We start from the raw sequence: 223493 nt of genomic DNA on the forward strand, positions 1-223493 counted from the left end.
CTAACCTCAGCTGCCCTACGACACTTAGGGTGGGTGCTGTTATTACTGGAATACAGGGATTTTCATCTGGCACAGCTAAACCACTTCCCAAATTAAAATAGGCTATCTCAGCATATGCACAATAACCTGTATCTATAGACCTTTTCCTGGCTTTAACACTGTTGTTGTAATTGGAGTGGCCTGGTAGAGACCAGGCCTCAGCACAAAGCTTGAGACTGTAACACTGAAGATAACAGAGTTCTGATTTTGTTCATATTCTCTAGCATCAATGACAGGTACCTGTAAAGCAACAGGATTCTTTCCTTAATCATTTCTCATCCTAGAACAGTAATGTCTCCACTGTGTTCTTCTGTAAATGGCCAAAGGGAAGAAAGAAAAGCCCAACATCAACAGGAACAGAGAGTACCAACAATTCCTAACAGAGTTCATCCTAAAGTTTAGATTTAATTTTAGCTTTTATAAAAAAAATACTTTAAATAACATTCTACAAGCCTGAAATCCTATGCTTGTTAAAGACAAAGCAAATGCTGTAAATAATGCCAGATGCCCTGAATTGAGTCCATGACTGAGTTCATTCTTGAACATATGCTCCTATGCATAAATTCTACATATCCTATGTTCACTGAAATAAATTCTAAAACCATGAGTTCATTTTACCACTACTGCATACAGTCGTGTCCAGTGTAAGTATTACTGTCATTTGATCCACCAGTTCTCAGTCCCCCACACAGGGAACACACCAGCAGCATTTAACTTTAACTTCTCCTCTGACCATCATCCCTGTAGCCACTGCTCTTCCAAGATGATATAAAACCACACCCTCTTTTGGCAACAGATATTTCCTTTTAACAATAAAAGACAAATTAAAGAGGATACAAGTCCATGGTTGATCAAGAACACTCGTCTGCACAGCCTGCAGCAGGAAGGATGCTGAAGTGTAAGATGTGTTTGAAAGAATCAGAGGAAATTGTATCACCATTCTCACCAGGAGGTTTTGATCTCAGGTGGGAAAAGGAAATTCAAGACTAATCTGGACTCATCTCATATACAACTCAAGGATACTGCTGAAGCCTCAGAGATGTTCTAAATTCTAAATATTTACCAATTTACATAAACACTCAGTTAACTAAAGGATATTATGATACAGAATGCAAATGTCATGGTGAGTGAATTTAAATACATATTTAAATATTCTTCACTGTCTACCAGTTGTAATTAACTACATGGCTACTGATCATTAGGAGGCATGTATTTATACCTACCCAGTTGCTCCCAGTACTGGAAAGAAAAAAACAAAAAGGTCATTATCTGTGGAAAACCTTTCTGAACTTCCCTGTACTCCAAGACTTTGCTGCCCAAATAATGGAATTACTTTAAACCAGCATGAAAACAGAATATTTGGGGTTTTTAAATAAACTATTGATTCTTGCCTGAGATTTTCAAGATGAGGTGGCAGCATGAGGCAGGAAATGCACAGAGATTGTATCCAGTCATGTTATCCAGAAGAGGTTTGATTGAAACAAATCTGCCCTTTCACAGAAGTGAGGGCTGTTGATTCCCACTGACATTGGTGGGAGTGAAGTACTTAGAGTATGTTGCTTTTGGCTCATTTAGATTTCTCAACTGATCAAACCAGAACACTGCTGTCACCAGTTTATTTATTTGCAGGCTTGAGAAATCCAACACACATGATTTGCAGTCTGATTAATGCACACTTGGACACACAATTAGGATGTAATGCAAAACATTTATCAAGAATAATTTATTGGAAAATCTGTAATATAAACAAAGGTAATTATTAAGTAATTTTTTTGAATGTAAAATAGATAAGAATCAGAATAAACACTGAGAAGGCTTCCTTAATTTTTTTTTTTCATAGGGAAATAATTAAGCCAGGAGTTATTTTTTCCAAGGAAGCAAGACTCATGTTGTGAATCACAGTATAAGCTCTTACCGACATAAAGAATTTCCGCCTCTTGTTTTCAGCTAGACCTTCTTATTTTAATTTGCAGTGAACTGACTGCATTTTTAATAAATTACTTTAAATAAACCAACCTCTATTATTCCTAAAATGAGATTATAATGTCTGCATAGATCTTGACCCTGTTGTAGAGAGACTCACATAACTTTCTTGCTTAGTTCAAACTCCAGGAACTTCAGCATGAGACTGACTGGTTAAAATGATGAACAAGGAATTCAAGCTTCAGAATCATGTGATTTTCTATCAAGAGGATTGTAATTGTTTAAAAATCTGCTGACAACTTTGTCCCAAACATTGCAAAGCCATGTGCCACTCCCTTGCTCTCCATTCCAGCTCATCTTTAAAGTATCATGAAAGCTGAAATCAGTCATTTTCAATCAGAGAGCAGCATGTTGAGAATAGCAGTGCATGCTGTGAAACTCTGAAAGCTGCCCTGTACCACAGGTGGAAAGGACTGCACAGTAATTAATGCCCTCAGTTTTATTCTTTATTCTGAAATATTGCACTGCCATCAAAAATAATGAAATATCAAAATAAGTATGACAACTCTTTATTTGATAAGAAGCAAGATTCAAATGAACTCTTTATAGCAAGGGTAAACAGTGCATAGTTTAAGACTCAGCCTTTTAAATACATTTCAGCAATTTGCCTGCAGGTTTTAGAAGGGCCTGTGCACAGGTAGCAACTGTAGTTTTGTACAACCAGCTTTGTCCTACTGTATGTGCAGGTTAGAGAAGCAGTAGCTATGGAAAGAACAAAGGAACATTGTGCATCTTTCCCCTTTTGAAGTCACCTGGCAATTTCACCAAATCAAAGATAAGCTGACACAAAAGAATTCTCCTTTACTTCCTCTACCCTCCCACCAACATCCCATCTGTCAAGAAATGCCAATCTCCTCTGATTTTATTCCAGTATTCATTAACGTCTTTGTCCCCTACACATGTCAGCCAGCCTTGGGCTCTTCACTGAAAGGTTTGTGGAGCAATAAAATGTTTTCTTCTGACTGTCATCCCAGATTGGATGTCCAGACTTGCTGTACTCAGAAAACCATGGTAACCATATCAGTGGATGATACGCCAATCAGTCCTCTCACATTATATCTTAGGTAATATAAGAGAGCACTTACCTTTTGTATGGGAGGAGTGTAGACCTCAATCCCACTCTTTCTTTAGGTGTCACAACCTAAAAATATAAAGTATCAATTAGTCAGTATAAAGTAGACAGGCTGTTCCACAGGTGTGGAATACTTGTGGTTTACCATGCTCCAGCACTCAGGTCATCCTTCCAGGTGAATAATGTTGTTTGATTTCTCTGTTCTACCCTGAAGCCTTAAACAGATGCAGTGGTGTGCTGAGAGCTGCTCCCAGGGAATAGTCTTTGTTTCTTTTGTTCTCCAGCCAAAACTATACCTGTAACAATAAAGAGCATCAGTTTCAAGACAAACACTTGATGCGTGCCACAACTAGGCAATGTTTCTGGGCTCTTTGTAATACACCAATTTGTTTTTCTGTTTTAATAAATGAAATTAGCACAACTATTTTTCCCCAGAAAGGAAATAACAGCAGAGAATAAAGGCTGGAGTTGCCAGGTTGCCCACCCATGCACTGAAACATCCCCAACACCACACTGCCAGTGCCTAGATAGACAAATATGGCACTTAACTAAGGAGATGTGGCCAAGCACTTGTTGGAAGCACGTGGGCTGTTTCTCTGGATACTCCAGAGCTCCTAGAATGGTCTCTGCTACAGACGTTTTGTTGTGGAATGAGCAAAATCCTTGTTGTTGTGTAACTGTTATGGCTCTCCAAAGTGGCTCTCCAGTTAAGAGAAAACAAAAATATTCCTCTCTCCCTTCTCTCATTTATTGATTTATCACTGACTAGTGCTGCTTGGATTTTAAACTAAGTTAAAGTGTTTATAAATAGTAATTTTATTAACATCTCTTATTTACTTTTCATTCAGTCATTAATTTTCATTAAACATTCATGGCTAAATATGTGTCTGGCAGACTTTAGTGAGGTGATTACACATAAAAATTTAAAAATTGAAACCCATCACTTCCTGTGATGGGGAATGCTTTTTAAAAGAAATTAAAACAAAGCTCACGCTCTGATCCGAGAGTGGAAAAGTCGCAAAACACCCATCCTAGATTCAAATTAGAATTTTTATATTCATGTTAAGATTATTGTGTCATGACATATAGGCCAAATGAATGGGACAGGGCTGTGTCATGTCTCTGCAAAACAGTATTCAAAACCCTCTTTCCCCAATAGAGTACTTTTCCTAGTATATCCAAGCCAGCATGCGTCATACACCTCCATCCAAGCTTTCCTCTTTTAGCCTGCAGCTTCCTACAACTTCCTTTCAAACTTGTCTTTGTTCCCTAATGCCAGTTTCATCTTTTCAGAGGGACACTATGACCTGTTTTGACTCATGGACTGAGTTAACACAGCACCAAATGTAAGCCCAGACTACTCACAGCCGTAGGCCAGCTCCTCACATCTGATGGCCAGTGAGAAGTATCTAAAGACCTTTTGTGCCACAGACAATATTTCCTTTATTTTTATTAAAGAGAAGCATCACGGCAGTACAAACACCTCTATGAAAACCATTCACCTCACGTTACTTTGGCAATGTTTTGAGACAGTGAAACTGAAGAAAAGGAACGCAGAATTCACAAATCAATTTGTTGCTGAAATCTACAGAAAAGAAAATCTGGTGGATAAGGGACGTAAATTGCAGGGAAAACACCATTTCTTACCCCATGCACCACACCACTACAGACACCTTTCTCTCTTGGAGTTCTGCAGTAAATATCTGGTAATGTTTTTGCAAATTATTCTGCCCACCTCTGTGCAGTTTTCTCTCTCTGGCAGCCCTTGCACATGGCCCTTGTTGTTTCCCCATCATTATCCTCTTATGAAGTATGAAAGTACAGTTGATCTTGGTGCTAGAAACACAGCCAGACTGCTTAATAAAGAAACAAGAACTTTAAAATATTTCAAAGGATTTATGGACTCATGTTGCTGAACTCTGTCTCCTAAGGATGTGTGTACTGAGCTCGCCAGCCACTGAAGCTCTCCTCAGTGCACTCACAGGCTACATGCTCCATTTGTAGGGAGGGGTGGAGGGATGCTTTCCATATACTGTAAGAATCATCTGTCTTGGGATTACTGTGAATTTTAGAGATGAGATGACATAGCACAGAAATACAAAATGTGATCATTTCTGTCTCCTTGAGAACGCGATTAACCCTCATACTTACACTGTGAAATAAAACTAGTCACACCCGCTGAAAGAATGCAGCCATACACAGAGCTTGGACCACATCTTCAGCATGCACCTGAGCTGAAGATTCTCCAGGCAAAGCCCCATTTCTGTACTGGTTACTATTCAATCAGCTGATATCACACTGGTAGGCCCAGTGTGAATATCAGAGGAGCTGAGATCAGCTTTATGCACCCATCCAAGTTCATCCATTTCTATTCAGCTCGAGACTTCTAGCAAAAGTCATCTTCTACTGATATTCTTTACTGAGCCATCATGCAGCCACCCTAAAACTTTACTCTCTGCACCAGCACTTGTATTCAAGTTCCAACAGAGCTCTAGTTTCAGAGAGAAGATGGGACTGGTCCTGCAGGATTTTGTTTTTCATTGTTATGGTTTATTTTAAATGAAACAAACTCCAAAATGCACTGTGCTTTGACAGTGGAAGAAGTCTTACACAGCCTTTTAAAGAAATGGCAGCAAATGCTATCAAAGCCTTGTTTCAAAATATTTACAAAGTAGTTGATCCAGACAGTGAAGGGACAACTGTATATCAGGAATTGGGAGAGATTTTCTTGCATACTTCTTGAATGAACAAACATTGACAGAGTCCTGAAGTTGCAGAAAGCTCCTGATATATTATCTGTCATATCCATGGGGTAAGCAGGGGATCTAACAACTCTCCTTCTAATGGTGCCTCCATGTTACATTTGGTCAGGCAATTGACTCGGGTTCACAGGTAATTTGGGTGCCCTCATGGCAAATCAGGTAACATCTGCTTTGTCTTCCTTCACCAAAATGTAAACTCAGTGTTTAGCATATGGAAATATACTGCTGCTTCATGCTAATTTTGTTTAAATCAGTCTATTAATTTTTGTACTGTGCAGTCATTCTCAAGACAGGCATGACCTCAGTCTTTCATATTTTATGACTTTCCCTTTGTGGGACAATATGCAGCTCTTCCATGTTGCTCATCACTTTTGGAAAAGGTCAAATTTCATGAGTTCCTTGGCTGAGTGAGGAAGGGGGAAAGGAAGAAAAAGCCTTCTTCATTGCTTTTTAGGAACTGAACTGTAGTCTTGCTCTCTACAGGCTTGGGAAACTCCAGATAATTTCTGCCTGCACAAATAATGAAAACCGAATTACATGCTTCCATGAATGCAAACAGTGGCACAGGAAATTGTTTAACCCTTGAGAAGCTTAAAGCATAATTTCTTAATAGAGTGAGATGTTATCCTCTTCAAAGCATCTACAGACCATTAGAAGGGTTTCAAATGAAATGGGACAGATTGAAGCAGCATCTCATCTTTTCCCATTGCTATTTACTGCCAATGAAGTGCTCCTATGCATCTGTAATGGCACACATTCTCCAGGGGACAGGAAGCTTTAGTGTACATTTCCAATGAAACAGTTTCTAAAAATCAGTCTGAACGCATCGTTTTGACCTCAGCATTTAAAGTTTATTTCCCTGCAGACTTGCAGAGTGAAGTTGTTGGGTGAGACTCCCAGTAAGACTGGCAGATGAAATTTGCCTGTTTCAGCAGGTGGGGGCAAATGATGAGGTCAGCAGGCTGCTGCCTACAGCAGAAGGAAGAGCCCTGCCCTGCTGCTGGCTCTGCCTGCGTGTGAGAGCAAGGAAAGCCTGAGCAGCTGCTGTTGGCCATGGGAGGCCTTGGCGTGAGCAGGGTTGGGACTGGCCAGGCTCAGCAGGAGCAGCAGCCCGCACTGTTCCCAAATATCCCACCCAAACTATTCTCCACCCAAAGATCACTCTCTCCCTTGCCCTCCTTCCTACTGGTGAGAGCAGCCTGCCCTGGCCCAACCTCGATGCTTTTGTTGAGTGTCACTTCAGCCCAAAAATCCAACTCACAAAAGAGTAGGAGCTTAGGAGGATAGAGGGACATCCCTGTGGTCCTGCTCTCGGTGGGATGGCCTCACATGGGCAGGCCACTCAGTCAAGGTCCTTGAGTTGGATTTTAACAGCCAAGTGAAGTTGAACGCCCCTTTCTCACTCTGCTCAGTGAACACCTCTCCTTACAAATAAAGGCTTATTGTACATCCCTCGCTGAGGTAGCCGCCAGTGCCCTTCCCATGACAGTGGGCGGAATGAGCCGTCATCGGGCCGCGAAGGGAACACCAACCACCTCATGGCACTGACGTCAGGCAGGACCACAGGGCTGCCACAGCCTCAGCGTCCCCCGCAGGCATCGGGAGCTCAGCACGTCCGCATCGGCCCCACCTCAAGAGCCCGGTCCCCCTTCCCCGCGGTTCGCGGGCTGCCCTCTGCCCGGGTCCCGGCAGCGGGGAGCTCTTCCCCAGCGGCCCGGCCCTCTGCTCCCGTCAGCTTTCCCGGGGGGAAAACTGGTTCGGGGGCTGTGGCCGGCCAGCTCGGGCCGGGGCCGGGGGCCGCCCCGAGGGGAGCACATGGGGCCGGGGCTGCCGCAGCGCTCCTGCCCGGCCGGGGCGGCAGCGGGGCGGGGGCCGGGGCCGGGCGGGCTGAGGGGAGCGGCGCCTTGGCCGGAGGGGGGTGCGGAGCCGCCGTGGAGGGCGGAAACGGGGTGGGGGGATTTGCGTCAGTGAGGGAGCTGAGAGCGGGCGGGACGGACGGAGGGACAGACGGACGGAGGGAGCCGGCGGAGAGGCACCGGCCCGCTGCGCTCGCCCGCCGCCCCATGGAGCTGCGCCCGGGGCCCGCGCCGCCCTCGGGATGGGCGCTGCCGCTCCTCCTCGCCCTGGGCGCCGCCGGGCTCAGCCACGGCACCCCGCACCTGCCGTACTCCCGGCCGGGCTCCCGCAGCAAGTGAGTACCGCCCGCCCCGGGGCGGCTCCGCGACCCGCCGGGCCGGGCGGGCTGCGGAGCCCGGCGTGCCTGACCGACGCTGTCCTTCTCCCCCAGGAACTGGTGCGCCTACATAGTGAACAAGAACGTGAGCTGCTCGGTGCTGGACGGGACGGAGAGCTACGTCCAGGCCCAGTACAAGTGCGCCTGGAACCAGTTCCCCTGCGAGCCCACCCTTGTGTAAGTAGCGCAGGGGGCGACCTCGGCGGGGAGAGCGCTTGGCCACCCATTGCCCAGCCCCGGCGGGGATGCACCGGGCGGATCCGGCGCCCCGACAGGCGCAGGGTCGCGGCGGGGCTGCGGGGCGCCCCCGGCCCCAGCGCGCCCGAACAAAGCGCTCGCTCTTTGCGGACAGCAGGTCCGAGCTAATTAGAGCCAGATTGAGGGGCCGCTCCGTGCTGCCGAGGGGAGCCGCGCTGGCACCTCGTCGGCTCGGAGAGGCGTGCAGGCGGGCGGAGAGCACGCGGGCTGCTCTCCGTGGGCGGCGGCAGCGCCGGCACCAGGACCGCACCTATGCGCTGCTGGGAGCGCACCTGGGCCAGAGCTGCCAGCGCACAGCCGCGCTCAAAACCGGTTTTGTTGCTGCTCCGTTGTGCTGGATCGGCGCGGAAAGGGAGAGAGCCAGGAACGTGAGCCAGCACCTTTAGAGTCTGTGCGTCCTTGTCTGTTATCCTGCGAGGGGAGCGGCCAGTGCACATTTTATGGGGGGTAGTGTAAAGTTGCTTGTTTTATTTTAATCTTCGTGCGTGTGACCACGTGGTAATCTGTGGAGTGGCCACTTCAGCAAGGTGTGCTACAGCAGGCGTTAGGGAACTGATGGATCTCACCTGCTGGCTATTCGCAGGCAAATCTCCTTTCTTCATTTTTCCACTTGAAAAGCAGTAATATTTACACACTTCTGTTTGAATGCTCTAGGCAGTATGCACTCTGTGAAACCATTTCAGCATCCCCAGGAAGTCACTGGAAAGACACCCATAGATTTTCATAGGCTTAGACTCGGTCTGAGGTGATGAGGAAGAGTGTTTAACAATAAAGCTACAGCAACTAGTTTTTATTTTGATGTGAAACAGTGATGATGAGACAGATATTGCAAGATCCTGGGTAATACTGAAATAGAACTTCAGACACCAATGACACTGCCACCCTGGGGTCCGTGACAATAGGTGTTGGGTGCTTGGCATTCAAATATGCTGCTTTCTGTTTGTTTAAGCTGTTATTTTCGTTAAAAACCCAGCTTTTCTCTATATAAACACTAGAATTGGAGGGGGAAAAAACAAGGACAGCTGAGTAACACCGTCTTGTGTAACTTCCCTTGTTTCTCTTTGGAGTCTTGAACTGGCCATTTTGGACTTCTGACTGAGTTTGTGGATGTGTAACGGGGTGTGTCCTCTAGCCGGAGAAGTCTCTGTAGTGGAGCTACAGAGGCATGAGGAGGGGTTGAAACTGAGCTCTTTAAACACATAAATCACCACGCATTAAGATAAGGAATTTCAGAGGCGGCAAATTAGGACTTTCATGGACTATCTGCTAGTAGATAGTGAAGAAAGTGCAAAGGCATTGCTTCTAGCTCAGGAAATTCCTGCACTGAGAGTGTGAGATTATTGGCAGGAGTAACAAGGGAAAGCCCAGCTTGTGCAGAGGGCTGGACTGCATGACCTCCAGAAGTCCCATCCCTTCCAGATTTCTCTGTGGTTCTCTGAAATGGCATTGTCTGTCCTTGTGCTTCTAAACATCTGGAGTTGGCTGCTGTCAGAGATAGAATGTGGGGCTGAACAGACATTTGGTCTCACCAGATGTGTCCAGTCTCATGGGGTTTTTTTGTTCTTTTGAGAATGGAATTAGATACTTATCATAAGACTTTGTTTCCTCTGTATGACTTTCTTGATGAACATCACCAAAGAGACTAACATAACTGCAGAACAATTCCTTGTTCTTAAATATAAAATATTCCTTATTCTTAACATAAAAATTTTTCTCCTGTCATGGTACTAGATGATTAACACCAAGAGAAGGTGGAATATCAAAATCTTGAAATTTTGTGTTCAAAACTGTTTATAGGTTGTCATTTTATTTTTGTGTCTGTTGCATATGCACTCTCTTAGTGGCAGAGTAAGAGAGTGCTAATCCAAAAGTTTGAAATACATGCCTCAAATCTTGCAAACCCCTAACTTGATTCCTGTGAAAAATATTGTTTAATTCAGAAGGAGTAGCTGTCTGAATAACAAAATGTGTTTATATATGTTTGCTAGCTAATGCCCACAAAAATAGGAAAGAGCTATAAAAGATCAAAGAAATTACTGTGAGGACTTTGTGGAAATTATCTTTTTTTTCTCCTTTATACACTTGAACAGAGAACTCAAACTGAGCTAGATAGCAGATATTCATGGGAATGAAGTACAGTCCCTGTGTAGTCTCCTCTCGGTACCCATGGTTTATCTAAGAGCTCATTCAGCAGCAGACAGTGGGGACAGTGTGATCCAAACCAAACAAAGAGTTCCTTAACTGTGTCATGGATGTGTGTGTTTTATTAGTACTTAAGTACTATTAGGTCTATTGTTAAATCTACTGTTGGTTTATATTAGTTTAAGACTAGATTTAAAGAGCCCATCTAGTGTAGTCTAGGTTATGTATAATAATTATTTATATTACAGTGTATAGGGGAGCATTTCACTGCCTTAAACTTGCAGTGTACTCCTGAAGTCCATGTGTTCTTTACAGACAAGAGACTGTGTGTTGTAGATATGGATTATAGTCAGCCCTGATTTGTCTTTGAATTATTGTTTGTTTTTTTGAAATAGAAAGCTCTGGTGATTAAGCCTAAAATCATATGCATGCATGAACCCATTTTATCTACCCTTTAGGCCCATTAAAATATAATTTATCTGAAGACAAAAACCCTAAAGCCCCCTGTTGGAATGACTACACTTCCATGATTGTTAACTGTAAATTCACTTTGGCTGCAGGGTGTATTTCTTGAAAGGTTAAGTTGAAATTCAGGAAATTATTACACTTCATTGTTTAACTGTTTTATGGGTACTTGGGCTCAATAGTGCATTTCCTTGCTGAAAAGTTGGTGAATACTTTGGCTGATTAAGGTGTCAGGGATGAATGTGAGTTGAAGTGTGGCTGCTTAAGAGATAGGAAGAGAGAGAGTAGAAAGAAAGAGCAGAAATGCCCTTTGAAGTATGTTCCCTTTGAAGTGTGAGAGGCTCCTGATTTATTTTTCTTAAAACTGACTAGCAAAGGAAGGAGAAACTTTGTTATTTGTGGGTCATTGGGCTGAAATTTACAAAAATATTAGTGTTTATACTCACTAGAAAGTGCTTGGATGTTTTGACATTTAATATTGCTTCATAAATAATTGTCCCCTCACCGCTTCTTTTGTAACGAATTTCCCTTCCTAGCTTTCTATGAATGGTTTGATAACTTAATTAGCAAAAACAGCAACTTGTGACTAGTAGCATTATCTATTTCTTAAAGAAAAAACATGTTGCCTTTCTGATTAGATCCTACACACTCTTTAGGGTTGTGGTTTGTTTGGGACATCCTCTGGTCACTATAGCCCATTCAGGGTAGGATGCTGAATAGCAGTTGTTTATTTTGCCTCTTGTTCTGTAGTATGTGTGGGCACACTGGCTGTACCAGAGGTGCACCAGTTTATGGCCCAGTGCTTTTGGGAAAAACTGCTTCCACTAGTAAGGTTTTGATTTTAAAGTCTGAAGTGAACTGAAGTGGCTGAATGTTTTCTGGGTTTATGTCTTTGCTACAGAACTGCAAAGAGGACTTCCCCCTACGAGGTCATAAATAAATAAAATTAGCTTAGTAAGAACCTCTGGAGGTCATGCAATCCCCTTGTAGCCCCCAGCTAACACTAGAACCAGCTTCAAATTTAGATAAGGTTGCTCAGGGACTTGAAGAAAGGAGGTTTTATCAGATCTCCTAATTCATGTACCAGTCCCCATTAATTATACTCGAGTGAGCAAAGATATTTGTGTGCTCATGTCAGGTCATCTGTCTTCAGCTTGTGAGGAGTGAATTTCATGATTTAGTGTAAGCTTCTCATCTTAACACTAATGCTAAATGTATACTAAGCAAGCCTATTATTTCATTTAGAAAATGACCCAGAAAATGATGAATGAAACAATAGCTAATCAGCAAGCCTCTCCAAATCTCTCACTGAGAAATATTTTCCAACTTCTTGTCATTTTATACTTTCAAATGATCATAAATAAAGCCAGTGCCAAACTAAACACAATTTTATTCATGGCCCAGAAACAAAGCCCAAGATTAAAATTACTTTAGAGAAGGTTACTAAAAGTTTCCTGCATTCATAAACATCTGAATAAATTACTACTTATGAGTAAAACTCTGCTCTTAATCAGCAGTATTACACATTTATTATCTATATTACTGGGTAAAAGTGGAAGTTTTATAACTGAAAACCCTCACATGAGACATCCAGTTCAAGTTGGATGGCTTCATCCATCTGGCAACCCCAGAATGACCTGGGTGGAGCACATCAGCCCTGGTCTAGGAACATATAGGAAATCCCCATGTAGTTTTCAACCTTCTAACATTCCCAGTGTAGCTTCCTCTGAGAGTGTTCTGTTGCTAGAAATCAAGCATGCAGCTCAGTGTCAGAGTGCTCAGCACCAGACAGGATCAAACCTCTGATATACAAGTCAGCACAGATTGAGCCTGTTTTTGCCACCGGCTTCCAGCAATACATATCTCATTAAAAAAAACTTTCAGGATGCACAAAAAACTTGAAGGGAAAGCAAGAGCTGTTTAATGTTTCCCCTCCAAGTATCTATAAAGATCTTCAGGACTTTCTTTCCAACTTTGTGTACTTTTGTATGAAGCAGAATTTCTTTGTACAGGCTCCAGCAAGCTGACTACACAGGGAGGTTAGCCTAGGGCTTGTGCATTGAAAACAGTAAGGAAACTTAAAAAAACTTTAGTCTCCTGGAGTGCTTGTTTGAAAGTCTTTGAGATCCTGCTGGGTGTGGTAAGTTTTCCTGGCTGTCTCTCCAAGCCTGAAATTGTGCATCTCTGTCTCCACACACTGAACACAGCAGAATCTTTCTTCTCTGTGAACTGGACAGGGAATTTTCATTTCACTTATCAATTGAGTTTATTGCAGTAATGTTAAAAAAACCCCAAAAAATCCCATGCTGCTCCCCACTTCACATTAATGTGACAACTTAAAATTTCATGCTTTTCTGGTTTGAGAAATGTGTGACCTGGAGGTCTGGGACCTGTTCTGTTAAGCAACAAACTGTTGCCAAAGCAGTAAATTTTTATTTGCGGGGAGCTCTTGAGCTATTTAAGTGTATTTCATCATAAATCACCCAAATAATAAAGGAACATTTTGTATCATTAGACAGTGGGCAGTGCCGGTTTTACACATTGGGGATATTATGACTCCCATCTGACTTCATTTTTGCATTCACATCTCATCTTTCCCTTCTGGTTCACTCTTAACTTGGTGTCTTGAAAAGTAACAGCTCTCAAAACAATGCTCCATTTTAGTCACAAAGTTGGAGTTCCACTTAATCCCACAGGTTACCTCTTGTCTTCCTGAAAGTATTGGTTATTTGTTTCATCGGGTATTTTTTCAAATACTCTTTCAGCAACAGCTCTTTCTAGAGCATTCTAGAAAGCAGCTTATTTCATGGACAGGGAAGCAGAAGAGATATTATTGGAGCTGAGTTTTGCAGGCAGCTTTATCAGCAGCAGTGCTCTGCATCCTCACTTCATCTCTCCACTTGTGTAAGGTGAGAAATTTGGTTGCTGCTGCTGGAAGAGGCAAGTGATGATGCTGTAAACATATAACCTATTGCAGAGTTGTTCCTGTTCCATCACTGAGCACCGCACGTTGCTGCTCTACAAAACTTCCGTGAATTCCTTTTGAAAGGGCTGTCTTTTCAGGGTTCTCCTATCCCATTTTATTTAAGTGGGATTTTAATAGCTTACTGTTGATCTGTTATCATGTGTTTGACTGGCCTTTCAACATTGTAAATCGCAAAACTGAAGCTGTGCTTTGAGCTTTTCCACAGGCTGTCTCTGGCTCTGAGTTACTGAAATGCATCCTATATCCTTGTTTTGCTGCTCATAAGAAGAGGATGCCTATCTAGTGGTAATTTATGAACATTAAGAGTATTACCATTTTAAACTTCTGTGAATTTCCTACTGGATTTTAGTGGTCAACTTTTTGAAAATAAAATCCTTGGCAGCCAAGAGAGAGTTAGAGAGATAGGTAGGTATTTGTGTATGAAGATATATACACAACAAGAAAAAATCACTAGTATGAGACATGAGGTCATATTTCAGAGTGTGCAGTCCCTTGGTTCATTCTTCCCATGAAAAAAAGCATTTCTCTCCCAAGAGATAAAATTAGAGTTTGAATCTCATCTTTTTTTGATAGAAGAATTCCAGCTGAGTAGCAGAAAATCCACTGTATAAGCAGTGAACAATGGCACTTTTGGAGACTTTGAAATGAAACCATGTGGTGTTGCCTGAGAATAGTTGAATGTTTTTATATTCTACCAGTTCCTGTAATATTCTGTACTTCTTACTGAAGAAAACATGAACTCTGCAGTAAAATTCAGCCAGATTCTCTCAGATGCATTGAACAAGTGTTCAGTGTTGAAGACAGCAAAGTACCAGAGACCAGGCTGTAGTGAGCTGATTGGGGCAGCATGGTTGTCTGCTTCTTCGCTAGAACCACTACCACTAGATGAGATGACAGTTTTATTTAGGGATACACAAATACAACTTTTTCCTTCCTTGTATGAAGGAGTAATACGATCACCTGTGCCAGATATCTGCCCACTTAGCAATTTCTTCCAGATAGAAGGCCATCTTCTCCCATCATACTTTCCAGATAGCGTGAAGCCACCAAGCAAAAATAACCAATGGAAAAAAGTACAAGTCTCTAAATGTTCATTCCTATTTTATGAAACATTCAGTAAAATTACAGTGCCTTCATAGTCAGATACTGAAGCACTCTTTGCAGTGACCTGGATGGGTGATTTCTTGGGTGTGTACACAGCAGGTAATTGTGTTCCTGTGGATGCAGAGTACTTTGACTCATTCCCTTGCTTTCCTTCAGTTTCTTCCCTGTTAATCCTCTCAGACAGTAGCAATTTTTTTTCAGGATTTAGCTCAGAACAGATCTGGTACAAATGTTGGCCGTGCTATACATTGCTGCAAACTTTATGAAGAACTCCCTTGTGTGTCTGTGCAAGCCAGGAGAAGCTGAATCTCCGTGGTCGTATGCACTAGTGATGCTTGTCATAACTTCATATTTTCCACAGAAGTGTCTCAAAACTTTGTTTCTCCCAGCACAAAAAAAATTTGAAACATTCACTTCTTGCTTTTCATTATATATGTTTTGTTTTGTCTATTATGTTAACCAAAGGCCTTTGAGGAACTTCAGTCTAGATGGCTGTGAGTGGGCCAGGCACTGGACTAGTGTCTAAGGTCAGTGGCATTTTTCTCAAGAAAATGTAATTGCCCAGACCCCAATGCCTGTAAAGACATTTACTGACCTACTTTATATAAATTTTGGAAAGAAAAAAAAAAAAGCCAGGTAAAGGGAAAATAGCAATGTAAGATAAGACTTGCTTAAATCCATATGTAAGAAGCAGATTAGTGTCTCTAATGCCAGATGGAAATGGAAAATTATTTTGAAGTTCAATAGGATTCTTTTTAAATAGATTTTTGCTGTATTGCATAATTGGGATTTATTACAGCCTTGATGGCTTGCTTTCACTCAACACCTAGACTTCTGTAGGTTTATCTGTTTGCATCAAAACACATTTTTGCTGCTTGCTATAAATGTCTTAGGATAAATTCTTGGGAGAGACACATTTCTCTCAAATTAGGCTCATCTGTGGGCTAGAACATAAGCTAGCTGCCAGTGCTGCTGCATAGTGGCAAGGTACTCAAAGAAAAAGAATCAAAGGGATTTGATTCACCCTGACCCAAACTGTCTGCCCTGAATGCAGAGGGATGAATCTTGAGTGTGGGAGCTGATGTGCAGTGCAGTGATAGTGACACAGATGCAAGTCAGCAGTGTCCAGCACACTCTGTAGGTAATAGGATGTAAATAATGACTTTAGGGTGAGATGCAGCCCTGTTTTGACTCTGCTGCCTGTGTGGAGTGCTGCTCTAGTCCTAGAAATATAGAGAACTTCATGGAAATACAGAGAACTCAAACCTGTCCTTACCTACACACGAGGCACCTGAAATCCAGCTGTGCTGACAACTGTGACAGACTGCTAAAATCTACAAAGATTTTGGTGAAACTAGGATTGCTGCCACCATTTGGCTGCCACCAATACAAATAGGCCTGCACATTTGGGAAGCAGGAAACATGGCATCAACTGGTTTTAGTTCACTGTTTGTGTAGTATGAACAGCCAATAAGGCTTATTTTCAGCAGAAGTATTTTCGGCCTACAAAATAAAAAATGTTTGGTCAAAATATGATTGCACTTAATTACATGTTCTAGGTAGTGTTTTGGGGTGGTGTCTATATGCCACTTCTGTGCTTCCATTGCAATATATTGGAGATTTGGATGACTGGGACTATGTAGCTATAGTAAACTGTATAAATATAACTACCAGACGATGCAACTTACAAAGAATGTGTCTACATGCAATGAAAATGTTAAGCAGTGTAGATTTGATATCTTCTATTTTATAAAGACAGAAATTTGCGGCTGCTGAAGTCATGGGACTTGTTCCAATCACTACAGAATTTTGGACCAACCTTGAAGCATTGTGCTCAGAGTAAACATTTTGTATGCTGCTTATGTAGAAACATGCTGATTCTGTGGTCCCTTCCTTGCAGTGAGGATGTGGTGGCACTTATCTCATTGCATTTCCCAAAAGGTTGAATGTTAATATCCAGTTACAGAGCTGATCCATATGTTTTCCCACCAATTTCATCCAAATGTTTCTGATTTGTTTTATCGCTATTAGGTGACATTCCAAATATGAGTGTTAACTGTTTCCTTCTGTGGTTTAGCACCGTGAGAATACTATAGTTCATGCCCCAGTGAAAATGTCCAGCATTTGCAGCAAACATGGGTTTTTAATTAAGCATTTTCCTATGGAAGTATTTCTCTCTCAAAGAAGAGGAATATTTGAGTGCTGTTGTCACTCTGTACAACTTCATTTCGGCTGTGAAACACTTAAGATATTAAAAGTGGAGGTTTGTATTAACATTGTGGAAATGTTTTCTCATTTGATCAGCATGTTGAGTTCATGGTGAAGGCAGTAGGTATGGGTAGTTACAAGCCTGTTGCAGAAAAACTAAAAAACAGCTGTTCTTATGTTCTCTGTTGCAATGAAAGATTAGAGACAGTTGATATTCACCTTTATTCATGCCTTGTAAAATTATTATTTCCGTATTTAGCTCAGTTCATCAAGAGATTATGACCCTCATCTTGGATTTGAAGTCCACAGGATAATGGAGTGACTAGGCACAGTGAATGCTGGTGTGTTATATGTAGCTTCTAACCACATAAGAAATTACTATTTTATAGAATAGTTTTGAAGAATACTTGTAAAAGTAATTGTGTTTATTAACACTTATTTGAATAGCAGAAATCCAAGTCAACCAGAGGAAGAGTTGATGCTTTACTGGTTCTGAATTGCATTGCAGCATATACAGGTATAAAATAGCAGAGCCTCAATTTTTAAGATACTCAGGAAACTTTTGTGGAACCTTTTGACAAAATTGCCTCACTAGGTAACTCTGTAAAGATTCACACCTGCCAGATAAGCCATATGAAACTTCGTGTTACATTCCAACTATGTATCTTTATCCAGCTTTATAGAGAAGGAACATTTTGTCTCTCTGGCTGCCTTGAGTGCATTTTGTGTTTTGTAAATTTGTGATTGTGTATTTTAAGTTTGCTGTGGCTATGGGTAATTGGATTCAGAATACTGCAGATTTAAATAAAGCCATGTCTAATTTGTATATTTTGATAGTTCCCAGTCTTGTGTCTTTCACATGCATAGAATCACAAATTAGGGATGCTTAGGTGAAACTTATTGTTTGTTTTGTTAGAACTGTAACCAAGAACATAATTGTGTTCTGTGCTGTTAGACTGCTATATCCTAGCAAAATCCTGGAAGTCTTCAGCTCCTCCACTGAAAGTCACTGAGTGAGCAAAGTTCTGACTTTAAAAAGTATCTTGTGTGATTGAGAACCTCCCTGGGGCTGGATGCATGCTGGCGCTGTCATTTGTTAGTGCAGCTGGATGGTGCTGTTGCAGTGACACCGTTCCTTGCAACTTGCACAGCAGTTGTGCTTGAAGAATGTCATTGGTAGAGAAGCTGTAGCAGTGAAACTGTGATTTTAAAGAAATTTTTATGTGACTGCATTCAAATTAGAGAAGTGGTAGTGTAAGTTCCTGTTTCCTAGCCTTACATGTCTAGCCTTTCTGGAGGAAATGGGAGTAGCTGTGTGATTCATTCAGCTGGACTAGCAGTATAGAGAAGTAGCTCATGGTAAGTAAATTCCAGTTGAATTTTTGAGCCATCCTTGAGTATAGCTGTCTTCTTACCACAGTTCAAAGTGTGAATATGAAAGCTGTTCTAGACACAGATTTTGAAATGTTCTGATTCTAGCTTATTTTGGCTCTAGGGGAACTGTGATTTAGGATTCAGGTTAATTTGTATTTGATGTACCATATCTGAAAACAAAGCAGTTCTAATTTGTGTTGTTTCAAACTTTTAAGAAAGAATTTTTTTAGAAGTGGACTGTTTTTCAATTATATTTAAAAATTAATTCATATTTAAGTATTTTATGCCTATTAGGACCAGGAAACTATAAAACAAAGAAGAGTGAGAATGTCAAACATGCCTGTTTTTTCTTTTTAAGATGGAGTTTGGAAAAGTTTTAAATTTTTGATACTGGAAAAATATTAAGCTTTATTTCTTTTTATTTGTTTATATTATTATTTTGTATTTGGTTGTTTCTTATTATTTTTCTGGCTATTGAAGCCATCTGAAAGTGTCTATATTGATGAAGACTACACAGAAGGTGCTCAAAGAGAAAATTGTCAGAAATGTGATGGAAAATCCTCATTCTGTAATTTGAAGAGCAGCACAATTTGCATATATGTAATTCTTACTCATTTTATAAAATAAGTTTCAGCTATATTCTTAAAATTTTGTTGGGAAAAAAGAGAGATTTGGCATTTGATAATAACTAAAATACTGTATTTTTCAGAAAGGGGTTTGGCCCTGAAAATAAAACGAGGAACACACACAAAGTTAGGAGCAGTTAAGTGTTTTATGGAAATCATACAGAAGTATGTACAACCATTTCCAGCATGGGAAAACTGATCTGGAGGTTCAGAGTTTGCACTTCAGTAATGTGGTGGTTGTGAGAGAGGTTGTAATTACTCTCAAAACCACTTCAAAACACTGAAGTATCTGGTTAATCCTGTTTCTCCTGACTCTGGCAGCTAGCTGGAAGGAAAGGATTCAAACCCAAATTATCTACAGAAGATGTGGTTTAATACTTTAGATAAGGGAGAAAGAAAAGGAAGTTCCTGGGTGGCCGGGATGTTGTTCTCCCTAGTGGTGCCCTCTACATTGCACTCCTCTATTTAATTTATAAAGCACTTTACCATTGGGATTTCTGTACTTTGTAAACAGGGTTCAGCAGATGTTTAAGTGAAAACTGTAGAAGAAATGATGAGCTGGAGTGAAGTCTACAGCTGTTTCATATATGGTAATCAGAAGGTACACAAGGATTGGAAACCTCTGAGTTTACATGCTCCAAGTCAGAGTCTGAAAAGCTGACAGGCACAGCAAACCACTGCAGTTATGAGCAGCTCATAGATGGAGATACAGCACAGGATGACCCTGCCTTAAAGAAAGTTGCACAACCAGAATTTGTCATTTATTAACTTTTGAGTGGTTAATCAGGGAAGCTCAAGGTTGTATGTACATAATGTGTGTATAGGTTTGTCTGCCAGACCCTCTTCAACTTAACTGATGAAGTAGGAATGAGTTGATTTCTTCGTTGGTTGTAGTGTTCAATCTGATTCCTTCTTTCATGTCCTTGTCTGACTCACACTTTTAGCATTTTGTCCTTCTCTGGAATATCCCTCCCAGCTTTGACTGTGCTGTACATATGGGTTCTGAGGAATGGTTTAAGTGGAGACTGTGGAAATACAAATGGGGCAAAGCAGGCAGAAGCATTTTTTGATGCTCAGAAGAGCCCTGGGGGGAGGGTTCCAATGTAAAGTTAGTGGAAAAGCATTTTGAATTTGTAGTCTAAGACACTGGTGGTCACGGGTACTGTCAGCGGTGTCTAATGAGTTGTACCTTCACTTGCCACAACATTTTATCCCTCTGCTCATACATGAAAGACCGTATTCCATGGCTCCCTATCATGACTGTGTTGAATGGAGGCAGCTAGACAGACGCATGTGTTCATTTGATGTTTAAAGCAGAAAATGAATGATGGCTGTAAGTATTTGATTTTCATTATAAAAAGTCCCAAAACCTGTTTTTAATTTTAATCTAAATAGCAGCTTAGGTTATGGATTGGTTAAAATGCTTTCTGTTTCGGCAGATACCGAACGAGTTTCAGACCTCGGTACACAGTTGCATATAAGACAGTGACAGAGCTGGAATGGAGATGTTGTCCTGGCTACAAAGGGGAGGACTGCAGGGAAGGGCCAGCAGAAAAGCCAAACTCTGCTCGTCGTCCCACAACACCAGCGAAAGCTGTTGTGAAGAAAGGCACAGGTAACATTTTGTTTGAATTTTGGTATGCACAGTCATGTCTGGTTTCTTGTTTTATCTTCTAGGGATAACAATCATTATGGTTGCTAGTGAATTCTACTGCTGGCAGATACAAAAGCCATGTGAAAGACTCTGTGTGATGAGGAAATAATAGCCAGGCAATATCAATCCTGATACAGAGAATTTCCCAAAGAATAACAGAGGAATGGGCTGTAGAACACTGGCTGGAAATGGTAGCTGGCTACTCATGGTGCCACAAAATCTTTGGGTTAAGACTGTGGGTTTTGTACGAATTTACAGGGTTTTTTTGGTGTTTTCTCCAATGTTCAGGAAAAAAAAAATACTATTACTAAATAAAATAAAAAAAAAGACCAGGAAAAAACCAAACAAAAAAACCCAGATATGAATTTTAAGGGTTCCTAGCAGATTCACAATGGTTTTTTTTTTAGATTATAAAGTTTTTACAAATTCACATTAGATTATGTGCTTTAATAATGAGGAGTAAGGGAGTAAGTATGGATAAGCCTCAACTTCTGAAAAAATATTTTAAAGAATGAATGGTGTTTGTCTGTGTAAGATACTGTCTTCTGAAAGGGCAAGAAAGAATGCTGTTACTGCCATATTATGCTTTTTCTCCATTAAGAAAAAATGATAAACAAATGTTTCCTTTTGAAGGACCTTTTCCAACATAATTGGAGATTAGTGTCATATATAACACTTAGTCAGATTTCCACATGTGTTTTCTGTGTAGTGGAATGTATTGAATGACTGAATACATGGTTTCAAACTAGTCCCATAGATTATATACCTGCTTTAGGAACAAGGTTTTTAAGTATTTTTTTAGCCAACCTAAAATATTAATTCCAAAAGATGATAATAAAACATGGTGATTATCTGTATTCTTCTTCTCTCTTCTAGACAAAATTAAAAATTACTTTTGACTATTCCTGCAATTTATCCTTTCTTGACCCTGTTTTCTGGGTTTTTGTTCTGGATTTTCTGCAGTTGTTATACATTTTATGTGAAACTGAACATCCAGATTTGTACATGGCTTTGTAAATGAAGTCCTACTAATGACAAGATTCAGATCCATTAATTGATTAATGATAGGTAAAAAGTAGATTGCGGCTAAAAGTCTTCTCTTTCTGATTTTCATACAGTGAGGATAAGTTATTTTAATCTAACAGTTTTGAATGTATAAATTTTACACTTTTATGCATTTTTTATTGCCTACTTAAATATATGCCAAATAATTAGGTATTTGTGAAGCAAGTGGGATAACTGGAGTGTCTTGCAGAACCCCATGTCATATATGGGATGCATATTTGGATCCCAGGCCAGTAAAACATGGAAGCACAAACGCACTTCAGGCACATAAATGACTGTGACTGAAGTTTTCGGTGGGAATTCAGGGGCAAATTATTGTTATGGGAGATGCAGTGGTTCTAAGGTGATGTGTATGGACCTGTATTGGTCTGGTATATATACCATAGCTTAGATCCATTGCTGAGCAGGAGGAGTGGTTGCCAGTTTCTTTATGGCCACTGTATCTTGGCAGGAATTGGTCACTGTGCTGAAACTTTTAGTTCTGAGGTTTTTGATAACATATTAATTATAAATTACTGAAAATAAGAACAGAAAAGACAACAAGCATTAGGCAGTTTAAACCATTATTTCATTTTAAAGAAAAGTGAAATCAGAACAGATACCACTGGGAATATTTACATCCACATTTTGTTATTTCTGGGGAACAGATGCAGAACCAACAGAAGCGCCGGAGCCTCCACCATATGAGAAAAGAATGCAGTTTCTTGAGGACGAATTGTTTAGACTTACACGGTCTGTTATTGAACTCCAGTCCTCCGTGGCAGGTGTGAATGAAAACCTGAAGCTGACTGTACAAGAAGATGCTAGCAAGATGTTGGTCACTTGGCTGAACAACCTTTACGACCGCCCAGAGCCGGACAGTGCAGTTGGTGGTGAAACAGACACTATTCAGCTGCCAGGACTCCTCAGCAATAAAGATCAAAAGGACCCTTTTATTGATTTTGAAATGGAAGATATAAAAGCTGAGCTAGCTGAGGTGAAAGAAGCCTTGAAGATGAGGAATGATGAGCTGGAGGAACTGAGTGGAAAAGTAAAGGGCTATGAAGGACAACTAAAACAACTGCAGGAGGCAGCACAAGGACCTACAATAACAATGCCCCGTGACAATATATATCAGGACTATATAGACTCAAAATTTGAGTCCCTCAGGCAAGAAATAATGGAAGGATTTGAGAAGAAAATGGCAGATCTGAAGAACTCCTGTGACTATAAACTGGAAGATATTCAGCAGCAGTATGATGAAAGTGAAAACAACTGTGTAGGGATAATTGATGTTATAAGAGGAAAAGAGAATGACTTGAGGAAAGAAATAGATTCTCTCCGCACTCAGATTCCATCAAATGATTCCAGCTGTTGCAAGAAGGGTGAAGGAAATGGCTTTGACCAACAGATGAAAGATTTAGATAAGAAGATTGACAGAATTGTGGAAGCACAGAGGATCTTGAATGCTAGAATAGATAATGAAATAATTAGATTGTCAACTCCAGATCTAGAAGATGTGTTTGGTGAGAGGCTGGAGGAGCTAGATGCAAGGATGAATATTACAGAACGAAATGCTGAGGAACATTGTTTCTACGTTGAGGAGACTCTCCGCGGTGCTATCGCTGCTGAGGTGGATGAACTGAGAGACTTGTTTGACCAAAAGCTGCGGGCACTGGAGGTTAGGCTAGGCGGGACTATTTTGGAGATTGCCAACACCACGGACCCAGATGGAATGTTTGTTAATCCTGAGCCTATCTTGCCCAGCGATGCAGGGTTTGCAAATGAGCAGTTTACAGCAGAGATGAATGTTGTGAAGGACAAACTGCTGTCACTAGAACAGCTCTGTGGGCACAAATGTCAGTCTGCACCGCGAGGTACGGAGGACCTTCAAAAACAGCTAGAAAATTGTAATGACAAGTACAATCACTTGCTTTTGAAAACAGAGAATAATTCTGTTATCCTGCAGTCTCTAAATAGCTCTCTTAATGAGAAACTCAACTTAATTAAGGGTAACCAACGTGACATCCAGAAAATGCAGAGAGATGTGCGTGTATTCCGATACAATCTAAATGCCATTGATAAAGATATGAAAAATCTTCAAGATGGCCTGAGCAGCTGCAGGGAGCAGCTTCTGGGTGTCAATTCAACATGCAGAAAAACACAAAGAGGTGTCTTCCGAAAAATTGATCAAATGCAGAGGACGTTTGCAAATCAAACTGCTCATTCCAGTGAGAATTGTTGTGGTGAAGTGAAAGACAGACTAGAACAACTGAATGACCATATCCTGAATGATCTCAGCAAGTGCAAAGAAAAGACCCAAGGTGTCCAGGAGGGTGTTTCAGATGTTGAGAGCAGAGTCGCACATGTTGAAAAAGTCTGTGGCAAGCTGGACTCTGTTTCAGGCAGTTTGCAGAATATTAAAGAAGGTCTGAATAAGCACGTGAGCAGCTTATGGAACTGCATCCGTGAAATGAATGGAACTATAGCATCTCATTCCACTGATATTTCTGGCCTCAAAAACTCTGTCCAACAGTTTCATAGTCAGGTTTCCAAAATCACCACTGCCATTGAAGGCGTGCTGAAATCTCAGCCTGACACAAGTAAGTTTCTTGCTTAATTTTTTTTTTTTTTAATTTTTGTTTGTTTTTCAACTGGCTTTCCTTTCTAAAACTCTTAGAAAAGAACTAAAGAGAGGAAAAGCTTAATATTACACAATTCCTACTTTGTTTTTGCAGTGACTCTAATTTTGGCTCTTTACTCCAGAACACCACAGAGTACTTTGAGTGCTTTTAAAAGTACCCTCCAAAAAAAAAAAAAAAAAAAAAAAAAAAAGCCTTACATGTTTTCGTGTTTAATTGGAGCTAGAATAAAGACAGTGGGAAAAGTAGTGGTTTTGAATAGTGATTTTAAAGTGAGTTTTTTGTAATAATTGTCTGTATTATGCCAATTTATTTGATTTGATTTTTTTGTTTCGTTTTCTTTTGTTGTTGAAGATTATTCTGTATTCCTCAGGGAAAATTGAAAAGCAAGGAGAGAAAAATGAAGTCAAATGAATTCAAATTTATGATAAGAAAGATTTCTTCTAATTGGTGTGCTTAGCATGAGTTTATGAATATAATTCAGCACCAACTCTTTGATCTAGAAGTTTAGCAAATTAGTTCTGGCATATCTTGGCATGGCAATATAAGACTTCTGCTTCATAGCTCTCCCAGAAGCTTGCATTCCCACAAGGTCGTTGGCAGTACTTGGCACATTCCAGCTGGCAATGTTTTAGCACCTCAGCCACTTCAGTTAATAGTCCAACGTGTTGGTGCAGATCTACCTGCACTTTGTTTAAAGTTTGCATTAGAGCAGCTGAGAAGCTGGGGCACATTCCCTTTGGCTCAGAACGCTGGGAAATGGTAATCTCAGCATGCTGGTGAGCCTTGCCATGAAGGTTTGGAGATCTTGCCAAATGCCACTCAGTTCTCTCTGCAGTTCTTGCTCCAAATTTCAGCAGTGGGCTGTTATCCTGAGAGTTGAAGTTTACAGAAGGAAGCTGAGCTCCTGTTTTCCTGTTTCTGTTAGCATGACACAAAATCATAGGAATTAGGGACTGTTTTGAAACTGCACTCGTCGGTTGGTTGATGCTACTGGTTTTAATTCTGTGCACATATGAAATAAATAAGAGGCCAATTTCTGTGACTGGCTAATATTAGAAGAGGTGCTGAGGAAAGAGCCTGTGTGCTGTTGCAGCTGGTGGTGGTTGGGAGAGATCTGACATGAGACTCTTGAGTGTTCTTTCTAAAATGGACAAGTTGTGCCCCATGAAGGGAAGAATATCCTTCTCACCCCAAGGTAGAGACTTGAAAACCTGCGATAGATGTGTTTCTTTTGTTTAATTGTTTAAAACCAACTGTATAGCAGTACTTGACACAAAAATCCTTCTGAGGTGAGAAGCTTTTGTGTGAAATTAAAAAAAAAAGTTTCACTTAACTTTAAAAGAGGAAGTGGAGTGAAGAGGGACTGTAAATATCAGATAATTCTTTTGCTGTAATTTTGACTTAAATTCAACAGGGTTGGGACCTTTATCCCTCAGTCTTGCAGAAGCACCCCAGTCACCATTAAAATGGAAGATCATGTATCTGTGTACTCCTGTTTCTCATCCATCTTGCCCAAAATTAACTAGCACTGGGGACCAGCATTGAAGAAAGGTCCAACATACATACAAGTACTAATCTTTCTTCTGCTATTTGAAGCAGGTGTTCGAGTGACCTCATGGGTTGCATTTATCAACCCCTGCTACAATGTATTAAAGCATTAAAAAGCCTCTGCTCACCTGGGTTTCCATAAAATAATACCTTTTCAGAGCAGATCCCTCCATCCACCACTGAATGTTAAAAGCCTGTGGAAGGACAGTGCTGCTGGGTCTGGGGTGCAGGCACTCTTAGCAGCCCTTGCTGCTCTGGGGCGCCTCTGGCCTCTAAAGGATTTGTGAAGCACACAATGCAGTTCCCAAATGTTTCCAATTACAATAACGCTGTCTGGCACAGCAGCCTAAGTAAGTTTTGAGTTGCAGAAGAATTTTGGCAAAAGAGCCTTTTTTGGAAGTGATTTTGGGAACCCTGTTACATGAGTTGGGGTATGGCTTTAACTATTTTTACATTTATGATCTGTAGCCTTGTCTGCTATACCAACATTATTTGACAGGAAGACCTGAACTTGGATCAGTGGAGCATTTCTTATGCACAGTTTGCCAGCATATCGTAGCATTCAAATGATGTCATTTGACTTCTGAGGGGCCAAAACAGAAACAAGTTGTTACTAATAAAGTTGTTGAGGGCAGTAAGGCAAGGAAGTGTTGCAAGAAAGGAAACACAAAATCTTACCAAGCAGTGTAAGCCTTGCAAGGTCAAATGGCCCTCCTCTTAAAAATATCTCTGTAATCTTCCATATTTTTTATTCAGGGGTTTCAAGTGCCTCAATCCAAACTAAGAAGCCAATTTAGCAAGTGACTGTGCATCACATATGAACTCAGAGACCAGAAATATATTTGATTTATTGTAATTCCTGGCAAAGGTAGTGAAATAGCCTGCAGCACACAGGGCAGTGGTGACAGCAGCCAGTGGTCTGCTCTAAGCATTTAGGGAACCATGCATGATGTTCTCTCCAAGGTAAAATTATCCAGCAGCTTTCCATCCGTATTAAATGGTGTCTTCCCCCAGCTCCAAGTCTGGTAGTCTAAGTTGTTCTCATTGCACTCTGTTTGTCTCTGCAGGTATGTTTGCCCTTCACATGGCATGAAACTGAAAGCCATGCTAAAGTTGGTGGTCTCTTTTAATGTACTGCCTTTTTGCATATATATATCCATGAAGTTTTCCAGGAATCAAAAGTGGGGTATTGCAGCCAGATACTGTTCTGGGAGTGCAGTTGGCTTTGGTTACGGGTATTTGACCTGACCTGCAATTTCTGTGGTAGTTGTCTGTGTAGCAGGGTTTTGAAACCAACAGCAAAATGTTGTCTGATGAAGTTGTGGCCTAAGAAACCAAATGTGTGCTCTGCATTACGGCATGGATAAAATGCAACATAAAAATTTTAATGCTGGAGTGTGAATAGCCATACAGTCAATTCCTCTGGGCTCCCTGTAAGCTTGTGCACAATGCTGCTTTCTAACAGAATTGTAAAATTCCCTTGGTGTCTATAACAAAACTCAAGTGAGACCTTTTTGGCTTCTTGTGAGAGCAGTTACAGATTCCCTTACTCTCTAGTTAGCTTTATCCACTTTATTTCTGTGTTTCGGGGGCTGAGGAGAGCATCAGAAGATGCTGGTATGTGGTGTGGTAACCACACTGTCACTCACAACAGCGATGACAAGCAGAGCAGCAAGGATGCTGCTGCTGAGAACAGTGTTGCTGTTCCTAGCTGTGCAATGATCTCAGCTCTGTTCTTGCCTTCCCAGATAGAAGAGAAGATTGTGTTCATGGCCTGCTCAGCAAAGTTCAGGCAGATCTCTACTCACACATATCTGATTGCTTCCACTTGAATTTGAGCTTTAGGCCAGTGATTCTGGGTTTAGTGTTATGGAGATGGGACAGTTCTGAATATTGCAGTGTTCATGTTGCATGCAAGGAAGCAGTGTGCTCAGGATACGGGATTTCAGTTGTTATTTAAAGGTCTAGAAATGCAAAGAAAAGAAGAGAAATGTAGTCATTTTCTCAGTGTCATCCCAAATAATTGTCTTAATGAAACTTAGCATAATTAACTAAAGAAATGACAAGTGCATGCATCCCAAGTTAAGGTACTTTGTCAATTTGTTTTTTCAATGAGGTTAATATGAAGATTTTAGTTGAAGGTCTAAATCAATGCCTCTGTGGACAGAAATTGTCTTACAAAGCAAACAATTCTGTTTAAAAATTAACTTTAATACTTTCAGAGTTTTTTGAAAATGTTTTAAAGATTTTTTTAATTTTAAGGTTTTTATGAAAATAATTTTAATCTGTATAAAGCAAACATTTCACTATTTAGGCTTCTGCCTTGTGGACAGTTACTGAGTGAGCTTCAGCCCAGCTTTGTGGTGCATTGCCTGTATGAGTTTCAATTCTCCTGACGCTTAAAAGTCAGCCAGCAAAGCTCAGGCAGGTTTTTTCCTAGCAGCCATATCTAGAAAATTAATGCAGATGGTGTGAGACTATGACTTCAGACAGCCTCCCAGTCCTCCTGCAGGCTTATGTAGGCTTTTATGAGACTGAAAACAAGAAATGAAATTCACAAGGGTAAAGTGCAGGTGTTGAGTAGTCACAGAACAGCAGGTGGGTTGCCAGTGACGCTGTCTGGACCCCAGACACGTGTTGGGGACAATACCTACACAAATTTTTTGTAAGCTCTTCCCCAAAGGTGTAGAGTAAGGCTCTCCTGGGCTCCCCAGACACACAGCAGAGCCAGGGGAAGCCTCACACCACATCTGCTCCTCGGCACAGCCAGATGGCTTGGCCCTAGCCACTGGTGAATTTGCCTAGGCTGATTTTGGACTGTACTGAATAGAAGTGCTTCATTGTGAGCATCACTCAGAGAGGTGATTCTACTGCTCTACCAAGCATCTCTGGTATGCAACAAGTTGTATCAGATAAATTTGCAAGGGGATGTTTGCTCATTTCTACAGAAACTCACAGTCATCCCTGCACATAAAGACATGTTTTAGTCTCAAAATGCAAGCAAACTAACCTATGCTGAGGTTTAATTTAGCATGAAATTCTGTTTATTCTGTGTAAAGCTGTCATTGCATCTGCTAAAATCTACATTTGTTAATTTCTGTTCTTAGTGTAAATGTAATTCAGCTTTACACTTGGGAGAGCATTGCCTCTAGGGCTTAATTTTTATGAATAAACCAAAATTCCTATAAAGGGTTAGAACTTGACCAGATACACAAAGGGAACCATGTCAGTGCTGTTCAACCCTGATGTCATATGGGTTGGCTGCCCCACTGGAGAAGATTTTAATGGTGTCTCTTCTATTTAAACAATAAATAATTTTCTGGTAGATTATATCTTTGAGTCCTGCCTTTATTGTCAGAAAATAATAGTAATGAAAGTACTAGGACGTTTAAGTTTGTTGTTTTGCAAAGTAAGGGAAAAAACCCTCTTAAGTCATGTTCATTTACTGATGTTTTTTGCTGTGGATAATTTTCTTTATGGTCGTGCTAAAGAGGCAGCCTTGTGCTAAGAGCTGTGGGAGTAGAGAGTTGAAAGCAAGAACAGTGGGTGTGAGGGGTTGAGGAGAACTGAAGTGAAAGGGGGGAGAGAGAGAGAGAAGCACACTGTGGAATGAAGGTACTGGTGGGAATAAGTGTGATACTCCACCTGTTTGTGCAGAAAAGCCAAGCTGGTGTAACAATTGAATGAATGTTCATAGGTTATTTGATTTCTGCTTGTCCTGTCTCCAGGCTGTCTTCATTCCTTTCCCTGTGTCCCAGGGCTGTAAAGAGTGGAGTCTGTTGTACTTCAGGAGTTGGATGGCGATTAGCCAGTGCAGTCTCAGATCTGAGGGAACAGGTGGCCTCCAACTGAGTCCTGTTTTATTTTGAAGTATTTATCATAAAAAAAGATGCAAGCTTATGTTCTATTTTAGGCAAATAATTTTGTATTTTTCCTCCTCTTTCATCATGCCAAAGGGCGACCAGAAGTACCACAGCAGCCGTTGCCACCGAGGCCACCCATGCAGCCCCAGCCTGGCATATCCCTGCTGCCATCACGGCCCAGGATACAGCCCCCACGACAGAGGATCCCCCTCCTCCCACCACAGCTGAGACCTCCTCCACGCCCAGCTCTGCCAGGGTCAGCAGTTGTGCCACTTCTGCCTGGAACAACCGGCATCATCTTGGAGACTGGGGAGGCAGGACCTCCTGGCACGGTTTTAATGTCTGGGAGAGGGCGTCTTAGAAGTGTGGATGGCCAGGCTGGCCAGAGTACCATGCCCATTGCTGAGGGGTATGCTGGAGCACCAGGTGAGACAACCAGGCTGGTAGTGCATCACTCCTGAGTGCAATGGACGTGTCAGGTCTTGCTGGAGAGCTGACACTGAGACCTGCTGTGCTTTACCAGCCCCCTTTTGGCCTTTTGTGGACACCCACTGAGGCTGTTGCTGTTGGGAATGGGTTTACAGCAGAGATGATTTGTGAATGGGCCTCTGCAGCCTCCAGCTGGCTGCAGAAGTAGGGAAAGCACATCCAGTGCCAGTTTTACTGCCTTTCCAAGGATGCACAAAGCATGAGGTCAACAGAGATGATGTAAAATCACTGGTAACTACAGCAGTCTTTGTCACTATGGAAACTGAATTATTTTCTTTCTTTCCATAATGCTTGCAGTAGATTTAGTATATTGGAGTAATAAGTTGGTTCTCTTTGCCGTGACCACTCCAGTTTAACAATAATTGAGCATTTCATAGGAGACACTATTCAACAGCTGTTTTGGTAGCTTGCTTTTCAGTAACCAGGGATGCTTTTTAGTGATATCGCAGTGATATTTGGTCATAATTTACTCTGCTGTGTACTGAGTCACACATACCACTTTTCCTTTGTAGGATATCCAAAGTCATCTCATCCTACCACGGAATCACAAGGTAAGGCAGTTGTTTCCTAGAAATTTTTCACATGGGTTCTTAACATTTATTTCAATCCCTGGATGGTCAGGGCTGAGAGAAAAAAACATGTGTTAATTTTTAGTATTTAAGTTTAGCATTGAGGAAAATTGGATTGATTTTTGCTAGACCTAAGCAAAATAAAACCTGTATCTTTTGAAAATATAGAGGTGGGGAGAGGAGTTAGGTTTTGAAAAATCATTTCAGGTTCTTGCTACTGATTTCACTGTGTGTTTTTTAAATAAGAGAGTTTGTATTTTCTAACTAATTTCACTATGCACCTTTCTGTTTGCTTTCTAAATGAGAAAATAAATAGATATTTATGATGGTTTTACTATTTTTTTAATAAAACATGAATAAGGCCAAGACTAAGATCTTGAGTAACTGCTGGCATCTTACTCTAGTGCATGGGGTTGTTCTTCTACTGGGAGAGTTTCTGGCTTCATTCTAGTCACCAAGGCTGGAGTTCCTGACTTCAGTAAAAGCAGAAGTGCTGCCAATGACAGCCACTGATTACAATGATTCAAAATGCAGTTTTCTGGGTTTGCTGGGGTGCATTTTTTTATAATTGTTAATATCACTATTTATGAATTTGTATGATGAACAGGCATAAAATTTATGTGGGACATGCTGGTTGGCCTAGATAAATATGTTGATTGGGTGCTGCCAGCCCTGCAGCCTCATACTCAAGATATTATCAAACCCTGGAGAATGGTATCCTTGATCAAAGTATTTCCACATCCTCTTCAAAAAAAGTTATTTAATTTAAATTTGTTTGTGGAAATATGGGTGATAGATGGAAGTAAAACATTAAGGCTTTATGGAATTCAAAAACCTACTGCCCCAGGATTTAGTTTGATGGTCATAACAAAATCACAAATACACTTCATGAAGAATGGTCTGGGGACTGACAAAAAAAGAATTGTAAAGAGTTCATGCTCTCATAGTGATATTCGTACCTGCTACTTAAAATTCCATCATAGCCTTAAAGCAATCTTTTTGCATTTGAGGATTGTAGTGGTAAGAACAGGCAGCAATAGATGAGGTTTCTGGAAGAGGATAAGAAGTAAAGAAACAGTCGTTTATCTTGATGCCAGCAAAACCAATATAGATGTCTAGATTTCTGTGATAAATGGATTTCCTGGGGGTTTTCTTCCCATAGCAATTTATAGATAGCAGTATTTTAATAAGTTTATGCTAAAACTGTGTGAAACAGTAGGTGGATGTTAGAAGTGTTGAAAAGGTGGGGCAAGGCGGGAGTGCACCCATCTGCTGTTTGGTGGAACATGTTGGTGGAACAGTTACCACCCTGGGGTCCAGAGGGAGGTAGGCTTGACCAGAGAGTTCATTTTCCTGATCCATGCCACTGAACAGCTATCTAAATACAAGATAATCCTGCTGACGTCCTTAAAATTCCCACAGTGTGCCTTGCAGACCTCAGCGGGAGAGAGTCAGAAAAGAGAGAGATAAAAAAGCTGTTCAGACTGTTGTGGAGTTGGAGCATTTACATCCAATGTCTCTAATCAGGACTGCTGGATTGATGGGCTGAGGACAATTGGATGAGGTTCAACATGACCAAGTAGCAGGTCCTGCACTTCGGCCACAACAACCTGCTGCAGTCTCGGGGCAGAGTGGCTGGGAAGCTGCCCAGAGGAAAAGGACCTGAGGGTGCTGGTCAACAGTGGCTGAACATGAGGCAGCATGTGCCCAGGGGGCCAAGAAGGCCATTGGCATCCTGGCCTCTATCACAAATAGTGTGGCCAGCAGGACCAAGGAAGTGATTCTTCCCCTGTATTTGGCACTGGGAGGCCACACCTCAAGTGATGTGTCCAGTTCTGGGCCCCTCAACCCAGGAAGGACATTGAGGTGCTGGAGTGTGTCCAGAGAAGGGCAGTGAAGATGGTGAAGAGTCTTGAGCGCAGGTCCTGTGTAGAGCAGCTGAGGGGGCTGGGGGTGTTTAACCTGGAGAAAAAGAGGCTCAGGGGTGACCTTATCACTCTCTACAGCCACCTGAAAGGAGGGTGTAGCCAGCTGGGGTCGGCCTCTTCTCCCAGACAACAAGTGATAGGGCAAGAGGACATGGTCTTAAGCTGTACCAGGGAAGGTTTAGGCTAGACATGAAGAGAAAGGGTGTAATGGACTTGGAATGGACTACCCAAGGAGATGTTTAAGGAATGACAGGATGTGGCACTCAGTGCCACGGTTGACATGGTGGTGTTCAGTCATACGTAGGACTCGATGATCTGAGGTCTTTTCCAGTCTAATTGAGTCTGTGATTCTAATTGTCAGTGTTTGATGAAGAGAGAGCATTCTAGGACAGAATTCAGCAGTTAATAGTGCTGTGGAAATTAACAGCTGGAGAAGGGAAGATTTTTGGCTTATTGGAGGAGGAACTTACTGTGTAAACAAGGCATCAAGGAATCCTTACTGTCTCATTAGCTCTGGACAGCCATTTGTGATGTCTTTGGCAGTCTTCACCCAGTACATTTTGTATACTTAAATTCAAATCTGAAAGATGACCAGACCTTCTTGTACTATAATTCCTAATGTAAGAAGCTTGTACTATTAAAATGGCCTTCTGAGTACTCACTTTCATTTCTGAATGTGTTTCTGAATAGCTTCTGTTACATAAAAGCACTGCTCAAGAAGAAGTTGAGGGCTACAATGCTCCAATTCTGTCTCCTGGGACTAAAGTAGCCCACTTTCATGCTTTTCTTGAATGCTGAGGCATGATTTGCATATTTTCAGTACCAGAGAATTTATTTTTTTTTCAGATTCTTTAGCTATGTATAAGAAACATTAGGTAAGTGCTGGAGCAATATTCTCTTGCTGCAGTGTGAAAGGATGGAATTGTAAGAACAGACAGATGTTACTAACAGACTCAGCAGGAAAGTATGTGTGTCTTCATAACACACTGAGATATCATCCACATCAGAATCACTGTGACTTAGCAGAGCAGCTTCATTGAGCACTGGCTCGTGGAAATTAGTGTTGTGCTGCATGGCCAAGCCATAGGCAGAGGAATGTTTCTGAAAATGAGATGTTAAGGTCAAATTGGAGAATTTAAAAAAAAAACATAGGCAGGGAAGTGACAAATTGCTTGAATTTTTGTCCCCTTTGCTCTAACTGAAATTACACACTTTGCCCCCATTTAGCTTTAGAAGTATTGACCATTTGTGAGAGGAAATCTGACAAATCCTCCTTAGTCCTGCGGTATCCAAGAGAATCATAAGTGCGTACTGACAAATGAATTATGTACTTAGTCTCTCTTCTGTGTCAGTTCTTAAAGAATCCTCATTCCCGTTGCTGAGCAGTTGTCCACAGCACCTTCACATTGTTAGTTTTTTCTTCTTTCATCTTGATAGCAAATGCCTATGCTGTGTGCTGTTTTGTTTTGCTTAATGATCTTTTTTTCTTTTCTTTCCTTCTGGCCCTTGGGCTCTGTGGGAGGCATGAACTGTTCTTGGAACCAGGAACACAACTAGCAGATGGGTGGAAGTAGATGTAACCTAACAAGGGCCACCCATGCATCTTCTGTGGTTTTTTGACTCCCCAGAACACACGTAGGATAGTGTAGTTTGCCAAGAACAGACTTACCTGCTCCTGTTTACCTGTGTATATATTATCAAGTGAAACCTTCTTGAATGCACCTGAAGTCAAAAGAGCTTTTTCCTTCCCCAAAAGGGGGAGTAAAACTGTGGTTGAAACTTCTGTAAAGCATTTTGTCTGATTAGCAGTTTCTTCATCAGAGCTGTGCCTATGGTTCACAGCTTTAAAATGCTTTAATTTTTTTTTTTTCTGATGTTTATACTTCCACAATATTGACTGCTTAAGTGAAAGTAAGTGTCCAAGCCTGGACCTTCCTTCAAGAAGCTGAACTTTGATCTTTGCATGAAGAAAAGTGTTTGTAAGAGGGGACATGTAAGAGAAGGTAGCAGCCCTCTGTGAAGTTTTGAAAAAGCACTGCTGAGGTGTTGGTAGGAATTGTGAAGTCTTTAAACCAGCACAACTCCATCTAGAAGGTGGGAAGAGGGGAGGAGAGAACAGACACACTGCATCATTACTGTGTCTCCTTATATCACCCCCTGAACTGATCTACAGGATATTTAGACAGGTTTAAGATTTCTCCTTTGAATAGATACATATGGTGTGTTAAACTCAGCTGCAGATCTGAAGCAATTTCATGAGCTTAGCAACAAATAGTTAGTTCTAATAACTATTCTAGCAGTTACTGAAGGAAAATCTTGAAGGAAGCTGTGGAGAGCCAGGGCAGGAGTCATTCCTTTATTCAGATGACACCAACCCAAATGTAACTGTTGCTGTTCCAAAGCTGGCAGTGTTTCTAGACAGGCAGCACATGGTTTGTTCCATTTTGCAGGGAAAAAAAACTTTTGAGTGAGCCAACAATTTGAGTTGTGTTTTCAGTTCATTTCAGTCTCAAGGTAAGCTGAGAGTAGTTTCTGTGTAAGTAGCATTGTGTTAAGGTGGTGGAGCTTTACAGAAGCTGTTTAAGTAACTAGGCTTCCTGCAATTAATTTTGGTCCTTTCTAATAACCTCATCTTAGCTTGCAGGAGCACCTGCAGGCACACTGGCAGGTAGGACTAATGAAAAAGGGCTTCTGTCTATCTTCTGAGCTTGAGACAAAATGTTGAATAAGAAGATTTCCAAAGGTACATGAGGCAGCTGGTTACCAGCCCCTGAGGGAAATCAATGTAGTTATCTGCCAATTCTGAAGTTGCAGGCATGTCTTCCCCTTTGCCTTCTCCTCCCCACTTCCCCAGGCTGAGTTATTCAGAAAAGCAGTGGATAGCAGAACATTTGTATATCCACATTTTAGATGGAGTTATGTGACTTTTTAAGCTTCCGTTTTTAAGAAATATCCTCTGAATTAGGTTGGATTTTAGGAAAAGTGTTTTTACGCAGAGGATGGTCAGGTACTGCAAGTGCCAGGGAAGTGGTCACAGCACCTGCCTGATAGAGTTCAAGAAGAGTTTGGACAATGCTCTCAGGCACAAGGTGTGATTGTTGGAGTGTCCTTTGCAGGGCCAGGAGTTGGACTTAAATGGTCCTTGTGGGTCTCTTTCAATTCAGGATTTTATGAATTTAGCATTTGTTGCTGATCGACATCTCTGATTCAGAGAGAGAGGGCAAACATTAATTTTAAGGAAGGTACGGAAGGAGCAGGGTGAAACAGCAGCTCTGGACAACTTTAGGGCATTTGTTGTTTAGCTGCTTGCCCAGACAAAGCAGCAAGAATTGACTACTTATAGCAATGTGTACTGCTTTAAGGAAAATGTTTAAAGGGAAGGTATTTGGAATGGGATTAATAAGTGGCTGAGCACTGAACACTTGATATTAAGTCAGTTTGTTAAAAGTTAAAATTGTCATAATTGTCCAAATTATAATTCATCCAACTCAGTCTAACAGCAGTGCTCATCTAGCAGCTGGATAGCCACTCTAACATACTTGCCTGTTTGATCTGCTGAGAAAAGAAGAAAAAAGTGTACAGTGAAAAGTCCCCCAAAAGAGAAGTGCTGGAGAGAGACAAAAGGTTCTCTTTGCATTAATATGGAAATGTTATATGTTCTTATAGTCATTTTCACTAGACTTTGGCAGAGAAAGTGGGAGACCTAAGTTGTGCACAGCTTCTCAATATGACAAGGAAAGCATTTCTATGGCCATTGTGATAGTGATGAAGAATGGACGTGTTGAAAGGCTGCCTCTGTCCTAAGAAGGTCTTGGGCAGAAGCATTGTTGAATTGAAGGATAGTAGGATTTCCACTGCCAGCATTTACTAATTATTTCCTTAAAAGGGAAAACAAAACCCAAAAGGAACCTGTGGCCAAGGTAGGAACTTCGGTGCTCAGTAATTTTTATGGTGAGATGCCTGGGCCAGCAGTACATATTCTGCTACTTCTGTCATCCTGTAATTGGCAGAATTAGTCCAAGTGGAGTATGTGAAGGAACAGACAGAGGATTATAAGGCATCATAGGGAAAAGGCTGTGTTATCATCCTGATGTGACTCTGATTCATGTTGTTACCCATTTCAGGACCTGCCACTGCTGCTGTGCCCTCTCTGGTGTCATTTTCTGCTGGGCTCACACAGAAGCCTTTCTCCAGCGATGTTGGTGTGGTTCACTTCAACAAAGTGCTTGTGAATGATGGGGACTATTATAACCCCAATACAGGTAACAGCCAAGGAATGCACCCACAGACATGCTGGACAGGCAGGAGCATGGGTGACCAGCATTCCATGTTACCTCAGGCCTTGCTGGTACATTGAACAAACCAAGTCCATCTAAACTAGGCACACGGGGGTAAAAGCTTCCTGTGGGTGTGCACAGGCATGCACTTTCATGGCTGGTTTTCCATGACTGCCCAGTACTGCTGAGACCCAGCTCACCTCTACATCTGCCCTGCCAGCACAGCTGGTTGTGCTCCTCAGCCCACCTGAGGCTAGCTGAGCCCAGGTAGCAGAGGTGAGGTTCTTACTCATCCACAGAGAGGGAGGGGAGGAGAGTTCTCATATTGCCTCCCCAGGGTCCCAACTGGGCATGCCTCCTTCTCAAGCACAGTGCTAGGTGTGCCTTCGTCTCCATGACTCCAATCAGTCGGTCACCTGCCCAGGCTGACCTTGTTGCCTTACAAAGGAGGGGGTGACCCACATGGCTTTATGTTTGTCATTGTGCTTAGGGCAGTCAGGTGTCCCCATTTTGGGTGGCTGAGGTCAGTCCAGGCTGTCTCTCTTCTGCAGGCATTTTCACATCGCCGTATGAAGGGCGCTACCTGATCACCGCCGTGCTGGCCCCGGAGAGGGACGAGTACGTGGAAGCGGTGCTGTCCGTCTCCAACGCGAGCGTGGCTCAGCTCCACACTGCTGGCTACAGAAGGGAACTGCTGGAGTATCACAAACCCTACTCGGGGAAACAGACCTGTGGTGGTCCTGGGACGTTCCACCTTGTTCTTCACCTCAAAGCAGGAGACGAAGTAAACGTTGTTGTAACAGGAGGCAAATTGGCCTACACAGACTCTGACGAAATGTACTCCACGTTTAGTGGAGTTCTCCTTTATCCTTCCATTTCTCATGTTTAGGTTTGAACCTTGAACAGGGGAGAAGGGTAAGATATTCAGAAGAAATTAAGTGTAATAAAATTCAAAGCTTTAATATATTCAGTTTATATATTTGATTTCAGTGATGGGTTTATAGTCTATATGGAAACATTTTCCTTGTCCCTTGTTTCCAGAGGTAGCTACAAAAGACACATTTCTGTAGCTAAATGAACTCCTTCCCAAGCTGTTTACCTGTAAAAGCAGAACAACAGTTTAAACAACATGTTCTCAATAGATATATCTCCATTGTGCTCCTGCCATTCCCTAAGCAATTGCCTTTGCAATTTTCTCCCTAGGTTTTCAAATTGTCCCTAGTGTATCAAAGTTTACATCTTTGCTCAAGTTTACAGTTGTGGTCAGCTATTTTCATGTTTTCAGTAAAGCAGAGCCAAGAAAGTGAAATTGTAGTGAATATGGTTGATGAATTTTTACTCCTTGTACTATTTTAGTAATGTGGGTCGGCATAATCAATTCATTCAGTGCAATTGCAAACCGTGGTTGTACAAAGCAAAATGATATTAATCTGCATCAGTTTTCACTTTTGCCTTTAAGGGCCAAAAGTGCTGGGAGACAAGGTGAGTGACTCAGGTGGAAGCAGCAGTGCAGGAAGAAACTTGCCTCAGCTTTCCACGGGGAAGATGTGAATGCAAGGTGAAGTTGCTACTACTGAAGGATTTAGAACAGTTATTGTCTATTTATGGAGTAAAAAGATGATTGGCTATTCATGACACTCTTGAGATTAAAGCTTGCTGCTGGAAGTTAATAAAACAGGTCAGAAAAATCAGAATCAACTTTGCTTAGCTACAAAAATGGTGATTTTGAAAAGTTTAAAAAATTTTACAGGGTTTGTTTCTGGCAGTGCAGCAGTATTTGCCATTAGAAGGGAAATTTTTGCATTGTAGAAGACAAATCAGAGAAAAAAGAAATAAAAATGTTATTAGTCAATACTGTCAAATGCACAAACCAACCCTCTGCCAGAGTCATTGTGACAGACTCCTGCATTGGTGCTTTTGGGGGAGCTTTAACACCCAGCATCTGTTTATATGGATAAAGCAGCCTTCTTAGCTTAAACAGACAACACATTTGAGGCAGCAGTATTTTATTTTGCACACTAGCCACTTCTCAGTGGAGGTAATAAAAATGATGCTTTGGTTCTTAGGAGTTAGCATTTTGATCCAGCCATGTTTAACTGATAGCAGGACTGTATGTTCATTTTTCACATGTACATACATTTGTCACCTGTACATTCTTTAGATCAACTGACCTTTTTAGTAGTCTGTTTGTGCCACATAGAGTAGTATTTATCATCGTGGTTTGTGTAGTGTCTTTTTCCTTATTACAAATGCAGAACAGCTGTTTGTAGCCTCAGAACAAACAATTTTTTTAGGTGAGGGAAGAACTCCCTGCCCTGTAAAGCAGTACATTGTATTTAGCTGAAGCCTTTCCCATCTGAGGAGATCAGATGAAGACTTGTGCTTTTGTAACTTAGTTTTGGAACAGATACTCCCTAATAACTATGTTTCCAGGCAATGAGATGGGGCCTTCCCACAACAAATTACCACATCCTGGAAGCTGAGCTGCTTTAAGAAAAGCAGGAATAAAAACCTTTTCTGTCCACAGAGGACCTCTGAGTCAGTCCTAGTGCAGCTAGGGTTGCACTGGAGCAGTTGTGAGCACAGGAAGGAAACTGTGAGTGGAGTTTTAAAGCACCTGATTTGGGAAGATCTCTTGACACCTGATTTCCAGAAATGACGGTGTTAGAGATAAGCAGAAGCTGGGCCGGCTGTGTTTGTAGGAGGAAGGCTTTTCTGTCTGTTTCTGACAGAGCAGCTGGTAGTCAGTAGCCCAAGATGTGCAGTGAACTTGCACTTCACAGCCTGATCAAAGCCTATGTCTCCTTTCCCTGCCTGTGCTTCTGGACCTGTGCGTTATCATGCAGTCAGCAACTGCACACTTGTTCAAGGAGGGCTTAGCATTCTTTTGTCCTTTCTGTCCCATGCCTTTCTAGGTCTCAGAATGGTAGGGACAGACAGGAAAGGTTGTTTTCTGTGTTTTCAAAAGCCAAGCATATTATATGCTTTTTTTTTTTTTTTCGGTTTAAAAACACGTTTTCTTCTTACTTACAAAAGCCAGAGAAGCACTTTCCTTTCAGGATATTTTTCACTGTCCTCAAGAAAGATGTGTTCTCTAAGAAGCTGGCTCCAGACTATGTATGACTCAAGATTATCGTTGCCTGTTGTAAAAATGACTCATGGAAACAAACAAAATGAGCTGAGTGCTTAGGGAGACCTAGCTGGCAAACACAACCTTATTGTTCCATCTCCCACCAAGTGAGGAATTTTTAGGAATCAGCAGTGCAAGTTTAGTGCTAACAGTTGCAAATCAATTATTTAAATATTAGCAATAATTTAATTATTACCTAACTGCTCTGGGAGATTTCTAAATCCAACCCACAAATCTTCACAAGCCCAGTTCTGCTAATGGGACAGGGCCATCTTCCACCAGAAAGTTTCCCTTTAAACCCAGGATCTGCTGCTGCCTGTGCTGGGACAGTTTAAGCCCTCATAATGCAGCAAAACTGATGCTTGTACACTGCTGTAGGGCATTCCCTAAACTGTGTCACAGCAGGGTGCAATTCCAGCACCTTAGCTTGAGGACACCTTCAGACTTTTCAGGGGCAGCTTCCCATTAATCTCTAGCTGTGTGGTAGGTAAAGCTATGACCTTTTACAAGGAACCTCTAAGATTCCCACCTTTGTTGAGGGAGATTTGACATTTAATTTGCACTTCCTTGGTAGTTGCTGTAATCAGGGTAGGTGGCTTGGTTCTTCCTAATGAGGTTATTTTCCTGGAGCTTACAAGGTGGGATATTCACCCACCTGGGAAGACCACTGGGATGTAGCCATCCATAGGGAAAGGGAAAATGGAACCCGAGTTTCTCTCTGCTCTAGTCAGTGTTTGGATTAAATAATAATGCAAGAGCTGGAAGAGAATTGGGCACAAATGAATTCATTTCTCACTGTAGGTTTCTGATTTCACTGCCACATCCAGGAGAATCCACAAGCTCAAAAAGGAAGCATCTGTTAACTGAGAAAGCCTTTAAAAAAATCCAGTAAGTGGGAACTCTAAGACGGGACTGGTGCCTGTTTCACAGATCACAGTGCTACCTTTTAAACCTGCTTGGTAGGTAGCTTAGTAATGCAGTATATGAGAATTGCAAGACTCTTGGACAATACAGTATCTGTTGGGCCAAGTGCTTTAATCTGACATCAAAAGAGAACGAAACTCAGAAAGAAGAAACTCACCTTCTACCAGGTGAAGCTGTACAGGCAGGTGTGTGTCAGTCCCTCAGACTGGCACCAGGCCCTGTGGCTCCTCAGGGACTGCAAATACCCGAACCAGATGAGTCTCCAGGGCAGCATCACTTGTGAGACAGGTGAGTTCCCAGAGGCAGGGCTTTAGCAGCCAGAACATCTGAAGCCAAGCCAGCATGCTGACAGCCAGAGAGACTCGCCTCTGGCCAAACATGGCAAGTGTATCTTAAAACCTCAATGTGACATATAAATCAGTCATATCCCCAGGAAAGACTGCAGCAAAGCAGGAATGCCAATTTTTACTGCAAAAAGAGTAAAAAAAATTCTACCTCATTATTTTAATTTAAGACCTCTGGAGACAGCAAAGACATTTTTCTACTGTCCACTTTGAGAACACTCAAAGCTATGAGGATTTTCTGTGGTATTCTATCACATTTCCTTTCAGTGTACACCAGGCTAGTTGCAGCAAATTTGTGCAGTGTCACTGAGACTCTAGTTGGTTTGGTGAAACCAGCTGGCCCAACAAGAAAAATTAAAAATAGTCAAGCAAGCTGGAGGTGGAAAGCATAAGAAAGCAACTTGAAAAACATGCCTATCACTACCCCATGAGGCTTTAAAATGTGCTGGGAATGCAAGGTAAAGAGCTCCCCAAATGCAATCAGGAGATTCAAATCAGGATTGAGTTCTTTCCTGAAGAATACAGCATGCATTTGTTTGCTGATTAGCTCAGTCCTTGTATTAAGAGTTCAGTAGTGGTTATGGGTCTCTTTCACTAAAACTAGAAAAGCATTTACAGGTATGTATCGGCTGCTGGCTGCTTCTGGATAATGGCACAGAGTTCAAATCATCCAGCTACCAGGAATACCTGGGGGCAGTCTCCTGTCATCACAAGACAGACTTGTGCTCCAGCCAACATAACCTTTTTGCAACATGCCCTGCAGACTTGGGATGCAGAACAGCAGCTCTGGCAATCTTTTTGTATATGGGAGACTTCAAACAACACCTTGTAATATGTAACTGCATAAGCAGGTTTTGGCATTTATTTCACTGTCTTGTGAAAAAAAGGAACATTATTAACATTTTTCAGCAAAAAGAACAGTGCATTTTCAAGTATGCTCTAGGTGTGCATGTCTATATATATATATGTATATGTATATATATATATATATATATATATATATATATATATATATATATATATATATATTCATGCGTATACGAAAATAATCTCAAAGGGGGAGGGAAATATCCAGAAACATGAAGAAACTGTGTGACAGAAAACAACTGCAGATATGTCCAAATAAAGCCTACCTCTTGTGTAATGCCTTGATGCTCTTTTGCTTTCCAGGGAATACAGCAGCACTAAGCCAAAATTTTTGCTCTCTTCTCCACTGCCTTTACAACTGCAGTTTCTGGCTTAGTCAAGCTTTCACATATATTTGAAATGATTATTCAGTGTCAAGCACTGTTACATAGGCCTTGTAGTACAGAGTAGTTCTGCCAACACCGCTCTTGTCCATTTTAGTTGCTCAGTCACAGCCCTGATTCCTGGCAAAGATGGTATTTCAGTTGCAAGGGACCTACAACAATCACCTACTCCAAGCGCCTGACCAGTTCAGGGCGGGACAAAAGCTAAAGCATATTTGTCAAAGGCATTGTCCTTTGCCTTTAATGCCTCTTAAATACTGACAGGCCTGGGGATCCTGAGATGGCCCCTCCACTCCCCCAGCATGGCAGGGATGAAGCCCACAGGGGCAGGATCTGGCATCTGCAGGGCTGAGCTTGCCACTACTGCAGTGAGTCTGTGCCTGCCTCACAAGCAGATGGAGCAAGGGTTGTCCATGCCTGGGAGTGCTGAGCAGCTGCACAGACCACTCCTGGGCTGCATTCCCCTCCATCCATCCTGCTGGCATGGGGGATGTTTCCCAGTAACAGAGAGCGTGGGCAGACAGTCATTCCCTGGCAGTACACCCTTCTGTGTGGTGTATCAAAGCAGCTTGAAGTTCAACAGCAAGGGGAATCCAGGGTGGCTTCCAGGGAAAAGGAAGTGTTCAATGCCAAGTGGGGAGTGCACTTGGCTGCCTTACACACAAAAGATTCCATAAATGCTGTAGTTTTGGGGTCTTTGGGGGCTGTTACTTGTTTGGACTTTGTTTGTTTGTTCATTTTTACCAATCACTGACCTTTGCATTTGTCCTGGTTCTAGCTTGGACAGAGCAGTGTTTTGTAGCAGTGGTGAGCAACTGGATATGAATTGTACACTCTGCTGTTCCTATTGCTGTTGTTACTGTTCCTTATTTCACTGCTGTTTCTAGTAAATTGTTTTTATCTCAACCTGTGATCTTTAGCTCTGTGTGCCTCCAGCTGTCATTTCCACAGGGGAAGAGAGGGAGCTGGAGGAAGGGTGAGAAAGCTCAGTCCTCTGGGGCATTTCAGCAGGAATACCATTCCTAAACCATGACAACATTGTAGAGCTGAGCTGCCCAGTGCTCCTACCCATCTAGATCTCCCTGCAAGGCCTTATCCCTCAAGAGTGAACAGCATCTCTCACTTTGGCATTATCAGCAAACTTGCAAAGGGTGCATTCGGCTCCTGCATCCAGACCACTGATATATACATTGAACATAACTGGGCCTGTAATTGAGCCTTGAGGAACACCACCCATCACCAGCCAGAATTTCACTGGTGGTGAAATTCTTCCCTTTCACCACAACCCTTTGAGCCCTGCCCTTCAGCCAGTTCTAGGCTGAGCACCTCATGCTGTTGCTTGTGATCACCAGAGTATGTACACAGGAAGTATCATCAGAGGTGGGGCATGCAAGATTAGAGACCAGCAAGGCAGGAAAATGAATTATAAAGAGGGCAGGGAAAGGTTGGCTAAAAGATGTGACCAGGAAGAACATGAGATGCACCAATGCTCAAGTGGGACAGAAACACCAGCAAGGGTTTAATTTAAGAAAAGGGAAAGGAAGAAACACAGCAAGGGACTGCTGAGGAAACACATTTCACAGGAGTGGCCACCTCTGCCAGGCAGAAGACCCTGACAAACCCTTGCAGTGGTCAACAGTGAAACCTCCGAGCACACACAGCACAAGGAACATCTGCCCACAAAACCCTGCTGAGCTGACTCTGTGCTCAGCTCACCACTGGCACGAGAGCTCAGCTGGCAACAAGGGGAAGCAAACTCATACTTCCCACAACAGTGCAGGGCTGCAGGCCCTCAGTGCACCAACTGCATGACTTAACTCCAGGCACACTGTTCTGCACAGAGAAAGTGCCTGTTCCTGGAAACAGTGATTCTGTTCTTTACACATTGAAGCCAGCTGCTCCAAGACAGAAAAATCCATTCACCAAGAACAAGACCACCCTAGTAGGAGTGCATTACAGTAAGATGGACACACAAGAAGCAATGCCAGCTCAGAAAAGTTTTTGCAACAGATCCAGAAATAGGACACACCACCCTTCTGTTGATTGCATTGGCAGAGTCACTCACTGCAGCACCAAGGATGCAGTGGGACCCAGGTGTGAACGATGGGCAGCGAGCAGACTGGGGTGGGAGTAACAAGTGCAGTGTGTCAGCAGAGTCATGGGTGAAAAACTTGGTAGGAACACAGGAGGTGATAAACAGCAGCAACACCAATGACACCACAGAAGGACCTAAAGGCACAGCATCACTGACCTTTCCATGCAGATCCATCATAATGTGACTGAACAGTCAGGTTTTCTGTGTAGGCTGCTAGTTGGTTGCATTTACCAAAAGCAGCAAATGTGACCAGGAAAATCAGTTTCTACTGAAAGGTTGATGCCCCTTTTCCAAGACGGCCTCACAATATTTGCTTCAAACCCTTTAACAACTGCTGTGGAAAAGTTAACATTGATAGAAACAGGATAAAACTCCAAATTAGGGCAGATTTACAAGAGCTCAAACTGCAGGTACAACGTTTTCTTCAAGGCAGCTTGTACATTCCCAAGTCATGCCTCTGTTACCTGATATTTTATATTACCAAGTGCATGTTTGCTTTTCATTACAGTTGTAACCCAGTATTGGTACTGGAACAGAAGTTAAGCTTGATGACAGCAATTCTGTATCAGCTGTATAAATACTCTGAAAAAAAGTAAATCAAGCCCAAAAGAAAGCAAATGTACTGTATCCTGAGAAGACTAACTTGAATTCTATGTTAAACATAAATACAATTTTAATAGCCCCGTGTTTAGTCATTCAGCAGTACAATAAAGAATTACCAAATACAAAGAGAAATTTCACTTTAAGTCTGTTTTTATTGTGATAACATTGTTCCAAACACCAATAAACATTGCACTGAAGTGAGGGTTGCTGTACCCAAGACAGTCCAGTCTTAACAAAAACCACTGCATTGGTATGATCACAGATTTGACATTTTAAACACACTACCTTATTAGTGATTGGGTTGCTTAACAATCAAGTATTCCACATCTTCAAGATAAAATTGAAACAAACGACTGAAGAGAGTTTTCCCACCCTCAAAATAAACCAACATTTTAACTTTCATCTGGAAGTAATTAACACTGTAAAAAAGCCCCAGAAATTCCTTTCTATTTAGCAGATTTTAACTCTGAAAATTAAAATTTCTTCAGGCAAAAGTGACACTTTAAAGGCATCTCAAGTTCTCCATCTTACCTGTGATGTTTCACAAGGAATTTGCCTTACAGTCATTTAAACAACTCGTTCATATGACAGCTTTTTCTAAAACACTTGCATGAAATATTAACATGAAATTTCATCTCTTTCGTGTTTACCATAAACGGATTCAGAGTTTGCTTCAGACATCCCATAATGGAGTTGACAAAAGTGTTAGAACTTTTCCAGTTGGAAAGAAAAAAAAGGTTTTTGGAAGGCATATACTGATGACAAAGTTAAGAAGACATGAGCCAGGATTGCACATGCACTTGTATACTGTTGGGAATGAAAGCCCAATCTTTTGAAGTACAAACATGCTTGGTACAGAAAATAAATTAAAAAAATTAAATCCAGAAACACATACCCTTTAAACTGCTGATCTTTAAATCATTACAGAAATAAGTAATGTCCAAGTCACTAACAAGTTTTGAATTGCAATGTTCCTTATTTACTCCCAGACAGGTGTCATTGACTCAGCCTTTGAGGGGTTCCAACGCTAAGAGGATCTGCATCTTCAACAACACAGTCTTTAACAGGGGTGTGCGTGTGCCCACAGCCAGGCACACTTAGAAGTTCCTCTTTCACAGAAAGAATGATGTAGCTTGCGCTAATTTTACATCAGTATAGCACAACTTGTTCTCAAACATTAGTTCCAGGCCACTTCTCTCCACTAAGGTAACAAAGGACAGGCTAATGCATAATTCTTATTTACCCCCCTCCACATTAATATTGTGGCACAAGCCCACAGCTTGATAGCAACGAGATGTCTGCACTAGAGTCAGTAAAGTGCCCAGCAGCCCCAAGAACACAGATACACAATGACAGGCCCCATATTCTGTCCCTAAATGGGGTTAACAAACAATCTGAAAAGCTTCAAATACAAGCCAGAGTTAGAAAAACCAAACCCCCTGCCCTACTCATATCAGAAAGACTCAACAACATTTACATTTTATCAAAAAACAAGTATCAAACTGTAGCTGTTACAGAGAAAAACAAATCTATCTTTTTAATTAAGCAACCTTTTGTACACTCCTACAATGCAAAGTGACATGCTTAGCAGAATGAGGAGCTCTCAACAAAACTCACACAACCCCCATTTTCATACCAGCTGAAAGCATATGTATTTGCAGATATACCTGATACTATTTTCCACGCTTTTCATTTACTCAAGTCTCCACCTTGAAATCCACAGCTTATATTTATGATAGTCTGAAAAGTTGAAGAGAATTAAAGAAAAAAAAAAAAAAAGTGAAAGAAGAATATTAACCAAAAAAGACACAGCGAAACCATGGAAACAATATGTCCCATTTGGGAACTCATCATGGTTTCATATAGTGCTTTTATTTTTAGAAAAGCTGTGTAATACCAGGGCTACCAAGAGTAACCTTAAGCATGGTAAAGGAATTTTGACATCCACAAAAAGACTGTTTTAGGAAAGGCTGCTTCACTCCCTTTATGCAAAATAGAATCTTTAGATAGAATATTTAATCTTGTAATTAAAATACTTTATTACGTTGGATTTTTATTTATTAATTTTAAAGTATTTAAGTGACTTAAAAGCTCAAATCACATTGATATTCAAAGCACTTGGTGATCATGAAAATTTTAATTTCTAATAAAATCTATGGGATAAAAGGTAAGAAAAGAGAAAAAAAAAATACATGGAATGATGTTTGCAAGCTTCTGACATTGAAAAAAAATACAAGAAAAAAAAACAGAAAAATACCCTTTGAGTTGGATGCTGTGAAAGGATTCAACTCTCTACTTAAAAAGACTGAGTAGACTGGTAACCAAGAATCACAGACAGAAGTTATTGTTCCCACAATGGCTTTCAAGTCACTGACATGCATGATACACCATGACAGGTAAGTTTTTTTATCTCACTCTCCTTCTCCTGCTCTGAAAGAAATTCCAGGTTGATTTTGCTTGCCTCCACTCTTTATCCAGTGTTTTATAAATATAGGAATACACTAGAATTTTATAATGCGGGAGGAAAAGTAATTTCATGTATATAGTGATTTAAAAATGCTCCCCCCAAAGCAGCTCACCAATTGTCCATAGCTAGCTGATGTTACATCAGAACTGAGGGTTAAGACAGTCTGACGATGGAGAAAAAATACTCCTGGAGGGGTGTAAAATTCTCTAAATGTATGCTTTTGCAGGTAGTAAAACTGAGTGATCTGGTGTTTAAATGACTGTAGTTCTTAAGCCCTTTGGCCTGGTGGAATAACATATAGTCTTATCCAAAAGAAGTTAAATGCACTAATTCAACTTAAAAAGCAGCCACCTTTGCCTTTAAGTACTTTTGGAGAAAGAACAATTAGCTGCTTTTATATGACGATAAACACAAGAAGTGGAATGCAATTTGTTCACAGGCTCTGAGTAGAACCCGAGGAATGAACAGCATGATGTTTTCAAATAACCCAAAACTTCTTAAAAAAAAAAAAATACAAAAAAGGAAAAAAAAAGATTCTGCTCTGCAGCATTTAACCATTCTCACAGCTGGAACCTCACTACTGAATTTCATTTTCTTTCAGCTACTGAAAACCTGCAATACAGAACTCTGGAAAGACCTGCAGTAGACAAAAAATTAAATACATAATTTTTTTAGTATTGCAATTCCCTGAATATAATCTATACATACATTTTACTGGCCTACACAGCATACACACATATATGCATTATCTCTTTGCTGAAAAAGGAAATAAAAATGCCAGTTCCCCAACTCTTACAGAAATGTTCCAAGATTCTTCTTGATGAAAATTTAACATGACACAGCACAGCCTGAAAACAACAAAAGCCATACAAGTGTCTGAAGACAACTTTCATTTTAACAAGCTCATGAAATAGTTTTAACATTGTGTGTAAAAAAAAGTAATAAGCAGAGTTAGTTTGAGCGTGATTTGTACAAGCCCAGTCTTGTACATGTAACAAAAGGCATATTTACATTTAAAGAGGGATTTTTATGTCTTCAGAATCTGCCAGGCTAATAAGGTCTGTACATTTTCTGTATTCTAGCTGAGAAAGAACACAGTGGTCTTAGGCTGGCTCCTTTCAAAAATGGCCTAAATGCTCATCTGAACATTAAACCACATTTTTCATTAATAGGTCTGACATTCCATTTGGCAGTTTCCATACACTTTTTGGCTTCATTTTAGAAAATATACTTAAGACAACTTAAAAAGGATAATCTATGTTTACAATAAGGTCCTTATTTGTACTGATGAAAATGCCAAGTCATATTTTACCTCAGCATTTAGTTGCCCTGAAGCACTTGGGTACCATGACCATCAATGACAGGCCAATCTCAAGTGCCTTAGAACAGGTATATAATAACAAGCAATAAACAAACGAACACAAAAATCCACACACCCTCCCACAAAAAATAGACAGTAGCTTTGCATTTTCTTTGTTTTAAACCAATGAAATTAAAGTGATTTCTTTAGTAAGACTTACGGTACCAATATATAAATTAGCATCCTCATTAAGAAAGTTCTTCACATTTAAACTGAAGTTGAGTAGCTCAATATGAAATTCCTTTTCCTGATGAGAAGCACTCTTCAGGCCAGGTCATCCATATTAAGGTCAGGGAGAGGCTCTCTCCAGTAGCAAAAAGAGCTGAATTCTGGGCACGGAAATGCAGAACTCTGTTCTTTATTAATCAATGGGAACACGTATTCCACAAGCTCACTTAGTCTGTAATACCTGTATTAAAGGAGAAGAAAGACCATTATTTAACAGTCTAGGTACTGTTCAGCTGTAGCCAAAAGCATCTTTAGAAGTCCAGACCAGAAAGTTCTAGTCAATTAAGGCCCTACTACCACAAAAGCGATTTTCAACTCTATTTTTCCAATTTTTATTTTTAAAAGTTTCATTCAAGTATCAAAAGCTGCAAGTCCCTGGCAAATAAGGTTCTGCACATGTCATATGTAAAAGGAGATCAGTCATTGTCGTGGTTTGACACGGAAAGAGAATTTTTCTGGAAGAAAGAGGTCAATTTGGATGTTGACTAATTGAATGTGGACACGCCTCTGAGAACACAGAGGGGTTAAAGCAGAATTCCCAGGGAAACTCGCTCTCTTTGGTTCCGCTCAGCCGCAGTGCAGCCTCTCCCCTCCCCGGCCGTGGCTGGGTGGGGAGGGGAAGCCCCATGGCCTGAATGAGGTAGGGCCAAGGGTGGAGGGATTGGAACCAGGCTGGCCCCTGCAGATGGAAGAAATCTGGGATGTCTCCGTTCCCCCCTCTGCCAGAGTTTCTCTCCCGAGAGGGAGAGAGAAAGAGACAGCGGCAGTCCTGTCAGCAATTTCACCGCGAGGAAGGAGGAGCGGGGGGAGCTGCAAGGTGCCCAGTGCGTGGGAGTTGCTGGATGTCCGGGCATCGAGCCATCCCTGGGAGTTTGGACTTTTAACCCTTCCTTGAGAAATGAAAGCTTTGTGAATTTTCCTTTCCCCTCCTCGGTTTGAAAGAGAGGAAGAGGGACACCTTGGACCCTGGGATGTTAGAAGGAGAAATTCTAGATGGGAGGGGGACAAAGAGTGGCTTTTGGCTGGACTTTTCCATGTTAGCCACAACCTGAACCAATCTTCTCCTCAAGAGGGACTGTGTTTTAGGAGGATGCCAGTGAGTCAAGAGACCTGCTTCAGCTGGGAAGAGACAGAAGTGGAGTGGACAGAGAAAAAGTTAGGGGGTTTGTGGTGGCGCCCCCTTGTCCTGGAAAGGAAAGAGAAGAGAAGAAGATCTCTGTTCTTGGACCCTCGGCCCCAGGGGAAAATGGGGGGACTGTGGTCCCAAACAATGAAAAACTGAACTGTTGTTTTCTCCCCTCTTGGCAGGACATCCTTGAAAAGAAAAATCCTAAAAGCAGTCTGTCCATCCATGCATTGGTGGTGAGAGCACTGTGCATGGAAAGGAGAAGGGTCACCATGGCAAACTTTTCTCCGGGCGGTGCCATGTGTGACATGGAAGCACAGTATGTGGAGCTGTGTTTCTTGGGGGGTCTGTGGCACAGGAGAGACTCTGTTCCCTCTGAGCTGAGTATCAATTGTCTGGAGGGTGGAAACCTGATTGGGGTCCAGATTGTGTCTCATTGTGGTTTGTTGGAGTTGGGTGGTGGGGGGAGGAATGCTTTGCAAGGTTTTAATTTGATCTTTGTGTGTTTTTTTTTTCTTTTCTTCCTTTCTCTTTTCTTTTGTAGTAGTAGCTTAATAAAGTTTTTTTTTTTCCCCTGTTATTAAGCTTGGGCCTGCTTTGCTCTGTTCTAGATTCCACTTCACAGCATTCAAGGGAGGGATCACATTTTCATGGGGGCACTGGCATTGTGCTAGTGTCAAACCATGACAGTCATAACTGCAATTATTTTATAATCCCATTTCTAAATACTTTCTTTAGCTGAAATAACAAAAATGGTCTTACGAAGATTTGTTTCCCTTAGTCTGCTCTTGGATCAGTTCACCCTTTGGATTCACAGTAAATATTCTGCAGTCTGGAACTCCCACTTGCATGTAGGCATATACATCCTGCAAAAGCACCAATACAAGTACATGGTTCAACATTTCCTTATTGAATGTGGTAACAAGCAATTTATTAAAGAAATGAGAAAAACCAATCCAAAAAGGCTACAGTAAAACTGCCCCTTAAAAAAAGTCTCCAAACAACAGTGAAAAAACTCCACCTCCAAAACATACACACATACACTATAAAAAAATATTCTTCCTGCCCTGAAACCCTTAATTCCTGTGCCCAAGCCTAGGACCACAAACATGCACAAAGTCTGGACCACACAACACCACTCCCTGTGACAATACTCTTCTTACAATACCCCTCTTTCTCTCACTTAATTACAGAAGCACGGAGCTGCAGAGAAAATACAGGAACCATACAACCGAAAAAGGGATTCAAGACTGTAAAGCACTGAATTAATGCCCTTAGGTCACAAAGCAGTCAAAAATACTTTAAAAGAATTCAGATGGTGGCACATATTCAATAAACTGAGAATACTAATGTATCTTTGCAACCTTTGTCATATAAGCAGTTGTAGCAACTTTTATTTAAGGTATCTGCATGTAGCTTTTCCCAATCAAATCCATAAAAGCAGCAGCGTCCCATTTTAATAAACACAAAAAGAAAAGCCTGTTTGTTTTGCTTCTGAAGTACATGCATTTTAACCATTCAGTTAGAAAGGGGCACTTACATTTGGCCTGTTTCCAAAAGCAGCATAGAAAGGCTGTTTACTGGGAGCAAACAAATTCTTGATATCATTCAAACATTCGATTTTGAACTTCTCAGGCTTCTTTTCTATCACTTCCCTAAAATAAAATTTCAACAGTCAAATTCTAAATCATGATTTGATAGAAGGTATTCTCCTTTCCCCATTTATCTGGTATTTATATTCTCATTGCTTCTTGTTGCTATATAGACAGTGTTAAGTAGCTCTCCAAGAACAATACAAGAAACAACCAAACATTCCCTCTTTTCCAAATCCTACAGTAAAGAAAACCAGGTGAATACTGTGCACAGGCTAAGTATAAACAGCAATGGAACTCCCAGCTGTGAATGCAGCTGTGAGCTGCTTTTTTGTAGCTGACTATCTGAATCAGAAGATCTAATCAAGTACACTTAAATGTACTTGTTAAAACTCCTGCCTCTGACAAAAGTGTGTAAAGCCCATGACATAAATGCTGTCATTGCTATCCGTGACAAAATAAAACCCAAATAACCAGAAAAGCCCAACAAAATGTAAACAAACAAAACCCCCTCCACAAACAACCAACCCCAAACACCTGTCCATTATTAGCTCCTCCCATCAAGAACAGGTAGACTATGGCTGGTCCAAAAGATCAGCTGAATTAAACCATACCTAAACTCCATACAGTTTTTTTAAGCAGCTGTATATGGAGTAATCCCAACATCACAAGATCATTTCACATGACAGTCTATATTCCCCAGATTTTTTTTCTTTTCTCTCTACCTTCTGTAGTGGCAGGGCACTGCAAACCTTGAAGATATGCTTGAAAAAGACGAATATGTACTGATATAAACAGAATCTAAAAGTCATCAGTCATAGACTAGATGATTAAAGAGAAGTTCCTCTTGGACTGATATGCTGTGTTTTGTAGTCACTTCTAATGTGGCCACAGGAACTGAAGTATACAAATGAAATTAAGACAAAACTAAGTTTTTAAATGACCACTAGAGGGACATCAAGTCTCAGGAGCAAATATAGTCCAGTGGAACATTTCGTTACAGCGGCAGTGCCAAATACTTTTAATCTTCTCTTTCTCTGAAATGGGGATGGAACTGATACAAGAAATCCCACAAGCTTACCTATGAAAGGCAGAAAACAAACTGCTGGGGGACAACATGAGAGGGCCCCTAGGGAGAATTGTTCCTTTGTCGTTCACCCAGTGCAGGTATCCTCTGGTGATATCTGCCATCCCAATGGCACGGGCAGAACAGTACAGGAACTTGTAGCCATTTCTAGAAAATAAATTACCAACTTAGTTAATATTTCTGCTGAACTTTCTTTGCAAAGGTAAGTACACAATTATAGCAATGTCCAGAGGTACTAGTTTAGGTACTGAATTGCTGCAGAGCCCTTCACACACACAAGGAAAAAGCTTTTCTATTGTTAAAAGAATCTGCAAGGCATGTAGTAGTCTAATACACGACTTAATCAAAACTGGGAAACAGGAAGTGCAAACAGAATAGGCATGATAAAACTCAGAGGACACAATTAGATGGACTAGACAGTGTTTAAATAAGTGCCACATTGGTTTTATTCAGCTCTTTTCAGCCCAGCTGTAGGACGACAGCAATTATTTAAATTATCTGCATCATGAAATAATGGGTGCCAGATCTCCTGTCTTTTTCAGGCTGTTGGCAGAATTTGCAGTGCAGAATGAACGATGGGTAACAACAAGCATTCATTAAATCCCTAAATTCTTCCTGCAGATTTTGTATGTTAATCTGTTACACAGATTTGTATACAGTTACTGCATGCACAAAAAGGCTTTAGTGTTTATGTGCATTTTCAAAGACTTGATTCAATTTGGCAAATAATTCCAAAACTGCTCTTCTGTTATGCACTGAATAAACAAAAAAATCCACCCCAAGCCACCCAAACAAAACCCAACAGTAACACATATTATCTCCCATGACACACAAGGGGCCAACAATAGATTAAGACCCCAAATATTTTTGTAGAAAGGAAGACTACTAAAAAACAAAGACAGAAAGTTGATTATTTTAATATAATTCTGAAATTTCTAGCTATCGATAGTCCTCAGTTAGCAAGTATTATTTCCGGCATCACTGTATTTTTGAAAACAGTTGTTCCACAACATAAAATCTAAGCTATGGAGCATTCACTTGGCTTTGGAAGCAAACCCATTAAACCAGAAGACACTAATGCATTGGAAGGACACTACCTAGTTTTAAATTTATGCCATATGATATTTCTGATAGGCTTAGTGACCAACCTGAGTTGGTGGAAAACACACATACATGTTTGAGAAATTATTTCTATTATGGTTCTCTTTTGTATTCATGAAAATATTACACAGCATTTTTAGAAGCTAAAATGCAGAATCCCTCCTGAGAAGGAAGCTAGTAAAAGTGGTGACTTGCATTCCTGTAAAAGTATACATCTGTGGAAAGAACTTAGTTTCATTTGTGTATGACACAAGTTGTTCACTTCCCAGCATTTTGACCAGTACATTTTAATAAACTGAGTAATTTTAAACAACTGACCAATTACCTATACATTAATTCCCATATTCCAGAAAATCCTAATTGTTTCATAGATTTCATACTCACTCATTTATGGAATGATAGAGTTTTGCAATGCCCTGATGAGTCCAGTCCTTGCCAAACTGAGGGAGGATATGTCCCAAAGCATCAGACCTAAAAGGAGAATCAAAGGTACCTGATGCGTGGTATGAGTTTTGTTAAAGACAACCGTTAATGAACACACAATTTAGAAAGAATATTTACAGAAATATTTCTGCAGAAGGTCCTAACTATTTATTAAGAGAATTAATAAATAGTCCAGATAGAGAAATTAGTGGGGTCATACAATACAAGTCCGTTTCCAAGTTAACCCCTGGCTGCTAAATCTGAAGAAGTCTAATAGAGGGAACAATCCCATGGTAAATGTTATCTTGGCATTATTCTTTTAAAATGCATTTTCTAGTTTTCTTTAAAGGCAGTACAAATTAAAACCAAAGAAACATTATAAATTAACATCCTTTAATAGTTATCTTACATAAAGTTTCTTTACCTTGTTTTGAAAAGCAGGATAGGATCAATAAAGCAAGATTAAAAAAAAAAAAAAAAAAAGACACAAAGAAAGAAAACCCCCTAAGATACTTACTTGGTTATTGTTCCATCAATGTCTGATATTATTATTTTATCATTCCAGTTCCAGAGGTATATTGTTCCTGCACAACGGCAAGTCCCTTGATACTGTGTTGTAATGCTAAATACAACATCATTAGGGCCATCTCTGAGCTTCAACTTTGCCTGTAGAGTAAAAATAACTGAAAATGTAAGTTGCCCTCCCTCTAAAATTTTTATGACTTTAGAATCATAAATGAGCTGCACAAAATGGCTCATATAGTCTTCCTTGTCTGTTTTGATTAACTCATCAAAAAGTGAACCATGGTTTAAGACAAGCAGTTTTGCTGTCCAAGTCTGTTTATGTCCACAGTTCTTGTACTGCCTACAGCAGCAGGTTTTTCACCCTCTGCCATTTTAACTCTGGCTACTACAGACTTGCAGCACTATCAAACTGAACTCCTGGTTTTACCATAGGATACAAACAGTATCTTCTACTTAGTGGATGCTTTCCTCAAAATTCTCTCTGATGAAAATCATACATTTAGACAGTAGCAGAACTAACTTTTAAGTTAAGTTAGACCACAGTGAATAAACTGCACACCAATTTAAATGTATGCTATTACACAGATGTGAAGATCCCAGGATATCCAAACTGCAGAGGCAAACAATGCCACTTTTCTGGCAACATCTTTATATAAAGTTTGCCTGTAGAACTTCGTAAGAAATTACGAGTTTTTAATCCAAACAGATTCTTAAAAAAACACAACAGAAAAAAAATTAACAGAAATTCCCTGCAGCTGCCTACCCTTGCACAGGAATACATGTTAAATTTCTTTTTAAAGAAATGTTTTGAAAGATTCTTAATCATCCTACGCACAAGACAGGCATGTCACTTACTATCTGGTCTGAAGACAATCTAAGTGACTTCTTATAAGATGTAACGTTCCCATGGGGTGGATGCTCTGCTGGGGCAGAATCCATTTTCAGGGATTCCTTCAGCTCCTGGGATGCTTCATCACTAGAAGAATCATCCTCTGGAGGCCTAATGCGACATCAACCAGAATAAATGTAAGCTATATAAAATTCTTTTTTAACGGAGTAGATGCTTATGCCAGAGTAATTTATGCTTATGCTGAGGATTTGCTGCTACCTGATAGCACAAATTAAGGAAGTCCATGGTCTAGTGAATGCCCAGATACATCCAGTACATGCCAGTAAGCAAGTAAGACTTAGAATGCCAGTACTGGTGGAACTCTAAACATGACTATTCCCAGCTGGCTCCACACACAATGGGTTTTGTAAAGACATTGTTAGGTGGTCACTAATACTGTGCTGATGAATTAGGTAAACTGCAAATGAAAAGGGACACTGAATGGGTAGCAGTGCTTTGTTTTTAAAAAAAGCTGCCTATGGCATTTAAACTGTGGGTGTTAGTGGAGTAGCTCACCTTTTAAGGTTATTCACAGACTTATTTTCCTGCTCATTAGAGATTTCAAAATTAAAAGCAGCATTTAGTTTCTCTGAAGTATTAAATCACAATATATTTAGTTCTTTAAATCTTTAAGATACAAACATTTAAAAGTACCTTTGTAAAATCATGCAAGAATATGCATATACATAATAAATACTCTAGAATGGGAGAGTTCTGTGCTAAGCACTGATAGCTGTCTACCACAACTTGGGCAACATGTCCGCTGTGATTAATACTATTTTATTGTTTCAATTATTTAATGTTACAAAAATTCCACATGGTTTAAATTATTAATACAATATTAGGCCTTCACAAAAGAAAAAAGTGTTACAAAGTGTATCAGAAACAATATCACTGTATTTACAGAGTAGTGGCCTGTAATGATAATAAAATAAGTAAAGGTTACTATGTATGTATTTGTTCTGTCAGTTCTGTTCCGATATAAGAAATAAACAGAATAGCATGTAGGAAATAATTGTAGTCTATTTGTAGCTCCTACAATGTTTGCTGCCACGTTATTTGGTTCCTCTTCAGTAGCTTACAGGAAAATGTTTCTCCCCACAGTACATTACTACTGAATTCTTCATTCAAAAAAAGAGGGGAAAAAAAAGGGAAAAAAAGGCACCATTCAGTCCACAGATAAGTCTTCAGACAGGAACACACCTACTATTAACTTGCTCTTTTATAGTTGCTGGCAGTTCATTTGGTCTTTGCGTCTCAGTTTTCCCCTCTTTTGCCTCTGGTATCTAAAGCAACAAGATAATGAAAAACATATTGACATTTTAAGCATTTTAAACAAATCCAAGTTAAAAACAGCTACCAAAATAGTACATAAACTATATTAAGTCTCAGAATCACTCTTCTATATAATAATTTCTAAAATTTATTTTTAAAAAGGATACTTATGAAGAAATTCTCTATTAAAGATTTTTCTTATTTCAGGAAACAAAACTCTGTGTGCCAGAAATTGGGAACTGCTAGTTTAACATGATGGATTTAGCATTAAAAGGAGCTGTCACCCTTTGAGCTTATAAATCACTGTTTTGTGGGCAAGTCAGTTTAGGGCTCATATTCAAGGTTTAGAAAGCTTTCGTCTAAAATGGGGTGTCTCAGTTTAACTATTATGCAGTGCAGCACCTACTTATGTGTGTGTACATTCCTAAAACATACTGCAGTGACTGAACAGCAGCTCTAATAACTGCTTATGGCTTAGAGGAAAAAATTTTAAGAATTATGTGCAGCAGGCGTATACATTAAATTTTGTTGACACAACTCATAGCACCAGGCAATGATGCAGTATTTGAGGCTAAATAAACAGATACAGTTACAGCTACTGCAACATCAGCTGGCCATCAGTGACACTGAGCTATATGAGCAGTGTTTTGAGGTACTTCTGACAAATAACTATTTTTTTTAATTTAAACACCTAACAGAAAAAAATTCGTAATAGATCTCAGCCACCTGCTTAGTCATGCCTTCTTTCTTGCGCCAGAACCACCACCTTCCAGACTTCTTTGGCATCTTTTCTTTGACCCAAGACTCCACAGTAGCCTGAAAAATTAGGTATGTTTTTAATTAGTATATATAAACAGAGATAATCAGGTGTTACTACATACAAAATTTTCAAAGAAAGTATTCATGTATCTCTTTACCTTTGGTAAACTCTTCTGAAACACCTGCAAACTCAGAATCATTGGAGCAGCCAATGCCCAGTTATAATACCTGTTTTAAAACATGTTATTGGTAAGATATTTTGTAACAGATCAATAAATATCAGCATGAAAATCTTGCCTATGTGTTGATAAAAACATGTATTTGCTGCCAACCAATAACACTAACATTTTCTGCAAGCAGAGTGATTTTAATATATGCAATTCAACATCAGTGGCAGAGAAAAAAAATCTCACTTAAGCTAAAGCCGAATTTAATGCAAATCTTTGGTTCAAACAGATTCACACAAAAACTGCAATGGAAGCTGAGAAATCTGCTCACTTCAGAGACCAGACCTGAAATGGGATTTTCTATGACCTAATTACAAGACAGAGAATTTACCTGTTATAAATCCGTATTACCAAATTAGGATTGTCTATGAGTCCAGGGTTTTCAGCAAATTCATGATAAGTAATAATATGTTCCATGAATTTTTCTGCAATAGAAAGAGATTTTAATTAGAAAGTAATAACATAAAATACCAAGATGCATGATTAGTTTACATCTAGGAAAACCCTGTCTCTGCTGATCTTGCAGCATCACTAAAATGTGCTAATTGAGGCCTACCTGTCAAGGGTCCTGTGACTGCTTCCTCCCTACAGAAAAAGCCTTGGACCACTTTAAAAGTCACATTAAAATGACATTAAGAAATCAAAAGGGGAAGTATAAGGAGGAACTAATTAAGTTCAAAGGCTGGAAAAAGAAAGTCATGCTTGTCCAGACAGGTTTTCTTCAAAAATATGATGGCTGGTAAGGTGCCTACATACTACACTAGAAGAGGGGGAAGGGTGATGCCAGCTTTTCAGGTTTGAAAAACTACTACTATCACTAAGTAGCATTTTCACAACTAGTTTTTATATATGTTTGCAGAAATGTATGATTCAGTGTAAGACCCCTGCAATCAAGACATCCTTTTTTCCAATCAAATCCAGTATTACTACCATGTTACCACAAGAACACTCCTGAGTCCTTATTAATAAGCACCTAAATGTCATTTAATGTATTAGAGACTGGATGATCATTTAAAAAAGTAATGTTGAAACACTGCAGGATATGTCCATGAAGATTTTATGCTCCTAAGAGCTCCCTTAAAAATACATAAAACTTCCATAATAAATAGACTAAAGCATTAAGCAAGAAAAATCACCTAGTAAAAATCTACAGGTTAACAATCATTTAGGACAGAAGTAGAGCAGAAAACACAGTTCAACACAAAGGGTTTTTTATCACTTCAAAAAAACAGAAAAACAAGAAAAATTGTCAAGCAATTATAAACAAGATGAATTGTTAAGATTTACATAGGGCTAAGCAACCAGGCACCAATGTAGTTGGTCAGATAAATAATATAGAGTACAAAAAATGAGACAGAAAGCTTCTCAAGACATCAAGTATCCTTGATTAATATGAGGTTCAATTCTGCTAGCTCTGCTTGGCAAATCCTTGAGAATTTTAGAAAAATGAAAGACTTTCTATTCTCTTTTCTCAATGTGACCATAAGCCAAAATTTATTAAGCAGGAAATCAGAGCATTCAAGCCACTTCATTTGTTTAGCTGCTTGAGCTCTATTCCTCTTTATGTTTTAGTCTTTCACATACCTTTAGAAATCTCTCCATTTTCATTGAGACCTCCACAAAGTGAAAGTGTAACATCAGGCAAGTCCATAGCAGAATCAGACATGCACTCTGTACCACTATCAGCAGCAGCACTGCCCACTGACTGGGGTGACTGGGAACCAGAAAGGGTATCTGACTCTGTCCACTGCCTGAAGCCAGGATCAGAATCACTAAAAGAAATTGAAAAGTATTTTACTTGCAAAAAAACGTACAGATCTTAGGTTACAAAACACACACTATAATTACTCCCCCCAAAAAATCTTGCTTTTGAATTTTTACATCATTTCACAATATTAATTTAAAACCAACCTAACAAAAAACCCAGTCACACACACCCCACACCAACCCTTCAGAATATTGTCAGACTGTTTCCAGTTCTCCAAACATCCCCCTCAATTGCATTTCTTGCCAAAATTGGATTCAAATGAAAAAAAATCCTCTACATTCTACTTCTGCAGAATAATCCTGTGCTCCTCAATCTTTACCAGAAATTTGTAAAGTAAGAAGAAGGAAAAAAGGGCACTGCTTTCAATGTTTTTAGAACACTATCTGTTGCAGAATGTACAACAGAAAAGAAAAATGCAGTTTAAAAAACTTAAATTAAATGTCATTTAAATCACATTGTCATTCAAGGCTCAAGTCACTAGTTCAATCCACTGAAAAGTTTACAATATGGCTGAACAAGAGTACTGGTTCAAAGGCAGTTTGAATGTACTCCTGTGTCTGCAGAACATACAGGTTCCACAAAGAGGAATATTCTCAGTAGTCACCTCCCATGTGATCTTTCAATGTGTTTCTTGTCAAATTAGAATTTTCACAATGAGGTAAGTACTGAATACTTCACAAAAGCCTAAAAACCTGAAGTCAAATTGTTTTTATCAGAACTGGCACATAAATAAAACATGTAATGACTCAGGTCATGCAACTGCAGAATTACCCAGATTTAGAGCATTTTAAGTCAAAATTACCTTTTGGGAAAGTACAGTGCTGCAACTTCAGGTTCCAAAGCCTTTAGGTCATCCAAGTAAATATCATCAGGGCCTTGATGATGACTTCGCTTGTGCACCCCTGTTAATTTTAACAATTAAGATTACTTAGATGAAGTTACTCAGACATGTTAAATATAAACATAACCATGGAAGATTCACGCTTATTTTTATGATTTTTAAGTTCCAGAGTTTTCATTATAATTTCAGTCAGATAAAACTTTAAATAGGAAAAACTGAAAAGGCAAATTTACACTTTTCCACTATGACCTCAAGTTTGGTAGATCACACTGAGGGCAAGAATCAAGACCTTTATTCCACACCTTTCTTTTTTGAAGGAGAGTCAGTTTTTGCTGTTGGTTTTGTTTCTGGTAAAGGATCCATCAATATTCTGGACTGATGATCAACATCCAATGGCAACGGAACTTGCGGTTCTATGACTGCAGACGCAAGAGAGTCTTTAACATCCATCTGCTTAAGGAGAGGATGAGTTCTTGGCTCAGGTTTCAGTACTGTACAGACAGAATCTTTCACATCATCATCGTCTTCAACTTCATCAGAGCTGAGGATAACCCTAAAATGAGTCTTCTCTGATGGAGTAATGGTAGCTGTTCTGCAGTGTTCCAGCTTTTCTTTCTTACTTATCTGAAAAACAGAAGTCTAGTCAATTCTTTCACTTCACTTGTTTGTTTTACTCCATTCTAAACATTAAATTTGTACTCATGGTACAAGTTCTCATCACACAAGGAAACCAGAAAATAACTTAAACAAGTATTGTAGTGACATAAAACATGTCTCACCATATTAGCAAAGTTCCCTGCAAAAGAATTTTCATAGGAGCTTATTTACAAGTTCAGTAATGAAACTGGCATAGAGAAAGTACTGACTTGACCAAACCACAGCAAGGAAAAAGTGTAAGTGTGGATTTATTACCAGGGCCTCTATTCAGATACCAAATTTACTCTTATCAAGGCTACAGTTCCTCTAGAATGAAACAGAACTTGCTCTACAATAAAGAAAATTAACTTCTTAATTGTTTCCTTCAGGTTCTAACTAAAATTCATAAAATTTCTGACTTTCACTGCTAGATTTTCTGGGATTACTTTGTTGAGCAACTTCTGAACTCAACAAAGCAGACTCTCTCTGCCGGCCACAAGGGGCTGCTACTTCTCCATTTCAGCTGTATCTGAACAATGGCAGCAAATTTCCAATCCTCTCCTAGGACAGTCTTGAATACGCCAAAAGTCAGTTACAAAGTTAGAGACAATAAAGACATTTACCTTGGTTGATTCTGGAAATCCTCCCCATGTCCATTCCATGTGAGATTCAGATCTGAGCAAGCTCTCAGCAGGCTTAACTTCTAGTTCTGAATCACTTTTAGGGCAGACTTGCTCAGAGAAAGGGCTACCAAATCAATAAAAAAAAAAAAAAAAAAGGAAAAAGAAAGCCAGTGTTTAAAATGCATTAATGCATTTGTTGTCCAGCTACTGTTGGTAGAGTTTTCAACAGCTTAACAGAGCTTCAATTATTTGGCAACATGGCAAGAAGCCCAGGAGGGTTTTCAAACGGTGAGAAATTAGGTTAAAACCAAAATCACATTAAAGACATTAAAGGACTTACATAGTGATCACACTAAACAGATTCCTCTGCTGCATCTAAAGTGCAGGAATATCTCTCCCCTCAGTCCATGTTCCAGTTTTCAAACAAAACAAGAACAAATTTGAAGGGTTTATCGAAAAGTAAGACAGAAAATAGTTTTGAGTTCCTTACCTCTGTAAAAATACAGCATTTCAGCTTGCTATGCAGAGACTTGACTAATAAAATCTTGCAAACATAACTCACAAGTGCACAAAACAACATCAATTCCCAATGCAGGGAAAAAACCGTTCAGAAGATAAGTTAGGAGGGAGAAAAGAGATTACTTAGGAACTTGAGATGTGTTTGGACTACATGATGTTTAAAAACCCATCCTAGTTTTCCTACACTGGTTATTATCCATAAATCAGAAACAGACTTCTAAAATTTACTTCAATTGAGATTACTTTCAAGCCAGAAGACACCCCAAAAAATGCTAAAAAGGAGTGATTTCAAAATCCTTTTGCACATAGGATCTTAGAGATTAAAGGAAAACTCAAGGTTTTGTCTACCCTTCCTTGAACAGGGCAATTATATTGCATATTATAGAAATGCTGCTCTTTTTGCACTTTGACATTCGTAACATATTATGGTTTGGTTTATACAAACAAACCTCAGTATTTGAACTTAAACTGCAGGGACCAGAACTGGACACAGACCTCCATGTGTGGCCTGAACAGCACTAAGAGGAGAGGGATAATCACATCTCTTTCTCTGCCACTAATGCCCCATGGATGCAGCCCAAGATCCAGTTTGCCTTTGCTGCTGCAGCTGTGCTTTGCTGCCTCAGGCTCAGCTTGCTGCCCCCGAGGTCAGCCAGGCTGCTCCCAACCACACAGATCTCAGCTTGTACTGGGCTTTTTGGTTGTGTAATCCCAGTACACAACTGCACACTTTGTCTAGCACCCAGTCACAAATTACAAGTGCAAACACATCTCTTTGGGGCTCCCTCTCCCATGAAAGGCTGGGCCAGATGAACTTTTGAGGTCACTTCCAATTTGGGTTCCAATGATTTAATACTGAAAACTTTAAAGTAACTCCCTACAGGTATTTAATTTATGAAGGTTTTTTTTGCATACAAAATTCCTGCAAGGATTAGTTATGTAATTCAGCACCATATATCACACTTTCTGAAGGTTTGAGGAACTCAGGTTTTGTAGTATCATACAGAACTAAATCGTGATCACAATTCAGATTACAAAAATAGACATTACACAGATCACAATCCAGACAGTAAGAATCCCTACACCTCAAAAATCCAAGATATCAGGACATTTAAACATCTCTACAATAGTGTGTTGTCATCTCAGTTGACTTCCAGCCTTCATCACTCATGGACACAAAAACAAAACTGGCATTTTCTCCTCAAGTTTTCCATTAGCAATGTCATACACGAATGACACTTTCTGTACTGTTCAAAGGGCTTGTTTAAAGTGACACACTGATGAAAATACATGTATACCTTTGTCTTCAGGAAGAATATAAACTAACTTTCCCTACATGTCAAATAATTTATTCCACCTACACCACAAGTCAACTGGAAGCTATGCACAATATGAACTTGTTTCTAAGTCTATTTCTTAATATTCAGCAGCTCCTGCAAAAGATTGAATATTTCAGGGCTTTGGGACCCTAAAACTATTCTACTTCCCTCAAAGCAGGTTTCTCACTGTCCTTCTCAGGCAGAAGTGTTTAGCAAAAAGGCCCATGCTTGCAATAGTGATGTAGTTGTGCCACCATTGCCTGTTAAAACAGGAAGAATACTGATGGTACCAGGTATCAAATAGTTAATGGTTATGCTTTCCATCTTATTATATCGAGTAGAGCAAACAAATGTCCTCATGGGAAGGACTTGTGCTATTTTCTCCCTTGAGCTCCCTGCAAGGGTTCTGAAGAGCAAGACAACCAATTGAACTAAGTTAGTTAGCATTTTCAGATCTCCAAAAAGGAGGTTATTAAAAACTCCCATTTCTCTTCCTCTGTATGACAGCTACATGATAAAATATTTCTTTGATAGCTTAGGAGAAATAATTTTAAGAAAAATTCCTCTTCTCCTAGATGGCTTGTGTCAGAGAATCCCTGACCCAATATCTTCCCCAAAGACAAAAAGGAAAATTTCCAATTTTTCTGTTGAACTGCAATCTGGACAGGGTAGCTTTTTGTTAAAAACAACCCCAGAACTGTGAAAAACCTAGATACCTCACATGAGGCACAAAGAAGTTACTAGATCAGACTGGCCCCATAATACATAAATGAGAAGAGATGTATGAATTATCTCTCCCAGATGTGACCTGCTAGTCTATGTTAACTCAAAGTTTTATAAACTGAAAATGAGTATCAGCCTCCATTCTACAGTCATCTGGGTCACATAACCCACACAGCAACGTGTCAGTCCTAAGGGTCAAACACTGTGACTGCTTTTCAGTCACAAACCACAAACCTTTGGGGAACATTTGAAGACTGCATCTCATTAAGTGTAATTGAGGATGTGGTTGTCAGCCCAAAACATAAAAAGGAATGATAATGGGATTTCCTGCCCAACTGCTTCTGTTCATTAACAAGCTAGGCACTGGGGGAATTAGCAGGCACCAAGCATGGCGTGATACATTCTGACTCCACTCCACTGAGGCCAAACACCTGAAGAAGAGAGATCATACACACTTCAAAAAAATATTGGTTGAAGAGTTCAGTATGAGTTGAACTCTTCCATTCTTTACCACGTATTGATGCAGAAGGACAGGTGCCTGTGCACTGAGCAAGTAACAAGCAAAAATGGCCATCGTGGAAGGCTGACCAGTAATCCTCACTGACCTTGTGAATATACCTGCTATGAGGCAGATTCTCGCATCGAAGTGAAAATCAGTACAACTAGACACTTGCCAAAGAGTTCAGATGAATCAAGATACTACTTAGCATGCTATCTTTGTGAGACATTTATGCCCTCTCCTGTATGTCCAAGGTTCAGGAAAAGTACAAAATTTACGTCAAATACTACCACATATGCACTAAATGCTTTCTTATGCATATAGAAACTGAGGTTAGAGTGATGAAATCCAAAGTCTGAGCCTTGAAAAATTACCAGCTGAATGCAAGAGGAAGAGCATGAACATCAGAAACTGAAGAATGTACATACAGAAGTACCCTGGTCACTGAAAACTGACTGGCAAACTCTATTATGCCATTTTTAAGAATCCACAGTCAACTGATGATGATTTAAGACAAAGAAAGATAGTAGAACTCCAGCATATCCCCTGTTCTGAAGTGGAGTATGATTCAATGTTAGGATCTGGCTTTACCTTGAGCAATTTGCATTACTTCACACAGTAAAATGTACCTTAACATACTCATCACTTTTGTGCTCTGGCAGGTCAAGTATTGCGTATGCTAGGGTGAATCATAGGGAGCATACCAGCTTTCCATACCCTTCTCAGCTTGAGGGAATTTTATTAACTGTATTTCCTCTCTTTAACAGTGAAATTTTGTAAATTTCCCAAAGTTTCAGATTAGTATTAAGTGTTGCATTTGATATCACAGAAGTTGGGCAAGTCTGATAGTTTTATGGATCGGGGGAAAATGAATAAAAAGGCATAATAATCTTTATTTATAATTACTCATCTTTACACAAATGATGACATTACAAAGTGACTTACTTCTCCAGAGGGGACCAGTCTCCATCAGATAAGGGGTAATGGTCTTTCGAATGATAAATCAAAGGTTCTTTTTGTTCTTCACCCTTTGGTGATGAATTTGAGGATCCTCTGTGTAGACACATAAGACATTAAGTCAGCTATGAGAAATCTCTGTTACTAATTCAGTAAAAGAAGCTACACAGACGTTATTAAAAAAAAAAAAAACTAAGAGCAGAAGTAAGGAGTATAGCTTAAAGGATTTGTTGTTTGCAAGACACCTTTATGTAACTTAAAAAGTATTTAAAAACTATTACTAATTCTTGAATATATTGCAAATTTTAAAATCTACTACTCCTGGAAGTTAATACTGAAGAAATCACAATAGCATAAATGATACTACACTACATGAGCAATGGTTAGTGATTTTACTCTACACAGGCAGATAATATTAACAAAACACAAAGATGAACATAAATGTTTGCACTGTAAATTTTACTGTGTGAATTTTACAATCACTGGAAAAGTTGAAATAGAAAGGTTAGTTTTGACAATGTACACTTGACAAATTAAAGCAGTAAAAAACCAGGGGTAGGTACTAGCATCACAACTTTCCCAAGAGCTTACAGATTAACATCAACTATAACAAGGAAATAAAATAACGCACTTTTCTGAACAGTGAAGTTTGTTTTGCACTGGGAAGTCTACTCAGTATCTACATCAAAGACCCAAACCCAACCAACAGTAAGTTCAGTGTGCCATTGAACAGGCATACACACTATTTTACACAGAAGTTCCCTTGAAATATTACCATCATAAAGTACTTCAGATCTTTTTACAGCTTTCTGAATTTAACTGAACAAATATCTGTTCTCAGGATACAACTAACTTGTCTGAGGTTAGATCAAGGGCATCATGGCTATATATAGTAGACAAGAATACAAGGAAGACATGACTAGAATTTGAGTGCAAAAATTATTTAAGCCATTAATAGAAAGAAAAAAATATTTTTATCCCAGTGCACAGTCGCACTGGATTTGTTTTGGAATGCTAATGCTCATTTCTCTTATGGATGGAGGAAAGAAAACATTTGCTATTACCAAATGTGTAAATATTTAGAATTTGTATGCCTACTCAATTAGACACTAAGCAGTTACAATAATCTACCCCATTTGCACAAGTCTTTCATTTGGAAGACAGTCTAAGTAAATGCTGAACTCTAAAAATGTCTTTTTAGTGCCACTTCTTATTCTACAGTAGTATTCTTAGGAAACTTGATTGATGACGCTGCCTGACTTAAGATGAGAACTGCAGAGACTGTTCCTTTGCATTTATAAACTAAGCCAAGTGTGAGAGAAATATGTTTCATACTAGCATTGTCAGCAGTACTAAGTATCTCCAAAGAACAAAAAAAAAAAGTATGATTGAACAACCATGTAAAAACAAAAAAAAAAAAATTAAAGAGGTCCTCAATATCTTTACTTCAGTAGGGAGGAAGGCAGGATGACACATGGGTGGTACTGAACAAATTTTATTCACTGGAAATTAGCAACAAGAAGGGTTCATACAGAGGATGGAAAAATTCAGTTTTAACTGATAAGTGGATAAACACTAAAGTTAAAAATCCAAACGCAATCAAAGATTATTGAAAATACAAGGGGAAAATCAGTATGCATCAACTTGTAACTTCAAGCTGTACTATCAACTCTAAGCTATTCTGCAACATTTATAAATAGTATTACCACATCTTTGCATTGTTGTCCACTTTACATATAGCCTAAATAAATATATACTATTTCAGAGACAGATAACCACTTTAACCCTTTAACACCCTTTAGCACTGGAGAAATAATGCCCTCTGTTTCTGAGTTGTATATACTGTAATCTCAGTTTTCCTAATATTATTTTATATAAGTCTAGCACTACTAACATATCTAAATAATAGCTGGAAAAGACAAAGAACATACATTGAAAAAAGCTGATAAACAAACACTTGGTAATAGATTTTCCCAAGAAACAGGAAATATCTTGTTTTTTGCTTTATAAAAAAACCAAAGAGATAAGACACCTGTGACTGAATTTTTGACCTTCCTCTTAAAACATCACCCTCCCTTTTCCTTTTCTAGTTTCACTTTGAAACCTGAAGCCATGCCTAAGAACAGTTAAGTTTCTAATTGCTTATCTTTCTTTTTCCTTTTCAGAGCCACATATTTATAACTAAAAAAGAAAAAGAAAAAAAGAAAAAAACACCACCCAAGAAACAACCAACCAAAACAACACAATCTCAAACAAAACTACTGATTCCGCTTTATGTCCCCACAGGGTTTGAAAAGAAAAGTTACAAACATTTTTTCACAACCTTTAACTGGGAAGAAAACAAATGCATGTTTATTGCAAGGCATTTTATTTCCTGCCCTGGTAGCTCACTGAAATGAGTGTACATAAACTTGACTAACCTACACAGAGCCACAAACGTAATGTATTTGGCCTTACACCATTACAATGGTTTTTTTCTGTTTCAGTTCTGCATTTACTTGCTGTTCACAAAATAACACCATTCTTTTACAAAAATCATCTTTTTTCTTTATAGCACCCTGTCTGATAATGTATTTCTACTTCTGTTCCTGCTTAAACACATTAAAAAAAAAGTTTAGAAACTAAAAGCCTTGCCAAATTTTCATTCTATAGAGTACAAAAAAATAAAACCAGAGCAAACTTGATAAAAACACCATGGTCTATTCAGCTATGAATAAACATTCCACATTCTGAACAAATACACTATTTTTTATTTACCTCTAGACAAAGTAAGATAATTGCTAGAGTAGCAATCTGAATCCTAAACACTAGATGAAAGTAACCATTATTACAGCCACTACATGACATGCCTAAATACTTCATACATTTGTAATGACACATTAAATAAAGAATAAACAATTATTGGGTTATATCTGCTCTCTTCTTGTACTTGACAGTTATTTTTATTTTTGATTTTACTATGACAAATTTATTGTTGTCTTAATAAATGCATGCTAAACACTAAGGAAAGGTCCTCCTTTTCTTAAACTGAAAAAAAAAATAAACATTTCAAACCAAACAAAATGCCAAGACTTAAAACAAAGAGGTGAATATCTAAATGACAATTTGGTGACATAAATATGACACTAACTAATAAAATAAGGCAAATTAACTAAGACACTTTATAAAACACTTTAAAAACCAGATTTTGTTTGTTGTGTTTTATTGGTCATAAGTATGATAACAGATTCATGTTTTTCTGTTGCACTAACCCTTCTGTCTGGTATTTACTAAATTTAAGACTCCTTTGAAGATCCATGCTGAAGGAGTTTTTTCAGTTATATGTTATTCTCTTACACCAAAACATTCTTGCAATTCCCAGATCTGATCTTGAATTTTATTCAGCCAGTATTACATTTAATAACAATGCTGTCCAATGAAACACCTAGCTTTCTTTGAAAACCAAGTCCTGATGAGCAAGCTTTTCCTGGATTTGAAACATTTATATGCTTGATAGCTTTCATCTATAACCTTCATCTTTCCTGTTACCCTATAGAGCTCTTCAGTTTATTAATATGTGCTACCACCTTAGCACAAGCTCCCCTTTACTAAGAGCTTATCCACCTCAAAATACAGGTTTGATTGATTTTTTCCTCTTTTCCCCACCCCTCCTCTTCACACATGTAAGAATTTTCTTTACTAACATGAAGGGATATTAATTTATATACTTTTCAGCTGCCACAGTAAACTTCAGGTTACAGAGAAGCAAAATTCAGATGTGGTGTGCTACACGCATTTCACACTGCGGTCTATCTAGAGGCTGACAGACATACCAGAAGACCACTCTGCCTCATCAGAGAAATCACACTGAAACTTTCTCAGTCACAACAGATTATTACAACACTTCTTCACCAGAATGGGCTTAACTGCATTTCATGCTCATTGAAAAATGGCCCTATTTTAAGGCGACTATGTGAAGATTTGGAAGATACCTGTTTGGAGTTTTGTTTGTTTGAGGAAAGAGCAGAACTTATCAAAACTTGTGCAATACTTCCATGAAGGAAATGAACAAGTTGCCTTTTAAATGTTCAGTGATAACAGTGAAAACAGCAACTATCTAAGAGATTACCTTAGGGGTTGTACAGTTTTCTCATCATCTGAGCTTATTTCCATTTCGAAAATGTCTTCAGTCCCAGCAGAAGAGATCTGATCTTCTTTCCTGCTATCTTGTTTGTATTTCTTTCTTCTTCTTTTTTTCTTTTTCACAGAACCTGGGGTGAATACAGTCTCTGTTTCTCCAGAATGTGGAATTTCTGAGTTTGCACATGTCCTCTCATTTTCTCCTGATTTCAAATGATTGTCAGTGTCTTTAAAAAACTGATCTTCAGTGGGTATTGGAGATGTTGCCAAATAAGCAGGAACTTTTTCCTAGGAAAAAAAAAGCAAAAAACAAAAAAGCTATTTTTTTCCACTTTGTTTTGTGCACACAGTGTAGTTGTCAGCTACAGATTAATCCTTGTACCTATATTTAGACACAAAACCATACAGATGCCTAATGGTATGAAGCTGATATCTAGAAAGGAAGCAAGTTCACCAAGAGTGATTACAAAAAGTTCTGAAAAATGCATGTAAGTATTCTTAAAGTTTTTGGACACAAACAACTGATTTTTCCAGCAAACACCCAGTCAGTGGAATGTTTTTGAAGTTATATGCCCTGAGCACACCACTTCCAGGCTTATTAAATGTGTTAATAAAAAAAACCGCTAATTAAATCCACTGCTGTTTATTTTGAAACAGTCATGGGAAGGTATAGGTTGAAAGGGACATCTGGACACCATCTGGTCTAATCTTCTGTTGAAAGCAGGGCCTCAGGTTAGGTTATCCAGGGCCTTGTCAAACCAAAGGTTGAGTATTTCTAGTGAGGGAGTCTATTACTTTTCTAGGCAACCTATTCCTGCTTTTGTACAGAAGCATTTTCCTTATATCTAGCTGATATTTTCCCCATGTCCTTTGCTCCATCTTATGACTAGACAGCTTTGTGTAGAGAGTGACTCTGTTCTGTAACTACCTTGTAGGTACTGCAAGACTGTGGTTAGAGTCCCCTGAATCCTCTCTAGGCTCAATGGAACAAGTTCCAGCAACTTTTTTATTCTATTTAAATTTCTCCAGCCCTCCACTGGGCTCTCTCCAACTTTCCATGTCTCTCCTGAACTGGGAGGGTCAGAATTGTGTTCCAGATTTGCTCTAACACCCACCAGGCTGAGCAGGACAACCCCACATCCCTTCACCTGCTGGCTGTGCTACTGCTGATACTACCTGGGATGCATTTGCCTTCAGTGCAGCCAGGGCACGCTGCTGGCCAGGTGATGCAGAGTTGCATTTCATCCAGTCAGATCCCAGCCTGTGCTGCTGTGGGTGCCAGCCCACACTTCCAAGCCTTACATGAGACTGCAGGTGCATCCTGGTTAAACCTTGGTGTAAATCCTGTAGGTCCAGTCTCCCAGCCTGCCAAGCTGGCTCTCTGTGGTGGCTCCTTTTCTGACCTACCTCTCCTCTCAGTTCAGTGTTACCCACAAAATTATAAAGGTGCCTTCAGTCATGTCATACGTGTCAGACATTATTTATGTAAAGTATCTTTCAAAAAGAAAAAGTCAACTATAATTTACTCACCTTAAAACCATCATACAATCAACCCTCAACTAATTACAATCCACTGCCCCTTGAAGGAAAAGCTTTAGCTATGGACTGCCTGACGTTTATTTACTTTGTAACAAGAAACTGGAAAGACACTAACACCTAGTCTGAAAGAAACACACTGTGAAAGGACAAAGACAAGATGGAACAAAAGTAGAAGAGAATGAAATTTGCATAGTGAAGAGAAACAGTTATGGAACTCAGTTTCATGGTAGAGAATAGAAGTAATTACAAGATGTCTCTTATTTTACTGGACTCTTGTGTAGAAGGTTAGTCAGGAACACTGATGAGACCCAGCCAGAGTACTGATACTACTTTAGATAGTAGTATTTAGTGTATTTAGTATTTAGTAATGCTATTTAAAACTTGATTTAAATTAAAAAACTTTACTTAAATTCAAATTTTCATTGAATTAAGTTACAGAACAAATTTTGTTCACGGCCTGTAGAGTGAAGTAGAGAAAGGAGAACAAAATACTTCCTTATACAACATCGATGACACACAGATTTTGCATTGTGAAAAGCCCTGAAATCAAATGCTAGCATTTAAACTGAAGTCAATAGTCTGCACGATTAGTGATAAATAACCAAGAATAACATAAATACATAAACACACACTCAGGAAAAGTTAAAAGAAAACTTGCTGATTATTATCCTGATTTACATGGACAGTGGTATTTACTTGGTGAGTGGTGGTATTACTTCTGATTGTCAAGATGCGAAACATGCAAAGACTTATCCCTTTAAAGGACCTTTCTGAATCCCCTCAAAGGGGAAAAAAAAAAAAAAATCAATGAGAGGTTTATGATTTATCCCTTAAGCATAGTTTCAAGAGGCAAGCAAAGATGCTGGTCAGTTGCAGGGGAAAAAAAGCCTAAAAGCAGTAAAAATAACAGTTTTGCTTTGTAGCAAATTTGATCTATATTTTCAGTGTGAATTACCAGCTTTCAAGAACACATTATACACAGATAAGGCACTCATAAATCAAAATGTACTATGCATGTGCAACAGCTCCTTTAAAACACTCTACTGGGAACACAGGTAGTGGTTATCACCCTTGCTTTCTGAAAGTCATGAGACTGATCAGTTCCCATCAATGTCTGACACAGCCTAGATCTGCAAGAGCTGCTTTCAGTTTTTATTTTAATCATTGTGTACACTCCATGAACTCCAAGTTCATTTGGAGTATTAACACTTACTTTTTCTTCCTCTTTAAATTGTATTTAACTGCTTTCAATATGAGAACTTCCTCTGATCCCCCAAAGTAAACAAGTAGCACCCTAAACTAAAAGTTGGATCATTCTCATTTCCTTGAAAGACTGATTCCTAATAAACAAAAAATTAACACTTCTACTTCTCAGAAACAAATTTTTTCCTCTCTGCTCTATTTTTCATTAAACCTTTTGTAACCTTTTATTTAGAACTACTTTCCTTCAGACTTGCTGAAAAATACCAACAGACTCAAAAGCAATGCTCAGGACTGACCAATACTGTGATTACATATCTCCCATATCCTTAGGAAATCAGAGTAAAAACGAATAATTACTCCTATTTTTCAGAGGCTCATTAGCTTCCAGTTGCAAAAGATTCTTGGAAAATAAATTCACAAGTCAAAGACATTATTGTTACCTGGTGAAAGTTTCATAAATTGTGAAAAAATTGTGAAAAACTAGGTTAAAATTTGTAAGGCAAATTAAAAATATGCCCAAAAACCAGACTACCTTTATTAGTAGAGGAACAGGCTGTAATAACTTAAACCAAAAATTATTGTAAGATATAGCAGTTTAACTGCAGTCAATAAGAATGTATTAACTAAAACAAAAAATACTTCAGCACATCTTCCAAATAATGCTCTAATTAATGAAAATTATTAATTACTTTATTCTTACTGGCAGCAAAATTGTACAAAGCATCAAGCATCTTGGCAGCATATGAAAGACGTTAAGATTCAGTTACAGAAAATTTAGCTTTCACAGAAGTCAGGATATTGACAAGACTATGAAGCACTTTTAACCCATTACCATGTTATTATTACATTGTAGCCATCAAGAAGCACAAAGTCCTTACATTTTCCTCCTCGGTTTCTTGCACAAAGAAAGCTTCTCCATTGTCACCCAATTTCATATGCAGATCAACAGCATCACCATTAATTTCTATATCAATCTGTGGAAAGAGACAATTTATTGTAAATAATTCATCCTGGGAAAAATGCTGACCTCATGGCCCACTTAGGTCTGAGAGTAAACTTTGTTTCACTGTATAATGGCGTCCCTTTCTCCTCTCTTTCTGACATGTTTCTTAGTGTTAAATTTGTGTGTTTGAAGACCATAATGGTCTTTAATTTGTTCACCTGCAAAATATATGATACTCCTGGCAGAGAGCCTAACACCCACAAGAAAAATAAGAAAAAAACTTGATATCAAGACTGAATCTTGTTCACACGGTTACTGATATAGTCTTTATTTTTTGGAAGAATGACTGTTCAGATGTTTAAATCTCAGTCTGAATTGGAGCCTGGTATGAACCTGAATCCTGAACACCAGAAATTCCACCTGGAGGCCTCCTGGAGGCAGGCTTTGTTTGAAAGTGATAAGAGGCTTGCCACAATTATTTCTGCAACTCAAATTAGCGTTTCAGATTTTCCTGCTCATGAGTTAATGGGGGTATGACACAGGACCACAACCCTTCTGCAACCAGAGTGTTTTCATCAGAGAATAATGGCTTTATTGTGTTAAAAAGGTATTTTTTGGCCAAGAAAACCCAGTATTAGTATTGGTAAATAACCAAACATGCATGGAGACTATACCCAAATCATTAAGATAACCACTTTTCTTCTCCACAATAACACGCTGATTTTGATCTGAAAATCATATATATTTCACTACTGTTTATTTTAAAAATATTTTATTGTATTTCCAATTCAGCAACATGAGTTTAAAAGCCTCACCTTTTCTTTATGCTGGTTTAGACATATAAACATCTCTGAGTTTAGTCCCTATACCTCACACTGCTTTCTGGAGACCTCCATATATACCTGAAGTTGAAGCACAGACACGCATACTTTGTGTTCCCACAGATCTTGAGACTACTAATTGATCTTGGCCTCATAATATGCCAGAGAAAAATGCATCCACAATACAGTAACAAACACTCAACTGACTATTGAGTGAACTGTGTGAACAGTAACTCCCAGGATGGAGGAAACAAGGAGCAGCAGTCATCTACACAAGCAAAAGCTGAGAATTACACTGACAGTCTAGTACAACAGGTACCAAGAGTAAATGTTTATACTATTCAAGAGCTTTTTAGAGATACTCAGAAGCTGAAAACCTCTCAAATTTGGTCCAGCTACTCAGAAGTTATAAAGACATTTAACAAAATCAAATTTCAGACACTCCTGTTGTAAACATATCTCACTTGCCTAGACGTCAGAAAAAGTACAGCTATACCACCTCTTTTGCACCCTGTTGAAAACTGTAATGTAATCTGTTACAAAATTATTAGGGCAAATTCTTTGTCATCAGAAAACTCATTAAAATAAACACTAACAAATGGGAAATTAAAAATAAACACAAAACCTGCTAAATATTTCAGACATACAACTTTAATGCATTTAACTCCATCTACTGACCTTTAACAAAAAAAAATGTCCTGACCTAACTACTCTTTCATCTTATTCTCTTTTTACAATCAAAATATAAAGATAGGGGTAGCTTCCTGCAATAACCATTTACTCCTTAAAAAAGCAGAATATAATCCTGAGGGTTTATGTCCTGTTTAAATAAATTTACCTTGGTAGCACACCCAGATGGCATACACCAGTGTTCCTTACTGACAGTAAAGTCCCCCTACAACAGCTCCATTTTCCAGCCAACCCAGTCCAGCTCACTCTCTTAGCATGATTAACATAGCCTGTGGGAAGGGGACGAAAGGACAATCTGCTCAGGTAGCACCACCATCTCATTATGGCTGGATGGGAAATTTTACCAGGTTCTCACTCAAACACACTCACACAGGAACAAAGTTTTAGTCTCAGTTTTCACTTGCCTGTGGATGTTAATAACTGCATTTTTTATTGTAAATCAGCCTTGAGCACAGCTAACAAGAAACAATATTTATAATAGCTCACTAACACTTAACATATGCTCTGTTTGTCCTTCAGACATTCCAAAAAAGAGTTGCTTATATCAGGGATCAGTTAAATAGCATTAAGCATTTCTTTCCCAGCATACTTGGATAAATAAACAAATAGCTCAATGCAAACATTTTAAAACTGTGAAGTCTATATACTCTATATACTGGTATTTGTCTTTCACAGCATTTTTGCAGAATCCTTAAATTACCACAGGAAGTTCTATTTTGCATTCCAAAACCACCACCCTGTACAGCATTTATGAGCAACTGTTCTGGACTAAACCAGCCTGCTAACTGGGAATGTGGGGAGCTAGGGAAGGAAGGAAGGGGAGGGGGGGCGGGGAAAGGAATGAAATGGTCCTCAAAACTTTGTTTTGACCCACTTTCTGAACTTACCACTTTTTCTTTAGAGCGCAGTACACCAAGCTTCCCAAACCGGACATGGAAAGGAGAACACTGGTATGTCCCATCCTGCTGCCGCACCACAATGACATCGATGCATCCCGAAAGGGTTGCCTGATTAATACCTTTGTACAGCTCCTTCACAGTAACCAGGACTTGTCCTGCAAGTTGCCCCACGTAGTTCATAGTCTGAGACTAAGGGAGAGAAAGACAAAAAAAAAGTAAGTAAATTTAAAACACAGCAGGTTTTATGAAAGGATAAAAAATCATACAGGTGAGCAATGTCATTTATCAATTACTCTATTGTAACAAGCTTAGCACAAATGTTTTCAACAATCAACACAACTTTGAGACAATCCTTATATTACTAAAAGTATCCAGAGTTATAAAACCTATTCCTAATGCTTTATCAACTTGAATCTATGACTAATTAAATACTTCAAAGAAAATTCTGAAGCACGTAATTTTTAGACCTCAAAGCCTAGATTTAAGCAATGCTTAATAACTCGGATAAGCTAAAAAGAAAAAATCATTCTCCAGAGGACTGCCTGTTTAATACAACAGAAATATATAGAAAATGGAGATAATTGTACATAAGAATGGGAAAAAAAAAATCTTACAAGGCAGGAAAGGGTATGTAGAACATACTGCATGTAACTCTTAATTTACAGCTGTGTATTTCAAAAACAGCTGAGTCATCTTAGAGAAATTATCAAAGTATGTAATGGGAGAAAAGAGATACATACATTAATAAGATTATGCTATAGTCAAATAGGATAAAGAGCATAGAATCACTTACTGAAAATTCTGTCTGATCTATTAAAAATACTTAAGTAAATGAATGAATTGTGAATGACCACAAGTCTTTCAGACTAAGAACATAATTTGAACTATAATTGCCAATAAGAAATGAAAGCCCAAAGATTTCTCAGAACATTTGAGCTTGAACAGGAAGAGGACGGAAAACTGTGAAAATGTTCTAATAGAAACCTAAGTGGAACTCTTCCACATTAGACCTACCATCTTCTACCTCCCACCCAAAAGACTGCTACAAGCTCATTTCAAAAACATCCAAGCAACTGCAGCCTCTGAAGTTAAGGATATTTAGGAGAACAAAGAACCACTGTCAACAAGCAAAACCCACAACACTGAACACATAAAAGAGCCTAAATTATATACATTAAAAAACCCTATTTTGGGATAGTATTTCTAGGAAAAAATCTAAAATTACTTTTTTTCTTATTTGCATTTCTTTTTATATTAGTCATTGAACAAGGTTTAAGGATTCTTCTTAATACCTCTAAACAAAACTGTACTGCATTAGAACAGTTCTTCCTACTGATACTGCTTTATTGTCTATATAATTAATCAGTTATTTATCTTTTGAGCCTCTAAAGTATTCCTTACAGTAACACAGGGTATCTTATACTCACCCACAAGATTTTTATGGCATCTCTATACTGATACAATTGTAAACAGGCAAAAAATCTAAAACTACTTTCACACAGCAGCTATGGAAATGTTTTTCTCCATCTCAGGCTTTTCATGCATTACTGAATCATATTAATGCTTTTAAAAATAATTCCTTTCTCTTCACAAGAGTTACAAAGGAAGGTGGAGGGTTTCCAATACAGATTTAACACTGTCTTGAAATTATCGACAGAATTACTATACTAGGTAACACACTAGAGAATTTTCTTCCTGTAGCCTGTTGATGAAGACAAAAAGAACAAACTGACATTTAATGAGTAATGAGATTAGGAGAATGGACTCTCTATCAACATTAGTAATTAACTTCACCTGTAAGTAGCTTCATGTACAACTATAAAACTGATTGCTTCATTGTGAAGTAATGGCTCACTCCTGCTAAAGACAGAAGGTCTCACTTCAACTTTTCCTCATCTAAACCTCTTAATGAGCTGATTTTAGCTCCCTGACACAGCTGGCAAAAGTCTACCATTTTTTTGTTGTTGTTTGTTCCAGCAGGTTGTAAGTAAGTTAGATTAGCTCAATAAGCAGAACATGACAAACACCTGAATCATGAGGTCCTGAGCAGCACCAGAGAGCTAGGGAAGAAAGAAGAAAAAAAAAAAAAAAAAAAAAAAAAAAGAAAAAAAAAAAAAAAAAAAAAAGGAAAGAAGGAACTGAACATCTTTTTGACAAGTGAGATATTTGCTGCATCTCATGGAACTGAACTGTAAGTCAACACAGAGACATTACAGTATCCCTGCTTTCCTGTTGAAGCTATTAGTCTTCATCTAAAATGACAGCCCATGTTTAAACTCAATCTCATGAAAAAAAAATCTTTAATGCAAATCATTATCATTCCTGGCTCTAACTTGGCCACTACCAAGAGCTGTCTATGGTATCAGCTTAGAAAGAAAAGTTGATTTTGTGCCATCAAGGAGACTGCATTTGTTAAAAGAAATGTCTGACACAATCAGGAATAAGTCTTTAATAGGGTCCCCATTCCATGTATTTCATTTCAGTGAACAGGACTTGAGAAGTGGGCATTAGCAAGAATTTCTCTACGATTTAAGCAGTGACTTAAAAGATCAAAATTTCACACCTTCTGCTAAGAACTGAGTTCAGATGATAAATAACCCTGTTTTTCTCACATACTTGCTAACTTGACCATAGAAATTCACCACACAACCCACACAAGACCAAAGCGTTCACCCGTTTTACACATATTCTTGCTTTTCTGTAGCAAGAATATCCTGTAGCAATGTTCTCTCTTCTACAGGTATCGGTTTCATTTCTGCAGCTCATAGCACAGCCACTTTTATGAACATACACACACTGAAAAACCTCTTACATTTGAAAGTTCATAGCTGGTTCACTCTTACCTGTGGAAGTTATGAACTTTTGTACCTACTGAGTATTAAAAACATTGCTTATGAGGAAAGTAGCTTTTTATTATTCAAGTCTTGATGTAAACGTTGTTTTGTACATTGCAAGTAAACCAAACTAGATAAAGGTAATAAACAAATGCACATTATTGCTTACCAGGATGCACTTCAGCTTTTAACATAATGGTTCACTTTGCAAGATAAACATGTTATATAAGAAGGTCCAAACTGTAGCAAGAAAATTATCAAATAGAAATGAAATGTCACTGCATACCTGAGAAACATGCCATTTTATCTCAAGTGTCAGTAGAAACCCAGCTGGGAGATTTTAACATTTGGGGGTTAGGTATGGGTTTGAGTTTTGCTTGGGCTTGTCGTTTTCCTTAAATATTATTGTATATTGTTGGAAAACTTGTGCTGAACAAGTACAGAACCAGACTACAGTGAGAAAGGAACAGTGTAAAACGTTATCGCGTTAATTTTTGCAAATGCAATAGAAATATCCTGATCATGGCATAACCAAGTAAGACAAACTACTTCCTCGATAATACTCTTGTATTTAATGCTTAATAAACATTTCTTAAATGTCATTGCCTTGAAAGCAGAGAGCAGTATGCCTTCCTAACCTCCTGTAAGAGCCTAACAAGCATACTGATTGCCAGTTCTGAAATTCAGGACAAAAGCCTGATGGAAAAGACAAACTAAGAAAGGCAAAGCACCAATATTTCACAATACTGTTTAGCTTTTATTTCTTTTGATATCCAGAATCTATACAGTGCCTGATGCAGTGAATTCCAGAATTCTGCATAAAAACTGAGGTTAATGCAGCCACTACAACTGACTCTTCTCACACAGCAAATTAAATTAAAAGGCTATGAATACCTGAACTACATCAAAGCAGAAACATTTGTTGTGACTTCTGAGGCTCCAGAGAGACTGATTTTTGAATATTTATGCAATACTACCTAGTTTACAAAAATTCTTACAGCGGAATATATTAATACCACAAAGGTAAGTGCAACTGTAATTGGAATGGGAGAAAGAATCTCTAGGTCATATCATGAAAATAATGGTTTTTTTTCTGGCAAGAAGCCATTGCACTGCCAAAAGCAGAAACTGAAACTGCTTTGGTTTTTTAACTTTTTCTGAGAGTGCATAAGAGTAAATACAAAATAAGAAAAAATAACTGCTTCAGAAGTTCAATAACTAAAATGCTGTGCCCTCCACTTATAAAATACTCAAATCAGTGCAACTAAAATTAGCCCTGAATATGCTGTTTGATTTCCTCATGTTACAGCAATGACTCTCAGAAATAATAATTAACAGTATTCCACCTCAGAGTATCTGATATGCTTTATATGACAGAAAGACAAATTTTCAAGACTCATTACCAGGAAATGCTTACATTAGCATAACCTGAGCAGGAGGTTTTGTGGGTTGGAATTATATCTCTGCACCATTAACAAAGATGTTATTTTAACTGCCACTAGACCAACATGTTTTCTTTAACATTGCTTTTTTGTTGTTGTTGTTATTTGGTAATATCCATATAGAGGTCCAAGATATAATCAAAACTCTGTCAACAATATGTATTTCCTGTGCATATGGAGAACCGCTTTTCTAATGGTAAACTGCATTTTTTGGGTTCTTATATCCATTCACTTTTATACAATTGCACCATTATGAACATGACTACTACAAGGGCCTAGTTCAACAATAGAAAGAGTGCAAGTTACTCAAAGGCAAGATATCAGATTGCTCTAGAAGGCTACAACTTTGGAGGCCATGAATTTTCACTATCACTGCAAAACAAAAAGTTACTTAGAAGCAGATCTTAGCTTCCAGTAGCGTAGATATTAATGCACATCATTTATTTTGAGATACATTTAGAAAGTTAAAATAAGTCTAATGCCACATGATGTAAACAACAAAGACATTGTATTTGTGTCAAGAGATTAGGTAGAATAAAATAAAAAAACATGCAGAGCAGTGGTTTACATCAATTTAGCTCATTTTGCCTATATTTGTATACATATAAATTTATGAGGCAGAAGCTTTCCTTAAGCAGAGAAAATCTTTAGCAAGTGTTTTACTAGTTTCTGTTTTGTACTCTGAAAAAACTTGGGGGGAAAAATGACCCTGTCAAACAGGACCACTGAGCATCAGATCTATTCAACAAAAACATCTTTGTTCCCAATTAAAGATTTTAACTGTGGGGTTAGGATTGCTCCTAGTATTGCACAAAGCAGTTATGGAACAAAAATGGAAACAAAGTAAGTCTTTTGAATGCCTAATTAAAGTCTTCCACATACTATTAAATAAAGGCAGTCAATTTTTATATATTTTAACAGTGTTACAGGAAATTATATACCCATATTTAGCAATAAATCTGTCAAACTCACCAAGATTCCAGAAGGAACCTTTTCATGGGCAGCAACATCACTTCTATTTGAGTCATCTTCAAGAACATCCTTTTCTGAGTTATGCATCTCAGAAAACAGAAAACTAACTTTCCACAGTACAGGTAAATGAAAAAATTACAGCCATAAGAAAAGGTTGGAGCAGCATTTCTTCTCTTCTCATAGAAGCAAAAGAACTATGTAAACCTTCTGGTCTCTTAGAGAAAACTGCTTGGTATACATTCCCACGCAGAATTACAAATAAAAAGGAAGTGCTTCTTTAAGAAAGTTCATACAGAAACTCCCTCACCAATAGGCTTTGCTTGAAATGTCCCAGCCCCCTTGCACTCTCCGAGATAAGTGACAACATGGGCTGACTTTGCCATATGTTTGCACTGATAGGTGATGATCTTGGTTTGCATCACAGCACGTGACTACAGCTGAAGCTCCCACGAAAACAGGGATTTAGTTAATGATTCTTAAGCAAAGTCTACATTAGCTCACTTGGAGACTTTTCACCCACTGTTGCAACTCCAGCACTGGCAGCAGCATTCCAGGTCCTGGTTCAGCCTAAGTCAAGATTGCCTGCTGACACTCCATGTGCTGCTCCCTCTGCTGATGGTGTCACTGCGGCAGCCAGTCATGTTTTACACAGCAAATTTCACAACATTTCAGGGTCTGCTATTCGTGAACTTTTCTCCCTCCTTCTTGAAATTGAAATTACATAATAATAGCAAAGAGACAACTGACCTGATGTCAAGTTTATACTAAACCATACAAAACCAATGCACACCAAGATAAGCATTTGTTTTCCTGTGGAAATTTTCTTGCTTTCTTCAAACAGAATTATAAAGCAATTCAATGTATGTGGCCAAAACATATAAGCTTTTTTAATAACTAGCTTCATGACTCAGAATAAGAATTGATTTTTCATCTGAGGAATTCTGAAATACCATTACTGATCTAAATAAAATAATGGATAGGTGAAATAACTTGAGGAAGATCAGTAGTATAAGGAACCAATTCTGTCCCAGAATGCGAGAGACATTCTCTGAGGACCATCAATATTCCCTCAACATAGACAAGTTCTCACTACCCTAAACCTAAACCTGCACTTCCTTTCCACCCTCATGGAGTTACTGTGTGTCTGCTCAGAAGACTCTGGAGGATTGCTTCTTGAATTACAAGCTTTAAAAACCAAATTTATTCAGGATCTTACTACTATTCCTCCTCAAAGCTTTGTAAATTCATGTAAAAGACTGATGCAAGGACAGTGAACACTGCATCAGTGTCAAGGACAAAATCCTAAATTGAGTGTTGAGATTGCTATATCTGCAGTAAGGCTGTAATACACTGCTACCACCTCTGAGCCCTTTTCTATATATTGAATAAATTCATATTTCATCTGGCTCTTACAGGGAAAACTACTAAGTTTTCTAGCAAACATGACAAGTATTTTCATAGAATATTAAGAATTACTAGAAACACTCAATTTCTTCTTCCTCTTCATCATTCCTTTATCCTGTATGTTCCACTAAAATACAGAATAAAACATAGAAGCAAAATTCATACACCAGTGCTTCTTTTCCAACACTACTGACTTTATTTTATGTTGGGATTTTTTTCTGTGGTATCTCCACTATTTCAATATTGTTCAGTATTTCAAATGGGCATTATTTTCTTCAAAGCTTATAAAAGTGTTTGAGACAACAGCTTTTCTGGAATACAGATAAAATTGTGTCACTGCAGTAAGGTAAGATTTAGGCAGGTAATAAGATTTGCAGATTTTGTTAGCCCTCTTGTCATTTATTTCTCAATATTAATAAGATTTGTAAAATATAATTCCTGCTGAGTAAGTTTCAGCACTAGGCTATGTACTTACAAGTTGCACAGGATAATTAGCTTTTATTTTGAAAAGTAAATACCTCAAATTTGGAAGTGTTAGAAGCAATGTTTTCCATGCAACCTTAATGAAGCTCTTTGGTGTAGGTAGGTTTTCCTCTGGGGTAGTCTCAGAAAGCACTTATGAGTTTTCTTACTAGACTCACACAAGTTAATAATGCTGTCAAAGATCATTCACCATCCTGTGTTCTGCCTTTGCCCTGCTCTTTGTGAGTCTAGACATTTTATCCTTTGCTCATTAGTCAAAATCCCTGATGGGAAGTATGATTCCATTTTTAAAACATAAGTTTTCTGCAGCAATCATCATAATGTATTCATTTGCATTTCATTTAGTTTTATAGCATCTAAGAGATGCTATGCAGTGAAAAATTCAGGACCAATTAGGAATTAAACATGGGGGGGGGGACAGTTAGCACACTTAGAACTTGATTTTCAGGTTTTCCCTCTTTCTTTTACCTCTTTGCCTCAATAAGATATATTTTCAGTTGCAAATCAGATTTCTTTTTAATGACCATCTGGGATATGTTTAAGTCTGACTGCCTGTGAAAATGACATTTAAATTAATATTGGATTGTACTGTATAGGAACTGCAGAACAAATGCCACCAGAAAACAGCTACAGGACATTTCCCCCAGCTTTCAGCAGTGCATACCACTCTGAGTTCTGGAAGGAAGGAAGGAAGCACAAATCCTACAGACATAGCTTTTATCAGCACACTATCTCAATTCACTCAGAGATCAGAATAAGTATGCCAAGACAAATGAATGGGCCAAATCCTTCTCTAATTAACATACCCTAATGGATGCGGCAAATTTAGGACAACCTTTGTTCATGTTCCAATCGTCTCCTTCACCCCACCTTGCCACACATAATTTTACCTACTATTAACCAAGAATGAAACACCACAGTTCTCAATGTCAGGATGGGATGTGACAATTCTTACTCTCACACCCCATCCTGACACTGGAAAAGGTCCTTTCTTCACAAGGCTCGACTCCAGTTCCAAAATTCCAACACTTCTCCATTTTCATACACTTTTACACTTTGCTTATTAGGTGCAAAGAAAAACTGAAGGAGTTGCCACTTCTCCTACAAAATTACAAAAATCAGACTGGGGCTGAAAACACTTTTCTGTGCCCAAGTTCTTGGTCCCAGCCCTGGTTTGAAGCATCTGCTTACTGAGACTGGAATACTAAAAAAGCTCTATCAAGTAATAACAGCAGGTACAAAAATTCAAGCAGATGACATATGTTAGAGAAACACTGATGATACAAAAGTAATGTATTGTTCACTAAACTGGTGGTTAAAAAATAAAATCAAATTAATTTTGCACCTATGATGCAATATGGTAAATTCAGTGCCTTCAAAATCTCCTGTCATGTGGAATCCAGAGCCATTTAAAACAAAATATTTTGCAGTGGAACTTTACTTTTTATCACTGGGGGAAAAATAGCAAGAAAGGAAATCCACAGTTTATTTGGAGTTAGTGCTTTTGTAATTGTGTCAACAGTTTTATCTGTACAATCTGCTATGAATCATCTGATTTCAGTGTTACAGTATCTGTCCTTGTACTAATTTGAGCATTTTCTTTTTTTTAAAAAGTTATCCTTTTTTTCTGTTTACAAAGGAACATCAGTAAGGGCAAATAATACTTTAGAAGTTCATAAATTGAGTTTTGCTGGCAAAATGATCAGTTTAATCAAATACTTAAGTTACACATACACAAAATGTTCTTATACATGTGGAGATCTTAGCTTCATTCAAAGTACTGAAAAAAGTAACTGGCTAATCCAAGAGTGCAGCCCTTTGCAATCTGCATGGGCATATCTCCTGCCACATTAGACATATTTCCAGCAACACAGACTCCTGTAAGGCCACATCATCCTTGGCTGAACTTATTTCCAAACACATAACACAGAAACCAATGTTTCGGAACAGAAATTCTCTCAATCTCATTTTTGGATGAAATGAGAGAAAGCAGATGAAGCTTTTCCTGTATGTTTCTACAAAGCACTAATCATTTCCTAAATAAGCAATCCAGCAAGGCCTTATCTTTGTTTCCCCTTTTTAACAACATTACTTTCCAGGTGCTTATCTGCCCCATGTGTATTTAAATTTTCTTGCAACCTCCCAGGATACTGAAGTCAAAGCAAAAAAACAAAAAACAAAAACAAAAAAAACCAGTCATGCGTGCACGCATGAAATCTAACTAATCTATCTGTGGTAAATAATTTGGTTACATTTAGAATGAATACACAAATATAAGACTTGAGACTATTACAAACCTTCAGGTTGACAAGAACAGAATTAATACTTATTCTGAGAAATACATATATAGAATACTTAAAGAGCTCTAAATATTGCATCTATAAACAAGACACCTTTTTTCCCCCACTTGATAAGATTCTCCATATTGCTGAACTCATGAACATATACCAAAATAAAGCAATAACCCTAAATTTAATTTGCATATAAGACTTGGCTATATTACTAAGAGGTTGGGTAAAAATTCTAGTCTTATAGAATTCCCACACAGATATATTTACATGAGATGTTGGGAAGAGAAAAATTAGATATAGCTGAGCAAAGTGGCATATGCTTACTCTTTCATCAAAGCCAATCCACTGCATTATTGAGTTGTAATAACCATAGAGGTCACATCTGTCTGAGGGACGTGCTCGCCCCTAGCACAGGGTGTCTGCACTGTCTATGCAAGACACAACACACCTGTGTAGTGGCCTCACAGATTTCTTGTTTGTGTTAACAAGCATACTTTTTCCTTCAGGGAATGAATGCCTTTAAGTCACCACTAAGTACTTTTCTTCTTTAATTCACTGTATTTCAGTTCACATCACAAACTAAATTCTACTTAGCCAAGGGAGAGCCAATTACTTCCATTTCTAATGGAATCACAGCTAAAATTCATTATTCAAAGCACATATTTGAAAGAATTTTGAAAAGAATCCTTCACACATTTCCTTTAAAAGGCTTTTCACAACCATCAGTTCAAAAGAAGTGTATTTCCTGAGGAGACAGTTATGCAGTCTAAAAAAAGACAAGTAAACCTAGGGACACAGCCTAAGACCAGCTTAGCCTGCTTCAGCCACATACACCAAGAGAAATATGTCACCTAGTATACTGCAGACTTTTCTATTATTACTTTGTGTGTTTACACTTCAGGTATTGAACTTCAGCACTCTGGATAAAGAAATGGGCCGATTCATCAGTTAAAAATCTCACTCATTCACTCACTGCATACACAAGTAATGAGGAAGTGACCTTAGTCTTGGGAAAATAAGTGACTCAGGACAACTTTTGACAACTAATGTCAAATTACATTAGTGCAAAGGTGAAAGAAATGGATTAAAAATATTTAGCTAGGAAGGGGAAGCATCCTTTCTTTGACAATATCCCTTGAAATATATTTAACAAGGAAAAAAACTCCAAAAAGTGTGCTTAAGCTTTGTCCTCAAGCATAAAGACAATCTGACTGAGCATGACAGTTTCATATTAAATCAGTCTGCCTGCCCAAACTGAAATGCAAGCACTAATGTAACAATCAAGATGAGAGAGCAGCTAGGGAGATTAAATACATTTTTAAGTGCCACATTCTTTGCAAAAGCAGCAACATTTTTACTATGCTTAAAGTGAATAATTCTATTTATAATTAAAAAAAAAAAAAACAAACCCTATGCTTACCCATGTAACAGTGACAGAGATGACGTCTTTGTATTACTGTAGAACCTTAAACTGTAATTTCAACAAGATCATAAAGAACGTTCTCCAGATACAAAAATCACTGGGATACAGTATGCCACTATGCTATGTTCTCGGAATGTGCTCAGTATGGGATGACATCTGATATATACACTTTAGACTTGTATTTGATCACAAAGGTTATCACACACTGTTGTGCATATGCCTGAAAGCTTCTTCACTGTGGATATCCGTAACAAACAGCACTGAATCTCACACCAGAAACGGTCCTTTCATCCCTTTTCAGACAGTTACATAAGAACGTATTGCTAAATCATAACCAATAATTAAAAGTTATTTCATAAATAATCCAAAGCTATTTAAAAAAAATCCAATTTGTTAGAAATTCTAACTTAAGCACAGATTCTATGTTCACACAGAGACCCTAAGAAACTCTTTTCCTGTATGCTGTGATCTTGTACTTAAAAGATGCAAACTGAAAACAAAAAATTGTGATCTAGACTAGACTATTAACCGTGTGACCATTTTCCAGGAAGAGAAGCAACAACTGCAGCTAAATTAACCTCTGGCTTTGACAAAGGTTCCCAAAGTGGCTTTAAACAAAATCATTTCGCCTCTATCTGATCTAGGTTGCAAATTCTCGGAGGCGGAGACCAAGTCATACAGCATGCAATGCAAAAAAGGGCTGCTTGGGGCCTCAAGGTAGGTACATAAGGAGGTGTCAAGTGCTCTACCTGCAGTATGGATTTCCCCTTAACTGATCAAGACTTTACACCAGTGGAAGGAAATGCTAGATGCAGAGAGAAAGGACATAAAATTCACTGCACTACAACCTGAAACATTTTATGTGGAGGCCTTTCAAGTAAACAACAACAACAAAAAAATTACACTTACTTTTGCAACAACCCAAAATATTAAGTATCAAGAAAGAGATGAAGTATTAAGTACCCAGAATAAATTCAAACACCATCTCTGTTACAGACCAGAGGTATATCAGGCAAACTTTCTGATATGCTTAACTGAAAAGTTATGATACAAGCTTAAAAATCAATACTGCATTGCTGACGAGAGCCACTCAGCACTATTCTAGTTACTGTATGTTCTGGGATGCAAAAGAACTATAGCAGGGGCTAGGAGAGAAGGAACAACTTTGGGCCCTGGCTGGAGCTAGCTGCCTAGTATGTATACAAAAAACGTTGGTTATGTATCCACAAAGTGATAGACATTCCCACACTTTAAAAAAAAAAAAAAAAAAGAGAAGGCATTTAATGACTTATGACTTTTGATTACAACTAATGAATACCTGTATATTCTTAAAATGCATGCAACGCTACCAATTTTTTTTCTATTTTGCAAACATTAAATGCTTAGCAGGCAAAATTGTCCCAAAAATGCTTGTGAAGTAAAAAAAAAACACTCAACCAACCAAAGAAAACCAGAATAAACCCCAAGGAGTTGTACTTCAGTGATGCCTGTGTGTTCCTTACAATCTGGGATATTCTGTAACTCTAAGGACTAAATTTTATAAGGCTGTCATGTTCTCTGACAGTATCCTGCATAATATCACATACAAATATGGCATTCTGCTAACAAATAGTTTATTGTAACAACAGCAGAATTTTGTTTGGGGGGGGGGGAGCAAAGAAAGATAACCAGATGATGGGCATATACAAAGTGCAGCCACAACACAGGTATATTTATTACATCATTCTTCTGGATGGAAATGCACAGGTTTACACAGCATACTGCCCTACTCTATCAAAAATCACTCATGCCTCCTACATGTACTCAGGAACCACTTCAGGAGAAGCAAAGCGTAGTTCACACAAATTAAACCAGACGCACGCTTGGCAAGACCCCAAAGAGAAGCGCGCAAAGAACTGCGGGCAGTGTAGCTCCACTTCAGCCTCCCCACAGCAGAAGGACGAAGAGCAGAGCGAGAGTTCAGCGCCCGAGCTGGAGGGAAGGCGCCGGGCGGCGCGGCGCGCATCCCGGAGCGCCGGAGCAGCGGCGCTCCCGCCACCCCCGTGCCGCGGCGGGGCGGCAGCGCCGGGCGCCGCCCCCGCCCCGCTCTCCGAGTCGCGCACCGGGCAGCCGGGCACGGCAGGGCACGATTCCCTCGGCTCCGCCGGCCCGGCTGCCGGGAACTGCGGGCAGCGGCCGGAGCGCCGGCAGTGCCGGCCGGGCGGCCCCGCTTCGCAGCCGCGGTTCCGGGGAGGTTCTCACGGCTCACTGCAGGAGCGAGCCCGGGCTGGCAGCCGGGGCAGGGCCTGCGCCGCCCTCCCTTCCTCCCGCTCTCCCCCCTTCCCTCCCTGCCCGGTGGCCGCCGGGGCTCGCCCGGCGCCGCCGCTCGTCCCCCGCACGCAGGCAGGGACACCTCGCGCCGAGCCGACCCGGCGACACGGGCGCCTTCCCGCTTACCTCGAGCGAGGCCCGGCGGGAGCCGGCGCCGGCCGAGGAGGGACGGACGGTGGCTGGATGGAGGGATGGATGGAGGAAGGACGGGAGCGGGAGCCGCGCCCGGGCGGCTGCGAACTGCGCCAAGCGGCGGCCGTTGGTGCAGCGCGTGCACGCCCGCGCGCGCTCCCGCTGGCGGCGAGGGCGCGCCTGGCCCGGGCCGCCACGTGACCATGGAGCGGCGCCGGGTGGGGGGGAAGGCGGCGCGCGTGCGCGCGGCGGGGGCGGCGGCGCGGCCCCGGCGGCGCGCACCGAGCCCGGCGGCGCGCACCGAGCCCGGCGCTCGGGAGCCGCTGCTTGTAGCCACAGCGCGGCGGGAAAGACGCGCTGCCCTCACTGTGTCTGCCACTTCACACGCCCCTCATTGTATCCTTCTTCTGAAAGTTACCGGCCCGCCCACAGGAGGAGGGAAAATATTGTTTTTCGTATACATATACATATCTTTATACATACGCATATAAGTCATATATGCATTCTGCCGTAGTATATCATCTATATCTATATCTATATATCTATATCCATATCTATCTATATCATCTATATCTATATATCTATATCTATATATCGATATAGCTATATATCTATATATATCATCTATATATATCTATATCTACATATATCTATCTATATATTATAATCATATATATCTATATCATCTATATAACTATGTCATCTATATCTATCTACATCCCATAGTCTCAAACTGCGGCAGATGAGGTTTCAGATGGACATTAGAGGGATTTTTTTTCACAGGAAAAGTGGTTAGACATTGGAATGGGACGCCCAGGGAGGTGGTAGAGTCACCATCCCTGGAGATCTTTAAGGGAAGACTGGACGGTGGCACTCAGTGCCATCCATGGTCTGGTTGACACTGTGATGTTTGGTTGTAGGCTGTAGGCGATGATCGCAGAGGTCTTTTCCAACTTAATTAATTCCGTGTTTCTGGTTTTGTTGGGTTTTTTTTGGTTTTTTTTTTGTTTTTTTTTTTTTTTTTTTTAAATAAAAGTGTAGAATTGCAAAATCAGAACATGTCCAGCAGGCCGTGAATGCATTTCAGGAGAGCAGCTTCATTTGCCCATTGCTTTTATGATTCGCACCACTGCTTGCTGAAGTTGGTTTGGTGATGTGTTACTATTTATCTACGTGATGCTGTTGCCCAGAGGCTCCAGAGGATGCTGTAGTAAAACCATGGTAAAATTCTCACTTCAAACAACTTGCACCATAAAAAAGAGAAAAGAAATGGAGAAGAAGCATAATTGGAAGTACAATTTGGGTTTTGCAAATGTGAATTGTTTTATCACTACCCATGTTGCTTCTTTATTTTATTGTACTTCCATTTGTCTACCAACTACTACTTCATCCACCAGTTTGTTGACAAAAGTTTTGTTAAAAATGGGTCTTTGCCCCACTTGGTGTTAGAGCCATTTTAGGTTTTCACATAGGTTTCATGTAGTTGTCACATAATGTAAAATCAGGCTGGTCAGCAGGGTATTCAGGGCAACTGACAAAAATGCATGCTAGTATGTAAAGTAATAGATATACAAAATTTATTCTGATAGTCCATGTATTTCTTAAAAGATACCTCACAATCTTTTTTTACCAGTCCTACAAAGAGATAAGATCTGTTTATTCATCTGTACCTCCTGGGACAAGCTGCCTAAAAGATTATAGCATATCAGTTTGCTTATTTGTAGATAATATATTTAAATCCACTTGAGCATGGAACTAAAACAAATCTATCCCTGCATAACATGCATGCTGGGTTTTTGAGGAAAGTGGTTCATGGAAGAAGGCACAAACACAGAATTACATGGATAGGGTGACTATATTATGGATATGTAAAAAGGAAGGTCAGATTTCACGCCTGCCCATTTTGATGATGTTATTGTCATGTTAGGAATTCTGAGTCAATCTTGGAACACTTTCCAGGACCCAGGATACATGGAAGCAACAAAGAGTAATGGAGCAATTTGCCACCCTTCAGTGCTACCATTTTTCAGCTGCAGCAGTTTTCTGAGAGGCCTCCTGTTTGAGTATGGCATTGCAATAATAATTACCTAGCCACATTAGCATAACATCTGTTGCAAGAACACAGTCTGCAGAACCTTTCCTTGCTTTGCTGAGTTCCTTATTTGGCATCTTAGTCTCATAGTTTGTGAGGGTAATGTCTTCAGCAATTGCTCTAACAGAGTATTTTCATTTGTGTTTCTGTGACCTTATCTTTGCTGGTCATAACAAGAAGTTATTTTTTTAGTGGATGGTATTCTCCTTTTCAACACCAGGCAGCCCTGTTCACAGGAAGATAAGAGCTAGGGGCTAAATCTGTCATATGTTCTCAAATAGTGACATTAAGCTAAATCCTATTATAAAAATAAGCTAGAAAAATCTTTACTTGAAAAGGGGTAATAAATGGGTAGATCATACTTTTCTGTTTCAAACCTGGAATAGGTGCTTCTGAGTAAAGAGCATTTATTAGAAAAGACAGTGTCTTCCCTTTAGGTAACATTTACCATTCCAAAATTATCACCTCTACACAATCAGGACTACTGAAGTAGACATCCCTCAATATTCTCCTTTTGTATTCTTTACTCTTTTGCAGTTACACATGGAAGATTACAATCAAGCTGTAAAATGGCTTGCATTTTCCACAGCTGTATCAAGTAGGATTGGTTTCTGTTGTGTGTGGAGTGGTGTAGACAGGAGCTCTCTACATTGAGGCACCATTTGTGGTCCTTGTTGATCCACAGCTCACTGTTGGTTAATCCAAGGCCTCCAGGGCACAGGTAGCCTGCTACCTCATTTGTGTTTATTTTGCCTTTTCACCACAAATGCCACTATTATTTCCCCCATCCGGGAGAGGGGAGGGCATGATGAGAGCAGCTGCTAACTGGTGTGGTTATTTTGGTGGAGAGGAAGCCATTTGAAAGTATGATACCCAGTGCCATATGTAAATCAGTGGCTCTCTGGCTCTTCAGCTGAGGATCAGATCCGGCAGCAGCAGTGTGTGAGAGAGGTAGCCTGCTTAGGGCTACCTGCACATAAGGCAGAAAAAGAGCTGGCATTACTGATGAGTTATAGTTTTGTCATTTTGACTGTTTGTATGCATACAACATTCAGAAATAAAATGCTTTCTGGAGTAGTCATTTATTCTATACCCACCATCACCCCTGCTCATACAGCAGATAGGATGATATCTTACCCTTTAAACCTATGAGAATCCTTATCTCTGCCTCTTAGTCATGACCAACACATGTCCCTCAGAAGTACTTTCCATAACATCTCTCAGATCAGAATGACATTATGACATGATGTGATTTAGTTAAGTTTATTTTTATTTTTTATTTTCATTCAAGAGGCAGAAAAAAAAAAAAAAAAAAAAAAGGAGGGAAGTTAATAGCAAGGATTCAGGGCTGTAAGGAACTGTATCCTGATGCACCAAAAATTTTAAGCACATCATTAGTCCCAAAAGTTGACTGACTTTTGTGTAGAGTTAACATATTTGGTTAAGCCAGTACACTCAAATCAACTCTCATATAAGCAATATTTCTCCATTCTTTGTCAACCATGAGCAAGTGTTTTACAAACAATTTTCTGATAACACATAATGATAGGATTTCAGGCCTTCTGTTAAGAAGTTCCTTATCCTTGCCAAAATCACAGCCTAATTAAGCAGGTGATTTTATTCTGGTCCTGTTAGGATAAGTGATGAAATGGTAAATGGAAATAATCAGATGGTAGAAAATGCAAGATTGGGAAAGAAGGAAGAAAAGGTGTTTCATTTGAAAACTTGCAGAAGGAGATTACAGGAAAGAGCTCTCACATAATGAAATGGGAAGTGAGGCAAGGGCAAAAGTCAGCAGAAGATTGGACCTAAGTCTGGGGCCTTCCTTCCTCTCCATCAGCCCCTTATTTTCTCTCATAATACCTTTATCTCTAGAAGCCCTTGTGAAACAGAGGTTTTTCTAACATTTTTCTCTTTACAGCTTTTGTGGCTCTTTTCCCTGGGTCACATTTTGCTTCAATTCCTAAAATTTAATGTCCTTTTTAGCCAGACCAAAACACACAAACAAACAAAAAACTGTGGGGAAAGACTTGTTGCAGGTGTCTGTCCCATATAAGTGCAGATTAAATGAGATGTCACTTATGCATTTACCTTACAGTTGTTGTTCAAGGGCAAAGAGCAGAAGTGTAGTCTATGCTAGTTTAAGGATGATCTCAGTTTACAGCCTGCTGCTTCAAAGATTATGGCTTAATGTATTACCAAATTGTGTCTGTCAGTCTCAGAGCACAGACAGATCTTCCTCAACAACTGGCTAACAAATCCAGAAGAATTCAAGGACAGCTGGAATCACAGTGCCTTTACTGCAGTGGAAGTCAAAGCCTATTTTTCTCATCCTTTTTCATCTTCAAAAATCATCCTTTGTGGTTTTAGAAGGTGACTGGATAATATAGCTTATTGCAACACTTTTCCTTGTTGTTAAATAAAGTTACTATTGCACAAGAACACAAATTTCTAAAAGAGTTATAAATTAGAATATAACTGAAAGGGAACATATAGGTGAGAAATAAGAAAATAAAGAGAAGTGCACTTCAGATAAACATGGCATCCAGTGCCTGAGTTTAAATGTAGTTGATAGGAGATCTTGTTGCTACAGAAATAATTTGCCTTCTATCATCATGTAGTGCACAGAGACTGAAACAACTTTTCTTGCTTATAATGCAGAATAGACTATAAATAATACATTTAAAATGCAAGGAAGAAATTATTCAACCGCAGCAACATAATAAGCTTTAGTATATTCAACAATTTTGTTAATATTAATTTTGCATTTTTTTATATATATTTGTGAACCACTACAGCTTAAATAATTGAAATATAAAAGGAAGGGTAATCTTTGGTATGTTTATCTCATTGCTGTGCATAGCTACACTATTCTTCTGGATAGCTAATGTATTCCTGTAGAACAGTACTGATGTGACTCCATTTCCAGCTTTATAAGGAACCATCCAAATTTAACAAAAACATTCCCCTAACTCTAGTGTATTTTAGTGTAAAATTTTAAAGCTATTTCCAGTCGGTTTTAATTGACATAACAGGAAAACAGTGGTTATTCTTGCAACAAAAAGCTAAGACCTGATTCTGCTAAAATGACACAAAAGAGAAATCTGCTATTGGCTTCATGGTGAGAAAAAATGGGCTTTGTAATCTGAGATTCAGGACATTTTTAGAACATTCTTCTGAGATCTAGCTTGATTTCTATTAAAGCTAATGCAGAGACCCCTGTGGCATTTTGCAGGAATTGGATCAGGCTCTCAGTGGTACAGTCTGTTCTATATATAACTTACTCACTGCCGTTGGTGTTCGTGGCAGGCAGGCTCCCAACCCGAAGGAGCTGTGAGAGGTGATGGATCTTTACAGATGTAAGGCAGCTTGAAATAATTGCCATGGCAAGGGAGAGTTGTGCGAAACATCCTGCAGCTTTGTACTGCTTTTGAGGGGCCACTCTCTGTAACTAGAATTGCACATCTCTATATATCATTTTCTGTAATAATTGCACGAGAAATTACATGCATTGGGGTGTCCTGCCATGGAAATGCTGCTTCCTGCATTTCTCTGAAGGACCTATGTCCTTCACTGCTGGGATACAATACATTGATTTAGATAAAGATGTGGTGGAGAACTGAGTCAAGCGCAATGTCAAACAGTACCTAAGTGTAGTTGGATTATTTTAGTTGTAGTTTAGTCTGCATTTAAGTTTCTCCCAGCATCATTTTGTGTAGATGTCAGTATTTTGATTTCTACAATTTTTTCTCTGTTGCATCCTACATCCTTCTGTCACTTACTATGGACCATCTAAGTTTTTTTAACCCTTTACATTATTTACAGGAACATTATTACTCTACTTCCCTACATATAAGTGTTCTATGCAGTATTTCATCCAGCCAGAAAATTTCTGTTTTTTTTAAAAAGAGTTGAATAGAATCCAATTGGAATTCTACTAGAAAGAAATTAATTTCTTCTCATCTGGGATATCAGTGTCTTGACTTCTGTGCATTTACATGCTATTGATACTCTTTGTTTTCTTATGCTAACAGTTCTGTAAGGATGGATTAGAAACTGTTATTTCTTTTGTTTTCAGTATTTCTACATTAGTAATAGATCCAGCACCTAGAAATACCAGTGGAATTCAGTGACCTTCCATCAATAATCCATCTGGAAAAAGGCAATACGATTGAGCTTTCTTACAGTTGAAAGCAATATGAATATTTTCCTAGTAATTAAAATATTTTATTGTCATTTCTTATGTTTTATAACTTCTGGTCACTTTAAAGTTGAACTTAGCTTTCGTAGCAACAAAATAAATTCTGACCTTTATTTTTATTGGTTTGTTTTTTAGCTTGAACTCTGCTTCTTTCATGGTATCTAAGCATTTGCAAATGAGTCATATTTTCCTATATCCTCAGCATAAACATGTGAATGAACACAGTAATGAACTTGAATGAGCACAGCAACGATTTAATGCAGATTGCCTTGCATTTATTCCTTACTTACATGATCATGAAGCTACACTCTCTTATAAGATACCGGTGGATGTGATGATAGTGAGTGGATGAAGGGATGGTTTGGGCTGAGCCACTGAGGAAGAAGAGCAGTGGGTTTATCAGAAATCTGACTGTTGTGGCAAAAACTGTGGAGGAAAATTAGCATTTGGGGGGCAGCTGATACTTCATGGGCTAACTTTTTTATCTACAGTAACTCATGAAGTCTTTAAAGGGATTAATGGAGAGGACTGGAAAGCAGTCATGTGAATCTTGGTGATAAGAAATGGCCAGATGTGGTCCTGATCTGCCTGATGAAAAAGGTTTGTATGAAAGAAACTTGGATCAAAAGAAAATGACTTATGCCCCCTCTACATCCATCGGAGATGGTTCTGTTTCTGGAGATCTTCCACTGTGGCCAAACTGGAAGTAGAGCCCACATGGCATGAAGATGACTGTATATATAATTTCCTTGAAAAAGTAAGCAGCATCTGCCTCAAGCTGTGATGGCCTATAAATATTGATTAACACATCTGTGTAACTGATACCAACATTCCTTTACACTGTAGTAAATATGTCCATTCTGGACAGGATTTGCTCTAATGATCTCTGCTTATAATGAACATTTTTTAGTAATTAAATTCACATTGACAGTACATGTATCATTATTCCGATGTTTAGAAATTCCTGCAGTGCAGTTATCTGGTACTGAAACATAAGTGCCCATTTACTATGCATTTAAATTTAAAGTTAGGAAATATTACAAATATTACACAAAAAAACCCTATTAATAAACTTCTGTGTTACAATATTATGGTTAAGCTATCACTCATGAAATCTCAGGTTGAACTTATTATCCTGTTGATGACAGGATCACATTCTTCATTGAGGTTCAGTGGGTTTACCCAAGGCTGCTTTTTCCAGTGGTTTCTTTCCCTGCCTATCCAAACTTTCTGTGGGTTGAGGAGCTTTTTCTGCTACTCCTGCCTTTCCAGCAGTCTTCTTTGCTGCTTGCTGCTTGCTTTTTGTATCCTTTTCTGTTTCCACAGGGGGTATTTCATTTGGATCAGGTGTCTCTTCTCTAGCAGTAATTTCTTCTACGTGTGGCTTAATAAAATCTGATTTAGGAAAAGTAATAAAATTTCTGAGTAATCCTAAGTAACAATATTTACTGTGCTCAGCAACATTTCTTTCACATTGGTTATGACCTTATCATGTTCTTTTCTTCTTTCCCTGCCCATATAAAGAGATTCAGTATTACACATAGCATTACTACTTCTTATGGAACCAAAACCAAGCCCAAGTCTCTATGTCTCTAATTAAAATTATTTAGAGGTAGATACTGGAACACATTTACAGGTACAGAAATAATTGTTTCCTGCTTAAGTCACGTAATTTACAGGATTGTTTAGAAAAGTCTACCATACCAGTAAGACAAGAGAGGAAGGAAATGCTGTAAAATATTTGTTCTTGCCTTAGGAGCAAAAAGATGGGGGAGAATAAAAGTATTACATATTCTGTCAGAAATTATATAATATGTATACACCCTGTATACAAAGAAAAAATACTTAGGCAAAAATATGTAAAATAAATGTTCTGATACTGTCAGAATTTAAGACTGATTTGGAGTTAAAATGCTCTGTATGAGAGAGATGTAATTGTGAAGAATAAATCATTGTCCAAATAGCAATTCTATAGTTAGAATCTAAAAGAACAGTAAAATAAGATACAATTAATACATGGGAAGGCTGAATCACTAGAGAGCTTTTCATTTTTTACCCTTCCTCTAAATGAGACCAAAATTGGTCACTTATAACTCCAACTTTACCATTCAATATGGACATAAATCTAGGAGAGAATAATTGATTAATCTCAAGTAGCGGCTAAACAGTCAGGGTTTTCTAAAAGACTTAGGCATTTAGGGTCCCTGAATCAGTAAGGCCTTATTTTTTTGTGAAATATCAAATATCTAGCTGCTGAAATGAATCTCACTTTGGAAAATAATACCATCTGTGTATGTATCCATGCTTACAAAGTCTTTCCTCTGCATTGAGAAATTGAGAAGTATTTATTATGACTTAAAAAACTTCCATCAGCCAGGTTAGTCAAGGTGACAGCTTGAAGTGGAAGTAGAAAAAGTGGTTTGAAAATATTGATTTAAGTCTCTTTCACTTAGGCCTAACCTGGTAATTCACACTTTGGATCTGTTGTTGATTAAGAGCATATGTACTGTATGCTTGATTGATTGGGACCTATAAAATATTGATTGACAAAGACAATTAACTCTGTAACAATTTAACAATTTTTTCATTAGGATAGAAGACTCTAACAGTGAAGGCACTCTTACCTTTCTTTCCCCCCTCCTTCTGTTTGTTTGCTGTCATTGCTTTTTTCTTTTTAGATACAGGTTTATTATTTTGATTGTGTCCTTGGACTGTGTCAGTCTGCCCTGACACAGGCATCACAATCACCTGAAGCAAAGCAAGAACAAAACATGCACAAGCGCGACATGTAAATGCATCACAAATTCAGCCTGAAATCACCGTAACTGAGTCCCTGGAAGCAACACCTTTTGAAGGAACTTATTACTCTAACTTTCAGGGACACATGCATCTGCCAAAGCAAAGCAAAATAGAATCCAGCCTGTTACCTGGGAGGTGATTCACTTGTATTCCCTGGCTGTTCTGCCAAAAGGAGGGAGGCGGGAGGACAGATTTTTGGAAATAAAGTAGTAGAAATAAACTGTGTTCAAAATTCAGTGTTATTAAAAATAATACTGAGTAATAAATATCAGTTATTGCAAAGAGCTGGTCATATTCTTGTTTGCATTCTGGAGGATGGAAGAGCTGTGACTGTTATTTATATGTTGTATGTCATGGGACAAAGATGGAGTGACTTGTATATCATCTTTGAATTGGCTTCATGTTCTATTAAGAAAAATTATAACATAATTTTGCATAAGCCCTTTAAACTCAGGAATCTTGCTCTATCTCAAATTACAGATCTTGTCATGATTATATTTTGAAATTTAAAAATTAAGCCTTGTTACTTTGTCTGTTTTACTCAGCAGCTGTGACTAGATAATCTTAACTTGTTTTGGTAACAGATATTTATTGATTAAAGGATATAATTTCACACACATTAAAAATGCAATAATATGATCAATTTTGATGCTTGAGTGTGAAATATTTTATGAGATAAGGCTATGTGAACACATACACTGTTTATGTGAAACACCAAAATCACATTGTTTTTTGCATAATTTCATGTTAAAAATCCCTGTGATGTGAAATCTGTTCTGGAAGAAAAAGAGATTTATACCAGATAAACTCAATATGTTCCTTGAAACTAATGATACTATAAGTGCAGGTATGTGCACTAAAGTTAGGCATGTGCTAACATGTTTTGGTAGTTCATAAAACTGATGCAAATATGGATTATTTGTATAAGATTAGGATAATAATCATTAGCCCTTTATAGAAACTTATTTTAAACAAAAGAAATTGCTAAAATCAGCATTTTCGCCATTGGTAACTGTGTTGAATCTATTTTTACCTGAACCATTAAGAATTCCTTTTTGCTTCCACTTCAACATTAGCTGAGAGTAAACCTCACATTGCAAGGGTATAAGTGAGTGTTAACTGTACAACATTTAGTAGTGGCATCCTCACAGAAATGCACCAAAGTGCCTGGGACTGCAGCACTATTTCTGCAGTCAAAGTAGCTAGAAAAGACAAGAGAGAGTTTGTGAAAGATGCTTAGACTGAAAATATATATGTTAGTTCTTTAGATGTGGATGTGAAGAATTGTGCTGTTGTGAGACTACTAATGAAAACATTTATTGGCATGCAATGGGGCTGGCTACTGCTTCTAATCCTATTCTATACATATGTATATACATACATATGTCCAGCAGGTTCTGTTGCTTTTCCTCAGCTGGCATTGTAAAATAGCAGACGTGGAGTTATTTAATCTATGTTAAGTGCATTCAGAGTTCTGGACAAACTTTTTTCCTCTGAAATATTTTTGTGTAACACTTTTTTGTGTGTGTGTATGTGTGTGTGTTACAGTGAAGATTATTTTTGTACCTCTAAAAGATCTTTATAAAATATATTATTTCTGAATCTCCAGTGTTAAGTTTTCTATCTAACAAAACACTTATATATCACCCTTAAATCACAATTCATACCCAGGTGCATTGAAAAGCATAGGACTACTCCTGTGACAAAATTTGCAAAAATACCTTGTTGACTTAAGGTGTGAAGCAGTGAAGGTCTGGACAGAGAGGTGTCAAGAGATGCCATTGTGGTTTTGTTGCAAAGTGAAGATTAACAGGGATCTAAAGGGAAGCTGGAGATAATTACAGTGGTGAAAGCATTAAGACACTAAGACACTGTGCACAACTACATGAGCTGTGACTAATAAAACAAGACACAGTGAAACAAGCTTGTGATGGAAGGAAAGAAGTGAATTCAGTTTATTTGTGAACATAGAGCAGAGTTCATACACTTTTACAGACACACACACACACATATTATCCTGGCCTCCTAAGCCTTATTTTCATTTATGTTACAGTACTGTTAGCCTGTTTGGGCAGATTAAACAATATTTAGGGCTGTAAATGACACCCATATTAAGGCCTCACTAATTTAACACAGCAATACAAAGGGGCCTTAACACAGACAAAAACCAACACTCATTTCTCCGTGATCTAGCACATTCCATTTATGCTGCTTTACTAAAGCTGGAACAAATCCCAACTGTTGCTCAAACAGGCCCCGATCATTTTGATCTTTCCATCTACCTCATTAATTGCTTCCACTGAAACAATTCCTGACCCTTTCCTTCCAGATGCTCCAGGAAGAGGGTGAAATGGTGGGCGTGTGTTTACAGACAGTATGCACTTGGCCTTGCTTAAAATGCTATAGTTAGTTTCTGTGAAGTTAGCATTAAGAAAACGTTTAGGAAAGGCCTTTTTCCCTGGCATAAATGAGTGTATTAGAAGCAAATGTGAAGTGAATGGAAAAACCCAAGGCTGCCTGCTAAAGCAGAAAGCCATTTACACACATGGATTATATCAGCCTAACATCCAAAATCTCCTCTGTACTTCTGTCTTCTAGACTTAAATTCACGCGTTGGCTTTATCTTACTGCTTTTTCTCTTGCTCAGACTCTCTCTCCTCCTCAGGTATGTACACACTTACAGTGACGTCGCTGGTCTCTGTACCGTACTTGTTCTTCACAACAATGCTGTATTTCCCAGAGTCTTGCGTGGACACAGTAGAAATGGAAAAGCTGACATTTTTTCCAGATTCAAACTTCAGGATGCAATTGGCATCTGATACAAATGATTTTTCATTCTTCAGCCATGAGACCTCTGGGGTGGGATCTCCCCAGACAGTGCAAGAAAGATTAAGTGCCTACAGAAACATACAAAAGAATTATGAGTCAGTAAATATTTGCTGTATTTTTTGATGCCTGACTTTCCAAATATTCCAACTTCCCATTTAGCTTCCTGCTTTTAGTAAAGGGATGCATACCATCATCAGTAATCAATAATTTATGTTGCTCTTCTCTATAATAAAGGAAAAGTAGGAACTCAAGAATGCCATTAAAACCTTTCAATATTTTATGGACCTTCTTCTCTACTCTTATAATCATTAGTAGAGGTTTCTCCATGCATATTTTTTAATATAAAATTAGATATTATCTGCCTTTGTGTGTTAGACCTGAAATGAGATTTTAATGAGCTGTCAGGTGATTTCATTCACATTAAGCTCAACATACACACACACACACACGCACACACACACATATATATATATATATATATATATCCCATAAGTAAAGAAAGTGTGGCTGCTTTTTTTAGATAACTAAGAACAAAGTGGCCCTGGAATATTTTGTTTAATTTGGGATCCTTTTAAACTGTGCCCTGACAGCTTTTCTAACAGACTTGAAGTGTTTTATGCACTTCTGTAAAGCTATTTTTAACTGAAATCAAGACAGGCTTTACTCATTCTTTAGTGTTCATGTAAGTATTTCCCTTTGACTTTAGTACTGTTCCTAAGGACTGAATTCAGTCCCATCAGCCTGTAGGAAGTATCTTCACTGTTAGAGAATCATCATGTTGGAGAGGTCACTGCTAACTTCTTGTACCTTCAGCAGTCTGGTGGGTCTCTTGGGCACACTTTGGACAGGCCTCCTTTTTTTCTTGTCAGCTAATTCATTTTTGGGAGATATTGATACAGGTAAGTGATCCCTTCTTCCAGTCACAGTGCTATGGCAGTCTTCTCAAAAATATTTGCAAAAATTAGTATCACATAGAGACTCAAATGTGAAAAAAGTTCACATGACAATTCAGTGGTACATAGGCCTTTCTCTGGAACTTTATTTAGGAAGGAATTTATTTATATGTATGCCATTTAAAGGAGAATCTAACTGGACTGGAAATTTAAGAACTTCTACTGCAAAGAGAAAGGTCTTCAGCGCTTCATTGGGAATGGACTAAGTGATATATTTACCACTTAGTAGACAATATTTCACTTGACCGGAATCAAGTATCTCTTCCAACCTTCCCTCCAACTCACTGCTTCCTATCCAGTAGTGTGATAGTGGATTATGGGACAGAAGAGAGATGCCTGAAAGGTTGTTGAAATGAATGGACAGAAAAATTGACACCTCTATAAAAGTAAGAGGCATTGATATCGCTGATAACAAAATAAAAATCCCCATGTGCCCAACCTGAGGGCCAAAATGAGAGCAAAAGGGAAGGAGAAGTCTTTCTTCTATTAGCAACATGCAATTCTTGGTACCGAAGGAGGGCAGATTCCAAGTGAGAGGTGGTTACAGCATGGTGGAAATAGCATCTATCTGATTTCCTGCAGCACCTACAGCTGGTGACCACGTGGGGCTGTTGGCTCCTTTCTCTCATAGCCCACTGGTGTGAATGTGATTTCAATTGGCATATCAGTCCATCTTTTTGAAAAACAAGTGGGAAATGAGGTTTTGTGTTTCCCCCTCTTCTTTATCACTCTGGATACAAACATGTCCTCAGCCTTAGCCAGGCAATGCATATAGGGCCCTTCAGGTGCTCAGCATTTTATTATTGTCTTGTGATTCTCAGGGAAGCAAGAAGTCAGTAGCAAGTGTCTCCAGCTTCCACTCCACCACAGTGCTAATGAGCTGATGTCCATGTCCACACAGCTCCATTAGAGGCATCATTCAAAGCTGGGGTGTTTGAAGTACTGTCATATTCCATAATTCAAAGAGTTTCAAGCAGCAGTGATGAATCTTTTCTTCTTCTAAATAATTCCTTAAAATAGCTATATTTTCCTTAACCTTGCATCACTAGCTCCTGTTTGATATGAGTGATTCTCTTGATGTTCCCAACTCTTTCTATTTACTTTCCAGCTACTAATGTGCAGAGATGTGTCTTATAATTTGCTATGTAGATGGTGAGAACCTGTTTTTCTGGAAGGTAATTCCATAGCCAAGGCGAAATGATTGTTCACTGTGACTGCATCTGTTTCAGATTTCCGTTCTTTGGGCGAGAGATTGTCTTTGCTCATTTATTACTCACCGAAGCCCTTGATTATAATACTGTGTTCAACCTGATATCATTATGGTAAAAAAGTGTGCCTTGTACTCCTGGGCCCAGGGCATTGAGGCATGTCCACTTGAAGCAACCAGCAGCTGCAAGTTCAGACCCTTTGTGCCCCTCACTACCTCTTCTGCCTTTTACTGCAGATTATCATGAGTAGGGCAGTAGAGGTGGCAGAGAGACATGTGTCATTGTATTTCAAATATTGCCACTCTTCTTTCATATTAGCATAGAGTCCCAGTCGTGGATGGTTTGGGGAGTGGATTGAAGCAGCTCAGTTAAGGAAATCTGCTCCCTTCTTCCAGCCTATCTGTGAGGATCTACACCCCTGGCAGAAGGGTAGAATAGTGAGTTGGTGGGAAGAAGGATGTTACATGTTGCTTCTGTGTCCGAAAGTGCCTGTCAGAATCCTAAGCCTCTTCACTCATTTACAGGCCCTCATTAAAACAGCACTTAGGTTAAGATGGCTGGCTGGATACAAAACTTATGCTGGCATGCTCTGTCAGGTCAGATTCCTCCCTAATGGGAACTGACACTTAGCCTTTTCCAATTATACCACACTGCTGAGGAGCATTTATGTCTATCAGTGGAAGCCTCTTAGGCCATCTGGAACGCTATTTGATTAACACTCAGTAAACACTGGTTCATTCCTTCTCAGCTATACCCTCCAGCTCACATGTAAAAAGCTAATAAATGGCATCACAGTCACAATGTTAAGTTTAAATTTGAGATATGCCCGTGCTTGAAAGTTCAGTCTCAGGATACCAATCTGTTCTTATAAGTCTGTGGTAATAGTGGCACGAGAATTCACAATCAAAGCTTGCCGGACCTCTGCTACCTCATTTGCTATTTTACAAAATCCTCAATGATTGTGCAATTTGCATGAGTTACACAACAGAGAATTGCATTCTTCTCTCTCCAGCATATATGCAAACAACAGACAGATGAGCCAACACCACCCAAACCAGCTTTGTTTTCCCTGATCACTCTGTCCTACTCAGAACAATCCTCTACTGAATCAAGAAACATAAGGTCAAGGATATTGGTCTCAAGTTCTGAGTGTATTTCAGCCGTGTATTCAAGCATTATGAATGTCCTTGCTGTCAAGGACAACATGTGTCTGGGTAAGATTTTTGCAACTAATTTTTACAAACTTGTTTTATAAACACTGCACATTCTGTGTTAGTGAACTCATACACAATTTAATATCAACTTTCTTTTGTCTGAAAGATTAAAACTGGTAAAAGTTTACATCCAAGTTTACACCCTGCCAAAGCATCTCGCCTCCAAGCACTGATTAGCTGAGAATCTGCTAATTCATTCTGTTCCTTTGTGTCTTCTATCTATAGTTACAATGTTCACGAGTGCTTCTTACTTTACAGCATTTCTCAAACTGCTAAAGCTCTTAAAGAATTTTATTTTGTAATGTTAACATACTTGATTTTCCCAGAACTGCTGCAGTCTATCTTGTTTGCTATATCTCACATTGTTAAGCTTTTCAGAATAAGATTTTAGATTCTTAACACTTCTGCTGAGCTTATAATCAAATTCTTTTAACCCAGCTGACCTACTGACAGATAAAGCCAGAAATACCAGGGTGCTGCCTTACTATAGTTGTCACATTACAGGTTTTCAGTGACATTCACATGCCCTATTTCACTGCTTGAACATACTGTGAAGAGGAACTGGCTTGTGGCAGAGCAGCAGGAAGTGAAGAGCAGGCACTTCTTGGTCTCAGTGCTATTAAACAGCAAGCTGTAGAAGCAGTGTGCTGGCAAAAAGTTGTGAGACTCAGAACTCAGTTTCTGGGTCATCTGTTCTGTGCTCAAGCATCAGTGTTCCTCTGGGAGTGCCTTACCATAATCTTTCAGCTAAACTCTCCTAATATAATCCAGTATAGCACCAGTGACTTATTTTGACTTCCATCTCCTTTACCCCGAGGAAATAGAGAATTTTTTTCTCCTATTGACTGGAGGCTGGAAGAGAATTGAGTTATTGTGGTTTACTACTTTTACACCGTTTAAGAGCCAGCCACTACAGGTGTGATTACCATGTCACATTGCAAAGAAGTTAACTGCAGAAGGCATAGAATGACTGGCTCCCATGTGAAAAAAGAGCTAAACTTTCCTGATGCTCTGTTACAAGGAAAATAAATCTAACTGTGAAACCTGTGCATGAATTTTTAAAGAGCTGGTTATATAAGGAGTTTTAGTCCCAACTCACATTGTCATCTCACTTTTATCTAACTCTTAAGAAAAGACACTGCCCTGAATACATAAACCCATCTGTGCAAGTCCATTGAATTATGTACAGAAGGTAGGGGATGAATAAATAATGTAGCAGATTTAAAAGATGGCATCTTCAAAAAAAAAAAAAAAAAAAAAAAAAGGTGACTGTGTGACTGTTTTCCCATCATTGAAAGGCATTCAAGCTGTTGGGATGTTGTGTAAAGCTTCAGTTAATTTACTGTACCTTGCCCTCCTGGATGGTGACAACATCGGGCAAACCTCCAAGTACTCGTGCACGATCTGAAAATAAAGAAGATTAATTTTTTTTAGTGTCTCAAAATCAACTGTGTGCTGGATTCTGTTTCTCTTCTAGCTCTTTCCTTTTGTCTTATTTATGTACAACTTGTCTCTGATATCTGAGCTAGCAGAGAACTAGTCAGCAATTTTAGCACACCATTTGGACTTTAAAATATGTTGAATTCACAGCAGAAGATGTGTTAATAGTTGGTGTCAATCACTTATAGAGAGGAATTAAAGTACACGTGCAGCGTCCTGCAGACTTTGACATCAATTCGGTTTTAATTCTGAGTGCACAAAAAGGATTTACATTTTTGAGATCTGATACTCAAAATTTTTACTGCAGTAAACTAAAAACACTGGGTGTCCAAAGGAAAATGAATGACACCTGGTAAAATGCTGGAGATTGGCTTTTAATTTAGATACAAAGACGTCAGTCTCAGTGGCAACAATGAAGTTCCATCACTTGTGTGAATCTGTGTGCAAATGAGACTGATACCCGATTGATGTAGTTTTAAACTCGAGAGTCCCATAGAAATCCTAGGCAAATACAAACAAGCCAGTCGCATGCAGGCTTTAGGGCCCTTATCCTGGAATACGGATTTGGTTCGTTACAGGTCTGGGTGGAGCCTGGCAGAGGAAGGAAATGACTGTACAGAATGTTCCCCTCTGCTTTGCTCTGTAAAAGATGTGCTCTGGAGCAGGGAGATAACAGCCTTAGGAGCCCAGGAAAGGGCTGTGTTGTCACAGTTGGCATGACAGCTCCTCAGGGATAGTCCGGGTCAGAAATTAAAGGTCAGGGCAATCGCCGACCCCTCTGCGCTGTCTCAGCCAGGACTTGTGGGGGTTCCTGTTCGTATCCAAGCCCTGCTCTATCTCTCTATGCATTTTTCTCAAATAACTTTTCAAATGCCAGTCCTGCCCTCATTTTTACGCAGGTCTGAAAGTCATTTGAAATGAATTTGAACAGTTCATTTTTCCATGGCTTCTTCTGTAAGTAGGGAGGATAAAGAGTTTAATAATTCAAGTTGAAGTCTAATAACTTACTCCTCAAGTACTTAATACATACTTCTGCTTTAGTTGCTCTGCTGTAATTGACATACAGGCAAAAGTGTGAGGAGATTCTAAGCAATTAAAAAGCTACTGTTGCTTTCTTACCCATTTCTGTAAGTAATGCAGAGCCATTTGACATTTTAGAGCATTCAAAACTAGCCAAATTATTTTCTCAATCCTTGAAAACAAAGAGACTTTTGTGCAAAGAACATTAATGAGGGATCCCAGCAATAAAGTTTATTTTTAGAGAAGGCTAATACTGAGAACAGGAGCTTAGATAAGAAAAATCAACCTAACCCATAAGGATAATAAGATTAGCTGCAAAGTGGACCAGTGTTAAATCAACCAAGGGTCATTTCTCCTAGGTGTGAGGACAAATTTGGTTTAGGATGAGCACATGCATATAAACATGCCCACATGCCCTCTCTTTCCCAACACACAACCTTCCTGGAGAGGAAGAAAAGCTTAATAAACAGTTTCTTGTAACCATTGTCAAAGAAGGCCTACTTACTTTTCTCTGCAATCGCAGCTTGCCTGGAGTTGAAAATAAAAAAGGGAAAGTCCAATTTCAGTTAAGGTTTACTTAGAGTCATTGAGAAATAGATTATCTTTTAAACTGCTTTTAATCCATTAAGGAAAAGCTCTCTCATTGCTTGGCAAAACAGCTTTTTCTTTGCTACCTGACTGTTATATAAGAGTTGCACCGCAGAAGTCACATGCAAAACTCCTACGGGCTTCTGTATGACTAGGACTGTTTCATAAGATATAGTTATCTCCAGCACAAAACAAATAAATACTGTTATTATTTTATGCCTGCCATTTCTGTATTTAGATGGCATAATACTTACTTTAGTCTCTCAAACTCAGCAAAGGCTTCATCAAAGGCTTTGGAAAGAAGAAAAAAGTATGTTTAGAGATAAAACACCACACAAGTTTAAATTTAAAGTGAATAAATAAATTTAAAATGTAGATGTAATACATTTAAAATGTAAAATTTAAAATGCATGCATGTGTACTGTACAAACACAAAAATGCTGAATGGTTTGACTGATAAAGGCCATCTGGTATATGGCAGCTGTTATATATACACATAAAGGCATAAACACACTTTTTTCTTCCAGATGTCAGGCTTTAAGACAGAGGACAAGAAAGTAGTAGGCTGAAGTAATTTCACAAAAAAGTGGAAGAAATCCACAATGCATCACCTAAATGAGGGATTATGGCAGTGACCTTCCAAACTTTTTATATTATACATCTCTATATAAAATGATCTGAGCATTTTCTCCCTGTATGTATATATATTTATAGATTATGTAGATGTATACAAGTGAAGTTCTTGTATATTCTTCCTGCCACCCCAGTGAAGCACAATGGGTCATCTTGCACACACCCACTTCAGAGACCACTGGTTTATGGAATACAAGAGATATGATTTTCCAAGGATTGTTCACATCTACTTGAAGCATCACAGTGATGGCTACAAGCAAAGTGAACAACAAATTGTTGTCTCCTTTGTAAATTCAGGCTAAGCTGCCATCATGGGGGAGGTCAACCTCTCCTGTTTTGAAAGGGAAGAAGAAATATCTTTCCCTAGAAAGTGGAGATAAAGTACCAAAGCAGCAGCATGGAGACTATTACAATGTTATCACCCTTACACAGAGCTTGCGAACAAAAAGTGAAGCTTTAGGGATGAGAAGAGCAGGGAATGGAAAGAGCAGTTTGGAAGGAGTTAATCTGTTCTCTAGGATCTGAGAAGTCTCTCAAAGTAAAAGCTTCCAACAGTTAATGCAAATTGTTCCCCTCGTCCTTCCTCATGTTGATGAGAGGTCTTGGCATCTCTGAAGAATAAGGAGTTTTATTGCACCCATCAAAGAAATATGGTAGGAGAGTATCAGAACAAACTCATCCCTCCCTTCCTCCTTCAAATATTCCTTGGAAGAGAGACACACAGAAGGAAGAGAGACACACAGTGCTACAACTCACATTCAAAACTGCCAATCAATGTCAGCAACACAAGGGGTTTTGTAAAATAGCTCAGAAACTGGGCTGGCATCTTAGTAGGCAGACTGTAGATGGGTATTTAGAATAGGAAAAAGATGTTTGTATTTTATTACTTGAGAGCACAGGCTGGGGAAAACAAATGACATGGTTTGGGGATAACAAATCACAGAATCACAGGGTAAACTGGGTTGGAAGGAACCCACAAAGATCATCAAATTCAGCTCTTGATCCTGCACAGTGCCATCCCCAAGAGTTACATTGTGTGCCAGAGAGTATTGTCCAAAAATGCTTCTTAACTCTGTCAGGCTTGTTGGCACAGTCCCTACAAAGAATGCCAGACTGGTGGGTGCACACACAGACCCCAAAGGGTGACAGGTCTGTGGCAGGATCCTGTTGTGGATGCTCCCATGCTGCCACAGCACACTGCCCACACAGTGATGATGTTAGCAGAGGGAATGGCTTACCTTGTCCAGAAAGATCCACTGTCTTTTTGTGTGTTGTGTTGCCATCAAAGAGTTCCATTATGTATCTGCCTTTGTCCTGTGGAGTTGGCTCATTGATCTGCAACCAGATCTGCTCCCCAGTGACACCAGTCTTCATCCGGTCTGTGAACTTAATCTGGGTATCGCTGAAAAGTACAAAACAATGCTACCTTTTGGTTTTACTGGAGTATAAAAAGGGTTTGCTCATGTTGAGTCTCTGAGAACATCTGGAGTTAATAAATTATTTCCAAGATGCTATGGTATGACACCATATTCTGAAACCTTTGAAGTCAAACTCTTGCTGGAGTTGTGAGCCAGCTGGGCAGAATTGGTGTAACAGCCTTTCCCTGTTCAAGATCCAGCTATCATCAGAAAATGCAGAAAAATAATGCATCTCAGTCTGTGACCTGAGCCATAGAAAAGTTGTACAAGATCTGAAAAGCCAGATCTCTGAGGGATAGCCCAGGCATCCATATAATTACTCTTCTCTTTTTAACATATTTACTGTTGTCTTTTTAGCATAGGTTTATTTCTGGTTGGGCAAAACAAAACTATATGGGGCTGTATCTACAAAAAAACCCCCACTTTTGTCAAAAATGGTGTTTGCCCAGTTGGAATGATTTCTGATGCTCTGCTATGTTTGGAATTTAAACACACTCTGACATAAGCATATCTTCTTTCATTAAAAAAACAGAAAACAAAACAAAAAAAACCAAAAACCCAACACCCCCCTCCCTCACCCCCCAAAATCAATTTCTTAGCTTCCTAGCTAAGCAGTTAATTTCCCTGGATAAAGCAAAAGATATTTGTCAAATAAGCTGCTCATTTTCTTGTTATCTTTAAACTGATAACTTTGAATGCACTGGAGAGAAAAAATAATTTTTTTCTAGATTAATTTTACATGATTCAAGATGAAACAAGTTTCTAAAAATGAAATGGAGAAAAGAAAGAGAGAGGGAAGAAAACCCCCCCAGAATGCTTCATATTCTCTTGCACTTATTTGAAATACTTGGGACTTTGGATGATACCAGGTGAAAAGGAGTGCCAAGAAACAAGAGGGCCTCAAATGTCTTTCATTTCATTTCTCTGACAGAATGCTGGTTAACATCAGTGTCAATAATTACAGCAAGCCTGGTACAGCACATCCTGGGTATTCTGTGCCTCATTTACAAGAGTGTTATTGAGAGATCAGCAATTCAGGTTCCATCATACAGACTAACTACTACCATGTCCACAGGAAGTGAAACAGCAAGAACAGTAATAATGGATTTGAAGTGATCTAAGTTGTTTACTTCTCTTGTTAGCTTCTCTGGGTTTTCCAGTGCAAGCTATTTGTGCTGGCTGATAACTCAAAGGTGTCTCATAGATTTGGATGTGCTACTGCCATTAATTTTATGGAGAGCTGGGCATTCAAATTATTTTTTAAAATCTCAGTTCTTCTGTCTGTCTTGGTTACATTTGTAGTGCTTGCAGGAGGGGTTGTCTGGATTTTACTGCCCCAAACACATGCTGGAATTTGCTTTGCCTCCTAAAAATGAAGCCATGCATTAAGAGGATATGCCTGCTTGTCCCAGTTCCACTGAAATGTGGCTTCTAGACATGCAGATCTCCCGGGCAGGTATCTGTGAAGTACCTCCAGGTGCTGGCCTCTTTTGAAGCTTGACAGTCACTTGGGTTTTATTTGCATCACTCCTTAAAACTGAGTCAGGGAAAGATGCAGCTCCCACTGGGGAGGTGGGAAGTGCTCTGAAGCAGCAGGATCCTGCTGGCATCCTGTGGCATGGGACTGTCTTTCATGAGAGAAACAACAGGAGGCCTGGAACCACCACACCTGACTCTCATACTGATTTCCTGTGAAAGTAATTGACTGAAAAAAGCTCGTATGATATAAGGACTCATGAGAGTGGAGGGAAAACCTGGGCCTCATCTCTCTTCAGGTTGATTCTGAATCTATGAAACCAAAATTGCACTGGGTTTTGCAAAGCTCTCGTGTACTTACTTGTGCACCCAGCCTACTCTCAAATCTTCTACATAATAAGTAACATAGGAGTACAGTCTGATACCCTCAGCTGTGCTCTGGATTTTCAGGTCTGTTGCAGATAAAGCTGAAAGAAGAGCACATGGTTTTATGCAGCCATACAGCCATTCATTGAGTGCCACAATGAGTCATTCTTTCAAAAAAATAATTAAGTGCTTACCAATCTTTCTGCATACTTCATTCATCAGATCTGCAAAGGCTGTGGAAATAAAATCCAGAGACTAAGACTCTGTGTCTGCAGTCCAAGCACAGTCAACAACAGGACAAGTATTTTAGAAAATATTTTAGAAAATATTCTCCCCAGAAGGTCTGAAAAACCAGTCTTTGAAAAAGCTACCTTTTCAAGCATATTAGAAATCTGAGTAATGCAGAAATGTGGCCTGTTATTTTACAGTTTCCAGACCTTATTTAAGTGCAGTCTTGATGAATACTGCTGCAGCTTAACAAGAGGATTTTTTTTGTAAATGACAGTTAACAAGAGGATTTTTTTTTTTTTGTAAATGACACTGTTCAGCTGGAATGCTAGCCCATTTATATACATTCTAATGGATAGGAGTGGAATGTTAAGAACATAGTAATCACAGTAAGTGGAGAGGCCTCTAAGTAATTGACAAAATATACTAAAAATATTTTTAAATTATCTGGTTCTGCAATGTTTTTTCTATACTTGTAAGCTTTGATGGCCCCCTGAGGAAATCTCTTATCATTTTGCTTAGTGGTAATCACTGTATGCTCCCAAGATTATACAGAATCCAGATGCAATAAGTGGTATTCAAATGTTATTTGAACTGAAAAATCTCAGTTTTTCTAATCAGATAATGTTGTATACATGAGGAACAAAGCCACAAGAAGACAACATGTGGAGATACCTGTATTACCCCAAACCCACTTCAGTCCTGGTATCTGACCACAGCCAGACTCTGACCTGTATCCTTGAGCTTTAGCTCACTGGAGTCCTTTCCTCTGTCGTCCTTCAGTATGACTTCATATGTGCCAGCATCTTTCTTAGAAAACTGCAATATTGTAATGATAAAACCAGTTTTCAGAACAGGTACTGTAGAAAAATCTAGATTTTACTTGTGAACCCAGCTGATATCCCGTCCCTGTCCCCAGGCAGGTACCTGATGCCTGAGGCTGCCCCTGTGCCCCCTAGCTGCCCCACCCCTGGCTGGGGTGGTGGGATGGGCTTTGGCAGGAGGTCCTGGTATGCAGGGGACCCTGTCCTACCCCAAATCTGCTGTAAGGCTGGGTATGAACCCGACACCTCTGGTGATCCCTGAGTGACAAGCACTTTCCAAATGCTATTCAGAATGGAAATGTTGTCTCAATCTGTTGCTAAATTGACATGCAAAGGAAGTGACAAGCTTATTATCTCTTCTGTCATCATTTCCTGAAAATCTGAACAAGCAGTTACAGACAGACATTTGCTTTAGTGAAAACACAGACGCCTTGTGAGCGTTTCCATTTTTAAAACTCACTTCCTTTTTCAATTGTTCTGCTGGAGTACCAGATTAGATCATATAACTCATCTGAACACTAATTTCAACTGAAGGCTAATGAAAACAGTCACTCACCTCTGAAATCAGCAGAGTACACACGCCATCCTTAAAGTCGTGTTCTTCATCTACCATTATCTCCCTGTCATCTTTGTACCACACAATATGTGTTTCTTTCTTAATATTAGCCACCTAAAATGGATGAAAACCACATTGCAATTATTCACTTCATTTGAGCAGGGGAGCTCGGTGTTTTAATTTGGGTTAGCTTGTTCCAGGGGTTAGCATGTTCAAGTCTCTCACAGAAGAACAGCAAGCTTTACAACCTGTAACTGCAGTGAGTTACTGCAGGCCTCCGTTTTAAAATGAGGGAGGCAAGAGGGAAAACAGCAGGGATGCAAACAGAGAGAAAAGGAGACAAAGGAATGAGTTGGTCCTGCCCATGGAATTTCTACATGCACAAACAGGCCAAGAATGAATTAGTCCCTGAATTTACAAAGACTTGTCATTCCTTTTCAGGTGCCTTTCTCTGAGTGGGTGGCTGATAGACCTGAAGAAAGAAATTCAAGCTATTTTCCAACATATTTTATTACATGGAATGAGTTGCTGCCTCAGCAGGATTAACCTTCAGAGGCTCTGTCACTGTCCAACATGCAGCTGGGAGTGCAAAAGCAAAGGGCATGTCTTTAGTCCCTTTCCAACCATCTAGGTAGTGGTAGGCCAGTGTGGTGTACTCTGAATATTGTACTCAGGGTTTTCATTGCCCCTTACCTTACATTTCAACATCACATTACACTCATCAGTAACTTCCCATCCCAGTTTATCCACAAAATGAGGACCTGTTAGAAATTACAAGTATATTTTTAAAGGTCACATCAATGGTATTCATGATGCAAAATGAAAGACAGATGTGTTTTACTTGACAAGAATACTGTTCTATTTTAATGTGGTTTTATTTTTCCTATTTCTGCTTCAGAAGTAACCATGTAACATAACAAAACCCATGTATTTCAAATTAACATATATAACTATAGACAAACTCTTAACAGACACATATGTGATAGTTATAAGTATTCATATTATCACCTTGTTTCCTGTGCCACTCTTTTCTCTGGAAATCTGCTTCATCCTGTAGCTTCTTGAATACTAGGAATTAAAACCAGTAAGAAATACAAGGTTAAACTTATGTGCCATTGGTACAATGCTGCATGCCACTGTAACAGTTGGGTCTAACTCTATCCCTTGGATGTCACTGAGAAGCAGGCCATAGGATCAGGTTTTCACTGGACATTCCCAGTGTCAGAAGCTGATTACAGCTAACTCAACTTTCCTAGCTGCTTGCAGTCAGCAGGAGTTTTATGTGTCCTGCCTGATGATGTGCAGCCCCCAGTCATGCAGCTCCTGGTAGGAAGGCAAATGGAGGCAGCAGAGTCAGCAGCTGCTTGAGCTCTAACAGGTGCAGCTACTTGTTCCCAGCTGAATGGGCTTTTTATATGGGAAATTTTCATTTCACCCATAGGAAAGCAAATCATGACATGCTGCAGTATTTCACATTTCTGTAACAATTCCCCTTCCTCCCATCACTTTAAGAATTTCAGTTCACACACATGCCCTGTCCTGTTGGAGGCAGGCAAAACTGTGACATAAAAAAACTGGAACGTCTATTGGTGTTGAAAACAGTGAAAAGCCAGCCCACTGCATAATACAGATTAGCCTACCATCACCAATGAGGACAAGACTAGATTGATTGGTTGCTTTTCCATCCTGCAGCTGGAACGTGTAAGTGCCTTCATCCTTTTCCTCAAGTTTATCCATAATCATTTCAACAAGGCCGGTATTGTGGTCCACCTTCATTTTATATTTCTGTGGGAGTGGAAAGTAAAGCAACAATTAATACATGTCAGAGACAGAAAATATTTGTGAAGTGTTATAATGATCTCTTTAGGAGAATTATTTTTTTGGATTCCCACTTCTTCAGGTTCCCATTTGTTCATATCCCTATCCTATTCTAGACTCACTATCTCTACCTCCAGCTCCAAATGTACAACCAAATAGATAAATAAATCTGTTTATTTCCTAATGCTGTACAACCACATCATGCCTGTTGCACAGTGAGTACTATGCTCTTTTTCATTAGAAAGGTTTAGATTAACCTGTTCAGAATAATGTTTCCTTTGGAGGTGATTATACTGTACAAGGTCATGTCTAGAATGCCCCATCTCTGCCTTCTATCTGATATTGGTGTTGCAACAAAATCATGCCAAGTCCCGTCTTTGGGGTGTTAACAAGTTCTGCAGCTGGAAACAACCACTTGGGAATTTTTCTGTGATGTAATAAATTCCTTCAAACCACAAAGAGAGATGAGAACAAGGGTATTCCAGGGCTATAGATGAAGGAGGTAGGAGGAGTCTGAGCAGTTGCAGTGATTCCTTGAAACCACAGATAATAGAACACGTGGTATTCACAAAATTCAGGAAGGCATATAACTTCCCTTTATAAAAAGCATCCAGTAGAATTCATCTGGACCTCAGAACTATGGATAAAATCTTTCTAATAATGCTTTCCATGACATATTCTATTTCTCATGAAAATTCATCAGAGTGGAACACTAGTTGGAAGCATACTGAAGATAGAGACACTAATCCTCATTGATACTCATGAAAATGCAAACATGTAAGCAGTGAAAAGCCTTACCTCTCCATTGAAAATCTCCTTATCATTAAATACAAAATTGGCCTTTGCATTGCCAGACAGTTTTTCAGCTTGCAGCCAGAATCTCACTTCTCCTTTTTCCAAGATTTCCACAGCCAACTCAGATATAAGTGGGACAGCTACAAAGAAGAAAGAAAGGAATGATGCCTATTTTGCCTGTGCCCTAACAACTATTGTCTGCAACAACAAGAAAGCCACTTAATCCTTCCATACTCGAATACTGTATGCAAGGTAACTAGCTCATAACAGCTCTTCACACAGACAGAATGACTCTCCACCCACATATACATAGAATGACAGATGAGATTTAGTCCTTTGATCCTTCAATCACAAGGCCAAACTAAAAGTGTTCAAGGTTTGAGTTATGCTCCATTCTAAAACAAGGCTATTTCAAATGCAAGCTGCAAGTATCTGTACAGCATTATGTGAGTCTGTATGCTGCAGACCCATGTTTAATTAGTTGTCTAATAATATTACTGTAAGACAGTGAACTGACTCAGAGGGGAAAAAACAAAACAAATCACAAAAGATCTCCAAGCACAAAGCCAGATCAGAAAGTCAGCTGCTGAGCTGTAGGTTGGGAGATTTTTGAAAACCCTCTGATCCTCTTCTGAGTGGAACCCCCATCTCCAGAATTCACCAAATATTCCAACACATCCTGTCTCCCCTGTACATTTTGTTTTCTTACAAGAAACCGAAACTCCCACATATAAACCAATTCAGTGTGTCAACAGGGGAAAAAATATGCAAAAGTCACATACTATACCATAGATAACTCTTTTTTACTTAGCTAGTTCCTGTTAGTAACAGTCCTCAGCTTGCTTTCACTTTAAGTTTTCTTTAAGACATAGCAACATTAAGCACAAAGAGTTGGACTCTGACATTGGGGCATATTGCTCATCTCACTGACTTTCCTCATGTTATCTGTCCTGATGGATGTGCATATTCTCAGTCAAAATCATACTCTCAGCATTACGTGTGCTGCTGTGTGTGAACTCTCCCCCAGGCTCTACTTTCTCAGTAGTGCAAAGTCTGTGTGCCAGGGTGTAGCATGGAAGAGCTGAGGGCAGTGCACAAACAACATGTTGCAAAGCACATGATGATGTAGTCATGGTGTGTGTAAAGACACACCTCCCAGGGCAGGCTGGTTTCTTTAGCTCAATGTATGCAGAGGCTCAGCAGGACATGACTGGGACAAAAGTAGTGTCTGATTTCTCTCATCCTGCTATTTGCACTGCTCTAAATGACTGGGGTGCCTTCTGGAGCACAGCTGCCACCCCACCCCACTGCCAAACAAGCTTAGGGGGTGAGGATGCCTCAGCTCTTCCTTTGCCACACTCAGTCCTTGTCCCTCTCACATCCCACAGCCACATGTGTGCTTTTAGTGCCTGAGTGGCACAGGGTCTGCCTCTGATAAAACAAAACTCCTGGAAAGTGAGGCAACAGTCTCAGGGGAACAAAGACAATTAGGATGAAGGCACATGCTTAACCAGAGAGGGAAAAGCCTGGAGCCTGGGAAGGGCAACATTGCCATGAGGGAGTGAGGCAAAGACAACCCCATGGAAGTGTGTCCCTGCTGTGCAAATGGTCCATGTGAGCTTTCCTCACCCAGCACATCACTGTGTGTGTAAGAAACAGAAGGAATCTCAGGGCTTGCATAATTTCTTAAAACAAAGCAACTGAAATGCTACAGGAAGCAAGTGGGAGTGTGAATAGACATCAGGCTGCACTGCTTTTGTCTCACTGTCAGCTCTACAGAAATTTTAAACCACCACTTGACTTGCCTGTTATTAACTAAGAATATCTTAGTCTAACATGGAAGAGAGAAAAGTATCTCAGCAGCTGTTAAAGAAATGGCTGAAAGGATGCAAAAGCATTCTTTTTTGGAGAAAAGTCTGATAATTTCTCAGCCTAAAGCAACTGGACAAATTTGCCTTAAAATCTGTCACAAGCAGAAGTCTTATTTAAAATATTTCCATAAGCACCGATAGCTATTTTAGGCATTTTCCAGTGGTTTTACATCGTATTTATACAGCACCACAATTTACTGGCAGCACTTGACAGGCAGTCCTTAAGCAGTTGCTAAATTGAGGACTTGGAAGAGTTTCTCTTTACCTTGTACCAACACATTGTCTTACCCATACATGGCTGTGTTCTGTAAGGCTCTTATTCAAGCAACTCCATTTCCCATGGAGTTATACTGGCTGCTGTTATTCTGTTTCTAAGCAGAAGTTCCATTAATTTCTGCTCAGAAGTACAAACAGCTGAATCGCAACCCCTAGCTGTAATATATATTTTTCTTGAAGTGTACACAAGGACCCAGAGTGTCCAAAGCATATAAGATGGCTTCCTCCTTAAGGATACTTTCTGCAGTGATCTCCCTTGTCTGCCTGTGCCTTCTGGAAGCTGATGCACAGCTGTGTCTGTGCTGTTACCTGATACAGTGCAAAAAACTTGATATGATCTATGTCCTGAGGAGCTTATTTTGTGACATTGGTAGCGAACAAACAGCATGGAAGGGTCCTCAGAAGGGAAGGGTCAGGGCAAGTAAGGTCATGCGACAGCAGCAAGGTTTTGTGATGACAGATTTTTAGTGTGAAAATATAATTAGAAGATAGCTGGGAGGAGCAGGAGTGAACAAGGGTTTGTTAGGGCTGTCATTAAGCTATCAAAAGGTGATTCAGTATGTTGAGAAGAGTAGAGCCATTGAGAAAAAGATGAAGAAAGAAATGAGAGAGATTATGTAGGCAAAAAGGCCATTTCTGTAGCCAAGGATTGGCTGGGCTGAGAGGTGCAATGTGGGCTGAGTTGGAAGAGGTGCCAGCAGTGCATGCACTAAGCTGAAGATTTTAAAATGCAGGCAAGAATTTTAGTACCTGGAATGAAAAAGAAGAGACTAAAGTAGGATAACATGGGACCACATTTAGGTCTTATCTTGTTGTGTGCATAAAGATTAATTATGTAATCCAATATTATTTTCCCCCCATTTTTTCAAGTAACATTCCAATAAAAATAACCAAATTGTACTATTACCAGGGTATAATAAATGTCTGTGGAATTGACAAAAATACCATACCAAGAGTAGAAAGCATGTTCAAGTTTTGTCAAATGTTCCAGGAAAGAGGGAGAGAATGAATTTCAGCAGGAAAATTCTGTACACATAGATCATTACAGCTGAATTTACTACACTTGCCAAATTTGTTAACCTTAAATTTAACTCATGTTAAATATAGTTGGAGTAAAATTGGAGAATCTTTCAAATTCTGGTTTTCAAATCAGGTCAAGTGTGCTAGGTGAGTTTTAAAGCCTGTTCTGCAGAAGAAGCAAAGCCAATATGATACTTATTTTCCAGCTCTAATACAGACTTATTATATAGACCAGTAGCCTGAAACCTGGGAAGAGCACCAATAATATACAAATGTACTGAAAAAGGGAGAGAAAAAAGATTATCTTAAATTTTTCAATTCCAATCAACTTTCACTTGAAATTACTATAGTGACCTCCTTACCTGATGGTGGCAGGAGCTTTGTGACCATAGACTCATAGAATGGTTTGGGTTGGAAGGGGCCTCCAAAGGTCAGCTAATCCAAGCTCCCTGCTATGAGCAGGGACATATTCAACGAGATCAGGCTTGTGCTACCCCACTGCATGCAAAGCTCTTCCCTACAGATATGATTGATACACTTACTTGGGAATTGGCGTTCATGGCTCAGAGCAAGCAGGCGTTTCATTTCTGCAAAAGACATAGAAGAAGTAATATGAGGTGTGTGCATGCCTTTTGTATCTGAGAGACACAGGAGCAGAGAAAAACAGATGTGAAAGCAAACTAGGCATGCTTAGTAGGCATTGTGTCTACCTTCTTCATCAATTGTGTAGCTTGATGAAACTCCATCAGTGTCTGTAACAATACAAGAGTAAATTCCCAAATCATCTTCTCCAAGATCCTTAAAGGAAAGTTTTGACCTATAAGGGAAAAAACCCCATTATGATGAAAAGGTGAAATCCATTGGAACCAAACTCCTCCTTTCTGTCTATATTACCAGGTATGAATAGCCTTGTGTTAGCTTTTGCTCTGACTGATCAGACAAATGTTTGGCTCTGTCAGCTATAAATCAGAGTAAGTCCTACCATGTGTGGTACAAATGGTGATGGCACCAAAGGAAAAAAAGGCTTGTTGTCAAGGCTTTGATGACCCTGGAAGGATACTGTAGATACAGGTCTATTCAGATTCCATGTGGCAGCACCATGACTGTGGTGGGCCCCTGTTTCTTTCAGTATGGCTACTGGCACTAGGAGAGCCCATAGGCCCTTCATGGGCTGAACCTGTGCATTCACTCTGTCTTCCTCTGGGAAAAGCCTGAAGAAACAGAGTAGGCTTGGAGACATTATATAAGTTACTAAATCAGGCCATGGCGATGCCATCATAAGAAATCCTTGCTTACAACAGCAGTTCCAAAGAATACAGCTCCATTACAGGGCAAAAGCATTTTTTAAGAAGCCAGATAATTTTATTATTTGGAGATATAAAGTAATAGGAAAAGGAATAATCATCATCATCATCATCATTATCATCATCATCATCTTCATCTGCCTTGACTGACAGGTTATAAGGTGACAGGGCACAGATTTTCTCTCCCCATGCCTAAACATCACTAGAGTGCCTGCAGGGGAGCTCTGACTAATTCTGTGCAAGCTACAATTTCCAAGTGGTCTGGGTATGGATTTACTGGAGAACAGCATTCTCAGGAAGTAACCATCAAGTAGCAGAGACAGTTTTAGCTCATCCTGAGGTCATACATTAAAAAGGATGGATTTCTGTGACAGTCTAGATCTTTCAAATACAAAATTATTGCTACCCTTGAGGGTCTTACTTTCCGCCTTTGGTATCCATGTTCAGTCGAGGGTCATCCTCAATTGGTTCATAATTCTTGGACCAAATGAACTTAGAGTCTGGAGACATCTGATCACATTCAAAGTTCAAGGAAATTACTCCATTGTCATCTACATCAACCACCACTTCCTTGGTTCCTTAAAGAGCAGAACAAGGCAATTCCAGTTTCTCAGAGAATTCAGCAAACAAATTTCTATAGATATCATTCAGAGAGTGGATTAAGCAGATCCTTGCCATTTTCTCAGCTGGAACATAAATTGCTGCACCCATCGATATCTCTGGTCTTTGATTTACAAGAACAGTTCTTTTTCTAATCCACAGGTTAAAACACATAATAAATCGTTTTATTATCACATTTACACTCGTGAATCGAAGCATACACGAGAGTTGAAATATTTCCTATGAAAAAGCCTGAAGGGGGTAAAAAAAGCAAGACTCTAAATCCACTAAATGTATAAGCTATTAAATAGCAATATTTTCCATGGTAAGCAGTAGTTAGAGATTTCATTATACAGCATAGATTTCCTATTCTCTAATAGGGTAAGTACTATACAGGGAATAGCATGCAAATGTGATCATTTGAAGAGTTGAAGAAGAAGAAGCAGTCAAGTTGCCCCAGCAGCAACAATGTGACTGAGGCACATTTTTGGTGACACTGGCTTCGCTCAGGGAGGTTGGTTTAATTGCTGTGCTTGGCATCCAGCCCTGCTGCCGTCTGCACCATTAATCCTGGGCCCACAAAGGGAGTGAATATTTGCAATTAGCTGCTTAAGTCACCCACCCAGTCTTGCCAATGCCTTCAGTCATTGAGCTGGATAGGGTGACCCAGTTTCTCCTTTTGAAGGCCTTGGGGGTGAATCCTGGGTCAGCAACCTGAAGGCACCTCTATTCTGCTCCCTCACACCCCAGTGGAGCTGAGGGAATTTCATCTGGGATTTGGACAACCCAGTGATCTTGTCATCTGTGGCATTAATGTTCATTTCAACAACTTGTCTGAGAATGTCAGAGAGAGCATGTGCACTGAGAGGGGCTGGAGAACATCCAGCTTTCTTTTCTGAATAGCTCTGAGCTGGATCTCGCATCTGAATAGGGCACTCATGTCCCATTACTTGGGCTAAGACAATTCTAGACTGCCCAGAATACTAATGACACACTTTCTCCACAAAGTATTGTACTTCAAAGACAAGAGCCTTATTCCTGACACTGAAATGGAATGCTTTATTTTCAGCATAATTCTTAGTGACCCTCAAGCATAGTAGGAGATTTCTGTGTTTCATTGTCCTAAAACTATACACGCCTTTTCCAGCACTGCGAGCAGCTTCTGTCATGACAATCTGTGTACACACAGCTTTCTTAATCTTCACACTTTGCCATAAGCATTTAATGAAAGATGAGATTAATATTCCCATTTTGGTACTGTTATGTACCAGCCTTTGCAGTAGTGAAGCACATTAAGTACCAATATGTGATAAATGAATTCTGAGACCTACAAATATTTTACTAGGCAGCAGTATATTTGCAAAGTTTTGTTATAATTTAATTTATTATATGCAAAATTCATCACTTGAATTTTCCTTAGTGTTTAGTTTCTTCTAAGTCATTAGCCATTAGCCCATGAATCTTTTGATGGCACTTTATGTGACATGGAAAGAATTACAGCCGTAAAGGTAATTTGAACAATAGAGTCTTTTACATTTGCATCAAAGCATTCTCATTATGGTAACAATGTATAGCATTTATTTCCAGAAGTGATGATGGAATTTACCTCTAATATTTATATGAGTAAAAAAAAATAGTCTAAATTACTGGCCACTTTTGAAGACCTCACTCCACCTATCCTGCAAAGTGGAGCCAAAGAAGCTGCCATAGTACTAGCAGTCTTAATTTCCCTCCTCTAGATAGCTTGGTGGTTTCAATATATTATCCAGAGCTTCTCTTAGAGTCATAGTAAGAAATAAAATACTTACATGTCATATCACGTCTCCATTATTCTGAGCATTTTATTACATTGAAAGAAAATAAATAACAGACATCTTCCACACACCAGAGGTAATGGGATCACTTTGAATACAGCCAGTCAGAAAAGTTGAATGGGACAACTTCCTCAATTTCTGAGGTTCAAGGACTAAGGGCAGGACTAAGGGCAGCACTACAGAAGAGTTGCAGTCTGCTCTTAGATTTTCTTTTTTTCCTGCGAGATCCACATATGCTGAAGTGCTTTTGTCAAACACCAAAAGTACAGATCAAAAGTAGTCTGGACTGGTATGTGTTTACAAATTAAACATGGTTTTCAATGAAAAGAAAGTGGATGCAAAGTATTGAATAATTATATTTACACATTTATTTAGATAAAGTCAACTGGCACTCTTTGTATGAAAGCAGCTATTTTCATTCCAGATATTACTAGATTGCATTCTTTGATTAGAAATCTCAGTTGTCTTGCAATTTTACACATTCACCAAAAGTAGCATTCCAGCAGGAACTTTCTAGAGAAACCTGACAATATTTTGTCTCCATCCAAGATGGCAATAGAGGTGTGATTTATTGGGCAGCACCAAGGTATCTGTGGTAATTTTTATAAAATGGGGTAATTGTTCTTGACATTTTTGTGGTTAGAGTGAGAAAGGTGGAAGCCTGATCAAGAGGCTATTTTATGAAATAATTGTTTTTAATAAGTTTTTTTCTTTTCTTAATACCTTTAAGAAGCTTAGTGTGGTGGATTCTGTATCAGCAGATCTCAGCTCAAAATATGGGTCAAGTAGATTTGTACATGTAAGTAATTTTCAGTTTCCCTGAGTATTCACTGGGTTAAATCCTCACTTTCTGGTGATCCCTCAGACATCATATGTATGAACCCTCCCTCTCTAATGGTGAGGTCTATAAACCCAATGTTCTGCTCAAGTTCACCTCTTTTGAGTGAACACTGAACACAGTGTACAATTTTTTTTGTTATGTTGGTCATCTTCACAAGAGTGTTTGTAATTCTTCTCAAGTGTAGTAACATGGTCAACCCTTTATTTAAGGCACTTGAAGAGTGTTTTCATAACAATGTTTTAGCAGAAGTATGATGCACAGATACTAACCCCCAGTGAAAACAGATTAGCAAAGTCAAAATTTAATATTAATAGTGGCTTAATTCTCTTATTAGAAGTGGCTGCTGTATATAGCTGTTTTCAGGAATAAATTTTTATGGTTTGCCTTACTCCACTTGAAGATGATAGAAATAGATCTGGTGTTTCAGCACCACCAAATTATGTTTCCTATATGTTTCAAAGATCCTTTTTCAAACCCTTCTTATTCATAAAATTACTTACCTTCTTTTTGTCCTTGTATCCCAATCCTACATGCATTCAACTGACCATCTACTCCTTCCAGACTCTTTTTCCCATCCCAGCTCAATAGCAGTCACCCCAGCCTCCCTACTCTTTACACACCCAGCTTCAGACCTCCTTTTTCAGGCTTTCTTGACTTACAGCCTCAATGAGGTCTAACTGAATACTTGTTAGAATTTTTGCTGCCCTGGTCATAAGGATTGGGCATCTATGAGAGCTGAGCAGCAGTATGTAAAAATTAGCCTAGGTGTCAGAAACTGGGAAAGGATTCCAGGGAGATGAAGTCTGCAGGTGTAGGAAGGGAATTGTCAGAGAAGAGGGTGTATGATGGATATTGGTTGAGATGTAGCCCTGTACCTTCTTACATCATACTAACCTTATACTAGATGTGTTTTAAATACCTGGGACTTCGTTTTTGCACCTTGTAGGACCCTGCACTTCTAAAATAGTCTATAGACAAGGAAGCCACAAGTCCATACTTGGGTTTTCTGGCGGGGACTTGGTGACAAAAAAGTGTTGTCTCTGATCAGTCATCTCTGTTACTTGTACAGCTAAATAAACCCCAGGGTTTCCTGAAGTTCCAGGTATGGAGATTATGCCTTTGCACAGGTTGCTGTGTTTCTTGGTCATCTTATAGACACACTGGAGCCAGCCTTCAAGGATGATTCCAACAAAGAATTTCACTACTGAAAGTGGTCTACAAAGTCACTACACTGTGCTTTTAAAACCTTTATTTTAAAGACCAAGAGAAAAAAAAAGTATTTTCTTTTATCCTTTCCTGAGGCACATTATATAAGAAAAGGAGAATGATAAAGCATAAACAATTGGTTTAATACAGGAAAGGCAAAATTTCCGTCCGTAATATTGTTTTGTTGAGCTGATCTTACTTGGTCCTCTACTTTTGCACCTACCTGTAGAGACATGCAAATCTTACAACTTTATTGTATCTTTATATTCCTGAACCTGTAGTTACGATAAGAAAATCTGTTCTGACCTTAAAATGTACCAGACAATGAACTTAATATATGGCCCACAACTCATATCTTGCTTCATAAAAAAGGTTGACTTGAGAAGGATCAGAGTCTTGGCATGTAGCCTACAGGTAAACACATTGCACAAACAGGAACCTGTGTAAATATGATGACAAAGAGGAAATCTTGCTAACAAACCTGGTCGTGTTTCAGCTATGACAGCATCTGTGACATCTGATGGCTTCCCAACGCCAGCCTGATTTGTTGCCCGCACACGGAACACGTAGCTCACACCTTGTGTCAGGCCACCAATCTGGAGGAACCAAATATATACAGTGGTGTGTTGCAAAACATTGATTTTAATTTCATGCTTATTAAGATCAGTCTGGGTATTTGACAATTCTATTTCCTTTCTTGTTTTGTTTCTTTTCCAGTTATCTTATTTTTTTTATGTTCCACTCCAGAGTGACATGACTAATCTGTGTGACTTGCTCCTTCCTTGCGTGCATGGTTAATGTTCAGGCAGTGTCATTGCTGTCATTGATTTCTTAGCAAAAAGAGCACTGGTTTTAGAACAGGATGTTTTTAATTCATGTACATTGACCTCTGAAACATCATAGTCTTTTACTGCAGATAAATGCTGGCTTTAAAAAATTAAATTATCAGGGTAATAAGTGCCAGCCACACCTATTTAGAAACAAGAGGGGATTTAATAGTACAGATTTAATTGCAGTGACTTGAGGTATTATACTGAAATTATATCACCTGGGGATACTCCTATAAAACATATATTAAAGGATCACACTTTAAAATTACTTCTCTTTCAAATATTCTGAAAAGTATAAAAATAGCAAACCTACTTCAGACTTATCTCTAGAACTGAGATACTGCTGACTACTTATTTCAAAGTCATTTCACAAAATTATGTATCATATGGCCTACTGAGTATTCCTTTAAGTGGAGCCATGATCAGCTCAGGATGATGCTGTCAAAACTGAATTCCCGAAGGTTATGCTGCTATGCCATTATTTGAATCTTCAGCTATTTACCTTCAAGTATTTCTTTTGAAGGGGCTTCTCATTGACACTTCTCCAGCGTTCCTCCTTTGCTTCAGTTTCCTTCATATCAACATAATAACCAACTATGGGACTACGACCAGAATAAACTGGCTCCTTCCACAGTAAAACCAGAGAGTCCTTCCTAACTTCTGTGCATTTGACATCATGGGGTGGCCCTGAAATGTAAAAGTTGGGGTTGTGGTGTCAAAATAAATCCTGAAGGGACCAATGCATATGACTCCAGAACCAAAACCAGACAGAACCGAGAATTGTACACAGAATTTATATAACATTTAGCTCCTCTGTATCATACCTAGACCCAATGTACAAAATACAACCCATGCCAATTAAAAAGACTAACCCAAAACACAATCTAATTGGTTGAGATTGGTATCTTGATCAAATATTCATGAGCTTACAAAATGGACAGATAATCCCAAACTCCGGGAAATAAATTAATTATTAAGCTAATGTGCTGCTTCAAGAACTGGTCTAAAGTCCACTGGAGTCAGTGGAGGTTGTGTTCATTAATTTCAATGAATGGTAAAAGGTCATGGATCTGGCATTGTAGTGATATATTTAGACAAGGGTTACAAGACCCCATTCTTCTCTGCCTTGTATCTTAGACAGGTATTTATGTCTAGGACTTAAACTAGAAAGCAAAGTGCCAGACACAGTAGAGGAACAAAGATGGAAAGATAAAGAAAACTAAAGAATCTGCTTGTAAAATGCTACTAATTCAATAGGGATTATGTAAGGCACTACTCTAATGGTACGAAATCAAAGTGCTGACAATTCAAGACTGGCCATGAACTTCAGTGTCCCAGTGATTCCCCTGCAAAATGCCTGCATTAGATAATCAGTCCCAGAGCACCCTTGGGCTGTGTCCCACTCAGGATCCTACCAGGAACAGCAATGGTCCACTCTTCACATTTGAAGGGCTTGCTGGGTTTGGAGGGTGCCCCAACCCCCGCCAAGTTAGCAGCAGCCACCTGGAACTGGTACACCATGTTTTCCTTCAGGTTTTGGATCTGCAGGATCAATAAGATGGTACTTATAAACTTTGGATTAGGACTTCAGAAGAAAGTCACAATGGGAATTGTTAGAAACATGAGCATGCTTTTAAATTTGCCTGAAGATGGAAGCATTATTGACATCTTAACATGATAATTATCTTGGCTTTTCCTCTGATCAGTGATGGAGCACACATGAGTGATCTTAGCACACTCAAATTGCAAGCTCCTTTTCCTTATTGATAGCCATTTGGTAGCCAGGGAGGAAACAAGGTACTGCTCAACAATCGTCTTAATCTGTCTTGTGGTATGGAGCAAGTTCACTTAAGGCAAGTGTTGTCCTCAGTGTGGGGTGAAACTCAGTCCTGGCACTGCTTTTCATTTCTAAAGCAGCTCAACAAGGTTGTCTCTAAATTGGGTCAAGAACTGATCACAAAAACCAGCTGGCACAGAGCTGGTTTTAGCACCAACAAGCACTGGGATATGTCCCCAAAACCAGTAGGAATTCCATTTATTATGAGGGCCTGACTCACAAAATATCAGACTATGTCAATGAATTTGATGTTTGAAGATGACAATTGGTGCCAGACTAACAAGTAAGTGTACAAGCAATTTTGCAGAGAAGTTTAATAGGGCTAAATAAATTTACTATCATGGAATTCAAACCCTCTGGAGTTAACCTCTTACCCTGTATGCCCTCTCAGTAACAGCTTTAATGTTGGCCTCCTTCCATTTCCCAGGAACTCCATCAACCACTTCCCTATAGTTCACATAGTAGCCGGTGATTTCAGTTCCACCAATGGCTTCAGGTTGTTTCCATCCCAGCACCATCGAGTCACGGACACTCTCGAGTACCACGATGTCATAAGGTGGAGATGGGGCAGCTGTTTCAATGTCAATGACATGTGAGTAGGAGGCAGAATTTCAGGCTTGCTTTCACTTACCGTATTCAGGCGGCTCCTACCCTGCATTTCCTAATTAGGACAATATTTATGTGCTCAAGGGAAGTTTCTGGAGCTGGAATAAGAAATGAAGGATGAAAGCTTCCACAAACCAAATGCAAAGTCCAAACTGCATAGGAATTAGTTTTCAGGATGCCCTGTTTTTGAAAATCAGGCTGATACATAGCAAAAGAATGTGTTGCAATTGCAGCTCTGATGCAAGTGATCAAGACTCACTTTAGTCTGTGAAAAATGAGGAACTAAAACTAGCATTGCAGGACAAGCAAAAACATTTGAGATGCAATGATTTGTTTTCTTTTGCAGAAAGCAAACCCCTTTTCACATTCATTGTGGTTTACTTTTTAAAATAAAAATAGTCTCACATTCTTTCCTCTCAAGAATTTCCTTTACTTGTTTCTTTTTTTCTTTTAGATTTATTTACTGTGCAAATTGTATCATTGCACCCGTCATGTGGTCTTACCTTAATGGAAGGCAGAGTGATCATAGGCACTGCAGTATGACCAGAAATGGAATATGTCTGTTACTGGAACTTGCGTTAAAAAAATATGTGACATAATCCTCCTTCTTCAATTTTTTTAACAATACAGAAATAATTCACTTCATCCAAACCCACTTTCTTATTTTTCTTCTGTATCTAGTAGGAAAATGCTTGCCTACATCCAATATGTAACATAACAGTGAAAAGCAATACTTGTGCCCCTAAAGTCATACTGTGGATGGAAATTCCACATCATATATGTTTCCTTTTGTGTGTAATGTTTTATATTGGTGTCAGCTAGGCCTAGGTGCCCTTAATTTGTTTTCTGTTCAACATTTTGTGTCTCACTTCAGAGGCCTAGGAAGGGGTTTAGTTCCTTGGCCAGGTATCAGGACTCAAATGGAATTCAAGCCCCACATATCTTGGACAAAATGAGTGTTTAGGTATTGAAACTTAGAACATGATTTTGTGCATGTGCCTGTAACTTTATAGGTTTTCCTCCTTACATTGCACTATTAGTCAGAGATAGAACACTATTCATTAACACAGTGTATCATCAGGCAAGATGTAGCTTAAGCTAAAATCCACAAAGGATCTTCATATTTTCTAACAGAACACAGATTTTCATGCTTACCATCATAATCAGATTTTGTTTCCTTCCCACATATATAAACCAGAGAACTAGGTAACCAGATTCCTAACAAATTACTGAAGTGATTTAGAAATAATATATCACCTTGGATACGTTAATATTCAGTCAAACAAGCCTTTAAATTACTAACCATATTGATGTGTTTCACTTTCATTAACCACTGAGTTTGTAAAATTATCTCCAATCCCATTACATGCATAATGATCTTAATGGAGAGCTGACCACATAATTATTGGTTTGATAGAAGATACATCACTGTAGAGCATGTCCATGTGTAGCACAGTTGAACAAAAGTTACAGCAGTCTGAAGTGGACCTACCAAAGCAGCAAAATCTATTTATTCATTAATTCTCACCTGTTTCTTTCTTCTTTGTAACTTTTTCCACTGTCAAAAGATCCCCAGGTCGAGACTTACTTGCCTGCTTAGCAGCAACATTTTGTGGTGCAGATGTGACAGCATCCTTAACCATTTCTCTGATGTTCCTGTCTCCTGTTCTCCCCAGTTTGCCACAGCTACTGGGCAGTGTCTTTCTATTAAATTTAGCATTGCATTTTAGCAAAGCATCTGTGTCAAAGATAGGCTGGGAGGCCTCATGCATGCCTTCCCAGCTGGTAGTGCGGTCTGTTAGTCCAGCAGCTTTACCACTCAGTTCAGGACACACACCATGAAGCAATCCTCCCCCTATAATTGCCAGAAAACAGCAAAGACATTTGGATTTAGAACACATTCTATTTTCTTAATTTAGGCAACAGAGTTAAGAAATGCATGCAGTGAACAATACAGCTAAGTATGACAAGTCACTGTGTTTACGCACAAAATGTTAAGCTTGAATTCAAGAAAATTTGAAATGCATAGAATTCCTCTCAGCCTGCTCACAAATAATGCCTTTTAAAATAATGGCTAGTATTCAGAACAGAAAAAAATGTAAAGTTAATAGTATTACTTTGCTACAGTTATTTTAGTCTTAGATCTTCCAGGTCACATTTGTGTTTCTATGAAGATGATCTCACAAAATTGCCCTAGGCCACATGTCTCTGCTTGAAGGTTGAGAGGTATGCAGCTTCAATACAAACGGGAGTGAGGGTGTTGCAGACATACAATTCATTCTAGTCCAATGATCTCATTAATCTTTATGGATTAGTTCAGGCAGTGGCAAACAGAAACAATCCATCAGCACAGGGAGAACACACAGGGTTATAGAAGGTTTACAGACAACATAATGCACTATTAGGTTTAGTCACAGAAACAAATTTCTTAGGAACTGACTATATATAGGATGATGTGCATTCAAGGTGATATACCAGATTACAGAATCAGAATGACATTCCCATTTTCCAGGATACCTATTAAGTGAATTGGCAGTGCTCTCATACAGTGGTTCAAAAGAAACGCCTGAAGAAAAACTGGATGGTGAAGGTGAACAGTCTACAAGAGGGCAGTGAGTGTGAAACTATGTCTGTGAGACTATAGGATCTATGGATAAATTATTATTTATGGACAACATTGTGAATCAAAGCAATTAATTAGTCACTAATAATTACTGAGAACATATTTACTTAATTAATTACCATTGAAAGGGGCAATGGAAAATAGCTTACCAATGGCTGCTTTCACCTCTATAGGCTCTGATTCCTGTGAAAATTCACTGAGTCCTGCTGCATTAACAGCTCTGACTCTGAAAATGTAGTTCTCACCAGTGCTGAGCCCATGGCAAACAAATCTAAAACAAACCAGTCAAGAAATACTTAGGAAGTATTATAAAGGAAATGAAAGTTTTAAGGGGGAAAAGAAAGCATTTCTTCCATGATATTTATCCTGGTTTCTAAAAACCAAGGACAAACCATGACCCCAGCTGCTTATATGAAGGTCAGAGAATGCAGAATCAGGGCATCTCATTCACACAGGAAAGTCAAAACTCATCTCTTTTAAGACACACTATTTCAACACTCTTTCCTTCTTAAGAGTCACACACGTTTCTGTGTTACCAGAGGGTCTTCCTTACTTCTGCCTGTGTATAAAATACACACTTCCTAATAGAAAAATGTGACAATCTGCACAGGTAAGGTCTATTTTGCTTCTTGTGGGATATTTTCCTGACACAAGTAAAAGACACATGTAGCACAGGTTCCCATAAATCCCTTCCAATCATAAATGAAAAATTTCAGAGTTCAAAAAAATGACTGGGTATTGTACAGGAGATAAATTATTTTTGTACTTCACTTTCTTGCTTCAATACATGACAATAATCCACGTCAGACAAATTCTTTTAGTTGAAGATGTTTACTTGATAATTTAATTGCCATATTAAAAAAACACTCATAAATTTTCTCTGGCATCTACCCTGAAAACATAAAATTTCCAAAGACAGGAATCGTTTATTTAGGAATAGATTGTGTTATGGAAATTTAATTTTTTTGTTTAAACCCCATTTATTTTTCAATAGGTATCTTAAGTGTATTTTATTCCACGTTACTTTGATTTTTTTTCTGCTTCATAATGTAGTAATAATTGCACTACCAATGCTGATGTCACACAATTGCATATGAAGCAACTACAATGTGGAAAACAAAATCAAAGTTTAATTTTGGTGCGAGAAAAGAAAACCTGAATCAAAATTTTCAAAGTGGAATTTTCCCTACCCATTCTGTCAGACTTTTCCAAATCATTTGCTTTCACCAGGATGTGTGCAGAATTTCAAAATATCAAAGTATACTGCATAAGGCAAACTACGAACTGCAGCTAATGCTTTAAGATTGACTCAACCAGAAAATCCAAAGTTAACAGACAGCATATGCCTGACTACATCATATATTATATCACACTGACTAAAAATGCAGTGATAGAAACCTATGCAGTGCACTTGTATCACAATATATAGTAACTCAGAACAATATTTTTAATTCTATGATGATTAAAGGTCACATATCATATTTTAAAACAAGCAGAGAACATGAAACATCACCCACTTTCAATATAACTGCAACATCACTCATAAAAATAGATATGAAAGGATGTAATAATGGCACACATAAATATAAATGCAATATAAATGTACTAAAGATTACATAAAGGAAATTGTTGTGTCTGTGTTCAACCAAATGAGATTTTAGGTACTTCTGATATACTAAGCATTCACAATGCCCTTCTAAACAGCAGAGCTGGTCCAGGAGTATTTAGCAGAGTCTTACTTATTGTAATAAGGGTTGTCATGGATAGCATGTACAAATTAGCAGAATCAAGCAGAGATTACTTCTGTATTGACATCAATCCACTTGAGGAAAAGGTTCTGCACTTACTCTTTCGGACTATGAAGATTGCATACTTATTCAAACAAAACAAAATCTGATTTATCTTAGGAAGTTTTAAATTTTGATTATTTTTTTCTGAGTGGAGACCAATCTTTATATTGGTAAGAAATGTGGGTTTGTACCCAATATTTAAGAATGTTAATTAATTTATTGATGATTACAAGTGAAAGAGCAGTCAGAAAGAAATATTTTTAGTGAGATATAGTCCACATGTCCTCCTGACAGTCCAGCTACACAGTCCAGAAATGTTTAGAGCAGTCTTCCAAAACAAAGCACTTTGCTTCCAAACTTATGCAGCTTACTTTTCCACATTTGTAACTTCAGTCATTCCTCAATGTCCTGCTTTTCATCATGCTGATAAGCTGTACAATAGCTAGACATAGTAATCTGCTTTTCTTTTCTTCATTAGCAATGTCCATATTTCTTTCCCTTTGACTAATTGTTTCTAATATAAGGTTAATTATAATTTCTCTTTGGACAAAACTCACTGTTTGAAATGCTTTTTTACAACTTAAGAGCCTCATATGCAAGAGGAATTCCAGACTGCTGGCTACCACTGAGAGATTAGCTCTGCTACTACTAAAGGCTGGAAAGCAAATTTATCCAGTAAATCAGACAGACACTGGTGACCATAATTTCCAAGTTTTAATATTAATTACCTTGTGCCTTTCACTGGATTGTTGTTACATGGTTCCCAACGACCAGATCCTTCCACACTTGACTCAATGTAGTACCCAACCAGCTCCTTGGCATCTGGAGGCTCTGTCCAAGTGACAACAACTGAAGTATCTGTATTCCTAGTTGGCATAATACGGCCAGGAGCTTTGGGAATATCTGTGGGTGAGAAGCAAAAATAAATGAGTGGCCTGCTGGTTAAAACTTACAAATAAAATAAACATGAAATTCTATTCTTGATTATACTAGCATGACTAGTACAGATTTAACCTTTAAAAAACTGCTCTGATTTAAATTAAATAATCTATCAGGACAGGATATGAGATGTTTTACTGTTCTAAAAAATGTATTCCATGGGCATCCAAATGCTCTGAGAAGTCAATATGAAGTGAACAGAGATCATTTGGGGATTGGATTGAAATCTGCATTGCTGTTTGGGAAAAAATTGGTGATGTAGGTGTAGCTACTGATGGCTTTCTGTATTGAACATCTTGGCTCCTCTTCCAGTGAAAATTGTCTCTGCTTTCGTGCAAGTATTAAATTTTTCACTTGAGTTTAATTTGGCAAACAAGGAAGGTTAGACTCTGCTGATGTCTGGGCTTATTTTCAATAAAGACTCTAAGTAAAACAAAGCATTTTTGTACTTCTTTGAGTTTTCATTTTCTTTTGCTATTTGCAGTCTTTGCAGTTCTTGGCATCATTATATGCAGCTTAATTTCCTTGCTTTGCATCTGTCATTTGACTACATTAAAGGTTGAGCAACCCAAACAAAAATTATTTTAGCTAAAGGGAATAAATCACTGACTGCTTTTCATACACTTGAATTATTTTCTGGGCAGCTACCTGCCTGCAGACAAAACAATTACATCACAAACTGGAAAGTTACCCTGTGCATAATTTAATATACACAATCACACACTTACCGAGTTTGTCATCCACTATGGTGGCTTCAGTTGCTTCTGAGGGTTCACCAATTCCAGCTGAATTGCAGCAGCGAACTCGGAAGCAGTAGGATTTGCCTTCAGACAAATCAAAAACTGCAAAGCGAGGGGACTTCACAGGGATCTCGGTGTTCACCCTTTGCCAGTCCTCTGTGCCAGCAACACACTGCAGTCAAACCCAGAAATCATGTTTAGAACAGAAGTATCTGAAGGCTGAGCATCTCACACAGCAAGGCTTTCTCCCTGGACCACTGAATTCATGTCTGCTGTGGAGAATAGGGAGACACATCTTTTCTTTGGGGCTTTCCACAGAGTGAGCATATTTCAAAGCTTATGAATCTGCCAGATGTTCACTTACTCCAGAAAACATACATGAAAGTTTACTGGTTTTAATATACCAGAGCTAAACCCTCTCCACTGCAAGGAAGTGATGTTATTTGCTGCACCCAGTCTGGACCACTTTCAAAATGAGTTTTGCAGATATTCAACATTATTCTAGGAGCAAAACCCTAACATTACCACTTTGTTCTAGATGCACTTGTGGCACTCTTGGTGTTTTTGGGGTGGATTTCAGAATTAATAATGATTTGACCCTCATTTTCCATTAAAAAAAAAAAAAAGAAATTAAGTTTTGAATTGTTTTTACTTCCTTGCCTAGAAATTCTACATACCATGATCACTTATACCACTAACACTAGTGATTGATTTTTTGCTTTGATTTACATTAAGTATAATTTCAAGTAAATGTTTCTGGTTTCTGAGGGATTAAAATTCTTATCTGACTATGTGACATTAGTGCTGAATACTCAGCATGCAATCAATTATTAAAAAACTTTCTTATGTGAAACTCAAAATTCATATATTCACCCTCTCTAAGGCTGTTGCTAAGAGAAACTAATTTATTTAGACAAGACTTTGTATGAGAGATGGAAAACACATAATGGGAAGATATTTATGTCTCCCTTGATGACACCTCTAGACTGATAGGAAAAAACATGGATAAAAAAAGTTTATGAGCCAAGAGATGCTAGTAGAAAGGGTGATGGTGTGAAGAATTTTCTAAGATAGCAGCCATGCAAAAACACCTCAGGAAAGCAGGTGAAATTAAAACTGATTCTGAAAAATTAATTAAAAATTAAAACTGAAATTCAATCTGATTCTGCTCAAGGAGATCAGAACAGAAATTTTGTGGTCTTTGTTGAGTTGGTAGAGCAAATGGAAAGCTAATGCAGAGGATGAACATGAAAAGGCAGCTGGAATAGAAAGTGCTGATGACAAGAAACTTGCAAAATGCTTCCATCCAAAATGTTAGCAATCTGTCCTTCCAGACACGCTTCATGTATGCAAATTTTATATGTATAATTAAATATATAATATCATATATGTCTATAATATATATTAATGAGATACATATACATAAAAATAAACATGCATTTTATATGTGTGTGTATATTTATATATATATACACATAATCACTTGACTTTGCTCTGTGCTTTCACATTATAGAAGGAGTTTTGTTCTCTCTACTCCAGGTAGGTCAATGACACAATTCAAGAACAATATTAGTGGGTGTGACACATTCTTCATTTACTTTCCTATTTCCCATCTTTCTTTTATTCCTAGTTTATCTTAATTTACAGTTTGACAGTTATTTTGATGGACTTCTAATCCTTGCCCTAATTTGCAAGTCTCAGACAGAAATGAGAGTTAGCCAGAGGTCCAGAAGAGATGAACAAAACAAATGTAAACTATTGCCACAGCAAGATTCTGATTTTGTCCAATTTTACCTTTTCCACAAAGTACATGATACCCTCATGGCCCCGCTGTCCTGGAGGTTTCCAGCTAAGCACAACATAGTTCTTGGTGGCCTCAATAACTTGGAGGTCTGTGGGTGGACCAGGAACAACACCCTCTGAAGGACAGGGAAGAATAGGAAAGGGAACTTGGATTTAATTCTTCCATTTTTGTATCAGAATTAGCATCATAATTAAACAATAGGAGTATCATTATACCTCAGCACTTCATTTTTTTTTAATGTAGAGTTAAAAGTTTTCTAAATATTTGGTTTAAATTTCCTTCTTTTAATTCTAAGCATGATTTCATTAGGTCCTGAATAATGAAACTTCACCTCAAAAAACAAGTTATTGAATTATTCAAGGTCAAGTGACTCTCAGAACAACAAATTTTGGGTGTGTGCCAAAGTCCACTTCACTCAGAGCTTTCCTAATTACTCAACCAGCTTCACATTAGACATTTGTAGGCAAAAGGGCTGTGTTTACCTGCAGGTTCTTCCTCAGTCACAATAATCTGTCCAGTCCAAGGAGCAGAAGGGTGACCTGAAACAAATGTCAGAGATAAAACAATGAGAACAATCGGAAAACTGACTCTTTTGTGGTTCAGAACAATTGCAAGATCCCAATGAGCTCAATTTTTGGTTAATGCTGTGGCTGTTGCCCATGTAGCAAGCTAGTTACCCAGGCTATTGAGAGCAGCTCAGCATTTAACAGCTAGAAAACTTAATCCACTGAAACATCTATTCCTTCCTAAAATGTCACTGAAGTCTCCTAGGTGACAAGGTATTTAGTTCACTCAGCTCATCATTTTCAGAGAACTAATTTCAGCTTTATTTCCATCCTCTATCCCTTTGGTTTAACAGTTCACTTATTAAAGGAGCATCCAAATTCCTGCAGGCTGCATCTTGTCTCTTTTTAAGTGCTTTCTCTCATATTACCAGCTTGTAAATCATGGGTCACAGTCACAAACAGCAACAGCTCAGCCTGACTCAGCATGTCTACTTGATAAACTTGGGTGTCTCCCTGAGTAACCAATATGTTATCACACTATTGCAGTTATGCAGCTTTCAGGTCAGTGCACTTTCAGAGATAATTTTTGCAAACATTGATCTCCGCCTCCATGTTGTTCACCTTACATTGGCTGATTTGATTTGGAGATGAAAGAAGAGAGGAAGCAAGTGGGGAGAAAAATGATGAGGGATGAGAGCAAGAGATATAACAGGAATAGAGCACCAAACCCAGACTTCACCTTCTGTGACAGCTTCCATGCTGCTCATTGAGAAGAAGAGCCCTCTGCCCTCCCCAGGCAGGGTTTCACATGTCTGACTGAGTGCAATTTGGCAGTGCCAAATCTCCTTCCTCTAGCCTTTTGTTTTATCTTGAATGGAAACCTAGATTATCTGGCTGCAGCACTGTACACAGTAGCTCATACAAGCTGGGACCGTGGGAGCACTGTAGCTTTGTATCCCTTCACCATTTTAAATTGCAAAATCCCAGAAACATGTAGAAATAGATTTTTTAATAGAAGTATAAATTTATTTTAGGCATGTGATTATGCCATATGCATAGAGCGGTGGTTTTGGAAGCAAAATGTCTGAGACATTGTGAGGCCACAGGAGAAATATCCTTGACTTGTAAAATGCTAACCTTAAAGCAGAGATCCTGGGATCTGTTGGGCTGTCCTGGTGTCGTTCTGGTTATTGCAAGACTTGGATTGTCACACGAGAACAGAATCAGCCACCCTTGTCTGTGGCTCAGAGAGAGACTATTCACAGGATCTGTTTAGCTATTTTATTGGCTGAACAAAAGCAAATCTCTCTAGGCAATTAAACTCTCCTGTGCCCTTTCTGCCCCTTTCTGCAAGTTTGAAGCATAGCACCGCAGTCAGCCAAAGCTATTTCAGCAGATAGAACACAGTGCAAAGAGCACCGAGATTATTTCTTCTTGGCAAAGCTGTCACCAAAGAATATTTTGGCTTTACATTGCTCCCTCTGGTGGGATTTTGAAGGCTTGTGAGTTGATAGTCCTATTTTTTTTTTTTTTTTAATGAGTTGAGACCTCTTAAACCTCTCATGCAACCTGTAAAAAGCACATCTTACTTCTAAGCCTGGCTCTGTCTGCAGGATCCAGAGCAGCCACAGGCTCTGACACCCGGGATGGCAGGCTGACACCAGCTTTGTTCACAGCTCGGACTCGGAAAATATAGGAACGGCCTTCAATCAGACCAGTGACAGGAAAACGAGCAAACTTCACAGGATTCTCATTGCACTGGGTCCAGTGGGAGGTGCCAACCTCACACCTGAAAAACACAAACAGCAAGAGCAGTGCTGGGAAGGGGAAAACATGGACTCAGGGCACCCCCACGCCTTGGCAGCTTCGCCATCTGTTCGTGATCATTGGCTGGCCTGCGCCAGTTTCCTCAGCAGAATTGTGTAGTGGTGACATCAAAGCAGCTGCACCAAGGCGTCAGGCTGAAGTACCAGCTGGGCATGCACTAAATCCCTCACAGCTGCACCCTTCTTTCCTGAACTGAAAAAGCGATAAGAGCAGACTCGCTTCACTGTTTAAACCCCCCAAGCATGCTTAGGGAGCGTCAGCTTTAGCTTACTTGAAGGGACAGGAAATATGCAGCCCTTGCAGTTGCCAGAAGGACACTGCTTCAGTGCACAATGCTGCACTGTCCATCCCACAAGGTGCTGGGCTTCATGGGGTGCAGAATCCCCCACTGTGAGTTCTGGGAGCAGCCCAGCACTAAGATAGCTGTGACGGGTGTTAAAGTGGGTTATGGCAGAACGAAAATAGGACAAATACCCACTTCAACTCAGGGAGGCAGGAGAAGCCTGTGGTGATGGCTTCCCTGTATCCAGCAACATGGTCAACAGAAGCGTGACCTTTCAGCTTGGAAGAGATATCTGGTGAGGTAGCTACCAAGGAAAAGGTTACAGTTGCTACCCAGATTTCTTGGTACATGCAAGAATCTCTCCTGACAATTGTTACCATCCCACTCAGGGTGGTTTTGTAGCTCTTGTGTCTGCTTGGAGTGAGGGGTGCCCAAGCTTTGCTTCTACCATTAGCACAGATCAGTCCTGCTGGCTCAAGTCATGCCCTCAACTCCACAAGGCAGTTAGGGGCTACCCTGCCTGAATATTTGGCTCCTTAAATACCTTTAGTGGGATCCAACACTGGACAGCAGTAACACAGCTTTGAATTTGGGAGCAAATGCAGAATAAACAAGGTGAACACAACTGAAACAGCAAAATGCCATTTCTCTTGCATTTACTTTCAGTGCTAGCATCCCTCAATAGCCTAGTTTTAAAATGAGATATCGTTCAGAGTCTAGTCCTGACTTTTGTTTAGGATTTTTCAATGAATGTTAAAGAGCCATAGCTTAGATCTAGCAGAGCATAGTTACAGCAGTGACTGGTACTCAAAAGTTATCAAAACAGTAAAGTTGTATTTGAGTGTTAGATTTATTTCACAAAGCAATAACCTCTTTTTACAGAGATATACTTTATGCATATTCAAAGGCATAACATAATGGCATATATATATATATATATATATATCTTTGAGTGCTTTTTACATGCATTTGAATAAGCCCGAGGAACCTCATATGGTGAAGTTATTATTAATGGAATTCAAACAAATATTACCAGCACTGAAAATCACTGCAAGTCTCAAAATACTGACTTAATTTCTTAAATCACAGGCTTCTAGGATCCTGACACTGTGTGTAACACAAGGAGGGTTCATATTTTTAAAAGTAATTTCCATGAATCTTGTGAATCTAAGAGCTGGAATAACAACAGCATTTGGGAAATAAATCCAAGTCCCTTTGAGATAGTATTTTGCTTTCTGGTGCATAGTAACTATTAGGAGAGAGGCAAGAAAGCCCTGGTACTGAAGGAGCCACAGCTGCATGATGCAGAAGAGCTTCCCAACACTACAAAATCCTGAGGCCTCTCAAGCCTCAGAGGAAGCAGCAAGGGTTGAGCTGTGCAGATCTGTCAGAATCCTTTCTATGCAATTAAATTAAGCAAGATGTGATTATTTCCATGACAAAACAAAACAAAACAAAACAAAATCAATTTTCTTCTGGCCAGCAGCGAGAATGAAAATAATAAACTACTTCTTTTAGCTCATGCTTTTAAATGTGTCTTTAGTTTTTTGAGTTGGAATGAGCAGCAATACTCAATACTGAATTCTCCAGTCCTGCACACTCACTGACCTGTCAATGAAATACCCAAGGATGGGGTTTCCTCCATCGACAGCAGGTTGCTTCCAGGAGACAATGACATAATCTTTGTTGGCATCTAAGCACTGCACATCTAGTGGTGCTCCAGGGGCTCCAGGGATTTCAGCATCAGCATCTATGAGGATGGAGAAATATGTTTGCAAATATGAATCACAGTTCTTTCACAATTATTAATCATTAAGGACCAAATTATGTTCCTGGTGACCTCAAAAAAGTTTTTGCTTTTATGTTGCTAGTGTTTTTCTTAGTTTTGGCTTTCCTTTGCAACATTTACAAATGTTACTGCAAATGTAATTCACCTAGACATTTTAAATATAATTAGTACCATGCATATTCTGGTTAGGGAGCTGTGAGAGACAATGTTGAACTAAAAACATGGGAGGCAGTCAATAGTTGAATTAAAACTATTCACCCACTGGATATAACAATACTGAATTAAATATCTTATCCCCACTTAGAGTCCTTCATTGTTTGATTTTGGTTGGCTATGAACTGCAAAGGTACCAAAACCTTTTGAAGTTTAATTTCATTACATGTACATTATCCCTGTGGAATAGAAATGTCATAAGGATAAGCACATTATTCCTTTCTAGTGCTTACCACAAATCTGGGACTGCTGGTGTCAAAAGGCCTTGACTCGTGCATCAGCTTCTGGACAAGTCTATCTAAAGCTTTAGAGCATAATGCTGGGCACTGGGTAATTTTTACTGTTTACTAAGCATCTGATTTGTGAGATAGTACAATCTTCATGTAGAGAAAAATAACCTTTGCAGGAAGATTCTGTGAAAGACTTTCAAATAAGAGATGTTGTTTCTCTGCAGGATAACATCAATTTGTACAATTGAGAGCGACCTCAAAAGAAGACCTAAGAGTTATATACCTGAATAAAAAAATCTTGCTAATAAATACTTTTAATACATTCCATATAAACCTGAGTTCTCAAAGAGGTTTAATGTTTCAAGGCATTACATGGTTTTGGTTTACAGTATACAGTAATCCAGATTTTTCCTGATTTTGACTTTCATTAAAAAATGCCTTATTAGAAAATTTAATATGCTTCATTAAGTAAAACAGTAGTCTTCCTAAAAAAAAAAAAGAAAATCCCAGCAACACTTTGGAGAGTCTTCTCTTATAGGCAGAGTAACATCACATGGAGCTTTTGAAGCTCTGCCAATGTTGCCGAGTGCAGGTTCTCATTACAGATAACTCGATGCGTTTTTAAAAATGGTAACATACAGAGTAAACCATCTAGTTAACATCACAGAATACTAAGAACATTAATATAATAACAAAATGTCTTCAGTGACCTCTTTATGACAGGTTTTAATTGCCTGTATTTACCACTTGACAACGTGAGACAACAGTTTCTTTCCAAGACAGAGTGGGAAACAGCTGGGAGAACCACCACTGCTGATCAGCCTCTAGCAGGCTAGGATTTCATCCCTGGTGGCTTGCTGACAAATGATGACCTGTAGCCATGGTAGAGGAGTCACACATGCTCTGGAAGCCCATCTGAATGTGTAACATTATGAGCCTCCCTTCCATTGATACACTGATTCCTGTGACACAAAAAGACAACTGCCCCAGCTTAAATACCAGAGCTGCCATTTAAATAAAAGCTGGCTACAGTAGAGGAAGAGCAATGAAGAATACAGTAGCCAGCCAAGATTGTGGGGACCATTTAAATAGTAATGTAGAATATAATTAATGTAGATAGAAATTGGTAAACACACTCATTGTCTAGGAAGATACTCTACCGAAAGGAGTAGTAGGTTCAGTCAGGTCACACCTGTGTTGCCAGATGTAATAGGATTGAGGGTAATCATTTATTTATATGGCAGCACAATGTAAAACAAATGAAGAAAGATGTCCTATTTCTTGTCACAGAAGCTCATTTCAATAGGCTCTTTCTTCAGGTGCTGAAAACGTCTGCTTCAGTTGTATTTTCTGGGCAGGTTGTTGTCTCACACAGTTCTGCTGGACATGGCAACAAGGAGCCATTCTGGCAATGGTCTCAGAGCCAAGAATTTCCAGAGCTTTTTGAATTAGCATTACACACTTCAGCTGCTTTTAGCAGCTGGGACAGATATAGAATCAGCACACAAGGTGATAGCCACATCTCCTCTTAAAGAAAAAATTCTCAATGGATATTCAGTGAAGTTTTTGATGGTACAAGCAAACAACATTCACAAAAATTACATTTTAATTCTACTCTTCACTGCATTACTTCAGAGAATCACACAGTGGTTGAGATTGGCAGACAGGTCCAGGTATTTCCTAGTTTGGCCCCTGGCTCAAAGCAGAGTCAGCCAGAGCTGGTTGCCCAGGGCCATGTCAAATCAGATTTTTTCTGTCTTCAGGGACTGGGACTGCACAGCCTGTCTGGGTAACCTGTTCCAGTGTTTTCTTTGCTCCTTTCTATCAGGTACAAATGGATAAACTACCCCCATGATCTCTCTTTTCCAGGCTCAACAGTCACAGCTTTCTCAGCTTTTCCTCATATGAAAGATGTTTCAAGCTATAAATCACCTTCACATCCCTTCAGTGGCCTCACTTCAGTGACCCCATGTCTCTTTTGTAGAATTTGATCTAGCACTCTAGATGAGCCCCACCAGTGCTGCATAGATGGCAAGGATCACCTCCACAGCCTGCTGGCAATGTTTTTCCAAATGCAGCCCAGGTTGCCACTGTCTTTGAGACAAAGGCACACGTTCACATTGGTCCACCAGGATCCTTCCTGAAAAGCACCTCTCCAGACAGACATCAGCTTATTCTGCTGCATGAGATTATGCTTCTCCAGCTGCAGATCTTTGCGTTTCCATTCCACTGTATTTTTTCCTGCAGTGTGCATTAGAAAGAACCCCTCAAACTGAACAGAAAATCTTGACAAAAATAGTGCAGTTTAGCTTGCAGTGGGATGGTTACAAAAAAGCATTTGTAACTTATTATGTGCATTTTCCCTCCTTATGACTGATGTTCAGCACTCTGAACATAACACCCTAAATTTCCTCCTCAGAATGTTAATGGAGTTTAGAAATCTTCGGGCACATGACACCAAAGCCTGACGTACGCATGGATTTCTTTCAGAGATAACAACTGGAATGTAAATTGCTAGAATCTATCAATAGAAAATAATTATTCTATTGTGATGGGGGGTGAGAAGGGGAGTGGGGGGAAGCACCTCACGTATCTGATTTTGGGAAGATGTTATCCTTATCTCTGTAGTGAGTTTTGTGCACAACACTGTGTCCTACCTCGAACAAAGACATAACCACTGTACTCTTCATAGTACTCTCCCATCGCCACTCGGAGCGTGTAAAGACCTTCATCTTCCTTGTTTGCATGAGTCAGTGTCAAAGAAGCTCGCTCCCCGCTCCACTGCATCTGGACCCATTTGGATGGTGTAATAAGAACACCTAGGAATCAGAGAAGTTCATGATGAGCACCAGCAGGATCTACTGAGGAATAGATTCTGAATATGGAGAATATATTGGGATAGACTGGAAATACAAAAGAGATCACTCTTATTAGACAACATTCTGTCTTTGAAAACAGTCATAAATTACATTTAATTCTGCTCTTCTTACAACTCTGTCCTTGATTTCAAAGCATTACTTCAGAAAGCAATAGTTTTTTATATATCAGCTGCTACAAAACACTGTGCAAATGCATAAAAACCATCTTGGCATACAAATAAATAAATAGTAAAAGCTACATGAGCTCTATAAATGGACCACATAGATGTTGGCTTCTAATGCTTCTAATGCTTCTAATTCAGATTTTTTTTTAAGAAATAAAAAATCCCTAGAAGACATTTTCATAGTGCTTTGTCAATTTTCTGTGGTTTCACATCAAAATGCTAAATTATGAAACTATTCTAGTTGAAAAAGAGAAAATATCATTGGAAAATGTGAGAAAGTGATGACCAAATCATAATATTGACATAAGCTGAAATAAATAAAGATTTACATGAAAGAAGTTTATATTTCTTCTTTTCAAACATTCTCACCATTTCTGTACCACTCAACGTCTGGTTTGAAGCGCTTGATATCAGGATTGATGACAACTGTGCAGCCCAGACTCATTGTTTCACCTTCTCTCCCAAAGGCTACATCAAACTTGTCAACAAAGCTGATTTCAAACCTGGAAGCATAGCCATGAGGAGTAACAGCAACTGTATAAGATAAAAAAAAAAATCTGGTTTTCTTTCTTTCTGTGAAAAGAGTAGGAAGAAAAAGTACTCAGTCATTATGAATACAGTCCCAGGTAAAGTTCAAGGTATAAACAGGAACAATATGTATATTAAGTCATCATCTTCAGAGGCAATTGCAGGATAATGCAAGTCCTTTCTATTGCAGAGAATTGACTATTTCTTGATTCGTACAACTCCAGTGCTCACAGCTACTTCATTTTAGCAGGGAGAGGCTTCTGCAGAATTTAGTTTCAGAATTTTCAAAATTTCTACGCCAGTGTTTTATCCTAAGGTTTGTTTTATAACTTAAAAAAACTTCTATTTGTGATCAATTATTTGTTTGGGTCAAGTGGATCTTTAGCTTATATAGTTATTTTCTTTCCCCATTTTAACTCCTTGCTCTATCTCAGAGAAGTCATGTGTCCACTTAGCCTTTGTTTTTGTAAGCTAATAAGCCTTTGTGGCTACTATTATTAATATAATAGGTAGCCTGTTTCTATTCTTGTTCCTGAATTTATCTTTCCGGATGCTGAGTGTCCCAAGTGGTGAAGTTTTCCAGGCAGAACATCCTGAGTGCCTTTCACTTGTACTGTACATACATAGCAGAGGGCCTTCCATGTTTGTTTTGGAAACAGCTGAGCTGATAAAAACTAAGGTCACACTCTACTCAACTAGCCTTTACTGATAACTTTCTCTCTTCCTGTGATCAATGAATATATGCAAATAATGACATTTCTTTCCCATAAAGAAGTGCTAGATCCCAAATTTTATTGGAAATATATAGAAGTCTCATCTGTCAAACATTTCATGGGGTTCCTAGGGCACCTTCACCCACACGGCATATGTGGGCAGATTGTCTTATTATCATGGAAGCATGGATGCCGTATTGTTAAAATGTGAGGTTCTCAGGTAAAATAAACTACAGTTTTTACTTTGAGTTATCCCAAAATAGTCTAATTGGGTTCTGGAAACCCAGTTGTGAAACCCAACTTATGAAACCACATAAGCAGCAGATAACAATTAAGTCACCTACTCTGTGTAGGCACAGGCTTCCTCATGCCATGTTTTACATATTGCAAAAGAGGAAGTGGTTCTCTCTTTGACAGATTCTATTTCATAGTGAAGTGAAATATTAACAGGACATTTCTTATATAATCCAATAGACCTAGAAGGCAATGCCATTTCCCTCTGCTAATGAGGCTAACACCATCCCAAATTGTAAAGCTCCACACCCTTGTAGATCAGACCTGCTTCTTTTTAAAAAAAATGTTACTAAATATTCTGCTCAGTCATGTGTCATGGTGTCACAACTATAATTGCAAGTGTCAAAGAAACACATTGTAACTTACATGGAGACAGGGAAAGATTTCTAGCATGCAAAAGACTTGCATCAATTTCTCCTTTGTACCCTAAAAAAAAAAAAGACAAAACTGGTCACTACCACCAAGAGGCAAAGGCTCTGTGAGCCACAAAACCAAAACTGGCAATGTGCATCTTAATAAGAAAAAAACTTTGAAGGAAATGTTTTGCAACCTACTTTTTACCACGAGGGAAGCATAAACCGACACTTCTCCTTTAACATTCATAGCAGAAGCATGGTACTGGGCAGTGTCATCAAATTCACATCTGAAATGATAAAAATTATTAGGCAGAGCAACCAATTGCTCCTTGGCATAGCCTCTCTGGTGTTTTACATTAAGAAAACCCTCAGAAATCTGGGTAAAATCTATAAAGTAAAAGCTTGGGAGACAGACACACTGGACACTGGACTGATTGTAGCCATTAGGTTTTCATCAATGTTAAACCCCTGTGTTTGAAATAAATGTCTCTTTTCAAATATCACTTACAGATTTGAATCTGGGAATACAGTATAAGTAGGAAAAAAAATCTGATAATATTCCTTGCTAATTTACTGTCTTCTACGAAGAGATGCCTAATATGAAACTTGTAGCATGGTAGGTTTCATAAAATATTTTCAAAGGGTATCTGCCAGTAAAAAAATTGTCAAATACAGATTGTTGTTGATTAGGACTTATGTTTTCAATATTTTTAATGCAAAGGGAGTGCAAAGATTTCCTGCTCTTTGATGAGTACTCTAAAAGACCTTTCTTGTATATAACGAGGACATCTCAGTTCTGTTCCTCATTTCAGTAAGAATTGTGAACTTTGCTATATTTGAAAAACAGTTAACTCACATATTTTTACATGTTTAATTGTACTCATCAAGACAGAAAAAGTAATCATAGGTGTCCCACTTTTCTGACTCTGCCATAAATAGAATAACTAGATAAATAATCCAGATAAATAACTCGGGTAAATTGCATGTCCTCTACTGAGGTAAATCAGAACTGCTTCAACATTTAGAAGACAGCATTCACCACAGTTGATATCTCTGATATTACCTGACTTGATATCTCTTACATCCCTAAGAGGTATGTTCACATTTTGCAGGTCTTATTCTATAGCAACATTTCAGCTAAAGCTGTTTGTTAAATCATTTAATATTTCCTTACTCGGTAATCTCCAGGGAATGCAGCCCATATCGACTTTGAATTATATACTTGCCAGGGTGAGCCTGTACATCAATGGGCACATTATTCTTGTACCTATGGAAAAGCAAAGAAGCAGTTACATCACAAAGAGAAGTCATTCTATACTTTAAAAGGTCAGGTGCTTGATATTTGAAGTAGAACATCAGCTTCTGCATGTTTCTCCTTGATAAACTGTAGTCTAACTCCCTGGGAATACATTGCATATCTTTGGAAGTGTAACCTTTCTCTCTTTCTCTTTGACTTGTCCCAGGTAGATTTTATTCTCAAATTAAAAGAAGAAAATAGTCTTGAGTGGGATGAAAATCAGTTCATATTACCACAAACTTCATGTTGCTACTTGTAAAAGAAAGGAGGAGTCACATGAGCAACATCTCAGTGTTTTGTAAATGGCAAATAAAAATTTTGTAGCCTCCTTACTTACTAGCTATCATAAACATTTTGTTTGGTATGCATATTTGACCTACTTTTAAAACCTTTATATACACAAAAATGTCAGGTAGAAAGTTAACTTTTTTGTTTACTTGCAACTTAACAGGGTTAGACTGGAATATACTATGAGTGCTTTCTGGCACAGGTGTATCTTCTGGTAGGAAAGGTTTACTGTTCAAAATTCCCAGTTGTTCAGGTTTGAAGGAATAAATGAACCAGTGCTGATCACTGGTGAGCTGGTACGGCTAATTTCAGAATTTATACAAACACCTTGAGACTCTCATAGTGGAAGAACAGTGGTTCATGACAAAATCTTCCTCTTCAATTGTTGCATAAAATGCCACTTGTGGTGTAACCAAGTAAATGTTTGTCTGAATCTTGTCTTAAGCAGGCACTGGAAATATGGAAAAAACTGGCAATAGAAGTCTAATAAATAAATAAATTGCACTTTGAATTGTATACAGTACATTTGGCATTCACTTGATGTCCATAAGGAAAAAATGTTTCCTAAGAGAGTGTTTTACTGTACATAGCTTCTTCCCTGTTCTTCATAAGGTGTATATACATAAAGTGAAATGATAAAGGAGGATTGATAAAAGTACCTTCATCTTTTACTCTGATGTAGCTTAAATAAATCTTTCTTCTCACAACAGATAACCAGACAAAGAAGTTGCTTCTTCATTTCAGATTTTATATTTTAAACCTTTTGTGATTTTCAGTCAGGATAGGGAAGTGGCCTGGTGTCAGTGCATTGCCTCACTTCACCAAATAAATCAGTAATTAGCCATTTTATTTTCACTAAGAATATTATTGAATATATTTCAAGATGAAGCTATATCCACAATAAATCTGAAAAGTGCCTTTCAGCACCATCAGCATTGTACAATAAAGAATATTTCCCTGGCTAAAAATATTTGGGCATAGTAATACACCAAGTGTTTTCCAAATGCTTAAGTGAGTAAGAACCCTAATGCCTTTCATCCTCATCTTCCTCTCAGAAAAATGTCTATGAAAAGGGACTCAATGCAGGGCAGTACTCTCTATTCTGCACATCAATCATTTGCAAAGATGCCTGACCTCATTACTCTATTATCCTGGCTTAGGCAAAGAATAATACATGAATCCAGCAAGAGTAATACATTCACCATGACTCTTCATCTCATCTGTGAGCTGGTGCCTCCCAGACTGAACTGCCTGAGAACATCAGGGCATTTTTATATTACTTCTAGTGTGTAAAATATTTTAGAAAACAGAATAATGCCATCAGTTCCAGGGTATATGAAATTGTGTAAACAGGACTTAACACCACAGTATCTTTAAATTTTCTCCAAAGGGCTGGGCAATTCTTGGATCCTGTGGCAGCAAAGTTGTTTGGTTGCATGGGGTGCTGTGCAGAAAAAAGCTTTTACTGGGTCATGCCAGTAGCAAGAAGACTTTCACGTCTTTTGTCTTCATTATCAGTTAGTAAAAAGTAATTTATTCAATTTTTGTTTATTTATATTCATCTATAGAAGACTAGGACTCGTGCTAGAAGGACCACTTGTTATTTCTGGAAATGCAAATTCCAGAGCAGCCAAGTCATTAGCTAATGTGGGACTGCAACCTCCCACTGTCATTAGCCACTGATAATTTATGCTTTCTGCTACTGGTTTCAAATGTCCTGGGTTTTCCATATGCCTTTTTTTTTTCCAGGGGAGTCAGAACAGCTGCATCAGGCAGGCTTCCTTTAGAGAAAGTCCATAAAGCTTTATAGTTTTTCAGGCATAGCATGAAAAGGTCTTCACTGCTTACATAAAGAATGACTGTAATACTCTACTGACATTTTGTTAGAAAGGCTGAATGAAAGCTGACAGATCCAGGTCAGCACTGTTCTATATCTTAGAGCAAAGACACCTGCTGAAAAGGATGTGATCTCTTTTTTTTTTTTTTTTTTCATTAGTAGCCTGTGGCAAACTGAAACCCCTTTGGAATTCAGATGTACAGTAAAATGATGTATTAATTTCCACCATCCACATTTAGCACTTAGATGAAAGGCTGGTTCACAGCGAGAGCAAAGACAGACAGCTGAAGGCTCAGTTTAACCATGTCAGGTTTTGGGGATAAGGTGAATCTCAGCCAAAGTGAAAATGACCCAGCTCTTGAATTCTTGGGCAGGATTCAGGTTACAGAGCTGGATTGCAGCCATGAGTGTGGCTGACCATTGCTTATATCCAGCTGAGTCCAGATCTGAAGGGTTTGTCTGGAATCCTCTCCAGATGGAATGTGAACACAGGGCACTTGTAACCCTTACAGGATGGGAAAACTGTGTCCATGCAGAGCCTGGCTGTCAGAGTCCCAGGAGAGAGATCAGTGACTTTGTGGACTCAGTCTGGCCTATTAATATACCTCTTAATAACAATTTTTGACAAGCTCTGAGATTAAGGTTTTTAAGACCTAAATAAATGTAGAGTCCCTTAAGCAATTCAATTAACAAATTGCAATATATTATTATTACATAGCATTATAATACAATGGATGTTTCCCTTCCAACTCAGCATATTCTGTGATTTGTAGAATTTTTCAATACTTCCAAAGTTTTCATTACTTGGATAGTTCCAGATCTACCTGAAGTCACTGACTCCAAACACTGACAATGTGTCTGCTATGAGCACATCATCATTACTGAGATTACACAGCATCATCAAGGGATTTCTATGTCAGGAAGATTCAGCACTATAACTGCTCAGCTGCCAAAAAGTTTTCTCTTGACCAAAGCCTGCTTTAATGCTTCAGGGATGTTAGTGTCATTTGAAGAACTATACTCAAGTATTTGGGAAACATTAACAAAGATAGTATGATAAATTAAACTGCTATTTTTCCTTAAACATCGAGAGAAGGAATATATTTGATGTCTCTATCAAATAAAGTCTATTTATTCCTAATGCCACTACACAAATATTTTAAATATTATATTAATTAACTTACTATAATAACTATATAATTATTTGTGTTGTTATTATTATTGCTTCATTTTAATATTTTGCTCTTTTTTTGCACAATGTGACTTGAAAGGTATTCGACAGGCCTGCCATTAGTAGCTGATTATTTTTTTTAATTTAACTTATATATTTCCAGAAAAAATGAGTGCATTTGCTGAGATGACTTCAGATTCTGGTTAACTGGTGACTTTCAGTGCCAGGGATAGAAACTTACCATGTAACACGGGGTTCTGGCCAGCCAGCCACGGAACAATTAAATCTAACATTTTCCTTTTCCCAGATAGTGTGGGAACGAGGCTCAATGATAAACTCAGGAGCATGTAAGAGTTTATCTTGATTCAACTTTCTATGGAATGCCTGAGTCTCTTCTAGCTGGAAAAGAAACATTTTATTATACACTTGATTACAGCAGCAGTTAGAAGTGCAAATTATTAATAGTAAACAAACAAAAAAAAAACAACAACAACAAAAAAACCCCAACAAAAATACCCCTGCAATTTTTATTTAAACATCCAGGCACACTTAATCTCACACAGAAAATAAAGTTTTCATTTTCCGGAAGTTCTCCTTCCAAAATAACTAGATTTGATTTTACAGAGATTTTCCCTTCAAAACTATTCTAACTAAAATAATATTCCAAATCTAATTACTTATTTATTATTTTAAATACAGAGTGGAAGGTGAAATAGGCCTGAAACTCAGATGTCTTCTGTACTTGTGCTGTAATGCAAGGCTCTCTATGCCTAGATCATCTTGACAGAAGTACTTTCAAGGCTTTCCTCCTGACAGCATCTTTCATCCTCCCAAGGTAACTGGTTCAACTGCTTGACTATCCACAGAGCTGGAAAAAACTCCTAATATGTATAAATAGGTATAGGTATAAATCCTACTTTCTGCAAACTAAATTATTTATTTTCTGCCCTAACTTTCAAATATATGGAGAATTAAAGGTCCCTGTACCCAGATTATTAAAAGAGGACTTTTATAAACAGGGCAATACCAGTTTTCCTTACAATGGTTTCTCAGTCCTTGACAGGTTCTATTTGTCCTCAACATTCATCAAGCAGTGACTGCTCATTATCATAGACACAACAGATTGCAACACAATTAAATAACTGCTCCTTATGTGTTACTAATAATACTCTAGATTGGTATTTGTTTTCATAAAACTGTCATTAAATTGACTGACCTTTTATAACTCTCAGATCCTGAAGTACTTCTACATAGCCAGGCATTCCTCATTTACTTTATCTTTTCCTTCTGTGTGTAGTCATTTCCATTGGTTGTTACTCAATTTCACCCTCACTCTTTCTCAATTTTTGAGATGATTTTGATTTTTTTGCCCTGTCTTTGAAAGTTTTTACACCATTTCCAACCTTATGTCATATTTTAAAAGAATATTGCCAATTCTTCTGCTCAATACAATAAATAATAAAATATAGTAAGAGTATAGTATAGTATAGTATAGCAATATAAGTAGTATAGTAATAGAAATAAAGTAATATATTTGCTAAATGAAACACATTTGCACTTACATGTCCTGTCTGGTCACAACATATTTATAACTATGCTCTGAGAAGTATTTTTTAAGAAATTTGTTAATAATGCACATAATTAGAGATTCAGTTCCAGATTTCTTCCCTAATTTACACCTAATTTCCCCTAATTCTGCCCTAATTTATACCTAATGTACCTCTGGGGTGGGGTGAACACTTTGAACAACCCATAAAAGTCTAGAAATTACCCCTTCACTTACTTATGAGTAATATATATATATATATATACACCCACTTTTATTGTCTACCCAGCAGCTGCCTCATCCTCCAGCTGAAGGATGATGTGCCATTTAAATAGGTGTGGACATGACCAAAGAGCCTTCCCTGGGGACCTACTCTGTCCTTTTCTCTCAGCACAGCAGAAGAATTCCTGGTGCCTGCCTGGGCACAGTGCCTCTCTCCTTTTCCATTTGATACCTGGATAACAAGACTTTTAAGTGATTAAAGAGATTTCCATTGAAAATACTTAAGTTTATTACTACCATTGTTGTGATTGCCCATGGAGTAAGTCAGGGCACTGGTGTGCTAGGCATTTTACAAATAGCAGACAAAAAAAGACTAATTTTCTTTTCCAGCTTAAGTATTAATTTCTAATATTTTACCGTTTTCTTCATGGCTACACGTTCAGCAGACTCCCGGATCGCCACTTTCCTTGATTTTTTTTCATGATGTTCCTCTTCAGAAGTCTTGGCCACCTTGCTGACACTAACTCCTTCCCCTGTGGCAAAAAGGTTCCTCTTGGCAACATATGCAGCACTTTCTTTAATTCTCTCTTCTTCAGTGTCTGTGATACCGCTGATATTCACTTCTCTGAAAGAATTTTTAAAAAGCAGAATCCCATTGGAAACACGTTCCATTTCTACTTGCTACCAAACCAGCCACTATGGTGGCCAACACCCTTCTGCTACAACACTCTTATTTGTATTCAATGCAGAAACATGGGAGGGATTCTGGAGAAAGACTGAGTATTTCACTGTCCAAAGTCATGGCCATTTTCAGGGCCTCTCCCTCTAAATATGCCACACACATTTTCAGTTAAAACATTATCCTGCTGTGGCTTTTATCTCCACCACTATAAAGATGAGTGTGAAGCATAACCACAGATTTTCAATGTATTAACTTACAGCTGCAGTGTTTGTGACAGCACCGCCAAAGGTGCAAGAGATAATTGTAGCTGTATAACAATCAATGTCCTCATTCATGATTTATTAACCCCCCCCACCCTATATAATTTTAGACAACAAAAAGTTCTCTTTTTTCACAGAAAATTCCATCCTATATTGCTATATATGCCATATAATTTATATATGCTATATAAATTCCATCCTATATTATCTTTCAGGAAGATAACTGTGGATTTTCTTGAAGTCTCCTCTTCAAGCTTTGTACAAAGGTGAGACACAAAGAGCTCTCAGGGGGTGCAATCCTGTTTCCACACTGACATATGGAGGTACCTTTGAAACCATACTGTTTTGGCACTGTCAGGACATTACAGCTGCTGCAGTGCTGCATACACAATGAGAGTTCCTTGACTTAAGAAGAAGCATCAATATCTTCCTGCTGAATTAGTTACTGTAAGGGAGCATTAGCTAGCACACTGAAAACAAATTGAGTTTAATTCTCATTAAGTGCCATCTTGCAAGCACTACAGAAACATCACCTCTGTTTCTGGAGTGCACTCAAGCACAGCCTCTCTTTTATCAGAAAACACTTACTACTGCTACTACAACAACAAAGCAAAAAATAGAAGGAAGGAATTTTTTCTTTTTTTTTTTTTTAATATCTCCAATATTATGCATTTGACAGCACATCTCAATACTAAAAAAATTGAATTCAAGCTCAGAATTAAGTGTCTAGCCCCTTATCTTGAAGTCAGTTTGGTGAGATGCAAGACAGTCAAGCAGTGGAATGTGTGTAAGCTTAATTACATTTAACAATTGCTAAAAAGACTTAAAAATCTTACTTAACAGCATAGAGCTATGACCACCCTCAAATTCAACTTCCTGTGTTTCAGTCTGCTTTAAGAGGATGATCCTTAAGAAATCAGTGGGATGATAGATTCCCTCCACTTAGGCACATCAACTGTTCCCACAAATATCACCTGAAGATATAGCTATATTGAAGAAATTTTTAAAAACAATTTTGAAAAACTCAGTATAATGAATATGAATATAGCTATCTACATTCATTTTAAATTAATCCATGGCATTTTTCTTCAAAGCCAAACTGATACTATTTCTTCCTTAATTACAGTAGTTAAGATCTCAGCAACTTCACAGGATGGACTGGTTTCTCAAGGCATTAAGCATCTTTTGGGAGCTGATGAATATCCTCTGACTAAAATGGAACTCATCCTAGTCATCTGCAGTTGTAATCCCTAGATGCTTTTGATCAACAGTATTAAATATTTATTTCTAATAATTTCTCCCTGTTATAATCTTCCCAGATCAAAGAGAAACATGCTCCCTGAAATGACAAATGCACTAAACCAGCAAATTGTACCATTTAAGCGTTGATTTTACAGTCAAGTCTCAAGGGTTTCAGTAGAAAATAATTTTCAAATAGATCCAACCAGATCCAACCCCAAATGGCACAGGAAAAATATCATTTTAAGGGTATCTGCCATCTACAGTCCTTCGGCATAGGTTTATTAGTGATTACAAATAGTTCCATGAGCCACATTCAGCAACTTCAGCACTTACAGCATTACATCAAGCTCTGGGTGTTTTACTGTCTAAAATACTGTCTGGCTCTCCACAATTTTCTCTTGCAAGGATTAGCCTAGGTGTTTACAAGGTGTTTAAAAGGATCAGTTGCTAAGTGAATCGTCTGAGCAAAGTATTTTTTCTACAGCAGAACCTGAGAGTTCTGAAGTAGAACTAAATAATGGAAACGGTGACACACTGCTGGAGGTCACCCAGCTCCAACAAACCCACAGTGAGATGACCTTTATAAATAACTTTTCCTTTTAACAGCTCTCTGCCCATGGGAAACAACACATCAGTTTCACTGAGGAATTTGGGAATGACATATAGCATGCACATGGTTCAATGGGCTTCAGCTGTTATCTTTCAAACAAAAATAAATATCTGAGAGGAATGTGGCATGCAACTTTCACAGTCTTGGCATGTGGTCATGAGCATGATGCCAACATGAAAAGCCTAAACCAGATACCATTTCATGCCATGTTGAGTTGAGCACTCAACAGTCATCATAATGCTCTTTTTAACCAATTTTTTAAAAATTTAAAAAAAAATCCCAAAACAAAATTAAAGATTTTTGGATAATTTCAGTGGCAGAAAAGCACACAGAGCTTTCTGAATTGCCATAAGTAAAAAGTAAGATTGACACCAAAACAAAACAAAACAAAACAAAACAAAAAATAAGTATAACAATGATGTAAGAATTTGACAGTACCTTTTAATGTAAAATCCCAACCAGAACCCCAAAATATTTTACAGATACAAATAAATGAACCTATACATTGTCACATTGAGTTGGGTATTACTGTATGCATTAAAAAATAAAATAAATGAAATTATTTTTTAGTATTTGTTAACATGATATGCTAAGATCACAGAGGCCTGTAAAAAAGCTAAGTACTAATCAATGGTTGTATTTTTCAAATATTGCCCAATACTAAAAATTTTACTTGTGTAGACTCAACTATTTGTGTTTGAGGACATGGGAGACAGATGATGGTGAGCTGCAAATCTGCTACATAAGTATAAAAACTGGCCAAGATGCAAAAGTAGCAAGAAAGCTTGTGAATATGTTATCTCAAGGTTTGAGACTGTCAATTTTTATGTGTTTCTATCACAGAAGATACAGATTAAACTCCAAAGCAAATTTTTAAAAAGGCAGCAGTGTTTTTGAACATTGGATCAAAGAGCAGTGAAACCAACACAGGAATGTACAAGGGATGAGAAAAAATTACTCTGAGACAGTGGGGGGAGTTAATGAAAAACAAAACTACTCATCACTAAAGCATCACAAATGCTCAAAAGGCCAGAGCAATAACATCCTCCCAGACAAGCTGGAACACAGTTCATGTGAAAACACAAGATTGGGTATAAAGCAGAAGTGTCTTTGGGTGCTGATGAAGCAGTAGACAGAAAAGCACTGGCTCCCAGAAAAAACTTAGATGTGTCCCCTGAAAAATGCTGTGCTGCAGAGGAAAGACAGGTTAAAGGGAGGTTTCTGTTCAACTGCAGGTGGGCAAGAAAATATTTCCTGGCCTCTAACCAGGAACAATTTTCCACACTACACCCCAGTATGTATTAATCTGAACAAGTGACTATGCTGGAACTGCTGGAGACTCCTACTAAAATCACTATGCCATACCCCAAAAAGGGCAGGGGAGCCTCATTGCTGATGTTGGTTCTGGCTTCCACATAAAGTTCACATTCAGCTTTACTGAGAACACTGCTGCAGTAAGATGTATTACGTCAGTAGTAACCATGCAATAAATACCACCAACACGTGAGATCTGTGTGAATCATTACAATGGATTTGAGAAAGCATTTGGTTTTATTCCAGGTTTTCCCTGTGCCAGGGTAACATATTAGCACGTTGTTTCATTGTTTCTATGTTTAATGCTTGGTAAGAGAGATCTGATTACAGAATAAGTCTTCAAACCAAAAGAATAAGCTAAATAATGTGGACAACATGCTCCCTGGTTCCCAGTAGGCAGGGTTCTAATTATATTTTCATTTCATAGAAAGTGGCCCTGATAATGTGTTCAAAACAAAGTCCAGACACGCAGGTTCATTTGTCCTGGCTCTGGATGAACCATGTCCAATTTTCTGCCAGACAGTTTGCTTCTCTTTTTCTTTTTATCACTCATATGAAGTGCAAACTATCACCATAAGATCCACGAGTGTAAAGACAGATTAATGAATTTGTTATTTTATAATTTGTTAATAGAATGTCAGAAATAAGATACCAAATGAAATAAAAATGATCTTACCAAATGAAATAAATGAAAATTAAATAAAAATGAAATAAATGAAATTAAATAAATGAAATAAAAATGATCTTACCGTCCTGTGAATATGGGCACTGAGTAGTCTAAGGCTTTGTTCTCTTTGTCCTCTGATATCAAACTCTGTTTTGCTCTCTTTGCTTTGGGACTCATCTTATAGGACTGATCTTCTATCATTAAGTTGGAATTTTTCAGTCTGAAATAAAAATTATATTGTTAAATATCAAGAAAGCAGCTGTAAAGAAACACTCAAAAATACAATTAAAGTACTAGAACTTTTTGCTCTCTTGTTTTGTAATCAAGAATTTATAATTTTTAATAGCCATAGTTTCCGAGTTATTAAACACATAACTAAGTGTACTTTTGACAATCTCACCATTACAAACATACCACTTATGCCCCTTGATATTAAATCAAAATAGATAGAGTAAGCAATATACCTGGTAGCAATGTACTTTAATAGCTTTTGGTTTGGGACTTGGGAAGATTGTTTAAGTCTCTATACAGAAACTGTAGGGCAGAAAACAGTGTTGCCATCCCCACTGCTCTCCCATAACACTCCAGGGGGAAGTGTTGAGTGAAGTAGCACCATTTAACATAGCACAGATAAATGGAGGATGACTGAAAAGGAGGAAAAGCTTCCCACCCCCACCCCTCCCCCAGTCTTCAGCAGACTGGAAGGGATTCTGTAGAGCATGAAGCATATTTGAGGCAATCACTTTAGGTTAATTTTAAACATAGTTACAAATTGTGTAAACAAAGCTCAAAACACCTCGTCCTCCTTTGCCAAAGCAACACATCTCTAATTTCCATATCTGTGGAATATGCTAATTATTTATCAGCCTTTAATAAATCCCCCAAGTGTCTATTCACCTGTCTTGCAAGATCACCACAGAAAATCATATATGAGTCTGTTTCTGGTCTGGGGATTTGTGTACACAAATGTACTGCATGTACAGTATGAGCTGCCTGCTTACATGTGCAGATACAGGAGCAGAATGATGGTTTCTCAGCAAGGCTTGTTAGCCCTGATATGTGCCTCTGTCAGGGATAACCTGCTTCCCACACCCTGGATAGCTTACACTGGTGTCTCCACATATATCAAAACCCATGCTAACACTGGGCCCCTGGGAATGTTACACATCCATAATGTAATATAATATTATATCCTTGGGCTAATGTTTTCCTTAGGCTGTATCCCTGCAAAAGTACCACCACCAACACAAGAAGAGTGCTGTTTCCAAAATATGTGCTAGTAATATATCCACTGAGACTGTGTGTGAGATGACACAGGATCACTTTCATTCTTCCATCCTCCCTTCCTTCATTTCTTTGTGTTCATCCCTTTACCCAGACTGAGTTCTCTCCCTACTCAGTTCCAGTTAATGTAATTCCTCTGTGCTCCTCAGGTGCCACCATCACCAATCCTGCAGCACTTCTGCCAAGTGACGCTCAGTACAGGGGGTAAAAGCAACTGTGCACTGCTTCTCCTTCCTTCCTCCTCTCCCTGTAACTTGGCTTCCACACAAAAGGAGGCACAGCCAGTGAGAGACTGTGGCACACATGGCAGGACTGGAGCCAAAGATTTTCCATGTCAGGCACCACTGGGTCAGCTAAGGCACAGACCACATCTACAGAGAGAGATGCTGTGGGCTCTGGATTTTGACACCAGGCACTACCCAGGACAGCCAGGGATGGAGTACAAGAGATGCATATCCAGCTTTAGGGACTGAAATCCAAGCAGAAAACACTTGGGAACAGTCCAGGCAGAGTGAAATAAAAAGGAAGAGACAAGAGATGACAAGTAACATTGAAATGGGGTGTGCAATGGCCTTACTCCTAGGTTGGACAATGATGTGGTGCAATCACTATGGCAAACCACAAATGCACTGGGACAACTCATCAAATAAGGGAAAAGAAACATCAAAGGCAAACTATTTTCGTTATTTTTCTTAATTGAACTAGAGTCTGTAAGGAGCTGCAGATCTTTACTTAGCAGGTGACTTTTATTCCTGTCCTATATAAAAATGGGTCAAACCTGGAATTTTGACTCTGACAGACATTATATTTCCTCAGAGCTTCAGGCTGAACCTGTTATGAGGCCACTTCATTCCTAGTTGCTTCTATATCAAGAAATATCACAGTAGCAATTGAACTTAAAATGTCTAGAAGTTTTTTTATTTTCACAAATGTAGTTGAAATGTGGTGGAAATTTCAGCTCAGGCATTTACAGCACTGTTAAATCCAGACAAATCCAGATAAATACAGTATTCCTAAAGGAGAGTTTGGCCTTGCAGTCATTTTAGTTTTCATTTGAGGTCCAGATTATACACTCATGCAGGGAATTAATGGGAAGCATATAAAGCAGTACCCATCACTCCTTGCCAGGCATTTTGTTTATATCTTTCTGGTATGGTAGTCGGGGTATCCTATCTTTCATTTATATCTTTCTAAAATTATTTGAAAAGGCAAGAATAAAAGGTTCTGTTTGTTTGGAGGCTGATTTTTCACTCAAACACTCCAAGTGTTTGAAGTTGAATATCTCACCTTCATGACCATACCAGAGCACCCAGCTGATGTTTTCAGAGGGATACCTAGAGTCACTCCAAAATGTTCTTTAGAATTGCACTGCATAAACCAAGAGATTAGATGAATAAATTTGAAGCAGCAGAAAATGTTTCTCCTTTCTAAATTCTGGCATAGCTAGATGGAGGCTACTAGAAACACATATTCAAATGGAGTTCTTTGCTTGAAAATATAGGTTAAACACTATTCTATCATGCGGTTTATTTCCCTGTTCTCCTGTGTTCTTACTATTTCTTCCTGTGCAACACAAAAACAAAATCCTGCCTAAAACCATTGTTTAGGTGACCCAAAGGAGGACTCTGTTTCTTGAACTAGATTCTAAAATCTTGCCCTTTATTTTAAAATGTTCCAACCTTTTACCTGATATGTGGAACAGAATCTCCCCAGAGGAGCAAGAGCAGAGTATCAGTGCTCTCTAGTTTCATAGGGAGGAACAGTATCATGACCTTTTAACATCTTTCAGCCTCATCTGATATGCACAGTTAGTATATGTATATTTTTTTTTTCCAGGTAAGATATTTTCTGTTCAGTTTTATCAAGGTTGGTGACCTAAGCCTACTGTCCTGACTTCAGGGTGGTTTCCAGCATGTTAAAATGTCAATGCCAGCATTTTCCTAGTTTTTCATTAGAGTTGTAAAAGGCACAGGCATTGTTCTCTAGAGATGAAAAAAACCAGATGCTATTAATTTTCCCTCTAGCCTAAAGAGGAACTAAAGAAAACCCTGTGCAGGGCATGTGCAGCTCCCAAACAGATGCTTTGCTCTGTGTTGATGTCTTATTTTCGGACAGAGAATATGTTGGCACTGCCCTTTTTTCTGCCTGAAGGGATAGGTTTCCCACACTGCCTAAAGAGAGTCTGCACCCAGTGGATGTAGAAATGCGTTCTGGAAGCAGACCACAACACTCTATTCTTTTGTTCTTTCACTCTTGCATGAAAAGGCACATATAAGCTCTTTTACACCTCTACAAAACCATGTATCTTGTCCTAAGCAGAAAGAGATAATGGTATACACAATGATTGCACCAGCTGTACCTCCTTGAGAAGCTCTATTAACCATGAGTCCTTATCCAGACTTTCTTTTTAACTGCTGTTTCTTTCCTAATATGCAATATCTTAACTTACTGTAAATAGGAGAAGAACTCTTTAAATTCAGCTTCTAAAAATGAGAAATGCTCTCTGGTGACTATATTAAGTTGCTGACAGGTTTGTCACAAGCCCAGGCAATATTGCTGGCGAAATTCCCTTACACAGCTTCCACAACAATTTTATTTGAAGGGGAATTGTTTCCACATAGCAGGTGTAATTAATTTCCATGCTTGGGTATGACATCTGGAAGCCAGCTCCTTAACCCTCACCTATAATAAACCAGAGGTGAGCAGTGCCAAGATCATGGTCTTTAAATGTTTCTGGATGTGTATTATTTTCTCAGCCTTGTCCCAATCCTGGTTACAGTGTTGCTCAGAAAAGCATTAGCCCTCACTGGCAACCCAATTAAAGGCAAGTTAGAAAGGCATTTTTCCTCTCTTTGCTTGGTACACCTGAATTACACCATGTCCTCTTTGCTATTTTGCCTGACCTGCAAAATAAATGCAAATGCCTGAGCCACACCAGTAACTTCTGTTTTCCCTCTAAGCAGGTGTCTGGCCCTTCTGGTGACAGATAATCTGTCTGTGACACAATGGGATTATTGATACTGCTAGACAGGAGAATAACGCATGGAAAAGCAGTGAAAGTTTGAGCAAAGGCAAATCACTGAACTTCCATAAAAAGAGACTTAAACACATTTAATCCAGCAGCCCTGTTTGACAGCCCTGTAGTTCTATAAGAAGCTTTGGCAGATCTGACTCAAATCTTCTCAAAAGCACACAGAGGATGGAGCACTGCTGTGGAAGAAGGAGTCAGGAACCAGGCTTCCCACAGGAGCCAACCTGCCAAGGCTGGCAGCCCCCAGGGGCTGGATGGGGAAGAGCATGGGTGGCCACAACATCGGCTTGTGGGAGACGTACATCCCTTACCTGCACAAAGCCTCAAGGGAAGCAGCACATGCCCCTTTTCCTGCCTCTGCTGAAGCCAAAGAAGTGCTTGGCTAAAGAGAGCCCCACCAGCTGGTGGGGAGGGCTGGCTGTGAAGAGGCAACCTCTCCATGGTGAGAAGCCCTTTCTTCTGGGAGCCCAGATGTTTGCACCTTTGGCCAGCTGCAACCAGCAGAGCTGCAAGCTTCCATATTTGCTCTTGATTTTGCCAGTTTTCATTTTGCTCCCTCTACTTCCTCAAGATGCTGTGGTGTGAAAAAGACTCAAAATGTGGGGGACGGGCCACTTGCACAGGGAAAATTTTTCATCCCCCTGAAAAATCAAGCTGTGCCTCCTTCAAACTACCTGTTTTCACATCCTGGGAATGTTTTCCACTCAAGTGAGGCTTCAACATCACAGAACTGGGTCCAGGTCAAGGTCTTACAGGTTACCTAGTTCCTAGACCTTCTCCACTGCTTTCCCCATGATAAATTCATCACATAGCACTAACTGCATGTCAACACCAATGCTTCATGAACTCTTTTCTCTACCGTGATTACAAAAATGGATAAGACTTAAATTTTGCAATAACTATAAGCCAGAAGCTTATAGTTATAATAACTATAATACCAGAAGCTACTTTAAATAAAAATAAGAAATAACCTGAATAAAAACGTAATATTTGAGTATTGCTGTTCGGCTCAATGGTGTTTATCTGCAAAACTACATCCATTATGCATAAATCTATATTTGATGGTAATATTCACTGATATGTAATTATCAATTGCTAGCTGAAAAACATTTCTGGATTTGGATTTGTGTGTCCTTTCTGGTTTCAATCAAACACTCAGGTCACTTAGATACATAATTTCAATTCAACCTTTTCTATTTCTAGAAAATTGGAAGAATTTGAAGACTTTTTTTTCTACACCATTCTTTTCAAATGGATGAAAATGAAAGTCTTTGATTTTCTTAATTTATTTAACACTTGTTGTCTCCACATTACCCCTTGAAGTATTTTGCATTATCTGGGAAAGACAGCACAAATTTGACAAGAATTCCTTCAAATTTTAACTACATTTAGCTGTAGTATTGCATTATTTTTTCCATTTGGCCTCTTGCAAATTGCAGATATATGGGATGCACAAAAGAAATAAATACCAACATGGAGGCTATATTAACCATAAAGCCAAGCTAAATACTGAGATTTTCATTCAGAAATATTGTCTCCTGTGTTAATTAAATTTTGTGTAAGAGAGCTTGGAATCCTATGTATCTAATCTCCAGAATCCTTGTCTTAGGCAGCAGCAATGAAGTTTTTCCAATACAATGACAGGACCACAGAAATAAAGAAGCTGCAGCTGACATTATTATCTCTGAACAATCTATTGGCAAGTCTTGTACTACAGAGTATTATATATGCAAATATGCTACTTTAAATCAAAAGCTTTCATCTCAAGCAAAACCTTGGTAAATGTTTTAAGTTCTCTCTCAACTAAATAATTTAATTTCCTTCAATATTATACTATTGACATTAGAGTTATTCTTAATAAGACAGATTTCAGAAAAAAACTTGTGTGACAGCTGAAGTGCTTGTAAGCAGGACTCAGAAACAGAATTTTTAACAATCATTTTTTAAAACTTGAAGTTCTATTTTTATGAGAACCTTTGCTTCAAGAAGAAGCAAGCTTTGGGTTACAGTCAGCAACAGAGTGCAGGCACAGCTGCATTGCTGCAGAAATTTGGGATATCTTCCCTCACCCAGCTCCCTTTGGAAGTGTAACAATCAGTCCCAGCACCTCCAGTTTTCTTCCCTTCACCAACAGATTATAAATGAGATTCTCACTGCTTTCTCAGTGGTAAATTATCTGCACAAGTAAACTTGTTTCAACAGCAAAGCCTGGATATGATCAGACCGTAAGACAATCATACAGAATACAGAATCATACAATGCAGAATCATAAAATCATTGCAACCTCTAAGATCATCAGGTTTAACCAGTAACCCAGCATTGCCAAACCCACCCTTAAACCATGTCCTTAAGTGCCACGTTTTTGAACACTTCCAAGAATGATGATTCCACCATTTCCCTGGTCAGCCTATTCCAATACCTGACCACCCTTTCAGTGAAGAAATATTTCCTAATATCTGATCTAAACCTCCCCTAGTGCAACTTGAGGTCATTTCCTCTCATCCTGTCTGATTCCCTGGGAGATGAGATCAAGGCCTGCCTGGTTACGCTCTCAGACAGCTGTAGAGAGTGATAAGGTCTCCCCTGAGTATCCCTTTCTCCTAGATAAATAACTGTATTTCCCTCTGCTGTTTCTCATAAGACTTGTACTTGAGAACCTTCATCAGGTTTGTTGCCCCTCTTTGGACATGTTCCAGCAACTCAATATCTTTCTTGCAGTAAAGAGTTAAGTAAAGTCATTCACCTTGACTTTAACAGCCTGAGGATCAAATTCCTGAAAACACTCAGGGCAAATAGAGATTGGACCCTGAGCTTCCTGAAAGCCAAGATTTCAGTGAAGGCTGAAATCACAAGGTATTGTTTACTGTGGTACATGTAGTCTTTCTCTCATTGATTTTGGCCAAGATTTCACCATTATCCACAGTCTGGGGAGAATATTCAGTTTTAAATTTTAAATTTTCTGGTGGACAAGTTTTGATCAGTTCTGCTAATGATACTCTTAATTTTGCATTAATATAACAGCAAGCAGATGTTTTTGAGCTATAATTTGTTGATTGTTTCCTCTATTGCTAACAGCTGCTCTAATCTTACTTTAATACTTCCTTAATTTCTGTAAATCTCTGATATATATGCATACAAATATTATGAGGCTATTATAGCAAAGTATTATGCTAATGTAATTGCTTGAGCAATATTTATGATCTTAAATTTAAAAAAAAAAAGAGCTGAGTATAGCTATTCTTCTCTTGTAAGATGGGACACTTCAGGTTGTTTCTACTTTGGAAATAGTATGCATCAACCAATATACAGTGTGAAAATTTCAGTTTCTTGGACCACTCAGCACAAAAGTGAAACTATTAGGCCAAAGAAGAATTAATCATATATGGACACATCAACTCAAACTTTCATGAAGAGCTTTGAGTTCTTATACTACTCCAACCTTGCCAGATAAGAGACAGACTCAATCCAAAGCTATCTCAACTCTTCGTATTAAATTCAGCTGTATTAACGTGACTAAAGAACTTGGAAGGAGAGGCAGCTCATGCTTAACCATCTGGAGTGTGAATATGTCAGCATTCAGCCACATCAGCATTTCCAATCCTATTCTTACAACAGTCCAAGAATCACTCATGGATTTGTTCAACAAACTAAGCTGACCACAGTCCTTCCCATTGCCAAAGCCAAGGGAAAACACCTGACCAGGAAAATACATTCATGTATTTTATGTTATAGAGAAACTTTATGTGGATGAGGAGGAGAGTTTTGCCATTGTTTTCAATGGGAGGTGGTTGGATATTTTTCTACCAGGATGCTGTTTCAAAGATGGATTATCTTACCCAAAACTGTAGGCTTCAGATCCCAGCCGATAGGCTGCAGCCAGCTTGTTGATGGATTCAGATGCGTGGCTGTAGGCAGCTGAGCTGGTGCTGAGGGACTCGGAGTCAAGGCTGTAGGCAGCAGATCTCTTGCTTTGCGCGGCAGAGTGGTCGTAGGCTGTGGATCCATAGCTGTAGGCTGCCGACTCCAGGTCGTGGGCTGAAGAGCCATGGCTGTAAGCTGCTGAGGATTCAAGGCTGAAGCCTGCTGCAGACGAGTGGCGGTAGGCAGCAGAGCCCCTGGCGTAAGCAGCAGATCCTTGAGCATAGAGGGCAGATTTGCTCTTTGTCTCCTTTTGGTACTGGCTCACAGTGGACGACAGCGCTTTGTGGCGGTACGCACGGTCATAGTGCTCGTGGTGTCTTTGGTAGAATGGTAAAGACATCATGGATGCCTTCGAATTTTGGGTTTTGCTGCACTTTTCTGAGTGCAAATAAAAACAGGATAATGTCTGAAAAAGAATAGGTCAAACATAAGGACTACTGTCAAGGAAACTCCTGAGTTAGCATACAAATAAACCCAACTTCACACAAACTAACACTGAACTTGAAAAATCAACTCCAATGAATTTAGAGTTATCTTTTTATGATGTGATTTAGACTTTCAGACAGGTTCATATTCAAGTTTCAAGATGCTCATGTCACCCATCATGACCAGAAACCTTTGCACTCTTGTGTCTGTTCATTTATAGTTGGTTCCCTGCTACTGCAAACTATTCACGTTTTATGTGCTCACTTATTACTGCAAACTAATGAAAGTCTGTGTGCCTCGCTTCTTCAGAGATAGTATAAAGAATTTTGTTCAATTACAATAGAGATAATAAAGTAATGAATTATTTTTAAAGGCAAGAGCAAATCCAATGAGCCTATAAAAGCTGAAACAAAAATATATGAACATTTCATTTATTTTTGTAATCCAATTTTCAGATTGAATTTAATCTTCCATTTATGATTACAACAGTGAATTGAAACACTAAGATTGAGAAGGAAGTCAGTTTTTCTTTAAATGTGCATTATAGTAATTGTTTTGTACATGATACCAGGGTTCAATTTAAAAGAGCTTATTATGCATTATTCTTTTACAGTTGAATCAGGGATCCAGCCTGTATGCAATGGTTAAAATATTATCATGTTCCTCAATGCAAATCCTTTTCTTTTAACCTAAAATATCATATTCAAGGTTTCCAAGACCCTTTGTCCAGATGATAGACCCATTTAATTCTAGTTTGCACATCATCAGTTGATTATCTTTAGTCACTTGTAGTGCAAATTCTGATCAGGTGAGAGGTAGTTCCCCTCTCAAAGTGGGATGAAAGTTGAGTGCAGAAAGAATTTCCCTTGTCTGTTTGTTTGTTTTAAAACCAGCAGTTCAGTCATTACTTTGCATTTTTATTTTGCTATTGTTATAACTGATTTTTCTACTTTGACATGGAAGCTTGCTTCAAGTAATCCATATGATAACCTTTCTTTCTCTTTCTCTTAGGCTCACATGGCTACTAGGATTGTCTCTGAAAAGGTCTCTCATTAGTAATAGAAATGACCTACAATAAGGAAGTGTTAACAAGGATTTAAAGAAGATCAAAAAACAAGAGTGAGAGGTGTTTGTTATTGCTTTGAGTATTTTTTTTTTTTTAATTGATCACAACAGTAGGAAATTTGTTCTGCTTCATGATTTCTTCATACTAATGAAAAACTATTTAATTTTTGGACTTAAAATACATTTACAGAACTGTAAGATAATCATGACTTCATGAAAGTATAGATATCCAATTTGGGTTGTCCTGCACAGGGACAGGAATTGGTCGCTGATGATTCTTGTGGGTCCCTTCCAGTTCAGAATAGTCTGCTATTCTGTGGGGTTTTTTTCCCCTGCTGGTCTTTATGCCCCCTAGATTTCAGTCCTTGGCTTTTCCTTTAGTATTTGGTTCTGAAAGCAAGTCAACAAATTTCAAACAATTCTCTTTGAAAGCTGCTGAGGTATTTGCCCTCACCAAGGCAAATTATGGATAAAAAAAAAAAAGAACAAAACACCAAAAACCCCAGAAACAAAACCCAAACCAAACGAAAACCAAAACCAAAATGTTCTTATATTTCAGGGATCTCACAAGGGAAATGCTCCTTGTAGGATAACTTTAGCTTCAGGAAGTCAACAAGGAAGAAATTTATTCAGAAACTTTTTATGTAAAAGAAATTGCTGATATCCTGACCAAACAGAAACTATGAGACTTCAAGGAGACCAAATTATACACTTACTTTATTTTTATCTGAGGAAGAAGGAGAAATGAGAAAGAGTGTTAGCCCATTGGTCTCTATGGCAAAAGCTGATGTTCTTTTTTAGCTCTCTTATTCCTAATGCTGGTTATTTTTTCATGTCAGTCTAAAAGAATGCAATTATGCTGTCTAGCATTCTTGTTTCTAGTACCTGTCAGTATTTTCTGTTGTTACTTATTTCACTTAGTAAGCTACTGGTAGTATGTAATTCCTCTTAATTTCCCTAGTTTCAGAAGATTTTTTCCTTAATTTTTCTGTGTTGTCTCCCTCTTCCACCTCTGCAGAGTTGGGTTTAGGGCTTGTAAGTCATTGTGATCACTGCCTAGGAAGGTTAAGGTGTACAGAAGAATATTGTCTTGCACACTGAAAGGAAAGGAACATGAGAACATCCTGTTTTCCTTCTGCAGAGTACTATGGTGCATCTTCACCAGCTTTATTTGAAGTGTTGGCTGGCTGCATCATTCATACAACAGCCACAATGCTAACAGACATTCAGCTCAGGCATGCCCAAAATCTTCCAGGCTTCAAAGCATGGAAGGTGATCCACAAGTATGAAGCACTGTGTGTGTTGCCCATTAAGAAGTTAAACAAGGCATTTAATTTACTTTTTATCAGACCAAAAGAACAAGTTAAAAGGAAACATTTTTCTTCCAAACATGAAAGATCTCACTGACTGTCTCACAGTCCTCAGGAGTAAAAGTCTGTGATAGAAGTAAGGATTATTATAGCAAGGCAGGCACTGAACACTAACTAAGTCAGCTCTAATGATCTAATCAAAGACCAGCATTGACTTACATCATGTAAAAGGAAACTCCTTTAACAGGCATTTTATCATAGTCTGTGTTATGTTTTATATTTCCTCTGAAACATCACGGATTGCTCACAGGCCAGGATAAGCTGGTTACATTAGTCTGATCAGATACAGCAGTGTGATGCTATCGGAGATGACAAGTAACTCAGAAAGTTCCAGGGACTTTTCTCCTCTCTGGAGCACTGCCTGATTGTCAGACTGACTCCCATCTCCTAAGTTTTATCTATGATACATGCACCCACATAGTCTGCATGCACCAACCAGCCCCTTCAGTGTGAGGGCAACTTCAGAGCTTAGCCCAAAAACATTAGTGGCCATAGTTAGATGAATTCACAGTTTTTGGAACTATATTTTATCAGCTATTGAACTGAATATTTAAAATTACTACTGAGCAGGCAGACAGTTCTCTACTTGTCCATAGTTCATAGCTACACATTAAAGGAAGCTGGCCTCACCTCTAGTGCTGTTTATCAGTCTGTGTAATTCTTTAAAGATCTACTCCATCAATCAATGAAAATAGTGAAATAGATTTAAAAAAAGAAACTCTTGTAAGCAAAGATAAGATCCTAAGCAACAAGAAAATATTTATGTTATTTAAACCTTCTCTAAGCCCTCAGGATGACATGACAAACTCCTCCTGTATCTCAGTAACCCATGCTTCATTTGAGAGTACTGTGACAATATGTAAAGATAGCTGAGTGAAAATAAAAGGGCCCCTGCACTACTTTCTTTCAGGTTCACAGCTGAACCTTCAGATGTCTTCAATTCACATCCACAAATCCCTCAACAGCTGAGCTAAGAAGAATAAAGGGAACTACTATCAACTTGGCATTACAGATTCAGATTAAAAATAATTGAACATGTAAAACCTTCTGGCATAAAAAAACCACTTACCAGGATCCAAATGAATGGCAGCAAATGGAAGAGCTCTGAAGCGGATGAATAGAACAAAAATACAGCAACAATGAAGCCAGCAAAGAAAGAGGTAGTTACGACGAGGGGTAAGGACTGGACTTCAAGGTCCAGAACAAAAATAATGCCTGCAGTCAGTGGAATGTCAGAGCCCCAGTCCAGACCTTTTATGGCCAGGGGGATGCTATAAATATAGCATGGAAGAGGGAGAGAGACAGAGACAGATACCGATACCCTGTACTATCTCTGTGCAAAGACATGGTGACAGCAGCTTCAAACTAAAGGAGATACAGAGTTCTCCCCTTAAAATATCCTCACTAAATTCTGAATAAAATCAGCATTCCACTTCAAAATTATTTCTAGGATTTTTTTTTTCCTTAGTTAAATCAGATTTAGTAGGAGAGAAAAAAAAAATTGTGTCATGAACCAGAAACTAGGAAAGACCAATGCCTGTGTTGACCTTTGCTCTGGTACAAGAATTTGAACATTTTATTGGTTCTTTTTTTTAATGCCAAACCACAGTACAGGTAGTATAAATATTTCAGCTTAATGACAGACAATCTATCAAGACTCTCTAAAGTCATATGAGTTACATTTGAACGGAAATGTATTTTCTTTGTTCTGTTGACAGTGTTACTTTTTTATCGTCTTCTTTAAGATAAAATGCTAAATTAAGAACATGACCACATGAGGCATTTAAGTAGATATAAACAATGCAGCTCTAAAATCTGACTTTTTGTTTCTAAATTAAGCAGTATTACCTCTAAGAATAATTAAATGGGCTTGTCTTCTTCCATTTTGGTCCCAGCATTCTGGCATGAAAATGAGTAATCTGTGTGGCTGAATATTACATCAGAATGAGTTCTGTCATCTGAGATCTAATAGTAGGAATGCAGTGTGACTTCATTGTAAATACAATTTATCTCTGCACTGTAAATTTAGCTTTAAATAAAAGTGATGAGTGCATTTTATTTTGTTCATTTGCATTAACCCTCTCAGTTCTGCTATAGCTTCTTTTCACACTTGCCATAGAACACAACCAAGAACTTTCCAGATCCTCCTGTTCTCCTAGCACTGTCCCCTTTATGGGTGTAACCACCAGAAGATGGTCTGGATAAGGCTAGAGGACCCCAGGCTTTTCTCTACAATAGTTCATCAGTACCTTCTTCTTCACCTCACTGTCTTGATTCTACATGCAATCCCTTCGTTGTCCCCACTAGCTACTTGTTCCCTGGGGAGCCACTGCCTCCTGCCTGATGCTCCACCATGCAGTAAGTTCAGAAGCCTCTTTACCTCCCACACCAGGAGCTGCTCAGGTGCACCAAACTTAGGGGCTTTTGGTTTTTGATCATGAGGACAGAAACCATGGCCAGCAAAAAGCTGTGCAGTCATAGAAACTGTATTGTGGGTCAGGAAACTGCCCAAATCTGCAACAGTCAGAGTGAAAAATGGGAACCTTAATGCAAGCTTTTCTTCCCCCAGAATACTGTGCCAGGAGCAGCGCCACTGAGCTATAGGTTCCAGGCTATAATGTATATTTTTAGTTAGAGTAGATGGAGCCTCAGGGGACATACTCCTGGATTGAAGTACAAACCCTGATCCATTCCTTCACCATGGGTCATTTGCACTGATATTGTAGAAGTCTTAATGACAGGCAAATTGCTTTTTAAGAATACAAGAAAATGGAGAGAAATGAAAGCAATTAAATATCACACTTCTCTGCTTTAATTGCAAGACAATCTGTACAGCTCACATGTGGGGGATAAAAATCTGAACAACATTTTCAGTATTTTTGTAAGGCACAATGGCACTATGAAGTCCAATACAGTTGTCAAATTCTGTGCTGCCTCCATTTATTCTGTAAATAAAATGGAGATATAGTGTAACAGCAAAATATTTAGTATTATTTTGCCCCTTAAATTTACACAATTTCAGATCTAGCTTTATTATGAGATAATATCCACAGCTAATTTCAAATCACTGAACTCCTATTTGAGTATCAAAGTACATATTTTAAATCACTTGGAGCTCTGCAAGCCTCAGAATCCCTGCAGCATTCTATATCCACATGTATTTAGTTACATTGGGCTTGGGAGAGACACCCTTAGGAAATACTAGTTCTGTCTTCTCCTAATTAGAACTACATAGTGCTAGAGACCAGTTTGTTTTTCTGTATGGTAAAGATATTCATTAATTTATATTATATTAATTTAGAGCCCAACATGACAAAACAAAAACCTTTCCAGACTGTCACCTGAAGTTTTGAGAGTTATAGCATCCTGTAGCTGTGGGCATAAGTCAAATTCCACATCATCCCAGTCCATCTCTTTCATTTGAGTTTAATCTTAAATAAATCTAGCAAAACAATTTTTGGAGAACAGAGGCTTTGAGCATGTGGGTTGTCTTCTGGAGTTTGCTTTCAAACTTGGGTCTAGTTTTCTGAATTGATTTTTATCAAGAAGAAAAATTGCTTTAGGAAGATCTGCTATTGTCCATTATACTCCAACTAGGCATATTCATAACCCACTGAAGGGAAGGGAGGTCTGTGTTCCCTACCTTCACCCATAAGAAGATATTAATATCCAGGCTTCTGTTGATTCTCTGCATCACTCTCAGCTCATATATTTAACAAGGAGTCAACCTTTTAACAGAAGGATCTGACTGCAGCCTACAACAGCTTGAGTGTCTGGGCTCACACCTGAAGAACGAAGTACAAGACCACTGTCTCCTTGATATGGGTAGAAATTTTTCCAAATCCTCTCAAACTATTGACTGCTGGTGCCTAGATCAATTTTTCATCATAGAGAAATATTTGCCTTACCATTATTAGCAACATTTATTCTGCAGCGTCTCTCTGGAACTGGAAATGTCACATAAAAATGTTCCTGCTAACAGCATTTCTTTTCCTTTGTAACATTAAAAAGGTTTCTGTCCATAATAAAACCTTACCTCAAGAGCATATAGCAGATTATTCCAAAAGAAAATTATTATAATTTCTTTAAGTAAGTGCTTTTGGCACTTAGATTTTTTTTTTAATCCCTAGTATCTCCTGTCATCTTAACTTTCATATCAAAACAGATGGTTGTCAAATGTCCTCCCACATTTTATCATTCTTTCCTAAACATCACAGATTTTTCAATACCTTTATTCCAATAATGATGGATAGTTGTTAATATCATTGTTGTATTTTGCTTTGTACCTTGGAAAGACTGGCCAAAACACCTTGACACATGATTGCTGAAGGACCAGAGCTGTACCTGGTAACTGTTATCTGCAACTGCAGATAACTCAAACCCAGAAAACTTGACTGAGGCACAATATCTGAGCTCCTGCCACTTAGGCATGCAGCTTTTAGAAGCAGGTAATATACTTCAAAATATGAGTTAAATAGTTTAGGCAGGATACTGACCAAACAGAGGTGCCCAGTGTCTGGGACTGGGGCAGTGGGATGGGCACTGACTGCCAGGTCCTGATAGAGCCTGTGGGGAGCTCCAGTGGCCCCTGGGGGAGCACTAAAACCAGTGACTTTATAGTGATTGTCAGCCCCATTTCTGTTATCCATAGCCCATGTAACTGAAGTATGTCATTATAAAGAAAACAATCTGTAGATATCATTTTACTGCAGTGTAAACTACTATTGCAATAATACAAAGCAATTGCTTCAGATATTACAATAATCATTTCCACAATCATTCAGGCACAGCCAACACAAATGTATCCACTACACAAGCACATTTTTCTTTCTTTTTTTTTTTTGTCCTCACATTAATTGATGAAATACTTTTGAATTAATCAAATGTTTATTTTAAAAGGATAGTGGCTATGTCTTAATAGAAGAAACAAATAGTTTTAGCTCTTTAGCCATCACCCTTGGAAATTATGTCTGATATAACAATTAGGCTCAAACAATTGAACAAAGTTTTGAGAAGTATTTGCATCAGAAATTCATACATTGCTTTATTCAACACTCCCCACAGGAAAGACCTTCAAATTTCAAACATCAATCATGAGTAAGAAAGTTTTCTAGAAATTGGTGGTGAATGCAAAACAACCTGATCAAGACAAAGAGGTGAACATTAGACTGTTTAGTATTTAAAGAAATTAAGGAGGTACACTGAAGAACAGAAGGAACTGAGATTAGGATCTGATGGGTGGACATGCAGGTCAAAGATAATTTTGGTGATTATTTCCCAGGTGTGATTTAACTTTAAATGAAGTCATTCAAACATAAACAGCATAGTCCAAACACCAATTGATTACGAGACAATTGCCAAACCCACCAGGACTTCACAAATATTCAGAGTTAATCAAATTATTTGAATAGTTTTTTTCAGTAACTTAAAAAATCTGCTATAGCTGGTGACTTCAGACTTCAGTGCAGTTATATTTCACAAAGGCAGCTGTATGTTTAACTCTGAAATGGATTAATCCTGATTTTTATGTAATGGGCCAATACTCTGGTTTCTCCATCCATGCTGTAGGACAAGGTCTTTTTTCCTTTCTGAACAACTTTAAGTTTGGAGACTCAACAAAAGGGACTGGCATGAACTAAAATAAGATGCTTCAAAGATTGGAGGGCAAGATTGGTTTTCTGTCTGATGATGGTTAGTATTGGATAGTCAGGAAAACAATCAAGAAATCAAAGTGGACAGGTTTTCAATATCCTTTCCAGGGGATGTTTCACCTTAACCTCTGTTGCTTAACTAGTTTATTATCTTATAGCTCAAGTGACTTATAGGAGAAGTTGTGGTGGCTTAACAAAGCCCTTTATTAAAAAAAAAAAAAAATTACATAGCTGTTTACAGTAAAATTCTAGAATTCAGTATAACACTATACCTACAGATGATAGTTCAGCCTTTACTGACTTCCTGAAAATCAACTGGGATTTGCTTATCAACTGTTGAATATTTCTAGTTCCTCATTTGTCTTTTTCTTGCTATAGCTTGTTCCTGGCTTGTCGCCCTGATTCTTAAGATTTTCTAAAGCCTTCTGAGTTTACATTCTGTTGGAGAACTTTCCCACACAATTTCTATAAACAACATATTGTTTTGCATTCTTTTATGGGGGTGGAGAAACTTGATGTACTAGTGGTTTGTACAATGTCTTTGGAGAGGTGGCCCATTCACTCTCCAATCTAATGTCACCTTTGGGAAAGCATAAAAGTTGGACTGAGAGAATAAACTTTCTTCTTTACCTTGCAAATAGCAGGTGGCTCGCATCGTGCTTTCACGTGTCCTATAGCGACACTGGCTTTCTAGCAGAAACTGTGAATGTCTTGTTAGCACATCCCTGCCCTTCCCACTGAACAACCCCTCAGCTGGACACACCAGCAAAGTGGCAGCAGCCTTCTCCCCTTAGTGACTGGAAGGAAGTAGAGGACCCCTGCCTCATTTCTCATGATTGCCATTGACAACCCAGCATCTTTATACCCAAAGAAACCCTCATAATTCAGTGTAAGGTTAAACAACAGCAGCAAAATATGAATCCTAAAGTAGCAAATCTATCTCCTCCAGATCATTTAGCTACAATAAATTTTAGAAGTGCTCCTCCAAAGTACTGTGCCTGTGTATTCCACCAGTGAAATGCAATGACATCTGGGTGAGTGATTTACACCTCTTTTCAGTACTAAGCAAACTGCAGGGATGTTGAGAGGAATACATGTACCAAATGGGCACCAGATGTGCCCAAAACCTCACTGGTTGCTGGGGCTGCCAAGGAAAAGCAGCTGTGGATTCACTGCCAGAGTGAGAAATCTCTGCAGGTAGTGGAACTAGAAAAAGGTACCAAGAGCAACTTACAGGCAGGGAAGGGCCAGGTGGGGGGTGAAAGTCAGCTATTAAAATATCCTTCTCTGCCTACTCAAGCAGCTGGCTCAGAAAGCAGAGCACCTTTTATCCCCCTGATAACAGGTCTAATAGGGAGATTTATCCATGAGACATTTAATTAACTAAATCCAACGTTAGTGATGGAGTAGCTTTGACAATTCAAAGCTCAGCACAGGACTCTTTCACCTCATATTTACTGAGCTAATGAGTTTGGGGTGAGTTTTTCAGCCAAACCTGATCTTAGCACTATATAGCTAGTCCAAATGAACTAGTTAATATAAATCTCCTCCATATATATCTCTAGACAATGTCTGTGTGGGCATTTCATTAATATTTTTTAGCACAAGAGCTTGAAGTCATCAAGGCTCTGTTAAAACCCAGATGATGCTTTAAAATGAGGCATAATGGGCATAGTAAGAAAGCCCAGCCTTCTAATGAAAACACTTAGCAGTGAACTATTAAGTCAATGTTGTGCTTATGCAGACTTATTTCTGTCCCTGTGTCTGATTATTTCTCTTATTTGTGTTTGTATTTCTACCACTTCTCACAGGAAAGAGCATGACCACATCAATTTAATGTGGAGGCACACTGATCACCTTCTCCCTCACTCATGCGCTATTTTTAAAAACTCTTGCTTACTTTTCATCTACAAATTTTCAATTCAAAACACCACACTGCATGCTGATGTTGCTCTCCAGCACTTGAGGAAAAAAAAAAAAACATGGAAAAAATAGCCATGATATTTGGCATGTTTTATGTGATCATATACATATAGAGTTAATATTCTCTGCTGTATGAGACTTGGAGTGCTGCATCCAGGTCTGAGGTCTCAAACATAAGAAGAACATGGACATGTGGTCCAGAGCAAGGACACAAAGATGACGAGAGAGGAGGAGCACCTCTCCTCTGAAGACAGGCTAAGAGAGCTGGAGAGATTCAGCCTGGAGAAGAGAAAGCTCTCGGGAGACCTTAGAGCAGCCTTCCAGTACCTAAAGGGGGTCTACAGCTCAGCTGGAGAGGAACTTTTTACCAGGGTTTGTACTGGCAGGACAAGGGGGAATGGTTTTAAAGTGAAGGAAGGCAAGTTTAAATTGGGAATTAGAAAGAAATTCTTCACTGTGAGGATGGTGATGCACCAGAACAGGTTGCCCAGGGAAATTGTGGCCGCCCCATTCCTTGGAGTGCTCATGGCCAGGTTGGATGGCACTTTGAGTGACCTGGTCTAGTGGAAAGTTGTCCCTGCCCATGGCAGGGGTGCTGGAATGAGATTATCTGTAAGGTCCCTTCCAGCCCAAGCCATTCTATGATTCTGTCCCAGGAGCTCAGTTTCTGAGACCTTTCATAAGAACCTAAAAGGCAGAGAAATGACATAATATGGCAGAAACAAGTGATATAGGGGCCATTTTGGTGTGCAAAGCAGAGGCTCTAGCACTGCTGAATGTACAGCCTAGCCTATTCTGCAAACTCAGTTTTTCATCCACAGTATTTTTCATTTGGCACTTGACTGAGTCATTTGAAATGGATGTTTAAAACAAAGCATTGCCCATTTGACCTAAAAATCCTTCTATTAAAAATCCTTGTACTGTTTCACAGCAGCTACTTTGAATCTCTTCCACACTTTGTCACTACTCGATCTCTGTTTAAACTGCACAAAGATTTTATATGTGCTTTTGACAGGCATATGCAGAATTTTTTCAGAATATGTAAATCAAGAGGGGAAAACATTCTCTTGCTCTCTTTTTTCCCCCTGACTCTGGTGATGATTGCTGTTGCTTTGCATAAATCATAGTAGAGCTGTGGGAGCTGGAGAGCTACAAGATTCAAGCTTCACATCTAAAGTAATTTGTCAAAAATCTTTCATATGCTGATGTGCTTTCAAAGAAATTAAGATATTGTATTCATATCTTCCAGTTGTTTTATATTCTAAACATTAATTTATTTAACTGTTACTTATAACCTTGGATTTTTCACCAGATCTAATTTTCTTGTGTCACAACTTTTCTATGTAGTACCTGTCATGACCATATCAGCTGAACTGTCTTTCCTTATATGTTTTAAATTGGATCCCTTTCCATTGAAAGATAAGCTGTTTATTTAGTTGGGTGTTTTAGCCATGTTATGAATATTTAAAGAAAAAAGTTCTTGATTTTTCCCCATAACAAATTATTTTCTTACCATACTGAGAAAAAGGCAAGGAGATTGCAAATAAAAATTTAATTTATTTTAAGCAAATAGTCTTTTCTTCAAAGCCATCAAATATCAGTCTAAGAGACATAGAATTTCATGTGGACTCTTGATTGAAGCCCATCTTCAATATAAGGGTTTGCAAAAGGAAAAACTGCTTTTCTTCATGCCTGTTCTTGCAGCCACTGGCTCTTCTGAAGTATTAAGTAAATGTAGACTGGAAAAACCCTGCTGGAGGCTCTCACAGATTTGTCAAGCATTGAAAGTAGGTTGAGACAAAAACATCCCCCACGTGAAAAAAAATATAACCTTGAGAGTGTGATTAACTTCCTGTTCTTTTCTGCTTTCCAAGGAAAACCTTCACCCAATGTTTCTGGCAAAACACCCCCATTTTGCTGGCCATCTTGGTAATTTGGTACTGCCCCCTTTATAAACCATAGGAATCTGGGAGATTTTTCCAGTCTGTAACCACCACAGCTGCATGGTGCCCATGGCATAAGAATCAGAAAGTCTTTGGTTTTCTTTTATATAACTGTTGGTCTTGTTATTCTGTGTTCTTCTATTCATTTTTTCTCTTTTTCTTCTCTTCTCCAAGAGTGTTTTGCTCTTCAAAGGATCTTGCTTGACTGCACAAAGCATTGATTTCTAAATTTTCTTTACACCATGGGGAATTACTATTTCAAACAATGCAACAAATCTAGCTGTACTTCAATTGTGCTTTACAGTCACACTTCTTTCCAATGAGTCTGCATTGTGTGCAGCAGTATAAGACCAACCTTTTCAGCTACTCTGGTTGGTATGTCTGAAGTAAAATAAAAGAGGGATTATTAATTTAATTGGTTTGCATTTTTGCACTTGGAACAATTTTCAGTTGCCAGGAAAGTCATTATTGATCTTAAGCAGAAAAAAAATCCCTCTAGGAAAATGATTAAGCAATTAAGCCTCTGAATAAGTGAAAGACTTCAGAAATTTGCCATATATTTTCACTGATGGGATTGCTGGTGACAGAGAACAAGTGTCTCATCATTTTGCTGTCATCACTCCATTTGCAATTATTTCTGTCTAAATTGCCTTTCATTTGTAGAAATTTGCATACTGTTTTACATTTCCATTTTCATACTGCTAGTCCAGCTAACAATTTCTGGTAATTACTATCAACAGACAGAACAGCACATCTAAAAGGTAATTTGGATCTACAATGAGAATCACAAAAATCACAAAATAATTAAGGTTGGAAGGGACCTAGGTGGTCTCTTGTTGACCCTCTAATTGAAAGCAGGGTCAACTGTGAGACTGTTCACAGCATTATTGAATTGAGTCTTCAAAACCTCCAGCCATGGGGAGAGCACAACCTCGCTGGGCAACCTGTGCTAGCCCTTGCCTTGTTTAACAGCTGGGAGACTGGAGTATCATCCATACATCCTCACAAATCTGGGGGCTCTCCTCCAGAATCCTACTTTGATTTGCCATTTTTCTTTTTAATACACTGTGACATGTTTGTGGCTCTACAGTCTAGTGTTTAAACTCCTCCAGATTCTCCAATGCCTACAGGCTGTCTGTCAGTATTCTAAAAGCTGTGGAAGACTAACAACAGACCATTTGGAGATCTGATGGCAGATTTGTTTTAAAAAATCTCTGCAGTTTAACCAGTGCAGTTTCAGCTGTATTTTACTATTTTCTTTACTCTTTCAGAGCTGTTAGCATCAAACCCAGCCCTGGAGTCAGTAGTTTATCCGTGACACAAAGCAAAATTTTTGTGCTCCATTGCACAAGTTTCCAGTATCTAACTGTGGTTGCAAAGCTTTCCTTCAATTCAAGGGCTGATTTTTGACAGTGACAGGCTCTAAAGATGATTTAAAAGGTATTTTGACATTGCAACCTACTTGCTCAATTTTCCATCTCCCATCCTTATGTTCTCACATCCTGCTTTTCAAAATTTGCCTTACCCTGGAAAACTGGGACAGAGCTCAAGTCAATGGGCTGGCAGCATTAAAGGAGTGCAGCTGGTGAAAGCTGCTGAGAACAGGTTTCCCTGCATTCAGTTTTGTGCTGTCACCAAAGAGGAGGTTTTTCCTAAGAAGGCAAACCTTGACATCTGGATGATCTCTGAACATACCACATGGAAGGGTTAGTGCTACATCACTGTCAGATTGCCATGAGGGCTTACAGAGTGACAAACATTTGATATGATCACGAATATGATGTCCAGAAACATGGTTAAGTCTTTAGCTGCATGTCCAGATAAAGGACGTGGGCCTCAGAAGAAGTAAATTTTCTTTCCAAAGTTTCTGAAAGATCTACATATGAAGCTGAAGTTGTTTCAGAAGTTTAATGACCCACATGAAAGAACATTATCTTCACACTGGACAGAGGCAAGGAAAAGACACCGATAACACTCATCAATGCTAGAGACAGGCAATCTGTATTTGCCTTATTCAACACTGAAAGCATTGAGCTGGAGAGATATTGCACACTGTGAAAATGCAGGGCTGTTGCAAAACCAGGCATTTTAAAATTTCTATCTGTTCACTAAAATTGCTGAAGAACATTAATTTTCAGAGCACTGCATCTCTGAATTATGTGTATAACTAATAGATCATGGTTCAGTATTCTGAATGCAAGCTCAGACTAGCTAATCAACCACATGGTTATTTGCATAGATCAGTGAAAACTGCTGAAAGCAGTATTGATATTCACAATCTCTAGCAAACATGGTAATGCTTTATTTGTTTTTAGCTTTTCTTTATAGGTGTCAGATACAAGTATAATATTATTTCACTGAAAATAATTTAAAAGTAATGAGCTGAAAGCAGCTATACAATTCAAAAAGCTCTCTAGTTTCAATCCCTTCTCAGCACAAGTTCTTAAAACAAGCTTGCAATAATCTATTTTGCAATTCAAATAATTTTACTTTGGAAAAGCAATTGCCTGGGAAAAACATATCTTGAGAATCCCAAAATAATTCAAGGAAGAAAGACCTGTATATCAGGGCATTACTGTTTCAGATGTAATTCCTGCACTCAGGGTGTTTAGGAACTACACTCACTGGGTGAGCTGCACATACATTTAATTTAGCAGCCACCTTTTCATTAAGGTGGACTTAAAGTTCATGGGAAGCTAAAGGTTCATTCACAATTGTTCCAACTTAGGCAAGCAGATTGAGGGTTGACAAATCTGAACAGTCTCAAGGAATGGTCTGGCACTGGCATGAATCTGAGCATAGAAGGGGTTATACTCTCCCTTGCCTTTTTTCACTCTGTGATCCCTGACTTCAGTCTGCCCATGGAGGTGGAGCAACAAGGGGAAACAACGTAAGAACCAAATATGTGTAAAACTGAGAAGAGAATACAGTTCTGGAAATGTGTTTTAGACTCCAGTCATCTGAGTCAAATTTCCAAACATTAGAATTCTGCTGCATAATTGCCTTTGTATTTTCTTTTGTAACTGGCTCCTACTTTTCCTGTAGTACAATGAATACAGATCTGTTTCCAAAGCACAAGTGCAAACTATTTGGTATTTAAAATTTTTGAGTCATGACCACTTTGCTGCTGCATGCCTATCTCTTAGTTTGAAAATGGTTTCTCTCAGAGTTTACTTAGTAGGGCAGGTGCCACCCCTATGAAGTGTCATAGGTGTACTTCATAGAGGTACCACCCCTATGAAGTATTGACTTTGCAACCTAATTCTCTGCAATAACTGGAAAGCTACTGCCCTCAAGCTTTGCCTGGGTTTCTCCTGCTCACCTTATAAATGTAGCAGCCATTTGAAACCTGCCTGGGTTCTGGCATTAATAATTCCACACTTTTGTCACAGGATGTCTTTAGTTCTAGTGTCCTCCAACACAAATAGTCCCGTGATTAACATTAGCTGCTCCTGTTCAAGAAGATGCAGTGATACTGGCGTCTTGAGTTTTATCTTTCCATGGGTCTTTAAATTGTTCTGAAAAATGTATTATAAAATCCTTGTCAACATGTGTTCTTACTAGCTGATCTCACTGTTGCTGGTAAGAAGCTGACAGTGGAGCAGAAAAGTCTCTTTTGTCCAGGTACTCTCTGCTTCTGAACTTCTTGTAGTCATGGTTCCTTCAGCATCCTCTGTGTGTTAAACTGACAGATAAGTTATTCAGAAAGCTACACACAGAGGTCTGCACTCCTTAGGGATGGGCACACATGGTACAGGATCCTGAAATGCCTGCTAGCATAGCGGCAGTACAATCTCTTTATCACAAGAGGTGCTGCTTTGCATGGCCTGTAACACTGCTAACACCAATGGAGATGATTCCTAATCTTCAGCAAGAGAAAAACAGTGCCAGGGAGATAGCCTCTAGAATTATCTTCTCTTCAGACACCCACACTTTGGATTAATTAGAAACATTCCTATAGATAAGAGCATAATCTTCCTAGGAATACTTAGAACAGAGATACAGACCCACAACATTCAGAGTTACCAGATAAATTTAAAAGTATGTGGAGCCTGGAGTTCATGTGATTCACTGTCTTAAAAAGCTGATACCAACCCAAGGACTAAATGTGCACAGCAAAATATATGAGGCATATCTTTGTTTACTACTTATAGCCACATGCAAAAACAGAGGGGAAGCATTTGTTTAGTAGATGGGTCTTATTTTCTATGAGATGGTCCAAATTGGAGCCCATCTGATGTCCATTTATCACCTCCTGGCAGTTCTTTGAAGTCTAGCAACACTTCTGTTGCAAAAAAAACATTTATTTAAACATCACTTTTCCTTCTGGCCAAAGCCCAAAGAAAATTGAAGTAGCTATCTGGGAGAGATCAAAATGAACAATTGAAGCGTATTTTCACATTCTGCCATTTTGTGAATTAAAGTTTTAGGGTATTTAGCTTGCAGAGGCTGAACTTCTTGAAAGCTCCAGAAAAATCCTTGTGATTTCTACACTGGGGGGAAATGGCAAAAAATTGGGACCACACACACATAATTTTAAAATATTTTACTAGTATTTTATTGTACTTTTTTACATATAATGGAGAAACAATTTTCATCAAACCAGCCAGACACACCTTGATTACTTCTGCAAGTTGAAAGTGTAACTAAAAGAAAATACACTATGGAATTTTTTTTCCAGCTGATATCTGATTTCTCTCATTTTGCTTGTATAAAAAAATGTTACTTTATTAAGTGCACCAGAGTGCTTGACATTTCCTATTAACTAAGAAGTCCTGTGTTTCAGGTTTCGGAGGGGAAGGGTGTGTCCAGCTCTGACATCAATGGTGGGCAGACAGCTGAATTGTCAGCCAGTGTCTGGGAGCATGTTTGAGTGCAATCCTGAAAAATGTATTACTGGTTTCCTGAAGAAGGGCTGATTTCCTGCTTACTCATCTGTAAGTTCCTACTGTGTCATTAGTGTTCTCCAGAGGCTGCTTCAGTAGCTGGCAGGGTAAATTAGAGGGTATCTGTCCCTTCCTTCTGCTCATGCCAGCAGCAACTCACAACCAAGTGCAGCTGCATAATGACTGCTAGGGGCTTAAAAACAGCTGCTGATAATCTCCAGAAATTCCTGGTGGAGCAGTTAGGGGTTTCTTTTGCTGTTGGGTTGCTCACAAAGAGAGGAAGAAGCCTGGTTGCTGGAAAAGCTCAAGTGAGCAGCAGTCTGGCCCTGTTCATGGACTTTCTGTCCTATCAAGGGTGTAACTTTCCAGGAGGGTGCAGGAGCATGGGAAACCAAACCTGCAGCAAGGAAGCCAGGGTCCCCTGTTCCCCCCTACAGCAGCTCCAGAAAAAGCAGGGAGAACTGGACAAGCAGGATCTAATGGGAGGAGGGCTGGCTGAAAAAGGGCTTACAGAACTCCCCATCAGAAAAGTGGGAGCTTGTCCTTCTCCTTCTTTGAAATTGTTACAAGGGGAGGAAAATGGGGAAAAAGGATTTTATTACATCTGACATCTGTCAGATACCCCAAGGAAGGCTTTCTGGGGTGCAGCCACAGGGGAGCATGGTCTGTCAGCAGCTATTCTGTAATATGAGACACAAGAAGACTACCTTTAAAATGGGAGTATCTAGAGGGACTGAAAACCACTTTTTTTTTTTTTGCAATCAGCTACTTTTCACTATTATCACAAAGCTGTGGGTCAAATTATAATTTCGGGTGGAGCATTTGAAAAATGATTTTTCTATCCCTTATCCCCAGATTAAGAAGTTGAGTCAAATTACACAAGCCATTTCTCATTACTATCTGGTTTTAGTCTCAAGGATGTTTTAATGTGTAAAATGTGCAGAGTCTTAACACTTTTCTTTTAAAAGTGAGATTTCATTTTAAAAAGCACAAAATCTTTCTCTCTAAACAACGGGTTTCGAGATACCTTCCCAGGTCATCAACAGAATAAAATCCTATATCCTTCCATAGCTGGCAAAAGGGAGTCAATGGAGTACTGGGTGTATACAGACTATATAATGTTCATATAATGGGAGAGGCATGTAGATAGGAAAAATTCAAGTATTTGATTTTTAAAGCATTTATGCTTTTCATTGATATTTTGAAATCCTAGTTACTTTTCCTCTGCTACACAAAGGAGCAAATATGTTCTAAACATTAACATCAAAATTAACATGTTCCTGTGGGATATTCAGGCATACTTGAACCAGGAAGCATGACTAGAGAAGGAAGGTTTACCAGAGCTTTGTGAAGCTCAGTTTAATTTATTGTGTTAATTAACTCATTTTTCCATTGCAAGTTGTTTGTTTTTCCAGTACTGTCATGAGCTCACTAGATCAATTCTCACAAAAAAATGGCTCATAAACTATGAGCTCTCTATTGCCTTCCAGGTTTGAAACAAACTCATTCCAAATCTGCATTTCTTTTCCAGCTCTTGACCTACTTTAGAATATTTGTTTTCATATATTTTCCAAGCACCTGTATATTTTATTTAATTCATATTTATTAAAAAATTCCTTCTAGGTTGAGCCTAGATCCAAACCTCAAACCTCAGTCAAGTGGTAGGTCAGCTCTGGCTCTTCACACTGCCACAGAATGTATCTCTGCTGCAAACAAGGAGAGAAAAATTTTGTTATACAAATGGAAAATATATTTGCCATAGGTACTGTTGATCACTATGATGCTGTATCTATTATTGCATTTGTAACTGTGATTGGAACAAAATGCTTTCCCACCTTAGAAAAATAATATTTGAGCTTTCTATAAAATTAGCACACTGATGCCCGGCTTCACTGCTGTTAATTGCTTTTTCCCAGTCATTGGAAACTTTAGAGAAGTGTCCCCAAGCTCTGGTTGCTTCAGAAGCTTTCCTGTGGGCTGGGTGTATCACAGCTGGTAAAACTTTATGAAACCTGACATTGCAGTTTTACATGTACCAAAACCAGAGAGACTGCTCAGGGTTTTACATGTACCAAAACCAGAGAGACTGCTCAGGGTTTTACATGTACCAAAACCAGAGAGACTGCTCAGGGTTTTACATGTACCAAAACCAGAGAGACTGCTCAGGGTTTTACATGTACCAAAACCAGAGAGACTGCTCAGGGTTTTACATGTACTAAAACCAGAGAGACTGCTCAGGGTTTTACATGTACCAAAACCAGAGAGACTGCTCAGGGTTTTACATGTACCAAAACCAGAGAGACTGCTCAGGGTTTCATCACATGTAAAACTGCAATGTCAGGTTTCATAAAGTTTTACCAGCTGTGATACACCCAGCCCACAGGAAAGCTTCTGAAGCAACCAGAGCTTGGGGACACTTCTCTAAAGTTTCCAATGACTGGGAAAAAGCAATTAACAGCAGTGAAGCTGAGCAAAGAGGGGCAGCTATATCAAGGCACGCCCTCACTTTGTAAAATACCAAGCAATTTCCCTTGGTAGAGGCGGGCAGATGTTTGTGACTGGCAATGCTCTATGGCCCTCAGCCCAGGAAAGGCAAGGGGCAGACGCTGGGGCAGATCCAGAGGTCCTCAGAAAATGATGTGAGGACTGGAACACCTCTCTTTTGAAGACAGGCTGAGAGAGTTGGAACTGTTCAGCCTAGAGAAGCCTCTGGGGACAACTTATAGCAGCCTTCCAGATCCTAGAGGGAGAAGAGAGAGCTGGAGATTAATTTTTTGCATGGGCACATGATGATAGGACAAGGGGAGATGGCCTCAAACTGAAAGAGGGCAGATAATAGGAAGATATTAGATATTAGGAAAAAATTCTTTCCTGTGGGGATGGTGAGGCGCTGGAACAGGATGCCCAGAGAATTTATGGATGCCCCATCCCTGCAAGTGTTCAAGGCCAGGCTGTCCAGGGGTTTGAGCAACCTGATCTAGCAGGAGGTGTCCCTGCCCATGGCAAGACGTTTGGAACTAGATGATTAACTTTCAAGGTGCCTTCCAACCCAAATCATCCTGCCTTTCAGTAATTCTATTCTATGATTTGCGGAACTCAGAAGTGCCCCAAGCCTCACGCCAGAGCTCGCGGCACCTATCGGGTCTTTCCCTTTCCTTCCGCAGCCTACAGCAGGATTTATTTCCACACCGATTTGATGTCACTGCACAGCGTCCCCCCTCTCCTGTCCCTGGCAGTAGCGGAGCCGGGCTGTCTCTCGGGTCTACCCAAATGCCGAGCTCCCCTTGCTGGTGAAAGCCGGTACGGGCCCGGCTCCCGGCTCCGGCTCCCGGCTCCGGCTCCGGCTCCCGGCTCCCGGCTCCCGGCTCCCGGCTCCCGGCTCCCGGCTCCGGCTCCCGGCTCCCGGCTCCGGCTCCGGCTCCGGCTCCCGGCTCCGGCTCCGGCTCCGGCTCCGGCTCCGGCTCCGGCTCCCGGCTCCGGCTCCGGCTCCGGCTCCGGCTCCCGGCTCCCGGCTCCCGGCTCCTGCTCCCGGCTCCTGTTCCCGGCTCCCGGCTCCGGCTCCCGGCTCCCGGCTCCCGGCTCCCGGCTCCTGCTCCCGGCTCCTGTTCCCGGCTCCCGGCTCCGGCTCCGGCTCCCGGCTCCCGGCTCCCGGCTCCTGCTCCCGGCTCCTGTTCCCGGCTCCCGGCTCCGGCTCCCGGCTCCCGGCTCCCGGCTCCCGGCTCCTGCTCCCGGCTCCTGTTCCCGGCTCCCGGCTCCGGCTCCGGCTCCGGCTCCCGGCTCCCGGCTCCGGCTCCGGCTCCCGGCTCCCGGCTCCGGCTCCCGGCTCCGTCTCCGTCTCCCGGCTCCCGGCTCCCGGCTCCGTCTCCGTCTCCCGGCTCCCGGCTCCGTCTCCGTCTCCCGGCTCCCGGCTCCGGCTCCTGTTCCCGGCTCCGGCTCCCGGCTCCGGCTCCGGCTCCCAGCTCCGAGCGCTGTGCAGCGACACAAGCGTGTCCAGGTCAAGGTGGGAATCCGAAATCCAGGTGAGTGAATCATCCTCAGTCTCCTCAGAACCTGTAAGAAGGCGGCTGCCAGGCTCCGGTGCGGGTGCAAGTAACAGCGCCTCTTCTTTACAGGCACATAATCACGTCAGTGAAGCACAGGGACAAATTCCCAACCCCAGGAATGCCTTAAGAACGGCACCACCAAGACCATGATGTGATACCCACTTTCCACATGCCAGAATAAACTGGAATTGCACTGTTTAATTACTCTAGTAACCACTTCACTTCTTGGAAAAACAAATAATTTTTGATTATTTGAGAAGCATTAGACAAATTACTAAATATTACTTATGGTTAGAGTAGGTAAATAATTTGAGTATGGTGCTCTCCTTGTATTCTTTGAGTGCCCTAGGTCCCACTGAGTTGTCTGGGGATTTGTATGACACATGAACTTGATTAAAGTATGCAGTTCTCTAAAGGAACCTTCTCCCAGTAAAATGCATCTTCACAGAGGAGACACACTGATGAAGAGGTGTGACATCGTGACTCTTTACATCCACATGGCCAGGATTTTGGTGGCTGCAGACCTTTCTTGGTAAATTGATCTAATTGTCTTTAGGCTACCCCTGACAGCCTGAATTACTTTGCTAGCATTTCCATAGAGGGAAATTGTATTTGATGTATGCGGGAAATAACAACCTACATGCAGAGAGTAAGGTGTTGAGACTGAGAAGTTCCCAAGCAGTGTATAGAACACAGCAGTGGAGAGCCTTATAATGACAGAGCATGAAAAGACATGGAAGATGCAAAATGCAGAGATGCCAGAGGCCAGGAGAGCCCAGGATGGCTGAGCCTTCCCCAGACATGCCCCCACAGAGCTGGGCAGGATGCCTGCCAGGCATGAGAAGAGCCTGGTAGCTGCATTAATACTTTATTTATTGCAATGAGACTATGCACACAAACAAAGGAGTCACTGACCCAGAAGGATTAGCCTAAGTCTAGGTATAGTCAAGACTGGGTTTAAAAGCAGCCTTGCAATACTTCTTTTTTTAGGGACCTCTGAGGAAGCAGCAGGTAAGTCACTTTAAGGCAGATTCTAAAATTACTTAGGTTTGCAAATATTGGAAGGTCATAGTGTAAACTTCCAAATCCTGTTGGAAGTAGACTCCACAACTACCTAACTTACTGACAATCCCTTTACATTCCCAAACCTCATCTTTAGCATTTATGGTAGTCTTGCTCACTTGTGTTCCAGTTTCACCTACTGTAAAGTGAACTCATGGCACTTTTATACAGTAGAAAGAGATTTAGTGAGAAGAATGCTACAAATAAACAATGTATTTTTTTGGAACGGGTTAATTATCTTTTTCTGGAAACAGGACTGCTCTTCATGAGCCAATATTACTGATGTATTTCTTAAAGATTCCTGAAATCTACTGAGTCAGTTTCTCCCTACATTTCAAAATAAAAGCTTGCTCATCTTTCCCCACTAAGAAATTATTCAGAAAAAAAAATTGTAAGAGGTTAATCAACTATGGTGATTTAGAGCATAGGCCAAAGTCCTCTGTGGTTAGTCAATATATCAAGTATTACTCATTATGTTAAATATTAAACCCAACAGCTGCTCATATCCAGGACTCTCCATACATAGATCCCAAGTATGAAGGATTATTCTGACAGGTCTTCCTACATATTCCTTACTGACATTTTAGGCTTTGCTTGTTATTTCCATTTTTCCAATTTCACATAAGCAAAAATATTATTTTAGTATAGGTCAAAAAATGAACATTGAGTTAGTACTGTACCAATTTTTGAAGGAAAACAGAAAATCACTGTCATTGTATTATTTATTTAATTGTAGGATAAAATCCATTTAAAGAGAAAAATATTCTGATTTCTGCTCATATCAAGGCTAACTTGGATAAATTACACATCAATTTTGCCACTGACTCCAGCTGTGGAAGCAATGGACTCTAGAAGCATAAGAAACAAAGATGGTTTTTGTATCCAGCATAAGGAATGACCCATTTCTGGATCATGAGAGGAATGCCTGCCTCAGCTTCCATGATGAAGCTACTCTACAGCAGAAACTCATGTCTTCAGGGTCAGGAGTTGCCTGTTAGGACACATCAAACCCATCCCAAGTGGGCAGCCTGGCATCCTGCCAGTGCCCAGGGAAAGGTGGGAGATGTGACAGGAACCACCACAATTCCCTATAGGTAAAAATACTGCCAGCAGTAGCAGGGACAGGGAAAACTGCAAGAGGCTTGTTTTGACTCTGCAGTTTCTGAGCAGAGAAGATGTTCCTCCAGAGCTGTGCTCTCTGCCAGAGGAGCTTATGGGGGGACCACACCTCCTGGACACTCAGTTAAGTTAATTTCCCTCAAAAAAATGGATAATCTCTTACTGCTTTCACAGATTATATGACTTCATATACAGTTGCAAACTGTAAAAATTAAGTAGAACCAAATGCAAAGTTATAAATTAGGCCATGCAGACAGTGGTTGTGATATCTATTTGTTATATGATGGTGTTTGTATTTTTGACCTGTGGTCACTGTTCTTTGGATGATGTTTCTGTTCATCCCATATTCCTCTTTATCTCATCTTAAAACCAGTATTATTTACTAGGAAAAGGTTCTGCTTCCAGAGGATGGCTGGGAACTGGAACAGTCTCCCCAGGGAAGCAGTCACCAAGCCTGGCAAAGTTCAAGGAGTGTTTGGACAATGCTCCCAGACACAAGGAATGATCCTTGGGGTGTCCTGTGCAGGGCCAGGAGCTGGACTTTTATGATCCCTGTAGGTCCCTTCCAAATCAGGATATTCTGTGGTCTCCTGTGACTCTTCCAAAAACAGCAGCACCTCCTGAGCAGTTCCATACCATGTGTGGGGCTGTTTAGAGCTGCAAAGTGAATCAAGGGACCCCCCCTCCTATGAGGAAAGGCTGAAGGAGTTGGACCTGTTTAGCCTCGATGAGAGATGACTGAGAAGGGACTTTTTAAATATAAGTATTTCAAGGGAGGATCAAGAGGATGGAGCCAGGCTCTTCTCGGTGGTGCCAAGGAGTGAGATGTACAGGAAGTGCTACGTGAACACGAGGAAGAACTTCTTTACTGTGCGGGAGCCCACACACTGAAACAAGGCAGCCCAGAGTGTAGCGTCTCCCTCACTGAAGATGCTCAAGAACTGGATGCAATCCTGTGCCACGTGTTTGAGGGGAGGGGCTGCACCCGGCCTGACCCATCCTGTGTGCCTGTGTCCCTGTGTGCCTGTGTCCCTGTGTCCCTGTGTGCCTGTGTGCCCGTGTGCCTGTGTCCCCGTGTCCCCGGCTCCCTCCCGCTCCCCGCAGCCGGAGCGGGGCGGGGCGAGGTGCAAGGCCCCGCCCCCGGCGCGAGCAGGAAACTCCCGCCGTTGCCTTACAAGGGCCGGCGCGCGACTCCCTCCGCCCTTGGAATGCGGTGACCGCACCGCGCGGCACCAACGCGTCGCCGGGGGAGGACACGCACACAGGCTCGAGGAGCTGAGCTCGTGCCTCTGTCTTTCTCCTTCAAGGAAGGCAGAGACTGCAGGGAAAAAACGCGAAACACGCGGGCCCCTGCGCGTCCTCTCCCCGACACGGCTCGTGGCGCCCGGCCGCCGAAGCGATGAGCCAAGCCGCCACCTCCCGTTCCTGCGCAATGGTCTCGCCCACGGCTTCCTTCCTGCCCGGCAGGGCGGTGGCCGCTCCGCTCTCCGGAAGTGCCGCTCCAGCCGCTCCCGGTGCCGTCTCCCGCCGCTCCCGGTGCCGTCTCCCGCCGCTCCCGGTGCCGTCTCCCGCCGCTCCCGGTGCCGTCTCCAGCCGCCAGGTGAGTCGGGGGCTCCGCCCGCTGCCCGCGGGGCCTGGGCCCGGTGAGGGCTGTGGCGGTGCCGGGCCGGGGGTCCCTTGCGGAGCCGCCCCCCGCAGCTCCGCTCGGGCCTCGGCTCGGTGCCGCTGCTCTTGGCGGGGATCCGCCCTGCTGGAGCTGAGGCCCCGGCTCCGGGCCCGCTCCGTGAGCTGGTCAGGGCGCGGCGCCGTGTGCATCGTGTCGGGGAGCTGCTGTTAAAAGGTGGCTGTCTCCCTGTCGCAAGGGCTCGGCTGCCTCCCGGCCACCTCGAGCCTCTGCGGGTGCTCCCTCGGCTTTGTCAGAGCATGGGAGGGGCAGGGCTGGCAGCTGCTGCGCTCGGAGGAGGGTGAGGTGGTGGGCCGGGGTCTGTCCCCGTCTGTTCACGTGTTGGAATAACCAGAGCCGCACACGGGACTGCGTGCAGTGGTTCCCCGGCTCTCAGAATCAGTTAGGTTAGAAAAGACCTCCGAAATCATCGGGTCCAACCTGAGACCAGCCACCATGGGACCTGGACCATGGCACTGAGTTCCTCGTCCGGTCTTCACTTGAACACTTCCAGGGACGGTGACTCCACCACCTCCCACCGCCCATTTCAATGTCTAATCACCCTTTTTGTGAAGAAACTCTCCCTAATATCCGACCTAAACCTGGTACAGTTTCAGACTGTCCTCTCTTCTCTGTCACTTATTGACTGGGAGAAGAGGCCGATCCCCATTTGGTTACACCCTACTTTCAGGTGGTTGTAGAGAGTGATAAGGTCACCTCTGAGCCTTGTTTTCTGTTTTGCAGACAGGCTGCGTTGACTCACTGGCGCTGGATTTTGAGGCAAGTGTGACTCCTGTACAAGAATTTTGGGAAACTTACTAGTGAGTAGTGTGTGAAAGTGGCTTTTAAGACTGGGTGGGACAGTGTAGGGTTTGGTTTTTGCTAGTTTGCTTTCCTGAAGTGTAATCTGCTCTTACTGAGTCTTGACACAGATGGTGCTGGAGAGCACTTGCTCTTAGCTCTTCCTGTTGCCACCCAGATTGTGATGGATGTGGGATTGTATGCGATGGTATAATTGAGTAAATGGACAGAACTTGGGATTTAGGTTTGAGGTTGACTTTTGAGTTTGATGATCTGTCTTAGTTCATATAGAGACTTTCTTGGCTGTGGGTTTGGGGATTTATTGTGTGGTAGTTTGGTTTTTGTCAGTGACAGATTCTGCAGTTATGACAATATTCACAATTTTGAAATTTTGAGTGTTTTCTAAAGCATAACTTTTGGTCAGTGCCTCTGCTTGCACCACTGTTAGTGAGCTGTAAAGTTTCACAGCTTACTGCATGGCTCCAAATTTTTAGTTGCTTGGGGTATTTTTTCTCCAAGAGTTTGTGACTTTCCCAGAGGAAGGGGCCACAAGATGACTCTCTCTGCTTCTGTTGTTTGATATCTACTGTGCCTGGATATGGCCATACAGGCAGCACAAAGCAGCACAGTGCTGCTACTACCTATTTATTATTTTTTTTATTATGTTAAAATCTTTCTAAAGAAAGGTTACACTTTCAGAAATACCTTATGATGTGTCTCACATATAAGGTCTTACATATGAAGCTTCTTGGACAGCTTCCAAAACAGGGCCCAAACCATTCAGTGCAGCACAGTATTAAACAAAAGGGACCAAACCTGCATGTTGTGACTTGCACTATCTAATGTGAAGTATTCCTGCTTTTTATATACTAACAGATAGTCGATAGATAGTATAATAGTATAGTAGTTAGTATAGGCTACAAATTCTATTTGCAGCCTATACTAAGCCTATTTCACAAAGTAAATGGACAGAACTTGGTGCTTCTGGAACTTTTAAATCGTAAATTGATCTCTTTGGCTAACTGGATTGATGCCTTTGGTTTTCTGAACATGTTCCAAAATGTACCAGCTTCTTTCCTAACAGACGTTCCCAGAGCTGAGTCCAGTGTTTCAGGCATAGCTGCAGCATGCCTGTGCTGAAGGGCACTGCAGTCCTGTGAGATCTGATGTTTCTCTGTAGCTAGGCTGACAGCTCTTTTGGACTGGAGGAGTTCCCAAGCCTGGTTCAGAGGAACTTAGAAAACAGTAATGCAAGCATTGGCACTTTTTTTGTTTTTTTCTAATAAAATATACTCTGATAGGTCAGTCTTCTCAACAGAATTAAAAAGAATGTGCTGACAGTCTGCTTTTGTTACCTCCTCTTCCTTAGGATTGAATTGTAGGCAGTGGCTTGCTGGGAGCACTGCCTTTGCAGCCCTTATGCCTTTTCACTGATCCTAGAATTACAAGCCAGACACAGATGATAAAAAGGGATTACCATTATAAGGAACCTTATGCTGCACAACATGCTGGATGAAAAAGCGCTGAAAATGCATACTGTAACAAGTGGATAACATTTTATATGTTCAGCAAATTAGCATAACTGACAAGAATCCCCAGTTAGAGACAGAGGTGATGAGATGATAATTCACCTTTGGTTATCCCCTTTTTTGAAACCTCCCCCCTCTTTAGATAGGAACTAAACTTTGTTTATGAAAAACTTGGGAAGCCATTTTGACCTGGTTCCCAAAGAACCTTGGAGCCCCAGGCCTCAGAGCTGCTGGGGAATGTGTTTTGCCTTTCTAATAGAGTAGGTAAAATGCTAGCTATGAATACAGTAATAGGCTACAGAGCTGCAAATACATATGTAAAGAATATGGAGGCATACAAAAGTAAAAAGGCAAAGATCAATTTGGTTGGCATCAGCACGTGCAGAGTAAACTTTTTTGTTTACTTTGAATGAACTGTACCCTGAAAACTGCCTTATTTCAGAGAAGAGTCATTAAAAGATAGTGTTTGGCTTTGTTTTGAGTAGTGGAACTTCTAATCAATAACCCAGAGTTAAATGAGATCTTGCCTGAGGGTTTGTACAGTGGTGAGAAAACCACCAAAGTTATGCACAACCCTTGGCTGTAGCTGGAAAGCAAACTACCTTTGTTGTCAGCTGTCTACATAAGTATCTCAAAGTCAAGAGTTCACATTTGTTTGTTGTAGTGTTGTGGAGGCCAGACATCTCGGGTAGCTCGTGGTTAGTGAGTGAAGTGGAGAGAACGTCTGCGTTGTTGGGCGATGCGCAGTTGCATTTCACGGGCTATTTTTACTTCAGGACATAATGGTTTGTTTTGTACGTCAGAAGAACGTTGTAGATGCACGTAGGATTTAAAAGTGTGGAATTGGCAGGGGACATCAGTAGCTGTCTGTGTGGACGGACTGAGAAGGACGTAACCATGGAATTTCCTTTTATGATCCAGATGCTTGGTGCACCCTGTCAGGTATCTAATACAAAGCAAGGTAAAATGTCTTTCCTTTTAGTTAAAAAAAAAAAAAAACAAAACAACCAGAAATAACTGCTTTTTGCCTGCATATTGAGTTGATTGTATGAGGGAGTTACTTTGCTTAATTTTACTCACTTTTTTTTGTTAAGGATGAATCCCAGTTAGTGACTTCAGTCTTGCTTTTCAGGAGTCTAACTATACTACATCTTGGAGAAAACTATCTGAGAAACAGAACTGTGCTATGACTCCAATTAGCATTGCTTTTCTGACACGATAATTTGTTTCTAAGTTATAAAATTAATACTTAGTGTAAATTTAAGAATATTGATATTCTTGCAATTACAGGTGAAGCTTAATTTTTTCTTCTTTCAGGAGGCACTTGCTACAGTCAAGGATTGAGGAATCTGATTTGCATAACACTTTGAGCATTATGAAGGATTATAGCAGTATGGATTATACTTTAGTTTTAGCTAATGCAAGCAGAGGTTATGAGACTTTTGGAAACAACATTAAAAAGGGTCTAACTTCTGATCCAAAAGCAATCTTGAGGACTTTGTGCTCACCTTTCAGTGAATGACTCAGCTTTTTCAGTTTGTGCTGCCATACATTTAATTGGGACATTACATGTATCTTCCCAGATAAAGAGATGCAGTAAACTTTAAAGCCTCGCTTCTACCGTGAATGTATTAGTGTTATAATATATAATAATCTACCATGTTTATTTCTTCATTTGACAGCTTCAAGGGAAACAATGGCATTAGTATACCAGCAATGTGTGAAAATTTATAAAAACATATAAATGTTTTAAGGGTTGGTAGCTTAAAATAAACAGTCTTCACATTTTTGTAGCTATTATACTTCTAAGTGAAGTCTGAAAGAAAATGAAGCAGGAGATACTGAAATAAATTTGTACTTTGGGGTATATGCCCAATACATGAAAAACATGAAACCTGATGTCCTTCTATCCCAAGAACTTGCAATGTGATTTAATAAGGCTAAATCTTGGATGTATTTCTGTCTCCTTAGAACCAACAACCACCATGTCTAGCAAAAGGGCAAAGACGAAGACCACCAAGAAGCGCCCTCAGCGCGCCACTTCCAATGTATTTGCGATGTTCGATCAGTCGCAGATCCAGGAATTCAAGGAGGCCTTCAACATGATCGACCAGAACAGGGATGGCTTCATTGACAAAGAGGACTTGCACGACATGCTCGCCTCCCTTGGTAATGTCCCTTTTTTCTGTTCATGCTTGCCAGGCAAATTTGTGCTGCAAACATCAAAATACTGAGTTTGGAATATGAGAGGTGTCTCAGTTTGTATTAACACTACTGAAATGACTTTTTCAGTTTGAAAGCTGAACCAAGGATGAATCCCTTTATTTGTAGGAAAGAACCCAACAGATGAATACCTGGATGCCATGATGAATGAGGCTCCCGGCCCCATCAACTTCACCATGTTCCTCACCATGTTTGGTGAGAAGTTAAATGGCACCGACCCGGAGGATGTAATCAGGAATGCTTTTGCTTGCTTTGATGAAGAAGCAACAGGTATGTGGTGAAAGAACAACAGTGTACATGTATTACTTCTACTTACTTCTGTAACAAAAAAATACTTACGTTCATAGAAGGGGTGATCAGTTTTTTAATTCTGAAAATTTTCATTTCTGCAAGCTGAAAATCATGACTGTATCATCATGTGCTAAATTTGCCTTTTCTGTCGCTGTAGAAATTTCAAATTTCTGGCAGTTCATTCTGTTGTTCAAAACAGGAGAAAGTATAAAAGATGTTGATTGGGAACCAGGGTTTTAATTTATTCCGAACTTAAAATTCACCTTTGGAGCTGCTTTTATGAGGGGAATCACTGTTTTCAAAGCTGTTGTGCTTCTATGAAGAACTTTTCTGTCAGCAACTTGTATCTACCTGCCCTCTCTTAAGCTGCACTAAAAGGAGAAAAAAATCAATGCAAGATAATTCTTGTGTGACTCACTGGAATGATGATAAAAACAATCACAACTTAGACAAGCCTCCTTGTATAATAAACCACGCCAAGAATTTATTCTTTGCAACCAGTCTGGTAAATCTGAGTTTTACCAGTGATTTAAGATCAATTTGAAATTTTGTAAAATTTCCCATGTTTCATGCACTTGTTGAATGTTAATAGTCAAGTTCCATGACTTCTTTTTGGTGGTTTTTCAATAGGAACGCTCAAGGTTAACTGATCCTCTTTGTAATTTTTAAAATACTGAGTTATAAGGTTCTTGGTAGCATTGGGAGTGTAGCCCTGCTGTTGGGAAGAATGTCCAATACGAATACTGATAAATTTTATATTCTTTGGTACACCACAGGCAAAACATAAAATTGTCTTTATTTGAAGTAGTGGGACCTTTCAAACTAAGATGCCTGATTTGATTGAATCCTTGTAATTATTTGTAATTTTAGTAATAGGGTTGGATGGCATTGTTTTAGTTTGGCAGATGAAGACTGTAGGGGTCTTTAATTGAGGGAAAGAACTCAAAGAAAGAAATTATCACCCAGCAGATTAATGTAAAAACTCCTCTTCTGTCCTACACTATGCTCCAGGGTTCATCCAAGAAGACTACCTGCGGGAGCTGCTGACCACGATGGGAGACAGGTTCACGGATGAAGAGGTGGATGAGCTGTACAGAGAGGCCCCCATCGACAAAAAGGGCAATTTCAACTACATCGAATTCACGCGCATCCTGAAACATGGAGCAAAAGACAAGGATGACTGAGAAAGTCCCTAGATACCTGCACATATCTCTACATTTATGTTTATTTTCTATGGTTTCTTCCTGATAGAACTTGTTGCATGCATTTAGTTCCAAAGCTTTTGTCTTTTTCAATATATTTATCTACTCCAGGCCATTTAGGCACATTTGCACCTGTAATCAAGACTGGAAGCAGGGAAAATATTTTGAGGGAAAGGCTACAGGAAAAAACATTCCCTGGAGTTGATAATCCAGGAAAATAATCTCAATGTTTCTGGTTTAGCTGGATTTTTACATTTTTGTAATAAATGCCATTTTGAAATAAAGATTGCTATATAGATAAAATACCTCAAAGTCTTTTGTGAAGAATGACATTTCTATTACACATTTACAAATGCAGGTGTGTTCATTGTATTTTTCTTGCAGTTGCAAATCAAGCTCGAAAACTCATTTTCACAGTGTTTTGTTCAGTGTTAGGGTTGTGAAATGCTCCTAGCAGCATCTTCTGCATTCTTTAAAAATTCAGCTGCAGAAGTCTATCAGGTTTTTGAAGTGGGATCTGACTACTGTGTAAGTAGTTAAATCAGATAAATGGTTAGGGAAGACTGTTACAATTGCCTCATGGCCAGCAGAGAATACCTGATTCTTAAGCAGATACTATGCCAGCTTTTGCTTCCTTTTAATATTGATGGGTTTTCCAGCAGTACTTTCATGTCAAAGTGTGCATTATTCTTTGCTAAGTAAGGGGGAATTAGGCATGTGTTTTCTCTTCTGCTGAAGGAAGCTTTTGCAAAGGTGTCTGTGCTGGCACTAATTAACAGCAATATATGGCCAGAAAACTTAAACATAGCTTTATTTTTCTACAGCTAATTCTTGTGCATGTGAGAATTTGAGCCAATTCATTCTGAGAATTAACTTGGTAAAACCCTACAGGTGCTGAAGTTGCTCTCACTTTTTAAAATACCATACATATTCCTCAGTTATGTTAGTAAGGTGGCTTTTAACTAAAGTCAGTCATTTAGAGCTGGTTGTGCTGATGTCTCAAATACAAAGAAAATATGAGGATTGTTCTGTTAGTTCTTAGTATGACCATGCTTTTCTTTGTGCCTCATCCTCTTGGCTACCACAAGTTGGAAAGCAGGAAGAGAATGTATTTTGCTATGTATTTATCAATTAAAACAATGACCTCAGCTAATCCCATGACTTAAAACCCCAAGGAGTAGGAATTTGGCACAAAGGATTGTAAAGGCTCTGACAGCTTATCCTGTAAGGTGGGTTTGTCTCATTTCGTGTGTGATAGGATGAAGGCTTGGTTACTTAATCTTGCTTGTGTTCCCAGATGGCAACTCTGGAGGATATTCTGGCTTCAGGTTTGAAAATAACTTGACAAAGTATACTGAGTTGGCATACTTAGACTATTTTTTTTTCTAGGGTGTTTTTTTACACTTACAGGCTTAATTAAAATTGAGTTTTGAACCATTCTTTTCCCAGTTTTGTGTTTTATCTGCTAGCCTGTTTGTCTCTTACCCACATTATGTAACACTAGGTTGCCACAGCTGCTCCTTTTTTTGAAACTTTGGTGCTTTTTGAAACTTTTGAAACCTTGGTGCTCTTCAGTAATTGTTGCTAAGTTACTTCTCCATGTGACACCTGCAAGGTTCTAGGAAGTAGTTAACAAGTATGTGTGGAAGCTTTCACCAGCAGTGCCCTTGTGACAAAGACGAGAGTGGGGATTTAGGAAACTGGTTGAAATGTTGCTATTTAACATTTGGCTGGAGAAAAGTTACGCTGTCACTTCTTTAGACTGATCTTGTCACCTCTCAATTTGGTACTGTGTGCATACATGTCTGCTTGAAGGACAGATGTAAGATACTGATTATTTTTTCCCTTTGAGTGTCTAAATGGCATTAAGATTCAGAGAGCAGTTAACTTTTGTTACGAACCCTGGATCCCTAAACCCTTTTTCTGATCCTGTTCTCTCTAAATGTTAGGTGCTGGTATGTTACACTGAGAAAACAGCAGCTGTGCCAGCTGGATTTTTTCTTGCTGGGAGTAGCAATTTTTAAAATTGTAAATATTAGCTACATAAAAGAGATCCTGGTATCCTCCTTGAGAGGAAATTGTCCACTTCGGAAATATTCTGCTGCTCTTGCTTTCTGAACAGCCAGCTGAAATGTGGGGTGTAGCTGTTTTGCTCCCTCTGAGTAGAGGGTGAGACCTGTTCAGAAGTAAAGATACCTACTCAGGAAGATGTGTTACTGAGAAAGAATATCCAAGGGTGTATGAGTATAATGACAACCTTCCAAGTGCCAGTTTCTGGTTTTTTGTATTGTAGGAGACCAGTTAACCTGCAAGTGGGCACAAACCCCTTAACTGCTTAAAGGCTACAAGACCAACAGCCCCAGCCAAGAGACCATATAAGAGCATCAGATGTGTTTTGTAGCTAGGCAGGGAGGAATGTGACAGCTGAGGTTGCATGCCGAGGGCTGTGGGGTTGTGTCATCAATAATTCACTTCCAAAAATAAAAATAACTTTGGTCACTGAAACAGCTTAAAATTCTGATGACTTAGCCTTAGCATTTTGCAGCCAAAATCTTGGAACCTATACTCTTTTCTCCCTTGGGGTTCATATATAACAGGCTCCAAGCTCCACACCAGATTAAGCTTATGATGAAAAGCTATTTTCATAAGCTCATGCACACATTTAATAGTCTTACATCTACAGTGATCTGTAATGGCCTGTGAAGCACTACTGAAAAGCAGTGATTTATTTTACATGACCCACTTACCCTGTTCTAAGGCTACGAACACAGAGGTCAAAATGAAGCCAAAGAACTACTGAGGCTGCATGAGAAACCTCCAAAGAGGACCATGCTTGTGCCAAGTGCTGCCAGGGAATGTTTGCCTGCTGCTGCTCCCTTTTCATCCCTACTCTGTTGCTGGAGATAAAGGTAGTGTGCAATTTAAAAGTAATTTTACACTTGTTTCTGCTCTTTGTTTAAGCAAATAAACCCATCCTTATGGCACTGTAATCAGATGACTGAAGCATTTCACAACATGAAGGCAGCTTGTTACACTAGCTCAGCAGCTAGGGGATGTCACAGAGGTGGTGTCCCTACACCCCAGAGCAAGGATCTGTTTCACTGCTGACCTATGGACTATCTTTGGATTGCTTGTTTCTAGGATCCCTGTGGTATCTGGAGGAATGAATGCAGCACAGCGGCCCCATCCTGGCACAGGGCATCAGTGACAGCATGCCTTTGTGTCCTGACACCTGCATTCGATCCAAAAGCTGGAAAATAGCTGAAATCTTGTCATCACATATTTCTCATGGCCTTTTCCAGTCTGGAGTGTTACTAACCTACTATTCCTGGGGAATTTCAAACAACAAAAGCAAAGATATTCCTACAATGTAAATCCAAAGAACGGGTGAGTAACAAAGTACAGTCAGGAACGTTTTAGATATCAGCAGTTAATCCTCCCTTGGTATTGCTTATGCACCCATGCTCCTATTTTGGCTTCTTATTTCATTTTTTCAGAACCCTACTGTCATTTTTAGATAACTTTCTCCTTTGAAAAAATGATTTAGGATTGCAATAACTCAGAAATGGTATTGCAGAAACTACGAACAACACAAAGGGGAAAAGAACTCAGTAAATGCATCTTAAAATGCAGCTTAAATTTAAATAATGAAATAATACTGGGGGGTGGGAACGGGGGGAACCCTCCACACAGCTCTTGGTTGTTTTGGGTTTTTTTTGTGCTCTGCGCAGCAACTCCACAGAAATCACCGTTTTCCCAAACTTTTGATATACCAAATAGAAAACTTCCCATCTTAAAAAAAAAAAAAAAGGTGGAAGCACATGGCTCCTTTTTCTACTTTTCTCTGCAGCCCATAGGTAAAAACAGTGCCAAGGAATGTTTTCAGATCAGAAGTGTGATATTCCCTAGAGGCCATACCTAATAGGCCCTGCATCATGGGACTTAAAGGGGTCAGGCAGTTTGTATCAATGTAATAAATCTGAGCGAAGATGTTTACACGCTTCTCAGCAGAACCCACTTAACAGGAGAGTGGGAAATCAAACTGGCCTCCTGGAAAACCCCAGCTCTTTGCTGCATGCAGACTCTTCTGCATGCAGAATCCAGCTGTGATTCGGTCCCCCAGTAAAGCAGCACTGCACTTTGATAAAGCTTAAAAGTAACAAATACTACAGCTTTAGGCAGGTTGAGACTAACTTTGCTGCTGCCACTATCTTCTTGTTTAGGCACCTGTATTAGTCATTTTACTGTTCTTGTAAATTGCTTTGTTTTGCAAGGTTTATTTAATTTTTAATCCTCACTTTGACTATTTTAGGATATCACTGAATACATCACTTCATACAACCTCACTAAAAAATATTGAAATAGGCTTTGGTTTGTTATTTAACTATGAATAGTCCTTGAGAGTTAAAAGACAGAATTTTGCAATAATTCCCAGCCTGTGCCAAGCATATTCAAGTAAGTGGGTGTAAATTGAGGCCTGTAAGACTTGTCTTAGTATATGCTAAAATTGAGCTGACATCAGACATTAGTTACTTGAACCTTGACTTAGCCTTGTATCTAACAGGCACTGGGGTTTTTCCCTCTTTTGAGTTCTTCCTCAATTGTGAGCTAACCGTCTCTAACACAAAAGGCAATGGCAAGATATTCCCACCCCATAAGAAATATGTTGATTTTGAAATTGCTCCACCAGCCAACAAAACTTGCACAGGCATCACCTGATAAGACAACTGATAACAGCTTACTTCTCATGTGAAACACCTGACTAAATATGCTGCTTCTCACTTCCTGAGTATGTTTTAAAAGACTATTTTAGACCTATGGCCAAGCATTGAGCACATTTAATTTTCTTCCATATTTGTACATACACATTGTCAGACAGATACAAACTCTAACACACAAGGAGAGAGCAGATATGCACATCCTTAGGTTTAGCAGAATTAATTACATTTGTTTTAAAGACTGGAGGCCTTCAGCTCTCCTTTGTAAGAATACCTACCAATGCTGATTTTTACATTTCAGTTCTCCACTTTACAGAATCACAGTGTCTGGCAACACTCCTGATTAAAACTCATGCAAGAAGAGCTGAAAACCCTGCAAAGACTTGGCTAGAATTGTTGCAACTTACCAGCTAGGATTAAAAAGGACAGACATATAGCATAAGAGGCAGAACAGTGACTTTGATCATAGAGAACAGGGAACAAAAACCCAGCAGAAATCAACAGCCCAACAGTCAAAGATGTACTTTTCAACATTTAGTTGCATTTTTTAACTTGTGTTGTTTAGGTATAAAGGACTTGGGATCTGGGAATGCAAGGAGTACCATGTCTGCTGGGTAAAACCCCTCAATACTCTGTCAAACACATGTCAGTGCTCATTCATATAATCACTGAGATGCAGCTTCAAATAAACACATAGAAGTTTGTTTTCTCCTGTTTACAACATTTCATAGACTGACTGCATTTTATTTACATTCCATTAAATATCTCTGCTTTATCCTTTGAGCTGCTGTATCCTTGTCATACAATGCTCTAGAGAACTCATGTTCTTGCCTCTTCCTCAGCCCTGTACACTGGAAGTTACTAGGAAGTCAAAACTGCTATTTTTAATTTTCAGCATGGAGAAAGAATATGTGTTTCTTCTATAGGCTCCACTACATTCTCTGAGAGCCTTTATTTTTCATGCTTCAGCATCTACCATGTGGCAGAGACCACCTAGGAAAGCAGTAACCATGTTTATTCATGAGACCATTGATTGAAAACAGGGAATAACCTGCAGTCTGAGGCCCTCCAAGAGAATCAAGTGAAGACACATTTTGGAATCCTTTCTTTAACTCATGACTCCTCAAATGTTTTCCCCTTGGATCACAGCGCTGGAGTTATTTTTGGAAAAATTCCAGAAAACTTTGTGATGCTTTCAGCATCTCAAAAAAAGTGACTGTCACTCTGACTGATACTGCACTGCACTTAGTATAGCTAGAGAGAGGCAACAGACACTAGCTGGAATCAGGGATGAAGGGATGGAAAGGCAGAGGGATGAGCCAAAATACCAGGTGAAGAAACTTACAGACAAAATGCTTTTGTTAAATGATTGTTTAGACCTAAAACTTAGATGGATATGTTTAATTTTGACTCTGCTGTCAATACTTAACCTGCATAATTAACATTTGTTGAACAGTGATAATATGCTCAGGAAAAGATCTCCTAACAAAAAAATCTTCATCTCAACTTTCAAACAGTTTTAATTCTTAATGTGGAAATCAAATATCTGCTTTTTCTTCTAGTCTGTCTTTTCAGACCCTTTTGTTTCTTATGCACAACCTCAGTCTTATTTCTGTGATGACCAAGGGTATGGAATTGATTTCTGTACAAGAAAAACTACGTGGGACTCTGCTACAACTGAGACAAGAGCACAAGAACTTTCTAGAAGCAAAAGTAACACAAAAGAAGTGGACATACAATTCAGCCTTAGTAGTTCTTCCAATACAAAGTCTAGAGCATGGAACAAACATTGCAATAGGTATGGTCAAGGTCACTAAGGTGCAGTTTTTCATGCAACAAATAGCAACCTTGCAAAGTGTTCCAAAAACACCACTAAGGCATATTGTGGATGCTAAATTTATATCACATCAGGGATTACGTATTAGGCAAGTTCATGAAAGAAGCTCATGGTGGGTTACTAAATATCACGTCTGGCTCAGGAGAGCTTATCCCTCCATGAACTAAAAATAGTAGATATTGGGAGAGCATTCTGGGAAGATATTGTAGGCTACCTTGATTCTTATTCTTCTCTAAGTACTTGCATATGGCCACTGCTGATGCCCTCCCCTAAAGAACAGGCTAAAAACATCCCATATGCTCTCTATTCTCAAAAATCCCACAAGTATAGATTCCATCCCCCTGCCCAAAAAAAAAAAAAAAAAAAAGATTCCAAGTTTTGGGTAAAAAAATCCAAAACTATAAAACTCTCCAGTGACCTGGTAAGGAAGACCTCATAGCAGGTATTATTTCTTGAGGGCATCCAAGAATTCAGTAGATTCATACCAGTGGTGCTCCAGCCTAGAAATGGAGAAAGCAACTGCTAGGCTTCCCCAGCCCCAGTCTCAAGAATTTTTTGCCAAGACTTTGCTCCCTGCCTTCCACATCCAAAATCCACATCTCTTTGCAGCTGGGGTGCACTGGTCTAGGCAGACTTTTACAGTGAGCCAGTTGCAGCCATTCCTGCAACATTCATTAGATTAATAAAGAAACACCAGAAGACACAAACTGATTCTGCTTCATTATGCAACCAAGTTAATGACAAATATTTGCACTGTCACTGTAACTCAGCAAAGGTGGGGAAACAGAATCAGTGAATTGTTAAAAGCTGGAAAATACCTCTAAGTTCAACTGTTAATAGAAAGAACTAAATGAAAGGAGGGAAAAGGTTTACTGTAAATTGCTCACTGTCTATAGTAGCCTTAAAACCTAAGTATGAAACAGATAATTTTTAAGGTTTTTTGACAATTCAAAGAGAATAAGCATTTCAATGGCACCAAATCAGAGTATTTTAGACAAAAAGGATAGACACAATTAACTCATTTTGGTTAAAGTGTTTCTTTCTTAAACAAGACTGACATAAATTAGAGAGAAGGGAATAATGAAGGAAAGAAGTAAGTACAAAGAAGAAAAATTAAAGAGTTAAGAGCTCAGAAATTTTTTAAACCATCTTTCCAGAAAGGATCATTTCTGTTCTGAAAGTTTGATGCACAGCCCTCAGGAAGCACCACACTCATGAAAAAAGACAGTTTTTTCCCTTTTCAACATTTTTGTCAACAAATTAAAAAAAATATCCTCCAAATATTAAAAAAGACAAAACAAATATTTTCCCTTTAAATTTCTTTATTGCTATGATGAGTGCTGTAATCAAGTAAAATTGAACAATTTCTAAAAGCATTACTTAGGTTTACATCAAACAGAAAATGGTCTGCCTGTAGGAACTGCTTCTCATTCCACCATGATGTAACAAATTGAAGACAAAAGCTTTAAGAGGCACACACTGACATGCAATTTTGTTGTTAAGAACTGATCTCATACTGGGCAAATAATATTAGTGCACTTATCCCCACATCTGCAGAAGTTAAACACTGAGAACAGCATACACAGTGACAGGCATCATGTAACACCCTTTTAATAGCATGAAAAACAATACAAGACAGAGTGGCATGTTTGCAGTAGTGGTTCAATTTAAAGTAACTGATGAAAGAAGTTTAAATTAAGAGATCAGATAGCTTTTGATAATTAAATTTCAACACACAGTTCAGTTCTTCAATATCATAATGAAGTATTTTATTAACTCTCTTAACATTTTAATAGTTCTACCGCTTTTCTGCCCACTCATATTTGCATGTAATTATCTTGAAACTATGTGCTACGTCTAATGAGCAGAAGAATTTTTTACCCAAAACTTTTTCCATTAATAGGCTTTCAATTTAGCAAAGTTTAGTCTTAGTTTCTACTGCACTTTGAGACAAACTTTAGAAGAGTGATATTAAAATTAATCGGGGAAGTATTATAAATTAATTAGGCCAAATTCTCAGCCCTCATGAAATAACTTCTGATTTGAGAGGAGTGAGGGAAAGAAAGTTGGGCCTCTGGGCAACTAAAATGTCTCCCTTCAAATCTGAGACTGCAATTTCTAGACTACATATTAGATTACATGTTAATTTCAGTAGCTCCAGTGGCTAAATGTAGTTCATTTACATTTATAGATATAATTGACAATTTCAGAAAAAGGTTGTATGTCTATTTTTTTCTTTCACTGAATGATTGAGGTTGGAAGAGACCTTTAAGATCATCTAGTCCAACCATCAACCCAGCACCACCAGAATCCTCAAGGAGAACACTCCTTGAATGTGATGACACTTCTTGAACACTTCCAGAGATGGTGACTCCATCACCTTCCTTGGGCAGCTTACTCCAATGCGTGGCCAATGCCTTTTCCCTTAAGAGTTCCTGTTTTCCAAGCCACAGCCTGCAGACCAACAAAGCCCTCAGCAGGGAGGAGGGGGATTCAAAGAATGATGATCTGGCAGTGCAGCTTTCCCATCTGACTACTTCAGCACCTTCCTGTGCCCTAAACAACAGTTTTCTTGATGCCCAAGCCATTTATGTGGGACTTCAGCAAGCAACATGGGAATAAGCATTCCCTTTGGAAAATTTTAAAGATGTAAAAGTGGGCTAAAAGCGAACTGCTTCTGAAGCGATTTCAGACACCATCCCCCTACATTAAAAACACTTTGTACCTCAATTTATTTGAGATCCTGCATCAAATGATGAATGGAAAATACGTGTCATCCTTTTTCATTAAGAAAACATATGCAAAAATAAATCCTCCAAATGTCCTTACAATCTATGGCTGCGAGAGGCATTAGGGCTCGCTCCTGCGGGAGCACCCACTTAGAAGACTTTAAGATGCAACCTGGAATTCTTCTGCTCCCTCGAGCGAAGCACGTGGAAGCCCGGAGGTAAGGATAACACCTCGCGAAGGTACGGATAACACCTCACACCTGCTGATCCGGGCAGGACGTCCCCCGACGAGGAGCTCCCTTCGCCTCAGCCCCGATGTGGCAGCACCGCGCGGACCCGGGCACGCCGCGGGCGCCGGCTGCAGGAGCACGGAAGGACGCTCCCCCTTCAGCGTGCGCAGGCTTTGTGCAAACGAAAGAACAACCCCACGGGCAGCCCCCGCTGCCCGCAGCAGCGCCCCCGGCTCCGTCCGCACGGGCTGCCTCCATCCCTGCCCTGCAGGCGGCGCCGGGACCCAGCGCCGGCGGCCGGCGCTTCCCTCGGGATGCTCCAACGCGGCCGGGGCGGGGGGCGCAGGGAAGCGGCCGCGGGGCCGTGCCGAGCCCGCCGCCGCCCAGGGAAGCCGGGACAGGCTGCGATCCCTAAGAGAAACCCCCGGCTGCCGTCTCGCTGCCCTCCCGCAGCCTCTCCCGGCGCCCGTCCCCACCCGCGGCCCGGCAGGGCGATGGTTTCTCCGGGAAGCGCTGGAGCGTCCGCCCGCGCCGCTTCCTCCCTTCCGCGTCCGCTCCGTGCCGGGTCCCCGCAGCGCCGCTGGGGTGAGCGCCCTTCCACGACTAAAATTTAAGTTTCTTTGCGTCTTCTAAAAATGACTCTTCTTCCGGTTTATTAGTCTGTCTTTTCTTTATCCGTATTTTCTGCTTCTCTTTTTCCCTTCTTGAAAATAATAGGGAAATACGTTCTTATGAGAGGAAATACGAGTGCGTTAGAGGCGCGCTGTAACATTAAACCGTAAAACTTTCTCCTTTTTAAAATCCTAGCTCTGATCTTACTGCATTTACTGTATTTCCTTCTCTCCCTAGTGTCCAACAACCACCATGTCTAGCAAAAAGGCAAAGACGAAGACCACCAAGAAGCGCCCTCAGCGCGCCACTTCCAATGTATTTGCGATGTTCGATCAGTCGCAGATCCAGGAATTCAAGGAGGCCTTCAACATGATCGACCAGAACAGGGATGGCTTCATTGACAAAGAGGACTTGCACGACATGCTCGCCTCCCTTGGTAATGTCCCTTTTTTCTGTTCATGCTTGCCAGGCAAATTTGTGCTGCAAACATCAAAATACTGAGTTTGGAATATGAGAGGTGTCTCAGTTTGTATTAACACTACTGAAATTACTTTTTCAGTTTGAAAGCTGAACCAAGGATGAATCCCTTTATTTGTAGGAAAGAACCCAACAGATGAATACCTGGATGCCATGATGAATGAGGCTCCTGGCCCCATCAACTTCACCATGTTCCTCACCATGTTTGGTGAGAAGTTAAATGGCACCGACCCGGAGGATGTAATCAGGAATGCTTTTGCTTGCTTTGATGAAGAAGCAACAGGTACGTGGGTGCAATTTGGCTGCTTGGCAGGGGTATGGCTGGGTTTTTATTTGGTTTGTTATTTGGGTTTTTAAACAATATGCTGATTTTTGCACCTTTATAAATCAAATGTGAGATGGTAATCCTAAATGGCATATTCTGCTAAATTACTGCATCAGAGTAAAGTCTGTCTGGCTGTTCAGTACTGAGGACTAGTAGGACTGTTCTTCTGTGAGGCTTTGAAGAAGAGACCTTTATTTGGACAGTGTGTATTTTCCCCAGAGTGTAAAACAAGATGTATTTGCTCTAAGATGAGGAACTCAAATCAGTAGTGTGTGATTTTTTATGGCGTTAAAAGGTAATGATAGAAAATCTATCATACAACTGAGTTTGTCCCCCCTCTGCAGAAGGTGTGGGATGCATCTAAATTCTAAATGTGTTTAATATTTCAAGACACACTATCCAGACTTCATAAAGTCTTACAAATGCTCTCTGGCTGAGCATTCTTTATGGCTCTGAGGACAAATATCATGCCCTCACCTGCAGCTCAGTTTGCTTTCAGATTGCAGGAAGGACTGTAGTCTTAGTGGTCTAAAGATAAAAACCAGGTGAGGTGTAGAAGGCAGAAATGACAGATTGGACTGACTTGAAAAGCAAGATGAAGGGAAAGAGTAAAACACAGAACTCAGTTTTACTATATCAGACTTCCAAGGTTGTGTCTGTAATATTGAGGTTAGAGTTTATGCTTTTATGTATTTATTCACCTAGGCTAAGATTCCTGAAAAGTGTGTAGTAACCAGACATGAATCCACAAGGCAATTCTGTGGAAGTACAGAGTATCAGTGCTTCGATATGTTGTGAACTCGTCTTACTATCTCACATTGAAATTATGTAGCCTCTGTACTAGCGATGACACTGCATCTACACTTTTCCTCACAACTGTCCACCAAAATATTTTAACCTAACCAGTCGATATACGCACTGCACCTTTTGAAGGATATCCTTCCGTTTCAACAGCTGTTTTCAGTCTGTGTATTTTTAGCACCTTTTGCTTTTTCAAAGTGCATTGCCTTCCTGCTGAGGTGTAAGTAAACAGGCTTTCTGTTGGTAAGGCCTTTTCAAATGTCAGTCGACTTCCTCCCTCTCAAGGGAAATCTCTTTATCATTTCCTAGAGAAGGAAGTTTGTTAGTAGGTTAATTATTTTTTCTCCACAGGTAGTCTGACTCACTGTGCTACACAGTGTTTTTTGTGTGCAGCAAAACAAGAGCCTGTGAATTACAATATAAAGAAAATGGTTGTTGCTACCAGTTCTTTGGAACAGAAACTTCTGTGTCTATGTAACCAATAAGTTATTAGTTTGGGCACACATATACTGATAAGATTGATTTTAATATCTCTCAGTTCCGTGTGGTAAATGTTTTAGTCTAGTCCTACCATGAGTTGAGGATACTGGTTTGCTCTACAGTCTGTTTTGTATCTTATGCCAGCCTCAGATTTTAACCAGGAAATGTGAGATAGTTGCGCTGTTTTATTGAGTCTTGATTCATAATAGTCAAAATGAAGTCTTCAAAATAGCATGTGACGTATTTGTAGAACCCATCTCATGTTCATCCTTTATTAATTGTATTCTCTTATTTGGCTTCTGGTCAGTTTGTTCCTTTTAAAAATGTACAAGAGCATTTCCAGCCATATCAAACTCTTTTAATATTTTTTTTTTTCATTTCATCATCTCCACATGTGTGTTTATTATGGGCCTGATTTTCTAGCTCTACATCAGTCTAGGTCTTTTGAAAGGGAGTAATACAAATCAGATCCTACAGATGAGGATAAGATAGTCATACCTAGATAGCCAGCCTAGTTGGATATGTTGGTTCAGCATTACTGTCATGTGTAGTGCTATGGAATTGGTATAAAAGTTAGATCTGTCTGCCTTTTGAGTGTTTTTATCTGGTCTTTGATCCTGCATTGTCATCTGCTGTGTGCTGCTTGCAACAGGCTGAATGTTAAGTTTTGTTTCATTTATTTGTTACTCCCCCATCTATACTGAAGCTGCGTGGGAGGGACAGAAGCCCTGTTTGCTTTACAATTTGTTGCTGATAAAACTTGTGGCTTATTCCTGGTCTGGCAGCTGCAGTTTGGTGTTTAAACAACTACCTATTCAGACAGGAGCAATTAAGTCCTTGAGGCTCAACTTGCAGCACCAAAGGCCTTGCATTCTTTGAATACTAATCCTTATGTCATCTCTCATCACTGCTTGGTCTCTGTAGGACAGCAGAAAGAGTCTCATCTGTTTAGCTGCCTTTCCCCTCTTCTTTATGCCCATCTTCAAAGACAGAACTCCAAGGTTTGACCTGCTTAGGATGGGCCTTGCTAACTGAAAAGTCTCCCTGTTTTTGAAGTAGAAGATTGCTGCTAGCCTTCTTCATTTGCAGTCAGTATCCAAGGGCTGGTCTACACTGCAATATGGTGCTGTTTTCATTAGCATCTGTTAAAACACGTTTTTCCCTTTCCCCAGCAGATACCACCCCCATGCTAATTTGTCATGCTCATTGACTGCTTCTTGGTCCCCTGATTCCCTGTTTGTTTTTGTCTCTCTAATGAACTCTGCTTAACTTATGCATCTCTCTTTCAAAGCAGCACTTTTTTTATCACATTCTAATTGAATCTACATTAGCTGATGTGGGTGTCTACATATGATTTCCAGATATGTCTGGTCGTATATCAGCATTTAGCAGTTTCTGCATTCTACTGTCTTCCCTTTGTTATGCATGGTTCTTTCTTCATCTCTAAATTTTCCTGGCATTACTTGGCAACTGGTGGTTTTGCCCATCTCTTGAAATAGAATTAGCAGAAGATACCTAGAAACTGCTCCTTTTTATATCTTTGTTAACTTCCTCGAAAATCTTCTGCTCTTTTTAGCATATAATAAATAATACATCCTATTCTCTTTTTTTTTTACTGTGTTCTCCACCTTTAGCTCTCCACCATAAACATTCTTCCTGCGTCCTGAGCTAACTTGCTCAGTCCTGTCTGAAAGTCTCTTCTGTTATAAACTACTTCCCTGGACGCTTGCCAGGACTTCACTGTATGCACATAAACTGCCTCCAGCAACAGTGTTGTGCAGCACTGAAGAGCCAGAGTGGTTATTTAGTCCCCAGGGGAAACTAGTTTATAGAGGATGTTCAAATATATCTAATTAAGGCAAGAAAAATATAGTTCATTTAAGAGAACTGCTTGTATAATGAAGACTAACAGTCACAGGAACTTGTTTTTCCACTTTGAGCCGTTGAAGATCAGTAGATGGAAATAAGTGTTATTATACTACAGCAGGTCAGGCCCTGTCTTCAAAAACGTGTATGAAATGTGTTAAACTTCCTTTCCCTTTGCACTCAAGGAATTTCCTTAGAATTCAGTTAAGGAGATTTGTTGGGGCTCTGTGCAAATGCAAATGTAATATATGATGTGCTGCAGTGGTTAATTGCCTGTCCAAGTGCATGTCTGTGTTCCTGCTTTTGGAGATCCAGCCGAGAGGCTCGGCCTCCCTTTTGCATTTCTCTCTGCATGTCTCATTCCAGGGTTCATCCAAGAAGACTACCTGCGGGAGCTGCTGACCACGATGGGAGACAGGTTCACGGATGAAGAGGTGGATGAGCTGTACAGAGAGGCCCCCATCGACAAAAAGGGCAATTTCAACTACATCGAATTCACACGCATCCTGAAACATGGAGCAAAAGACAAGGATGACTGAGCAAGTCCCTGGATACATGCATATAGCACCTTTCATTTTAAATTTTTTTTCCTTCTCACTAATTTTATTTCTCAGGATCTGTTTTTTCCTTTTTTTATTTTCTAGTTTTCTGGGACCACTATTTGCATACATTTTTAGCACTGCAGCTTCTTCCTCGGTGAATCGTAAGGCTGCTCAGGCACACCTGCACCTTTGTAATAAGACTGGAAAGTGGCAGGGCAAGAGAGAACAGCTTGCAGTGATAGAGGTTGAAGGGCAAAGATCAGAGAGTGTGGAGGCCCGGGTAAAAATTCAGTGCTGTTCATCCTAGCTAGATTAATTTTACATTTTTATTGATAATGTTTCAAATAAATCACTGTCTACTTAAGTGCATAATTAAAATTTTCATGCTAGAAGTATAATGTTTTTCAGTGATATCTGTAAATATTTTTGGAACTGTATGCAGTCATATTGTTGCCTATTTTTGCCTTAAAAATGATGCATAAGTCACTTAAGCATACTGATGTTTGTACTTCAGCAACTGAGTATTTCACCTGCTACTGTGAGCATACAGATGAAGAAGAAATTCCCATCCTTCAAATTTTAGTGTATTGTAAATTAATCATTTCTGTCAGAGAATTGCACATTAAACATTTTAAATCTTATGGATGTAGTTGAGCATGTATTTTACCACTTCAGTGTCTCCTTTTCTCGAGACTGAGTACTATATTAATACCACTTTAAAAAAATTTAAAATGTAAATCCTAGTGTCTTTTTCAAAACATGATATCATATATGGGTAGAGTTGCTTGATTCTTACCAGATCTAGTAAGATTAATGACGTTTCATTGCAACCATTTACTTCTTTCTTTTATCTTTCTGTTTTTTTCAAAGCACAGTAGGAAGAGGGCTGGATTAAGAAGGAAGGTGTGCTGTCTCTGTCCTTTTCGTTTTCTGTCTGAAAATATTATTATTGGTTTTTAAATGAAACAATATACACTATATTTTTAAGACCTCCTGCTGTGAGTGGTGTTTTGGAAGTGTGAGACTTGAGACATTCCCTTTTGTTCCATTTCTCATAGTTGTATCCTCTATAGTTTTTGTGGTGTGGAAGGAATGGCAGATTTGCTAGTGTTCTGAAGCAGTTTTGCCATAATTGTGGCTTGTGGTCCTGTGTTTTTTGTGTCTTGAGAGAAGGGATGATCAGAGCTGCTTCTGACACTTCTAGGAATTATATTGTTAATCCCTTCAGAATTTACATTATAAAAGTAAGAAAAATCATTTGGCTGAGAGGATTTCGCTGTTTCTTGGTAGGCTCCTGGTGCAAACTGAACTTTTAAGATATGTCACCAGAAGACAGTGATGAAAGCTCTGAAGCTCCTGCTCTGCGCGAGTGCCAGGGAGCTTTGCCGAGGCGTGGGAGCTGCGCGCACAGGGATGGTCTGACCCCTCTGACTGCGGGCTCTACGGATGCACGGAAAAGCAAGGAGAGGAAAAAGGTGCTTGAACACAATCAGCAGAAACCCAAACGCTTCACAAATGTTCTCCCAGAGGAATACTTCCGCTCGCAGGGGGCGGAGATTAAAAGCTCGGGCAAGAACTTCTGTAAGCTCGGTGAATTGAGCACCGATTTTGACGCCTCTGCGCGGGCTGGGCCGTCCCGGGAGCCGCCAGCAGGTGGCAGCACAGCTCGCGGCACGAACGCCGAGCGGCCCCCAGCCCAAATGTTTGTTGGTTTTGCTTGGGGGTTTTGGTTGGTTTGTTGTTTTGGGGGGGATTTTTGCTCCCAAAAAGCTCGTTTGGTGCATCGTGCATAGGGGGAAGATGTATTCCGTTACCACAGGGTGCCTGTTCCTGCCACAGCAAAAGTTAATGGGGCCAGGATTTTTCACACTGCAGCTCTTGCATGAGTTGAATTTTTGGCCCTTTAATCAAATTTGTTCATTACAGACGAGAGTAAAACGAGGCCTCTGCAAGCCGTTGGTACAGGCCTACAAACACACATGTGGTGTATTTTGGCAAAGATTGGGTTTCAAAAGGACTTACGGCCTTCCTTGTAACTCAAACCAGAGACACTGCTCCTGCATTTCACTTCTCAGTATCTCAGTGAGGGCTCTTCCTCTTTTGTTCACATTAGCTGTGAAAAAAAGACCCCGAATTCAAATGTATCTGTTTGCATAACTTTGTTTACATACGAAAGACTAAAACCTGTGATATAAACTAAACTGCTGGGGCTCAGAGCGAGGCAGCTGGTATTTACCTACAGCAATAAATGCCAATTGTTAAACCCCAGTGCTTGCTTACGGGCCAGGGCTGTGTTGCTGTATAGTAACACCTATATTGCCATTTGGCCTTGTGATGACGAATTGTAGTTCATTAATACTATTGTTGTAAGCCTTGCCTTCGGCAGAATCCTGGTTTTGCTTTCTTGACTTTAATAGCATTTAATGTTCTCATAAAAACATGTCAGAGAGAATGATAAAAATGGATTTTTGGTGTGTAACTCAGAGGCCTGGGATTTGTCTTGCAAAGAAATTTTAAACCCCTGCTCGGCTCTGATGCAGAGGGTGCCTTAAAGTCTGTGTGTGTCTGGAACAAGTAACTGGTTTTATAGACTAATTGCAGTTCTTAGTCCTGGCAAAATCATTCTCAGTAAGAGCCACAGAATGTTCAAGTGTTCTCACTGAAGTGGGTCAGCAGAACATGAAGGCGTTTGTCGTGGGATGTCTTTCTCCTTTTATTTTTGTTATTAATTCAGCTGTTTTGTAGATAGGTCACTTGAGTGGAGGGCGGGAACAATGTGGCCTTGAATCCTCTCAGCTAGAAGAGAGAATTAAAAGTAGGTCTGCAACATTCAGGCTGAATGTTAAACCACTGAACAATTGAATAAGGGAGGGTGGAACCATCACAAGCAGCTGTGTTTCTTATTGTGCCTTCTTTTTTTTTTTTCTTTTTTTTTTTTTTCTTGGCAAATGAAGGAGCTTAGACAGTGATCTCAGGAGAAGGAATAAAAGAGATCCATTCTGCCTCGAGAGGACTCTTTCCTGCTCTTCAAGGTGAAGTTCCCAAAAGCCATGACTCACAAGTGGGGCTGGGATGCTTGTTTCCTGTGGTTGCAGAGGCAACAGAGCTGAACTCTAAATGAGTTTTAGCTTATAAACCGTTTCCTCTTCAGGACTTTGTGAGAAGTAGTGCCTCGCCAGGGAACTGTCTCACACATCCTGTATCTGGCTTAACACCCCCCCACAAAGTCCTGCCAGTGTAGGTAATAACTTGTAAAGGTTCTCACTGTCTTTACTCTGTTTGAATGCCCTGCTTTGTAAGCTGGCGTGGCTCAGCACCTGATTATCCTTGAGCAACTCCGCTCTCTCCGTACTGGGGCAATCAATTTGTCAGCTGTGCTGTCCCTACATGTGAATTACAGCCCCAACTACTGCAGAAAGGTTAGTAGTGACTCCTTACCTCCTCTTCAGTATTTCATGCTGATGAGACTCAGCAGATCCTTACTCAATACCCTTGTTGTAATAGTTACTAATTTTAGCACCTAACTCCCCTGTCTGGGGAGACAGCAGCATCTGTCAGTGTGGCAGGCAGGGCTCGCTGCGGGTAGCAGCAGTGGTGTCGAGCATTCTTCATTTAGATACCAAGTAGCTGGTATTTAATACAGCAACGTCCAAATGTCAAATAGAACGGTGCTTGTTCTAAAAACCGCCGAGGTCTGGAGAGAATTCCTGTCACCAGGGTGGTGGTGTCTAAATCCTAAGCACTCGGTCTGACCTTTGTGGATGGTTTCCTAGCGGCAGGCAGGGCTCGTTCTGCTATTCAAATAACCCCAGCTAACTGCTGACTCATCTCTGGTTCCACTGGGCACATCCCAGTGCTTAAATATAAAAATTGATTCAGTAGCACTCTTGAGCTGTGAAAGGCAAACCTAACCAGAGTTCCTATGTGATCATCATGAGATCAGAGGTGTCATGTAAACGGTGTAATTAAAAACATAAAAAAGCGTTCATATGACTTTAATAGGGATGCATACCAGTCCCAGCAGGCTTCTTTCACTGAGTAGGTAAGACTTGCAAATTAAAGATACTTGCAGCTGGAGACTTCCTTTTTAAATAACTGCAGGTCACTGTGACATTGGAAATGGTTGCAAAAAGCTACAGTGAGACCACAGTCATGGCACGCTGCCCCCTCCTACACACATGCACAAGATTTCCTGGGAAATTTGCTCAGCTCCGTGCCCCACAGCCCTAGCAAGCTTCAAAGCTACAGGGCTGGAGTTAGTTAAAAGGAGAGTTGACAAGACTCATGTTAGTAAGATAAGCTCATGAACTTTGTGATTCATTTTTGGAAGAGAATTAAATGGAACAAAATTACTTGCAGTTCATACTTGCCTACTTATTTTTTTCACTAATTCAGAGGATAAGGTATTGTATCTTTATTAGAACCTGAGATATATGTTGTGCAAAACACAAGTTATAACACTGTTGCTGCTATCCTGTTAGCAAAGAGGGGAACTTGGTCATGAATCTAAATCCTCCCACTTTGTCCGCCCTTCTCATCTGCTAATTAAAAAAATAATAAAAAAAATGTAGCGATGCAAGTTTCAATTGTCAGAAGACAGCATTTCTTTCAGACTTTGAATTTTTTGTAACCTAATTGAGCATAACCTTATAACTTAGCCAATAATAACTAGCTTTTTTGCTGTAGAAAGTCTAGGTATGTAAACTGTTGTTATTGATGTTTTTTAGCATATCCATCTATTCTGTAGCCACTTTGCCCAGGTGGCGCACAGAACAGCAGCACAGTTACAAACGTATGTAGCTCTGCTACATGCAGACATAAGAGGAAGAAGGAATCATTAAGCTTGTACAAAATTATGAGTAAGGAATACACTGCAAAAATGCAGAATTCTGATTCATTTGCTGGAATATGACACGGGGCTATCTGAGCCCCAAAGAGGAGGATGAACTGTTGCCATGAAGTGCTAGTTACAACAGCATGATAAGCAGAAAACCCACCTGATAACAGCTGCAGCTGAATTTGGAAGCAAACTGCAATGTAGATGGGACAGAAATCAGAAGACGGTGATGACACTTGTTAAAAATATTTGGTTCTACTCTGTTCCTGTTGGAAAGAATGCAGCCTGCTGTCCCTGAAATTTTCTGTTCCAAGCTCTGGAGTAGATTTTGAGTATCTGAGTAGCCATCTAAACTATTGAAGATTAAAATACCAAAAAAGAAGATAGGGGGCAAAGCACTCAAGTGATCAAGTGATTTCCTGATACAGCTGATCAGAGATATGACTCTCTAGTTGAGCTTCCAGTTGTCAGATTTCTCCAGAGGCTGGACAGTAGTGCCCAGTCAACAATTTATGTAGCCCCATGCTTTGGCAGCTGACAGCAGCATTTCCAGGGTTCTGTTTTCTATTTGATGTTTGACTCCACTCCTCCCCTCCCCTCCCATCCTTTGTGCAAGCACTTAAATGCCTTCCACATGTCAGGGGCCTGCATCTACCCTCTCTGTTGCAAGCCTTACATACGCTGAAGGGTTAAGACCTTCAAGCAAGAAAGGCATTCCCTTCCCTACTTTGTGTACCACACCTTGGGCCTCACTTTGAGATAAGATTCAAAGCAGCTAATAAATTGTAAGGCCAGGTTTGCAAATTTTGATGAGCAAAACTTCACCTCCAGGATTAAAGAGTATTTCAGTAGCAGCTTTTAAAATGCTGGCAAGTATCTAAATAGGATGGCAATACCTCAGACATTTCAGGCTCTGGAGTGAAAATACAGATCAGACTCTTGTGCACATCTCTGGATGCATAACACATGACAAAACTGTCCTCTGAGGGCAGTGGATGAACAGAGAAGAGGAGGAGACTTTTGGCTGATGCTTTTACTAGTGATGCCTGGAAGATATTGCCCTATGCCAGGTTTTCAGGGTTGGTAATTCTGCCTCTTTGACTCCTGAATTGCTAAATAAGAGCAAGTATCAAACAAAAGGGTGCTGGCTCGTTATTTTCACACTACTTTCCCAACTCAAAGTGTTATTTACACCTCTGTGATTGACTAGACTATTCCTACCTAGGACAGATTTTGTGTTCACACACACCCTTTGCAGGAATGTTTTTGTTACCTACCGGTGGTTTGTAAAGTGACTATAAAAGAAAGGAGAGCATTTGGGAGATGCTGTTATTATGAACAAGTTAGGGTGTGTTTATTTTAGTTATTTCTTCTTCCAATTCCTCCATGCCTCCCTTAAGCCTGTTAACAGACAATGCTTCTACAGGCAAAGTATACTGAATTCAGCGAGTCTCACCTAAAAAATTTCTGTCTCATTTCTTAACTCTGCTCTTCTTTGCTTTGCAGGGGGAGGTGGGGGGTGGGGGAGTGATGGTTGTTTATTTTTAAGGTGCAATTGCTCACGTTTTTAATTCTAATCACTGTTACATTAATGACCTGCCTGTACAGTTTGCCCCATTTTGCCTCTGATGCATTTGAAATTTTCATTTCAAGAATTTCCTTGCATTTCTCTGCTGTATGCTGCTGAGTTAGACACCTTACATGGTCCACAAAAGTACATTCTGACCTTTTGTTCTCAAAAGCTATGGAGAAAAGCACTGTATGAAATCTGTTTAGAACAGGAGTTGGTTGGGAGGTAGGAGGTGAAAAGTTTTATCCCTGAAAATAAAAGCAATGTGGCATAAAGGTATTTGTAATATGGGTTCCTTTTAATGAATCTTAGCCACTTAGTTGACTGAAAACATTAAATCCGTGTTTCCCTAAAGTAAGTAATTAACTTTCAACACAGAACATTAAATTGCCTAAGATTATTATACAGCTATCTGAACAATACTTCCAGTGTCTTGTTCCTTTTATTGCTTTGTTGCCCCTGGCATTTTGTGTGTAATCATCCAGACACCATGAGACATATTGATTAAATAATTTGGGGTACTTTGCACAATACAGTCTTGTTTTATATAACCTTATGCAATAAGTTATTACTCTAGCCAAGCACTAAGTAAGAGCAGAGTAAGAGAGAAACTTTGGGCAATGCCAGTCTGTCCTGTCATCTGTTGTCAGAAGTAGTTTGGACTCCTGAAACAAGCTACATCTTTACTGACAGACTTCTGAGTTGACTTCAGTAGATATTTTTATATAAGGCTGAGAATATTTCCTCTTAATACACTGAAAAAAACTGTTTGAAGAGCATCTTCTGTGCCAATGCTCCCAGAGCTCCAGAGAGGTGAGCAGTTTTCTGTGTTTATACAGTGTCAAGCACAATGGGGATTGATGTGTGAGTGGGAAAATTAAATGTCCTATGTAATTTCCATTATAAAAGTAATAAGCACTTTTTAAATATATGTGACAAAAGCTGTGCTTAAAGAGCACTAGGCCCTCTCTAACTCATTGGAGCATCAGTTTCACCTCTGGCTTGGCTAAGCTGATTTAGCAGCTTTCTGCTAGAGAGGTTCTAGATAACAAGTAGCAACCAAAATATACCTTATCCTCTCTTATCCTACAGCCTAATGACAAAAGGAGACAATTGTACCCTCTTTGCTAACTACATGTTGTGCTTTAATCTTGTATTTTGACTTATGTTGTCATGAAGTTGCTAATCATCATTCTGTGATGCTGTCTGCACAGCCCCTCCACACAACTCTGGCCTGCATTAATGGGCACAGTACCACAAAAGGGCAAACACAAGCACTGGCACCTGTTGATAACTGCTGTTTAGAGAAAAGTTGTCCCTTTTGCCAGCCAGTGAAACATCAGAACTCCAGGCCACTATATAAATGCTATTATACATCATCTGCGTGCCATGTGGTCTGCGTGCTCTGAGTGTAGCTGAGCCACAGCCCTCCAAGCAGCTGGGTGAGAGACCTGGCTTCAGCCTCAGTAGGTGTCTGCTTCAGCAGCAGTAAGGCTTCCACACCCCACATGGGTGTGCTCTGGAGAAAGCCTGTCATAAACTACCAGAAAGCTTCTGCTCCCCTGTAGAAGTGCTGAAGTTTCTGCTGACCCTTCTGGGCATGGATGAATACATTCCCTTCTATGGTACAGCTCTGCACCCGGGGGTATCTGCAGCTCTGATGCCCCCTCACAGAACTCATCTGCTACTCTGGTAACTGAAAACATGGTTTAAATAATCTCATCATCTCATCTCATCTCATCTCATCTCATCTCATCTCATCTCATCTCATCTCAATCATCTCATCTCGTCTCATCATCTCATACAGCTTTTATTACGTCTTGCAAAAGAAGCCCACTCTGCATTTGGAGTTTTGCTGTGTCACCATGAACTGGCACATGTGAACAGCTGGAGGTGACTGGGTTAAATGTGTCAGCAGGCTGAGCCCTTCCATGGAGGGAAAGAGGAAATGAAGTCTAAAACAATTCCTAGAGCAGCACAAATTAGTGAGCTACTAAGAGCCCTCACAGAGGTTCCTAGAGGACTTCACACTTAACCCAGCTAATTGTAGCTGCAAGTGGCTACAACATGAATCAAGTAGGTGAAAGTAGTGCTGAAGCCTCAGCAAGACTGGTTTTATAAGCCCAGAAACTCAGCCCAACTACTAGTCCACTATTTAATTTACCGTATTGCCAAGACACCCTCAGTCCCTGCACTAACAGCTAGCCAGAGTATCCAATTGCCATTTGAAACACTGGGACTGGGACAAGCTGTGTTGCCAAACCCTAGCCTACATACATACAAGTAAATCCAGTATGTGTACAAGTTTGACAGGGAAATTTGGCTCTGTGTCTGCAACTCACTTTTTAACAAGTGACGATCTGTTTCCATCCCAAAGTGTTTGAAAGGTACTTCTGTTTTTCAGAACATGAGATAATTACAGTAACAAATGACTTCATCATCTACCAATAATGTCTTGTAAGCATGGATACATAGGTTTTGCAAAAGAACTTAAAACTTTCAGGTTTCTTAGTGAACTTAGCTTTCAAACTCTTAAGAGAGTGAACTGTACTTCCCTTGTCCTAACTGCTTACATGTCTGATTGTCTGGAGTGGTCTTTCAATTTTTTTTTTTCTAGAACACTTACAGCATATCTAATGCACTGGGCTGAGATGAACAGCTTGATTGTTATTTCCAAACTAAAGCCACATTAGTTCTACAATGTGATGATGTCTTTGGGCCTAACTTGTGTCCTGCTCCTTCAGAGCCTGCATCCAGCAATATGCTGAATGTGTTTAGCAAGGGTGGACAGCATGGAGTTAAGCACAAGCTCAATGGCATCTCACACAAAATCACAACTGGTGATATTCATGCCTTTTGCATTTCAGCACAGTAGCTAGAGGTTGCATATGGCAAGTTGAAACTTGACTTCAATTTCCTTTTGAGCCTGAGAAGGCTCAAGGATCTTATAGCAGGAGCTCTTTTACAATAAGAGCTTTTGCTACTATTGCTGGTGAAGCTGGACTTTTAAGAGAGGGTGGAATTCTTTGAGGAAAATATAGAGACAGCATATGCACCTGGCTCTGAAACTCAAATATTTCTGGGGAACTTGGGCTCCTTCATTGTAAGGCTAAGAGACTGACCTCTTTGGGGAGAATGACTCAAACAATTTCTCCCAGTTGTGGAGATGCCAGAGTGCTTTGTTGAAATGGAGGAGGTGAGCTTTTGTATGTGTAATGGCTAACCTCTGATCTGATAAGACAGGGTGAATGATGGGCTATGAGTGAGATAGGAGAAGGATCTTGTGGAGGTGATGGTGCCACTTGTCATGGTAGGTTGTCCTGCCTTGCACAAACCACAAGGTTGTTGGGCTCCTCCTCCCACCCCCCTCCCCGGGGAACATTTCAGGTGTGGCCTGAGGGTGTTCATCTCTGCTGATGGGCCATAATGGGCCATAATTTACCCAATTGCCTGGTGTGATGGGCAGCTGTGTTGTCTTAGAAAGTGTGAAGGACTCCCAAAGTGTCCCATGATCCACATTAATATATCATCCTGTGTGAAGCTACCTACCCAGGAGAGGTGCCTGGGCATTATCTGAACAGGAATATAAACCCAACACTGTGTGGGTTTATACACAATGCTGTGTTCTGTGGATTTCCCCAGGACTGTCCCCACCACCTGATGGATCCAGTCTGCAGCCGTCACTTTGACCAAGACTGAGACCATCACACATCAAAATTACAACAACCAAATCTCTTTGAGAGGCCTGTGGTGGTGGTGAACTGCAGATGGAAACTTCATAATGCTTCATTAGTCATTACAGCAGTTCCTAAAGGAGGGTCTGTGTTATTGAAGATTATTGCATTTTAAATACATCCTGCTTCAAGGAATACATTATTCTTATTTGTGGAGTTCTGGTGTACATATAGATGTTATGATGGGATGCCATCCAAAGGGAATTTGACAGGCTTGAAAGGTGGGTCCACATGAACCTCATGAAGTTCAACAAGGCCAAACTCAAGATCCTGCACTTGGATCAATTCCAGGCACAAATACAGGCAGGGGACCAAGTGGAATGAGAGCAGTCCTAAGCAGAAAGACTTGGAGGTGTTGGCTGACATGCCCTTGCAGCCCCGAAAGCCAATTTGTCTGGGCTCTATCAAAAGCAGCATGGCCATCAGGTCGAGGGAGGTGATTCTCTTCCTCTATTTTGCTCTTGTGTGACTACACCTGGAGTGCTGTATCCAGCTCAGGGTCCTCAGCACAGGAAACATGGACCTGTTGGAGCAGGTTCAGAGGAAGACTGTGAAGGTTGGAACACCTCCTATGAGAACAGGCTGATAGAGCTGGTGCTATTCTGCCTGGAAAAGAGAAAGCTCTGGGGAGATCTTACAGCACCTTCCAGTATCCAAAGGGGGTCTGCAACAGGATCTTTTACGAGGGCATGTGGTGATAGGACAAGGGGGAGCAGATTGAAACTGAAGAGAGAGTAGGTTTAGATATTAGGTAGAAATTCTTTACTGGGAGGGTGGTGAGACACTGGAACATGTTGCCCAGAGAAGGCCCATCCCTAAAAGTGTTCAGGTTGGATGAGGCTCTGAGCAATCTGGTCTAGAGAATGGTGTCCTTGCCCATGGCAGGGAGGTTGGAACTAGATGATCTTTAAGGTTTCTTCCAACCCAGACCAGTCTATGATTTCATAACTGGGGAAGCAAATTTGCATCAAAATTTGCGGCAGAGTCACAAGGCAAATCTGGACCTGCAATTCCTGGTAAAACTCCAGCTAAGTACAACTCTTACACATTCTCTGTCTTGACCTGCTCCCTCTTCAAACAGTCCTTAAAGTCCTATATAGCAGATACAGCCTAGGCCTATGACACATGGAAAGTTGTGGACGAGCTCCTCAGACTCCTAGAATGGTCTTCAGTGCCAAAGCACTTGAAGCAATACTTTAATCCCAATTTAGAGGATTAGCATTTGTCAAGCCTAAATGACTGTAAAAAAATGGGGGAGAGAGTGCGATACATAGGAGAATAACAAATCTGTTGAGAATAACAAATTGTGTCTGCTTCTGCTCAGGTTCCTGCCTGACCTCACCCTCAGAAACCATTACTGTCATTTTTTTTGTAAGTCTTGTCCCTCTCAGGAGAGCTGTTATGTCACAGCCAAGCATACCAACACACAGGACTCTGTACCTTTAAGTAATGCAGAATTTCCATGAATTTCCAGAATTTCCCTGCCCTCAACTCCCCAGCCAGAATGTCTTTGGTGCAGCAGTAATTTGAGAGGGACACTTTCAATACATTCCCATTTTATCAGCTTACCATAAGAGAGAATGAGAGGACAGTGGGAAAGGGATTTACAAGTGCCCGAGTGAGTGAAGTCATGCATTGACTCTGTACCATTTTTTCCAGATGTGACACTTAGGGTTTGTAATGTTGCAGTAGGCTGTGTATGTTCTCTGTCAATGTTTTTACAGTGTACTGTGGGAGAATTCATCTGTCCCACCCCAGGTC

The 223493-nt window shown here is 39.6% G+C and overlaps 5 protein-coding genes across 14 annotated transcripts; 3 read left to right on the plus strand and 2 right to left on the minus strand.

Moving 5' to 3' along the window:
* The first annotated feature begins 7919 nt into the window (after positions 1-7919).
* EMILIN2 (elastin microfibril interfacer 2) lies at positions 7920-38235 on the plus strand. Its single transcript, XM_031504014.2, has 8 exons — positions 7920-8047; positions 8144-8266; positions 20692-20867; positions 22619-24553; positions 30100-30432; positions 31008-31046; positions 37117-37254; positions 37821-38235. The coding sequence occupies exons 1-8, from the start codon at positions 7920-7922 to the stop codon at positions 38156-38158; spliced, it is 3210 nt and encodes a 1069-aa protein (XP_031359874.1). The 3' UTR covers positions 38159-38235.
* Positions 38236-45747: 7512 nt separating this feature from the next.
* LPIN2 (lipin 2) lies at positions 45748-90232 on the minus strand. 2 transcript variants are annotated; one of them, XM_021551575.3, is made up of 20 exons: positions 90059-90232; positions 76762-76962; positions 74299-74394; positions 70668-70966; positions 66548-66655; positions 62543-62666; positions 61586-61907; positions 61245-61344; positions 60259-60446; positions 59006-59099; positions 58606-58675; positions 58415-58504; positions 57617-57699; positions 56380-56524; positions 55517-55665; positions 54961-55047; positions 53470-53622; positions 52337-52451; positions 51559-51662; positions 45748-49851 (listed from the first exon to the last, which is right to left on the minus strand). In XM_021551575.3, exons 2-20 carry the CDS (start codon positions 76951-76953, stop codon positions 49707-49709), a joined length of 2664 nt encoding a protein of 887 aa, XP_021407250.2. In that variant the 5' UTR covers positions 76954-76962; positions 90059-90232; the 3' UTR covers positions 45748-49706. The 2 variants fall into 2 exon arrangements, with proteins under 2 accessions (XP_021407250.2, XP_021407249.2); XM_021551574.3 differs by lacking the exon at positions 90059-90232 and adding an exon at positions 82022-82521.
* Positions 90233-94420: 4188 nt separating this feature from the next.
* MYOM1 (myomesin 1) lies at positions 94421-169846 on the minus strand. Of its 2 annotated transcripts, XM_077784125.1 has the most exons (40): positions 169708-169846; positions 165693-166183; positions 157624-157761; positions 153184-153391; positions 151240-151397; positions 147580-147672; positions 146604-146692; positions 146416-146475; positions 144884-145048; positions 144129-144290; positions 140848-140989; positions 138719-138918; positions 137106-137162; positions 136614-136738; positions 134808-134991; positions 133869-134043; positions 131500-131621; positions 130256-130582; positions 128496-128692; positions 127700-127826; positions 126787-126971; positions 125936-126050; positions 121415-121571; positions 120400-120506; positions 120232-120276; positions 116526-116662; positions 115550-115694; positions 114918-114977; positions 114603-114670; positions 113910-114023; positions 113261-113348; positions 112496-112534; positions 112297-112402; positions 110280-110443; positions 108663-108699; positions 108326-108348; positions 106709-106764; positions 101838-102053; positions 98982-99105; positions 94421-97752 (listed from the first exon to the last, which is right to left on the minus strand). In XM_077784125.1, exons 2-40 carry the CDS (start codon positions 166118-166120, stop codon positions 97517-97519), a joined length of 5379 nt encoding a protein of 1792 aa, XP_077640251.1. In that variant the 5' UTR covers positions 166121-166183; positions 169708-169846; the 3' UTR covers positions 94421-97516. The 2 variants fall into 2 exon arrangements, with proteins under 2 accessions (XP_077640251.1, XP_021407189.2); XM_021551514.3 differs by lacking the exons at positions 94421-97752; positions 98982-99105; positions 130256-130582 and having other exon boundaries at positions 101082-102053.
* A 20892-nt stretch (positions 169847-190738) lies between these two features.
* Positions 190739-198411, plus strand: LOC110467855 (myosin regulatory light chain 2, smooth muscle minor isoform). 8 transcript variants are annotated; one of them, XM_077784131.1, is made up of 5 exons: positions 190739-190865; positions 191673-191749; positions 195230-195427; positions 195590-195751; positions 196784-198411. In XM_077784131.1, exons 3-5 carry the CDS (start codon positions 195244-195246, stop codon positions 196954-196956), a joined length of 519 nt encoding a protein of 172 aa, XP_077640257.1. In that variant the 5' UTR covers positions 190739-190865; positions 191673-191749; positions 195230-195243; the 3' UTR covers positions 196957-198411. The 8 variants fall into 8 exon arrangements, with proteins under 8 accessions (XP_077640257.1, XP_021380908.1, XP_077640266.1 ...); XM_021525233.3 differs by having other exon boundaries at positions 191673-191708; XM_077784140.1 differs by having other exon boundaries at positions 190747-190865; positions 191677-191749.
* An 8568-nt stretch (positions 198412-206979) lies between these two features.
* On the plus strand, positions 206980-212232 carry MYL12B (myosin light chain 12B). The gene is made up of 4 exons (XM_021525232.3): positions 206980-207073; positions 207338-207536; positions 207699-207860; positions 211416-212232. The coding sequence occupies exons 2-4, from the start codon at positions 207353-207355 to the stop codon at positions 211586-211588; spliced, it is 519 nt and encodes a 172-aa protein (XP_021380907.1). The 5' UTR covers positions 206980-207073; positions 207338-207352; the 3' UTR covers positions 211589-212232.
* Positions 212233-223493: the final 11261 nt, after the last annotated feature.

The sequence above is a fragment of the Lonchura striata genome, chromosome 1 (genome assembly GCF_046129695.1).
Source record: "Lonchura striata isolate bLonStr1 chromosome 1, bLonStr1.mat, whole genome shotgun sequence".
NCBI lineage: Eukaryota > Metazoa > Chordata > Aves > Passeriformes > Estrildidae > Lonchura > Lonchura striata.

Excerpts from the sequence above, each read along its gene's own strand:
- MYOM1 (XM_077784125.1), bottom strand. The coding sequence starts at position 166,120 with ATGATGTCTTTACCATTCTACCAAAGACACCACGAGCACTATGACCGT. Across the intron at positions 134,044-134,807 it reads CATAGTGGATGACAAACTCG|ATATTCCCAAAGCTCCTGGC; the intron begins GTAAGTGTGTGA and ends TCTCACCCACAG. Across the intron at positions 110,444-112,296 it reads AGAGTAGGCTGGGTGCACAA|CGATACCCAGATTAAGTTCA; the intron begins GTAAGTACACGA and ends TGTACTTTTCAG.
- EMILIN2 (XM_031504014.2), top strand. The coding sequence starts at position 7,920 with ATGGAGCTGCGCCCGGGGCCCGCGCCGCCCTCGGGATGGGCGCTGCCG. Across the intron at positions 8,267-20,691 it reads CCCTGCGAGCCCACCCTTGT|ATACCGAACGAGTTTCAGAC; the intron begins GTAAGTAGCGCA and ends CTGTTTCGGCAG. Across the intron at positions 24,554-30,099 it reads GAAATCTCAGCCTGACACAA|GGCGACCAGAAGTACCACAG; the intron begins GTAAGTTTCTTG and ends ATCATGCCAAAG.
- MYL12B (XM_021525232.3), top strand. The coding sequence starts at position 207,353 with ATGTCTAGCAAAAAGGCAAAGACGAAGACCACCAAGAAGCGCCCTCAG. Across the intron at positions 207,537-207,698 it reads CGACATGCTCGCCTCCCTTG|GAAAGAACCCAACAGATGAA; the intron begins GTAATGTCCCTT and ends CTTTATTTGTAG. Across the intron at positions 207,861-211,415 it reads CTTTGATGAAGAAGCAACAG|GGTTCATCCAAGAAGACTAC; the intron begins GTACGTGGGTGC and ends GTCTCATTCCAG.
- LPIN2 (XM_021551574.3), bottom strand. The coding sequence starts at position 82,108 with ATGCATAACTCAGAAAAGGATGTTCTTGAAGATGACTCAAATAGAAGT. Across the intron at positions 70,967-74,298 it reads AAGAAACCGAGGAGGAAAAT|GAAAAAGTTCCTGCTTATTT; the intron begins GTAAGGACTTTG and ends TTTTTTTCCTAG. Across the intron at positions 55,666-56,379 it reads GATTGTCTTCAGACCAGATA|GCAAAGTTGAAGCTCAGAGA; the intron begins GTAAGTGACATG and ends TTTACTCTACAG.
- LOC110467855 (XM_031504013.2), top strand. The coding sequence starts at position 194,075 with ATGCACGTAGGATTTAAAAGTGTGGAATTGGCAGGGGACATCAGTAGC. Across the intron at positions 194,220-195,229 it reads GGTATCTAATACAAAGCAAG|AACCAACAACCACCATGTCT; the intron begins GTAAAATGTCTT and ends CTGTCTCCTTAG. Across the intron at positions 195,428-195,589 it reads CGACATGCTCGCCTCCCTTG|GAAAGAACCCAACAGATGAA; the intron begins GTAATGTCCCTT and ends CTTTATTTGTAG.